This window comes from Pseudopipra pipra, chromosome 6 (genome assembly GCF_036250125.1).
Source record: "Pseudopipra pipra isolate bDixPip1 chromosome 6, bDixPip1.hap1, whole genome shotgun sequence".
NCBI classification, from domain to species: domain Eukaryota; kingdom Metazoa; phylum Chordata; class Aves; order Passeriformes; family Pipridae; genus Pseudopipra; species Pseudopipra pipra.
The window spans coordinates 20,333,925-20,596,581 of NC_087554.1; the positions used below are offsets into that span (position 1 = coordinate 20,333,925).

Genomic DNA, 262,657 nt, shown 5'->3' on the forward strand with positions numbered 1-262,657 from the left:
AATTATGTTGGACTGTGACCTCCACAGAACTCCATCAAAACTGTTTTATTTAATTTTGTCTAAAGAGTGTAGCATTGCCTCCATAGACTTGCACCAAAATTGACTCATTTTGCTTCAGATTATTTTTTCCCCCACAGGATTGCATTATTACAGCTCGAGCTTGTTCCTCATTGCTGTAACCAGACACTTTATTCCAACCTGGGTTATGTGTTAAATGCCTTTTTAGGAGATTTTATATTTTTCATTGTGGGGCGAGCTCTGCGTACCTGTGGGCAGAGCCCTGCTCAGCAGGGCATGGCTCACAGTGCAGGGGGCCAGAGGAGCTGCAGCTGGGTAAGCACAAAGCTGAAATTAGCTTCTCGTTTGGGTAGCTCGATGTCTCTGTTACTGGGGCAGGGGAAAGGTGAGGGCATCTGCAGAAGCAGCGGGGACCATTGTTTCCCTTGTTTCCAACAATCTCTCCGTTGAAGGGCCCTTGCTCCTTTGTCATTCATAAGAGCTACTGCAGCAGAAAGGCACTTTCTTTTTTCTAACTGAAACGGGCTTTAATAAAGCTATTGTATTTGATCGCTGGTTAAGGAAGCAATAATTTAGCATAATAAAAAAAGATCATTAATGTTCAATGAACCTAACATTCTGCTCCAGTTTTTGTTGCCCTAGAGAGATGGAGTAAACTCTTCTTCCTTAATTGAAGACTAAATAGAGTACATTTCATTTTTCATTTCCAGCACTTTTTCCAATAGGCTTGTGATGTTCACTAATGTGTGCTGAAAGGGCTGGACTGCCTACAAGCAGCAGAGAAATTGGGTGGGAGGGTTTAGAGCACATAAAAACTTGCTTGTTCCTCATCAGACAGCTCTCTAGGGCCTTTGACTTCTTTCTTGACAAGCCTCATTTCTAAAGCCCCTAAGGACCGTGCCAAGGAGATGTGGTAGTCCATTACATTATAAAATAGAGAGGAACAGAAGACAACGCTCACGTCCCTAAATGTCCCACAGCCAGCCCTCCACAGGACAGCTACATCAGGGAAAGATACTGCTAAAATTTGGGTTTGGATGGCATTTTGACTGCAAATGCAATTTTGTATGAAAGCAAGCTGATAAATTCTTACAGGCATAAGGTTTGCATCACTGCAGCTCTGGATTCAAATGCCAAGGCCCACTCCCATGAAAACACAGCCATTGTACTTTGCACTGGTGAAAGCTTAGGGCCACCTCCATCTCCATGGATCACTTCAAACACTTATCGCCATCATTTGCAGTCACCTGTACCCATCTATCCTTCCAGAGCCACACCACAGCTCCCGTCCTGAGCACTCCCCTCACATGGGTTGGAATGTGCCTCTGCATCCAATACTTCATCAGTATTGTTGGGTGCAAGGCTGGCTCTGGCTGCTGTGGCTTGTGCAGGAGTGAGCTCCGGCCATGTGTAAGACAAGGAGGTGAGGCACATGGCAAACACTGCCGTTTCAGCTCTGCCCAAGCGGCTTGCTCACTATCTGCAGGCAAAAGGTGAGCTGCTTCCAGCCTAAGCGCTGGGCCAGCTGGACCTGACTGACTTAAATGCCTGAGCTCAGCTGTCATGAAACAAGCAACTCCCCAGAAAAGCTGTGGCACGGCTAATAGCATCCCTGTAGCCTTCGTTTAGTGCAGTAAAAGAGGGCACCGCCAAGGACCATTTTTCCCCTAGAGTCTTCCTTGATGGATTTTGCAATTGGAGAATGCACCATCCTCATTCCCTGCTGTGCAAGAGCAAAATTAGAGGACACAATGATCAGCGGCAAGAAGCAAACTGAAGCAAACTAGGTAGCAGTGCTGCAGCAGGAACTTAACCTAAATAAATAATAAAGGACTTCCAGTGCACGTTGTTACACTGCCTGATGTTCAGGCCAGACATCGTTGATAAAAACCACGCAAATTGCAGTGATAATTAACAAGATGAACGATAATCGCTTGTTCTGGAGCCACAGCGAGTCCCTGGTGATGCACAGCGGATTCGCTGTCACCGAGGCTGTGTGGGCGCGAGTGGGTGTTCGTGCGGGCATCGCAGGACGCCAAGTGCTGGGCCCGCGGAGCGCACGTTTAGAGGGTGTCTGACTCCTCCAGGCTGAGGACCAGCAACAACGCAAACCCACCGAGCCGCCCGCGCGGCATCGCCGGTTTAAGGCTCCGGAGGGCCCGGCCCGGCCCCGGGGGCGGAGCGGGACGGGGAGCGCCGGGCGGGGGGTGCGCGGGGACCGTGGGGTGGGGGAGCCTCGGCGGTGGCGACAGTGGGGCATCGCGGGCGGTGACTGTGGCGAGGGGACACTGATCAGGCATTTCCTCTGCTGCCCAAAATAGCCGGGAAGTGACCCGCGGTCGCGCAGAGCCGCGCGCTCCGTGGGCAGGCACAGGTGCCATGCGGGGGAAGAAGGGATGGGGACGACAGGAAGACAAGGTCAGGGATGGTCTAAGGCAAAACACTGCCGTGTGAGTAGGGGTAGATGTCACCAGTCCAGGGTGTTATAAGTAAATGAAACTTATGCTAAAATATAGCAGCAAAAATTTATTAAAGATTTATATAAATTGCAAATTAGCAAAACAGCGTGCTGGGCTGCCGGGGAGACCCCTGCTCCACACACGGCCAGCAAAGCAGTGGGCAAAACCAGTATTCTTTATACTATTGTCAATTCCCTTCCCATAGTCACTTGTTATCCTATTGGATCCGAGTTCGCAAGTCTGGTTCTGGTTGGTTCTTTTGCAAGCTCGCTTTTAGTTGCCAGGTACTTTCCTTTCCGTAGTCTTAGGTAATTTTTCATCCTTGAGGCCTACTGTGTGAGTCTCTTCCAGATGTCCATCTTGGATACTTTTTATCGTCTTCATTCTTGACCCTTTGATCTTTGTCCGTTCCTTCGTTACTTTAAGCGTACACTTTTAGACAATATACAAAAGACTTATTCAGTAAGGCATAACAACTTGTTTTGTCAGCTTAGAAACTGCAGCTGCAGGACTATCAGCTTATAGTACTGACAGATTAATTGCCCATTCTGTAACTTACAGGCCTTAACAGAACCTTGATTACAAATATATATATATATAAATATAACATGCAATACTATTAAAAGAGTAAATTACTACAACTATTACTACTACTAATTTGATGAGTAAATTATGTTACAACTACTAATCTATTACAAGGGCAATGGTTGCTTTCCGTGAGGGAAACATCTGGGAGCTCCTGGCGTAAGTTATAATTGTGCACGTGGCTCTTGATAATCACCGAAGTGTGGGTTTCCTTGATGTCTGTGCCACCCAGCCGGCCTCTCCTGAACAGCTCCAGCCTCCTGCCATGTCACTCCAGGAGGTGGCTGAGCCTGCAGTCCTGCCCTGTCAGGTGGCAGCTTGAGGGCTGTTCCAGGAACCTGCTCGTGCAAGATGCCCTCGTAACCCTGGTAGGTTCCATCATATTTTTCCCAAGAAGTGGGCTGCATTACTGAAAGTCCAATAAAAGGGCAAAGCAATGGGAGGCTTTTAAACTATTAAACTAGACAGGGGCAGGAAGGATACTCAGAAGAAGCATCAGGAATTGGAAGTTTATTACTCAGTTGACAGCTACATTATTCATTAACAGACAAAACAATCTGTGCAAAAAGGTGGCACTCCCTGTGTTCCCCCATGTTCCTTCACTGCTGGATGCTTTAGGAAGCTCCTCTCCTACTTTGGTGCTGGTGAGAGAGGGGAGTGGAGTGCTTCAGGGGGGTCTGTCAGCAAAATATCACTCCTCTGGCCTTCAAGTTGCTTCCAACCATAGTGGAAAGGCTGGTGCCATGTGACAACTACCATGAGTAGTGCATGTAGCATAAGTGTTGTCTCATCTGGCAGTGTTAGCAAAAAGGCTAATGATGAGGGTTTTTTCCCAACTGCTAGATGGTGGGAAAAACATATGATTTAGCATATTTTATATGTAAAGTAGGGATTTCCATAGGATTTATAAAAACAGCTCCTGTTTTGTGCCCAGGGTTTGTTGTGATTGCAGCGGAAATTGGGCATATTAAAGTTGTTCTGAGAAATAAGACCTATTATCTGGAGGTATGGAAGAAATGTAACTTCAAGTCTTCATCTAGGAAGTAGGCTGTGTTCTTTCTTTAATGCTTAGTTGCTCCTGAAGATCAAGGCTTTTCTTTTTTCTAAGGGAAGTGTCACACCACAGACCCATTCATACAAGCAAGATTGCTATATAACTGTGTTCTTCTTTGTCCTTGTCTGTCTTTAGCATTAAGCAAACCAAGAACTCCAGAAAATCAGGGAGAAACATGGCTAGCTGAGTTGGGTTTTTTTTGGAGGAGGCAAGACTCCCTTGTTATATTTTGTGCTTTGGTTCAAGTTGCTATTAAAAGAATTTACTGATGCTTGAGCCCTTGTGACAACCTCACCTTCTCAAGGTTTTTTCTGGAGTCTAGTTTGGAGCAAAGTGATCTCTGAGGGGCTTGGTGTTGCAGTGAGATTACTGACAGTCCTCTCTGTCATGGCGTGCCCCCTCCTCCACCCCAACTCCCTGGAAGTTGTGCATAACCTGCCTTTAGTCCATGCTGACTCTTACTTAGATCATAATGTACACAGGTTGAATTAATTGAATGCTACTGATTTATATATACCCACATATAATCATTATGCTCCCATCTCCATTAGTGAAAAGATTAATACATGCTAGCTAAAGCTTTTATTTCCGCGGAGAACAATTTTTCTTGAAATAAGCTAGCAAGTGTGTGTTCATCATGTGTCCTGCTGACACCCTCCCAGGTACTTGGTTCCTTGCTGTACCATCTGTGTGAGGTGGGCTATGGCTGAGGACAGCCAGGTAAAGTTGTTATGAGTTAGAAATGCTCTGTGGGAAAGCATCAACATCTATGAGTTGGTAGGCTTCCTGCTGTGTGAAGAGAGGGTGGGTCAAGTAAAGGCCAAATAAGATGGATTAGTGTTTGTGCATAATTCACATTGTTGGCTTTGTCCAGGCTGGAAAGGCTTTAATGGCTAAGATTTTTTTAGCACTGGGATAGATCACATTGTCTACAGTGTGTGTTTAAGCCTAAAGGACTTGCCCCTGTCCCTGCAGAGATGTGCCCCTGCATGTTGCCATTGTGCTCACTTATTACGTTTATGACTGCTTACTTTAGAGAGAACAGTAATGCAAACCAGTTGGGACAGTATTTCATTTTGCAGAAGAGCCATATAGCAAGGGAAACCAAAAGTGCAGTGGGTGCCCCCACGCTGCTCAGTGGTCAAAGCTGCGGAGCTGCTGAAGTGGAGCCAGGTCGTGGCTGAAGCTGGAGTCAGGTGGAACTTATACACATATCTCTGGATTTCATGTTCAGTGTCTGCAGTGTCTCTTGAAAAAGGGAAAAATGTTCTTGTTTTCCACCTGTATCAGTCAGTTCAGGGGGATGTTAATGGACTATCAGGATGCTTCCTGACTTGTTTAAATCATTCTGCCTTCCATCTTGAGTATTACCAGTCTCTCAGGTCACTTGACACTGATGCTGCTTGCTTTCTGGAAGCAATCCTGCCAGCGTAGTATCTGTTATAAGGTTATGGTTTCTTTTGCTTGGCAACTTGGGGCACCTGTGTGAAAACATTGTGGCTTTTGATTTTTATCTCTTGCTGCTGTTTATGCTTGTTATGTCACAAGCTGATTGCTCAAGTGATAATTGTGCTGTCCAAAGTGGAGTCTAGTGATTGGCACTCCAGAAGCATCATGAGACTTAGAGCGAGAAAGACGGGTAAGGAGTAGGAAATTCATTCATTTCCGTGCACCAGAATCCAAATATATGTGAAATAGGATTTCATTTTGTTTTGTGACTGTCTGGTAAATGATATTTAGAAGGGCTCTTCAGCAGTGGGATGAGTACTGTGAAGTCAAAGAGTCTTGAAATAGTGGTAATTGGTGGGATGGCAAGGAAGTATTCACCTGCATCAGAAGGAATTTTGTTAGGGTCAATCAAGGTGCATCTAAAAATCCCCATATTGTTGGTTGTGTTGTTGGAAGCGATTAGTGCCCTTTAGAGGTGATCTCCTTTCCCACCTCTCATTGTCTCCAGTAGTACAGTTAGTTTAGCCTGGTCTTTGCCCCACACTCACATTGGAAGGCTTCTGTATTAGCATTGACCACCCTCATTAGTGCTGTGACATGTCCCTGGAAGGCTGAAACCATGGTTAGGTAGGATATCTACACCACTTCTTTTTTTCCATTGTGAATGGAGGTAAGAACCAAAGTGCCTGATAGCAGATGATGCCTGTTTGGTGTAGCAACCTCTTGTTTCTGGTGAGCCATGGTGGAAGGTGGTATCAGGATAAAGCAAAAATAGCAGCAACTTGATGTAAAAATCCAGTAGTCTTGTTAATAAGTGGTCTGGATTACTGGGCAGAAACACAAAGAGGACCTCCAGCATTCTTCCTGCTTTTCATTGTGTGAACAAGAGGGAGTTTGTCAAGAGTGATATCTGTGAGGGGCTAGATTTGGCAAAGAGCCTTAATCTCATATCTCCTAGCTTTGAAGTTATCAGGCAACTACTGTAATATCAACTACTCTTCTGATTTAGGGCCTAGGCTTCCCCTGTTATATGTGAGAACAGTTACTGAGAAGGTAACTGAGAAGGCTTCCATGCCAAGGAGAACACCTGGTTCATATTGGAATATACAGCAATGAATCTCCTTTTTCTGTATTCTGTCTAATTATGCATAGATGAGGAGATACTGAGTCCTGCCCCAGAGGGGTCAGCAGACCAAGAGCTGGATTGCTTCCCTTGAGAGGACCTGGCTTCAGGTCTGTCAAGCAGAGAGCATCTGAGCCTGACCTTTGTTGGAAGGGTGCTGGCTATGCAAAACAAGGGGATTGTGAAAGTATTACTTCATTTTGTTTTACATGTGGTCTGCCTGTGGCAAAGGCAAAAGAATGGTTCGGTGGATGAATTAGATGGGAAACAATGTGCAAGGCTGCTGCCAAGCTTTTTGGTCTCTGAGACTTAGGCAGTCTCCTCCCTGCTAGAGAAGGGAAAAAGAGTATCTAGAGCGTTTTGTTGGTAGACACTGAAGTGTCTTTGGGATTAGGTGGGAGGTTGAGAATTGACGTTTTGGAAGTTAGCATTTGAATCAAGGTTTAGTTATCTAAGCCTCCCTCTAGCAAAGTGTCAGGACATTTTTCAAATTCTGTTCTGTTAAATACTGTAGATGAAATCGGAAAATGCTCCTGAATAAGCTTTGATTAGACTTTGCCTCAACTGTTTCATTTGTCAACAAGCTGCTGCCTCTCAAGTAAGAGTAACAGTTTTTTGCAGGGAGTTGTTGAAGCGAATGAAACAAATATTTCAGGTATTCGTTAAGTGCCTCACACTTCACATTTTCTCTCCTGAAGATTGAATCCTTGATTGCTTCCTTAATTAGTACTTTTAAAATCTCTATTCCCATTTATAAATAAATCAAAATAGATATTCAGAGTATTAATTCATCAGGCACTCAATGTGCGTCCTAGAAAAGCAAATTTAACACCTGTGCCTGCAAAGAGTGAGTGCCCCCCACAAGCTCCTGAGCCACTGACTTTGGTGGTGGCAGTGCAGCATCCAGGAACATCTCTCATAGTCTGACTTCATTAACAAGGATGCAAAAAAGCCATGAGAAAAATGAATTGCCTGTGCAATTACATTTAATTTTCTTTCTAGAAGGTTTCCCAGTTCACTTGGCAGCTATTCTTTCTTCCTTTTTTTTTTTTCTTTTGCCAATTCATGCTTGCTTTCATTTTTTTCCCATTCTTTCTTGGTCCTTTTGACTGAACAAAAGCAGTCCCACAAGGGCAGGCTAATGTATTCATAGTTTTGCTGCAACTTGGCTGATAGAATAAGCTGAAAAATTGCTGCCTCCCATTGTTTACTGAGAATCTTTGTTGTGCTTTGTAGAGTTGAAATGAGTGCTGTCTCGTGCCCTCTGCTCCCCATCCTTACAGAACAGAGCCTGTTGTGTGGAACCTGTTCAGGCTGGAGATGGTGGAAAGGCTAAAGTTCAAGTTCACAGACCCAAAAGTAAGTTACAGAAGTGATTGCTTGTTTGAGCATTTGCTTGCTTGCTGTTGCCTTTCATTCTCCTTGATCTAAGTTCAGTGTATTGTTAATGCCTGTATGAACATTGCATTAAACTCTAATTAAGCCTGCCAATCAAAAAACCAGAGAAAGCAGGCTTCTAATGTGCTTAGTATTAAGTCGTATTTTCACCCTCAGTTTCTGACTATGAACATTTAACTGTTATGTGAGGGTTTGCTGTTGTTTCGTGTTTTATTTGTTTGTTTTTCTCTGAACTGCAGACAAATACTTAATGAATTTTTACCCCAGCATTTACCTTAATGGCTAGATTTTGTTATGGAATGGCTTTGGGCAATTATCACATGAAAGGTCCAGACTTTACCAGGCTGTAGCTAAGGTCACACTGGAGCATCATAGAGAACTCAAAGCTGTTCTTAGCTTTTTGTGCAATGTCAGAGAATATGATCAGGAGGGGTGAATACAACAAATCATTCCATAAGGTCTTTTTGTAAATAGGAGAGAAGGTGCAACATCTGGAGTACTGGATCCTCTATCTGACATTGGAGCAAGAGCCACCAATGGTTACAGCTAGTGTAAATCCTAATTTATTAACAAAAATCCAAAAGTGGAAGTATCAACTGATGTGGCTTTGGACCTTCCACTGAGGCATCAAGAGAGAGAAAGCTGCAGGGCAAAGCCACCATCTAGTAGTACCATTTTATAAACAGCCCTAAAAGAAGAGAGATGGCTTCTAATCCGCAACATATTTGTAAAATAAAGCATATTGGTAGGCTTGAGATTACAGTATTTGGTACAAGAAGATTTTCATGATTGTAAGGAAAAAAAAATAGGGATCTCACATTACAAAAAAGTCCCAAACCTCAAAGTCAGTAATAATCTTCTCTTCAGGAAGACATCGGAAGCTTAGCTGCCTTCTTTTGATATGAATTGAACAGGATAAAATAATAGCATAATCCAGAGACTAGAGTGACTAGAAGTTACCCCAACAGGTCTTTCCCATCTCTAACCCTCACCGTCTGTTTTCCTTTGGAGCCCAGGGGGGGTTTCTGCCCTTCAGAGCTGCTGAGTTGCACACTTTAGTTTTTGTGAAGTTTGCATCAAGTGTGGAAGTTATGTAGCAGTGGCAAGCCAAAGCTAGGCATATGAAAGGCCATGGAGGAAAGTTGTATCTGAAGACATGCTGCTCCCAGATAGGTCATCCTGGCTTATAAGACATCTCAGACTAATTAAACTTTAATACTATGGTTAGGGAAGGCTGACAGCTCTGGTCTAGCCTGACCCATTTCTCAATGTGCTTTTGTGCCTGCCCCATTTTTTTCACCTTCCTTCCCCTGCTGTAATCCTTATGGAACATCTGCCCTAGCCAGGAACAAATGGCAGCTTGTTCTCTGTGTGCCACGTCCTTGTCGGTACGCTCAGGTCCTGAGATCCTTCCGCCCTTTGTTCCTCTAGCGCTTTACCCCCGCCCCCAACTCTGTAAGACTTGATTAATCCGAATGCTGAAATCCCGCAGGTGGCTGTAGTTATTTTTAGCATTAATGTTAGAGCTCTGCAAAGGGTAGATGAAAATTTATGCTTTTGTCTCCTACGAGTCTCACAGCTTCTCCTTTCTCTGCTACAACTTGGATGGATTCCAGCATCCCCCCAAATACTCAAAATTGCCTTTTATTTCTTTAATTGAAAAGCTGTGAAAACCAGCAGTTTTGCCTCATGACCGTGGGGCAGAGTGGGTCCTGAGTCCCTTCTGGAGTTCAACATGTTCAGCTCTTGTTTGCAGACATTAAAACTCGTAAATCTTCATCCTGGAAAGAGCCTTTTTAGCACTTTCTGTTGTGGGATGGGAGAAGAAAGATTGTTAAGCATGTGAGCATTGAAACAGAATTTTCATAGTGGAAACTTGTTTTATTTTCTACTTTAATGTTTTCATCCACTCTTCCACTTCCTCCTGCAGCTAACATACCTGTCCTTGACTTCAGCAGGCTCCCAGTTTGTGCTTGTGTTGGTGTGGACAAAGATTTTTTTTTTTAGGTAAAAAATGTCAAGAATGCATTTGTGTCTCTCTCTGTTTGTGTCTTGTGCGTCATTCTTCTTCCTGGGCTCTGCACATTCAAGCATGACCATGGTGTTACAGTCTGACCAGACCCCCACTTAAAATGAATTTGATGTGTCAGGGAGACAGATGTAATTGCCATATATTTTCCAGCACATATTTAGGCATGCATGTGTGCCCACTTGTGCCAGTTGGGACCTGCTGTTTTCTCTATTTTCCTCTCTGGCTTGCAGTCCTAGTGCTGCTCCCCATACACAGGGAGGGCTGCAGTCCTGGTCTGTGGGGGCACAGAATGTTCCTTGATAAAGAAGCAGAAAAAGTTATTGATTTCTAAATTATTTTGCTTTTCTGAAAGCAAAATTTCTCTATTTGGTGCAGCATTTTCTAAAATCTTGAAGATTATCAGCAATACCTAGTAATGTACCTTTGCAGCAATGCTGTAGGCTTTGGGAATTTTGGGGTTCTGTGTTGCTCTGAACACAGCTGTAGTTGCTGTGTTAGAGGATCCCACCTTTTCCTCCGCCAAGCAGGGTTTGCAGCGTGGCTGTGCTGCACTGTCAGCCACTGGAGGGCTAAACAACTAGGGGTGTCTCCAATTATACGTATTATACGTTTCCCCATACAAACATGAAATGAATATGCTGAAGCAATTAACTAGACTTCATAGGCTTCAGCTGGCAAGCTTTCTGGAAGCTGTTCAAATAGGCAGCAACAGTTGCTGGGTAGGCTGAGAGGGAAGTAAGCTCAGGGCATTTGTTTTGTTTACGTGGTGAGGAAGACACAGGCAAGCTGAAAGGGGAGAAGATTCATTGATCTTGTTTCACCTCAATGAAAAAAAATTTAAAAATTTGAGACATCTCTGTATCTTCTTTTGTTTCAGTGTTGCCAGTGGAGAAATTAATCTTTTCAACATCTGAATAGGATTAAAAATTTGCCCTTACTCCCTACCATCACCAACACCTTTTTTTGGTAGTAATCAATGAGTTGATTCTGATAACTTCTGGTTTGGCAAATAGTGGTTCTTTTGCCTGAAGAGCTGAATGAGACAACTGCTGTTTTGACAAGCAGACCAAAGCTGTCAGGCTCCTTTTCCCTGTGGGCTGCTATACTTCATGTTCCTGGTGCCAAATAATATTTGACATTTAATTTAAGACCCTCAGTGCCTGCATATAAAGCTTTACTATGATAATAGTGATAAAGTGTCTGAGTGTTGGATTTGACACTCGTTTCTTCCTCTCTCCTGGTGCGTACCCATGTTCAATTTGGGCTGAAGGATATGACTTGAATTAAGCAGAGGAGGAGACTTAACCCTGAATTTTTTTTTTAAATGAATTGAGGAGGCCTGACTTAAAGATCTAACTATGATTCTTATTATGGCTATGAGATCTTTCACTGGCTCACTGCTAAGTTGCAAGGCAGAATTTATGCAGAAGAGAAGGAATGGGTGAGGGATAGTGTCAGCAGAACCTTCTGTTGTACAGAAGGACCTTCTGTTTGTAATTCGTCTACATACTGTATTGACCAGTAATGCATTTCCCACAGAAAAAAAAAAAAGGCACTAATAGCATCCACAAGGCTGTGTTTGTACTGAGGAGATAACTGGATTTTTTCTGAAATCACACTGAGCTGCATCAATGTTGATGGTGCTTTAGTCTATCCTGCAGGCAAAAGTAGGTCAGGCCAGCAGCTCCCAGGAGGAGAGGTCAGTGATGCCATAGCAGCTTGTCCCCTTTGGGGAGCACGGGCTGCACTGTTCTGGACGGGTGTGATGGAGGAGCAAATGACAGGGACAATATGTCTGTCTTTCATAAGCAGTCAAACTTGGAAAAAGCTGAGGTGGTGTGGTGGTTTGGAGCTGGCTCCTTGCCTAGTCTCCAAACCCCACCGCAAGAGCTCCCCCCCAAAAGGTGGCACAGAAACAGTCCTTGTCTCAGGCGATACAGGGACAATCAGAACTGAGCTAATTTTTTTTCTCCTTTTGCCTTCCACCATTTAAAAATGCCCTGCTACTGGGATCAACACCAGTGCTTTGTCACTTGTCTTCGCTGAGCAGTGAGAAAAAGCCATGGTGAGTCATGCTTTTAATGTGGAGATTAAAATAGTATTCGTGAGTGTGTGTTGGAGATAGTCCTTGTGCTACTGCTGGTAGAAAGCAATTGGGAGGTAAATTCTTACAGGATGATAAAAAATGTTTTACAGAGTCTCTGGAATCTAATGTGCTTCCCGTGAAGAAGTTATGTACCCAGTCCTACAGCAGAGACTAGAAAGAGTAGATGGATGGTGTTGGAAGTCTTTTAATTTAAAGTGAGTGGGCATAGCACAGTATGGGGGAATGGATTTTCTCAGCAGAACAAACATTCCACATCTGGCTTTCAAAATAGTGCCTGCGTGCATGAAGGCCCCCAGCTCCTTGTGTCACTTCCAATAACCCGCTTCCTCTGTAATTGTGTGGAGTGCACTTGTTTCTCTCCAGCTTTTAAAGCAGTTGATAAGATAGCTGTTCAAAACCACCCCCACCGAACACTCAAAACTCAAAAAAAAAAACCCAACCAAAAAACCAAACCCCCAAAATTGCCCTGTTATTCTTGGAGAGTCCTGGGGCTAATTTAGGATATGTGTGATGGAAAAGGTGTGTAGTTGCTTATGGTGTGATTAAAGTACAGGGAAGAAAGAGCTCACACAGAGAGGCTGAAAGTTCACTGATGAAACTTAGCTCCAGTGCATACTCGTATTCTTGCGATCGAGAACAGCCAGTGGAGACTAGTCAGGATCCCCATCCCCAGTCCTCATAAACAGTCTGCATTATGAGGCTTTTTTGTATATTTTCTGTGTCAAGGTTGCTTAGCCTGCAAGCCAGGGCTTTTGATGTCTCAGCGGATAGATTTGCCCAAGGGATGGCTGGCAGGTCTTGCCTTGCCTTGCTCATACCTCACTCAGGAGTTGATTTTGACTCACCACCTCCATTCTGCTGAAGTTGTTGTGTTGCATACTTTGCAGTGCTGTGGGGAATAGCTTTGGACCTTGGCTTAGGGTTTTATGTGAGAGAGATCTGCTCTAGTGATAGCAGGATCTGAGGCAGTGGGGCTCGCAGGGGGCTGTCTGCAGAACGTTGCAGTCACTGCCACAGCCATCCCATTGGCACTGCCAGAGCAGAACATAGAAACCCTCAAAAAATGCAGGCAGAAAGATGTTCCAGGAGCATCAAAATCTGCCCTTCCCTCAGGGCAGGATCATTTGTATCTGCCGTTTCCAACAGATGTTTGTCTAACCTTGTAGTGCAAACCTTCAGTGGTACTCCACAGCCTCTTTGGGAAGTCAGTGCAAGTCTGTTACTACCTTGAGCATTTGAAAACATTTCCTAATGTCTGTTTTAAAATATTCCTTGCTGTAATTTAAACCCACTATTATTAGCTCTTGAGTACTCCTACCACTACCAGCTTCCATTTTTCATTAAGAATAACTATTGCAAGTACTTATTCCTTATTAATAAGTGTCTTGTTCAGTGTTCCCACTTACAAAAATATACCAGATGCACTAACATGAATTTGAGATTAATTCATTAAGTAAAATGTGGGGAGGATTGGCAAGATCTGGCTGAAGCAATCTAGAATAATTAGCTGTGCTATTAATATGTCAGGCACATAGAAGCACTATATGATAATGCCATTTATGGAATGACAAAGCAGAAAGGAGACCTTTGCCAATTTTTGGTGTAATTGTGCAGGCTGCTGTAAGATTTTTGTTGCCTGAGTGGGACAGCAGGAAGGAGATGAAGGGGCTGATGAGTTGCAGGAAGAGGAAGCTTTGGGAGGGTTACCTTACCTCAGGTGACATAAATGGACTTTAGCTCAACCATCAGAGGTAAGGGAAGTCGTCAGAGTTCTGGCTCTTTGAGAAGCTTGAAGGAGGAAAGCATCTCACTTTTTTGTGGACCTAAGGGTAAATGTACAGGAAAATAGATTGGAATTTAGGGAACAAAGATTAGGTGTCATAGAAGGATAAATACATTGAAAGCAGACCCAAGGAAGCAGGAGATAAGAAAGTAGTAGAGGGGAGGTGCTGAGAGCACAGAATGGTAGGGACTGTGGGAAAGATACTGAAGAGATTCTTACTGCCAGATCAGGAGCCCATGCTTTTGCTTCAGCTGCTGTACAGCAGAGCAGGGAGCAGCAGGGATTAGGTACTGCTAATCCCACACTGAACTCCAGACTGTTAAACTGGATGGGTTTGGCATGTGCATGTCAATGTTTTGAGTCTTAATGGTGGCTGGGCAACATCACACTGCAAGCCTGCTGGGCAGAGTTGCTCTTAGACCATGTGTTTCTGTATCATTTCCTTATATGGGTTTATTATTTCACAGCAGATAAATTAGAATGTGTTTTGAGATATTCAATAAATAGATATGCTCTAGTAAGACAGAAATGTTAGCTGAATACGTAGAAAATTAAGAACTCTTCAGCTGTGTTGAAAAAGGACTGCTGTTCATTAACCCTTCTTTTTACTGGCCAATCTACCTGGCCACTCCAAGCAAGTGGCTATCAAAAGGTAAAGTGCACATCATGCAAAGGAGATGCTAAGCTATTGTTAGAGACATGTCTCTGAGGGAACTGAACTTCATGTTAAACGGATGAACTTGGACATATGTAAAGGACTGTTCCTGAAACTGCTGAGAGGGGAAAATGTGGTTTTAATTGCCTGCTTTTTGCATTCATGAGTGTCTGGACCAGCAATAGAGAAGTGTGTTTTTGTCCTATTCTGTCAGTTGCCTGAAAGAGCAGGCAGGCTGCCCTTGCCCTCTCTCAAGAACTGCACAAGCTACAAATCAACAGATTGAAGTGTGAGAGTCAGGAGACATGAACTCAAGTGTCTTGTCAGCTGTAAACCTGATCTGGCTCCAGGCAAGTCACTCATACCAGGTGCCTGCATCTCCCTCGGCTGCTCGGCACTGATCGTGTCACAGCACCGCTGCTGGAGGGGAGGCCTGTGGATGAGTCCTCTCTGGTCTTGCAGTTGCTTAGTGCAGCTGCTCTGTGCCTCACTCCTTGTATTACATGACCTGTTGTTCTTGAGTGAAAGCTTTCGCTTTTGTAAACTACAGTGGTTCAAACCTTATAGGATTGCATCTTAAAGATGCACGAAATTGAGTATAAACCTCCCTTTGTACAGCCAGATTTTTTTAAAACTGAACAGAACTGTTAAGGCTACGTTTAAAAAAACCAAACAAAACACTAAAACAAGGAGACTCAACTATCCATCCGCACTTTTCCTCTTTGAGCACCCAACAAATGTACTGCAAAAGGTAGGGCTGGTTTGAGAGCAAAGTAGAATTTGATGTCCTGATCACTTGCTGGTGCTGCTGTTTTCATTAAGGCTTTAATGTATTTTCAGGGCTTTTGTACAAAGGGTGAGATCTTTTTCCCTTCATTAATTCCCTGGACCACTAAGGGGCTAAGACCATTTTGCACAATCTTATTTGGTACATGAAGATTGTAGATCAGGGTGGATGTGGCATTTGGTATGACTGTGGATGAAAATATCTCCTTACCACCCACGAGTGTGTTGTTATCCAGGGAGCAGGAAGGGGACCCTTGGGTCCAAGGGGGAGTGCTCCTTCACAGCAGACAACTTTCCCAATGGGGGATTCACAGAATGGGTCATGAGTGAGGCCAGGTATGGATCTGGTGAAGAAGGGGCATCTCCTCACCTGCTGCTGGCACCTGCTCCTGTGGTGGGGAACAGAACTGCTTCAGCAGGACAGACACAGCTCTTTCAATTTTTTTAAATTTTATTTTACATTCAGTTATTACTTGACAGTCTGCCATTGTTTTTTGAGGAATACAAGCAAGGGAAAGCAAGCTGCATTTTTTTACTGCTGTTCATAAATCAATGAAACTTGGATGGAACTTCAAGAAGTAGAAAAAAGATGCTTCAATAGCTTGAGGGCTTTCCTCCATGACATGAGAAAGATGGATCCTTTCCAGGAAGGCATCAGTGCCAGACTTTTCCTAGCAAAGATTGGGTTTATCTGTCATTCTGGAAAGTCCCATTTAGACAACATAAGTGGGAAGACTGCCTGCCTTCTTTCTGTGAATTTTCTTGTAGGTGGGAGCATTCTCTAATTTCCAAGGCAGTGCTGAATTTAACCATGCAGCAGTTGGTGAGTAATGTGTCAGTCAAAAGTTGTTGAAAGTTACAGTAGTTTTGCTGTAGTGTTGGAAGTAGGTAGCTCTAAAGTGTAAGACATGGTACTGTCACATTGCTGCCATTTCCCTGAATTCTCAGGAAGCTGCTTTACAGCAGTCTGACTGCATGCAGTGTCTCCTGCAAGAGAGACATTAAATTTAAATTCAGATTGCAAACGTGTAAACATTCAGCTATCCCTCTGTGTAAAGAATATTTCCAGCTATGTGTTACATGAGCATCTGAAGCTCCAAAAACAATTAGCTGATGAGTGAATACCCAGTAAATGCCAGTGAGAAATACCTTCACCTGACTGGTCCCTACTTTTTTTTTTTCATTGTCCCGAATGAATGAAGAGAAAAGCTGGACTGAAAATAGTGTGAGTATTGCAAATTCTCTCAATGCACGATCCTTACTTATAGTAATCAGATTTTATTTTGGGAAGAGCTCTGTGGAGAGGGTATTTTTGGCACTCGATTCCAGTCACCTAATTAGACTTCTCGAAACAAGAATAACAAAATGCATCACCCCTGGAGCAGACCAGGACTTTAGAAAGCAGCCAGATAAATCTATTGAGAACAAATGGAGAAATTCCTGTTTCAAGTTTCTAAACTTTAAAATCTGGATGGGGCAGGGCTCCAGTGACTTATTGCTACTGTGCAGACAGGGCAGGGCAGACCCTGGCAGAAAGAGGATGTCCCCTTGCTCTTTTCCTTTGCTTATCTCTCTCCTTCTTTTCAAAACAGCAACCGTTCAGATAAGTATCTGAGAAGATGCTCCTGTCTTGATTTTTATTGTTAGATCTACACTTTCAGTTCCTCTGCCATTTTAATCCATGCTTCATAAGGTGAGGCACGGAGCCTTTGTACCTGCCAGGTTGGCAGGTTAATAGGGCAAGTGCACTTGCAGCAAGCATGCCAGTTCAGTTGCCTGTGTGTGCTGCTTGCTATCCTTGACCCTGGCAAGTTTTTACTGGAAGATGCCCTGTGAGCAGTTTTGAAGAGAACTTTCCACACAGGCATCCACCAATATCTAACCATGTTAATTAAAAGCAAATCTATACAGTAGAAAGTTACCTGCTGGTACCAACCTTTCCCATAAATTAACCTGTGCCAGTTCAAAGATGCTGCCTGTGGGTACTGCGTAGCATGACCTATAAAGGATTTTTTTTTCTGTCTCTGTTGAAATTGCAGTAAGAAATTTTAGTAGTACATCTATTCAGACCACCTCAACACTCCGTCCTAAGCAGTTCTCAATGGATTATAATGCTACCAAATAATAAGCATTTTGTCTAAAGTTTTCTGTCTGACTTATCTATCTCACCATGTTATTATTTTTAAGTTGTCATCCAAAAACAAGTCCAGCCTTTTCCAGCAACAGGACTAGGAGGAGAGTATTGCTTTACATTAAAGCAAATGAGTGAACACATCCTGGCACCTGCCTTCTCCATTAACTGGAGTGCCCTGAAAGCTTGTAAGCCGATTTTGGGATTTTGGGGTCATGAGTGACCATTTCCCCTTCTCTGCAAAGTTGCCCAGTTTTAAGCTATATCTTGTATATGTAGCAGTGATTTCAAAGTTTTCGCACTTAACATTAGGGTTTTCTGTTCACTGAAAGGCTAAATCCGTCCCATCACTTACTGCTGACCAGCCTGCTTAGGAACAGAGCAAGTGAAAAATGACATGCCACACATTAGTTAGAGAAAGAAGAAGGGACAAGTCAGGAGGAGTCAAGCAAGTAGGAGGAAAGGCAGGACAGTCTGTACACGAGAAAGTGTGCTGTATCCTACATGCTCTAGAGAGGAACCCATGATTACTATCAGCCAGGATCTTGGCCTGCTCTGCTGCCAGAACTGGCAGCCTGACTCTCCCTTCTCTCTTTTGCCATGTGGGATCCAGGGAAAATGACCCAAGTTTTCACCTGCATTAGCTGCCTGACCCAACTTTCCTTGATAGGACAAGTCTTCATGGCATTTCAAAGGAAGCAGGAGTATGAGAGGAGAAGGGCTGCACTTCGCTGCAGGCACATGTCCTGCAGAACTTGCTGGCAGCTAGTGCATTTAAATCCTGCTAGCAGTTTGCTTTATTCCTTCTCCTGCTGATCAATACAAAGGCCAACTACTGTTACAGGTGTAAGCTGATGTGCTTGCCCAGGTAAAGGAGGTCTGTGGAGCAGGTTAGTAGGTTAAACGTTGCCATTGATCTCTGAGGGTGACAATGTGAGATCATTTTATGGTACTTTTGTTCAGTTGGGTTTTTCCAGAATTTCTTCTTGCAGTTAATTTTGATTTTGACTTACATATCAAACATACGTAGAAAAGATCATTGTTGAGACTGCAGGTAGTTTTGATCATAATAGGTCTACTCTGAGATTGATTGGGATTGTAGAGGAATGAAGGTTACTGCATCCCGTCTTGTCTGTCATAGAGGCCATACTGTATGGAGTGGATGGAGCAGGCAAGGAGAAAGGATCTAACAGTATGGTTAAAGCAATTACACTGGTCAGTATAGTGATTTTTTTCTTTTCCCTTGTGAAAAAACCCCACAACTATTGAATGCTTGAAGAATATCTCCTCATTAACCTTAATTGAAGCAATTCTATTATTTAAACATCATAGTCCTCTTTTTGTATTTGCAAACTGCTTAGCCTTCTCAGTACCTTCTTAGAAGCTCACACAAAGATATTCCTTTCATTTGTGACTCAGGTCTTAAAGTGAGAAGGGGACCCTGTTGGGAGGTGATGTCCTTTTCTCTGGAACACCGAGTCCCAGTATTATTACTCCTTTATCCTTCTGAGGATCTCATCCTGAACAGATGAGATTTTACCTCAATGTACTCTGCACAGCTCAAGTGCACGTAGGTAAAGGAGAAAATTAGATCAAAGTTTTCTATTTTGCTACGTCTATGTTCTCTGTATGTACAAGACACAAAGACAGTCTCTGCCCAGAGGAGCACTGAAAACCATTCTGAAGCAAGGTCATTCTCCTTTTGTCTGTAAACTTTTCCCTGAGTTCAAGTATCTTTGCAAAACTCATGAAACTCTCTAAGATTGCTTCACTGTGTTCTTTGTGGGGTGACCCATGGAAGTAACTCAAACTTCATCGAGGGAGAATGGTGGTACCTGCTTCCTTAGTGGTGTTCCATGTGGAATATATTGTACCAGGGCCTGGTAGCAGCAATTAGCTGAGTGGGTTTTAGATAAGAGGGTGGTGTTAACAGGCTTGACAGAAAAAGCTTTCTGAGGCTGAATTCCTGTTTTCTGAGATGACTTTTCTTCTGATGATGAAGAAAAATAAGATCTCCATTTTGGCACCACTGCACTGGACTAGCTGTAGTCATATTACTTTTCCCTGAAAGTTGCCTGGTTCTGACCAGTGAAATAGAGCAGATACTGACAAACATGTTCCAGCCACTTACATGTGGATAGCAGCCTCTCCAAGTTTCAGCTCATTGTCACATCTTGTCTCACCTCTTATATGAGAATCTTTTCACAGAGAGTGAGATCACAGAGTCCAGTAGACATGCTGTTGCCTCTTCAAGCTTCTGCTCTCCTTCCAGAGGAGCATCTGAGACTGCATTCTTAGGACAGGTTGAAATGCCTGCCTGAGGAAAGGTGAACATGGTATATAGGCACTGGGTGGAAACTCCCCTTCAGGGATTAGGATAAAGGGTGTAAAATAAGATACGCAGGTATCCCCAGAAATGCCAAGGCAGAAGAAAGAATTCAAAAGTTTATTTAAAAGGCCAGAACATGAGAAACTTACAAACACCTGACAGTGCTGTCAGGTATGTGCCAGGCCCCAGAGAGAAAAAGGCAAACCTCCTGTTTGCTCCCAGGCTTTACCATCGCTGCCTCCCCCCTCGACTCTCCCCAGACCGCAGAGGCCCTGTAGCATTTCTGCAAACGTTCTCTCTTTCCTCTCACATATCAGAGAGAGAGGCTGAGAACTTCTCTTGCTATCTGGAAGGGGAGAAAGTGTTGAAACTGCCTCTGAGAAAGAGTTACCTTTTAGGCATAAAACCTTCCTAAGCTAAAAGGGTTTCTGACTTTCCTGTTACAGATTCTTCTGAAAGCTCTCCTCCTGAAAAAGGTTTCAGAGTGCTCATCGTGTTTTGTGCTGAGCAATTTGGGAATCTGTCCATTGGAGTCTATACAGGAACTTCTCTGTAGAAATAGTGTTACAAATAAGTGCTATGCCACTTGCTCGAAGTCATCACCGTGTTTTGCTTTAAAACCTGAACTGTGCTTCAAGTCTTCCATCATTTCCTCCATGGATAAAACAGAAATGTTTGCTTTGCGTGTTGTAAGGCACTTGTCACATGTGAACTGTTGGCATTTAATAAATGGTGCTAATTGTTAATGGAATCTAGTCCCAGAAAGTCACAATAAAATTAGAAACAGTGAGATTAGATGTGAGGAGAAAATAATAGCATTATTCTCCATCAGTTGCCAGTGAAACTTTCCTTGGAGCTCAGAACCGGCCAGCTCCACAGAGGTCACCTGCTTTGCAGGACAAGTATGTCTCTCAGGTACCTGCTTCGTGGAAAGGTTCCCCTTTTGTGTGTTGTAGTGGAGTCCTGTAGGTCATCTGTGGCAGTTACTATTCTGTAGTTGTTTCTGATGATCATAATTTCAGTTCCCACCTTCAGTGATTGTTATTTAGTGATCTTCTTCCTCTAGTAGATTCTCCTTTCCACAGAGCAGAAGAATGATTTGTAGTTTAGCTCTAGGATCTTCTGGATCACGAGAATGTCTGTCTCTTCAGGCTTCCCTGATAACAGGGAAGACCCGTGGAACTTTTGCTTTATTTTTGGGGCTACATCGGGATGTGGAGCCTGCATCGCCCCTAAACCTTTGGGGCTGGTACTGGCTACTCATTAAAAAATGCTAATTATTGTGCTTGTATTTCCCCTAGAATATTTGTGGTGCCATCAAATGCATTTAATTATAATATCGCAAGGAAGTGTTTTATTGCATGAACAGTGTGTGTTAGTGGGAGAAGAATACTTCTTGTTCATATACCAGTCTGTGGTCCTAGTATTGAGACCTGAACTTTGAGAACACAGTGATTTTCTTTGCCATGTACATACAGTCATGTGCAGGTAACATTTAATTAATTGAAGTGCAAAGGACAAGCCAAAGTGGAAAAATGTGTGGAGAATGTTGTATTTTGATGGTTTCCAAAAGGTGTCCTATTTGAGAGGTGTGAATTTATGCGTTGTGTTTCAGGCTCCTGTTCAGAATGAATATTCATCAGGATTAGTAGAATCTTCTGCATGAGAGGTGTCAGAACTGGCTGCCAGGAACTGGCTGCCAGCGTAATGAATTTGTTCCTTTTATTCTCTGTTTTGAGACTCATTCTGTCAACTCAATGCACCTTTTAAAAACTTCATATTTATTTATGTGATGCCAGTTATCTCTCTCTGTAACACAGGTTAGATTGGAAAAGATGGGCAGTCATTTAACTGTATTCAGGAGTGGTTTGATCCTGTAAGCAGCATTACTCTTAATTTGCCTCTGTCAAATTCAGGGACAAATTCTCCTCTGTCAGTCTAGTGCAAAAGGGTTTTAGTTTGGCACTGACCCTGTGCTTTCATTTCCACAAATATTAGGACAGAGACCTATGTACAATACACCAGAGATCATGTATTATTTACAAGTCTTGCATGCTCTGCTTTATGTGGGAAGGGTGGCAATAATTAATTGATAAGAAAAAACTGTTTATTCATATCAGTCCCTCTGATGAAACCAGAAAATCAGTCATGATATTAAACTTCATGTCCCTGGAACTTTATGACCCAGTATAGAATATACTCTGACAAGGAAGAAAATCAGTTTAACAAGTTTTAAATTTAGGAGCGTAACTGCTATCCAATTTTTGAACATGACTTGTTTTGCTCATTGGTAACTTTGGCTTGGTGTGTCATCAAAGTTGTGACAGTCTAAGGACGTAGTTAATCCAAGGTTTGTAGAGATAATGTATTGCATTAAACCAGCAAATACAGCTGGAAAAGTCAAAGATGCTTTCAAAGACTCAGTCAGCACTTAATTACAACTTGTGTGCCCAAAAGCCTCTTTGCTTTTCTGAGGTCTACTGTTTGGTCTTATCTGAGGTAGTCTATCTGATCACAAACCCTTGTACTTACAGGCCACAGGAACATTGCTGAGTTCTGCTGGTTAAGGTACTGAGTCTGCCTCTACCCACTCACATACTTTTTGCAGGAAAAAATTAACAAAATGAATTTTACACCAAACAATTTCTGTAGGTAAGGTAGGAAGCCTTGAAGCAATAAAGGAATGATGCAGTTTTGTTGGGAAAATAGTCCTCCACCCTGCTGCTACAACTGTTTATAACTACTTTTGACCTTGTAATTGACCTTGTCAGTTTTTTTAAGCCTCCCCCACTTTAGCTTATCTCACCTCTCTATCCACCAGTCTCAAGTCACATATTAATTCTTAGAGGGGATTTTGTTTTCCAGAATCTTTTCTTCTTTTCCTTTCCAGAGTCTTCTGTCAGACTCTGCATTTGGTGATGTTCTTCTCAGTAGGAGCAGAGACTCAGAAGTACTCAGAAACACAGGTATATTATGGGTTCTGGACAGATATCAGGGGTTTGCATTCTTCTGATGTGGTAGTGGATCTGTGCTATATCCCAAGAACTGTGAGTGCTGCATTTCTAGAGGATGATCAAGAGGATCCTCATCCTCATTCAAGAGGATGAATCACTCAAGGAAGGGGAGAATGAGTTCCAGGGTGAAACTCTCCCCTTCAAGACATGGTCTGGTATGGACTCAGTTCTGAGGCCACATCCAGGAGCCAAAGTCCAGTTGTGTGTTTCAGTTACACTTTATCTGCAGCCAGGCAGTTCTTTGAGGATGAACAGTGTAGGCTTTATAAAAAGGGATTTTTCTCTCCTAAGACCTTCAGGTAACCTGGAGAGGCAAAAATATATATTCAGCAGCATACAGATACATATATTCAGCACAGCAGATACAGTGTCTGGCAGGAGGACCAGAATGCCCTCCACCTCAAGAACCTGTGGGAACCAGTGGCTGCTGCTTTTCTGACGGTGGTGCTGACTGAACTCCATGTCCATGTGGCAAATCTGATCATCAGAAACCTAAAGGCAATGCAACACCTGCCTTCAATGAACTGGCCTGGCTCAAACCTAAAGTAAAACCTGAGAACAGATGGCTTACCCTTGTTTTGCTTGTATCAGCATTAAATATGTTCATAAATGCCACTAAGTATCCTAGTTGATAAGGCATGACATGTGTAATAATGCAGGACAAGTTGTGCAATCACATTTAGATGCCCACATATTGTCAGTGGTTATGAAGGGCAAAAAGCCAAATGTCTTCAGCCACTTAATACATGATTTCTGGTGTACTGTACATAAAACTCTCGAGTGTTGCTGTTGCTTCATAAAAAGTAAAAGAGTGCTTTATAATTTTTATAACTCAAATGAGAGATAGGGACATACAGTTATTCAGAACTCCCTTATAGTTCAATCACTTCTCTGCAATAATGCTTTTTGAAAATAAAAATTGTTGTAGGTTTAATATTACAGGTGTGTCTCTAGAAAATAGACTGTCACAGACACTGTTCTTAATTCATCTAGATCCCCAATAGCCTGTGCATCTTGAAGCTTTCTCCTTGTTGCCTGGATGCTGGATGGCTGTGCATGGGGGTAGATCTGTGAAGGATTTTCCTTCTTGCCTGATACAAGCCAGACTTTGGATATGGATTCACTCAGTTATGATTTGAAATCTTTATATTCAAAATTCTGCTTTGGCAGAAAAGTGAAAGAGAGCAATGAAGGTTTGAGCATTCTGCACCCTTACTTGGACAAAGCAGCCTTATCTTGAACTCCCTTAATATCACAGCTCTTCACATGGAGGCTTGAACTGGTTTTGAGAAATTGCATGTCTAGAAATTTGGCTTCTGGCACAGATGCACATATGGAGAAATTCCAACAAACCTAAGGAAGACAAAAAATAAAATAGGTCCTGTAGAAAACAACAGATGAGAAGGCATAGTAAGACTGATAATTCTGATTGCATGGAGAAAGGAGCTGCTCTTGACTTTTGGGAGCTCTAAGTCTGTATTTTAAAGCTCTGCCTTCCCAGATTTTCTGCACTGACTGATACTGGGATATCTTAGAGTGAGGTGGATGAAGAACAGTTGAATTTTCTCTTTAACTCTGTATCACATACGAGGACTGGCAGAGATGTATTGAATTTTCACTCAAATAGAATATCCTGAGTTGGAAGGGACCCACAAGGATCATCAAAGTCCAACTCCTGGCTATGCACAGGACCACACCAAGAATCACATCATGTGCCTGAGAGTATTGTCCAAATGCTCGTTGAACTCTGGCAGGTTTGGTCCTGTAACCACTTCCCTGGGGAGCATGTTCCAGTGCCCAGCTAGCCTCTGGTGAAGAACCTTTCCCTGATATCCAACCTAAACCTCCCCTGACACAGCTTCAGGCCATTCCTTTGGGTCCTATCACTGCTCACCACAGAGAAGAGATCAGTGCCTGCCCCGCCGCATCCCCTCATGAGAATGTTGAAGACCACAGTGAGGTCTCCCCTCAGTCTCCTCTCCTCCAGGCTGAACAGACCAAGTGACCTCAGCTGCTTCTCATATGGCTTCCCCTCCAGACTCTTCACCATCCTCTTGCCTTCCTTTGGACATTCTCTAATAGCTTTGTATCTTTTTTATATTGTGGCACCCAAAACTACACACAGGACTTGAGGTAAGGCTGCACCAGTGCAGAGCAGAGCACTGCGTCTCCCTCTCCTGGCTGGAGGTGCTTTGCTTGATGCCTCCCAGGACATGGTTGGCCCTCCTGGCTGCCAGGGCACTGCTGACTCAATTCAGTTTGCCATCGACCAGGACCCCCAGGTCCCTTTCAGTGCTGCTCTCCACTGTCTTGTTCTGTAGTCTGTCCGTACAACCAGAGTTGCTCCATCCCAGATGCAGAATTCATCACTTGCCCATGTTAAACTTCATAGAGTTGGTGATTGCCCAGAGTGAAAGAATTTTGCAGAGAGCAGCAACGTTAATGGCTTGAACTAACTGGGTTTCCTGTTATTCCACAAATAGACATATCTGCTAATCACTTTCCATTAGTAAACTTGTCCTTGGAGCTAGCAGTATATACAAATGAAAATCTCACATGTCCCAGTGTTATCCTTAGTTATGGTAAGGTTTCTGCATGTGTTCTAGAGTGTGTTTGTTTTTCTTTCTGTTTCCTGAAGGGGAAATGTTATGCTTTCATACTTTTTTATTGCCTGCTTGGTTTGTTGGTAAGTGTTGGGTAGGTAAGATTTGGGTTCAATAAATTGCCATCCAGAATTCACTTACAATCAAATTTCAGAGCTCATGCACCTGAAATAAGTCTCATATGACACCTCTGGTGTTCTGGTCTGAAACAAAGCCACAAAGATGTTAAGGAGAATCTGTGGTTGTGAGAAGGAGAAGAGAAACCTATCCAAATATTTTGGAAATGTACAGTTGGTATTTTCCTTGTAAACTTTAAAAACCCGTGATGTGGTTTCTGTTTTTCCCGAGACAGCTTTGACTTTTCCACATTAATCATTTTACTCATCAGTTTGTTTTCCTTTGTCCTTCATTCAGCAAAAGCTTCATGAAACCCTTGCTATGAATAGTTTCAGTATTTGTCTCAAGGTGAAGAAAATTTCTCTGTTTAGATCATAAAGCAACCCAAGTGCTGTATACACATATGTCAGTCAGGGCTTCAGGTTTCCAAGCCAGAGCTTTGGAGTCTGTTCTTAACATGGGTTCCTAAATTGATGTTGAAATTAGTTCTAAATCCATAGAATGCCTGTGCACATGCTTGAATATCTGTGGTCTCCATGTGGATTTTAAACAAATTTTCATGCAGTCAATCAAAGCTCCATAGGCAGGGTCAGTACCTCTCGTGCTTAGCACTGTATAGGTTCCTGGGAGAGACCAGCAGAGTTTGCAGTTCAGTATCAATATTTCCTGAAGGCTTATATATTTCAACTGGAAGCTTATAATCTCAATATATATACACTTTTAATTCACATAATGGTTTCAACTCAGTCCTCCAAAACTCAGCTCTGCTGAAATTCAGTTCATTGGACATTCAGTTCACTGATTCAGTAAAAGTTGTAAGAAATTCGGATTTGAAAGAGCCCAGCAAGTCAGCACTGAAACTTTAACTTTTCTTAATGCTCTAGGGAGAGGTTAATTCTGCTCAATCACTTTTTATTCACCTGCAGCATAAAAGGAACTGCAGACACTTTAATAGCTGAATTGGAAGGTTGTTGAGTCACCATTATATCTCTGTAGTCTTTGTTCACTTGCTATTTTGCAGCTGCTTTTACCATTATTCACTGAGTTGCCACAGAAATCTCTGATAGTGGTAGTAAGAGATTTTTATTTCCCTAGCAGTGGGAGAACTGCAGTGCTAATCCAAATCATTACTGCTAGCACCAGAGGGCTTTGCATTTAAAGTGCAAGTTCTACAGTAGAATTTGTAGCAGCAAGTGATTGTCTCCAGGTGTTAGGGAAGCATATACTGGGTTTTGTGTGTGAAGGTCCCTATGATTTTGAATCAGGCTTTATAGGACTTACATGAAAATATGCCTTGTCTGGGACTTCGGGACCTTGGATACTTCCATATTATAAGTAATTACATATTATAATTAGTAACTTGATAAGTATTTTGTTACAGCTTTGCATTTCAGCTATATGAGCTGAGCTGGATTTTCTCTTATGTGCAGGCTGTAATTTGTGAATAGTACCAGATGAAGCTGCATGCACTGTCCTGCTCATCTGTCAGGGGGTATCATGGAAGGGTACTATATATCTCTATATAATATATTATGTTATATATATATAATTTTATATATATATATTATGGAAAAGAATACAAGGAATGTAAGTACTTCATGGATCCTGAAGTACTTTCTACACTTTGGAATGGTGCACAGCCTGGAGTACTGAGAAAAAACAGAACTGGTGCTTGCTGCCTTTACTATATAGAAACCATAGGGTCATAGCTTTTGGGTCATGAATGGCTTTACCATGTGGGCCATCTGATTTTTTGTACAGAGGCATGAGCTCAGTTCTTCCAATATAATCACATACAGTGCACCAAGGCCCTTTTAAGTTGCCACACCATAAACAAATTACTAAAATAAAATATTCTGAGGGGACTTTCCTGGTTTGTCTGAAACAATAAGAAAAAGTTGGTCCTTTATTCTGCTCTTCTTCCCAGTGTGTGTGATGAGAAGAGCAAATCAGAGATCTCCCAATTATCCATTTTGCTGCAGGGAACCATAGCAGCAGTGTTACACAGTAAGTTCAAAAGATACTTTAAGCAATTTTTTACTAAAAAGCCACCATTCTTACCCAGGAGTTTGATAATTAGTGTACTTCATCGTCATATTTCATTTCATAATCAGCAACTGAGAGCATGTTGGGTCAAGTCAGACAGACCTTCTATGACCTGCTTTCTGACAAAGCAAGTTGGTAGGATTATAGCAGAGCTGGCCTGCTCTTTCCAAAACCAAAGGAGCAAATCAGTACATGCTTTAAACCTAGACACTTCAGAGCAGTTATACCAGTGTCACATTAACTGGCCCCAGATGTGTGAGGAATTTGGATTCCCTTATGCTACACACAGCCTTTTGTCAGGTATTAGCAAATTTGCACCAGGTGCATTCCCTCATGGGTGTGCAATTGATGATGCATAGGATTACTCTTCTTACTGCTCAAGGGGAAAGGAAAATGATTTTTAGAATGGATTGTGTGCTTAGAGGAGAGGTAGAAGAAACAAATATTTCATATATTTTTCCTGTTCATTCAAATAAGTCCATTGATGTGAGTCTTTCAATGATGCTAGCAACTGAAGCTTGTGTCTCTGTCGTAGCACAGGCAAAGCAACGAAATGGATCGCAAGCCTGGATCTCACTTGTGCTGTCCTCTGAGTTCAGAATTAAAATGAACTACAAACAAAAGTAACAGTGTTTCCCTTACCCATTTCTCGCGTGAGAAAGTGAAATAAGAAAGACGCAGCATAATAATGAAAAAAAAGCCATGGTTTTAGAATTCTTTCTCTCATAGGCAGCAGACTGGTGAATAGTCTCAGAGAAGGGGTTTCATTTTTAAGAGCCCAACTGGTTCTTTGCTTGTCCACAAGGCTTTGCGTTTTACTCTCTGTCTCGGGTCTTTTTCAAGCCTGTCCCTAGTACAAGGGTGAAAAATAGTAGGGTATGTGAACATATACAACCAGATTTCGATCCTTGCCCTGATGGATGGTGATGAATTAGCAAAAAGAGGAGAAAGTAATATACATTGTCATAGTTCATATAAATGCCTAAATAACAATAAGAAAGTTATCTGTGAGCAGAGGTGTCTTAATGTAATGTCTTTCAAACTGCTGTCCACAAAGCTTCAGCTGGCCTCAACAGCAAGTGCTTGAAGTGGTTTGAGCTGTGCTGAGGTATGCTGTAGATGTTTAGTTGCTTAGTTATGCAAAGCATGTTAAATTGCATGACTGCTTTGGTTTATGTAACATAATTCTCCCAGATTCTCCAAGTACTTAACAATCAATGCCTGCTTAGTATAGTTCTGTCCCTGTGCTTTTCCTTGAGTGAAAATAGTGGTGAGCAGGGGAATATTGTTTTTTATGTGTGCCCATTGCACAAACTCCAGTCTGCACAAATCACGTGTAATTAATGCAGTTACGATCTCCTGATATAAGTAATCTTGATTCTTTCTGTAACATGTATGGCTTTGAAGAACATTGATTCTCTTCTGATACTTGCTTTAGACCTCTATTTTTGTTCACTTGACTGAAGTTCGTTCTTATTGCAATGGGTTGTAAGAAGAAAGAATCTGTCCCTATGTGTTTTGCAGCATTTGCAGTTTAATTTAAACTCTGCTATGAAAAAGAAATGGGATCTCTGAAATACTGAGTGTCATAAGGGTTCTGGTGTTTACACACCATCTGCTTCAGTACACAATGGATAGCTGATCAGCTCCTTCCTGTAGCAGCAGGTAATAATATAGCGTTCCTGTGAATGGATAATATTGGTCCCAGTTCTCTACTAGTGTAAAAGGAAAGGAAGCAGATCTTAAAGAGGGTGTACATATATATTGATTCTTCATAAATTGCTGTGATCATATACTGTTGTGCTGCCTAAATGCTGTAATGAAAGCATTTGGCCTGCCTGTTAGCTCCTTCTTCACTCAGTCATATGTAAGGATGATGCCCTCAGCCATCAGACCGTAAGGTCTTGTCTCCCCTAATGACAGCAAGAGATAGACTATCCTGTTGCTAAGTGTTTGGTTCAGGCAGAATGGTTATCTAAAGCTCTCAATCTGACATCCTTGACTCTTTTCTTTCTTTCTTTTTTTTTTTTTTCTGCCTGCAGAGCCAAAATGAGGAGTGCTGGCAAGAATACTTTTTTCTCCTGCTGTTCTAATCCTGCTTTCTTTGATATCAGAAATTCAGTTTTGAGAGCAGATGCTTTTAGAAATTTGTATGGGCCAGTAGGGACTGGTCACAGCATTAATGTTGTAAAACCTTCTAAGCCAATTTGTATCAAAAGGTGTTTGTTGTTAAAATGCTCAAACACATCTAAAAGCATGCTGAAATGGTTTGTTCTTAGCACGTGTTACACATCAACAGGTCCCATTAGCTTTATCTGGCCCTGTGCTTTGACTTTTGATTATTTGGGAACCAATTTTTACACTGTATTCTTTTATGCCTGTCAAGCATGCTTAGGCTGGAGTGGAGAAAAAAGTTTCTCACAGTCAGGCGACGTAAGTTCTTGACCAAAAGAGGTGAGAGAACAAGATACCAAAGAGTTCTAACGTTGTGTTTATTAAAGGAATTGTGTGCTTGAATCAAGAAGGAGCTGGCAGAGGGAAATATGAACTGGTAGACATGTAGTGTTACAAAGGAAAGATTTAGCAAATAAAGTGTCCTAGTTACAGGGGCCGGGAGCAGTTTATCACTATGTGGGTATAACCAAAACCATGTATTCTACACCCTCTATGTCATTTCTGATGGACTGCACACCTGACACCTCTGGCTACAAGCTGGGTGTTTGTGGGTATGGGCTCTTTTGCTTGCAGTATTACTTTCATTTTTATAGCTACAAACCTGGGGAAACCCTGCTGGATTCTGACCCATTAGTTACTAGAATTATATATAACCTATATTCTGTCTGAAATATTTTCCCTTAAAAATGAGGAAATTATTGAGCACAGGAATGTGAGAAATAAGCATTGTATATGACACTTTATACTACTTTCTATTTTTTATCTTATTTTTTTAGCATCTCCAGCCTCATTTATCAGCTTACAGAATTACTTGTGCATAAGTCCATCTGCTAGGTTGGGTCTGGGAAAAAGTGGGGACTCATCTGAAGAACATCTGATGTGTTATTTAGGAACCATTTTTTTTCTTGACTGATGTCAGCTACTCAGTAATATTTAAGCTGTAAGCTCATAAGCTGACCTGCTGAATGGCTCTTTCTAGTTCTTTTTTTCCCAGATTCCTGCTGGACTTTTAGAACCCCTTGCTGTTCTGCACTGAACCAGTCTGCTTTAATTTTGCACTGACACCCAATGTTCTTAGTTTCCCCAAGGAAACTGGTAGCATTTATAGACTGCCAGTCCAGCTGAGACTCATGAGGGAAGCATACCTTTCTGAGGACACACCCTCTCCTACCTGGATGAAATCTTGGAGATCTTTGACTTTGTGGATAGACTGAGTTGAATGCTGTGGTAAGAAAGAGTTGATGAAGGTAATGGTGACGGAGAAAAAGCAGATCTTCCCGCTATATCCTTGTGGGACTCTTGCTCTGATGCCATATGTTTTGATGCCATTTTGAGACTAAAGCCAGGGAATAGGAAAGAGTGCTAACTTCTTAGAAGCTGGTGATGGAGTGCTGCCTCCACAGAGCAGCCCTGCTACACTTGTTGGTACTAATTAGTTTGTGTCTGTTGAGCTTCCTTATGACACAGTCTGTTCTAATTAACACTTGCCTGTAGATTGGTGCTGAACTCCAGAAATCTCATTCATTTGTGACACACATTTCACCATCCCAGGGAGATGAATTTATTTTGTTGACAAAGGTGCTGATAACACTATCAGACTGCAGTTTTCACTCTAAGTGTGTTTCTCAGAGATGGAGAGAGGTGACAAGACAGCCTGAGTGGGAGAATGAGTTAAAAATAACAGCAAGAATTGCAGCTGTAGTTTGTCTACCAGTTTGAATTGTTTCAGCCCCAGACCATGTGATACTGCAGACAATTATAGTCAGTGTATATTCCTTCTATCTCTGCCTCTTTATTCTATGTAGTAACATGAAAAGATACAATAGATATAATTGCTAGAATGAGAAGCTTAGAAATCATATATATATACTGTGTATATATTTATATATAAGCATGCTATATACAGATATAGTCTCTGTCTCTCTATATATAGCTTGCTTTAAAAAATAAAAACTCTATAAGTTAAATATAAACCTTGCAAATAGAATATAGCTAAAACTACTGCAAAGTTTGGATCAGAGGCAACAACACCTGGGGACCTTGCAACAGGTTTTAGAAATAATTTGCAACTGAATATATGAGACCCTTTTTACTTGGGCTGTGGCACCTTATCAGTGAGGCTCCCTGCTGCAGCAGAGAAAGGAGTAATTGCAAAAAGCTCTCTGACTCCATAGGTACACTGAAACAGCATTGGACAGGCAGACCTGTGCCATTTCCAACCTACCAAAGAACTCTGGAAATTCTGAAAAGTTGTCCCCTGCCACCATAACTCCTCCTTCACCCTCAGCATAGTCACAGTCTATGCAGGCTGAAGCCTATCTGGTGCTGGCCGAGAACTAGGGCATTTGGTTCCTTCTGGTAGGAGGAGGCACCAACTAGAAGGTACCATCCTTCTGGTTTACATGATCTATTCTGTGTGAAAGTCCATATCCTACAGTTTAAACTTTTGGAGTCAGAAGTTTGTATGGCTGTTAGCGTGTGTCCTTCATGAGATCGGCTTTTCCTTGATATTCATGGTCATCTTCTCTGCATCTCATGTTGTTGGCTTCTGTGTGGCTTTATGTTTTACTGCTGTTCTCTAGCATGACAAAAGCTCCTCTGGAAATGCAAAAGGCAATTTTTCTGCCTTAATGGCTAAGTCAGAAATGACTTTGCTTTTGGCATTTATCTTCAGTCCTCTCTGCAACATAACAAATAGCTCATCTTATAGCATGGTTTTCCTTCAGCCATTTCTGTGTTGTCAGTGCTCATGTACTGTGGTATGCCAGACACTATACTTTCTTACCACATTCTCATTTTCCTGAGTCCAGTTAGTAATTATTCTGAGCATCACTTACACCCCTGAGAAAGCTGAAAAGACCAGACTAAAACTGACAAGGACAAAATGAGCCTTGAACACCTGGCTGCAGCACACAGTGTACATGGAGTTCTCTAAATTTTGCTGATACCGATTTCTAATTCTGTTTTTTATGGCCTTGGGTTGCTTTTGCAGCCCCGCTTACAAAGACTTCAATTTTATATATCAAGGATGATCTCTGGTTTTAAAATAACTTCCAAAAGTGACTTTTAGCACCCCTGCCTTTCGGGAGTCCAGGCCAAGCTAAAGCTGTCTTCATCACAGTAATGAGATGTTAACAGGATCCCAGCAGAAGAATAAATTATGAACCAGAATAATCTGCTCACCTTACACAAACCAATACTGAGCTAATAGCTTAGCTTTTCCACTGGGGAGCAGTTGTCCATTGTCTTCCCATCTGCCTGTCTTCTGTCTCAGCTTGATTAGAAATGGCTTCAGATGTGGCTGGAACTGGATATTTAACTAATTCTTAATCAGTTTAAAATAGTTTTTGTAAAGAACAGTTTTGAAGAGTGGCTGTTTAAACAGGAAGCTTCCTGTTTTGAAGAAACATTTTTCTATTTCTGCTCTTCCTGAGTTTTCTTTCTCTTCAGCTTGGCTTTACCCTTCTGCTTAATCTGAAGGGAAGGTGGTAAATTATGGCAAATGTTGTGGAAAATTCTACCAGCTGGAGCACAAAAATCTTCCTGGTGATGAAAAAGCAAGTGGTTTGTTTGATTTGATGGGAAAGTATTTACCCTATGTTATATGTCAAAAAGCAATATTGCAGGCTCCATATAATGCTCATGTCCCTTTTCCTGTTCCCAGGATAAGCCATGCTTTGCTTTAGTAGTAGGTTGTGTACAAAAAGAGGGCATGAAATAATTGGAAACTTGAGTGATAACATCTTTGCACTTTGCAGTTGCTAGAAAACAGACCTTCAGTGTTTCCTATGCCAGGACTCCTCATGGAGGGATAGCCTAGCTTTAGAAACACCACTCTGCTGTTGCAGAGCTGATCAGTTTTCTCATACTGGGAACAGAGGTCTGGTTCCTCTCATGCTGAGGTAAAACCAGTGAAATTCAAAAATTAATCAAAATAGTTCCCAGTTTCCCTAGGGATACATAACAGGCAATTCAGGCTTCTATTTTCACTTTAACATTAGCATTTTTATTAGAGATAGTTGGCACTGAGTAAAGCATCTACGCTGGTGACCTAAGCAACATCCTCTGCTTTGAAGCATTTGTTTCATTAATTCTTTGCCCTCTGCTGTGCATTGACACACAAAGTGCTTCTCCAAACACTTTGTGGCCCAAAGAGCAAGAGTGTTACTTCAGCCATTTCTTTCCATTTTCAGATACTGGTCCATTGCTAATTTGTTGCATTATCTTAATTTCAGTGCACTTGTGAAGAAACACAGGTATGTGGCATAAAGCTAGGGAAGCATGGGATATGGGCATATAGCATTCATCATTCAAAGAGATGTTGAGGCATTCCTGTAGGACTGACACATTTGAGGCACTTTTCAGAAGACAGATCTCATCCACTTGACATATGTAGAAATTGAGGCTGGGAAGTTTTGCTAAATTTCTACAGCTAACTGTGGCAGAAGCCGAAGTAAGATTTGAGAGTTTCTTGTCCGATTTCTCAAGCCAATATGTTCTCGGTTATGTTGTTGTTCTCCTTTGAAGAGGAGAGATTTTACAGTAGCTCCAGTTCAAACTTTGGTCCACTGAGGACAAAGGTAATTGAAGGGTGTTTACAGAAGCTACAGCTGTTCAGTTGTCTCTTTCCACAGTGAAGGGCTCGATTCTGTTTCTGTTGGTGTTCTCGTGGTGAGGAGCTGGAAGGGTTGTTCAGAGCAGCAGGCAGCCAGACAGTGCATTACTCTGCTTTTTGAAGAACAGCAGAGCACACAAGAAGTGCAGCTGCTTCAGAGAGTTTCAGTAAATGCCTCGATCCAAGTCCCTCTGTCATGTGTGGGCTATCTTCCTTTTTGATGTTAATTGTTTATTAAAAGCAGCTCAGGTTTGGGAAACCAATAGCAACTTCCAGTCTGCTATGTTCAGGCCATGCCTACATCATTTGGGCTTTGAAGCATCTTCTTTAACATCCTGAGAGCACCCTAGTTAATATGCCATGAGCAGACCTCAGGAGTACTCAGTTCCTCTGATGTGATCTGGATGCCCCTCACCAAGAACGTGCATGGTATGTAGACTTACTCTACACACTGCTGGTGCAACTGCACCAGGCCTTCTGTGTCTGCCCATAGAAACATAGAATATCTCAACTTGGAAAAGACCCATACAGATCATTGAGTCCAACTCCTTGCTCCATTCTGGGGAACCATGGTGGGTTTGAGGTAGTGTGATATGATGTAATCAACCTGCCAGGCTTCCCTGTCTTGGTATTTCAGCCACTGTCCTGTGTACCAGAGGAGCTTTAGCTGCTTGGCTGTTTGGTTATGGTGCATGTTTCACATTCACAGAAAACCTGTGCAATGGTGTCAGTGGTCAAGTCCCACAGTATACGGAGGACTTTAAACAGGTCCGTAGCTAAAACCTGAGTGGAGCTTTGTGCTGTCCCTACTCTGATCTTCACCTTGGTATTGCCAAGCAAATACTGCCTGGGGTACTGACCAGCCTCGTGCTGAGCTCCCACGTAGCCCTTAATGGCAAAAAACGGGCTCATGAACATATCCAAAACAGCACTGAGGAGAGGCTGGTTTGTCCCAGAGTGTCCACCCCCCAGGAATGGACACAATGTTGTGCTTACAGGCAGATGAAGAGGTGGGGTGTGGGTATCCTTAAGGAAAACTGAGCAACATAGAGAGCCAAAAGCCATTGGCAGAGGAGTGCTGCTGTTGCTTGAGGGATTTCCATGCAGCACTAGGTACTCTTATCGATATTACCAGTGACAACATTGCCTGCTTCAGTGTCACCTTTCAGAGTAAGCCAGGCTGAACAAGATAAGCTTCTCTTCCTCCAGTCCCTCTATGTCAGTTTGTTGAGGCAAGTGCTTTTCTCTGAGCAGCATAACAATGACCTCTCCTTTGCCCAAAGTTTATGCAAGTGGGGATAGACAAAATGTGGTTTTTTTTGAGGCAGCCATAGCATTAGTTCTATGATCTTTGTAGAACAACATCTGAGACTTCAGGGTGTCTCAGCCCTTAGTCACGCAGCATGAGGTAATGGAGGAGTCCTGCGAGGCATGGAAATCTGGTCCTAAAATCTTTGGAAAGAGCCAGCTGTGCTCCACAGTGGTGTTCAGGTAGAATAGGCCTATATAGGGAACTACTGGTTTCTCTGGCCCAGGAGAACGCCTAGAGATAGGTGCACACAGACCTTGGGAGAGCAGAAGAGAGCTAATGTAGGGGTTCAGCTCTTGGGGTTGTTCCCTGTCATGGAAGGCACCAGTCAGGCAGTGAGCCTTACTCAGGGGTGGGTTGCTGGGATGTGATGGAACAGGTAAGTATGGGGTAGGGTGGTTATTTGGAGGCCTCTCTTTGGCTATGCTGCAAAGGTTTGTGGGTACAAGATGGTGTTTTAGGGTGCCTATGCACCACTCTGCTCAGCAGCATCCCTCTTCACCCTCCCTATCCCCTGTCCTGAGGGGATGTTAGACACTCTCTAGGAAGCAGCTTCTCTTGGTCAGATCTCTGTGTCTTATCAAAAAGATAACAGGTTGTAACTCTCTGTTGTTGTCCTGGTCCTTGGCTTAGGGCTGAGCAGAGGGACGTGGGTGTCACATACCATGCTCCCCTTTGTTGCGACGGTTTCTCCTCAGCCATCCCTCTTGAGGTGCAATTGGGCTGGATCCTGTCACCTCTGTGAGACTTGAGGGATCACAGGGAGCATAGTTTGGCTTCATGGGCCACTGCTGGGTCTGAGCTCTGTTTTGTGCCTCTGTGGTGCCCCTAGGACTGCCTCCGAGATGGTTTGGGCAGGAAAGGTTATGGGGAGGACATGTGGCAGATGGATGTGCCTTAACAAAATGACCTACTTCTGACCAACCTGCAGGGATGTCTGTGGCTCCCACTGTTTAAGCAACAGACTCCAACCAGGCAAAGCCTCCCACAGTTGCTGTTGGTTTTACTTCGTAAGATGAACTGCCTGGGTTTCTTGCCCCTTCCTCTTCCTGGAGTTTTACTGCTTAAGAAGAAATTGTTGGAATCTGAAGAAAAGCAATTAATGATGGAGTTGAGGTTATTGACTGACACAGTAATTACGCTGGAAAATGTAATTTTCCTTGCATATTAGAGATGGGATTATTTCAAGGAGATCTTATTAATGTGCTGTTCACCAACAAAGAGCCCAGTAACCTCTCTCTTAATAAGATTAGCATGGGGGTCATAGTGCAGGAGGTTGCTAGGGTGATACATTCAAGATTTTGTCCTAAAGAAATAAATTATCTTCTGTCTGGTGAGGGCGTATAGGACTCGTTTTCATTTAAAAGGCATATACTTATTTTCCGATAGCTAGTGGATAACCTGTGCCCAACTTCCTTTGGCCAGATGCTGTACATCAGCAGCAAAGTCCCAAGATTTGGGGGGATCCTGGAGTAGTGGTCAGAGTAGGTGAGGATGGGCAGGCAGGTAGCTCCTCTGGCACCACTCTTTAGATCAGTGACACTTATCTCCTGTATGAGTGTGAGCATGACCCTCTGCTGTCTGCTTCTCTTTCTCCATCTATTGTACATGAATAATAGGTGTCCATTAATAAGATTAATGGCTGTTTGTGTAGTGCTCCAGCTCCTATGGAGCAAGGTCTGTACCCCTTGTCACGAAGTACAAGTACTGCCTGTTGTGTTTTGAAGGGGGGGAAGTGGTAATACAGAGGAATGGAAAGAGGTGCTGTCGGTTTGGTTGTACTTTGATGAATGTGTGAAAATTCAGGCCTTTCTGGGACACCATGTAGGTGATGCAGATGCTTTTTCTGGTTATGCAAGACTTCTACTCTCTGCTGGTGCCTGTGGGATGCTTTTGGCTAAGCCAGAAAGTGACACTTATAAAAACATTTCCAGGCAGCTTTCCCCTTCCTGAGTCTGCTCACATCTGTCTACCATCTGTTTTGATTTTGCCTCTGTTATGTTTCTTGTAAACGACCTCTTGAACTCTTCAGGGCATGGAAGACTTGGGAGCTCCCCCCTTCTATCATAGGATGTAAGGTGCAGCCTCCTGCTGCCGCATAAAACGTGGGATGTGCTGACCAGTGCCATAGAGGAAAACCAGCTGGTATTTATTATCCACACTGCTGGTGTGTGGAGGCATCTCAGTTTTGGGTCAGGGATCCCTGCCATTGGGCTAAATGTACAACAACAACAGAGTCCAGTCCATACTGTCCTGTGCTAACCTTTCATAGCAAGCTCTACCACCGTCTACAAATATTTTTTGAAGCTAAAACCACAAGTTAACTCTACCCCAAAGAGGGAGATATGCCAGAAGGTAGAGTCTTCAGTGTCACTATTGATTTTTACCTCAAAGGCACTGATATGTTGTAATTGATAGTTTACCAAGGGAATCCAGAACATCTCTTGCTTAAAAGTTGTGTGTTTAACTGCTTTAGCATTAAAATAAATAAACAAAGCATTGATTATCTTCTTGGTTTCATGATCTCTCATTTACCTGTCAGACAATATGCAGAAATAGGAGTAGGGAAAGGCTACTTCAAATTTATGTAGGTTGAAAGTTTTCTTGGCACAGTGGTAACGAGCTTGCAGTTAGGAAATATATTTTGACGCAGTTTGCTTATGAGCTAGATAGTGCCAAGTTGTAATGTTATGTGTATTATTCTTGTGCAACCATAGGTAGAAGTGGTGCAATAAATTGCAGAGTTGTGATGCTTTTACTTTTGCTTCCTGGTCATGTCCTAAGGTATTTGTGCAAGATATTGTGTGTTAAATGTTACTAATTTATGGTTTGAGCCAGGGGAAGGGTGGTATGCCTGAGAACATTGCTTGGTGGACTTGATGAAAGTTTAGAGCATAAGATCGTCCCTATGCCAAAGAAATACTTTTTGAAAGGTGTCTTATTTAAGTTAAATATCTTACAGTCTAAACAGATAAACACAATGGTAGGGCAGAAGAGCTCTCAGGTGAACAGAGGAGGGCTTGCAGTGGAAGCAGGATACTTTCTCACAAATTCACTCTAGCAGTAATTTTGTATATTATTGAGCAATAGCAACCATTCCACAACCTGCAAGTGAATTTCTTGGCTGCTTTCTGGTTCCCTTTTCAGAAACATACAACAGTGTCTCTTTGGGCCTGGTGCACAGGTGGAGTGGGTGGAGTGGGACAATTTTCTACAAAAAAATGTATGTTGAAGCAAAGTGAAAGCGCAAAAGCAGAACTGCTGAATGAATCTCTTTTTGTATTAGCACTCTGTAATAAATATGAAATGTTTTCAAGCTAGTGTACTGAATTCTTGTGAAATTGGTTGTAAATTGTGTCACATTTTAAAAACGTATAGGAACAACTTCTCCCTAGTTACCTCTTTCCAAAAGCATCTTGTGCATGAACACCACTAGCTTTCACAGAAGCTTAATGACACTTGTAACAGAGATTGCTTTTGTGTATGAGATTTCAAACCTATTTGTTCCTAGCATCTGAGCTTTTAATTTTTTTTATAAAATTGCCAAGGTTATAAATGCTTTTGCTGTCAAAGCATTCTCAGGAGCATCATCTTAAGACGGCATCAGCAAATGGTTCTTCTCCTTTCAAGGACAAAAAAAGTAGAGTTTCTAGCTCTTTTTCAGTTTATAGGACGATCTTACAATGAACTCCATCTCCCTGCTGTGGCCTGTCAGTGTTAAAAAAAGAGTTTTACATCACAGGGAGGAGGTAAGGGACAACATAAGAGGAGTAGGAAAAAGAGATGTTTTATTGTGGATCATGGGTGTTTAATAAACCCAAGAGTCTCGCAGGAGAGCTGACTTCATGTCCTCTATAGGGAAGGCCACAGGGCTGCTGATTTCCATAATGTGCTGGAGGCACTGAGCCAAAATCAGCACCAGTGGTACTGACCTAAACAGTCACCTGTTTTTCAGTGGCACTGCATTCATTTACTTCAACAATTTCCATGTGCTCTGCTTCCTGTTGGGTATTTTTGCCCTGAGTTGTTCTGATGAATAGCTAGCTACCTGAGATGCTTTTAATCTGCGATCGTGGGAATGTGGAAAAAGGGAATTGCCAAGGGCTGACACAACTTCTGCTGGTGGAGTGATTTGGTTACAGCTGTTGCTGAAAGCTTTGCCACTGAGTACTTGACCTCAGCTCCGTTCATGCCTGAGTGCTGTCACACCCTTCACTGCTCTCAGCGTAAACCCCAACCTGTTGGCACACATCTAAAAGCAATGCAGGCACAAGGCAGTTCTTCCCAGGCTTTCTTTTGTTGTTCCTTGGTAGAAATCCTAGAAAGTCTGTGTCTGGGTTTTTCTGAGTGCCCACAAGAGCCATGCTCTCCTGCCACATCTGAAGAGGAGAAAAAGAAGAGACAGAAAGATGCAGAAATTGTTCATCTTCCCTGCCTTTTGTTCTGAAGGCAGTTGTGTGCTGCTGAAATGTGACAGTGCAAGCACTGCACGCTCCCTGCCCTGCTGGTGTACCTTTCCTGGAGAGATACCTATAAAGGTGGGCTTTCAGTAGCAGAGTTCAAGGGTTTCAGAGTGTGAAGCTAAGACTCTCATAGTTTCAGGAGGGATCTGGATATTTGTCCCAGGAAATGTTTCTGGCCTTACTAGTCTATACGTACATGCTTGTACATTCCCTTCACATTTTTTTTGTACTTATATGAGCTTGATAGTAACCAGTGCTTTGCCTTCAGTGAGATCAATTTGCTCTTTGCTGGATGGTTTGATGTAACAGTGGAAATGAAACTTGCGTGCCTTAGATGGCTTTCAGATCTAAGCCTGATTGTAGATGAACAAATTAATAAAAGAGATTTGGGTTCAGTTACAGGTGCCTGTTTCAACTCAGCCCTTCTGGGACTGTGTAAAATTTTCCAAGGGAATGGTTGAAAGCCTCTCTTTTCAGATGTCTGAAAATGAGATTGGATAAGGCAGTAAGAAGTATCCGATAGGGAACATTTCAGCACTGGAAAGTGGTCCACATGGCTCAGATTCAGAGACAGAAAAAGATCCATTAAGTACAGAGCAACAATAATTTCACAGCTGAGGTGCTAAAACCCACAAGCATTTGTATTTCTCTTTTGAGCCTTTGAAGCAGCAGCTTGCCAGTAGCTGAATTCCTCTTAAGTATGTGACGTAACCATTTCCTTATCGTTGCTTTTATAGACAAGGGAGGCAGCAGCACATTACTTCTTAAATGTCCTGCCATTATGAAGGGATTTGCTGTTCATTGTAATAGTGCCAATCATGATGAATTCATTTTGTATTCATGTAGATGTTATGAACACTTTAGATTATTTTTCCCCTAATTTAAATCAGTAAAGGGACACTTAGAAGCAGTATCCGTACACCCGTGGCTCTGCTAAGGGAGCAGGGGGAAAGCATGCCTGTATATTCAGGTTTGCATAATCCCCTGCGCAGTGGGGAAGCTTCCTCCTGGCTGGAAATTAGCAAGCAGCCCTTTTGGATGGATTGACTGTTCCTTGTGACAGCATGGACCTTAATCAATTTGTGTCATACACAACAGGCACATCTGTTTGTGCCAATGGCGTTTCACTGTCATTTAGTGGCTGGCTCAATTTAGTGGACCACTTACTGTATCAGATACCTGCTTTGAGGGTCTTTTTGAGATGTGGAAGGGAAGGAACTCTCTATTTATCAGAAGAACCATCCTCTTTCTTTTTTTGCAGAGTGCTCAGTGTTCTTCCTCTCACATAAGTGCACTTTAGCTGTGAAAGGTTGGCGCCTGCCATGATCAGCCTGTTGTCAGTGGATAAACTCTGTAGTTCAGTGATACAGAATGTCTGCTCAGTGAACTAGGAGAGAGAAATAATTTGGTGGCAGATGTCTGGAGTTCAAACGGCACTGAACTTCCAAGTGCTGATGTGAATTGCAGTGTGTACGTGAAGGGTACAGAAGGGGAGAAGCACAAGGGGACCAGAGGGCTTGTGCAGAGTGAAGAGTGCCAAAGGGAGGCATTAAAATGACTCTGCAAGTCTCCTACTTTAACACAAGTTCTACTGGGCCATCACACTGCAAAAGAAAAACATGCAAGTTTTTACATACCACACACTCACATCATTTCTTGATGCTTTCCAAGACTTTTGAAGACCTGAGTGCTCCAGGTGGCTCTGGAAATCCGCCAAAGCTATTTTGTGAATCACTGAGCACATAAGTTACTCAAGTTTCCTAACAGTCTTGTGAGTCAGCTGAGAAAACAGCGGCATTGAAGCTGAGGGTCATTAATGGAGTAAGCTGCAGGAAGGACCAGAATGTGGAAGCCCCAATTCCCAGATTTCTGTCCTAGATTTTCAGTCTTCTCTGTTCTTTCATGATGTCTTGGTAACTAAGTCTGCTGCCATTTTACTATATCAGATCCGGCTGGCCCCAGAATAAATGGAACTTCACACCATGGTTCAGGTCAATGTCCTGAGCACTGAGTCATTAAATTGAGCATTCAGGTCTCCAACTGGCCAGCTTCATTTTCAGAAGCTGAAAGAGGGAAAGGATGGAAAACAAAAGAACGGGAGACCGAGTTTAAACCACAGCAGCAAAGTTAGGCAAAATGCTGAGTTGAAACCCGTAAGCATTTTTGATAATGCAGTCACGATCTCATCACGAATAAAACAGTGTGTTTCACTTGACCACTCCATCTAATAAAGATTCACCTCCACTGGTTTCTGTCATTTTCAAAGTAATGAAATCTCTGCATCACCTTGAAAGAAATAATTTGACCCCTGTGTTTATATGCATGTACGTGACAGCAGTTTCTAGGGGACACCCAGTAGGTTCATTGCTGCTTACATTTTTGATGCAGGAGAAAGGCTTCTGCTCAGGTTTATTGGTTCAGATAGTTAACTGGGAATCATGATTTTGAAACCACTATTCTGCCCCTGCCACGATCAACACTCTTCTTCTGCACCAAGAAGGCTGCCTTGTGGTTTAGGCATAATTGCTTCAGATGCTTAACTGCAAAGAGGAATTCTTAATGTGAAAGGGGAGTGTGCAGATGGGAGTGAAAGCAAAATAATTGTTGTACTTCAGAAATAGATTTGTAGTTGATTTTGAAATATTCCTTTATGGATAAGCTCTTATAGGTGCTACTGCCCTTTATTGCTTGTGTTAGGTGGAAATTTAACATCTACTGCTTCATGTCTATGCTGGAAGAGAAGGGGGGCAATAAACTGCCCATTTCCAGTGGCCACTTCTTTGTTTAGTCTTAGCATATTAAGTCAAATCAATCCCTGGTGCCAAGACTTCCATACGTCTTATTTCATAGCAGAATCTGAAGGTTATAATTTTGGAACACTTTTCTCTTTGGTTTAGTAGAAGTGAAGGAAACAGATTTAGTCTGGTTATCTTTTCATGATCTCCCCCCCCCCTCCAACTTATAGTAGTGTTGTGTAAAGTGGCAGAGCTGTGGAGATTGATCATACAAGCTGCTATAGCTTTTGTTCTTGGCTCATTATTTAACCATTCCTGGAAAAGGACAGATATTTCTAGCACTGAAGGTCTAGCATCTTTCCTATCTAATGTTTCAGTAATTACTTCAGTTGAAGTTCAGGTAAGTTGCACCTTCAGATGGAGATTGTATAAGCTTTGGTGATATTTTTTCATGAATAGTTTTTATTGTTTGTTGGGGTTTTTTTTGGAAGAGTCCAAGAATCAACTCCAAATTAAATTTAGGAACAGTGGCAGACTGTGCAAACATATGTGAAGTTAGATGGGGAAGCAATTTGTTGTGGAAGGAGACTTGAATTTTCCACCTTCCAGGCAGCAGTGGCACACTGAACCTTGAGAGATTACTGTAAGACTGTGACTGCAGTGCTCTTTGCTGATGATTTACTTGTGGTACAGAACTCCTTTTGCCTGCAGTGCTACTTTGCAAGGCAAAAAAAAGAAATCCAATATACAGGCTAGTGTTTGCCCTGTTATCTCTTAATTTAAGTTGTTATTTGGCATCAGAACTCAGACACATGGCATCAAAGTGCCACTTGGAAAATGCTTATGGAGATTACAGATGGGAAATTGCATCCTCTCTTAACACAAGGCCAGTGCTACATGGGTGAAGGACAATTTCCTAAGTGCAGTGACAGCAGCATAACTATTGGTGCTGCTTCTGCCAGGAACCACGTGTTGCCCTAGAGTCAACACTTAATGGTGCTCAAGTCTTGCAAACTACCTCAGTGACCTGCTGGCACCAGACTGAGAATCTGTTTATAAGGACATTTATGGTAATGAATCCACTCTGTCCCCAGCCCACTGAGGTGGTGGACTGTAGTATGTTTTTTGTCCAATCAAAAGTAAATTGTATAGGGAATGAAAAACAAGAACTGAAATCTGACGTTGGATCATAGACCTGCTCTAGTTATTTTGCACGTTTTTTATTTTAATGCTTGCTCTGACTGTATTCAGATAAGTCCAACTAAAGTAAGGAAACTGCACTACAAGCGGCCTGGGGACTTGACACTTCCATCACTGGATCTGGGGATGATTTGAGTATGGGCTGTGGGAATCCTTGAGTGGCCAGTCTCCCCTGAAGATGAGAAACAAATGATGAATCTGAGATTACCCTGAAATACCCTGCATCGTTTCAAGGGAGGTATTTTTCTAAACAATTTCTAAATGATCCTCTCTTTTTAAGAAATGTGTATGTTGCAAGAAATGTGTAGTACTTACTCCGCAAGCAATAAATGTAAATAACCCTCTATAGTGAAATCCTACGTTTGTATAGGAGAAAATATTTTCCATTTTAAAGCTGTGTTTACCCGTTGTTTTATCTGGTATAAAACCTTTGCATTAGCTGGCACAGTGGCTCATTGAGCATATTCTCCAGCTTGAGTGAGTGTGTGTGTTAGGGAGGCAAGAGCATGTGCCAGTCAGCGCTGAAGAATCCTGCTCTGCTCCAGCTTCTTGGGAGCGGCAGCTCCTGCTCCAGTCCTGTCTGCCTGGAGCAGGCCTGGAGAAACCTTTTTGCTACAGAGGAAGGTCACCATCCTGGTCTCCATGCCAGGACTGTTCCAAGCAGTTATGGTATATTATCAGGGAATTGGGTTTATGGGCTGTGTGGGAACAGAGAAGGGTTGTAAGACACCTGGATGTTGAGTTCTCATTAAAAACAGAAGTGTATGGGCACCTGTATTGCCCAGGCAGCTTCCAAAATATCAGTCTTAGTACTAGTATTAATTCTAATTTATTAGTATTAATTATAGAAGTACTTCCAGAAATGAGTCAGAGGTCTAAGAGGAAAATAGTCCCTGTTTGAAAGACCTTGGTTAGCTTGTGTTTATACAAGAGTCCACTTGACCACAGTGGGAATTCTGGTTTGCTTTGGTTTTTTGAGCAAATGTTAGGATTTTGCCAGTGTAACAGTAGGCTCTTGCCAGAGTTTCAGTGTCATCTGCTTTTTCCAGCTATGTAGGAGTGCATATGTGTTTTGAGAAGCATAGCTGGTTCCTGCAAGTGGGCATGTTAACCAGCTGTCTTGTGGGACATGCAGGGACAGGACTTTGGTGGATATAGGGGCAACAGGATGAGGCCTGGGTTATCTTGCTGCATCTCAGCTTTGTGCCCGCAAACGTGTCAGGACTTTGTGTTGGATGTGCCATTTGTAGTTGTAGTAGAGCGTTGTTCTACTTGGCTGATCTGCAGGCATCCACTACCGATTCTGTCCTAGCTACTGTCGCATGTAACTGCAGCTCAGTTCTGATCAATAATTATTAAAAATGAAGTTGTACCTTTTTCCATTCTGGCATCTAATAGTTCTGGGAGTAGGTGATTTTATTGTCTGGTCTAGAAATAGAAAATTTTTGCAGTGCTACTTTTTTATTTATGGTCCCAGGTGGAAAGCACTCAAGTCCTGAAAACCATCCAGATGTCTCTGTGGCACTTTTTTCCTACTCTTCTGAGAGCCTATGAAATAAGGTAGTCTATCCTTCACTTACATATAAATGCTACTCACCTTCTCAATTGCTTAAATACTGGATACTTAATAGTGGGAAAAAGTACTGCTCAGTTTTTCTGCCCTGCTTACTCGGAATGTGAGTTTTCAGAAGAGTCATAATAATCTCCGCTGAATTCACTGCTCCAGAGGAGCCTGAAGAAGAGCAAGCTGAGAGCCTGGGGCATCACAAGGCATGAGACAGTTTGACCTTGGAGTTGTTGCCCATTAGAAGTGATGGAGAGCTGCCAGAGCTCAGGTTTGCATGGAAGCACCCCACAGAAAGCAGCCATAGGGTCTGTCCCAGGCTCCCTGGCTAAATGGAGGCCTCATTACTCCAGTGCAGCGCAGTGTCAGAAGCCCTCTGAGGACAGGGAATTCACTTTGACATAAATATCTCTTTGTCCATTTTGTCCAGTGTATCTGGAAGAGAAATGGTAAATGAGTCATGGTAATGGGAGTGAGTTCCCAAACATTTGAGCAGAGCTAATGAGCAAGCAATAACTGTAACCTTCTGGTTTCTGCTTTTCCTATTCCAATGCGTATTTAGTAGTAAAAAGTATTCCTGGTGCTTGTCATCTTTTGTTATTGTTGTTCATTATGTGGGATCCCTCGGAAGCATTCCTGTCTTTAATGTGAGACAATGTAATACTTATTTATCAGATAATCATGGAGCTCCTCATTGCTCACTGACAGAAAGTGGAAGAATTAATTATGGAGACAATCAACTGTTCAACCTCAAAGACTGAAACAATATCAGAATGTGATACTTAATGAGGAAGCAACATGAACGGGATTTGTTCTGGGAGTTTTGCCTATTCTTCTCAGTCTTTGGGGCATTTAAGTTAGAAAATTCTTATTCAGGGTGGATGTTTAAACTATAGTGAACACGGTTGTTGGACAATCTCAGCTTTAACATTACTCTTATCCCAGAGGGTGATTCCCACTTTTGACATTAAAAAGTTTTGAAAAGCAGAAATAGAATTTTTAGGCCCCAGGTCTAAATTAATGAAGTAGCTTAAATAAGCACAAAACTTTAGAACTAAGAAGAAAATTTCACATGGCTCCCTAGAGAGAAAGTAAGAACTGTCAAAAACTGGCTTGAGCTGGACTCAAAGCAATGGGAAATAAAGCAAATAGAAAAAAGATCTTGCAATCAAATAATTACAAAGCGAGGAAAGAATGAGGGGATGGGGGAGATGCACTATGCAGTAAGGATGGGTTACAATTAAATGTAATGTCAGTGAAGCTCCAAAACTAAGAAACTGCTTTGCTGTTCTGTTCAGGAAAGGTAATTGGGCTGGACCTGATCAAGCCAATACCTTCTCACCCTTGTTCAATAGTGGGGGTGCTGCTGCAGGACATGCACCCTATGCCAGAGCTATTCATCTCAGTGAGCAACCAAAACACTACACAGGGTTTTCAGGGATTGGGCCAAATTTATATGGTACCTTTAAGTAATGAAAGAAATGATCATCTGGGCAAAGAAGTGCAATAACCAGAAATTATTTAATGGAACAATTCACAGGGAGTTAGATAAACTGGAGAAGAGGGGAATTGGAAAGTAGAAGAAGCACCTGGGTAACAAGGATATGGCAGGAAGTGATAATGTAAAGGGAATGAAGGTTGGAGAAAGGTTATTGAGATTTTATCATGGAGTGATTTGGGGACCAATCTTGCTTAATATTTTTATTAGTGACTTCAGCTCAGAAAAGAGAGAGTTAATGAAATAGCTTTCTGTTACTGACAACACAAAGTTGTGAGACACATCAATAAAAGATCAACACGAAGTTGTGAGACACATCAATAAAAGATCAAGATACTGGGCAAGAAGAATTGGATGACCTTGATGATTATGCAGCAGAAATGTTGTAAAATGGCATGGTACCAAGTACAAGGTTATTCACGTAAGGATTAAACATAATCCACTTTGCTGGATAATGGGCTCATAACTTAGAGAGGAGTGAGGCACTAATGCTTGTGGTTTGGTCCAGATAAGACTTGCAGCATTTGTTTTGTCTGAAAATTCAATTATTTTATTGCAGAAAAAGATTGGGTTAATTTGTGCAATATGTTTTTTGAAAAGCTGTACTGTATTTTGTAGCGTAAGATGCCAATGTGATGCAGCTGGGGAAAGGGCAAATGCAATCCTATCTGTCCAGCTGATAGAGAGGGCCACTACAGCTGCTGCGTATTTGGAATCAGGATTGCAGAAAAATGAACTTAGAAATGTGTTCACTGTTTGCTTTAAGGAAGTCAGGGGATTGTTCCTGTGAAGAAACACAAATATTTAGGTCTTAGCAAAGAACAACCTCTTTTCCAGGCAAAGCACTTTAAAATAAAAACAATTTTGAGATAAAAATTAACAACCCAAAGAAATAACGTTTTCAAGTCATGCTTCTGTTGCCATTTTAAAGCACAAGCTTGCTTTAGTATGTCTTTGTTTACCAAAAAGTGACTTCTAACGCACTACAAGCACAGCATCATCTTATACACTGTCACTTCCACCATTTTTAGAAATCAAGTAGGCTGACATTTGATTCAGAAGAACAGTTTGGTCATGCGTCTGTTCTAGAAACGTAGCAGGGTCCTGGATATTACAAGAACAACAGGATCAATCAGTCAGTTAGTTGAGTGCTTGCGTTTTTCCCTTAAACCGTAGAAACGGACAAAGACACTGTCTTTGTGTTATAATTCATTTTTCTGCTGGCCCTGATGCCCCTGATAAAAGGCATAATTCCAAGATGCTGAGTGCAACGTTTGGAACAGCATATTCTTGTTCTTATGAAAAATTAAGCTAGAATGGGACAAAATATGTCTTTCATGAGGTAATGAAACGACTGCTTGTCAGCTGCTTCTCGCAGGTCACGTCTGTCAGGCAGCAAGAACGAATTCAAATGAGCTTGACATGGACTATGTGGTGAAATGTTACATGGTGCTGCGAAGCAGAAAGAGCCACTGGAGGAACACATGGGGCAGTGGTGCAGCTGAGGGCCTTGTGGACTGTTCCAGTCTCTCCTCTTTCCTTTTGGATTTTTACATATATCTGTGATACGAACTGAAGGCTTTCATGCTTGTGCCGGATGCTGGCTTGTTTTAAAGGAACCTGCCCTTACAAGAAGATTCTGCTTTTATGAGTAGAACAAAAGATGTTTCAGATCATTAAATGTGGCAGTGGTCCTTGTGCTATTGCAGCTTCAATGCAAATGACTAAAAACACTCCTGCACAGGTTGCACAGGGGGGAATGATGGCTTTCACTGGCTCTGAAGTCATGTTGTGAGATGCTGTGACAATATGAAAAGAATCAAGTAGTATAGGTATATTGTACGGTTTGCCTTGGAATCCATGTGGTGGTTCACAGAACACAAATAGGAAAGAGTCAAGAGGTCTGACTGTTCAGTAGTATTTTGTAAATGCTTTGAAAAGATGGTAGCCAATCTCAACACAAAAGGATCTAACATCCATATTGTCTGCAAAGCTTTACCTGGAACATCTATTTAACATACTGAAACAATAATAAATAATCAAAATAGTAGTATTAAAAAAAGAAATGTGGGCTTTTGGTTACTTTTGTCTCCTCTGGTCCCCTTGAACAATGAACACCAGCAGTGCAAGTCCAGTTCCAGCATGCTTTCATGTTGCTCTCTAATGTATCTTCCAAAAACTTCTATCAGCTTCTCAGCAAGCCCACCTGAGGCTTCTTTCTGTGCACAGAGCAGCTGGCATCATATCCGTACTATCAGTATTTGGACACTTGATCATATAATGATGCTCTGTAGACACTCTTGGGAAGTCAAGATTCCCAGCCCTGTGATGTCCAGAGGTTTTTCATAAGCCTGGTCCTGCGTTCCCTGGGGAAATGAATTGCTTTCTCTCAATTTCTCCTGGTCCAGCCTCAGTTTAGGGGTTTGTAATGCTTAGGAGACAGTGTCTTCTTCATATTGTGAACTGTTATTAATGATCCATGCTATTGATGCACTGTCTATTGAACTGGTTTGCATAGCTTGGATCACAGTGCACAGGATAGTGCAAAGTTGTGCTGGCCACTTCACATGCTGGGGTAGGGTCCAGTTCTTTCAGTGTCCCTGTTGGCAGCTCTTAGGCAGTGACACATTCATGGTCTTTTGCTGTGGACCAGGGTCTGAGTTCATAAGCCTGGATCTTAAAAATTGCTCGTTGTGACTGAATGATCCAGCAGTGCTAGGAGTGTACTGAAACTACAGAAGTTTGAGCTGACTTTAGGGATTAATAACAACAAACATCCATTTGCTGCTTTCTGGGTGTGTATTAATCAAATTATAGGGCCCAGCTTTCCTGCCCAGGTCCTGTTTTGGAAAGTGTAGATTAAGTACACTGGCTGTTATGTTTGAGTTGCATTAACAGCAGTCAAATAGGATACAAATTTCTTCCTGTGGATGTCTGTGGTTTTGCTTTTTTTTTCCTTTAAGTAGTTTGAATATAATTTCTTAGTAGCATTTTTATTCTTTTTGTTGAGAAAAATTATATTGTCTCTCATTGTCTCTATTGCCATATGCCTCCTATTTCTGCTGCTTGCCATGATGAAGCACCACTTGGGTATGTTCTCAATGCTTATTCCACTGGGAGCAGAACAGAAATCTCATTAAAAAATTGCAGAGACTTTGTGAGGCTGAAATGTCTCCTGTAAATCCATTAGTGTCCATATATAACTTATTTTCTCTGTTCCTTTTTTAGAGCTGTCAAATGTCTTTGTTGGTATCCTTCTTTCTTTAAAAACTTAAACATGACACTGTATGACTGCTTATTCTTACAACAGTGAAACCATTTGCTCCTTCATGAATTTATAAAATGTTTTTAATTATAAATCAAACAATGAGTAATTACTTTTCCTTGACAATCCAAAAGAAGAGTCAGTCAATTGACCTCATGTACTTGGTGAAGCAGCATCCAAAGGAGAAGCAGTGCCCTTGGTTTAGACAAGCACCACTAAGCATACATGCTGCTCACATGTCTACTGAACTGCCAGCCCTTCAGTCAAGGGTCTAATTGAATTTCAGAAGTCGTGGTATCACAAAGATATTGGTCTCTATACTTTGCTTTTTTACCTAAAACTTCCCTCAGAGGAAATGTTTTGTGCGTTAGCAGCAGTGACAGTTTTGGTAGAGAATAGTTCCCACTCTTGATTGGTGTGTGTGCCAACCTGTCAAACTGAGGTCTCAACCACTCTGGCTTCCTCTTTGTCCTTCTGCACTGAGCAGTTCCTCCTCCTCAGCAGAAGATGACAGAAGGAACAGACCCACAAAGGCAGATACAAGTAAACAACCAATCTAATGCAAAAAATGCAAGGGGTTACCCAGACCCTAGAGAAATAGGGCTTTATAGATATTTGTAAACTTTAGGACAAGGAACAAGAGGGTGGTTGCATAAAACAATGTCAGCTTAAAATGAGAGATGATGGTTGCCTCTGGGAGACAGCCTGTTAGCTCTGACTTCTTCCTGTGATTTTTTATGAAAGGAGTCTGCGACATCCTTCTGGTTGTCAGTGAGCTGCAAATCTAGATAATAATAAGAAAGTAGTTGTAACAGACGCAGCAGGAGGAAAAGTGAAGATGCTCTGTGTCACAGGAAAAATTCCTCCTGGCCAAGCTGGAGGTGCATTATTGCAGGAGTGCAGGCATGGTTGCTGAACCTGTGAAATGAATCATTTGGGAACTTTACCCTTTTTGTCCCCTCTTTTCTCATAGTCCAGTTCTAATTAATTTCCTGCTATCTGCATGCACATCATAGTCTCATACAAAGAACTTGCTGTCCAGCTATGGAGAGCCTCTAACATTGGCTGTATTTATGAGGAGATGGTAAGATTGTGTGTGTGCTTAAATGAGTGCTGCCACATGTCATGTTTCTGCTGTGGCAGCTTATAATGAGGTAGACCTTAGTCATCCATCTGTCTTTCATCGAGGATTTGCATGTCTATTCTCCTCTTTTCCAAAAGGAACTGCAGGCAATTAAAATCATCCCAAGGTCTCCTTGGCTTTCTGCTTCTAATCTACATTCTCAAGAATGAATAAAAACCAGGAGAGGAAATTGTGTTTGGTCCCCTAGTTTTTATAGGCCTGGAGTGGAAGAGCAGGGAAGAAAAGAAATGAGATACATTTATAAACCAAAGACTCAGCATACATTCATCAGACAATTCAAGGTCTTACTTGAGCACACACAGTGATGTAAAGAATGTGTGTATCATGTCACTTCTCTTACCTTAAAAAGAGGCTGTCATGTAGCTACTATTCCAAGTGACTTTAATATGTTTTTCCTATTTTATCTTATTCTTTTGCTGCAGTATGCTGTTGTTTTGTGTTGAAGCATATTTTTTGTAGTTCCTTTCTGAATTAAAATAGGGAAAATGCAATTAATAAGTTGCTAGTTTAAGCTAATACAGATATGTTTGGTGGGCACTCACCATCTCTGCTGTTTGTGCTGGGCAGGCTCTTACCTCTGAAGGCAAGTGAATGTTAATAAAACACGGTTAGGACGGTCTACCACTTGAGGTTGTCCTTCTAAATGAAAAGCAGCTCTGGAAGTCAGGTTACCTATGATCATTTACACTGCTGAATAGCCATCAACAACAGAAAAAGCTAAGGAGGGATGTTCAGTGATGGGGGCTTTGGACATAGAGTCCCATCTCCAGACCCTAGTTAACAATTGCAGTGTGTTTTAGCTGTGGAGACTGAAAAGCTGCTGCCTTAGCCCTTCTCCTGCCAGAGGTTCATGCTAAAACAACTACTAAATGGGGTACATTTCTAGTCCACAGCCCTTTGTTTCAACACAGATAAAAAGGAAACTGCACAAACTGAAAATAAGCTGCAGCAGCCAAGGAGTGTACATCCCCCTCAGCCATCCCTGCTCCACTGGCGTCAGAGTCTTGGACAGTGAGATACAGACAGCTGAAATTAGAAATTTTATCCAAAGGCAGCTCTACCTTTGGCTACAAATGCTGTGAAACGGAAGTGGCCCTTTTGTTTATTCCCCTTTCAGGCTTCTTCTCGAGGCTGTTTGCTAGGAGTCAGGTCTCTGGGAGAGGGACTGTTGTGTATGGTGTTTTAATACCTCTGATCTCCATAAGGGCCCTTCGGCACAACTGATGAACAAGTTATCCTATTTAAAAATACTTGCAGCAGGCTCCTGGGTGGAAAAATAGTTTTTCTGTACTTCTATGTAAAGTGACTGTTTGTTTCCAGGGAATATTGTCGTATGTGCATCATATGTATTTACACAAAGATTCATGTGTGTAAGTGATTCATGAAACCAAGATTGCATTTCATCTACAGAGTAAGAATAAACACAGCTATTTGTGTGGTTCGAGGTTTTTTTCCTGACACTGATTAGACACTAAAATAAGAAGGAATTCAGAAGAAATTCATCTGGCTTCTTTGGTAAATCATGCCTGATACTGTGATCAGGGAAGGTGACAGCATCTGAATTTTCCGAAGCAAATGTGAAACCCTTGACAAATGAGAAGGCAGATAATAGTAGCGATTCAGGGGGTGTAAGAAGTGATTTCATTATTGACTTGTCCTTGAAGATACCTCTCCCAGCGACAACCTGACAAGTGGCACACATGTTATCATTCCAGCCACTCTCCTATTTGTGTGCAAGGTGTAGTACAGCTTTGAGAGCTCCTTGAAGTGTTAACACGCTGCTTGAACAGCTCATCTGCTTTCAGACATCTGTGTTTTTGCTGCCTCCAACAGGATCACACTGAAAATGTCCCAGATTATGTAGTAGAAATGGAATTGCTGAACCTCAGGCTCCTCTCTTTCCTACAGGGCCATTGGTGCTGCTTGGCTTCTCTGAAAGATAAATAATACATTCTCCTCTTTGAATTTTTCACCTCTTCTTTTGGTTGATTTTTTTGGTGTGTAGTCATACTATACCAAACATTGCGGTGTTTGAACAAAGCCAAAGCTAGGAAATCAGGTGTGTTCAGGAGTGCTACATAAGTATATAGCTGAACCAGCACACGGGTGGATTTCTGTTAACCCTAATGTCTGTAGTCAGAGTTTTTATCTGAATAGATGAGAGGGAGACCAGAGGTGATCTCTTCTTGAATTGCCAGGTGGAAAGCAAAAGTTTGTATTGTTGGAAGAAATTGCTCAAGTTTCTTCCTTGCTGCCACACACACATCCATGTAAGAAAGGTCAGCTTGTCTGACAGAAGTGATTAGTCTTGGCTGAGATTTAGCAAAAAGCAGTTTGGTAGATTTATTAGGCATAGTCTCCAAAGTGAAACTGTCGTATGAGCGCTGAAGTGTGTGACTGGCATGGGAGATTTTGGTTCTGTGTCCATTCCTTCTACTTCGGGGTTGCCCGTCAATTGAGAGTGCACACAAGCTGATTGAAATAAGGCTTGCCACTAAACGAATGGGGGAATTTCAACTCCAGCTGCCTTGGAGGTGATGGCCCCTGAGATGCTCTTCCCAAGCTCATAAGACAAAGGCTTCATTCACAAATGACCAAGCTGGCCTTCTGTCTCCCCAGCTGCATTCCTTCACTCAGCACTGCCCTATTACCTTTTCCATTTTCTTTCTACCCCTGTCTGCTGGAGAAGCTCCCCACAATACTGTCACTGCACCCTCTGCCCTCATCCCAACTCATAAAATGTGAGTTGAGTGTTTGTGTTTGTTTTTCTGCTCTCCACTCCCCCTTGCCTCTCAGATGATGGATGGGCTGCAAGACAGACACTGAGGAAGATAATTATGCCAGGGAAATTTCGGCACATGCTGTAAAGGGGACATGATTTGCTGAGATTCCCTGGTGGAGCAGTAAGTCACTCTGCTGCCACTCACCACAACTGCTGAGGACAGGCCTTGAGCTTTCCCTCATGACTGCTCATGACCCTTCTTTAGACTCAGCACTCATTATTGTTGCAGTCGTGCCTGCAGCCACTGTGTGTGCAAAGCACCTGTTCACAGCGCTGCCACCATCCTTAAAAGATATAGCTGACAATAGAAATCTCCATATTAAAGGAGTGGAAAAGGCAACTGAAATGGTAGCATTGTTGTAAAACAGAGGATCCCACATATATCCAGATGGTAATTAAAATGCATCAGGTTTCTGGAAGCAGCTCTGTGCTCTAAACATGAATTCGCTTCATGTTGAATGTACTTTCTGCAGCAGTAGTGACTGTAACTGGTGAGTGGAACAGCAATTAGCACCCTTTCTGTGCACACAGTTACTAGATATGAACACTTTTGAATACACTGGGGAGGGTTTTTTTGCAGCAGAAGCATGCTGCACAGAGATATTGATCTGAACATATATACAGGTGTGCAATCAATATTTTCTGTGCACCATAAGACTGTCCCTTACCCAGAATGTATTGTGGTAGCCCCACACGATCACCCACAGTGGACTAAGACACCTCTTGGGTCTTGATCTCTCCTGAGCTCTGCAGCTTACTGAAGAGGAGTGAGCTGCTTGCCAGGACAGCAAAGCCTGAGCTGTGCCACTGACATGGTTTGTGGCCTTAGAAGGTCATTTGATCTGTCACTTTGGTCCCGTTTCCTGCAAAGTGGAAATGAGGGTGCTTGCCCTGTCTCTAGTGCTGTGTTGGGACTTTGCTAATGTGCTCCTAAATCTTCTGCCAAAAAGCCCAGCAAAACTGCAAAGGCAGAGCTGTCTGGTTTCCATGCCTTGTGTCCCAGATGCCCTGAGGACAGAGCGGACAGGACAGGTTACGGAAAATTGGAGGGCAGGATAGCAGGATGCTTCAGTATCTCACCTTTATGTTTTTTGTAGTGATTTGAAAAGACTTTCTCAGCAAGACCAGTGTTCTAAGGGAAACTGCTTTGAAGGGTTTTGTTGTCACACAGAGACAGCTTGTTTTACCCATAGCTTGCATGAATGGAAGGGACTGAAAGATGGACAATATCTGTTTTGCAGAACTTTTGATTTTTACCATCAAAGTCCCTGGTGGATTATTAGGCACATAGCCATTGTACCAGCACTCTGGGTGACATTTATCAGTTCTTGGTAGCTGCCCCAGGAGAGACTAAGAACTGAAAGGTCCTGGATACCTGACCCAACTCCCCTTTCTTGCAGGGGGGGGAGATGGTGCCTATTTTAAGGCTTAATGAGGCACCAGCTTCCAGGGCTGCATCAACACCACGTTTCAATGACTCCAAATTCAGGCATCAAAAAAACCAAATGAATTTGTCATTACAAATTAGAAATTGATTTCAAGGGTACAAATTGCAACTACACTTGTAGCACAAAAGGTATTGGTCAGCCCACTTCTCAGATGTTAACTGGGACACTGTCCTTACAGGCACCTTTCTTACTCCTGTTAGTTTCCATTTTCTTTCCCCTGCATGTCTTAGTTAGGCATGTAGATACATGTAGTTGTGCACGTGTGTTTGCAGCTGAGCAGAAGCCAGGCTGGTCCATGGGTTCATGCAGGCTGCTGAAGCCAGGATGCCACTCTGGGAGGCTCCTACTGATGTCCAGCGTCTGTGTGTGCTACTTTTCTCCCCGGTGGTTTTTGTTAGTTTGTTTGTTTGGGTTTTTGTTTTGTTTTGTTTTTTGCTGCTGAATCGTTCCTAGCAGTAATGCAGTATTCTTTATTATCAGCCCATCACCCACTTGTGTTGCTAGTCCTGCTTGTTTGTAACAGATTTCTCCATCTAAGCTTCTCCTTAGTGTGAAGATCCAATTGTTCTATATTTCAGGGTACAATGTGTTACTGAATGCAGCGATTAGGTAGTGCCCTGTGCAATAACCCTGCCTTAAGGATGTTTTCAAGAAAGAGAGGAAGGAAAGAAGAAACCAAACTCATTTTAACTGTCTCTTGGACAAATCACTGGACAGCTGAGGCTATGCCTTTGAAAGCAAAGGGGCTGCTCAGATTATGAAATTCTCAAACATTAGCTCAGCATGGCTGAGCCAGGGTATAGGGAGATGTGTGAGCCTATTATTGCAGAGCAGCTGCAAGCTCCCTGATTTTGTGGCCTTCTAATATTTACCCTTTTTGAGGATGTTTTGGTCCTGCTGATAAAGGATTTCATTCCTCTCTTGTGAAGCCATGCAGAGACAGTAGAGGTGTGAGCTTAATTCAGGGTTGCTGAATGACTTGCAGCTATTAGGGGAAACTATGTTACTCAGCATTGTTTTCCTTCTGAAATTGTTGCCTTGGCAGCATCTCGAGGAGTTTTGCATATTTGTCTCTTTAAATTTCCTGTTCCTCAGACTGCTCTATCTTTACAATTTCCAGTCATTGCATTTTTATTAAAGATCTCCATGGAAGTAAACAGTCTCGGAGGGTCCATCCTTCCAATATCCCTGGTTTGAGAGGAGGAGGCAGGAGTGGAAGTGTTTCTTAGTAAGGGGAAGATTGGGAAGTATGCTACTGCCAGTGTAATAGGTTGAAAAATCATTCATCTGAACTCAGATTACTTCTCATATGATAGACTATAAAAGATTATTATGCTTAAAAGAGCTCCTTTCACTCACCATGATGTGTCTGTCTAGGGATACGCTTCAGTGCTCACTTGCAAACAAGCCAAACACAGAATTGTGAGTTTTCAAGCCCACATTTGCCTCTTTTACTCCATTCCCAGCTGTCACTCACTGCCTTCTTCCCAGTAGGAAAAAGCAAGAATGTTTGTAGGAGAAGAAGGAAGAAAACAGACTCATTCCCCAGCACTTGCAAGGTGGTGATGGCCTACTTAAGCTCTGCCTTCCATGGGGTGGTGGGTGAACTGGATTTTCCAGGGAAAGTTTTCTTCCATCTTCACCCAGCTGCATAATTGCAAATACAATAAAAGAAATTTTCTGGAAACTGCCTTCTTATTTTGCATTTAAAGTGTTGGAAACTATTACCAAGCATACTCAAGGCAACAGAGCTGAATCTGGGTGTTTATGCCAATATATCTGCTTTGATTTATGTGGTATTGGTCATCTCTTTATAACAGAGTTAATGTGAGGGTAATCTACCCCCCTCAACACATCTTAACGCTGCATTGCTTTTGCATCCGGTTACTTTATCATTTCAATGTGCAGCCCTTTGTCGACACTGAATATCCTTTGTAGGTCAGCTGCCATGCAGGGAGCCTACATGTGTGCAGGGCTTAATTGGTCTCTCAGCTCTTTCCCATTCTCTACTTTGTTTTGCTTACAGAGCTCATCCTTTCTCTTCCATTTCTCTTTCCCAGGAGAAAGGCAAGACAGTGATGACGATGCACCCTCTGCTAATGGACCCTGCTGAGACAGTGATTTTGGCTGCAAGGGAGACTTTATAGGCATCTTGCGCTTCACTTACCAACGGAGGATCAGATGCTTCCAGGGATCTGCCTTTTTTCTGGGACCACTGCTGATGAAGCTCTTCCTGCCCTGGCAATATCTGTAAATCAGCCTGGACTTGGCTTTTACACTGCAATCCCACAACATCTCACATGACACATAAGGCAGTGTGATCTGTCTGTGTTGACTTCTCAGAGTTTCAGAGCAAAGAAAGTAAACATGAAGGTGTTTCGCTGAGGGTTTTGTAAGATGTTACATTAGCTAGGTTCCCAAACCCTTCAGAACTGAAAGGGATTTTTGGAAAGGGCTTACTTCCCCCTAAAAATCTCATCCTTACCTAATACATTCTAGTTAGCAGACAATACTACAGACTTGATATAACTTCGTATGATGAATGAGCAGGGGCTTATTGTTGGAGTCTAGGGATAATCTCCTCGCTGTGTTTAAGCACCTTACCCCTTCTTGCTTTCTGTCGTACTCTTCTTGCGATAATAATGCTAATAGATTTTTAAAATTTATAATTATGTTGATTCATATCCTGGGAAAAATGCAGCTCAGTCCTAGTTGATTAGTCAGATTTTTTAATCTGTTTTGGTTGAACAATAAGATTTCGCTTTAGGTCTAATACCAGTGCGGGCTGTGGATGCAGTTCAAACTCTGCAAGGCTTCTAGTGGGCATGCTTCACAAAGACACTTTGTCTCCTTTGGAACAAGTGCCATCCAACAGTGGAATTTATTTCTTAACTATTTTTCAGGGCCCCTCTGTTTCTAGAATGCTCTCAAACACTTCGCACAGAGATTTGCTTCTTTGGAATGGCATGAGGGAGGACCAGCAGTGGGGATTTGCTTTCTATGCATGGCATGGTTTGCCTCATCTGCATGAGCTCTCTCTTGTTCCTAGGATACACTTGCTTGACTTAATTTATGGGCTTGCTTTATTATTTTTTCCCTTTGGCTGAGATCTGTTTTGACTTTCCCACTAAGCTCCTTTTGAGCAGGGGCAAAACCAACAACACTGAATTTATTTAAGTGGAATTAAAGGGCAGTCCTTGTGTGTAAGGCTGGAGCTGGGCTGCTAAAGCATGCTCAGCCTCCTGAGGTGCTAAAAACCCTCATGTTTCATTCAAAAGCCAACTGCACTGAATAGCAGAGAACCACTTCTGAGGACTGCAGTGGGCTCTAACACCAGCAGCACAGAATGAAAGATGGGGCTTTAGGAGGTGATGGAATATAAACTGAAAAGAGTTGACCAACTACATTATGTTAAGGTCCCAGCTAGTTTTGTTGTACCAGAAGCAAGGTCTGGAAGATGAGGTAGTCCCTCTGCTCCTGTAGTGCAATGGTGACTATTGAAAATGAGTGAGATAGTTAATGCATATATAAACACTGAGCCATTTTCATTAAGAAAAATGAAATTCACCTTCTTCAATAGCATTATAAATTGCAAAGAGGGATCTTTCTGTATTGAATCATCAACTGAATGTCCTTGAAAATTCACCCCTACTTTGTGTCTGCAGATATTGTTCTTCATACATGCTGTGTTTTGATTTTCCCTGTGCCTTTTTAAAATGAGAAGCAAACTGAAGCTTTCATCAGAACAATATAGAAATGCAGACACCGGACAAGAGAGCACAGTATAAAAACACAGTGCTTTCATGAGCATAGGTACCAGGCATATAAGAGGCACATCTACCCAGCAGAAGAAGGCGTTTCTGATAGTGTTCAGAGCAGCTCCGGTAGCTGGTTCCTCAGTGTGACTCTGATGTTAACCCTCATGCAGTAAATTAAAAGCAGTTCACTGGAGGACACCCTTTCTGTGTAGTGCCCATTGTATTGGTGGGTGGAGAGGACTGTCCGTGTATGTGGGACAAGGTCTATTTCTTTTCTCCTGTGGTTTTTTTTCCTGTAGAAGAGAAGAGCCAGAGCTGGAGTTTAAGAATTTGAGGAAACGTGATTATATCTGTTTATCAAAATTTAGTCTCTCCACCTGATGCTAAATAACAAGGCAACAGGTAAGCTGAGTTAGTGAATCTTCCAGATCTACCCTTGAAGGGCACAGATGATGGAAGAAATCCAGTAACTCCAGACAGGTGAATGTTTAAGATTCCTTCTCATACCTGAAGGATGTAGCTCCTAGGTCAAAACTGAAGCTGGTTGGGAGTGGCACAAGAGAAAGTTGTTTTTCCCATCCTGTCCTATTCTTGCTCTGCAGATTGCAATAATGATTCAGCCTCAGGGGTGATTACTCCTATATATCCAGCTGGCACTAGATTAGCTTGAAAAACTAACGGGACCATTATATAAATCATCTCCAGAGCATCCTTTTAGTGTTAGAGGTCCCAGAAAACTACTTTCCATATCGCCTTTATATCACAACCACATATGCTGTCAGTTAAAAGGTTTTGACCCAATCAGATGTTGGCTTGTGTTTGTCTTTTCTTATTAAGAGGGTTAGAAGAGGAATGAGAGATATGATGTAATACATTATTTGTCTTGTAAGGAAAAAATCCAGTGTGGTTTCCAAAGATGTCCCTGCATTTTCTACTTTATTTGCTGCAGTTATTGTTGGTCTCAGGTTTTTTACAAGTAATGAAGCTGAAAGCACACATGTAAGAAAGAAACTAGACAGAAAAAGAATTACTCTTTTTTACTAGGTGGAGGTGAATTTAAAAAGATGATGACTGGATACATTGCTCTTCCCTGAAGAAGAAAGCCCATTACTGTGTTTAACTTTAGGATACTGAGGACGTAGTGCTGGGCATTTTACTGTCTCCTCACATGTGCTCCAACCTGAATGCTGGGAATAATTATTCTTGATCATCAGCTGACAGGAATTACATGGGAACCTAAGGCCAGCTTTCCTGCAAGGCAGTGCCCATACCTTAAATCTGTGAGGTGTCACGGCTGGTGTGCAGGTGTGTCCGCACATCAAGGCAGAGGAATGACTTTGGCACAGGCAGTTGACCAGGGTAGCAAAAATGAAAATGTAGCATGAGAGGCTTCAGTATGGGCTAACAGCCAAGGTTAGGACATCGGTTTACAAACAGCAGTGTTTCACCTGACAGTGTGTGCTGTCTTTTTTTAAAGTGTCTCTTCTGGTTAGAGAAAAGCAAACAGAGCTGGCAACCCCTTGTCACAACCAACCCTTTTCTTTCATAAGGAGATATTTCTAGTTGCCCTGACCAGCTGGCAGGTCAGTGGGAAGCTCTGAAGTGGATTGGGCCACACTGATGACACTTTTAACATTCCTGAGTGAGGTATAGCTCCTGTGTACTGGTACAGAGGAGTTTGTATGGTGGGTCTCCACCAGCTAGACTACTGACAGACCCTGAAGATGAGATTTTCATGGCAAAGCATCTGTTCTTTGAATCAGAAAAGGTAATGGCAATAGGAGGACTGCAGTAGTTCATTGTTAGGGGTCATTAGACAGCTGAGTCTTACTTTGGGTTGGAATTGTTGTTTGGATGTCTTCTGTGGTTTTGATTAGATGCAATCTCGATTTCTTCATTTACGAATTTTATCTGGGAGCTCTTGTTATCCTTTTAGTCCACAAACCCACTCTTGCAAAAGATCTCTTTCCCTTTCATGGAAAAGAATGAACACCAGAATAGTATCTTGTACAATGCACACCTGTGGCAGGAAAAGCAGATGATGTTTCCCCTGTTGATGTTTCCCCTTTGACAGGTCTTTGGTTCACCTAGATAACACAATCTTTTTTCCACATAATTCTCCTTCGGAATTCACTGCTTGTCACACCTGATGATTTATGCACTTGTCAACCTTTTTTTTACATTGACAAATACCCTGCAAAGATAAGGCACTGGCCTTTGCCAATATGGTGCTAGTAATTAAAATGAAGAATGCATTACAGTAAAAGGTAGAAATATAGATCTAAAAGCCATGCTGGTATTTTTAGTGATGGAGGTAAGTGAGGATTTCAGTTTAATAATTCAGTGCAGCTGAGATTAATAAATGTTATGAGGTAGAAAGACCAGGGTATAGTTAACAAATTATTTTAGTATATCCTGAAAGATGCTGCTGGAATTACTGTGTAATAACTCAGCATACTCCTACAATTTCCAAGTCTGTTTTGTAAAAGGATTATGCAAAGTGAAGTGACCCATCTGAGAAGAAGCCAAAAAGCCGTGGTCTCCCAGCCATATCTGCAGGGAGTCACTTTGCATCGCTGTTTGTTTCCACACTGGTGGCAGCAGAGGGGAGGCTGGATGGAGGACCAAAGACAAGCCCCATCACAAGCTCTCATGATAAAGTGCCTGGTAATGACACAAGCCCTCCAGGGAGGGCCAGAAGGCGATCCTCTCCCTCTTTCCCAAGGGTAAGCTGGTACAGAGAGTGGGGGAGGAAATCATCCATATATAGGTGAAATGTGACAGGCCAGGGAGCAGTCCCACCTGCTGTCTCCCACAGCAAGGACTGATAGAGGGAGCACTCCCTAGGTGCAAATTCTGGGTAGGTGCAGTGGTCATGATCACTTTTACTTTCCTTGCTCCATCTCCTGAGAGTCTCAGGAGGTTCCAGGCTAACTTCCCCTCTTTTAGGGCATCAGATGAGCTTTGAAATTAAAGGGATGCTTGTATCATTGGAGTCCAGCCCTGCAAATCTTGCTTGCAAACCTTGTAAACTGGCTTTCTGCATGTAGTCCCATGGGAATCATTGTCTTGTTGTCTTTTCAAGTGCTGTGCCAGAGAGCATCTTCTGATTGGACCCCTTAGTTCTTATCATGTCCCACTGGCACAGGAACGCTGCCAGTGTGGAAGCTGTGAGTTTCATTTGCTTATGTTCCTTGGCTCAGTGAAACTATTTGAAAGGATTAGTTCTATGTAGCCAGCATAACCACTCATCAGGACAGTTTCTTGGGTGTCCCTTTAAGCATCCTGGATATGTTTGATGAGAATTTTTCTCTAGTTTATGAAAAGACTAAACCTGATAAATTATCATGCTCTCTGTTTAAGGTGTGAGGCCAAGCAGTGCTGAGCTGTGGCTAGTAGACAGGTTTATTCTGTTTGACTACAGAATATCTCACCATCAGAAGCTGGCTCTGGACCTGCCATTTTACTCCCTTGCCAAAACATAAAAACATCCATCAGCTAGGTTCAGTTCAAATCCTGATGGAGCAAGATGCCTTAAGCATGTGAACAGTTGTCTGGGCTTCTTTTTGCTCTCGTGTTGATAAGGTTAAACCGAGCAGCTTTATCTTGTTACACTCAGACACTCAGACACTGAAAAGACCTTATTTCCTGTCTGTGTGTTAGGTGGGTGAGTAACATTGCAGACATATATTACAGCTGGAATGCATATGTTGTGTAATAAGTACTGCCCCAACTTTGCAGTGACGATTATACACATGGAGATTATTCAGGCTTTCTCCCATTTGCTTTGCAAGGGTCAGTATATACCTTGTTTATACCCTTCACTTACTGTTTAAAGCAGTTGATGGGCAGAGCCAAGCTCTGTGTGCATCTTTTGAAGTCAAGGAGTGATCCTACAGGAATGGTCAGTTGGTTTGCATATAATGTACAGTTTAACAACTTTTTATACTGCTGTTTCTCATTTCAGTTTCTAGGATAACCTGAAGTTATATGGGAATCTTCTGGGGGGAATCTTCCCCTCTCTCCTTGCAATGTCAGATTGCATCACAGCCTGTTGGGTATACTGTAGCATTTTGTGGGTTTGGTTGTTTTTTGTCATCTGCCTGATTGTGATTTTTTTTTCCTCAGTAGGTTTAGCTTTATGATATTGTGGTAGATTTTGAAAATAATGTTTTTCAATCCAGGATCAAACAACTCAGCTTCCTCTACATCAAAATTTGCTTAACACTAAAGACTATGATCTGGAAACACTGTAAAAATCAGTTATCAGTAAAGAGGCACAGCAGTATTCTCAGGGCAAGTTCCTAATTTTTTTTACTGTTTAATACTGTCTAGATCACATTATAAACTGAAAGCAGTGAGTACATTAAATACAGTGCAATGACTTATACAGACCAAGGCCAGGGTTTCTGGTTTACTCATTGTATTGGTTTCAATCCCATAATATTTCCTGATTGCCACAGCAGGTACCCATAGGCTACACAGTGCTGTCTTAGACCTTGAGCATGAAAATCACAGTTTCCATTTTGTTCCTAGGCTGTGCTGCTGGTGCATTATTCAGATTTGGACTGAATTATGATTTGATTTGACCTGGCCTGCATTGCACTGCTTGCTGAAATACTGAATAAGCCAGGGAGGCAGATTACAGCCTCAAGTGGCCTGCTCTCCTGTTTTCAGGATCAATGATCAGGTTTTATCATTCAGGTTATTGCTGTTATCACAGGAGCACGGAAACCTGTTCGTTAACCCCAACTGCAGTGTGCTGGAGCTGTGCAAGCACGGGACAGAGCTGACCGCTGCCCGCAGGAGTCCTCAGCCTGGGCTTAGTGCAACAGTGTTCTCTCAGCAGAACAGCCACCAAGCTCCTCTCCACATTTGTTTGCTGCTGTGTTAGGCTCACAGTGTAGACAATACCAAGGAGGAGAATCTGAAAGAAAAACAGTGATGCCACTTTTTAAATGAATCTATCTGTACCCTGTAATTCACACTTGGCCATAGTAAGCTTGGCCACTGTTAGTGTGCAGTGGTTCTGGCCCACAGATGGTACCATACAACTTTGTTTAGGCACACAGATCTTAACCATTCCAATATACCATTGCGGTCTTTCATGTAGGTACATATATTTTTGTCTCTCTGCTAAAATATTTCTTCGAAATATTACCACTAAAAAAACCACCTTAAACTTGCAAACACACTGTGCTGGTTTTGGCTGGGATAGAGTTAATTTTCTTCATAGCAGCTAGCATTGGGGCTATGTTTGGATTTGTGCTGGAAACAGTGTTGATAACACAGGGATGTTTTCTTTATTGCTGAGCAGTGCTTACACAGAGCCAAGGCCTTTTCAGTTTCCCACGCTCTGCCAATAAGTAGGTACACAAGAACTGTGAGGGAGCATAGCAAAGACAGAGGATCCAAACTAGCCAAAAGGATGTTCCATACCATAGAAGAAGAAGGAAGGAGGTGATGTTTGATGTTGTTTGTCTTCCCAAGTAACCATTACACATGACAGAGCCCTGCTTTCCTGGAGATGGATGAACATTTGCCCATGGGAAGTGCTGAATGAATTTTCCACTTTTACCCTTCCAATTCTATCCCCCATCCCACCTGGGGGGAGTGAGTGAGCAGCTGCATGAGTCTTAGCTGCCATTTGACGTTAAACCGCAACACATGCACAGAATGTGAACACTACAATGAAGATTTTCACCACCTCTCTGCAGATCTTATGAGCCTCTCTGCTCATTTAGCTTCTGAGACTGTTGATTTGAACTCAAATTCATTTTGGTAAAGACCACAAATCAAGTCCTGACATAACTAGAGAGCATGGTGTTGCTTACCCCTGAATGAACCTGAAAGCTGAGGTGATCAATACAGACATAATTGCCAGTGTCACCAATTAACTGTTCCTGAGTGAATGAGCACCTCTTCAACGGGCAGCCTATCAGTCTCAGAAACAGCAATGCAATGTGGCAAACTTTGTGTGGGATGAAAATACCCTTTTGGGCAAATGTCAGTTATTAGCAATAGGCTTTTCTTTCAGTGTTTGCTGCACATTTCTAATTTTGCCATGACCAGAGGGGAATACCCAGTGCAGATTTTACCTTTCTGGGTATGGCAAAGATCAACCAATCTTGGCTAAGCCCTACTTCAGCCATATGCTTAAGCAGGTACTTAGGGTAAAGCATGAGATTAAGTCACACTGAATTCAAAATTAGTCAGATACTTAAGGGCTTAATTTAAAAATTACCCCAATAAAACTCATCCTTGCTCAGTTCTTAATCACACAAGTTGCACAGAAAAGCAGTCACATCGAAGCAGCATCTGGGCTGCTAAAAAATTAACACATGAAGAACACAGTATGTTATTTGTAGAAGGTTTAAAAATATTTTTGCCACTTCTTAGAATGACGCTGCCCTTAGAGTTAATTCCAGCATCGATCTCTGTGTCTCTCTTTGTACAATGGAACGAAGAGCATAAGCAGCTTTTTAGAAAAGTGGTTTTACAGTAACCCACGTTACTCTGTAAGCTTTTGTGTTGATTTCACATTTAGCCTTTATCCCTCTGTCCATCTGTTGAGAACAAGTCATTTGTGCCCAAGGCTTACAGAGCAAAGGTCATTTTATCATAACGTGACTGCTTAAAAAAACCTCAAGATTTTGTCATGTGGCTTCAGTTTAAATGTAGTTACCAGCTACTTAGTCTGATAAAGTATGTATATTTGCAAACAAAGAATAACTATAATACTATCCCGGTGGAGATCAGCAAAGGAATTTGGGGAATGCAAATGTTGATAATTGCAGTTCCTGTGCTATAGTTAGCTGGAGCAGACAGACGGCTGCCCTTAAGCAGACCTCTCTTGGTGCCAAGATGGGACACATGGGACAAGAGACAGTAGATCAAATTGCAGGATGAAAGGCCAGATTCTGATGTCCAGCCTCATTTTATTCAGTCCTTTTTCAGTTAAAGTTATCATAGGGCATTTCCCAAAGAAAGACTAGAAAGATTCCCAGCAATCTTCAGAAGATGGAGACCAGGATATATAATTTCTTTTCTGAAAGGGGGCTGTAATTCTTCTTTCCTTTTTTTATTTCTATTTCTTTATTTTTTAGTCTGTGCCTGAGTTACTAAATACCAATAAGATAATTCTGCCTGCCTGTACAGATATTCCTGTGTGTGCATTTAGGTGCTTTTGGTATCCTGAAGAACTATGCATTTTTGACACTTGCCATTCCTCTGGCTTGGAAAGTAAAGATAACCTTTTTTGTCTTTGAAAACAAATGAACACCACTACCACCACCAGCTCAACCCCGATGATAGCTACTATTTTGGCTTTGTTTGCATCGAGCTTTTACTTCATAATATAGATTTTACAAAGCATAAGATGATTTGCATGAATGGTACTTCAGTTGGACTGTTTTCAGAAGGATGTTAAGGGCCCGTCAGACTGAAGTATTAGGAACATCATGATTATTTTGAGTGGACTTACTCTTGAGGGTAAAACAAGCTTTTTCATAGAAATTACTTCAAAAAACCTGTAAATCTTGGGGCTTTCTCTCTCTCTCTCTTTTTTTTTTTTTTTTTTTTTTCAGTGTGTTTTCTGGCTCTGCACTGAGAACCCATGTGCTTCTAGTGTCTACAGGCTGGTTGTCCAGAGGTGCTGGCTTTCAGCTTATTATGCTCTCCGAACTCACTAGACACTCTCTCTGACACTGGTGCAAAGTTGAAGACTCATTTGTTCAGGGAGACAATGAATAAAGTATGCCAGCACATATCCTTGATGACAGAAGTTGAAACAGGGAGAAATACTGCTAAAATAGACCCAGTAACAAGCTTGCAATGTGGTTTAAACATTTCTGCCCCCATCATGGTATCACTTGGCTTTTGCTCTTGCAGTCTGAGTGGGCCTGAGCAAGGGGTTTGCCTCAACCTTATGGTTCTTAATCATTCATTTTATTGGAATGCAAAAAAAGACCATATTGTACATTGACTCTGTATTGTCTTTCCTACAGCAATGGAAGAGGGGATCGTGCTTGCAGCCCAGTGCAACAAGAGCAACCCCAGGGGTGTTGATAGTATTTGAGGAGTTCATTGTGAGTTCAGTGCCCTTGGGTGAAGCTCTGGATCCTGAATTTACAGTGCTGCAGGACTCACTTAAGCCTGTATGCACTCCTTGAGCTCCCAGGCACTCCCCTGCTCTCTATCCCTCCTTGCCAGGCTTTGGGTATAACTACAATAGCAACTGACACTCTGCTGATGGCCACATCAAATCTCTTTAAGGCACTGGAGGCTGAATGCTAGCCAAGAGGGCTCTGCTGGCTGACAGCCTTCACCCCCTTCTTTCATTAAGCCTTAAATAATGAAATCTTCCGGCAAAACAAAGAGATTTAAGGATGGAAAGCGTTCCTTATTTCCTCTTTCCTTAGAAAGCATTTGGTTGATTTAAGTATACAAATATAAGGTTGTACTTATCATTTGATACCTCTCTACCCTTTATAGATATAAGAAGACTAACAGCAGGGAAGCAATTGGAGCAGAGGCATGTACATGCAGAGTGCTATTTGCCACTGCTAGTCAGCAAGCCCTGCTGTGTGGTGGTGCTTCACACACCGGTTCCTGCACAGCGAGCTGGCAGGAGTTGCCACAGATAAAGGCTATTTTGCAGTATCCAAGTGCAGTGAACATGAAGATAGTTGGGTTTCTAAGGCTGTGAAGTACTTTGCACTGACAGGGGTGAACATGGGCTGATAAAGACATTTAGTGGTGTGAAAAGATGCCAAAACCGAACAAGACAAGTCTTAATCCAAAAGCAGCAGCACGACTGAGCCCTGATTGTACTTGGCATGACAGAGTGGGAGAGGGAGATAGGAGATGAGGCTCAGGCACTGGCTTACAGACATCTTCGCACAGCCTGCCACCAAGAGTGGTATTGGGAAATCACAGACTTGCCAGGAGCTTCCCCTGACATCAGCCTATGCTGTGTATCAGGAGGAAAGGATGGTTTTGCTTCACAGCTCGGCAAAGTCCAGCTTCTGTTCCAAGCAGACCAATGGGTCAGGTGGGGTACCATCCTGCCAGCAGGACCCATAGCTCAGGCCACTTTGAAGGAAGATGCAGCTTCCTCAAAGGGACATTTTTCCTGCCTCCAGCTTGTGGATGACTTGAAGTCCTGAAGCACGACTGATGAACTTTGTAATTTTAACTTGACAGAGCTGCAGATACTGTTCTGAATCACCTCAAAGCCAGATTGTTGTTTAAAACTTGCCTGCATGCTTTATCTCCCTCATAGGAGGTGGCTCTCCCAGATCACAGACATCATCTGCTCCAGCAATCGATACTCCGCTTGTGTCTCTAGTGCCTCCAGTGCATCTCGTGCAGCCTGGCAGTAGCTCTCCTTACATCTGCTGTTTGTGAGGCAGGCAGAGAGCCGATCACAGAGGGAGAACAACACCAGGCACAGGAGTCACTCTTACCTCCACTTCTGTTACAGCCAAGGAGGATGAGAAACATGCTCTTTCCCCTCAGGCAGCCGGAGGAAAAAGAAACCAGAGAGGACCACAAAACCATCCCAGTACAACATCTGTGAGTACTGCGCGCCGCCTCTAGTGGGCTGGGACACAAGCACATGAAGATAACCCTGTGTGGCAACTTTGCATCAGTTGTTCTGTGGTTTGCTTTCACATGAGAGGAATTAAATGCAAGCTGACACAAGATCAGAGCCAAGAGAATTATGTTTTCAAAGGCAAAAACCCCCACAAAACATCTCATAGACATGCCCCTTCTCACACAGCTCCCACCTCATACAGTGTTCTCCATCAGGCAAGGAGGAAGGCCTGAAAGCAACCTTTATGCACCCTATGTTAGTGCCATTAAACAAAGCTTTCTTAGAAAGTGAGAGCCCAGCCAGGTAAAGGTTTTCTTAAGCTGGGATTTTTCAGGTCCTTTATTTCTCTTCAAAGTTGTATTAAAAGTAAAATTAAAAGAAAAAATCAAGAGCTTTTTTTTCTGCTTAGAGCCTTCTAAGTTTAAAATAAGCCTTCATCCTGATATTAGCAAGAAGCAGGCCAGAGCAATAACTGATGAAGGAAACAAGAACATGTTTTCCCAGCCTATACCCATTACAATTATGTGATTGTTTCTCTTGGAGACATCTGTAAACCAAGCCCTGGACAGGGTTTTCCAGGGGCTGGTGTATCATGTATTTCTATAACTTGCAAAACTTAAAAAGATAAAAGTGGGGATTATCCATTGCTCTGAAGGATAAGTATAGAGTAGTATAAACAAATACCCCTTCTCAGAAGAAATTTTTGCTGTCTGTACCCTCAACTGCCCCAACAGGGAAAGAAGTAAATAGTAATAGGAAAGGCTGACCACTTTCTCCTAGCAGACATATTTCTAAAAGCCAACAGCAAAAAAACTAGTATAAATATCTGCCTTTAATTGCTGGTTCACAAGTACCTTAATTAGTCCTGAAGCCACAAGCTTGTGCTCTTTGGCCTGAATCTGTAGCAAAGGGAAGGAGATGCAACTCTTCACCTGTCCTTTCAGTGCCCAGTCACCTAAAACATAAGCATTTCTGTGCTACAGGTGTTTTTGAATGTTATATTTCTGAATATAACATTCCCATGTATCTGTAGCGTTGTGCCTGTGTTAGAGCAGCTTCTGACCACAATTAAATGAGCTCTGCTCTCAAATTCTTTATTAAATGTAACTTTAATAGTTAGAGGGGTTAAATTGTAATATGCTTTGCTACAATCAATGGTGGAGAGAAGAGGCGGAGCCTGACTGGGCTCCTGCTTTTGTTTGGTATCTGCTTTCTAGGGCACACTCACATTGCACCCAAAGGATGCCAGGCATCCCTGGAAGTTTTCCAAAGGCAGATGGCAGCCTGTGTCACAACTGCAATTCAGGAAAAGCCAGGGTACACAGTGTGCACGTCTCCTTGGTGAATAAATTCACACTGTTTCAGTTTTTCCCAAGACTAAACAAAAGTTTAATAATTGCTTCTTAAAAGCTAAGAGGGAGGAGGGCCTGAGAGGGGAGCAGGTTGAGGCAATATTAAATAGAAGGTCCTACTCTTGGAAAATTGAAATGAGGTTTGGGCCTGCAACAAAAAAGACATGGTGATGCCAAGTTGTCTGAAGGAAAACCTTTGGTCTTTAGCAGCTGCCATGCTCCTGGACTACCTAACACAGGCTTTTACATTTCATCTGGGAGGCTTTATAAGCAGCTAGGTATTTGCAGATGGATACACCCAAACTAGTAAAGTCCTGAGCTGCCATGAACTGAGCTCTTATGTGAGCCCCATGGTGCATGGGTGGGTCTGCAGGACCTGCAGTGCAATCATATCCATGGGGCTGACTGCAAAACAGAGGAGCATGTGCTGGTGCTGCTGCTTCTCTTTTCTGTCTAATGCTTCTGTTCGTCTCCTTCCTGGGGCAGGACTGAGTTGAGATGAGCTTCCTCCACTGCTTCAGAGGGTCTGGTCTGCCTGCCCGTAAGACAAATGCTGCAAGCAGCAAACCGTGGGGCATTTAAGTGCAGTTGCTGAAGCTTTGTGCTCTCTGTTTTGGATCAGACCATGCATTTCTGGAGGTACCGAGATGTTATGTACAGAGCTGCCACCCTTATTCTTTGTGGTTGTAGTCTAAAAACTAGTTTTGGCATTGGTTTTCCTTGTTTTCTCCTTACGAAGCTGCCTACCCATGGATAGGTATCTCCCATGGACCCACTGAGAAAGAAACCCTGGTTCCAGATAGGCAGCCCAAGTAGATGACGCCATGTGTTTTGGCTCCTGGACAGGAATTCAGGGTCTTAGCAGAGGACTGAGTGCCTAAACCAGGCTGAAACACCCACTAAAGCTGGGAGGGAACAGGATTGGGATCCTGCCTGGGAACATGCATGCCTAGCTCCTGCTGTTCCTAGAGTAGCCAAATATTTAATCCTCTGTGGGCTGAGACTTGAAAAGATTGTGTTTGACCTCCTCTGAATGGGAAATACTCCTGTCAGGGCACAACGGAAACAAAATCAAGTTCAAAGAAAGACAAGAATGTGGCTTGCTGGATGTGGGATTAGACTGCATGGATTTATAAGGATGTATCCCACCCTGCTATTTGATCATTACCACGTTGCAATGAGTAGTGAAAAACACTGGCTATGGTCACCTTTTCCTTTTGCAGCACTGATGGACCTCCCGGCCGTGTATTGGAAAGCTATAGAGAACATAGCAAAAGAGATCTCAGCCTTTTCAGAGTTTAAATGCAAATGTTGCCACTTTAAAGCTTTAAATTCCCTTATATTTTGGAAAAGTCCAAATTCGAATGTTGTTCTTCAAGCCCCTTATGGTGCTCCAGTGGTCTGAGTGAGCTAAAAAAAAAACAACCCAGGCTTAAAAGAGCAGCAGTACTAAGCAGACTTGTGTGCATTGGGTGGCTTTGTCTTTTCTGTACAGCCAAATGGCACAGCTACAGGCAAAAATATTTATCTCTGTGCATTACATGATGAGACCATAAGGAATCATGGTATCTCCTTGCTGCTTCTCTGTTCAGCAGCACTGGGGAGGGTAAATGCCCTCAGTGTGCAGATGCCCCAGCTCAGGCTATTGAGAGAGCGCCTTCCCTCAGAATATTATCTCCCTGCCACAAAATTGGATTGTTAACTAATACCAGCTGAGATCTTTCCATAGGGAAGTAAATAAATAAGGGCCTTCCTCCCATCCCCAGCTAGTTGCAGAAAAACCACCCACGTTGTGTTTGAGGGGAAAAAAAGAAACAAGCTCCCTGATGTGCAACTCCAAAGAAACTGAAAATTATTAATTCCTCCCTGTTGAGGTATATTCCAAAAAAGGGCTTTGTCTTCCAGCTTTAGAAAAGATAGTCTTAAAGAGCAGGTCTGATTCCTTGTGGCAGAGGGGTTTCAGCAAAAAGTAAGGGGGTTAAAGCAAAGCAGCCTAGTTAGGGGTAAGCAGCCCATCCTCCTCTGTGGCAGAGCGTGAAGCAGGGGATGCTGATGTGGTTCAGGCAGGGCTGGGGAGCTGCCAGAGCTGCACACTCACATACCCAAGGAGTGCCATGGCCAGGAGGGTAACGGTGAACACCCGAGGCCACCGCAGCTCTGTCTGCTGTGTGCAGTCTTGCCCTGGTGCTAATGTGAATTTATAGTCTGAACTGGCTCCAAAGCCCTGTGTACTATTAGCAGCCAGGTCCTGTGGGGCACCACTGTGTGTGGCCCTGGAGAGACATGCCAGCAGATGGTTCCTGTCCCCAAGAGCCCTGCAGCAAAGAGGCAAAACATCCCAGAGGAGGCATAAAAATCCTCTGTATCTCTAAGTGGGGAAACTGAGGCATGAAGCAGCAGCCACTGCAAAAATGTGAGAAATAAATCCTCTGCTTCTGCTGGCAAGGAGACAGTGCAGCCATGGGCAGAAGCAGGCTATGGGGAAGCAGCAGCATCACCCTGTACTTGAGTCTTAGAATCATAGAATAGTTAAGGTTGCAAAAGACCTCTAAGATCAAGTCCAGCCATTAACCCAGCACTGCCACGTTCACCAGCAAGCCAAGTCCCCAAGGTGCCACATCCACACACTTTTGAACATTTTCAGGGATGGTGACTCAGCTGCTTCCCTGGGCAGCCTGTTCCAATGCCTGATCACCCTTTCAGTGAAAAAACTGTTCCTAATATCTGATCTAAACCTCCCCTGGTGCAAATTGAGGCCATTTCCTTTTGTGCTATCACTTGTTACCTGGGAGAAGAGACTGACTCCCACCTTACCACAACCTCCTTTCAGGTAGTTGTAGAGAACAACGAAGTCTTCCCTGAGCCTCCTTTTCTCCAGGTTAAACAACCCCAGCTCCCTCAGCTGCTCGTTATAAGCCTTGTTCTCCAGACCCTTCACCAGCTCCATTGCCCTTCTCTGGACACGCTCCAGCACACAATGACTTTTTTTGATTGAGGGGCCCGAAACAGAACAGAGGATTTGAGATGGCCTCACCAGTGCTGAGTACAGGGGGACAATCACTGCCCTGGTCCTGCTGGCCACACTATTGCTGATACAAGCCAGGATGCCACTGGCCTTCATGGCCACCTGGGCACACACTGCCAGCTGATGTTCACCCCGGCTGTTTACCAGCACCCCTAGTTCCTTTTCCACTGGGCGGCTTTCCAGCCACTCTGCCCCAAGCCTGTAGGGCTGCATGGGGTTGTTCTGACCCAAGTGCAGGACCTGGCACTAGGCCTTGTTGAACCTCATATCACTGGCCTCGACCCTTTTATCCAGTCTCGGTAGTCTCCTCGAGTTCATTGCAACCTCTTTGCTGGTGACTGTGGAAAGGCTGGATTCCCACTGCGTCCAGGGAGGCGACAAGGGAGATGAGGAAGACCTCATGCTGGAGCTTTGAGAGCTCATCACGTGTGAGCCACGGTGGACATTCTTCCCCACATTGCTCCCCACCATCTTGTTGTTGGCTCCTCATCAGTCTTGCTGGCAAGACCCTGAGAAAAGCACAAGGCAGAAAATGTAGCTGAGCACTTGCCCTCTCCAATAAAAGACCCAAACAGTCCTATGGACACCTCCAGAGCTGAAGGAACAACTGATGCATGAGGTGTGCTAAGGCATCCTGATGGATCTTTAGTGGGAGGCAGGAAAAGTAGCAAGGCCCTTCCCAGCAAGGAGAGTTGGCTGCCTGCTCGGCTGAAAACAGGGAAGCGAAGTGATGGATATTGCTGTTCCTACTGAGGTACAGCCATGCAGAGTTGCTAAAAACACTGGGAGAGCAGGGAATGAGAACTGGCAGGGTCAGGAGAGGGTGGCTGTACTGACACTCACATGGGTGCTGCTCCCTCTGGTACTGTAGGACTTCTTTAATTTCTGAAGTAGCAGTCATTAGTTGCCAAACCTGATGGTATCTCATCTCTGATAGCGATTTCCTGCCCTGGCTGCTTATCCAGGCTATAATAACTTTGTTTTTTCCCAGCACCAGGCACGAAGTAGACTGGAAATCAGTTGAGAGCTGGGATGAAATGAAGAAGTAGTATGATCCCCCAAGGAAAAGCATTTGTCAGTTAATGAAGTGTGAACCCAAATAGAAGGGAAGGGATGAGGAGTAGCAAGCCATCAACCAGCATTCATTAAACCTCCAAGTACTCTGAAACATAAGGAGCCACGATGTGGGGGGACAGTGAGATAATCAGAGGCATCAGGGTCACATGCCTGCCCATTTCTTGTGTTCCTGTGCTCCCGTTAATTTCTCTCCCACTTTAAGAAGAGGCGAGGCAGGAGAAAAGATGTCATAGGTGCTTCTTCCATGGGAATTGCAATGCCACTCTAGTTTGTTGTAGGTATGTCATGGGGTCAGGGGGATGAAATTCCAAAGCCACAAATCCCACTGGCGGGCAGCAGAGTGCGCAGGCAAGAAAAAAGTGCCACTCGTTTTATGATCAGGAGTAGCCTGTTTATCAGCTCTGCACTATGAAAATATTGTGCCCCCTCTCCTAACAGGGAGAACAGCAGTAGTCAGTCTCTTAGTCATTTTGGTGACAGAGTAAATCATGAGATTAATTTCTTTTCTTTTTTTTTTTTGATACCCTTCTCAGCAGCAAAATATATTAAATACACAGTAAGCAAAAACCTTCATGCTTCCCAAGAAAATATATTCATTTAGGGAGACACCATGCCAGCAGGTTTTCAGCATGTGTCTTTACTACTAGCTGGGTCTTTGTAGGCCTACAGACAGGTCATGGCCACTAGCAAAGCACTTGAGCTCCATGGAAAAGCTTTGTTCATAAATAAACAGCATTTGCAGACAGACAGCAGGAACTTACCATCCTCCTTGAGATTTGGAGGACTCTGGATGTTGAGCCCAGGGCACTGCTGGAGCAGCAGCAGAAACCCAGAGGACCCTGTTCAACCTGGAAGTCCCCATTCTGATCTCCTGTGCAGGCCAGGGCACTGTGGGGCCAACCTGAAAACCTGCTGTCCCCTGCAGTGTAAAAACACATTCTGGGGTTTTCCTGGGCTGTGTTATTGTAAGCCCTTCTTTACAACCACTGCAGTTTCAGAGGGGACAACCTTGGGTCTAGGGAGCAGGGTGTATCCAGGACCTTTGGAAGCTAAACTCTGTCAGCCTTTGACCTGTAAAAACCAAAGCTTATCAAACTGGTAACAAGCTTTGGCAATGCAGTGGTTGTACTTGGCTGTACCCAGAGCTGGAGTAGAGTGATGTCCCTGACAGGATTTCAGATGCATACCCTGAGGTAGCATTTGCAGGAGGCAATGAACAAGTCTGAGGAGAGGATTCAGACAGTTGTTTCCTTGGGATGTGTTTTTTAATGTGACTCAGGCCCTGGGGAGTGGGGGCCAATGCCTTACAGTTGCTTTATGCTGTGTCCTGACAAAGAGACAGTGAGTCTTTCTGAATCTCCAAAGTGGACTCAGGCAATGACTTTGTTGTTGCCACAAGTGTCACCTTGGGTTAGACCCACATCTGCATGTGAACTTCTCCACAAACATGTTTAATCCACTGAGATACCAGCCTGCTCCCACCTCCTATCTAGCCTTTGTACTGCTCTGATGGTTTTTGCAGCCTTTCTGAGGAAGTTCTACCCGTACACTTCTGCTGCCATGGTGGAAAAGCCGTGGTGCTGCTCACAGCTTAAGGAGATTATGCGTTTCTGCAAGATCAAGGTGAGCAATGGGGAATTATGAGAATACTAAGGAGCTACTAGGGCAAAAAATACGTCCCTCCTGGGTCATATTTCACCCTTGTGAAGCAGGGATGAAAGAAGGGTCCTACCAAGCTAAACCCTGCCTCCTGGAGGAGGAAGGGCTGTGTGGTACCACTCATTATATGGACAGCTGTCAGCTTATAAGAAAGAGGGTAGGAAAGCTAATTTGCAACTCTAAAGAGTGTGGAGTAAACCCTTCCCATGCATCTCTGTTCTGGATCTTGTGGGAATATCGGCAGAGGGAGAAAATACATCAGTCAGCTGACAGGTCCTACAAAAAACTCCAATAAATAGATTTTTAAATAAAATGTGTATTTCTGTGGCTTCTTCCCCATCTGCGGAGCAGACAAGACAAATATGGCCTAGTTTTCACAGGTGCTGGCACCCATGAATCCCAGTAGCTACTGCAGATGCTTGGTTCCTCTGGAAGACAGAAACCAGATCATAAATCTCTCTCCCTCTGCCAGTGTCATCTTCAAACTTTTTAATTAAAAAGCTGCCTTGTATTGTTTCTGGGGTCTGGAAATTAATTGTCATTAATACAGTTTAAGGCTCTGTTGCTCAGATCGTTTTGTCCTTCAGGTGTGTGGTATGATCAGAAATCTAGAGCAGACTGTATCCCTGCTACCTTAAGGGAAAAAAATAATCCATTTTTGGAATTCATTTTGCAGGAGTTGTGGGCCTCATTAAGCTCTGCACTGCTGCAGCTCCCCTATGGTGGCAAGCGGTACTTCAGGCAAGCTGGCTGTGTGATTGTGTTAGATCGACGTCACTACTGCTGCTAAAGCACGGTCCTGTGAATAAATGAGGAGAGGGGAGAGGGCAACTGAAATGAGATTTATTTTCAGTTTGTGAACCTGCATGCAAATTTTCCCAACATTTCACATCCATATTCATATATTTGTTTTTTCTCTCTCTTTTTCATCTTTTTCTTTCCATATATGTGTGTGTGTAATCAACAGCTCTTTCTAAATTGCTTGGCTTCTTCATCCTTTCCTTTGCCTGTCAACACCTCCCAGACAGAGGACCTTCCCGACTTCTTTCTCTCCACTGCTAAGTAACCATGAGTAACCAAGGCTATGCCTCGAGCGCAGTTCCCTGAGCCGTGTGTGGTCTGTTTGGTATGTAGCCCTTATAGTCTCCTGCATTTGCTCAAAAGCAGCTGGTGAGCAAAGAGCACAGCAGCGCACACTGGGCGCTGTGGCTGTATCTCAGTTTCTTGCCTGCTTTTCTGTGTATCATGGGAGGATTTCTTATTTGCATGTTCTCTACTTCCAGGCATACTGTGTGTTCACAGACACACACATTCACATGAAAGGCGGTCGTGTTTAATGCATTTTCTGCATCTTGGTCTGAAATTCAGAAAACAAAAATCTCAAGAGTAAATGCTCCCTTGGTATATATTGCAGCTTGTCCAGACACAGCTATTCTTCACCAGGTTTTCCCTGTCACTTTGTGCTGCCATCTTATATCACTACTGCTCTGCTCTGTGCCCTTGCAAAAGGGCACTGCATTAGGGATGGAGCTACTATTATTCATTAAAGACTAATATTTTTTGACATTGGTAACATCTGCAGTGTGGCCGATGACTTTGATATGGAGAAGAAAAAAGGGAGTTTCCTCATATCCTTTGTAGCCTGCTTCACTCTCTGGGAAACAGAAAAAAAGCCATCAAGACTTCTTCTTCAGAGTCCAGCTTTGAACCACACAAATATGGAATGGCCCAGATTCACAGAGGATGCATTATCATTTTCACCACCTTCCAGGATCATGTCCACATATTGCACTAAACCATATGGACTCGTGTGTCACAGTCTGTACAATAACACTCCTCTTTCACTCCTTTTGTCAAGTGTAGCCCTGCCCTGGCTCACATGGTGAGCTTTGCTCAGACCACGGATGTCTCTGTCCACCAGGCATGGGCTGTCGTGGGTAGCAAGGGCAGAAGTGGAACTGATGCTACATAGCTCTGTTAGTTTTTGTCTGACATTAAGGCTCTTGTAGAAAAAGATGCCTAGATTTGAGCAACAGCTTGAGCTGTCATCTATTCATGTAAATTTTCTAAAACACTTACAGGGAAGAAATCATCTTACCCATCACTTATAGGTAACAGCACATAACTCCCACAAGAGAATGCTGTCACTTTTGAAAGCTACATGTTAGTAAGTTTACATGGGAAGTGTATGAGGGAGGATTACAAAATATGCTTACCTAGACTTGCAGGAAACTGGCCTTGGCGGCCCATTAAGTCCTTTCCTTATATTTCTAGTAATCTTCAAAATACTTGCCTTGTAGCCATTAAATGTCCCAGTAGATTGTGAAAGATGGAGAAGCAGAATGTTATAGTTGCCCTTGCCTGTACCCAGTGGGTGGGTTGCTCTTCTGGGGACATGGCAATAAGGCTCTGGGATGTGTTTTCCTGTTAGCCTTTACTGCAAACTAAATAACCACATATACACAAATCATAAGAAATACCTCTAAAGCAGACTCCTTTTTTTTTCTTAGTAACTAAAGTAACTGAAAATGAGCAAAATACAATCCTTGATTAGGGATACAACTCAAATCAAATCAACCAAGTCATGAATTGGCAGCAATATGAAATGAAGTCAACAGCTGATCAAATCATCAAACAAGCACATACAAGATTTGAGTAATGAAGCCACACAACATATGGTGAGTTTTATGAAACAATGAGCACTCCTCCTCCTTACTTCAGTTACATTTGTCACTTGCCCACACATATTTTATTTCTCTTTCTCTTCTTTAAAATCCTTGTTGGTTTTTTTTTTTTTTCTAGGAAGTAGCTGGAGAAGGAAAGGTAACTTTGTTCATTCTGAGCCAGTAAACATCACCTGTTGATGGTAGATATACTTGGCATAAAACCAGCAGAGGAAATACGAAGAGGTTGCAAAATAAGAATGGTTGGAGTTGATTCTTGTTATTATATACAATATGATAGCTTTATTAGATAAGCCTATTTCATGAGATGGAGGATCAGAGTTGTTTGGAGAAGCAGGAGAGGAAAACAAGGGAAACTCTCTGTCTCTGTTTCTCGAGAGTCCTGACCATAACCAGACATGACTTTTGCCTTGGCCTCGCTGCAGCCCCTTAGCTGCTCTGCTGCAGCCAGGACTATGGGGGCTGTCTTAGGTGGTAAAGGAGAAGCAGCACAAGTCAAGCTGTAAAAAAAGTAAAAAAAGTTAAGAATAGCAACAACATTCATACGATATATCCTCAGTTAAACTCAAATTCTTATTGGCCTAAGAGCAGCTTGCTATAATATCTACTTTTCCCACTGAAAATTATATTAGCTGTCTATGTATAATGTTTCTTTTCTCATTCAGATAATCAGCACTGCCCCATGTGTGTGAGAGAGAGAGAGAGCTCAAGGATTTAAGATTTCTCAGGAAATTCAGAACAAGAGCATTTTAGATGCTATATATCCACCGTTGTACTACCTGTGTAGTTTGTAGGCTCTTGCTGTCACAGTGAAGAACAGCCTTGCAAAGGTCCCTCGGCAGTCCTAGTGCCACAGAGGTTTCTTACTCCTTCCAATTTGTGTGTCCTATTTGCTCAACCTGATATATTTATTACTAGTTTCAGTCTTGTGCAGTCAAGATGGCACAGGATATTACTCCAGGCTTTTTCTGGGATGAAGGAGAGATGTTGAGTGCAATTTTTCCTCCTCTACAGATAGGCTAACAACACACCTGCCAGTATTGCTTGTTGAAGAGCTTGGCTGACGGCACTTTACCAAAAGAGGCTGCTGTTATTTACAGCAGGAGGAGATTGCCGAGCTACCGAGATTTTGTTGCCTACATGTGCCTCATTTAGCAACAGGATATAGGAATGAAAGTCAGATAAGAAGACAACTCACTGGAGCTTTGTGGGGAATTGGCATTTCTACATTGAGTTAAACCAGGACTGGCGTCAGTCCTGGCTCTTGCTGTTAGCTCACAACTGCGTCAGCAGCATGCGGTGAGCTCATGGCTCTGGATTGCTTATGGTGGCCATATGTCAATGCAGAAAGCATTTCACCACAGTGTTTGCTCTTAATTAGCTCTAGTGATGCTTCAGTGATGCAAAGAAGCCAGGAACTAAGTGGCAGCAGAGTTTTCAGTAGGCACACCGCAGGGCAGTTGGCCACCTAGTTTCAGGCTGCTGCCTCCCAGGCTCCTAAGACTGTTTCCTGAGGTGATCTTTATGGATCTGGCCAAGGAGTTCAAGATAACTAACATGGAGCTGCAGTTTGCTTCCTAGTTGCATGCATGAGAATTTTCCTTTCAAAAAGATTCTTTTTTCTGTTGTGTGATTCAAAGGACATTTGATTCCTTTCCAACAGATACAAGATTCCTCGATATGTATATTGACAGTTATTTGGTATACTGGGGAGGTGGAGCTTCAGGACAGAAAGGGAAGCATCTTCCCAAGAACAGGATGCTCTGCCTTGATAGGTCTAAAATCTAGTCAGAGAATCCAAACAATGCAAGGTACCTGTGGTGCGTTACCAGTGACACCATGGTATTGTTTTTAGTGTTGAATTATGCTAAAACCAGCCTGGTTCACCAAACTTCAAACACACATCCTGCTTTTTGAAGCAAGATTTGACAGATAAGCTGCTATCTGGCCTAGAGATATGTGTCTGGCAGTCAAAGACTTTATAACTGTAAAAGCTCAGTCCAACTTTTGTATGGCAGATTCTTCCACATACTTTCCTGAAACGTGAGGAGCTTTTCCTGTGAAGCAGGGTCGCCTCTTCATGGTTACTTCCCAGGGGTTAAATGAAAGAGAGATCTGCCCGCAATTGTTGTGTGGTGAGTTATGTCAATCTCTATTTAATGATTGTTTCTTTTTGCTAGCTTTGATAAAATTGCCTTAATGTAATTGCTTTGACATGGTGCACTATACTATCCCATCTTGTACTACACTACTAGTAGTTTTCAACTTTTATACTGTGTAGTAAATAATTCTGATTAAGATATTTTGTCTTTTCATTTGTCTATTCATCATAATAGATGAATAGACATTTTATATAAATACATCTTATTTGCCATCACTAAAAGCTGCAAGACAAAAGTGGTTCAATCACACCTCTATAATTCCTTAAATTTAAACTGTTGACAAAATTTGAGGCTAAGATTGGATCCAGCCATACCTAGGCTCCTCTCTGAAAAGGAGTTTTGAAAGCAAGAGAGTTATTTCTGCACCTCATAGCTCAATGAGATGGCTTCTCTAATAAAATTTGTCTAAGCCTCCCAGTCCTCCCCGCAACACCAAGAAAGTTTGCAGCAGCAATATAATGGAGAAAATTTTCCTCTGTTCTATGCCTCACTTGGGAAATAGCTGCTCTCATGGCAAATGGTCACCATAAAACTATGTTAAAGGAGGAGAAAGGCATTGCTTCCTCTGTCAGCAGCTTTGGCAATGGAGGGCCTGGAAATGACTCCAGAAAGTAAAGGAGGAAAGGGGGATAGAGGAGATAGTATGTACCTCTGTGTATGTGCATGCACACCCTTCAGCCACTGTGACTGGGCTGCATCTTGGCTCGTTAATATTTATTCCATTCAGACCTACTCTGGGACACTTCTCTGAATCACTGTTATTTGCAGGCATGAGCTGACCTTATTAGAGCTGACCTTATTCTCCTTTATATTGCTGCTGTCTGAATAAAAACATCAGTGGAGAAACCAAAGCAGCTCAGAAGACCAGAGGGTAAATTGTGTACAATGTGTGTGTTCCCATCCTGAGCTCCCAGGCCATTCTTCTTCAGCTGCACTCTCTGGCCAGTGGGCAATGAGACACTTGTATGTTGAGCTGTGTCCTGCCACCTCAAACCAGCCCATTCCCCAAGAAGGCTGTGTCAAGGAAAACTCCTAGTGTCAGCAGGTCCCCAATGGCTGTGTTTCATCTGTGAGTGAAAAAACAGAGAGAACCCATGGCAGGCACTCATCAGTGATCCTGATGAGGTGAGAATGGCAATCTCTGAGCCCAAGTGTTGCCAATAAATGGAGTACAGCTGCATGGTATGATGTTTCAGGCAATTTGGACACAGGTTCAATGAACACTGGAGCCAAAATGATGTTTTGGTGGTGAGCTTGTGAACTCAACAGACAACCAGGATGATCGTACCTCCTCCCTGACCTGCTTGTGTGGCTCTGGCCCCTCACTATTGCACTTCATCTGGTCTGGGCTGCCATCAGGTATCTCAAAACCTGCCTCTGTGGATGTGCCACTGAGTGCTGGAAGAAGCTTGCCACAGACAAGGAACATCTAAAGCCAAGGGAACTTAAAATTATGTTAAAGATTTTGTTTAGATGCATCTTGCATCCCTTGCATCCCCATTGCCAACACCTGCCCAACTGTCTGAAGTAATGCCATTTTTCTCAGTGTCCTTTTCACATGAAAAGGAGGTTCTACTAGTAGGGAGCAAATATGTGAATGTGATTTGGATAGACTAGCTGAGGGATCATGCTTAGGTCAGAGAGGGAATAAGAAGGAAACAGAGAGGAAGAAACAATTTTTGAGCGCTGCTTCCTGTAATCAGGCATCGAGGTTAAGGCAGTATTTCTTCTACCTGTGTATGATCATTGGATTTACATTTCTTGCCTGAAGTTACAACCGATTTCAGGACACATTTATAAGCTGACAGAGTGTGCCTCTTTGAGGTGTGTGCAGGGCATATCCTCTTCTCTGAGAAGGCAGACAGCTCTTTCCAGTGACATGTACACTGCATGCCAGGCAGTTTGCCAGGCTCTGGCTGTCTGCAGGGGCAGATACCCAGAGAATGGTGGGGTGAGGACCTTCCTCACCTATGGGCAGGTGGCCAGCACCTCTTCCTGAAGGTTATTTTGAACACATTTAAGGCGGTATTTAAGGCACAGTTGCATTACTGAGTACAACATGCACTCAACTCTGTCTGACCATGGGGGAGACCCACTGTGGTGGCCTTCCTGTGCATGCACTGCTGTTGTTCCTGTTGTGGAGGGAAGGAAAGAGCTGGAGCAGCTGGATGACAGGGATTTTTTTGAACAAAATCACCTTTCTGATTTTGCTGCAGCCTTCCTGTGTGACCCTGGTAGCTTGCTTGGCCCCTGAGTGCTATGCAGGTATCCATGAATAAGACCCTGATGTGATGTGAGCTGAGCAGCACTGCCAACAGATGAACTCCCATGAGGCCAAGTAATTCCCTCACCAAGAATAAAGCTTTTCTTTCTGTTCTATGGAAAATCAACTAGAAGATATCTCAGAAGAAAATTCAGTTTCCATGAAACAAATGGGACAGACTTTTGCCATTTTGGAGTCCGCTAGGATCTGATCAAGCTCTGGGTTCTTCTACTGGTGAGAAGTGGCTCAGGAAAAAGCAGAGCATCTCTCATATCTGCCAGCCCAGTATAAACACCTCTTTGTTTCTTTGCCTCTATTCTTTCCCCGCTGCACAGGTGTCCTCTGCTTGAACTGCAAAGGAAAAACCAGTTTCATTTTCTTCTTGCTTTAATTGTGCTTTCCAAGTGTTTGTGTTTAGCCGAAGGGCAACATGCACCTGCTTGCACAAACTTCAAATAGGCCCATTTGCTCTCACTGTTTAAGCAAGAGATTCAAGCCATGTCAAATATGGGCATCTGTTTCTCAAAGGAAATAGTGGTGTCAGCTTGTCATAATTCACTTCTGCTCCTGCATCCTGTGTAGCAAAGCAGCAACCCACACACAGCTGGAATTCTTGCCAGCAGAAGAGCAACAGTAGGTAGGTGAAATCTGCACAGTGCCTGCTTTGGGTCTTTTTAACTTGTACTCTTACAGGGCTTCAGTGTTGTGTGACCTTTTGCTAGGTTGCCAGACAGAGGTGAATTTTTCTTTTGTATGAAAACAAACAAGAAAACCACCTGCCTTCAAAGGATTCACAGTCAAAATGCTTTCCATCTGTGCAGTATTCTGTTTGTTATATGCTTTTGTCTTCTGTTCCCAAGGGGTTAATTAAGACGTGTATCCTTCCTGGGCTGTTTTTTTACTGTAGAGAGACTGAAAACGCAGATTTGTTTTATCTATGTCAGCGCAGTCATATGTCCTGAATCGCTGCTGTCAGAGCCAGAAGCAGCTTGGGAGAGCAGCCAATATATTTCCCTCCTGATGCAAAGTTCCTCCTTGAAGGGCAGTCCTTGTGTTTTAATCAATGATGTGTAGGAGCTTCAATTACTTCCCTTGCTACTGCCCGTTTCTCTGTTATTCACAAATCCTAGAGTTATCTGGAAGCCCTGACAATTTTGACTGTGTTCGTAGCTTTGACAGTCCAATGAGGTCTAATTCTAGTTGCAATTAATGCGTATTAAGACACATACATTCAGATTTGTTTCATGGTTTGCTTTTAAACGCTGGAAAGGCTGCGCTGCTCTGCAACAACATGGCTGCTGATAAATGAAGGATTATATCCTTTGAGTTTTATCCCACACCATGTAGTTCAATATTTCCTAATTCCATAGAAGCCAATATGTTATCTTGCAGCTTATAGAGATGCTGGGTTAGCATCCAAATATTCCTGCCTCAAGGCCCTGGTTAGTGCAAGCACTTGTGCAATCTGTTGTATTCACTTAGAGCCTCTCTCTTTAAAGAAACAAAAGTAAGAACAACAAAACCAGAAGCAAGTGGTGGATAAAAGGAGAAATCAAAAATTCTCCAGAAAGGCTTGTGGGTCAGAAAGAGGTAGAGGAGGATGAACTTATAGCCCTGGTCCAGAAGACCAGAAAATTCAGTGCATTTTGGCTTGAGCGCTGCGCGTATGTCAAGCTGTTTGGCCTCTGCTCCTGTGAGAAAAACAAGGCTTTGCCTCAAGGCTAGTTTGGCTGCCATCATTTGCAACATGAGTACTGATTTTATGACAGTAAATCCAAACTGTGAGGACCCTCCAGGTGATGCCCTATACAACACCATGGAAGAGACCAGAGTCATACCTGCTCCCAGCCAGCTCCAATTCTGGACATCATCCAGTGGGATGCCATGGAGGTTGTTACAGTCCTACTTGCCAATGGCCTCTTCCTTGCTGGGCCAAGTGAGATTTTTTATGTCAAGAGAAGGGCCTGTATCAGGACTACACATGGGAATGTTTCTTTAAAAAGAGCAAAGGCGGGCTGTCATCAAAGGGAGCCCAGTCCATACCAAAATTTTAAGAAGACCCAGAGGAAAGACAATGTCATTGTAAGGATTTCTGCAGCTCTATATTCAGCCTATAAAGACCACAGGTTCTACTTTCTGGCTCAGCCAGCAACATGGAAGATAAGGGTGTTATATCTCCAATGAAAAGATTAATGTCAAGCATGAGGATTAGTTCTCTGCAGCGCAAGAGATTAAGTTTGGATTTTGCAAGCTTTCCCATTATCAGCTTTCTCCCCAGACAGTGCCCACAGGCCTGTACCACCCTCCCTGGCCAACTCAGAATCTCAGGGCGTGTCTCTCATTCAGTTGTATTTTCTTTTGCTCCAACTCCGCATTAAAGAAACCATTACACCGAGACTATGCTTCACTGAGCAGATTTACTGTGCCTCTTCCACACACCTCCAAGGACAGAACCTACCTCCTGTACTAAAAATGGACAAGAAGCAAGTTTTCTCCTGCCAGGCAGAGCGCTATGGCCACAAGTCCTATTGCTGATCCAGCTGTGCCAGCCAGAGGTGGTACCTCCTCTGGCTATAGCTACCACCATTCACCAGCTCTCCTGGCAAACTGGTTTGTGTGAGCGCTCCTGTCCTTCTTCAGGCAAAACCAACCAGAATAACTCACAGCAACTTCTTACATTTTTTAAATTAATCAAGGTAATTTTGCCTGAATTGGAGTAAGGGGTGCTCTGACTTGGAAGTCAGGGGAGAAATCAATTTTTCGTCCTCTCTGAACCAACTGAAGGAAAGGCTTCTCCTGTATTCAGGCATCTGCACTGCCAAGAGCCAGGAGCAAGACACAGGTGTATGCCAGATGGAGAGCCCAGGGGATGCGACAGGAAAGGATGTGCTGACAGCCTCAAAATGTAAAGTGCCTATGGCCTGACTTCACCCAGGAGCATATGCTCCAGCAGCTGCGGCTGTTTTGGATAAGCCTGGGTTTGGGAGGTTCCTCACTTCTTCTGCTGTTAAGATAATTTCCAGCAGTGTTTTTGCCTCATTAGTTTAATAGCACCCATGTTAGGCAAGGCTGAGTGCAAACCTGCCTCTTGCTGGCCGGAGTGCAGGGTGCAAAGCCCACACTGCTGTGATCTCCAGCCATTTTGGCCTCATGCTTACCCTGGCCCTGTTCTTTGGTCTGGGTCTATATTTCACTGGCCTGGTAGAGTTCATAGAGGAATACTTCTTCCTATTTGTGTTAAATGCTTTAATTTCTTGAGGCAGAGACCTTGAACTGAAGGAGCCTGTTGGCAAAGCTGCTCTTGAAGAAAAGTCAGGGCTTTGTTCATGAATCTTGGAGTTGCTTGGATTGTTTGCATAGTAAGGCTTCTTATCATAATAGGATCAAATACATTTTACAGACAGTAAAACTAGAGTCGCAGAAGAGAAACAGATATCTAACTTTACACAGGAACACAGGCCAAGCGAGAGAACGTGAATCTCAGTGTAGGAAAGGTCAGACTCCCAAAGTAATAAAACAATTTAATTATCTGACACCTTTTCATTAGTTATATATTTGTGCAAACTTGGGACCATTTTTACTCTCCTTTAAATTAACGTTTTGGCAAAAGGAAAGTACTTCATGGTGTAAGGGGGGTGGTCAGCTCTGATTCTGTGCCTCTCTGTTTCATCTGCCTGAGAAACAGCAAGGGAAGAGCACAGCAGCTTCTCCAACCGCTGCCAGGAGGCATGTTGTGAGAGGGGCACCACCATTCTGGGACCCTCCTGCCACGTTTGCCCTACTGTCTTCAGGGAAATCCTGTGACTTTCCCTCTAAAAACTGAAGGAAGGGTGAGGATGAGAGTTTGTATCTTTATTTATCTCACTGGCTTTCAAACAAAGTCTTTTTTAAGTCTTTGTATTTCTTACATTGCTATTTCCCATAGCAACTGTACACCTAGACCCAGCATTTAGGCTGATGCCAGGCAGGAGGGACATTAGCATAACTGACCTGTGTTTCCTTTCAAATTACATCACTCTCTTTGCTTACTTAGTCTGCAGGACCCCGCAGATTTGTAACCTGACCTGGAGCTGCACTGACACCATACAGTTTATGCTCTGTCCCCATTGAGCTGATGATGTAGCAATGAAATCTGAGAGCTGAGAAAAATGCTTTTCAAATTGAATAATCAGGAAGGTGTCAAAGGAAAGGTCCTGTTTTATTATGACTTATAAAACACTAGGAAAAGGCCTCATTCATTTTCTCTGGCTTTATTTTTAACAGATTGCTTAGTGAGTTGCTGCTGAGTGTATAACAAGACTTTAAAAATGATTTTGTCCATACAAATATCCCTCACAATATTAAATAAAAAATGAGTATGTGAAAATGCAAATACTTTTGTATCTTTCTTGTCAATTTTTATTTTTCACCTTGTGAAAGCTTCATTTAATCTCTAGCAATAACTAATTTCCCTTGGGTTCTTAGCCTTGTCCTTCCTGCCTCTAATACCAGATTGGCAACCCAGTCACAAATAGTTAAAAGCAGTATCATAGGGTGAATATAATCATGGCCAGGAACTGGGCAACTGCCCGGTTAATCTGATTATTGGCCTGTGATGCACTGTAGCCCGTTAACCTTGTTTTGACCAGCTTCCTGACACTTGTGGCACAAATGAAGTGTGACATGATTAAATGAGACTGATCAGTTTTGCTTACCATGACAATATCCGGCAGCTGCTGTGCTCAGGATTTACAAAGCAGTGAAAGCTTTGAAGTCCGGTGATGTAGCTGTTAGATTGCTTTCCTGTGGCTGGAGGGATGGCTGTCCTCTCCAAACACAGGTAGTTCGGTGTGGACATGAGGACTTTTCTGTGGTGGTTCTGTGTAGATCTCTGCAAGGCCCCAGCTCATCTCGCAGAAGTATGTCTGCAGAGCAGGGATGGGTTTGATACATACCTGATGCAACAAGCAGATGATGAACTTAGTACATGAGAGAAAAGTGGGACAGTGCAATGAGAGAGAGAGAAAAAGCAAATACAGCTCTAGAAACATATTTGGTATTCAAACTATATTTTAACATGTTTTTGCGATAGTTTTTGGCCAGATATTTTAAAAGTGGAAGTATTAGTTGTGCAATAATCCAAGTACTCTGTGTTAGATTGTTTTCTAATGGCATGACCTGTGTTTAGGGGACAGCCTTTCTGTTCCAAAAGGATTGTTTCCCTTACTTGAAGCTTTGCTTATTTTAAGGCCAGAAAGACTCTGGATCTAGCGTATAAATGTTTTGGACTGTTTCCCCTGAGCACTGGAGGGCAGTGGCTTTGCTGAAGAGCACTCTGGGTTGCCTGCTGTTGGTGCTGTTGGTGCAGTGTTCTGAGCAGATACAGATACACACATGTCCAGTAATTTAATGTGCTGATCTGCCCTTCACAGAGTAAAAAAATATAACTCTCTGCTAACCTTGCAAGCTCTCTGTTTACTGGAAAAGGCTGATAGGCAAAAAAGAAGGAGATACAAAGACAGAAAAGCATAAAGTTGAATAGAAAATAATTACCATGGATGGGATATGAAATCAAGGATGGCATTTTTCCTCCTTGTTATGGCCATTTATTTTTGCCAGTGCATGTGCATACAGGCACAGCATATCATGAGGTAGGACTGAAGACACAGAGCCTGGAGCTGGCAGGCCAGGGGAAATGCTCTCTAGGAAGACAGTAACACATTCTTCAACTTGGTAATTTTGTGAAACATTTCAGGGCCAAACACTCAAATGTTCCAGATTATCTAGCAGAAATTTATATGACTGTGAGCAAACTAAATTGTTTTGAATGAAGATGAACAAGGCATGTAAGTCAAGCCAGAGAACTACTGTTAACTAATCACTTGTCTGACCTTAACTGCTGTCTAATTACAGGTCCAGGATGCCTTAGATAAATGCTTATAGTAATATAATGCCTGTTACAGGAGGACTGGCGGTGCTTTATATGTAGACACATCAAATTGAGAAGGATATTAAGTCCTGTGAGACAAAGTGCAGGCAGGTTTGGTGCCAGCTGCCAGCTTCTCCTCCCTGCCTGCTGCCTGGGGTGATGTGGCCATGGGGCCCACCATGACTTACTAGGCTACCCCAGTCCCTGCTTCCCCGCCCCTTGCACCTTTCCCCTCTCCCAGAATGTGCCACCTCAAAAGATAAAGCCTCAGAAGGCTTAGGCATGGACAGGAGTCCTTCACTGCTCCCGTGACACGTTATTAGCAGGCTCTGGAAGCTCAGGGAGCAGGCAGCGGGCCACAAGGCTGTTTTGCTTGGAAGCAGCCACCCCACATTATGGCACTCATAATGTATAAACACACGAATGCATCCAGCTAACATGTGCCAGGCTGCTAGGCACTGCCAACCACAGCATGGATGGGGCAGCCTGGGGGACTAGGATGCAGCCTCTCATCTGTGAAATCCAGGTCAAAGCAGTAGAAGTCCAATCTGATGGGCCCCCAATGTGATATGAAGCCCCAGGAAACTAACAGCAGGCACCAGTCTTTCCCCTCTGGAAACCTCTTTGATTGTCCAGCTCTAGGGGAAGAAGCCCTGAATGGGTACTTAGCCTAGGCTAGCAAAACCAGAGCCAGGGTGCTTCCCAGAGCCTGTGCCCCATGGTCCCTTTCCTTCCCTAGGGAAGGACCGATCTCTGCCATATTTCTAGACTTTGCCCACCTGAGATCTCCCACTGAACACCAACTGGCTGCGGTGGGGAGGCAGCTGTCTGCCTCCCCAAAAACAGAGAGGTCGTCTCATCACCTAAGGTAAATAGCCAGACTGCACCACACTTGCAAACACGTTTGTTATAGCAGCATTGTACAGAGGTCACAGTCGGGGGTGATGACTTTTTTGGGCTGAGCACAGGGCTAGCACCTTGGGAAACAGTCATCCAAACAGGTGAAGAATAGCAGGGAAACAATTGCAATGAGATGCTGTTGGCTCAAAAAAGGGAAAATGAATGGAATATGATATCTTCTTGGTCAGCTAATACAACTCACATGGAAATGGATGCCAATACACCAGTACTTTGCCAAGGCAAAGATATTCTGGGCTAGTCTTACAGTGTGAAATTATTTTCCCATTCCTGGTGTAAGTCTCCATTCTCTCTTCTGAATGCTGATTAAATTCAAAGATGTATACTCTATTTTTAATAGCCATCTTGTTGGGTTTTTTTCCAAGTGCCTGCTTTTGTATTTCTCTGATGTTTCCCATAGGCATAGTCCTCAGTGATTCCCTACAATGACACTTGTGAAAATACGTTGTTAAATATGAATCACAGATGCCATGAAGAATTCCCTGATAGTACTGCCAAAAGGGAGGTACAGGTAAGAAAAAAAAGAAGTAAAAAAAAAAATAGTAGTAAAAAAAGGGGAGATAAGGGTGAAAAGCAACACCATAGTAGAAGTTTATTCAATTCTACGTGCTTCAGGAAAGAATTTTTTTTATGTAATATTGTGATCTTTTGAGCCTATCTCTCTGCTGGAAGGATTCCTTGAAAGCCTTTAAGTGCCATTGTTGTCTTTGCATTTAGGCCATACATCTCTGATATGGATGACTTGGAAATTCTAGCCCCTGTTTCATAACAATAGGGCAGACCCTAAGCATCGGTTTAACTCTTCATATTTTATTTGGGACAGGATTGATGCAAGGTCTGTAATAATATGCCAGACAGAAGTTGTCTTGTCTGTAATAAACATGCCAGAGGAAGTTGGAAGATGTTAGATTGCCTGATGTTAATGGCTGTTTCTTAGCATTCCTGTTGCCTGGCTTCCTGTTTACTTACCATTTACTTTAAAAGATCTTAACAGACCTGATGTGGTATCAATTCATTAACTCCTTCTTCCTCTGTATAGAACAGAAAAAAATTGGGTCCTCCTGCCTTAGTGATGAAGACAGGAAATTTGTCATTATAGACTAAGGCTATTGCTATGACCCTCTCACTCTTCAAAAAATACTTTTACAACTTGTTTTCCTCTTCTAGAGTCTCCAACTCTGCTTGCCATACTATTCTCCTGACTTTATTTTTCTTTACCCATCCATTTTACAATCTTCACTTCTTGTACAGGGCAGAAGCTTATACTCAAATGTGTTTCTAAGCTGGAGCTTTCTTTTTTTTCCATGGAGAAATTAGAGTACGGACAGATATCTTTTAAACTACACCTCTTAGCTGGTTTCAGGCCAGCTTAATCTGACTTGCTAAATCTCAGTATGAGTCACAATTTAGCAATTAAAAAGGTCCAACTTGGAAATAATTGACTGACTAAAAATAAAGCTTTGAAAAGAGGGTTAATAAAGATAAATCTCATTTTCATGCCATCTCAGCAAGTTCAGAAACCAGCATCTCTAACCATTCCACTAGGGGCTGACTTCTGCTAATGTCTGCAAGCTCAGGGGAGCACTCCCTGAGTATATCACTACATTTTTACAAGCTAATCTAAAGGAATGCCTATACAGTGCTCTAGTCAACCTTAAGAGGCTCCTAACAATACACTGAATAAATAAACACTCAGGTGTTACCAAATAAATCACTTCAACCCACAGGCCATCTAAGTGGAGGACAAGCCCATGCTAAGTATTTGTGCAACATTTCATGCAAAGCTGCAAGTGTAATACAAACAGTAATGAAGCTATTTCATGGGCATTAGCACCAGCTTCTGAAAAATGAACCCACTGGACTTTGTTTTGTTTTCAGATCCATTTTTGCACTGGTTTCATATGAAATCCCAAGCCAGTGAAAACTTAATTTTATTTTCAGTTCAACTCTGACACACACCAGTGAGACACTTGGTCACTAGAGCTGACTCAGATCCACCTGATCTTTGCCACATGCAAAGAAACAGGGATCACTACTGTATTCTGCTATATCTGCTCCTATTCCTCCTGTTAAATTGCTACCTTTCTTCCACACTTTTGTGCTGGGGGTTGGTGGTAAGCCTATGTGATAGAAATAGCTTCTAATAGTGATTCTGTGGTGTTTCCCTATATCCATGAAGGCTGTACAGTGTCACTTGAAGTCAGCTGGATTAAAGTCAGTCCTTTACCTGATATCTGGCCATCCCCGTATGTAACATGAGATTCATTTTGGTGTACCACCATGTGTGGATGTGTGGCTTTGCATGGTGTTCTGTTAGCTCTGGTTGGAGTATGAGCAAAGATGACTTCTCTCCTAGTCAGTGATGCAGGAAAGAACAGTTCACAAACATAAGCTGTCCTTTACTATACCTCAAACCTGCTCTTTTTGTTGGACAGAGAAAGAGAAGGGGAATTTTTTTGCTGAGGGAGACGTCCAATGCTGAGCCAGAGGGATTTTCTGTCTGGAGAGTTTCAGATGTGACTGGAGTTGCTAGGGTTCAAATCTCCATTCTGGTTTGTGGCAAGAGTCATTCATTTTGCTGTTGGCCCTGCTGATGCTACCAGCAGCTAGTGCTTCTGGCAGGTGAAATAAATACCAATGCATGCATAAGAGAAGTCACTTTGGACTTCCATGCAGAAAGGTTTTACTTTTTTTTTTTTTCCTACTTCTTTTTTTTCTTTAATGAGATTTTAGATGAGGATGAGGGAAGGTGGATGATAGTACATTATTATGGAACTTGTAATTGCTTATACAGCTTTTTAAGCTACCTGTATTAACAAGAGCAGGATGGAAGAGAGGCAAGGGGCCAACTGGTCTCTGTAGAATGGTAGGGAAGGGCAGGGATGCATGCAGGGGTGGAGAAGGGCTCTTCTGACATTGCATGCTTAATCTAATCTAGGCCATAATAATTTCCTACTGGCTCAGCATCAGTCACATTGTTAGCCCAATGCTGAAATTAGATCTTGTCTGTCAGTGACATTTGTTTTCCTATCTGGACCATCTCTGTACTGCAGTACTTCCTGTCTCAATTCATATGGGACCAACAATCCCAGTTATGTCGATCCAGACGTAGCAGAAAGCTTTTACTGAGCACTCCCTGCAGACAAGGGAAACCATCAAAGTGAGTGTTTCAATATGCCATTGCTCTCTTGTGTAAAATAAGAACAACTCCCCATTGCAATTTGGGGTCTTATTCCTGTCCAACACTGCACTGATCATAAACAAACAAACAAACAGTCAATAATAAAAATATCATAGAATCATACCCCTTATTGTCCTGGTTTTGGCTGGGATAGAGTTAATTTTCTTCATAGTAGCTAGCATGGGGCTATGTTTGGATTTGTACTGGAAACAGTGTTGATAAGACAGGGATGTTTTCCACACTGCTGAGCACTGCAAACACAGAGACAAGGCCTTTTCTGCTCCTCACCCCACCCCACCACTGAGAAGTCTGGGTTGCACAAGAAGTTGTGAAGGGACACAGCCAGGAAAGCTGACCCCAGCTGACCCCAGACCATATGATGTCATGCTCAGCATATAAAGCTGAGGGAAGTAAAAGGAAGGGGGGGCATTTGGAGTGATGGCATTTGTCTTCCCAAGTCACCATTTCGTGTGGCAGAGCACTGCTTTCCTTGGAATGGCTCAACCCCTTCCCGTGGAAAGTGGTGAAAAAATTGCTTGTTTTGCTTTGTTCATGTGTACGTGGCTTTTGCTTTACCTATTAAACTGTCTTTATCTCATCCCATTAATTTTATCACTTTTATCTTTCTGATTCTCTCCCCCATCCCACTGGGACAGTGAGAAAGCAGCTCTGTGGGGCTGAGTTGCTGGCTGGGGTTAAGGCACAACACTTGTCTAAATCCATACTATATCTGTTTCCATACTCTGGGCAGTCAAGCTGAGACAACTGAGCTGGTGGGACAGATTCATTCAGGGGAGCTGGAGTCACCACACCTTTTCCCTGTGCACCCAAAATGATGTTTCATTAAAGGGTTCTTGAAATAACAAGTGAGTTCTTCACACTTCTGAACACCAGAGAAACCAGGACAATTTCCTGTGTGAGTCATAAATTTCTTCTGAGCCTCCTGTGCTTCCCAGGGTGCCAGCTTCTTGCTGTACTCACTACTGATGGCTGTAGCTCAGGGTCAGGAGAAGTGACCTGAGCCCCAGTTTAAGCACCCACTCTTGCCTCAGGAGGGCTGCAGCTCACAGGGTGCTGGCTCTGGATCTGTAAAAGCTCCAGACATTTCCAGTTTCCACTGCAGCCAGACAGCGTGGGCTTCTTTCGCATTTAATTGAGAGAAATAGGCATTTCTGGGAATTTAGCTCATCTTGAAGCAGACATTTAAAAAGCCAGATGAACCCTAGGGGTGCTTAGGAGGACTTTATCTGTGAACAGCTTGAGGAACATTAGCCATTAAAAAGACCGAATTTTGGACAAACTCCAAATGGAGATTACCATTTAAAAATATAACATTTTAGGCACACATTTTAATGTAAGCAAACATTCAATTTACCCTTGTTAGCAAACACAAAATTACTTAAATCACAGTTTTTCAAATACCAGCCAGGTTTCCAGTTAGGAACTGCAAACACCATATAGGTTATCTTCTTCTGATATCTTTTTGCCTTGTATTTCAGGAGAGCTTAGAAGAGATAAGATGCATTCCTTCCTTCACCTCTTACGTAATAACAAAGTAATTTTGTGGTCAAGACCATTTTAAAGGAGTCTGATTAAGGACCTAGGGGTTCAATTCCAAAAGAATTAATTTAAGATCTGGCACTCGGAAAATTCAGTTTTAGCTTAGGGCTTATTTTTCTCTGAAGTTTTTAGGATCCTGGCTACTCCATTGCCTCCCACCTTGTGTTTTTAATATTTGCCTGCTTCTGGTTACATTTCCTCTACCCTGTATACAAAGGCATCAGTGTGAGATAGCACCAAATATTTTGTGAAAATATTTTTTAAAAATTCCCACATATGCACTTCAAAGGAGGCTTTCATGATGTGAATTTTTCATTACCTGGAGCAAAAGAGAGACATTACTTTTAAAACAGGCGTTAAACCAGAGGCAGGAGTTAAACTTTCAGACCTTCAGATGGCATAGATGCCACAAGTGGTGTAATATTTTACTTTAGCTGGGGATTTACACACATGATGTTGTTTTATGTCATTTTGCTGCAAATTATAGCAAATTTTCATTATCAAAGCATATCAATTTGTCTTTTATTATTTATTTGTTAGAACCTCTTTAAAGGGACAGCTGGAGAAAAACTACAGTGGTTCTTCTAGGGGATATAAGGGATGTGTATTGATCTGGCATTCATTTATTGATTAGCTACTTTACTGCCAAACACTGTTTGGTTGTGTTCATCTACTTTAGATTCTGGAGGCAGCCTGGAAAGTTCACACACTGCCCATTACCTCAGTGGAAAGTATTGATATGCTTATTGTCCAGGAGGTGATCCAAAGATGTTGGGAATAACATAATCATCTTGCTGTTCTACATGCTGTCTATGATTACTTATTTTGAAATCATTGGCTGGAAATATTGACATGTTAGGTAATGAATAAAAATCACATAAGAGAAACAAATTACATTTTTAATTAAACCCCCGCATTTCCCCATCAAATGCAAAGGATTTCTAAGAGTCCCTCCAGAAAACACAAGTTTTCCCTCAGAAAATCAAGTATAATAAAACTGTGACTTGAGTGGGTGAGGGGTGGGGGGTGAGGAGCTTGTAAACAAGAACTCTATCTGGCTTTGTAGCTAGAGAACTGTAACTATAGGACTGCCTAATTGATCTGTACATTTGTAAAGAGGTGTCTTGGTTTAACCCCAGATGGCAGCTAAGCCCCGCACAGCCGCTCACTCACTTCCCCTCAGTGGTATGGGAGAAATAATCAGAAGAGTAAAAGTGGGAAAACTCATTGGTTGAGGTAAAGACAGTTTAACAGGTAAAGCAAAAGCCATGTGCACATGAACAAAGCAACAAAGAATTCATTCACCACTTCCCATGAACAGGCAGGGGTTTAGCCATCCCCAGGAAAGCAGGGCTCCTTCACACATTAATGATGACTTGGGAAGACAAACACCATCACTCTGAATGTCCCCCCTTCCTTCTTCCCCAGCTTTATATGCTGAGCATGATGTCATACGGTCTGGGATATCCCTGTGGTCAGCTGGGGTCAGCAGTCCCAGCTCTGCACCCCCAGCCTCCTTGCTGGTGGGGCAATACAAGAAGCAGAAAAGGCCTTGATGCTGTGCAAACCCTGCTCAGCAATAACAAAAACATCTCTATATTAGCAGTATTTTCAGCACAAATCCCAAACCCCATATTAGCCACTGTGAAGAAAATTACCTCTACCTCATCCAAAACCAGCACAATAGGTAAAATGGAAAGGATGCAATTTTTTGTATAGTGTTTTTATTTTGCAATTGAATCTGCTAGTGTAGGCCCCTGCTGCTCCACAGAGTAGGATTAAAAGATAAAACAGGCATCAGAACTTTACACCAGCATTTCTAATTTCAAACTTTGTCCTTTATATCAGAGTAGCTGGAATTGGGAATCTACTTGGCCTGAGCAAGGGATGTGAGGATATGGAATAGTCTAGACAGACTGGTGCTACCACGTATGTTGGGGGGTGATGGTGGCTGAGAGAGGGAAAACTGCTCTGAAAATGCTCCAGCTGAAATTTAACATAGCTCAGAGTAAAATGTATATAAGGCAAAACAGCTGTGTGCCACCTGAGTGATACAAATGAGGGGTGGGATCCTGCACCTTTTGTGTTAACGGGGAAAACACAGACATCCCAGTAGTACTCTCAAGTTGTTATTTTGCTAGGCAGAGTGGTGAGCTAAGCCCCTTACTCTGCTGTCACCTATGCCTTAGGAAATGCTGCTACTGCGAGGACATTATAGCCTTCTACCATGGCTTTGGCAGTACAGGAGAGCTCAAAACCAAAAGCATCCCACTGCACTAAAGGACTGAGATTGTGAAGCCCAAGGTTATGCCTGTGGCACAAAAAAAGAGGTAGAAGGATTTTTGCCCCCTACTTGGCCTCAGTCCCAAAACCACAAGCAAAGGGTAGAGAGGAGGTAGATGGAGGAAGTCAAGCAGTGAGGAGCCAGAAAAAGTGGACAAAAGATTAAACACTCTTAGAGTATGAGGTAGTCTCCTGGAGCACAGCATGGCAGCCCTTTCACTGTGGGTCAGGAAGAGGGACCTAGGCAGGGGATGTAAGGATTTACTGTGCAATGGAGAACAATCCTACATTGCCCAGGTTATGGACCAATTGACCTCACAAGCCTTTTCATCTCTGGTTTTTGAGTCCCAAACAGAGAGTTCTGTTGCAGCTGCAGCTCAGGCCAAATGGGAGCTGTGCAGCAGGGGGCCCTCTGCAGACTGTACAAAGAAAGAAATGAAAATGAATGGGCCAGAACTTCAGGGCCTTCACTTTCTGCTAGGACAGAAAAGCCAGTGGCTATTGTAGAGCGAAGAGTTTCTAACTTGCTGAGCCCACAGCCTGGCAGGAGAGGAGGAAGAGGATTTAACACTTAAGATAACTTAATTCGTACTAGCAGAACATCCCAGATTTGGTCCATCATATCATACTCCTTCTAGATACTCATTAAACCTTTTTGCACACAGAACATAGAACAGCTCAAATCTCTAGAATCCAGTCCTAGTATTAACCAGTCATGAGGAAGCTGTGAGGAGTGAGTTCCTGGGAACACAGAGGCAGGTTACAACTGAGTGGATGCCTGAATTCAAGTCTGGCACTCCTAGAGGTCAAGGAAAGGTGAACAAGTTTGCCCAGGTGTTTCCTGTCACTGCAGGCTCTGGAGCTCAGGGTATATATGGGACAGGGGAGGCTCGTCACACTCTTTGAGCTCCATCACGGTTCAATTTTCTTTTTTTGAGAAGACTGCCAATGTAATTGCATATGTCTGAGAACTGTTCCTTACTTTTGATTTGATCCTTTTGTTTTAAACTGACATAGTGACGAGGACCACATCAATGCATTCAGTAAGTATGCAATATAGTAAATATATTGCATATGCAATATATATGCATAATATACAATGCATATAGTAAATGTTAAGATGTTTCAAGAGAAGCATATGAGTAATTTGAGGGAATCTGAATGCCTATTATGACTCCTCCTTTAAAAACTGATCTCCAGCTCTGTTTCCTAAAGAGAATATTGTTGCAACAGTCAGGAGAGCTTCAAGCTTGATGCATAGCTAAAGAACACAACATTACAAAGCCAGATGAATTCTAATGGATAGATGGATATAGGCTGAAATGTTAATATACCTGTTCAACTTGATAGATGTTAATGGTGATGACAAATTTATAAATGTATGTGGACCTACATTTATCATTTTGCTGCAGTATGCTAAAAATTTGATTATTTTGAATCCTTCAAAAAGCTGTTTCTAAGCACAGCTCCAAATTCCACTCCAGCTTGCTAAGTGGCAATTCAGTCATATACAAAATATTTCAATATATTATTACAGATTTTTATCCTAAATTACAACAGTCCTGACTTTTCATCATTATCATTCCTGTCACTGGGCATGACACATATAAATTACTAGAATTAATTCTTTTCAGAGCACTATTTACAGATTGAAGCCAGCAAATTTAGATTGCATCTAGAGACATTACTGCATTTTGCTCTTTTGCCTCAAACCAATGTGAACTCCCTAAAAATCAACTTCTAGCTTATAAGAAAGATTGTGAAATTAAATATGGGTTGTATACTGAGCTGATTAGAAACAAGAAATGAAAAACTTGAGCTTCAGCTTACAACATGCTGAGCATTGGTACCTCCTAGAGAGGTCAGGTTCTCCTGAGGATGCAGATCCTCTGCAATGTGCTTAGGAATAATCCTTTGTCCCTCCAGGTAAGAACTGGCAGGTCTGCCAATGTGAGTTGAAGACATCCTGTGGTCTACAAAAGCCTAAAAACTGGCAATCTTTATGTTAATAATTGGCAGAAATTAGTTTCAATAAACATCTGGATAATGTTTTCTGTAGGAAACCCTCTATGTTATTGGTTATCTTTCATCTGGACTTCTCGAAAGAAAATGTTACCAAAAAGGGTTAAAATCCCACAGACCCAGTGGTGGATTTTGCAGTACAAAGATTAAATTTGCAACACAGTACCATGGAGAGAGAACTTCATGCCGAAGCCAGATATCCTCACATCTATTGTACTGTCATCAGATGCCCAAACTTTGACACACCATTTACTGAAAGAGAATCTGAGTTATTCACAGATATGCCCCAATGACATTTCTAGGCAGGACAGAATAGAGCTATGATGTGAATAGAGACAAAAATTGTGTACCTTTTACACCTCACTTGTCACCCACACAAGAGAGCGCTCACACAGGGCATCCCCAGCCTCCTCAGAACTTCCATTACATCTGTCCCTACTTCTTCCCTGAAGCCACCTGCCATCCTTCCTGTGGAAGTGTGCAACTATGCGAGCGATACAAACACTACATTACATGTAGTTTTATTAAATGCTGTTTGGTTATCAGGAGATTGGGATGTTTATAAATGAGATGTTTGATGATTTCATTTCAAGATAGGTCAGAAGGTGAAGCTGCATTTGTATATTCAAATCCAGCAGCAAAATCCCACATCTTTTAGAGCAGTGAAGGAAGTGTCAGAAGCTTTGGCTAATAGATCTGCTCTCCACTCAGCCCTAGTGAGGCTACATCTGGAGCATTGTGTCCAGTTCTGGGCTCCTCAGTATAAGAGAGACATGGAGCTCCTGGAGTGGGTCCAGCGAAGGGTTATGAAGATGGTCAGGGGACTGGAACATCTCTCTTACTAGAAACTGAGGGAACTGGGCCTGTTCAGCCTGGAGAAGAGAAGGTTGAGAGGGGATTTCATCAATGTATCTGTATTTATATATCGGGGGGGGGGGGGGGGGCAAGAGGATGGAGCCAGGCTGTTCTTGGTTGTTCCAAGCAATAGGACAAGAGGCAATAGGCAGAGTCTGATGCACTGGAAGTTCCACCTGAATATATGGAAGAACTTTACTGTGTGGCTGTCTGAGTACTGGAACAGATTTCTCAGAGATGTTCTGTAGTTTCCCTCACTGGAGATACTCAACAGCTGCCTGGACACAATATTGAGTAACGTGCTTAGGGAAACCCTGCTTGAGCAGGGAGTTTGAACCAGATGACCCTACTAGTGATCCTTTCCAACCTTACCCATTCTGTGACTCTGTAATTCTGTGATCTTGTACTAATACAAACGAATCTTCTGTGATAAGCTTGGCTTGGAAGAAAATTTCTTTTTCTAGCTCTCAACCACAGTGCACAAAGATAGAAAAAGTGGCTTTCTTGTAATGGATCCTACCAAAACCACAGGCCAAGCACAGCTTGTCATAACTCCAGCATCATTTACTATGAAGATAATAGAAGCAAGAAAATAATCTTTTTTCCAGAGTATATTCCTTGTTTGTTCTGATTATTGGCTGGTACTCTGCATTACTAATAGCCATTCAGAATCTAGCCACATTCTGAGCAACCTGAAATTATTTATTTATCCTTTATCTTTGTGGTGTAGATGGCCCATAGTTTCATCAAGAGTCAAAGCATGGATTGACAAAACTGGCTTCCTCCAGGCCACATGAAGTCTGCAACAGAGCCGAGGTCACATCTTGCTTCAAGGGACATAACCAGGCATCTACTCGGATTATATGGAGGCAGTTCATATGAGAGTAAAGTGAATCAAATATTGTTGACCTGAGGTCAATTGAGGACCTGTGGTCCCATTCAGTTACACATACTGAGACTGCTTGTTTATTGTCTAATCTAGTTTGAAGTGTTCATGCATACCCACGCAGAATTGACAGCGCACATACACGTAAGTTAGAAACAGGATTTAATTGGAATATAGGATAGGCTATGGTGATCAGACACAGGGCTCAGCTAGACCTGACTGGCCCCTTTCATCCCCTTTCTCCTTTATTTTCACATGTTTTTTCCTCCTCTAGCCACCTCAAACTTTCCTTCTCCCTTCTTTTGGTCTCTGCCCTAAACTGTATGGTAGGTAAGTCTTGCATGTTCCCAAAATGCTGTTCCCATTGCATCCTTTAATGTGACCTATACCATAGGCAATAACCACCCGTAGTTTGCAAAGCATCTGGGAGTTTCTTGGGAGACGTCACACCAGATAAGAATGTTTAATCAGTTTTCTCTGATATGCTTGGGAGCAGCCAATGTTGTGTGCTCCATTTTCCCTGATGAAGTTACTGAGGTTTCTCTGCCTTTGTTCTCCCCGCATCTTTGTGTTAACAGGGATTACACTTTTAATCATGTAACTCAACACCCAAAAGGTAATGAGGAATCACACTGGATCCTTTCTTCTGTGCTGACTTCTATGTGACAGTTATTAGGGGTTAAAATACCATTGAAGAACTAACAGAAGCTAAAAGCTAGGTATTCAAATAAAGACTTATTTTAAATAAAAAATTAAATTCATCCTTCCAAATGCTGTGAAATCCTTATGAGTAAGTCTCCTTGAGCTCCTCTATGTTAAACATGAATTGTAAGAATTCTGCTTGAAACCGTATTATCGTGAAGATTAGCTGAGCACAGTTTTAGAAATCATTTGGCAGCTTTTTACTGCTATAAACTGGCTTTACTTCTTAGCTAAAATACCTTCTGCACTAAGCCTGCCTCTTCAGCTCTTAAATACATGCTGCAAGCTTTTTAGAGAGTTAAACTTTATTCTATACACATGCAGATCTATTTATGTACTTCACACACGTGCAGGGAAATACTTTACAACCAAAAGGTACCACTTAATGACAGGCTGCGATTTTCCCATGAAAGCAGAATGGTACTCAGTAAAGTGGGTTTCTTCCTGGTCATCATATACTGAAAAATGATGTTCCTTAAAAGAAGGCCCAGTCCTGCTCCCATAGAAGCCAAGTGAGGTAAGAATTGGGCCCCCTGACTGAAAATGCAATTTAAGTTTTCCATATGCTGAATTTCAGAGCTTTACTAGGATAGTAAATATCACAGGCTAGCTCTGATTTCTGTTTGTGTTAACTTCCCCTGTACTCAGCTCTGGTGAGGCCACACCTCAAGTACTGTGTCCAGTTTTGGGCCCCTCAATTTAGAAAGAATGTTGAGGTGCTGGAGTGAGCCCAGAGAAGGGCAACAAAGCTGGTGAAGAGTCTGGAGCACAAATCCTATGAGAAGTGGCTGAAGGAGCTAGGGTTGTTTAGCCTGGAGGAGACTAAGGGGTGACTTTATCACCCTCTACAACTACCTGAAAGGAGGTTGTAGCCAGCTGGGGAGTGGCTCCTTCTCCCAAGCAGCTAATGACAGGATGAAATACATAGTTTAAGCTGCATCCAGGGAGGTTTAGGTTGGACATTAGGAGGAACTTCACAGAAAGCATTATTAGACAGAGGAATGGACAACCCAGGGAGAATGGTGGAGTCACGGGCCCTGGAGGTGTTTAAGGAAAGACTGGGCGTGACACTTTGGTGGCATGGTCCAGTTCACAGGGTGGATTTCAGTCATAGGTTGGACTCAATGATGTTAAGAGATCTTTTCCAACCTAATTGATTCTGTGATTGACTGGCCATGGAAATGTCTCTTGTCTTCTGGTTAGGGAATGAAGTTAAGGGGAAGCTTTTTGAGAGCAACATACCCCTTCCTCATTGCAGAAGGGATTGAGCGAGCATTTATGCTCCTCATGACGGTACAGCCCGTCCGCAGGGGTGCAGCTCTGACCCAAACTCTTCCAGGTGTTACTGAAGGACTCCTGCCCGCTGCCGCACGGCAAGCGGAGGGTTTGTTGTATGACACGCTAATGCCACCAACAACCCTGCACGCTCCTCAGAAGCGGCCACAGGTGTCCGACGGGCAGCAGCTGTCAGGGGCTCCGAGCGGCGAGGCCGGCGGGCCGGGGCGGCAGCCGCGGGTGGGCACGGCGGCCCAGCGGGGCGGGGCGGCGGCGGCACCGCCCCCGGGCCCTCCCCCGGCCCGGCCCCCGCCCCGCCGCTCCCGCCGCAGGCTCCGGCGGGCCGCACTGGCGGAGCAGCCCTGAAGTTTGCGGGGCGGCCGGCGCGGGGCCATGTGGCTGCTGTGGCTGCTGCTGGGCTCGGCGGGTGAGTGCGGGCGGGGGTGGCGCCCCGGGGCGCTGCCCGGGAGCGAGGGGGCGGCTCCGCTCGGCGGGGGAGGGCGCCGGGGCCTCCCCAGCGCCCCCCGCCTCCGCTGGGCGGCTCGTGGCGGGCCGGGGGCGCCGCCGGCCGCCCCTCCCCGGGCCGCTCTCGCCGCTCTCCCCTCCCCTTCTCTCCCCTCCCCGGGCGGGCCGGCCCGGGATGCCCGCGGCGGGGGCGCGGCGTGTGCGGCTCGTCCCCTCCCGCCCCTCGGGGCGTGCTCGGGGTGGTCCCGGCCCCGCCGGGCTGTGCGGGACCGGCCTGGGGCGAGGCGCCCGGAGCGGGCGGTGGGGCTGGGGTGGACCTGCGGCCGGGCGACCTTGGGCCGAACCGGGCGTCGAAGCCGCCAAAGGGGCCGCGGCTCCGCCGGTACATCCCGGGCCGGGCCCCCTTCCCGAGGCCGCTCGGGGCGGGGAGGAGGCGGTGCAGCCAACCCCGCCGGTGGGACCGCGGCAGGATGTGCCCAAGGGAAGCTCTCGGGTTCTGCCCGGCTTCACTTGGGGTGCGGAATGGGGATTTCCTACTTTTTATTCATATTCGTCTTTATAGAAACTCTTCCCCACCCACCCACCTCCCCGCCACGGTCAGCATATGCCTGTCAAAGTCGGCGAGTTGATGATGTTTTATGCAGCTTTGCTGCAGGTGTGAATTATTTCTGCAACGTGATCTTTGCGGGCGCTTTTCCAGACGGTGTAAGTAGCCTGGCTGCGTGCTGCTGTGTCTTGTTTCCGAATCACGCCTTGGCGATGAGGTGATGACACACAGTACGTAAAACTCAAGATTATCAAGCTCAATTTATTTTATTTTGTTTTCCTTTTTAAGACTATTTGTTGTCATGAAGAACTGGTAAGTTTCACGGCTTCCCTGATAAAAGTTTTTTTCGAGTTTGGTATAGATGGGTAGGAAGGAGGAGAAGCATTATAGGACTTGCCACTGTTTTGAAATTACACAACTGCAAGCTTCGACTGTGACTTTCATAAGTCTTGTGTAGGTTTAGGTGTCTTTGCAAAACTATTTTAGCAGTTCCTTTTTTGGAAAGCTTCAGGCAAAGCACAGGTTTGTTTATCCATATTGTGTTGCCTTCTTCCTTATTAATTTCCATTTTACTGCTGCCAAAGTTTCACCTAATTATTCATAGCAAGTTATCTGTTTCCATGTGTTGAATGTATTTGCTTGTAATACCACCCTTAGATTAGCATGGAGGGTTCCCATCTACAAGATGCTTATCTTTACATATGAAGGTTTCCCAGCCACCCCACACCCTATGTTCCTGTTCCACCTTGGCTTGGGGGCAGTGACCAAGAAGACCTATTTCTTGTATAGAAGTTGGTACCTGAGCTTCTCAACTGCTAAACTGCCGTTCTTGCACAACGTTCTTGCAGTTACTTAACCAGAGGCTCTGGCTTACTTTGGGGCAGATTCAAAGAACTTTTTGAAATCTTTTTTTTCATGTGTTCTGTTTGTCTTTTGAAAAATAAAATATGGGGTCTTTGGGGATTTGTTTTTTAAATGTTGCTTCCTCTGTATATTTTGGCACCCCTGCAAACTTCCCACTGGGAGCATTAGTTTGTCTCTGCCTGACCTTCACTCTGTTTTGAATTTCACTTCTGGTAACTCCTGAAAATATTTCTTTTCCTATTGAGTCTTTTTTGAGTACAGAAACCTTGAAACTCTGGGGATGCATTTCAGTTAACAGAAGATAAACACTGTATAGTGTCCCTGTCTAAACAGTTTTCTGTTAGCATGCAGAAGTAACTGCAGACTTGGATTCTCAGTGAACATTTGCAAGGGAAAGTTTGATCTTTTATTTGCATCTTTATTCGTGTGGATCAAATAGTGCTTTTCATCTTGGAGGACCTATCTGCATGGGAAAGGTTTTTTCTTGTTATGATATATATGATGTGAACTTATACCAGGCTGTTTTAATTTCAGTTTATAATTGTAACTGATAACTGATCAAAAAGAGACTGCGGATCAGGAGTTTTAGCCTCTGTTCCCTGCACAGGAGCTCCCCGATTATCTTGCTTTCCTCTTCTAGTCCCCACCTCATTTCAAGTCTCATCAAGCTCTTGGGTAGTGCACACACCATGCACACCCAGTTTCTTTCATCTCTCCGTACTCTTGCCAGTATAAGCAGGTCAGGCCGAGCTCTGATTCCCTCCTGCTGCCCTGTACAAGTCATAGTGTGCCCCTGTTTCCAGCGATTTACTTTGGCTCAGTGTCAGCCCAGGAGTTCCTGGATGTAGGTTAGATCCTGCAAGAATTCCCATTACCAGCTCAGACTGTAACAACTTTTTCTGGTTAAATTAATGTAGAAGAAGGTCTGTTATTTAGAATAGAGACATCTATGTTTATCTTTTTCTGCTGTTTGTATGAGATAATACAAGCTGATGTGCACACAGTTATACTGAGTTTTGGAAAGGATTCTTTCAAAGAATGGAAAGTACATTTTAGCTGAAAAAATTATAAAATGTAAATGGTCCCTAAAAAATGAGCTCTGTTTTGAACATAAATTTGGGTTTTTTTTTTCTTCAACCTGTATGTCATCCATTAAGGACAGAAGTGATGGCAGGAGTCATAAGCACTTAGGTAAATTAGCGACTTTTGAAAGTATGATTACAAAGTGAGTGGAAAAGGGAGATTATGTTTTTTTTCCTGACAATTACAAATCTTCATCTTTTAACTGTGAAATAGGTTTTAAAGTGCCAGTCTTCAACTGACTGGAGAATCAAGATGCAGTGCATAACTGGAATTCCTGAGTATCATCTCAAGTTGTCACAGTTCAGTGTAAGGACCTTTCTGATGCATAAGTCATATAAATAATGTATATATAATACCTGTTAAAATATACTCAGCTTGCTCTGTATTAGGAGGAGGCTTCAGTGTCTTGTTCCCTCCAGTCTTTTGGTTTAATAGAATCAGGACCCTATTCTACAGACAGCATAAACATGCAGGGCCACACAAGTGCTTTCATCACATTTTGCAACTACATCTCAAAAGTTTGGAAAAAAACAGAACACCCCTGAAATCAAGCAGGGGTAGGAGCTACTTGAAGCATCATGTTACCACATCAATCTGCATTGTGTAATATCTGCTACCTTAAAACTTCCACATAGTAGTGAAGAAATAGCCATTATTTCCTATCGTGAGTCTTCATTTGTGCTGACATTCAGAGGTATTGCTATGAGTAGAATTTCTTTGCTGAAAAGAAATGTACTCATGGGAGGAGTATTCAGTACTGCTGAGTACTGTACTCTACTGCTGTATAAGCAAAGAGCAAGAAAACCACTCTCTACTTGGATACTTGGGTCTGTACTGTGTATTCAGTAGATCTGTTTTGTATTTTTGAGGCAATCCTCTTAAAAACTCTTAAACTGACTGTAGTCTTCATAACTAGTGTTTGTCTCTCTCGGCACACAAGCCAGCTGTGGATGCGTGCAGCCCATCAGTGTGTGAGAGATGGACAAGGATTCGTGTAGTTGGCAAGTCACGAGAATTCCAACTTGGAAAAGTAATAGGATAAATAGATGATAAACTACAAACAATGGATATTTGCTGAAGATATAAGTCTGACAGTGGTCATGATGAGAGAAGCCAGGAAGTACTAACTTCAATGCAAAGCTCCACATCCGTGCTGAGGAAAAGGTGGGATTTCTCACAGGAGCCAGCGCCCACGGACAAGGTCTCTTGAATCAGTTCCTGGTTATTGGAAGTTTGATGTTTGAGGCTGTTGTCAGACTTTGCTCTTGCAAGTACAGTTTTTATACAGGGTCTGAAGTAAGCAGAGGATGATTTTGGGGGGATTTTGAATAATGTCAGGGAAAGTGATGTGTCCTTGGCTAGACTTAAGTAGATTCCTGTTCTCCTTGGATATGGGGAGTTGCAGGGCTCAGGAGCTTCTAGCCATCCCATCACTTGGGATCATTCTGCCACAACAGGAGCCTGCAGTTGCCAAGTTGTCAGAGTGGAAGCATATTTGCATTGTTGCAGTCACATTTTGTGATAGGAGGTGGATATCATTAACTAGAAAACACATAGTAAAAATGCACCTTTTGTACAAATGTGACATAAATTGTTGCAAGGGCGCAAGTCAGTCTGCCATACCAGATACATTTTGAGACCAGCAAGCTCCATACCTCTGATGCAGAAACTACCTGGTGATACTATAATATTTTTTTTGTGACCACAGGAACCTGCATCCTACTTTGATTTGTATGCCAGTTATCTACCAGGTGAGGAATAAAATGGCTCTCTTTGCTTAAATCTGGTAGAATTGTAACAGGGTGATGATGGTTTGTTAGGCAGCAGTGATGAAATGAGCTGTGGTTCAAGCATCTCTGTGTTTCAGGGCAGTAGTGTAGGAAGGCCTAATACAAAATTAATTTTTCACCTGGAGACATAATTTTTTTCGGAGTTTTCGTTTTTATTTTTTAATTTTAATTTATTTTTCCAAACTGGTAAGTTTTACCCGAACAGGGTAACTCTCTCTGTCTGTGTAAGCAGAAATGCACTAATGGAGTAGACCTGAAAAATCTGTAGCATGAGATCTGTTGTGATGGTAGCAGTGCTCTCCATTTCCGTATCTTGTGCACTGTGGAAGTCGATGAGTTTTATGAATTGGTAGGAAGCCTTGGAGGCTGTTCAGTTGTCTTGCCTGCTGCAGACTGAAGCTAGGGGTGCCTTTGTAGAAGGCACTTTGTTATAAGTATTTCAGCTGGTATTTTCAAGGTCTGTACTTGAAAACAGTTTCATTATCAGCTGGGTTTTGAAAATGAGGAAGGAGAAAGATCTTTGGTCTCAGTAGTTGGGTTTTGGTGTTTTTGAATTTTCAAATATTAAAGCAGAACTCTTCTGCTCTGACAGGATCTCATAATGGGCTATGCTAAGATGCAGAACGGAATATTTCAAGTAAAACCAGTTTTAATGATGTATTTTAAGGTATCTCTCAAGTGAAACATTGAGTAGAATGCCCTTTGCCTGAAATGTAAATAGATCGTAGCTGGAGATAATTGTATAGTCAGCTATTAGTATAATTAGTTTGTCATAGATTTACTGACTGCTGTAGAATTTTTGAAGGAGAGCACATGTATATTAAAAAAACCCAAACCAAACCAACAACAAAGATTAAAATTTACTAAATAGCTTAAGAAAAAGCAAACGAAAAAAGACATTGACAGACACCCCTGCAGAAGTCATTTAACTAAATTAGTTATCTCTGATAATGAAATGAAACTTCTGACTTGTATGATCAGTGGGGTTTTGCATTTGCATGGACTGAGTGTGTGTCCAGATACTTGCTTTTTGACATGTAGAAACTTGCAAGCTGCAGTAGTTCGATCACGTGTTTAGTTTTTTTCATGCAGCCTCTTGAGCTGTCAGACTAAAAGGCATTTTAGGCCAACTTTACATTGCGTGCAGTGTTGTATATCAGGACAGAAAAGTCCTTTTAAGGGAGAAGATGGTGTAATGCTAGTTGGTTTTGGTGTGTGTGTTCGTGTTTTAATTTGCACAGGGGAAATGCTGAGGCAGTGACATTTCTAAATGGAACCATTGGTCTCTGCTTTTTGTTGTTCTCAGCTGCTTATGCAGATACCGGCTTACTCATTTCTTGGTTGCAAAGGAACTTACGGAATCAGAAACTTAATTTAGTTACAGCTTATAGAAATATGTCCTCTTTGAAAGTTTGAGAGAGATAATAGGTAGCTTCTCTTAGTGTGAAAAATGTGTTGAAAGACTGGGGAACCATGTGGGTGGACAATCAAAAGGGCCCAGATGAAAATGAAAATGGAAGCAAGTTGTGAGAGGTTATCTGGTGATAACTTTTCCCTCTGTGATCCTTAAGCCTTCTTCCTGCGATGGGCTGGACAGCTGTGAACTTGTCACAATTAAAACATATCAAGCAAAGCTGCTCTTTGTGTATGTGTAAATGGTTGAGTAAGTTCCTCTGTCACAGTATGTGACATGTCACAATGAACAAAGAGCTGAGGTAATGAATGGAAGGTGGTGATGTGGCTGTGAAACTCTGCTAAAATGTGGGATGGTTTAGGATTGGACACTGATGAACTCACAGGAGATCTGGGGAGGTCTTGGTACTGTATCCTCTTAGCCAGGAGGTTTCAATTTTAAAATGGGTTTAGTATCTCTGGGGGGCCTGTGAGGCTTAATTTATTAAAGATTGGGAAGTGTATAAGTTGAACATGGTTGAAGCATGCTGTTGTGTTATGAAATAGTTTGTTTCAATAGGGACAAAAATACAATTTTTCAGGTTTTAGTGCTATTTTTTTTCCTTTAGTAGGGATCCTGATTAGTTTTTTTCTTTTACATTAAAGAAAATCCCTAAGTGTCACACCTTGCAACGGACCCTTGGTGTTGTGTTGTTACCTTTCATCTGCTTAGACAGATTCCAGTTGGCTCCCAGGGAATGTAATGGGGGAAATTCCTGATTCAGGGTTCTCTTATTGAAGATTTCAGATGGATTTTAGATGGAAACCAAGTACATCAGATGAGGTGGCATATGTTGGTCTATTTTGAAACAGCTGGGTTTGTTGGATGAAAAGTTCGATTTTAAGTAACGTTTTCCTATGAGGATTTATCTCTGTTTTTGATAAAATGCAGTAATGTTACTGCAGCAAGTAGGTTGAGGTTCCATTAAAAATTAAGATGTGAATTCTGGCTACTAAGTATCACTTTGTGCTCAGATTCCTTAATTCCTTGGAGTCCTTTATCTTGCTTTATATATTTTGGATGAATTTATTACTTCAGTTGTTAATGAGTCAGATGATGCTTATGGCTCCAGACAGAACACAGTTGCCAGCCATATATATGTGTCAGCTGAAGACTTGTATTCTTCTGGGCAGAGCTGTTCAGAGTCTTAGTGCTGCAGGACCTACTCCAGGTTGTAGTACTGAACAACAGTATGACTTTGGGCAAGATTTCTTTCTTTCCTCAATGTACTCACTTCCCTTTTACTTGTTTAAGCAATTTTTTGGACACAAACTCTATTCCCATCTTGCTTTGATGCTGTTAGTGCTACCCTAGTTTTAGTCTAGAGCTATATGCTACAAATACCAGGCATATCTTTTTACATTTTAAAACATTGCACTTAGCCTTTATAGGCTCCTCGCCTTACCTGGTATGGATTTGATGTGAGATAAGTAGATTTTTCTTGATATGATGATTTTTACTCAAGTATTCTTGGTTTTCCTTTCTTTTTGTTGTTATTAGTGTAAAGTCATTAAGATTCCTCAGAGGAGTTTCAGGTTTACAAAGATGTGAAGCATGATCAAGACACACAAATTGATATTATTGTGAAAATTCATGTATTTGTCAATTTGCACTTTCCCTCCCTTTTTTAAGGCAGGGCAAGAGTTGGCAACTTGTAGTACTGTTGCTTGTGCTGAAGTGCATGTATTTTGTCTTGAGGAGAACGGCTGAGGAGAACCAGGGGAATTTGGGGCTCTGATGCTGATCTTGGATGGGTGATCTTTGGGATGCCGAACGAAATCTTCCATGATCTGATCAACAGTAAGAAACATGTGTTTTCAAGGCCTTGGCATCATGGAAAAACTGAACATCTTGGTTTGTTCAGGTAACTGGAAAGGCACAGTGCAGATCCTGAGATCAAGGTGCACTCAGGCTGGCAGAAAGCAGACTGCACTTGGGAAATGCTGAAATCTGGAAAAACTGTGCTTACTGCTCAGTTACTTTTAAAACACTAAGTCATTAAATTAATTAGGCATAATTAAGAATTGGCTAGCGAGGAACAACAGTGTGTTTGTGGTGATTGCTGTCTTTCAAACTCAAAAAAGGCTTCTTTTAGCTTTCTGCAAGTTTTTGAAAGGTGGAAAGAAGGTGGAGAGGGAGGAAAACAATCCATGTGGCTCATGTTAGTCATGTCTTAATAAAGTGCTAGCTGAATTTCGATACCTGATTGTGAGTGAAATGAAAGCATGAATGGAGTTACAGGTAGAATTGTAAAAAAAAAACAACCCAACACATTGTGAACTTGTAAAGGATCAGATTATTCACTTCACAAGGTAACCGGGGTTCTGCAGGTTAAACTTACTCTTCATTAAATCAAATCCTGTTGGAATTCTGATTTACATTCTCTAAGAAATGTTTGTTCGGTAGTCCTTTCTTTAAAAGGTGAGATCTACCTCCACTTGCTAGGCATTTTCAATCTTGTGGATATGCTGGCTGAATATCAGCAAGGGTGAAGGTAAGAGAAGAGTGAATCCTTGTAATATTTCAGCTTATGCGTTCTCAGTCAAACCACAAACATCTGTCCTTTTGCAGTCAGATGGAGGACCTCCCTCTGTTATCTGCAAGCAGTAAGTTTCAGGAACCAATTCTTTTTTCCTCCTCTGAAAAAAGAGCTATGATGTGCAATGAACAAATCAGGAGTGTACTTCTGACCAAAGTTCTAAGTGATCTGTCTGGAACATTAACAGAGTACAGAGAAGGTAAAGAGGACGATGATTTATAAAGAATACAAATTGGCAGTACCAGTTGTACCCTGAAAGTCTTCTATGAGGAGTGTTGTCTTCTAAATTGCAAGCTTGAAGGTAGGGTGTGTTCAGGGGTTTTTTTGCCTTTAAAGATTGGTTACAGCATCACATTTTTTTGAAAATTTTTTTTCATGGCAACATTTCTTTTTCAAAAAAGAACCAAAACAGCTTCAATGACCTTATTTCATACTTGAATTATATGTCCATTAAAGTTGAGAGCACAATAGCCATTTTTCTTCCTCCTTCAAGTTTTCATAAAATGAGAAACAAAATGTTTTATGGTGTAATTTCCTATTTGCACTGCAATTTCAAGTGATTGAAATGCCTGTCCTTTTCAACAGTTTAGGTATTAGTAGACATTTCATGAAGTACTTCTGATTCAGAGGTCCTGGATGTAGGCTCTTTTGAGGTAGCATATAAAAGTGTGTATAAGTTACATCAACAGAGTTCACCCAAAAGTAGTGGGTACTCGATGACACTGGTTTGCACAGCTGTACCTTTTCATTAGTCTCACTTCTTGTCAATACAGTATAGAAAGCTTTTGTCATTCTTAGGCAAAACTGTAAGTGGTCAATAAAACTACACCATCCCAGGTTGGGGGTAGAAACTGGAATATTTATTGAACACGTGAAATGCAATGTAAGGGTCTTGGGGGCAGGACATGTTAATGAAGAGGACGGGTTATGCTAACTAGGGGATGGATCATGCTAACTAGAGGATTACACAATTTTCTGCTGCAGTTACAAAAGTGGTTAATATTTTCCCTTAGCTAGGACCACATGGAGGGAAGAGAACAAAGGGGTTTCTACGTGGTCTGATAACATCATCACAAAGTCTTTCCATATCTTGCTGGAAGAGACAGGACAATCAAACCTAGCTGAATGTTAACAAGTCTTGCAATGAGGCTCCTCAGAGTAAGGAGTTTCTCCCAGCTCCTGCTGTCCATGGCCTGCTACATAATCTCATCAGCTCCTTCTCTGCTGATAGCAAAGTTTCGGATTCCAACACAAAACTGTGCATATTAGTTATAGGGTAAATGCCCAGTGCCTCTTCCTGCTGCAGCTTTGGTAACTTTCAGGCTTTCAAAGTTAAAGGCTCTTTACTTATTTATGACTTCTGCATGAGTTAGATTTCGGTGTCTAATCAGATTGAACATCCTTAAAATTTCTAATGGGATTCTTGAAAATCTGCCAATGGACTATATAGGTTTTCTGATGAATTGTTTTAATTGAGCTCTGCCTCACTATTTGGTTAACAGTCTTCAGGGTAGCCTCAGGCTGCTTACTTTCCAATTTCCTTGTGTTATCTGTAGATAAACGTCCACTGTATTGAAGCTTAATGGCCAATTAGCTGAGTCAAATAAAACCTGAAAACACAAAAAGCAGTTCTGATCATTGGCAGGATATTCTTGTCCTAACTGAGGTTGAATCCAGAGTTTCTGACCTGCTGACTGCCACTGCTCCTTGTGAGTAGTCTCATGGGCAAACTGTTCAGCCTGTAAAGCATGGTTTAGCTAATTTTTCCCTGCAGCGTTGGCGCCTTATTTGTTTGCTCGTCGGTAGTTGCAAAATTAGGCAGACCTCTGTTGTGAACAAACTTTCCAGTTGAAGAAGTGATCAACATAACTTCCTTTAGGCTTGTGTCCCAGAGACCTGTGTAAGGCCCGTCACATCCTGTTAAAATTAAACCTCTTCTGGCACAGCTTGAGGCTGTGTCCTCTCCTGTCACCAGTTGCATTGGAGAAGAGAATGACCCCCACCTTGCTACAATCTCTTTTCAGGTAGTTGTGGAGAACAGTAAGGTTCCCTCCCTCAGCCTCCTTTTCTCCAGACTAAACAACCCCAGCTTCCTCAGGACCCTCACATAATTAGCTTTGGCCCATGGATCCCGATCTCTCTGCAGAGCCCTTCTACCCTCCAGCAGATCAACACTCCTGCCCAACTCAGTGTTGTCTGCAAACTGAATAAGGGGACATTTGATTCCCTCATCTAGATCATTAATAAAGATGGCCTCAGAACTGAGCCATGGGGAACACCACTTGGGACCATCTGCCAGCTGGATGTATCTCCATTCCCCACTGGGCCAGCCATCCAGCCACTTTTTTTTACCCAATGAAGAATCCATGATTTAGACTTCTAAATGATCTTGACTTCTAAAGAAATGTCTGGTGCTTATCTCTGTTTTGGACGGGAAGTGTGTCTGATATGGGACCTTGAGGAAATAGAGCAGTCTTTGCACCTTTGCCAATCTGGCCCTTGAAAGCGGATGTTTGCAAACACAAGCCTTCCAAGCTATTGCACATCCCTACAAGAAAACGAACTCGGCATAGATTTAGTAACTGTTCCAGTGTTGTTTACTTCAGTTTGGAAGGACTGTGTTGGCCTCTTGTGTTGGAAAAAATGTGTTATTGAAATGTTGTAGTAAATGTTTTGGTTAGAGAACAGTTTGAGTGAGCGTCAAAATTAAATCCTAGGTGTAGGCAGGTGTACCAAGAGCTAGTCATTGCATGTTTCCAGGGCATGGTAATTTTTGGATACTTTGTAGTGTACAGATTCATAACCTGTTTTTAAACAAGCTTCCCAAGTTGTTTCCTTCTCCTCCCACAAATTTCACCCCAGCATTAAACAAAAGGATAGGTGCAAAAGGAAAACAGAAATGAACACCGTACCAGGTGTTCTTATTGAGACTCTCCGAGTGTAAATAAGAGGGCAGTTAATTCTGTATCTAAAATGACTAAGTCCAGGGGATCAGATAGTCACTGTGAGTGAACTGAGTCTAGCTGGTAGTTGAGCAGACAGGAGTTTGGTAAACTGGAGTTTCATCTGTTATAGGGTGGGTCTACCTATATTTTAATTGGAATCTCTGAACTGTATTAGCTGCATACCTGCTCAAAGATTTTTGGTTATAACTTTGCCTTTATACTGTTGAGGAATAATTTAAATTTGCAGATGACACCAAGTCAGATGGGAGTGTTGATCTGCTGGAGGGTAGGAGGGCTCTGCAGAGGGATCTGGACAGGCTGGATCAATGGGCCAAGGCCCATTTTTTTAAGTTAACAAGGTGAAGTGCTGGGTCCTGCCCTTGGGTAAGAACAACCCCTTGCAACACTGCAGGCTTGGGGAAAAGTGGCTACCCACTGGAAAAGGACCTGGGGGTGCTGTTGGACAGCTGACTGGACATGAGCCAGCAGTATGCCCAGGTGGCCAAGAAGGCCAATGGTATCCTGGCTTGTATCAGCAATGGTGTGGCCAGCAGGACCAGGGCAGTGATTGTCCCCCTGTACTCAGCACTGGTGAGCCCACACCTCAAATCCTCTATTCTGTTTTGGGCCACTCATCACAAGAAAGATACTAAGGTGCTGGAACATGTTCAGAGAAGGGCAGTGGAGCTGGTGAAGGGTCTGGAGCACAAGTCCTGTGAGGAGCGGCTGAGGGAGCTGGGGTTGTTTAGCCTGGAGAAAAGGAGGCTCCCGGGGAAATCTTACTGCTCTCTACCTGAAAAAAAGGTTGTAGCAAGGGTGGCTAGACAGGTAACAAGTAGTAGGACAAGAGGAAATAGCCCCAAATTGTGCCAGGGAAGGTTTTGATTGGAAATTAAGAAAAACTTCTTCACTGAAAGGATTGTCAAGCATTGGAACAGGTTGTCCAGGGAAGAAGTGGAATTGCCATTCCTGGAAGTGTTCAGAAAATGTGTAGATATGGTGCTTAGAAACTTGATTTAGTAGTGGACTTGTCAGTGCTGGGTTAATGTTTGGACTCAATGATCATAGAGGTGTTTCCCCACCTTAATGATCGGATGATTCAAGATACATGGATGGGCTTTAATATTAATACTTTGCATTTTTTACGATGCTTCTTAAAAAACAGTTTATATATTTGGCAAAGTACTGTTCAGTATATATCTTCAGGTACCCATCTCCCCAGCATCTGAATAGCATGGAAACATAAATTATGGATGCTTGCAGTTTTCCCATGGGATAGGAGAGCATTAGTAGTCATTAACAGATAAGGAAAACTGAAGCCAAGGAAAGCAGAGTAATATGATCATATAAGATGTCTGTGGTAGGGCTGAACCCTGTCTCCAGTCTTCTCAAATTCCACACAGAAAGCTGCCCTTTCCTGAAAGGCATCCTGTCTGCAAGGCTGGACTATGTCACAGGTATTGACATTAATCTTCTCCTCCTGGAGCTTATGTCACCAATATTCCTGTCGGAGAGCTGACTAGGAGGCAGCACACTGGCATTTAACCATTGTGGTGTTTGAAGTGGCATTGTGGTGTTTAATGCCAGTTGGGTGACATATGACTGGCTGCTAATTTGTAAAGCTGAATCTGTGTCTGCCTCAACTCTGGCAACAGCTGTTGAGGATGAAAGCTCTAGAAGCATGAGACTTACCTTTCAGTGCATGTAGACAATATGTAGGGCTGTCTGCTTGGTAAGCTTGATGAAAAATTGGGAAGGGGCAGGATAGAGAATAATGTGCAGTAAATGCTCGTGTCCTCTTGTATCTGTTTGTTTTTTAATGGTACAAATAGATAATGGCATCAGTTGGAAAGCTCAGGTGTGAAGTGTAGTAGGAGTAGAGTTCTCTTTCCTAGATTAGTTTTATATGTTAGTGATAGGAAATGTTCCTGTATGGTATTACTGACAGCCTTGAGTGGCTGGAGAAAGTCTTTGAAATCCAAGACTGAATTCCTTGGCTTTCTGCTGAGTTTCTAGTTGAATATATTTGCATTAGCAAAAAAGTTGGCTGACTCAAAGACATGCTATGCACAGACTTAAAGTATCTTGAAATAGTAGGGCTTGAATACCTTCTTTGCTTTCTCAAGGGCAAATTCTGCCACTGAACATATGTTGTAGATCACATTTTAAAGTGGTTTTTCCCTGGCTCCAATTTTACTGTCCTTTACTTTGAGCAGCTTTTTTTTTCCCCCCTCTGAAAAGGTAGTAGGATGTGGTTACTGAAATTACTGAATGTTGTGCCTCTCTGAAGTAGAGTGGGTAGAGTGGAACAGAAATCATGATGATGTGTGATCAGGTACAAACGGAACTAAGATAACATCCTAGAGATAATGGTGATCCTTGGCAACGTATAAGGTCGGGGAAATTGTTTGCTGTCTGTCTGTGCCCTACACAGAATGGCCACTTATCCACCCCAGTTTCTTTAGTTTCATAAATGTTGGTAAGTGCTCAGTTCCCCAAAGTGAGTGTCATCAATAATTCATTACCACTTAATTGCTGGAGCTGATTTCTGATTGATTTGGTAAGTAGGACACAAGGAAATGGTATTTTCCCCTGTCAGCTCCACTTCACTACTTTTGCCAATGTTTCATGGGGGTGTTGTCCACGTGCCTTTTCCCTGTTCGTCCATGGATGCTTTGCCTTCGTACCACAATAAAATTGGAGTAGCTTGTGAAGAGAATGGGGTTTCCTTTTGCATCAGCAGTGTGTCCGGGAAAGGCTGAACTGCAGACAACCCTCCACGTATGACACACTGGCAACTGTCACTTCTGCTTATCTTATTTGTTCAAATAGAGAGGCTACTCCTACACTGCTGTTTTTTCTTCTTGCTGGTACTTAAAGATCTACTGCTTTTCTCTGATGCTGTTGTCTATAAGCTTGTCTGAGAAGGCTGTTTCTGTTGTCCCTTTTATATCCCTACTTTGAATTACACATGAGTTATTTCTGATAATTTTCCATCATAGTGGGAATACATAGTTTTGGAGTGGATGACAGTTGTATATGTTTTGCTTTTTAATGTGAGAAATGATACCAACAGACTTTCAATCATATCAGCAGAGGTAAGGATTTGGAATTATTAGGTTATTCTTCCGGTGTTTCCTGATTGCAAAAAAGTAAGTGCTGCCAGTCTCCCAGGGTGGAGTAGGACATATTTCTTTTCTGGACATTAGAGAGGGGAACTTTAAAATAGATGTCCTGGAAAATATGTGATGCTTATTTTTATTAGCATAGGGTAATCTCTGTTCTGTGTTAGATACAAACTAAAATAGAAATTAGAAAGCAGTGCATTATTACATTCTCATATATCTGGAAATGAAAGGTGGGGAAAGGCTAATCATTTGTCTATATAGCATGTCCCCTAGGGCTGCTGCAAGCATCTTTCATCCGCTTTCTTAGGTTAAGGTCCAAAGGTAAGTAGCTACAACAGAACTTTAGTCATAGTATCTTCTGATCAGGGAAATGGGAAAAGGGAAATGTATAGTTTGTTTTTTTGGGGTGGTGTGGATGTGGATGGTTTTTGGATTTTTTTGGTCTGAACCTACATAACTTCCAAATGGATTCAGTTCTATCTTAAACACATATCAAGAATTATTTGGTTACTATTTTTGTACATTTTTGGGGCTTTGTGTCCCAATTCTTTGAAGAACTTATATGGATATGTTTCAGTGTGTTAACTTTTTGTTTAAAACCGCTATGAGTATAAAAATGAATTGACAGCTTGGTTCTCAGAGATAACAGAATATCCTGAGTTGAAAGGCCCCCACAAGCATCAAGTCCAGCTCCTGGCTCTGCACAGGACAACCCCAAGAATCACACCATGTGCCTGAGAGCATTGTCCAAATGCTTCTCGAACTCTGTCAGGCTTGGTGCTGTGACCACTTCCCTGGGGAACCTGCTCCAGTGCTCAGCCACCCTTTGTTGGTTTTGTTTTAAGGTGTTCTGATGTCTTTAAACTTCATTAAAGGGACTGGACTAGAAGGAATGTTAATGTCCATCAGCTTCTTTGTGGGATTCCCTAAAAACTACTGCATTGTTCTTTCAGTTAGCAAACTTCCTTTAAAAAGTGTTGGTTTCAAAATGAAATTTCAAATTATGAAATTTCATTAAAACTGAAAGAAGTTAATCTTTTCAGCATGCTGCACTTTGTTCTATCCATAGTCACTCTGCCTCATTTTGGGGGAAGAGGAGGGCACAAAAGATGTTATTACTTTGAGTGAATGGTTTTCCACGGAGGAGTTGTTAAACTGAGAGTTTTGACTTGAAGGAGTTACAGCTAGGATGCTTTGCACAGTAATGTACCTGCACACTATGTTCTTAAATCGTATCTTTAATGTCTCAAGGAAATACTTATTGTAGACCTTTCTAGGCAGCAAATTGAGAAAGAGAAAACAGTGTTTTTAAGGTCTGAGTGCTGTGGCTTAAACCTTCCTTTCCACAAAAAAAAATTGCTCGATTCTATGCTTTTCTCTAGGTAGATTCTAAGAGCTTCAGCAGAGCAGCTCTGATATAAAACTGGTGCAAGAGAAGGAAGAATTAAGACTTGGACAGACCTATGGAGAAGGAATAATTGGGTTTCAGTTTCCACTGTCACAATGAGTTTTGTGTTCTGGTTGGGGGATACTTGGGGTAAGGAAGCTTATTCTGTCTCTACATTTGAAGTTTTACTGTGGTTTTGATCTTGCCATGCAAACTTTTTTTGTGCTAAATAAGTGTTTGATCTCAAAGCATCTCTGTTGGCATGTGCTTCTTGCTGCCAGGGTGCTTCTGAAGGTACATTGACATCTGGAAAAGTTGTGGTGTCACCCGTCTCTGGCAGTTGCTGTGATCGATGTGACAATCTGCTGTGTCTGAGTGTGATGAAGAATGTCATCCAGGGACAGAGTTATCTGCAATACACTGAACAGTTCTTAATGGCTCCTCAAATTATGACAATAATGAAGCTGCAAAATTACCTTGCTGGTAGCAGTCTCTGTGGAAAGTCTTCCTGCCTTTGGGATGGAGCTTCCAGGCTGCTGAAGGATACTCTGTACCATTGCTGATCATATGAGTAATCTTGGTGATCGTGTAAGGCAAAAGGAAGCAAGAACTTTCATCATCAGCTTAAGGATGTCTGTGTTGGGGATATTGCATCAAAGACATTTTCACATGACCTTTAGAGTTCACGCATGGAATGAGCGAGTGTTATTTGGTGGTGGTAACACTTCAGTTGAGTTTGTTTGTGCAGTCAGCTGTAATGCTGTCAATACTTAAGGGTATTCCTTTTAAATTTATTTATTGGAGAATCTGGAGAAAATACAGCCATATTGCAAAGACCTAATGGATAATTAAGTGCTTCTGGCTGAGCCACATTATCTGCTTTGAGTATGAAACAGGAATATGGTTTAGGACACTTAACAGCTTGTGTTTACAAAGAACAAAGTTGCTTGGTGCTAGGCTCCTGGACAAGTTTTAGCATTACATTGTGTTTTCTGTGTCTTAATTTTCCCTTTATACTTTCAGCTCATTCACAAAATATGGCTCAGTGTACATGGTCAAAAGTAATACTATTTTTGTGTTAGCTGCCTGAATCAGAAATATCTGTATGCAAAACTTGCAGTGGAGCAACAAGGGCATAAATATATCTTTGCTATGTTATAAACTCTATTGTGATGGAATATGTGAAAATGAATTACATAGGAGCTGACCAAAGTGGAAAAGACATATAGTAATCATGTTCAGCCTTTTTTGAGTGATTAAAAAGGAAGTTAAAGCAAGTGTATTTATTAGTTGAGCTTCATACCTTTTTTCTTTTCCAAAGGGACTAACCCTTGAAGAAAAGAAAAGCCCTGTTGCTTAAGTAGAAAGCAAACACAATTAAAGATAAGTGCTTTCACTATAACAGTTAATTTTTCCTGCAGCCACTCCAGTTACATGGTTGTTAACAGCTAAATTATGGATGAAATATTCTGAAGGAAGTCTCTCCTGACTGTCAGCTATCCTCTTTCGTCTGGGCTAGTCCGTAGGGTCACAGGAGTCTTGTTCCACATGAAGCAGTATGAGGTTTTCTTCCAGACTTGAAGAGGAGAATGTGACTGAGTTGTCGATATCTTTCACGAAACTCAGTTCTTCTAGTTCTTGAATGCAAGGAGTTTACTTTTATGTTACAATGAATGATGAGCATCCTCTTACATACTGATAAACAAAGGCCTGGCTGCAATGATTCAGTCTGGGAGGCACTTGCGTCGGGGTCTCTGAAAACAGAACAGCTTGATGTATTGTATAATATATGAGGTCACAGGTTATCCAGTGACATCACCGGTCTCATGATGGTGCTTATCCTGGTCCCAGACTGTATGGCTTATTGTTTTCTGCTAATATGTAATGTCTCCTGCTAACAGGACGGTATAGCTATCCTGTTAAATTGCTGTGACAGGGTGGCACTAAGCATTAGTGCTAATAAAGACAAAAGCACCCTTTTTTTTTGAAAACATCTTGAAACATAGTGACATTTCTTTTTGTTTGTAATAAAAAGATTAAAAGTGGTTCCAAGTTCGTGGTCTGTATGATGTAAGCACAGGATTTGTCTTGACCAAATATTTTTTGCTTTTGTGAGAGTGATTTTTGTGCATAAGTACAGATCTCCACATACTGCAGTAACGTGCCAGTATTGGGAAATAAAACTGAAGGGAAAACTTAGGGAAGATAATTGTGTTAAATATTTACAAGCCCCCTCCTACTTGTTTTGTAGAAGGAAAGTCTTTGCTCTCTTTTAATTTATTTTTTTCCAGTTTACTTTGCATCTTTTCTGATGCAAAGTACATAAGATCTTTCTGAAGTGTTTAATTAATTTTCCAAAGTTATAGCTCTGTTACCTCAGAGCTTTGTACCTTACCTGTGAGGCCTGTTTCTCTGATCCTACTGAAGTAGGTTCAGAGAATAGGCAAAACGTCAGTGTATGGATGATTGCAGTTTACTGGGCTTTCCAACTGGGAAGGTGGGAGCTGTGACTGCAGCTCTTTGACAGAAGATCTGAACAAAATGTGTCAGCTTGACTTTTAAGAAAGGTAGAAATCATTGCAGTAACTGGGAATCAAAATTAGAGAAATGAGTCTGTTAAGAATCTTGGGTGCCTTTTTAAGATCTTCATTGTTCCCAAGTGTTTTCAATTCAGATTTCTCCAGGAGAAAAACGAGTTTTGAATGTTCAGCAAGATTCCTGTTCTTTTAAATATGGGCCTCTTCATTTAAAGAGAGGGCATATGTGGCAGCGGCTCTGGTGCTGAAAGATTGGACATCTTAGTAAGTCTGGAGTAAGTCTGCTTAGGTATTTGGTTACAAAATCTAAACCCAAATGAGCAGCAGCCAGTATGGACTGCGAGTGGGTTGAGACATTGTTCTGCCAAGGAATATTAGAGTTGTCATAACATCAGATGCACCGACACACTGGCTCATGGAAATGTGAAGGCCGGAGGCTGCTTTGCATTGCTGCTCGTTGCGCACTTCAGTGAAGCAGGAGAAACCTTGACTAAGTGCCTGTCTGCCTTACACTCCTGGTCTCTTGATGGCAGTGGCTGTCAGTCTAGCACTCTGTTTTACCTACTAAAGTGTCCTTAAAAATATCTGTTACATAGAGTTTTCACTGTCTTATGAACTTACTGGAACGTGTGGGAAGGACAGAAAGGAAGGTGCAAATGTGTATGTGAGTAGTAGTGGAGAGTCGGTTAGAGCCAGCCAGTTGAACATGGTTGTTACAGAGAAAATATGTTCAAGTTGTCCTTGTATTCCAAAGATGTCCCTCCCTGCTTTTTTGTCTTACCTAGATTTGATAGCTGCTTGGCAGAAGGCTTGGCATTGCTTGGCACTAGCAATTCTCTACTCACCAACTTGAAAAAAATTGCTGTTGGAGCACAGAAATACATAGTTTTGAGCTGCACTGTCTTTGTCATTATCATGTCAATACAGTTTGATTTTTCTTGTTTCTTTCCAGAGATTTGGGGGAAAAAATAGACAAGCTTTCATAAAGTGTGATATCTTTCTTTTAATTCTGATTAATCAAATAAAGTCTCCACCAGTAAAAACATAATGTGTGAGACCCACTATGCTAAGTTTACACCCTGCAATTTTCAAACATTAGTTGCTGCTAAATTGGAAGAATGACTGAAGCCAAATATACCTGCTTTGCAATTATATCTGCTGGGTTAGTATTTATGGGAATAGCCAACTAGGCCAACAAGACTCAAAATTAAAATTAACCCTTAATGGCAGCATGCTGGAACTGCTGTTTCATTACTGCTTATGAAGGCACTGAAGAACCTCGTGTCCAGTCTCAGGTGCCACTGCAGTAGTAATATTTGCTTTTCAAGAAGCTTGGAAAAAAGATTGGCAAATTTATGAACTTAGTGCATCCTAAGTTTTGGTTTGGGTTTTGCGGGAAAACAAATGTATCCTGCCTTGGAACCAAGGAATATGGACTTTGAGAATCAAAAAATTATTACTGAATAGGTAAAATACATGTCTTTTGCCTGGGCATCTTGAGTTCTCTGGTTTACTGAGATATTATGATTTTTGTTTTGTTATGAAAGTTTTCATGCATTTCCTGAGATGATCTCTGTTTCTTCTGATCCCCATCTGTGCGACTGTAGGTGATTGCCCAGCCCTTGTTTGCTCTGGAGCCCTCCCAGCATTTGTCAGTTTGGAGCTCTCTGTCTGGACATGTCTTTGCCCCATCTTCTTTGGAAAGTACACTTTGTAGTATGCATGAATATGATGGATGCCAGGAGGAATGTGGAGTTTTCCATTTGTTTTACCACAAAAATGATGCATAGGGTTACAGCAAGGTTTTAGAGATCTCCTGAGTTTTGATTTGGCTCAGTGGAAGAATACCTGATGCAAAAAATGTTGAATGAAGCTTTAAAAGGCAAGAATGGTTTTGTACTTAACCAGAAACTTACTAATTTTCGCTAGCTTAGAGTTAGTTCCTGGGATTGACTCATCTGAGTAAAACACATCCAGGTTTGGAAGCTGCAGGAGGCGTAAGTAAAACACCCAAAATATTTGGATTAGGGGCTGAAGTATATAAATGCTTATTCTTTCTTAACTGGAGTGTACTGGGAGGCTTCTTGTTGAGACTTATTGTCTCTTGGGCACTTTGAGTAGGGTGACGTAACTTACTTTTTTCTTTTGAGACAGGATAGATTTCTAAAAAGCAGGTGCTACTTTTTTTTTTTTTTTTAGAAACTGTTCAGAGGATTTTAAGATGTAAAGGAAACAGAATATCAGAAATTGAAAGAGAAGCAAAAATTGGGAAAAGGAAGAAAGCTGGTACACCACTTAGACTAAATTCTGGACTGTTCCTTGTGTGGCCCTTTCAGACACACTGACCAGAGGTGCCTCCACAGCTCCTGGGGAAACTTCATTTTTCTCATGCACACATGAAAAGTTTTTCTGCCTTTTGCTAAATCTTCCTCTGTCTATCTTCATTCCAGTATTCTTCACTCTTCACTGTGCTGTTAAATGAAGCAACTGTTGAAAAAACCGAAATCCAAGATTACCTATATTGCAATCAAACCCCTGATTTTACCACTAGCTTGAAAGCAGTTTGGAATATGTGATATGTGGATGGTATCTTGCTGTGGTAGTATTTGCTGGAAAGAATCTGTCACCAGTGCCTTGCAGTAAGATTGCACACCCACACTGTGCACCCTGCATTAATGTCCTCTCTGTGTGGAGGCACTGTATTCATTCTGTGCAATGGAACAACATCATTGCTCTTGGCTATGCCTTCTGGTACAATGAGTAAGTGCAGATAAGGTGAAACTAAACTCCTGTGAAAAGAATGAGCCCCTCACTTCAATATAATCCCTGCCACATATCTTCCTAACAGCATGTTTCCTATTGACAAAATGCAAATGCCACTTATTTTTCTGGTTTTGCTTTGCTTACAGAAAGCAGCAGCAATCTAATCCGTGCAGCAAACACTGAGTCACTTTATCTTCTGTATAAATTTTTATTATAACTGTATGAAGCACATCAAAGAGCTCAGTTTGAATGGGAGAAAATCACACTTTAAGTAAGTGGTTATAAAAGCTGTTATTTTTCACTTGAAGTGATTATTTTCTAGGTCTCTGGTAGTGATTATGGGAAATTTCCAACTTCAAATAAATAACCATTACTTGTATACATCTGTCATTTCTAAGCCCCATCCTCTGCCCCCATGTAACTCTCTTTGAGGCTTGCCTAGTGGAGTACGTGTGACCAGAGCTACAGGAAAAGAGCAAATATGCAGTCTTCTATAAAAAAAAAAATTCTCAACTCCAAAGTAATGGCAAAATCTCTTCAAATAGACCTAGGGCATTACATTTGAAGAGGTGTGTGTGCTGGTCACTGTTGAATTGGACTGGTATGTTAGCAGTGATCTACAAAATACTGGGAGAGTGGTGTGAGGTCCTGAACAGTTTAAAGGGTGTTGCCGTGGCTGCCCCATGGCTTGTCATGTTTTCATATATAAAGGGTGGATGAAAATTGTCTGATTGTAACCCAACCTGGTGATCTTCTGAAATCAAGGCGCTGTTTTAGCTTGTTATGTTGAAATTGTTTTTTCTAGCAGTGTCCAGTTCTGCATTAAGATTGCAGCTGCTGAGGAATGAGTTGCCTTTCCTCTTAAAAGATTGAGTTCTATAAGTTTTCTTTGGATCATGTTTTGTTACTCAACTCACATGGTCTTCATTTATGCCCTCTTTTCAGTCTTATCTCTTTGTTGGATTTGCATTCCAATTTCAAGAGGTTATCATCTATTGCCAGGTAATGTTTCTGTTTAAGAATAGTAATCCCATCTTCACTGGCTATGTGCTGTCACTAGCACCTAGTACAGTCACTTTCCTTTTCTTGAGCTGTTGCCTTTCCTTGACTCTGATTGTCTTCTGGTAATTCTTCTCCTAATTTTAACTGTTGCTGCAGTGTATTGTTTGGAAAAACATTCTTGTTCCTCTTCCAGATTTTTTTAGGAGCCTCATGAGGGAGGTTTCTGGTCTCCTTGTTTTCTGTTCTTAGGGCAGGACTTCAAAGCAGGAACTGAGTTGCCTTCCTAGGGTAGGGAAGTCTTCAGATCTGTGTCTTGTCTAGATTAAAATCATGGTTATCTGTCATCAATCTCCTCACGCTTGGAAATTAGCTCAGTGTTGTTGAGTGAGAGGTTATGAGTTTTTTTCTTTATTGTTAAGGACATTGTTGATGTTTTGTTTTGTTACTCTGTCTTGTATCCTGGCCTTTCTTGGACTTGATTCCTCTGTGGAGCCTCACATCACAGCTGTGTCTTGCATGCTTTTTTCAAGGTGTGACCTTTTCATGTAGTCACAGAGTCCAAGTTCTACCCTTGTTACCAGTACCACAGCTTACTTTCCCCTCCTGATGTGCTCTACTGACATTCAGTCAGATCCTAAATGCAAACTCTCCAGATGGGAAGATATCTCTACCATCTCTGTAACTGGGAAGATATCATTACCATAACTTCATCTTGGTTTGTTTTCTCCACCATGCCTACACAGTGAGTTTGCTTTCAGAGCCCTGCACATTCTGTCTGTAGCACACCTGTGAAATGGTCATTTGCCAGTGTTGAGGAATACATTTAGAGCTGAGTGTGCAGAGGCAGTGGGAGCTGCAGGTTGTGCCCTGGGTAGGGGGAGATGGTGGGAGCCCCAGGCAAGGGACTGTGACCTGGCACTGAATCCTTTGCACATCAAAGGGCACAAGGACCTGACTGGACACTGGGAGACATAGCAGGAGATGAGGACTCAGCAGGAAGACCCCAGACTATCAGGGAGTACAGACTGTGAGGGAATAGAAGCCCAGGGATTCCTCTGCTCGGGGTACCTCCCCAGAGGCACCAGCTCAAGCTAGTTTTGTGTTATGCACCATGATTAAATTAATTAAAGGAACCAGGGGTTTAGGACTCTGGGGGAAATCCTGGGTCAATCCAGTAAGGAAACCTTGTCTGACTGTGTGAGTGGGACGTGTAGGGAGACAAGTGGGTTACTGGAGCCACCTGTGTCCCAACAGTAAAAGTGTCTGGTGATGGGAGTGTGACTCCCAGAGTGACTCCTGGGTGATCAGACAGGAACATTTCTTTAACAGCAGTAAGATGTCATGGGATACCAGCCTTCACTATTTACATGTTTGCTGGGACACAGCATGGCATGTCTTTCCTTACTGGAAGGGGGAAAACTTTGATATATGGTTATCAAGACAAATTAGTGCTCTTAAAAACTTTGCTTTGCTGCTTAAAGAAGCAATTGTGGCATAGTTGTTAAGGACAAGCAACTTTATGAGACTAAGTGATGTCTGCTGGAGTTGGAAATGGCAGGAGTGTTTTAGGTTATCTGGTTGAGCCCGAGAAAAGACTACAGTCCTTGTCTTGTTCTTAATCTGGGGGGGCGTGTATGTTCCTTTCTCTCTCTTCTGTGATGACAGATGCTCTTGAAACTTTGTGGTGGGTTGATTCAGACAGCACTGAGAACTACAGGCTCTTAGGTTAACTTTTTTCAAAGCTTGCTGCTCATCTATGGTGGAGTTTATGCAATAAGATAGTAGTGAGGGAAGACAGGAATTTATAGCCAGGGTTGAAGAAAGATGGGGCTGATTTGTATCAGCTTCAACTGTTGCGGACGTGCACCTTTAGCTAATCAAAGCTATGTACAAAAAGCAGCAGCTAGTTTGATGTAGTGCTTCTGTCCCTGATCTGTCATCATTATATGGATTTGGACTCTAAGGTCTCTGGAGGAGCAGAGTTTGTCTCTTTATTTGGTTGGGCTTTTTTTTCCTCACTGGTGGAAATGTTCTTTTGCCTATCGGTTAATAATTTCTGTTTATAGTTTGTTTGGGGGCTTTTTGTTTTTTTTCTTTCTGTAACATGTAGCTCTTGCTTAAACTGCATTCGCTTGCAGAGGTTGATTCTAGGTGTGTGGTGGGACATAAGACTACAGAAATACTAAATATTCCTATAAGTGCTGAGCGACTACTTACTGGAAAAGGGGCAAAATGATAACTCCTTAACATCCTGCTGAGGGATGAGATTAGCATTCTTCCTTTTTGAGGTGCTCCCCTTCCATGTTTTTGTGCAGCTGCATATTTGGGCATTGTTGTTTCTGTATGCTGGGATGTAAAGAGGGGTAATGTGTCCAGTATCAGCTACCAACTCCAAAGGACTTCCATGTTTTTTATGCCTATAAGTTATGGCATACTGTAACCACTACCATAGTGAAATGCTCCTAGAGCAACTGACAGTATAGAATTATTTTTTTTCAGAGAATTAACACTGACTTTCACAGCCTCACAGCTGACTGCTTTGACTGCTGTCAGTCCTTGTGATTACTTCTCATTTGAGCAGCGCTTTAAGTCATCGTTCTATGACACAACAGCTTGAAGTACCACTTGCATGCGGAGAAATAAACTAATCATGAAATCAGTTGTTTTCTCCAGACAGAACAGCTGTGGGATTTTTCTTACATTGTGTTTAAGACCTAAAAGAATTTGCCCAGCTAGTGAGGCTGAACATCCCAGAGTTTGCTAACCCATTGTCTCTGAAGGCCTCTAAGTGCAGGTAATTCAGTACATGTTTTTAAGCAAGAAAATGTGGTTAATGGCAGCCTTTTATGACCTTTTGCATCTGCACAGAGCAAAAAAAAGTCCTTGCAGAAACAAGTCTCAAAGAGCAATTAAAAACCTTTGATCTTTGAAAGCAAATGTTCTGATTTTGTGATTAGAAAACTTAATAATGGTAGGTAAGTTTTTTATTGACATGGAGTATCATGTGAGAAAATTTAAACCTAGCCCCTCCCAATTGTTAGAAATACAAAACCACCCCACAGCACTTGTTAAATGGATTTTTTTTTTTATCACTTTGGTTGTTGTATGGTATTCCTTTAAATTCGATACTGAATGAATCAGAGTCAGTCTTGCTGCTGCCACAGTTCAGGCATGATCTCAGTATTTTCCAGGCAGAATGTCAGCTTGGCCTGGTTTTCGGGAGAGTAGTGTGATGGGACACATGAACTTGTTATCTCCTCCTTTACCCCTACTCCCCATTTAATTTTTCTTAGGTACAGCTGTTTGATGCAAACATTCCTGTTTGACTCCTCATTACAAGTGTATTGCTAAAGCAGATACCGGGATAATGAAATCTAAGTTCTGCCCCAAGACGTTGTAGGTCTTCTGTGTTACTGTGCAAAAATCCTTTTGTCTTTTAGTGAAGACAGAAATAATGTTTTCCTCAAGGTGATGTTATAGCAGCATGTCATAGAATCACAGAACATGCTGAGTTGGAAGGGACCTACTAGGATCATTGAGTTGAACTCCTGGCCCTGCACAGGACATCCCAAGAATCCCACCATGTGCCTGAGAGCATTGTCTAAACATGTCTTGAACTCTCAGGCTTGGTGCTGTGACCACTTCCCTGAGGAGCCTGTTCCAGTGCTCAGCCACCTTTTGAGTGAAGAGCCTTTTCCTGATATCTGACCTAAACTTCCTCTGACTCAGCTTCATGAAGTTTCCTTGAGTCCTGTCACTGGTCACGACAGTGAAGAGATTGGTATCTGTCGCTCTGCTTCTTCTTGAGAGGAAGTTGTAACTGCAATGAGGTCTCCCCTCAGTCTCCTTCTCCAGGCTGAACACACCAAGTGACCTCAGCTGCTCCTCATACAGCTTCCCCTCCAGGCCCTTCACCATCTTAATTGCCCTCCTTTGGACACTCTCCACTCTTTCTTATATTGAGGTGCCTAAAACTGCACACAGTGAGGCAACACCAGTGCAGAGCAGAGCGGGACAATCACCTCCCTCTCCTGGCTGGTGATGCTTTGCCTGATGGCCCCCAGGACATGGTTGGCCCTCCTGGCTGTCAGGGCACTGCTGACTCATATTCAACTTGCCATTGACCAGGACCCCCATGTCCCTTTCAGCAGTGTTGCCCTCCAGTGTCTTGTTTCCAGGTCTGTCTCTACGTCCAGGGTTGCCCTGTCCCAGGTGCAGAATTCAGCACTTGCCCTTGTTAAACTTGGTATGGTTGGTATCCTTCAGAGGTATGAAAAATAAGATGTTTTTATCTTTCCTGCTTCTTTAAGGAAGCAATCTCTAGGTAGTTTTAGCTTGGATAAGAACAGCATATAATCTCCATTTGATGTTCTTGCTGAGGAATGCTTCTCTTTCAAGATGCACCCACTTCAGTAATCTAAACTATTCCTTCTTCCTCCCCTCTGCCTCCTTTTTCTGTTTAAACCTGTAGTTTAGAGCTGTGTTCACTCTGCACTGTTAATGGCCCATAGCCTGTTTCTCTTCCACCACCCTAACTGTGCTGAGCCCACAGACCTAGGGGGGATGTATTTTTGGTGTGTACTCAAGCAGCTGCACTGCTGCTGAGACAAGCAAATGCGAAAGCTTTAGTGAAATGCCCAGTTCCCCAAATATAGAATCCAGCCATGGAGGCTGCAGGATTAAAGTAAGCCTGTTCACCTCGGCTCACTTCTGCACATGTTGTTGCAAGGAAAAAGCAAATGGTTGTTTATTAGGGAATGGTTAAGAAGATTATGTTTAATTAAGGCACTTGCATGGCTAAGTGCTGTAATGCAGCCATCTACTATAGGGAATGTGCCAATTACTTCAACTAAGGCTGTAAGATAGTGAGAAAAAGATATTTATTCGGTGCATATTGTATTATTTATAGTGGGGACCATGATGTATTAATTGATCTCCAGTTCAATAAAGGCAGCTTTTGCTGTGAGGAATTAATGGGTGAATGATGGGCATGAGACAGTAGTCAGTGTCCCCCGCCACAGTAGTTTTTCTGTCTTAATTGAAAGAAGCTATACTTTTTAGTGCTTTAAAAAAGGGTTTTCCCATTGACTTTTACTTGCCTCAGTAATATTTAGTATTTAATTTGAAGTAAGCACAGGAGTTTCTGATCTTTTGGCTAGGACTGATCCATTTTAAATCTTGAAAATGCTGGATACCGAATATATTGCATCTCATGGATAGTGGTTGAAAAACTGAGGGAGGGAAAGTCGAACCTAATCAGTGAGCAGTTCCATGAGTAATCACTAATTTATCTGCTGCTTCAGTGAAGAAACATTTTTGAGCCGTTATATTGCAGTGGGACTATCAGTCTGCCTTTACAAATAGCCCTCATAACTTCTGATATAGCATAAGCAATGTAATCATCAGGCAGTTTAAATGAGGATGGGGAGGATAGGGATTAAAACTGTTCAAGAGGATTTAAGTTGTCAGATGATCAATGGCAGGTGTCCTTTACTTGTGGCAGATGGCTTAGGTGTTGTCAGAATCTTCACAGCAGAGCAAGAGAGAGCTTGTCTTACTCTTTGCTTCCCAAAGCCAGCCTGAATGTGCACTGGCATGCTTGTCTTCTGTTCTGGCAAGATACCTTTGCAGCAGTGCATAGGAAAGCAAAGCAAACTGAAGACAAACATTTATGGGAACTGACACGATATGCTGATGAACATGCAGCTGCAAACAACTTTTTGGGTAATATGAAAGGTGTTTATTTAAGATATGGAAAGTACACTTCGTCCTCATTGGTGTATTTTCCTTACCTTTTTGGTGCTGTTAATGAGTGGTCTTCGTATGCCCTACATGCTTGAATTCAGTACGAACACCTTCCTCTTTCCTGAAAACTAGTGGGTGTGTATTAGTGTAGAAAAGAGGTTGAGCAAGTTTGTCGCCAGTCTCTTTGGGTGGCTGCACAAGAACTGACTTTGATGTTTCCTATAAGCACAAATCATCTCTGCCTTCTGTTTCAGTGTAGTAAGTGTTAAGCCAAGTCTACCTTAATTCCACTGGTGTTATCTTGCTGACAGTGTACTTCTTTTGCCAGTGAAGTTTGTGCATGCACATGTTAAACTGAAGTTTATAGGCAAGGCATAATGTTTCGAGTTTCTTCATGCTCAGCTTTTGAATTCCTCTTCTGGCTGCATCACCTGCATTAGTAGATCTCTACAGAGTAGATGTGGAGTGAGTCAGATGCTTCACATCAACGTAAAGAAGTATGATAAGAAACATCTGTCCTTAGTGGCTAAATTTACAGAAGCAACTGGACCTGAATGTAAGCATTTGGAAATAGTTTTGCATTCTCTGAGGAATCAAATCCTGAAATAGCCTACCAGTCGCTTAGTGCCACTTATTTGCAGTCTTTTAAGATGATGGAGGAAGATCAAAAAGTGTTTGTTCAAGACTGCTGATATTGCTCGCTTTTCTTTAGCTATGATGTGTATTGAAAATATATCGTTTTGATGCCATCTTATTGCAAATTCCAGCTACTGACTTGCTCTAGTCTCTCTCCTTTTGTTTTCACAACTTGGTGCACATTTCAGTAGAGATAGAACGGATTTCTGATATGCTTAAGTCAAACCTGGCAAGGGTTTAAGCAGAAAGAAAAAATGAATTCAAGTATGAAGGGTAGTGCATACATCATGTGACAGGAAAGTATCATGAGTAACCCTTCAGCTTAACAGCTACGTACCAGCCTGGATCAAAATAATTCTCTTCACATGTGAAAAACTTTAAGCAGTGATCCATCGAAAGTATCCAGTGAAGATCCCATGATTCCTGCAAAATACATGCCAAAAGTTTGGCGGTGAAGAGCTCGTGGTTCATCCTTAGTGATAGATCCTTTTTGCCAAGAGGCTGAAGTTACTGACGTTGTTCATGAGGGTGTTGAACACATAAGTGTCTTGTATTTCTTCCTCAAAACCTTCTTGGCCAGGGTGACTGCCTGTTCTTACTGATTATAGTTTCTGATATAGAGGCAGCTGTGTTATCAGTAGTGATCTGTTCTGTAATGTGCACAATTCTCTGGAGTGCTTTCAGGTAAAATATGGTTTTATGAAAGATATCCTTGACTTGCTTTCTTAATACAGTGTAAAGTGCTTGCTCAGTATGACTTGTCCTTTTATTTATTTTTCTCTGATTCTTTTTCAGGGAATATTAAATATTTAAATGGTAACATTTTTGAAAGTGGCTGCTAAACCAGATTGATTTTCCTTACTCGGTCCCCTTCACGGTGAAACATGAGTTCTTTTTTTTTAATTCACCCAGATGGTATGCTGCTTAAAGTGAGCAATGTGTTGCAGTGAAAATGGACTACTTTCCTCTTCTTTCCTTCCTCCTTTACTTAACTGAACACATCCGTGTAGCTCATATTTGGGTTGAATTCAAAATTAGTCAAAGAGGCTGCAGGGTAAATATGTCAGCTATTGGAAAGCCAGCTCTGCCAGATTGAAGGAATTTCTGCCCCTGCCAACAGGCAGTGCAGCAAGTTGGCTACACAAAACCTGACATCTTTATGGACCTTGTTATAAAACTGAACAAGATGATCTGGTTTGGTCCTTTTCATGTCTGTCTTGTGTGTGTCTGTAACAGCGCTCCTCCTTGTGTGTGCACAAATCCCGGAGTCATGCAATGGGCTGTGTGCTGAGTGGGCAGGGTTGGGAGATGATGATTGCACAGAGGATTTCTTTGAGGATCATTTTAAATCCATTAGAAGAGACCTGCAAAGTGAGGGAAGTGAAAGGAGCAATAGAATTTAAAACAGTTCCACATGTGCCATTGTTTTGACAGTTCTTTATCCACCAGTGGATTTTTTGGGCATGGAGTAATACATGAAACAAGTTTCTAGATGTTGACTGTGACTCTCAAGTTGCTGTCTGTAATATGCAACTCTCCTAGCAGCTGATGAAGGTCATGTTTTAAGAAAAATATCTGTTGCTTTAAAACTGGATTGAGTCAGAGTTCCTGTGTTCCCATTCTGCAGCAAAGCTTGTGTAGGGCTGTCTGCAAGTAACTTGATCTGCCTCTATCTTTTGTTTCCTGTTTGGTGAAAGAGTTAGTAATACATCCTTGCTTTAAAAGAACATTGAAGATAAATTTATTTGTATGACAAAGGAAATCCTATAAACAAACAACTTACTGGGTAACAAATAAAATTTTTACGTGCTCCTGGATTGTTGCTTCAAGTTAATAGGATAGAAGTATGGCATTTGTTTAAAGGAGTTGTTAAAAGTAACAGAGACTTGATAGCGCTTTTTAGGGGGGATAGTTTCTTGGTTTTGGTTTTTTTGCTTTTTGAAACTCTAGAAATTTCCAAAATTACATAGCTTGGTCTAAATTTTTTCATTAAAGGAGTGTGGACATCATGGCTAAAGCTTCTAAGGCAAGATAACGTCAGTAGATCTGACAAGGAAGTGTTAAAGTGCTTGAGATGCATCCAGTTGTTTTCTCTCAGGAAGGTAATTATACTTGGTGGGAGAGGACAGTTCTGTGCTTGGAGCAGGTAGCTGTGGGACGTGGTGTTGGTTCTTTCCTAGCAACTTGCCCAAGTCATGAAGAAGTCACACTTAAGTGTTCACAGCAGGATTTCTCATTTTGGGTAACTGCTGCTTCTGTGTAGAAGTGGAGCTAGTTGGTTGAGAGGCATAAGTATCAGGTCAGACAAGAAGGTAGTGCAAAGCAACAGAGAGAGATGCCATGAGATTGGCATCTTTTTGATGTTGCTGCCAAAATGTACTGCCTGGTTGCTTAGATTCTGAGAGGGCAAAAGCCTTGGTAATTTCCAATTCTCTTGTCAAGCTTGGAAAAGCTCTGTTTTATATCAGAGATTTATTCTTAGGACATTTCAGTTTTGTAGTATCTCAAAACTTGTAAATTCTAATAAAAGTTATGACTGTTATCAGGAGAGTCTTGCAGTGGTACCATACTGACCTGAAAGCTATTTATCGCGGGGACGATAGAGAAGGGAGTTATATTCTGCTCTTGAAGCTCTTACAGGCTTTATAACTAATTTGATATATGGTATATTGACTGTACCTTTACATTGCAAAGAATACCCAGGTATCTCTCACCTCTGTCATATCTTGCCATATTTCACCCTGTAGCTGTTTGAGTGTGGTGATTTTTGTTTGGTCATTACTTACCAGGTACACATCAATGATACAAAGACTGATCTGAATGTGTTCCATTACTGGTGTAAGGGGAAAAACACCATAAACAACAAAAAAGCCCTTCCTGATTGAACACAGAACTGCGGAACTTAGTTAACAGTGGTGGCTGTAAGGCAGCAGTAGCCTGGCAGTGGTTATTGATAGTGCAGTGTCTGTTCAGTGTTTCATGGTAGGAGTATCCAAGGACAAACTGTTGCCATTGCTGATTTAAATTTAGGGTCTAGGGCATGAGGCAGAGTTGGGTATAGCATTTCTCCAGGAGCTGCTGGGAGCAGTGAAGGCCCTGCCTGACTGGGCTGGAGCAGAGCCTGTTCCAGAGTGCTGTAGGTTGTAACAGTGTGGAGAGCAAAGCTGTTGCTTCTCCAGTGATGCAGGGAATGAAACTGAGGTTTGAGTGAAGCTGCTAAAAGACATCTTATTTCCAGCTGCATGCCTGGCATGCTTTTTGGTAGCTTTCACTCTTTCTTTAAGCAGGAGACTTATGAGTGGCTCCGGATGTGTGGCCACTGGCTCGGATTGCCCACCTGCCTCAAAAGACCTTATTTCCACTTTTTTGTTTTTTTCCAAGCTACCTTGTCTTTTAACAGCTTAGGGCAGATTTCCACTAAGGCATCTGCACTGTTCTGGCAGATTCTTGAAAGATCCCCAGGAGAATAAGCCATTTGCAAGAAATAACATTTGGGAGGAAATACATTGTTTGGGGCAGACATAGGCTTAAAGAAACTACCTCCCTGAAGCATTCCTATCATGTCTTTTGAAATAGTGATGTGAAACTTAGCAGTTTTGCCTGTGTCAGGGATGGAGCATTTTGAAACGCTCTGGGGAAGGAAGGGAATCATTTGGCTGATTCAAGAGTTTCTAGAAAGCCTCATGCTCTAATCATGCTATAAAGCTTGTTATTTTGGCAGATGAGTTCTCCAGAGATGCCCGTACAAAGCAAATTCCTCCCTGGGAGTGCAGGAATGAGCTAGGAAGGGGTCTTCACTAAACTGCTGATCCTGGCAGTTGTGATCTGCTCTGTGCCCTGTGCAGGACTGAAGAGTGGGGCACTCACGATGCTGTGTTAGTAATGTTTTCCTTGCCCTTGGTGTTCAAGCCTTCCTGGGGAGGGGAAGGAGTTGGACTCCAAGAGCAATAGGAAGCAAGCTGGTGTAGGGTGGGCAGTGGAGGGAACTGCAGCTCTGCCACTCCCCCTGAGTTCCAAAAGTAATGTGGTTATCCTCAAAATAGGTAAATGAGAAGTAAATGGTTAAGCTTTGTGTCAGCTTAATTTGTTCTTTCTGGTTTTGAACAATGAAGGTACGTAGGCTGGCTGGGAGGGAGGGGGACATATTACCTTTCCCAGGTAAGGACTCCACCTTACCTGGGAAAGGTTTGTATTTCTGATTTTTTGCTTGATCAAGTGCATGTTGCCTGGGACAAGTCTGGAATATGACGGGAAGATAAGGGAAAAGATATTCTTTCTCTCATTCTCTGCCTTGTCTTGTAGCTTTCCCTTCTCTTAGCAACAGGTGATGCCATTTTGGTGCTTATTAAAACCACTGTCATTGTCTTCCTTCATTGAAGTTTGTGTTTCTGTGATATCTGCATTCCAGAAAAAATGCACTAAGTGAGAAAAACAGTAGATTAAAATGACTGATTAGAGCTGTGTTTAACCTTGAAGGCAAATCTCTAGATTTCTCTCTTTCACTGTTCTCTTATCTCCAGTATCCTGCTACTGACCCCCCACCAGTTGGCCAAATGCCTTACTTGCCTGTGAACAGATGTATGTCAGGGGACTGTATTAACACTAAGAAGCTCAATTCTAACTTTGATCAGCAGCGCTATGTTTAAAACTTAATTGAAAACCTGTCATGAATTACGCAGTGTATTACCTAGTGCATAGCCCTTGGGTAGCAACAGCAACAACAAAGTATTCTGCCATTTAAGTACTAATCTGACAAAAGCAAAGGACTATAGAGCTGAGTTCATGTGGCCTCATCTGTTTTATTTTTCTTTAGACTGACCATGTGTGGAAGAGATTTTTTTTTTTTTTAAACAAATTTTACTTTGACCTGAGTATACATAGAAGGCTGCATGTACATTCCTAGAAAGAAAATAGCGGGAGGGGAATCTGCAAAATGGAGTGTGAGAATGAAGAACAAGTAAAATGATAATTTGGGAAAAAGAAAGTGCTACCAAAGTCCCATGCTGAGGATGCTGATAGGATAATGACAAAATAGCCAGGATCAAGATCCATGTTTCATCTCCATTCAACTGCTGAAACAGCTTGCTCAGTGACTGCTTTTGTTGCCTTTGTTAAAATCCTCTGTAAACTTACCTCTCTTTCATTTGTCGCAGACAGCCAACTGTTGCCTGGGAATAACTTCACAAATGAATGCAACATTCCTGGAAACTTCATGTGCAGTAATGGACGCTGTATCCCAGGGTCCTGGCAGTGTGATGGGCTGCCAGACTGCTTTGATGACAGTGATGAGAAGGAATGCCGTAAGTGACCATTGCTGTGACCTTAACATGCTTTATATCACAAGGCTTGGCTAAGTAGTGTTACTGCTGTGTTGTGTAGTGTGTGTTAGGGAAGTAACAACTGATGCCAGTTTAATTTAGATCTTGTTAGAAAAAAATGCACAGACTTTATTATTTCAGGTCTTTAAGGTTCTTTGGTATCCAGTGTAGTTTCTTTACGTGTATGCTTTACAGAGGTTTTCATTACACTTCAAATGAATTTATAGGAAGCTTACCTTTCCCAGGATGCTTCCAAGATATCATTAGCTTTCCTTATGGAGGGAAAGGAAAAAAGAATAGTTTCTTTCAAATTACCTGAGTAGAAATACCATGTGTTGTTAAATGCTCTTGCTTTTTTAACTTGATTGTCTCTACTTTAACCCCAGTTATCCATCCCTTTTAAGTAAGGGGGCTTTAATAACTGTGCTGTGAAAATCTCCATATATAGTTCTGCTTTAAGCCAGTGAGCTTTGCTCACTTTCTAAAGCATTAAAAGTATCTCTATGAAATATCAAATGTTTTGCAGTCCTTATAAGGCATCAGGCTCGTGTAACAACATTGAAGACATGTTAATTTAACTGTTTTTTTTTTTTACTTAAATGTTAACATCTTAGGAAAGAATGAGTCTGTTATTAGGATTGATCTTTGTCATGCATATCTGTTTTAACCCTAGCAGAATTTATATCGGTGGGAGCTTTGGCAAGAATAAAAATATCCAAAGCTCAACCTGTACCTTTCAGTGAGATGTTCCTGATGACAACAACTGTGTGACTCAGGTTCCTTATTACTTGGCTCCTGAATAGACTGGTGGCATGACTTTGGGTGTGCTGTTTCTGCTTCTTAAAACAAACTGAATGATGGCACATCTTGGTGTTTATAGGATGCAAACCACGAGTTTTTCTGTCTCTAAGAGTGTTGTCATCATCTGCCTTGCATAAATTTTGTTTCACCTGATGCAATTAGATGATTTTTGTGAAGATTTTCATTAATCTTAATGAAGATTTTCTTAATGAAGGCTGTACTGGGTATTTATCCAAGAATCAGTAACAGGAAAATATGCTTTGTGACTCTGTTCAAAAATTTCCTTACCAAAATCAGTTGAATTACAGTCAGTAATAAACATGGTAACTGACAATAAAATATAAATAGCTGTAAAATGACAGTTCATAAGAGCTGTTCTTGTCACGACAGACTGAAATAAACCTCACTGATCTAGGCTGTGCTGCAGCCACGAATTTTAAGTTTCTGCAGAATTGTCCTTTGTTGGGTTTTATATTTAAATACTTTTAGCCAGCTTTCTGGATGAGCATCCTTTTGTTCCTACACAAGTCGATGGAGATAATTAGACTCTTCTTTCCTCTTGCTATATATCTATCTGCTATCTGATGACCCTCAGAAATGGAAAGTTAGCACAGAAAAGAGACTTGCAGGGAGAGCAGTGCTATCCTATGCTAGCCTGCTGTTGACAGGTCAGATAAGCCAAAACAGAGTGCAGATAGTGCTCATTTGAGTCTCCAAATCTATAGTGTTACCAACTAGTCTTTTCCATCATAAAGTAATCAAAAGTTGGATGGGCTTATACAGCCCAAATCTGTTGTTAGATTTGTTCCTAGCTCAGAGATAAGGCATTGAAAAGCAGCCGTACAGGTATAAAACTTTTTTTTTAAATCATTTTAGGCTAGGCTTTGTTACCTTTCTTCTGCCTAAAGGCTCTACTTTCTAAAACTTACCTTGCAGCAAAATTAGTCCTTTGTTTTTTGCTGTGATTTTGCTTTGCAGTAGCTGAGCAAAGTGGAGACAAAGCCATAGGAGTTGCATTAGCAGCATGAGATGGCTGAGTTCCCAGTGTGTTCTGCTCTCAGCTGTACTCTTAAGTTGCTTTGCCTGTGATTCCTCATCGAGTAACTATTTCACACTGAATGGTGTTAGACTTGCTAAGAAGTGTTTGTGTGTGAACAGGAGCTTGGTTACAGGATTCATTTGGTACTGTAGATTGGTATTGTTGCAAAGACGAGTATGCTGTATTTTGGCATGCTCACTGAGGAGGTTTCATGCACACATGTGTGGTTATGTGGAAAGTCTTTCTCTTTTGATTTGTCTTATAGTTGAATGTGGATGTACAGCAATATTTTATCAATTCCATTGCTGTAGGATCTCATCCTGTCTGTCCCCCTTCAAACAGGAGAATTTTAAACTTGTGGTCTGGTTCTCATTTTTTGTGGCCGTGAGTGGAAAAGTGATAGTCTGGGTGTGAGGAGGAAATAAGATGCAAAACAGAATTACCTGCAAGTTGTCCATTCATGTCTTGTCTCTTCCCTCTCTTCCTTTTGTCCCTTTTTTGTCTCCTGCTTTGCAGGAGCATTGTTTTTAACCATGTCCCTTTGCCTGTGGGCTTTCTCTCCATCTCCCCTCCATCTCCCACACTTGCCAGAATCCATACCGTCTGTCATCTTCCGTGCTTCCTCTATGCCCTGACCTGTGATCAGTTTAACACTTCCCACACTGGCTGGCTGTATGCTGTTATTGCACAGAACATTTCTCATACTCTTGCCTTCTGTCATGGTGATGTGCAGACTGAAAAATTTTGTCTGGTTTTATCTAGGGAGGAGGGTTAAGGAAAGGCAAAGGAGAAAGGGAATAAGCTGAAACAGTGACTCCACATTGTTGTAAAGAAGAACTACTGCTTGAAGCAGAATCTCTCTTTTGTTTTTCCTCTAAGCCACTTATTGAGCTTGAAAAAGAATTAATTGACCATAGCAATATGAATGTTTTGTGAGTACTTCCAGTTGTCTATAGTTTGAGTAATCTGCCATCATCAATGTATCTGCCAGTGCAGAACCCTTTTGTAGTTCATCGCTCCCTTCTCTTCTGGTTCTCATCTCTTGGGTTGCTCATCAGCTTGTGTAGTCCAGTATCTGTCATGCACGTTTTTTTCAAGTGTTACTACTATTACTGCTTTTTAGCTGTGTAGATGATTTATAATGGAAGCAAGCTCTTCTTGACAAATGCAGAATCTTTACCAACAGGACTTTCATGGGGAGCTTATAGGTATTGATTGCATAAATCCTAAATCCTGCACTGGTTGCATACCATTAGGCATTATATATACCTGGGGTTAGTGCTTGCCCTGGTCAGGTTGGGAGCTGCATGCTGTGAGCCACTCAGTTCTTACTGTTATCCAGTATGGAAGAGCCAAAATGTAACAAAATAGAGAACCTGAATGGAAAGAGCCTAGAAATGGGTGCTTGCATGTTTCAAAACATTTTCAGGGAAATGCATTATTTTTAGTGCTGACCTTTATACCTACCTCTTGACCTATTCCTTTGGGGCCAAGAACCGCATCTTGCTGTTGGAAGGATTCTCTTCTTGAGATTTAGGAGTGCGCTAATGTTCTTAGTTAAGCTTATAATTTACTCTGTCATCTCTGTTTCCTTTTTCCTTTGCTCTTTGTACGTCTTCGTATTAGATTATTACAGAGAGAACATTGTGAACACAGAATGGCTGTTGTCAGTAATGAGCAGCAGCTAGTGGGGAGGTGGCATGTGCTGCCTTTGTCAGCTAACAAGCAGCAGATGGTGGGGATTCAGAGCATGGCACATCATCCGCGCTAAGTGCCTGGCATGACAGCGGCCAGAATTAGAGGCGTACCAAATACCCAGGAGCCTGGATTTTCCTTCACTGCTCTTCTGAGAGCCATCTCTTATGTGCCAGATTTGTACGTTCAGCTATGAGCAGATAGTGGCACGCAGTGAATGCAGTGACTAGCTGTGTTAATTGAAGGGCTAAAGAGTGTAGGCTGTGGCTAGAAAAAAAATGTTATGCAAGGATAGCCTTGGGGCAGTGTGTTCTCATGTTAGAAACTTCTCTTTCCCATGTGTTTCTGTTTCCAGTTGTCATGGTTGCTCATTCAACACAAACATAAAGGTAAACCAGGTTTTTGAATCAATGTTAAAAGCTGTGATTGGAGTGTGTAGATGTCTGAGCAAGAGGGCATCATCCGTGCTTGTAGGAATGTGCTGCCAACACACTTCTGCACTGGCTAGCAAGAGCCGGTCTGTAGGAACATCTGGAACTGTGGTAATAAAAAGCTCGTTTCATCACCAGCAATCCATCGTCATCAGACCTTTCTCCGATTGTTCTTCAGACAGAGTCTTTATGAGCAAGTCTCCTCCATGGGGGAGAATGTCTTCATTATATGAAGTGCTGCATGAAAACGGTCTATTTTAATAAGGATTCCCCAGGCAGGTATTGAAGCTGCCTGCCAAGCAGGCTTCCACTAAAGGTCAGCTTTGTCTCTTTTCCTGAGATACATGTGCTTGCAGGGAACCCAATGCAATCAGAACTGAAGATTTTATAACGTCTACTTTATACACATGTATGATGCTGGGTTGCACTCGACGTGGTGGGGTGAGCCAAGCTTTTCTGCAATCTCACACCAACACACTTTCATGGTCCTGAGCACTGTGACTCATATTTGAGCAGACTGGGAAACCAATTTAAGCCAGGTGTCTAGCAGATCTGGTAAGACCATTTCTGTTTCTGTATCAGGGGACTGGAGCCCTTGAGGCCCTATCCTGGTGACAAATACCCTAGCAACTCCTACGTCTGGTAGGCTGCATGCTGTAGTGCAAGGATGAAGGTGTGTGGTGGGAACGCTTTCTGATCGGTGGTGTTACGGTTGTAACCATGCTGGTTTTGCAAGCATTTTTAACTGTCTTTGCCAGGTTAGTAGAATAATATTTGAGATAGTGTTGCAATTACTTGTTCATTGCTGATATGTTGGCATATTAATCTTTGATTTCATCTTCTCTTATGTGTCTCTTAACTTTGTTCTTGGTTTTACCCTGTAGAGTTTGAGCTGTGTGTTTATATATAATAAACATGATCTGTTTTTTCAGATTCCGTTCCGTGTCTTATCTTTTCTACATTGGGTATGTTTGCCTTTCCATTTAATCCATCTAAATGCACACAGCATTTTGTATAAATGCTTTATAGTCTCAGAAGACTTCGTAAATCTTCTGGTGTCGTTGGGATGTGAAGTGACGGGGTGGGAGACGTGGCACAACTAAGTTTCCCTCATTCAAAGTGTTTGTATCTGCACACTTTCTCTAACTCTTTGTTGACCCTACACTGGTGGGGAGTTAGGCTGGATTAGCAGTATATTGTAGTTTGAAATTACAGCCCACAGTAATCACTTTTACGTTTCTCCAGGGTTTGCTGTGCCTCGCTTTCCTTATTTTTTCCATCTCCAATATAAAAATTTCCTACCAGACAAATGTTTACTGCTCCCTCTGGTGTTCACTTGCAACAGGTGTCACAGCTTGACACGTTCGGTAATGGAGAGTTCGCAGGAAAGGGTTCATAATGATCAGTTACACACAGACACAGATGAAATATAAAGAATCTTTTCACATGAATGCTAAATGAAACCCACGCTCTGCAATTAGTAGCCTGGGTTTCCTAGATTATGTGAAGAATATTTTCCTGTGCTCAAAAACCTTTCATTTGGGAAACTGAAACTCTTGGAGAACAAAGGTGGATTAGCTAGGTTTTCTTCTTCGGGTGCATTTTGACTCACAGTGGCATCCAGTTTCTACAAAAGTAGTTTTTAAGAACTGCATGTGTTAAAAGCTTCGCAGCATCAGAGGGCTGGAAATTATTTAAAAAAGAAAAAAATCCCACTGAAACTGAAGTTATATCTGGGGAAGTTGGGCTGTCATTGGAGAAGCTTCTGAGTGCAAGAACTCCTACACTGCCTGGTGTGGACTTCAGTAGGAAGGAGGTGGATTGAGCGGAGACTGCACCAGCTTCAAAGCCGTACCATAAATCTGGAAGCCTCAGATAAGGACTGTCAGACTACCTTGTCCTGCCCTCTTTGATGCAGGGTAGATTTTAGAAGAAGTTCTTTAGATTTGTTGCTGTGTGTTGCTTTAAAAAAATAATCATGGGGTTTGCCCTGAATCAAGAGCGCACTTTGAGTCTGCTCTACACAAAGCTCACAAGCTGATATTATATTAAAGGCACATTATGTACCCATGCTTTTCTCTTTGTAAGTGCCAAAATTACAGTGGAGGCAAAGACAAGATTTATTCATAAATGGTCATTACTGACAATCCAAATTGTTCTGGTCACAGTCTGAATTTAGATGTGTCCTCACCTTGCGTTACATTTTGCTGCAAGAGTAGTCAAATTCATGACTTCCACACTGCTAAGAATAAGTAACCAGGTCTAGAAGCCACTTTAAAAGACAGAGAGAAAAGGTCTTGTAGAGACAATGAGTTCTACAATCTCTATAAGCTATTTAATGACTGCTTATTATGATAGTACAGTTATTACAGCTGAAGATATTTTGCTTGGGTTTAACCTCTCAGCAGGGTCAGTCTAATGAATGGCTTTCATGTACAGGAACAAAGGGCACAGGAACTCTGGCTCTTATCCTTTTAAATACTAGGCTTTCCGTTCAACAAGCAGAGCTCAGTGCAATGAAGAATGAGATGCAGTGTTTTGTTAAAAAGAAATGTCTGCTTAATTCAGAAGGCTAATGTTACAGAAGATGAGGGGAGGGTGATATTTTCAAGAGATGCTTTCAGATTCCTGGGATTAAGGTCCTGCAACAAGTGTAAAGGTGGAGGCATCTCACCTGCTGCAGTCTGTTGCTGCTAGCCAGGTGCACTTTTAGCTTTGAGAAATTTACATTCCTGGTGTCTGGTAAGTTGTATTCTTTCTTGCTAGCTAAAAGATGATAGTAGTGCAAACTTAATAGCTGTGAAGTGGTGGTGTATCAAAGCTCACCACATTTTGGAGAAGATAAATAAGCAAGTAAGGAATACTTGCAAGTAAGTGATTTAGCAACCTGCCACTTAAAAAAAATATTTAAAAAACCTCCAAAAAATCACATCAAAATAACTTTTTCACATTTGAGGATTTTACCTTATGATTGTAACACAATTTGAAAGTACTAGAGCTGCATCTCTAGTCTTTAGTTCATCAAATCTGTATCTGCTGCTTCGGAATTGTTGAGTGGCTGTGATAAGGCTCACAGTACTCACGAGAGGCTTGGGTGGCTGTGAACTTTGGTCATTGTCTGCATGTAGTTTTGGAGATGATGACAAACCTCTGCTGCAAATGGATGTGTCCAAAGACAGGTGAATGGTTGATGGAAATAACCGAGCTAGCCCCCAGGAGCATGAAGGAGAGTGATACAGGCATAACAAACAAGATAAAGACATAGAGATAAATATAAAAGCAGTATGTTAAAGTAGTATAGTTACAGCAACTTCAATGCTTCATAACTCTGAGTCCCTGCTAAAATCTATGTGAAATGGTGGAAGTGTGAGGCTTGTGGCATTTTTTTGAGAGTATGATCTGGGAATTTGACTCTGCTTGTAAATAGGACTAACAGCCTACCTTTGTGGTGCCCTGCCTTACACTACCTCTCTATCTAGTGCATTTTAAATGCCTGCAGAGAAAGTACAGGACTGTAAGAAATCACAGAATCTCAGTATCACAGTTGGATGTGATGTAGTGAGCACTGCCACTTTGGACCTCACACCCTGAGTCCTTCAGTCTAAAGCCTGCTCACTGAGTTGGCCAGCCTCTGCCAAAGATTCCCTTGCCTCTTCTAGACAGGTGGATCCCTTACAAGAAACTTATGAATAGGGATTATTTTTTATATTGACTGCTTGGGGGGGTGGTGTTAATATATGGAATGAGAAAATCTGACAGCAGGGCCAGAATTTAGGAAGAGAGAAGCATTGTACAGAGCTCACATCCTGGAAGGATCATGGCTATGAAAATCTGCAGTCAAAATAGATTTTGTGTATTAATGTTAATGGAGTAAGCATCGTCATGTGCTAGGATTCCAGGCTGTCAGGTGTTGTGTAAGGAACAATCTTACACTCTACAAAATCAGTCTTTAGTTGCGTCATTTATAATCCACTATAATTTGTGTAAAAAGCTAATGAAATTAACACCTCTTTTATTTTCCTAAATAACTAGAATATATAACAGAAAGCTAGGAATTTCTCAATAAAAGTAGTTGTACGTTTTGTAGTAGCTGTACAAAAATACATGGAATACCTCTGGACTTCTGTTCTTCTATTCACATCTTAAAATCACTGAGTGCTTTTAAGTCTCCTTTTGTGTTTCTTGCTGCCTCCTGTCATTTCCTGGTTGACCTGGAATATTTCTTGCAGGTAGGTAACAAACATCAGAATTCTTAAGCTAAGCTGAATATTAAACAACACCTGAAACGAGCGTCTGCATTAATTGGGAAGATGCTGTAAGCCAGATGCTGATCTTTTTGTCACTTACTCAGATGACTCTTAAACTTGGAATATCAGACTGGAATTAGCTCTTGTTTTCACTCATGATTAAGCAACCAAATACTTAGTAGTTAAAATAAGTAATTTGTAATTAAGTGACCATGGTGAATGTTTCATTTGAAGCTCAATTACACATGAGTAAGGGCAAGAGTAATAACTGCTTATGTTTGATAGCTTTTTATGCAAGGAGATCAAGAGGGTTTGTGGTGCTAATTATTTAATCCTCTTGATGGGGGTCAGTAAATAGCCCAGTTGGAGAGCTGGGAATCAGACAGGTTTAACAGTTGGATGGAATTAGTGGCAGAACTGAAAGAAAAAGATCAGGTAGGTAGTATCCCAGGATGGAGTGAGGGACTGTAGCCCATCAGGCATGCAGATGTCCTCTGAAGAGGGCTGCCTCTGCCTCTGCTAAGAAATCCCTTAAGGGTTGTGTTCTGTCCTACCTGTATTCATCCTGAGTAACTTAACAACTCTGAAGTTGTGCTTAATTTGTGTGGTGCAACAGCTGATTGTCCTTTTGTATGATATTATTGTTTGGGTTGTTTAGGGAGTAGCAACTTCTAAAACACTTCTTTTAGTGAGAAATTGCTTTATTGAATGTCTGAAAAACAAGATTTTTGTCTATGCTCTCTTCTGACATCTCATCTGCTTTGTGATGATTTTGAAGGACTGAAACACAGACTCCTAGATCATGAAAGATTACTTTAAGGCCTTACTGTTTGTCAAGAGGTAAAGGCCACTGACTCGTAGTTCAGCTCCAAAGTGAAGTAATTCGGTTTTCCCCTTTTCTTTTGAAGAAAGCAGTTTTCTCTTCAAGGCAGTAGAATCCATTGGCTTTTTTACTTTAGTGTTGTGCTTTCTCTCTTACTGTTAACCGTAGTGTAAATACTACCCACGTAAGTGGGTGATAGTTTTATGTATTGGAGGCAACCTCTGATGTTTCCTACAGGGCTAATTTCACCAATTTAAAAAAAATAGAATTGGTCCCTTTTAAATAAATCAAATTTTAGGATCATTTTCTCTGAGTTTACATTAGCAGTTTATGACTAGCAGCTGTTTCACCTACCTGGTTAAACAGGGAGTAAAGGAAAGAGTGACCCAAGGGTTTTCTGTAGGTGCAGTGAATGCCCTGCAGTTGTCTGTGTTTTGTATCAAAACTCCTTACATTAAATAGCTGTCTTGTTTTGAATTGGAGAAGTTCTGGCATAGCAGACTGTTGGGTGGATTTTATACTGGGAATGCAACTCGAAGTGCTAAGCTTTTTTCGAGATAGGAAAAAGCAAGCAGAGGATGTAAGGGCGATCTGGCTGTGACATCTGTCACCCCGCTGATCGCCAGGGTTGATTTGGCTGATCTGGCTGGCTAGGCGCGTGTCCCGTTCCTCCCTCAATGCTCCATGTGTGTCCCTCCCGAAGCTGTTTGCTTGGTCAAAGAGGACAACCTTTTTGTTTTTTTTTTTCTACCACTCTGCAGAGGGACCTGGACAGGCTGGAGAGTTGGGCTGATTCCAACGGGATGAGTTTCAACAAGGCCAAGTGCCGAGTCCTGCACTTTGGCCACAACAACCCCATGCAGCGCTACAGGCTGGGCACAGAGTGGCTGGAGAACAGCCAGGCAGAAAGGGATCTGGGGGTTTGGATTGACAGGAAGCTAAACATGAGCCAGCAGTGTGCCCAGGTGGCCAAGAAGGCCAATGGCATCCTGGCCTGGATCAGGAACAGTGTGGCCAACAGGACCAAGGAAGTGATTCTTCCCCTGTACTCAGCACTGGTGAGGCCACACCTTGAGTATTGTGTTCAGTTCTGGGCCCCTCAGTTCAGGAAGGATATTGAGGTGCTGGAGCAGGTCCAGAGAAGAGCAATGAGGCTGGTGCAGGGACTTGAGCACAAGTCCTGTGAGGAGAGGCTGAGGGAGCTGGGGCTGTTTAGCCTGGAGAGGAGGAGGCTCAGGGGAGATCTTATCACTCACTACAACTCCCTGAAAGGAGGTTGTAGCCAGGTGGGGGTTGGTCTCTTCTCCCAGGCAGCTTATCAGTAAGACAAGAGGGCATGGTCCTAAGCTCTGCCAGGGGAGGTTTAGATTAGATATTAGGAAGAAATTCTTTACAGAGAGGGTAATCAGGCATTGGAATGGGCTGCCCAGGGAAGTGGTGGATTCTCCATCCCTGGAGATTTTTCAGATGAGACTGGATGTGGCACTTAGTGCCATGGTCTAGTAACCATGGTGGTAGTGGATCAAGGGCTGGACTGGATGATCTTGGAGGTCCCTTGCAACTCGGCTGATTCTATGATTCTGTGATTCTCTGTGTCGTTCTGCAAGACAGCCCTGTTCCAGAGCTCTGTGAGCCAGCAAGTGGTGCATTTGCCATCTGTGCTGAGGCAGCTGAGTGACTGCAGGTAGCAGTGGCTTCCCCACTGGGAACTCAACTGAAAATACTGTAGGGTCCAAACAGCAATTAACTAACCCAAAATTTATCTGTAAGTGTTAACAGTTAGGGTTTATAGCAGTTCTTAGGGTGAAAGGCATCATATCCTGGTGCCATCCTGCTTGTGTTATAAAGTGTTGTAAAATCATTCCTTCTTTTGTAAATTAAAGTTAAAACCTTTAACTCTTTCATGTAAAGCCATTACTGAAATGCTGCACCTTGCCACTCATGCATAAAAAGAGTCTGTCTGATGCGGCTGTGGCATCTCTCAAACTAAATTAACAACAGCAGAGAACTTTAAGGTGGTTCATTATCAAAGTCAGGAAAATGCTTGTGGCTCTGCAGTAGTGCAGCATCTGCACACAACAGTTTCTGTCAGGAGAACTGCTCTTGTCACATGCAGGTAATCAAGTTTTGATTACTTGAATAAATCATCATCAGTTCAGTTGAGACGTGTTGCTGTGAAGCAGCTTAAAGTTATTTTGCTTGATTGCTACTTGGAGAGGTTCGAAGGCAACAATTTGAGTTTAAAGATGCTGAAGTTCTGTGCAGTTTACTCCTAGCTGTAGGTTGTCTAAAAATGTGAGCTCTTGTATCTGATACATCCTGTCTACTCAGTCCAGATTGCAAAATAATTGAGAAATATTTCAAAACAGAAATGTTTGTAAAGTTAAAAGAACAAAATAGGCTTGTCCTACTGGCCACATCATGTTGAGTGCTTGTTGTGTGCTGTCTTTGCATGTTGCATGCAGTAAAAAGTGCCCAGTTCACTATAACTAGGTGTGAAATGCTGGGGTTGTGGACTAGCTGGTTCAACAGTAACACAGTCATAGAATCATAGAATGGTTTGGGTTGGAAGGGACCTTAAAGAGCATCTAGTTCCAACTCCCCTGACATGGGCAGGGACACCTTTCAGTAGACCAGGTTGCTCAGAGCCCCATCCAGCCTGGCCTTGAACACCTCCAGGGATGGGGCATCTGCAAATTCTGCAGACAACCTATTCCAGTGCCTCACTACCCTCACAGTAAAGAATTTCTTCCTTATATCCAATCTAAATCTACTCTCAGCTTAAAGCTGTTTTTTTCTTGTCCTGTCACTATATCCCCTTGTAAATAGTTCCTCTCCAGCTTTCTGGTAGGTCCCCTTCAGCTACTGAAGGGCCACAATAAGGTCATCCCAGAGCCTTCTCTTCTCCAGGTTGAACAACCCCAACTCTTTCAACCTTTCCTCATGGGAGAAGTGCTCCAGCCCTCTGATTATTCTGGTACCCCTCCTCTGTACTCACTCTAACAGGTCAATTCCCTCCTGTGCTGAGAACCCCAGACTCAGACACAGCACTCCAGGTGGGATCTCACCAGAGTAAAGGGCAGAATCACCTCCCTCAGCCTGCTGGTCACTATGCTTTTGATGCAGCCCAGGATGTGTTTGGCTTTCTGGACTGCAAGTGCACGTTGCTGGCTCATGTCCAGCCTCTCGTTCACCAGCAACCCCACGTCCTTCTTGGCAGGACTGCTCTTGGTCCATTCATCCCCCAGGCAGTATTGATACCGGGTGTTGTCTTGACCCAGGTCAAGTGCAGCACTTTACACTTGGCCTTGTTGAACCTCATAAGGTTCCCATGGGCCCACTTCTCGAGCTTGTCCAGGTCCCTTGGATGGCATCTCGTCCCTCAGGTGTGTCAGCTGCACCACACAGCTTAGTGTCATCTGCAAACTTGCTGAGAGTTCATTCAATCTCTTTGTCTGTGTCATTGATGAAGACATTTAATAGCACTGGTCCCAGTAAGGACCCCTGCAGGACACCGTTTGTCACAGTTGTCTGTTGGAGCATTGAGCTGTTGACCACTGCCCTCTGAATCTGACCATCTAACTAATTTCTTATCCACAAAATAATTCACCCATCAAATCTGTCTCTCTATGGTTTAGAGAGAAGGATCCTGTGGGGGACTGTGTCAAAGGCCTTACAGAAGTCCAGAGAGATGATATCCATAGCCCTTCCCTTGTCCACTGATGCAATCACTCCATCACAGAAGACCACTGGGTTGGTCAGGCAGGACTTGCCCCTGGTGAAGCCATGTTGGCTGTCCCAAATCACCTCCCTGTATGCCAGGTGCCTTAGCACAGCTCGGAGGATCTGTTCCATGGTCTTCCCAGCACAGAGGTGAGGCTGAAGGGTCAGTAACAATTCAGTCAGAAATTTTTTTCCCTAAAGGTTCATTAACAACACTGTGTCTTGGCTTCTGTAAGAAAAAACCTGTTCTAAATGTATAATGCTTCTGTTTAAGCACTGTGGCACTACAGTGGGTCACAGCTTAAAATTTTACTGTGATATCTAAACTGTTGGTTAGTATCTACTTAGAGTTACGTATGACAAATTTTTTTCCAAGAAGTTGGGCCACGGCATCTGTCCTGGCTATATTCCTCAAATATATAGGCCACAACTGCAGTTTACTTGTAATTGTTACTGATAATTATTGAACACATTTGATGTCTTTGCTGCTCCATCTAGGGAAAGTAAATCACCTGCCCATCGCAGAAGATCAGTTGTAACCTGTTACTCAGATTTGAAGTTGTTGTAGCCAAGAGTGTCAAAGATGCTTTTATTTAGGGGGGTATCTGTATACAATATAAAGTTATACACAGTATATGCCAAATCTGGTTTCTTTTCCCTTACTATTGTTCATCTCTGCTGAGAAATAATGTGTTACACTTTTCTAAAAATAGTACTGGATCACACTTAGTACCCTAAAGATAGCAAAATGTTTTTCTGTTAGTGCCATAGAGCTGTGCCTGCAAACTGTCACATCTTCAGTGGAGTGTACTACTAGTCCTGATGGGAAGTTACTATTTTTTTAGACACTTGAAGGAAGAGGGTTGAGAGGATCGGTTTCTGTGTAGCATAAGGAGTGACTTCACGCACTCACACCTACAACTGCCAAAATAGTTTCCTTGAACTTAAGCAAAGCAACCTGGAGGAAGCATTTGGCAAGCTTGTACTGTGGCCAGCAGTTCTCTGCCACCATCTTCACCATTTGCTTCCTGCTTGAATTGTAGGAGATGAGAAGAATATCTTATTGAAGAGCAATTTCTTTCCATGGGTAATGGAGTCATAGAATCATAGAATCGATTGGGTTGGAAAAGACCTCCGAGATCATCGAGTCCAACCCTTGGTCCAGGAGTCAGGAGGTTTCTCAAGTGCATGGTAGTTCACTGACACTTATACTTTAAAAACCATAATTTTAAATACCATGGCAGTTCCCTTTTGTGAAATGTAAATACAGATTCATCTTAATCTCCCAGTCTTGGATTGCTTCTGCCATGACTAGGTAACAAATGAAAAGCGAAACTGGATGGAATTGATCCTTTCTGCCATAGGTTCAGAAATGGCTTGGATGGCAGTTTTTTGGGATGTTTTTTGTACTTGCTGTATTGAATCCAGGCTGGATCTGCTATTTGTGTAGCCTTTCTTTAGACACAGTTTTGTAAGTTGCTGTGTGATTTCTTGATGTATTTCAAATATGTTCATCAGCCCTTACTCCTGCCCCTCCAGTGTGTGGTCTCTTAGTTTCTTAGTTTCTGGAAACCTGGGTTCAGGAGGGCTTACCAGTTCCTTTAAAAACAACCAAATTCTCCCTTCCCTTTGCTTTAGCTGGTTATAATAATGTAAGGTCAGATGATCCACGTGTGCCTGTGTCCTTTTTCACTTCTCTTCTGTCATTTCCTGATATCCCAGTAATTTTTATTATCCTGAGCCCATTTCAACCAAGTGTAACAGAGAAGAACACAGATTGCAGAGGTAATGCTGTCCTTGAAAGCTTCTCAAGGCTGACATCACTGAAGGAGCTGAATAGATGGCTGCTTTTGGGTAAATGTAAATCTTACCACATGCAGATTTGCCTGAAAACTTGAAACTTGTGCGGTAGGAGACACAGTGATGATCAAAGGAGAAGAAAACTCTTTTTGTAACAGTCATGCAATGGGAGGAGGAATTGCAGAGAAATGCTGGAATAGTGCAGCACATGCCTTGAATGTCCTATAGGCAGTCATGATCCTGGTATATCTATATCTGTTACCTATGAGGTGCTGAAGACCTGAAGAAGATGGATAGCCCCTTCATGTTCAGGATATCTCCAGAGATCACTGCAGAATGGAAAGGTACGTTTCTGCTCTGGAAGAAACGATTGTGCTTTCCATAGGAACCTTATGAGCAATAACCAAACAATGCTTGAAAACCTCAGGAAAACTCTATCAGAGAACAAAAAGAATGTAAAATTGAAAATCAGGAATTCCTCAGTGGAGTTCTCCAGAGTCAAAGGATATGACTTGGACTAAGCTGTTACTGTTTTCTCATTTTTCCTGCATTTATGGACAGCATATGAGAAATGCATTTTGTGTGTGGAATTGGAACTTGGAAAACTACGTTCTGTTTGGGAGCAAGACTTGTGTGTAGTAAATGGCTAGCTGTGTGACTAGTCACTATGGTGTTTGAAATGCTCTTTTATATTTGCAGGGTCTCCTAGGTAAGTATAGGTTTGAATTTGGATTGGATTGTGTATATATCAGGCCTATTGCAAATAGGAAGAATTGCATTTGGGTTTTGTTTGTTATTTTTTCCTTCCCTTGTTAAAAAAAAATAAGATCAGTGGACTATATAAAAAGGAAACAGACATGAGTTGAAGGTGTTTAGTTTCTTGTTTGTTTTTGGTCTCTGGTTACTAGTATATGTTCTTTTGATAAACAGTTATTTGAAAACAGAATTTGCTTCTTCTCTGGCTGCTCACTCAGGAGGAGGAGATAGGAAAAGGTCTGGGGAGTAAATATGGAACTAAAAATTATATAGCTATCTAAGTAATAGTTACATGAAATAATTGTCCTGAATGGATTCTCCCTCTTCTTGATGGGGTATCAGTATGCTTTGGACAGAAGAAAGAGTTCATTTTCCAGAAACTTGACTTTGTTCCGGATCATTCCAGCATCTTTTTCTTCCAGGTGTGGTCAAACATTAAATATTGCTTATGGCTTTACTGTGGTAGGTCAGTGTAATGCACAAGATGTGCTTTGGGCCTTCTCACCTTTCAGGGCCAGGATAGCTGAGAGTGTGAAATGGAGCTCTTGCAGCATTCACCGCCACTAGCTCTGATCAGGAAAGTGCAGGCACATGACTTCTGCTCTTCCAGAGCCAGAGGCTCAGGTTTTGACAATTCACAGTCTGAAGTCTGCCAGGAGGAGTCAGGCTGCCAGAGTAAGAGGTAGTCCATGTTAGAAATTTTAGAAGTAAATAATTTTGAAGCCTTAATTTGGCAGGGTTTTCAGAGTAGATAAAGGATAGCCTCTGAATTCAGACCTCAAATGACTGAAGTAAGCCTGCTTGAAGAAGTGGGATCCAGTAAATGTTAACAGAGGCAAAAGCACAGTTGCTTTCCACTTTCTTAGTTCTTCTTCCTCTTGAAACTCTTGGAACTTCTCCCTTTTCTCCCTTCCTGGAATTGTTCTGGCTCAAAATACACCTATAAAATAAGATGATGTCCAGAAGCAGTCATTGGGTCTGGGAAATTTGGTTTCAAAAAGATATTAGCTTTTATAGAAGGAAAAACAACAGCAAATGAAAAAAAAAAAACCCAACACATGAAGCATTGGGCAACTCTTCGCATACATGCTACTACCACACGCTCCCAGCAGCAGTTGTCTGGCTTCTTAGTGTGTTAGTACAGACTGCTTGCTCTGATAACACTGAATCTGTTGCTGAGGTTGTTTTGCTGCTTTTTGTTTAAAGACTGGGAGTATGATGATGCCTCAGTCCTTGTGGTTACTGAATTATTTAGCTAAGACCAGTCTACCTCAGAACTCTTAACACAGAAGTTGCTCTTTGAAGTTTTGTGGAGAATTGCCGGGGCTCAGATGTCTTGGCTGAGGGATTTCTGTTGTAGTAGTGTGAAGCACAGCAGCTACTTCAGGGTAATTTATCACCTGTTTTCCTACAAAGTAATGGCTCACTTTCTTTTCCCCAAGTGGACCTTGGATACTCTTCAGAAAAAGTGCTAGTTGAATATGTGAAATTCAGTGATACATCCTATTTTACACTTCATAATTCTAACTAAAAACTACCGGTATAATAACAAAAAACATATAAGAGAGGAACTGCAGGAACTTGCTTTTGGAGGACACTAAATCAAGTGAGAATTACTGTAGTTGTGGTTTAAAACAGTTTATATGCACTCTGTTGAGTGATGGAAGAAGGCTTTACTACAGCTGCACTTAGTGTTTAACCTTGGAAGAGAGGATTCCTTACAAAGTAATGCTAAAACTCTTTATCCCTATTGGATACACTTCCTTTCTTAATGTACTCTGGTTGCCTCTGACCTTGTCCTGGCCTTATAAAACTGCGCAGGTTGCTGTGTTGATGTGCCAAAGAGCCACATAAAATACTTGCACGTTGCTGTTATCCCCAGATATGTCACATTTCAAAACCTGTGAGTTGTAAACACATCTTGTAGATTTGAGGAAGGAGTAGGAAACATTTACTCAAAGGCCTGCAAGCTATGGATCTGGCTTCTTTTCTGGTATTCTGTCATCATTGGTCTGTGCATGGTGTTACCACGTGACACCATATGCACCTTCCTGCAGTTACCAGCATACTCTTTCTTCAGTGACTGCCTTTGCTTTAGAGTGTACTTTCTGAAGAGTTCAATTCTTGTGATGTGGTCCATTGTGTCGTGGGATAATTTGAAAAAGAAAAGGGAGAAAAATATGTAACCACATCTCTTGTTGTAAAATTTTTTTTTTTACTTTAGGAGTTGTTTTCTTCTAGGCTGATGGTACCACAAGACTTAGCTGGTGCTTGCCCTGAGCATCATGGTGGAAGCATCTGTATCACTGTAGCTAAGGGCAGTGTTCTCTTCTTGCTGTAAAGAGTTGCTGTGCAGTGAAGTAAAAAATGCATAGTACTTGAGACCAGAACGAGATTCTGTAATCATTTGTTAAACACATTTTGATGCTATTGTTAGTATTTAGTGTTTCATGAACAGCTGTGCTGGTCCTGTGAAATAGATGTAGTTTCTGTCCCGAAGAACTGCAGCAAGAGATGTGTTTTTTGTATATCTCATGTTCCTTTTGCACTCAGTTTTATATAAATCATACTGAATAAAGGCAGTATTAATTATAGCATTGTCTTTTTTGAGTTTGGCTTTTGCAACCTGAAAAATACTTCTATGAGCGTCTCTTGTCTTTCTTATTCTCACAAAGACACTAATTTGCTTGATATCTCTGTATTCTTCATTTTCTTCTTCAGATATTTCCTTACTCTTTCTATAACTGTCATTGTCCAAATTTGCCTACAGATCCCAAATTCTTAGAACTTTCTGCAGTGTTCATTATCTCTGTCTTCCTTGGGCACTTCAGTGCTTGGCTTCTCTGAGCAAGCAAGAGAAGCTTGGTGGTGTACAAGATCTAGACTTTTGGTGCTGTTTAGTGTTTTGGACTCAGCATGACATAGAGCTATAGGTTGTGGTGGGGGGTTATGACTAGTCCAGATAGACCTTTGCCTCTGAGGGTTGTTGTCTTCCACCTGAGGATCGGCTTACCTGTCTGTCTCCTGGACTTATGCCTGGGCTAGTGACATTTACCACAGACGTTCATGCAAAGAGGTCAAGTTGGTCTTGTTTTCTGGGAAGTGCGACCCTCTGTGTTAACAGTTTTACTCCAGTGTAGAATGTTGGTTAAATTCATGTGGGTCTTCAGGGGACTGTTAGGAGTACCTGCTTGGCAAATTTACAAATTGGTACTCCAAAGCATTGAGCAATTTAAATTTGTTTTGAGAGGCCATTTGACTAGTTTTAAGTTTGAATATTTCAATCATTCTGGAAATTACACAAATTGGAAAAAACTTCAGCCCAAGCAGGTGAAATCTCACAAATATACTTAAAGTACTTGAAAGCAGGCCATAGGGAACTTGGAAGGCACCTAACATGTACCAGCAGTGCTGCATAGAGCACTCTAAACTGTACTGCTACAAAAGCATCTCTGACCTTTGTAAATTGTTACCCTCACCTCTGCCCACTTCTGTCTCTTATCTTCTCCCAGCGAAAGCCAAATCCAAATGCGGTGCCACGTTCTTCCCCTGTGCCAGTGGGATCCACTGCATCATTGGCCGCTTCCGCTGCAACGGCTTCGAGGACTGTCCCGATGGCAGCGATGAGGAGAACTGCAGTAAGTGTGGGTCTGTGTGTGAGTGAGGGCACTGCTGCTTCTTTCAACTAATTAATACCACTTAGAATTCGGTAGCCTTTAGTTTCTGAGTCAAATATTCTCCCTGTCATTTACAACCCACATAATTCTTGTATTTTTCACTTTATATCAGGCCGTTTTGGTTTTTTTTTTTGAGGTCCAGCTCACTCTTGCTTTGCATATAATGCCTGTATGATACTTCAAGCCTCTTTGTGACTTTGAAATGAATTTGTGACTTTTGAATGAGTTTTAAGCTTCGTGTTTGCTTTGAACATGTTCCCTGTACTCAAATGTAACTCAAATTGGGCAAATATTAAGTATCACTTTGAATTGTTCCATTTTTATTTGCCTGTTTCTTTTCACTGAAGAATATAATGTATTTGTTAATCAGTACGTTCAGGTGTCTCTGTTTATACATGTTCTCAAACAACAAAAAAGCAAATAATGGCATATTTTGAGAAACAGGTTCTTGAAAGAAGGAGGTTTTTGGAGGTAGGCATGCCTGCCAATGTGCTAACTTCACAGAATATTCTGAGTTGAAAGGGACTCACAAGGATCATCAAGTCCAGCTCTTAAGTGAATGGCCCATATGGGGATCGAACCCACAACCTTGGTGTTATTAACACCATGCTCCAACCAACCAAGCTAATCTCAGACTGAGCTGCTGTTCAGCAACTTGCAGGGAAGTTGCAGCACAGAGTTCATCTGAAGTACTGCTTGACTTGGGCTAACTCTGTGCATGTGGCTGTGTAGATCCTTTTGTATCTGTAAGTCTAGCAGGGATATATCACAGCAGTAAGGAAAAGTTATGTTCAAGACAGCAGCTCTGTTGTTATTATCAAGAGCTGGTAAAAGCATGGGTCCGTAGGTAAAAGCTTGCAGGAAAATACTTGCTCGCTATCTTGTTGGAGCTTGCTGAGTATTTCTTTTTAATAACATTTAAAGGTCAGGAGGAGGACAACAGACACCAGCTTTCAAAGATAACAAAAGGGGCGATCTTTACAGTAATCTATCACTGTTTGCTTCTTGCCTTTCTTGTTCATGTGCTTTCCCCCACAGCATGAATATCTCTTAAGGTGCCATCTGTTGTTGGCTTAGAGAGTCTGGTTTGAGCCCTGGGAAGACTGTGGCAGTGATATAGCACTTCTGCAGAGCAAGTGAAGCTAGAGGAAGACTGAAGGCTAAGGAAATTCCTCTGGGTTATGCTTAAACAAATGGACTAGAAAAAAGTTTTGACAAAAGTGCTTTGAGTACCCTTGAGGTGGTGGACTGATAAGCAGCAGGTCTCAGCTGGAGGTGCACAAGCTCCTGAAGTTTGTTATGAATGAAACAATTTCCCATGAGCTTGTAGTGTGTAGCTCCAACGAGACTTTACAGCTGATGATAACATGCTGCTGATCTCCCCGTTTCTTTATGCCATTTAAGCACACTCTTGGTATTTTCTAGCATGTCTGAATGTCAGTCACTGCTTATGAAGAGGAACAACAATGTAGGCCCTAAGGTGACCTCGAAAATCAATGGGGTGCAAGTGTGCAGCAGTTTTAAAGCAAAGGAGCTTTAGCATGTTCATGATAAACATGCTTTTGGGAAGCTGGAGAAATTGGGAGTGTTTGTTACATATACTGCAGGTTATATGTAGAGAAGACTTTAAAGTTTTATATTTTTTTTTAAAGACTCTTTAAATCCAGCTCTTACTTTAAAGAATAAAAAATAGGAAGCCAGTTAGTATTTGAAAACTGAAATGCCCTTTGTTATTGTGGCAGAGAAGCAGTTTGAAGCAGACAGGGCGTCTAAACAGCTTTTTTAAGGTTTTCAATTGGAAAGTTGCATTCAGTGTGTCACCTCATTACCAAAAACTGTTGGGAGTCAGAGAAGAGTGCCAACAATGATTAAGGGAGAGAGGTTGGTTTATGAGTAGATATTAAAAATGGCTAAGTTATGCATATCTTGGCTAAGCAATGACTGTGTTGGAGATTAAGGCTATATATGATTTATATGAAGGGTGCAAATGCTGTTCAAGGAGGGAACGTGTAGTTATATGTGCTGGGCTATAGCTAAGAGTAGAGGGTTGAAATGAGAAAAGAGAAATATGTATCAAGAAAACCTCCTTGACAGTGAGATGCATTGAAGCTGTGATGTAATCTGCTAGAAGTGTTGAAAACTGCACTGCTTGAAACTTTAGATGAAAATAGGCGTAGCATCTTAGAGCATCTTACTGCTGGATTTGGCATGGGTGAGAAGACTGCTCTACCTAAATGAGTCTGCTTAAATACTATTCTGTTTTTGCTCTCTGTGCAACAGTGGGCCTTATGTGAAAGGATTTTCTGGGTGCTACTGTAATGTGCATATTACCCTTAAAAAGGAGTTGAAATTCAAACAATGAGAAGTTGAGAGATCTCAGCAGTGCCATTGTATCAATTCAAAATAGCGAGGAGAATGGGGAAGGAGGAAAAAACCAGAAGCAAGGTGAATAACCCACTGCCTGGCAGTTCTCAGCCAGGATCATTGTCTGATAATATGAAAATTAAACTAAACTGAGTTTGCTGAAGAAGGAATCAACAGGAGGTGTTTATGGTAGGCAGTTCAAGTCCATATGTCTTCAGTGTGAGCAAATGTGGAAGAGTGATCATGATTGGGGCTCTCATGAAAATGAACAGAAGGCTTATCACAACTGTGGTTGGAGTAAATCTCTGCTAATTGTAATGAATCTTGCAGGAATTAGAAGTTTCAGCTTTCCCTGTTTAGAGGGAAGGTTGTTTGATTGCCAAGTTACTCTCACATATTCAGCAGATTGACCAGCTGTTGAGTTGTGACCTGTTGTCATTGATTGCTTGTGGGCTATTTAACTGCTTTGGTAAGAGAATTTCTAATGAAAGATCTCACTTTCTCTTTTTGCAGCAGCAAATCCCTTGCTTTGCTCTACTGCCCGATTCCACTGTAAAAATGGTCTTTGCATTGATAAAAGCTTTGTGTGTGACAGTCAAAATAACTGCCAAGACAACAGTGATGAAGAAAGCTGCGAAAGCCCTCAAGGTAGGCACAGAGTTTTTATTCTATTCTGCAATGGTATTCCAACGCAAATTAATGCGGAACAGGCTCAGCAGAAAATACGATTGTTGGCTTGCTCTGAGTTGGCTGGAGCTGCGGTTTCCTCATTCCGCAAATAATGAAGTGTGTAGAGTGTGTGTGTGTGTGTGTCTGTGTGTGTGTGCGTGCATACATACATTTCATTTTCAGTGCTCAGAAGACTGGTATCTTTTTCAGATTAGTAAAAACACATTTTTGCAGGAAGTGCTTATAATCTGTGATCCAGTGCTCACTGAAGTTGCTGGGAATCCATTTAGTAACTTCTGCAAGATGGATTGGACCCAGGAGGATTGATAGTAAAAGTACAGTTGAAAGTGAATCTGTCTATTTACCAGATGAGTAAATCTCGTGTAGTCTTAAAACTTTAGATCCTCACTGCTCAGTTACTTTCTGGAAGGCATGTTTCACTGCAGGACAAGTCTACAGTGAAAGCATTTATTCCTACCCTTCCTTGTTTCTGTATTTAGAGTAAAGGATGAAGGCGGAAGAAAATTTTTGCTTTAAACTTGTTTTGTATTGAATCTTGTGAGAATCTCAAAACACAGTCTTTGATTTATTTTTTTTTCTTTTTTAACCTATGCTACAGTCTACATCTAGTGCTGGATATCTTCAGGGGAGGTGTGATATGCTTCTGTCTAAAGAAAGCAGAGCATGTGAAGAGAGATAGAGCAGGGTATGAAGGAAGAAGTAATGGGTGAAATTGAAAGAGAATGACTTTAATATATAGCTGCACTGATCATTTAGTCTTTTGTGGAAAAGAAAAAAATCCTGAGCTTAACATGGTGATAAATATTCTTGACGACTCACAGAGGAAGAGGGAAGACATGCAACAGCAATGCCAACAAAACAAGGTTTATAGCAATGGTGTGTGACAATCTCTTCTGTGTCATTCCTCCGCCTAACCTGTGAGCTCTTTCCTGTGGCTCCACATGGAAGGGCTGAGGGGATCATCCTGGTAAGGCATATGTGTGCTGAGCTACATCACAGCCTGGGAACTGGCCTTGGATCAGAGCCTCAGAGAGGGGGTCTGGCCTGCCCCTACTCTCTGTCTGGAGGGGGGAGGAAAGGGCTGGTGAGGGACTAGCACGTGCCGAGGGACAAATTGTTCTTCACTACAGGTCTAAGGCAGCATAATAAGATTAATGTGGGTGGTAAGATCTTGTGTTGGGTTTCTTTTTCTTTCTCTCTTTTTTAGCTTCTGAAGCTTAAAGCAGCAGTGCTGTTTTCCAAGGTTGGGATGACTGCTTCCTTTGCAGATTAATTGGCTGGATTGTCTCCAGGTTGTTTGTTGTCATGACAATCTGCTTTTGAAAGTGACTGTGAGGCACAGGAGAAGAGAGCTGTATTTCATGAAGTACTTACTCTTGTCTCTGTATTTGGTCCTCCTGGAAATGTCAGAATAGAAAGAGGGTTAAGCAAAGTAATTCTGATTATATATGAAAGAGACCCAAACAAGGAAGAAAGAACTCTTTCTTATTAAGACAAGAGCATCCATGGATTGTGGGCTCTTTTATTTAAAGAAAAAAAAGTCTGAGTATGAGGTTGGGAATGAGGAGTTCCCAAAGTGTAATGCTGGTTGTGGGATGTGATTGGTTTTGCCCTTTGGCAGCTCAGAGCCTCCCTGAATTGCCGTTTCACCATCTGGAAGTGGATGATGCTAGCATACCTGTCTTTCAAAGCAATGATTAAACAGTGTTCAACTGTTCAACTTCCCATCTCAATGTAAATGACAGTTCCTTCTGGAGTTTTCAGCTATGGGTATGTCTGTCCTGGCTTCTAAACACACCAACTACTTTGTGTTAATTGGGAGTTAGAGGCTACTGTGGACAGTCTTTAATTTCTCACAATTCTTTCTAGAGCAGATCTAATTACGGTAATTACAATGTTAACATAGTACCCAAGAATCCTGGTCATTAAGTAGAACTCAAGTGCTCTGGGTACTTGGGGACAGAGCAAAGCAAATCTATAACGTGTTATAAAATGAAGATAGAGGGTTTTCTTCCCACTGGCTATGTTATCACGTCAAATGTGGTAGCTTTAGTTCAGTGTAATTGAGTGTAGTCTGACATGTGAGACTGCCCTTGTGTGCTATTTTTCTATCTATAAATGTGTTGATTTAGAAGTCACTAAGCTTCTGAACCACTGTATGATAGTGTCATTATCACCATTTAACAGATGGGGAAAAGAGGGCATAGATCAGCTAAACAAAATGCTCCCGGAGTGCCATCCTGGCTGGTAGGAGCAGAGCTTCATCCATGCTTGTCTGCTTCAGGGGCATGTCATTAAACTTAATCAGTGTTTGCAAACTGGTTTGAGATACTGTGATAACATGGGAAATAGAAGTGTTAATTATTAATTGATGCTTTGCTCTCCTTCTGCTCTTGGGTATACTGACAAGCTTTTTAAATTACCACCTCTTCCTACTCTTCCATGAACTTCAAAGGTCTCCTTTATCCTGCTGTCATTACTGGAAAGCTCCAGTAGCATATCAGTTTGGTTTGTGTCAGATACTCCTCCATGCGTAAAGATCCTTTAAATCAAGAAGGGTCACTCTGCAGGCTAGGAGAACAGGAATGTGACCTCCTATTGAAAAACATACTGACCCGGCTTTGACATGGAACACTTAAAAATGTGCCATTCTTGGTGAATAATAGCTTTACTAGCATGCTGCAGTTTGGGATGAGCATGAAGAACTGCATTTATAAGCATTAATTTCAGTCATAAGTGCTAGCAGACTCATTTGAGAGGAGGGAGACAGAGTCCCCAAGATTTAGTTGTGAAAATGAGAGGAAGATCAAATTTTGCAGGATGTGTTCCTGCCCTCCTTTCTCCTTACCACTTGTGACTGAGTGTTGCATGTCTTACAAAGGTTTGTATGTCATGGGGAAAGTGCCAGATTAAACAGTGACAATTTAGCAGCAAGTCAAAGAATTCTGCTCTTAATTCCTGACAGAAATTATTTGTAGCTCTTGTCACTGCCATGATAAACTTCAGGGCTGTTCCTTTAATCCTACCCCAGCTAAACTTTGGTCATCTCAGTTTTCCAGCATTGAAGTAGTATGGCCAAATACTTCCCTTTGTCTGGAATGTAGTGTATTCATCAAAGCATGTGCTTGAGTTTTTGGGATTGGATGGAGGATGTAATTGCTTGGATTATCCATGAGTCGAATATATGAATTACTCTTTCTAGGGTGTTATTCCAGTTTTAACACCAGCAGTGATTGGAAATTTCTACTCTTGTCCTGTACTTAATGGATCTTAATTCAGTAAAGTTCCTCTCCTGAGGACCCCTGGTGGTCTAGTGGTTAGGATGCGGCACTCTCACGGCCATGGCCCGGGTTCGATTCCCGGTCAGGAAACTCCTCCGGGCAGATGGAGCTCGTCAGCCCTGTAAGGCCATCCATCTAAGAGAAGGTCACTCTAAACAAACCTATGTCCTGAGGACCTCGCTGCCACCGTCCGAGCTCGCTTGGCCCTGGCAGATGAACCTTAGGATTAAAGGGTGGGCTCAGTTCAGCGCACACTGTGTCTCACCTAAAAAATCCACTGCGCAGGCTCGAAGGGTTAATGACCTTTCCCAAATCTTTGTTCGCGAAGACTGGCCATGATGATGATGATGGAAGTTCCTCTCCCCCACACACTTCTTTCTCTTACCACTCTAAGATCTCTCCCTATGCCTCGAATTAGCGGACAGTGCTAATCATTCATAGCATCTGCTCTGGCTGTACTCCGCGGGCCTGCTTGTTGTTGGGGGGATTTCCTGTTCTGTGACAGGCATCCACTCAATTGGAAAGGAATTTCTCCTTCTTAATATTTTCCAACAACTGTGTAAATTTGTTCAACTCTAGGACTGTATTTAATTTATTCTCTCAGTTGTGGGGTTTTATCTAAATGTGTCCTCATAGTGCTTCTTTCATTAGTTTCTCCTCCATTTTGTACTTAGAATTTAGAAGGCTTTAACACCAACAAAAGCACACTGGATATTTTGATTCAAACTTGTTTTCCTTTTGTGGCCCTTCTTTTCTTTCCATCTAAGTTTGCTAAATACCTTCACTAGCTTTAACCCTGTTGCCTAGGAAAGGGAGTTTTATTGCTGCTAGTCTGTATTCACTCTGACTGCTGCTGTAGAGAGAGGCTCTTGACTTCAGTAACGTTTCTGAAATTCTAGCTCTGCAATTGTTTATAAACAGTACCGTTGCAGTCAGGTTATAAACTAAATGCTTTAGAAGTGTTCAGAAGTTAATTCTTGCCATATGTTTCTACAGTGTATTTGATAATGTCCACTGTTGCACATGTGGGTACCTCCTTCTTTTATTTTTTACATATCTTTTCACTGAATTTGCATTAGGATTTTGGTATACCCCAGTATTCTAAAACAGATTTAGAAGCATACAGAGTTTAAAAGTCTCTGCCCTTTTCTCTGTAGTATATATAAATTGCTGGTATAAAAATTGTCAGCATATGAAAAAAAAATTCTGACCCTGTGTCAAATAACTGGAAAACCCTTCAAAATGTTGACTTACTAAAATTAATTTTTAGGTGATAATATTAATTCCGTAATGGTAATTTGTGTGGATTAAGGTATAGAAAAAGTTGGAAGCAGACTGGCTGTAGAGGTAAGCACTATGGCCATTGCTACCATTTGCATGATGACACCATCATGCAATGCATATTGGATTTTAGAATTGACAGCTAATGGAACAGACGTACTCTAAATTTCAATGAAATACCACAAAACCTAAATTTTGAAACACGAATAGCTCCCAGAACATCTGAATCCATAATGATCTTCTGACTAGCCCTTTGGACGTGGTAAATTAAAATTCTGAAATTCCCAAATGCTGTGGTATCACTTAAACATCCCAAAGCTTTGTAGCGTGATCCTGGCAGCGTACATTTCCTTTTATTGAGTCTCTCTTTGGCTCATTATTGACTCAGCTTGTACACACTGAAGCTCGACTCACAATTATTGTGCATAATCTTAGCCCAGATTCAGCCTGCAGCAGGAATTTAATACTCAGAGGCAGACTGAATAGAAGCAGAAACTTAAGGAAGGATGCAAATAGAATGTCACTGAATGTTTTGTTAAATGAAGGTTTTGCCTGAGCATATTTAGCTCTCTAATATCCCATTTTTATAACACTAGCTAGATGGAAGTGTTTTTGTCTGCGGTAAATTCTTTCATTCCTGTGTTCCTCTAGTCCCTGAATCCAGGCTTCCTCTTCTTTCCTTTTTTCTCTCCTCATAAGATTATTTATTTGAGAGAGTACTTGTCAAGAAAAAAATGAATCCATCTGCATGGAGACTAATAGGCAAGGTGAGCTACAGGAGGCAGATGTTTGTGTCGTTGGTACTGGTAATTCAAGTGACTGGTAAGTCAACCTGTGCACTGATTTCGACAGCACGTGGACTCTGCTGTCTGTGCTGCCCCCCAGGCCAGTCCATCGTTTGTAAAATGGATTGTTCATCACTGGACAGGAACAGCAGATGATAACCCAGGCATTATTGGACATGGACCCAGACTCATTCAGAAGCATGGTAAGTTCTGAGTGAGACTGAGAGAGGAACTCTTACTTCACTCTGCATGGAGGCTTTGGAATTAAAGCAGTTTAAAATAGATATCAGGGAATATCAGGGAGAGTTCCAGCCAGCTGGTACAAGTGGATTTGAGTTGTGCCGTCTCTCAGCTCCCTGAGCTTGTGAATATGACAGGGTTTTGTTGCAGAACAGGCATATATACCTGAGGAATAGTCTTCTTTTAGACCAGCATGTTGCTCCTGCAGACACTTTGGCAGAATAATAAAAGACGTGCTGCCAAAATGTTACGCTACCCCTGTTTGGAGAGCAGCTGTTCTCTTTAGAACAGTATAATGTGGGAATAGACAAGCAATGACTTCAGGTCTTCAGTGGACAACAAACTTACTTAAAAGGGTATTTGTAGATCTGGGAGGTGTCCATACTCTTCACCTGATCTCCTACTCAGCCCACCTTTGATGGCGTGAAGCTCCAAATTACCAGCAGGTGATGACTTGGCTACTGTAAAAATCAATTTTAAGACCTACGTCACATCTTAGATGAGGTATTGCCACTGGGAGTCGCTATGTTTGCCAACAGCTTTATCAGGGATAAAAAGGAAGAAAAATAGGATCTAGCAACAATTGCCTTGACCTGAAAGCAGTTCTTTGGAGATAGTAAGGACGGGGCACTTAACGTCTTGCCTGCACCTTCTGTTAAACCTGTTCTGTACACAGACATACTTCAGGATGCTGATGGTAGCCTTCCCTCAAGGCACAACTCATGATGGAAGTGCTGGTCTGACTGCAGCACCTCATTGGATTCTTGCTGTAATACCATGATTTTTAAATTTTGTTGTTGTTGCTGGGAATGAAATTGCAATTCTCAGGCTAATTACAAAAACAGTAGGTGCAGGGAGTAACTATGTATCAGATACTTTTCTTTCAGCCAGTGGCTGATGAGAAGAGCTGGGAATTGAGCCTGCAAAGGCATGGGATTTTCTCACCTGTGCAGAGATGAAATATGAGCTCTTAGCAATTGTGTCCAGATATTTTTACCTTCACTTTGTGACATTTATGCCTAATTAACAGTTCCAGAAAGGGGTGATGACTTGAATATCCAGTTTCATTGCCTGTGCTTCAAAACTTCAAAAACAGGTGATAAAATGTCATGCTAGAGGAAGACAAGTATAAGATAAAGGACATTCTTTTTCCCCATTGATCTTGAGGCTCAGTAAGTTATCTCTTGAGTTGTCATTAGTGAAAATCAGTTACTTTCAAATACGTATTCCAAAAGTTTTTGGCGTCATGTAGGTGTTTGAAGTACACTGTATGTATTGGCATGTCAGACACATCCTGGCTGCTGAATTGCATTAACTTTTCATGGATGTCAGTGTGATTTAATTGTGCAGAAGGCTTCTGTTGCTGGACTGTAGGTGCCAGCCCTCAGTCTCTCTGGTGTCAATGGAGAGAATCCAAATAAAAGGCCCAGATGTTAATCTTTGACTTGCTGTAAAACAAAATCAGCTCCAGGTAAGGTGACCAAGTGCATTTTCTACAGTTATTGTAGAAAATTATTATAGCATTTAAAATGAAACTTTAACTTCTTTTAGTATAGTTTTATTACTGAGACAACCTTTTTTTTTTGTTGGAAAATGGTAGTTGTCATAACAAACACGTCAGGGAAGAGCCATATTATTTCCTTCATTAAGTAGTGAAGAGCCGCTCTCGCTAGCAGAGTGGGAGTTAGCTTGGCTGTCTCTTCTGTTTCGAGTTCTAGCCCTCATTTATCAGACTAGCCTGCTGCAACCTGTAATTCTACTTTCAAGCCCGGCTGGGAGCTGGTCTGTACGACTCTCCCACCAGGTCTGGCCCCATCAGCCCTGCAGTTTCAGTCAAATGGCAAACCTTGTTGTTTAGCCTGATTATTGACATTAATGTTAGGTAAGTGATACTGCTTTAGCCTAGATCTAGCTTTGAGACCTGTGTGCATTAACTGGAGCAGCAAAAAGTCTGAGGTTAATTTATGCTTCAGTGCCTTTGCAAATCTTGGTCTGACATTGTTGTGTCAGTAACCACTAGTTAGAAATGATTTCCCAAGATGGACTATTGAGGAAGGTGGCTGCGTTCAGCAGCTTGCACTGAGACTTGGGCAGAGAGCACCAATGTCCCTTTCTTTCTCTTTAGGAGTCAGTCTGGGTCTTTTGTGCAGCAGTGGAATTTGCTAGAAGACCAGTTTTGCTGTTCAGACCCGTGTGCATGGGAAAAACAGATCCCAGCAACGCATGTGTCAGACTTTGGGGTAGGTTTTTTATTTGTTTTCTGGTGGTTTTTTCCTCCTGCAGCTGCCAACAGTAGAGTTGGAAGATGTGGCTCCTAAAATGTCAGGCTGCAACTCTGTCCCCAGCCGAAACTAGTTTTGCACATGGTTAAAATCTGTATCTTTTCACGACTTCAGTTATATCTGGGAATAATTTGTTATATGTGAGCTCTGTCAAAGCTTGTATGTGCGTTCTTACCCAAATGTAAAGCCATGAGCAAAGCCAACGTCACTAGGTGTAAAAGTGTCTCTATTCAGATGTAGCAGTTTAGTAAACGTGACTGACCTAAAGCGGCGTGTTTTCAGTGTAGACAGTCCCCTAGAGCAGGGCTACTGAGCTCACCTGAAAAGTTTTACTGACATTTGCTCAACGAGAATAAATGCAGCGACTCTAGGTCAGCCAGATGTCCCTGTGGCTAGAATCTGTGCTGGTGTGATGCACTTGGTTTGTAGGAAGGAGAGCAGCTAGAAATGCAGAATTGCCTTCAGAAATGTAGGTGATTCCAGGAGTACAGGACCTCAATAGGCCTCAGCAGTTTGTGTCTGTTATTTTGAGAAATCCTTGCTTAGAGTAATTCTGGTTTTTCTTCATTGTGCTAGCATAGCTACAGTTTCACTCTGTCTTACGGAAAATAGGATTCTGTATTATCCCATAGGACAAATAAGGGTATGGAAAACTGAATTGTGAGGGATACCTCACAACTGAGGTGGTATTAATATAAAGTGTATCTACCAGACCTTACTATATTTTCCTGCCCACTCCTTCCAAATGCTGGTCCCAGCCAGGTCAACTTTCTGCAGCTGAAGCTAAAGGTATTTGTTTCTTTATTGTAGATCACACTTACGTTGGTATACCATATATGTGCTGTATTCACTGTGGAGCATAAATTGCTTCAGGGTGATTTTTAAAACCCAAGCAAGTTGCCAGCCATAGTTCCAGAGAATGGTATTTCACAGTGCCTAATCTAAAACTAGCAAATGAAACTTGATAAGAAAGTGGGTTATTACAAAAAAGAAAGTTTCTTGCCAGTCTTTAGATTAAGCCGAGATTCATCCTCAGCCAAGCATTTCAGTACCTGTAGATGTGTGAAGGATGAGGCTGTTGAATTCTAGCTTTTCCTTCTTTGCTGCTCTTGCATGAAAACTCATGTCCCAGAGTCTGATCAGACTTTCAAAGAAAGTCTGATGGGTACTGAAAAGAAAGTCTGAAAAGATGGGTACTGCAGTGGATTTTCTTCTGCCTGCTGAAAATTGTGAAGTGAGGAGAGACATCACACCAGTCTTTAGTCTGTGTGCTGTTCCCTGAGCTTGCCAAAGTAACTAATGCTCCCATCTCACATTACCAGATTTTTGGTGCTAATTTGCTGTAAAGGATTATGTTAAAAATCCATATTTATGAGGGATGCTAAAAACATAAAGCAATTATATGGTTTTCAATTACATAAACATCAACATGCAATGGGAATTAAAAGATGAATAATTAATTTTATGTTTATTTGTAATATAGAGTCTATGCAAACGGTAAAACCCGGAAAACAAGCAGGGGGAGGAGTGTGGAGGGTACGGTGCCATAAAGTGCGTTTAGCATCTTTATTCCATTTCAGTTCAGATCTCCAGGTAGGTCTGGGCTGTTAAGGGAGGTCACAACCTGCTGAGTGGGAAGCATTGGGTGCAGAAGTCCTGTTCGTACCTATGCCCTACTGGGTAAGTACTGTTTCCACTAACATGGCTGAAGGTGGGAACGGGGACACTGGGAGTGCCCATTGACATGCCCTGAGCACAGAGGTGGAGCTGCCTGATGCTCACTGCTGCTGGCCTATTAAATGACCTTGGGCATTTTGGGTTGCATGCCTGATCTCTATTTTACTTATGAAAAATACCAAACTTTTAACTTTTGAAAGCTTTATGAAATATTATAAAGTCATTTGAAGAAAATAAATGTAATGAATCATTTCTGAATATTATCTGTCACCTGAAGTGCACCAGCTAGTCACTGTGGGATCAGGTCATTGGTGCTGAATTACATCCTCTGAAGTTTCAAAGAAGCAGCTTTCAAGGCTTCATTTATTTTAATAGTGTTATTGCACTACAGTAAATTCAGAGATTACCAACTAGTTCTTAAGTGGAAGTAATTTTGAGGATCTGGTGTTTTTGTTAAGAGGTTAGGAAATGTGTTACGCTGCACTAAAACCTATGGGAATTAAAACCTAACTTGTTCCATTTGTTCAACTATTTTTTCTTAGATCATCATTTCCCTCTGCCTCCTACATGCTGAATAGCAAGCAAACACCAGCCTTGATTTTGATGGCTGTGGGGAAAATGCTTTTAGACTTTTTGAGGCAGATTTTTCCATGGCAAATGGTGCTCATGATTTTACCCTTATAGGAAAAGACTTAGGACTGCCCTTCTGCAGCACAAGTTCTAGAGCTCAGAGGTTTTCTGAACCAAAACTTGAACTGTTGTGTCAGTTCACACTTTGAAGTCCATGGTGGCTGGAGCCTTGCTGACTGTTTTGCAAGGAGGTTACTTGGTTTTGGTTTGACAGGAAGGGAACATTATGTGCAATTAAATGGAAGCTCTGCAAAGTGGTTTGCACTGATACTTTTGAGAACCCATAGTTGTAGGAATATTGTATGGGAAAGAGAGTGTCCTTACAGTAAGTGACTGTCAAATTTAATTTTCTTTTTTCACACTGTAGAATTAAAAAACAAAAAGCATCTGACTTCAGGAAAACAGTGCTGTGAAGGAAGTTATATCCTTGCTTGGTAACTGGATGACTGTGATCAACCAGGAAAAGGAGGATGAGAAGACCATATGTTCCATTCAAAAGTGAACAAATTTCAGGCTGATTTTTTTTATCTTGTTTTTACTTGCTGTTAAAGCCAAATTTGTCTGACCAGATTGGAACAAGTGTATTGGTGATAGGTTAGATAGGGAGGTTCTTCAGAGATGGGCTCAGACAGCATGGTGGCTACATGGCTACAGCATGTATGAGAGGAGGAAAGCAACTGTTGTGATAAAAAATGAGACCTGGTGGCAGTGAGCAGAGCTTGGCATGCAAATAGGGGATGGACATTGTAAGTAGAGGCATAACCCATGCTCCTCTTTTTTTTTTTTTTTTTAAATTTTCAATTTCATTTTATGAAAGGGTCACTTGGCCATAGTCTTGTCAATTGCTATTGTGTGGGAGCCAGCTCATATAATTAAGACTGAGATGGTGGTAACTGGCTGTTCATGTGCACACATGATCAGTTTTGTGATTAATTATCTGCCAAGGTTTACATTCCTAAGCCCAAATTCTTGCTTTTTTCATTGATCACGCAGCACAAGTGTGATTGAATCACTCAGTGTTTGCAGAAGCTACTTCTGGTCTCTCCCTTGTTTTCCAGACTACCTTTTCCACCCCTTGATATGTAAATCCCAGAGAGCTGATGATTAGTTGGCAACCATATGAGATTAAATTCTAGGCATGACTGATAATTGCAAGAAAATATTGAGAGTACCTTCCTGGCCAAGGTGGATGTAATTCAAGACTCTGTATGTGAAGGAGTGCTGGCTGGAGGTGCCTTAGGAAACGTGCAGATGTGATATTGTGAGCCTGCATTTTGGAGAGATGTCACAACAGATGCCTTTGCAAGCTATATGGCCCATCTGAGGTGAAAACCAAGCAACATGGAAAAACACTGTGCAATGAGTTAACCTTCAAATAATGAATTTCCCAGGAAGGTACAGGAATGCTTTTGGTCTGAGTCTTTCTTATCTGTACATCAGTAATATGGTCAATCTTTCCAGAAAGTCTGGTGTAAATACAGAGTAGAGGAAACATACTGAACCTGTTTCTCCTGTTTCTGTGCTCTTTCAATCATCATTTCACCCTCACCATATTCTCTACTTTACCTTGTTGTAAAAACTTTTCAAGTAAAGAAATTTGTACTTCCCCCTCTTTTCTTATTCTTTCCCCTTTTTCTTTCTTTTTTTTTTTTTATTTGCCTTCTTTCCCGTAAGCTGCTGGGGGCTTTTCCTCACTTGTTTCTGTTGTTTGTTCTTTCTGGCTTCTTTCTGGCTTCAGTGTTTGTATCATGCTCTCTCTTTATGTGTTGGTTTTTGGCTTTTCTGGAGGTATCAAATAAGAGGAACTGTGCATTAAGCCATACCAAGATTTCACTTTTCTACCTACAGTTAAAACATTACAAAGCTTTATTGCCCTATTCTGGTAAATCTCTGCTACTCAAACATTGTTCTAGTGTCACCCTGGAGGGGTAGAAGATTATCTAGGCTTGAAACACAAATACAAAAGAACCTTCAAAACTCATATGCAGGAGAAATCATACATCTCCCTGGGAAGACTGGGTATACATTCCTTTGTGTTCCATCTATGGAGCACATCTCTCCAATACGATTGCCAGACAGAGGCCCTCTACAACAACATTGCCAGCTGTTAGTATTCATAGCAATTGTGTGTTTCTTGATGGTAATTTCAACAGAGATTTAATATAAGTTTAGAGGTGTCTGCTATTCATGATCAGGTGAGAAAAGGAGTCAGTTTCTACCCTGGTTGTGCTAAAGCTGTTAGAGCAGGAATTTCCTTTCTGCCTATTTTACCATATGATTTGTACTGCCTATATTTTATGGCCTTGATTTACAGTGTGTGTCACGAGTTTCTCTGATGCTGCTAGCAGTTCCCTGCCTGTGGTTTGCTAGGTGGGAGCAGTGTCCTGATGCTTTTGACATAAGGTGCGTGTGTTGGCTGCAGGACATTCCCCTTGGACACCGGAACCAAGCCCTTGCAGTTGGAGGAGGGGGATTCGTCTTGAAAGAAGTTACTGCATTAAACATCTGCTAGAGGAGGAAGTTTCCACAAGAACCAGGTGAATAGTCCATTTCTGGAGTGCAAACTGGGGGCAACCCTTTGCCCAGCCCCCTGCCAAGCACAGCACATAGCAGCAAACACGGCATTGCAGAGGTTGGCATGCAGAGCAGGAACTGTTGTCCACTCACATGATAAAGGGGAGGAGGGAGAGGAAGCCTTTGCAGCTGGGTTGATTGCAGGCTGCTGACAGCAGTTGTCTGGAAGTATTCCTCGCTGTTGTGAGATCTGTGAGTGGTGCTTTAGAGAAAAATCTCCCCTGTGTCTTAGATGCTTTTCAGCCACAAGTCTTTGTCATGTGCAACAGGGTGGAGTTCTCTGCTGCGCTCTTTGCTGCAATTTTTGGTTCTGGGAGTTGATTGAAGAGAGGGGAGGGAAAAAAATTAATCAGACTTTTTCAATTCCTTCGTTTCCAGGGGCTGCAGGACTGCCTCTCCAAAACCATTATATTACTCTTATGGCAGTTGCCTCTGGAATTGCAATTACAACATATTCTGTCTTCTCCTGGTAGTTAGGAGGGGCTTCTTTAGCTTTTTCCTTTTTCTTTCGTTTCTTTGCTATACCCTTTTCTCTTCTACTTTTACTACACAGTGAAAGAGCCAGGGAAATGAAGAGGGTGCTGTACACCTCTGCCCTTTTCACAGTGAGAAAGGAATGTGTTTCTCTAAAGTATGCTATGGCTATGTCCCAACAAGAAAGCCAAAAGCTATGAAGTGGATTTTTTTTCCCAAAGCATCTGTTCAGATAGATGCACAAGTAAGGCCGACTTTTAGTAGGTTCTGTGCTCTTAGGCAAATTTGAAAAGATCGCTCTTTTTATGTAAAGTCAATGTGGTTTTTTTTAAAGAGGGAAATAATGAAGCGCCACAGATAACTTTATGCAAGCAAAACTTCTCCCAGCTGGAAAGAACTCTGACTTTAGAAGATATCACACAGTCTTTATTTATTTTCATTTATTTCCTTGTTGGAGGCTTCAAAGAGGATTTCCATGGCTTGACAATTCAGTTTGCCCTATTCTGCACCACTCTGCCATGTTTTCTTCAGTCTAAGTTTCAAGGCCTCGGGCTGTGAGGATTTAATTACTGTTTCTGGGTGATTATTGTACCTGCAACTCTGACAAAAAGTTTTCCTGTTCTAACTTCACTTCTGCTCTAAAGACAAGTAAAACTTTTCAGGTATTATGTAGCCTGTGTGGTTTCTGGGCCTCTACACAAACCTGTAATTTATTACAGGTACAGAGTGACTCTAACCTTTACCTTTCCTTTTTCTTTTGCAAGCAGAACAAACTCTCTAGGTCTCTGATTTCTTTTGATAGGGTAGTGAAATTGTCTGAGCTGTTGTGGGTTGTCTCACTTTGAGACAATTTGGAAGGGGCAGAGATGTTGGACATAAGTCTCCTCCCTCAGATTCAATACCCCTGGTTTCTCCAATACAGAGAGAGAGACCAAATATTCCCTGATATAAGTGAAAAAAATAGCACTTTATCAGGAAGAATGCTAAGAACAATACTGATAAAACTGGGTTAAACCAACTGATGAGGAGAAACTTCCCAAGCCCTGCCCACTGGACCAAATTGAGATAGCAGCCAGCCTTCCCCACCCGGAAAAACACACATGGCCACAGCACAGAGACCAGATGTCCACCCTTCCACATGGTTCACCTCCCCCATGCACAGAAAAATTTGGCAGGAACAGTTGGAGAGTCAGCACTGGCAGGAAACAACAGATAGCTGGGATTCAGTACCGGCTGGTGCTTGTGGGGTGCTGGAGCGAGGCTGCAGTGCTGGAACAAGCAGTTCGAGCAGGGCTGCAGACCCCCCAGGTGACTGGAAGGACCCACAAGACACACGTTGGATCCAGAGACAAGACTTGGTTGTTGCGATTTCAGTGTTCATTGGTCAAAGTGGTGGTTGTAGTCCTTTATGGATTATCAACAAGAGATGAATTCCTTCAGGCCAAGTGTGAGTTATCACAGCTGAGTTATCTAGAAAAAGAAGGAAAAAGAAACATTATCCCACCTCGAAGGATTTGCTTCCTTCCTTATCTTATTTAATACTCAGCCTGTAGCCTGAGGTGTGGGATGTGCCCACCTTTCAGCTTCTGGCTGGGATGGCCACTCTGCACGTTTTTAGCAAAGCACACATCAGCAAAGCACAAAGCTGATTGAGCCATCAGCATCAATAGTCCAGTCTGTTACAGCACCTGGGTGGTCACTGCAGGTGGTCGAATGTTTGAATCATTAGTCATTAGCAGTTCAGTCTCTTTAAAGAAGGCAAAACACCAAAAAGCCATATTTGGAGAAAAGGTGGATACTAAAATTTTTGTGTAACCCAGGACATGGGTGAACACCGATGCTGAGATTGGAGAACTCTGCCCTACACTGGGCTGCTTCCACTCTCTGTGATGTGTGGTAAAACTGCTGTTTGGCTGATGTGGTACAGTAAATGTGCTCCCAGCTTTTAATGAACACTCCATCTACATTTTTTAATGAAGATCTCGTGGACTAGTTCTTGCTGAGTCTTGTTAAATAACTCTTGAAAGAAGATTCTCATTGTCCAGAGGTAGGATCATGTAGCTCTGAGCTTGTCTTTTGGCTCGTTACTTTTCCAGTGGTTAGATCAAGCTGCATTCAGGCCCATTTTGTCATTAGGAAGTTATTAAACTGCTGCTTTCTGGCTTCATCTTCAAACATCAACCTTTTTATTGACATTTTGTGTGTGGTTCAACCTGTCCTGATCTCATTCTGTCCTCTGCATTCTGTCTGTTGTGAGTTTCCCCCCTGCCACAAGTCTCATATGTTTGCATAGGTGCTTCATTTCAGAGGAGTACAGGAGGTATGCAGATGTTATGACTTCATTTTTTATTAATTATTATACTGTTTGGGCGTTTTTGATCTCTGGAACTCCAAACAATGATCAAATAAGGATTCTCTTTCATTTTTCTTGGCATTAGTTTCTCTCTCCATGGATGGAAGTGACTGAGGTTGATTTTCACAAAGTCAGTGACTGGTAAATCATATGAATCCATCCTCAATCCAGCTGGATCGATTACCTGTTTCTGGTTTTGCCGGATCTCAATTTATAAACCATTCTTTTGCCCTTTATAGTTTACCTTAGGTTTCAGGCTGAAAGTGTATTTTGTGGTCCTGGGTGTAAATGGTTGGGGGTTTCCCCCTTCCTATTTTGCTTGTTCCTTGGGTAAGATCCAGTTACTAGTGGTCAGCATGGAGATGCCCTGATGAGCAGGGAGAGGAGGGGGGTCCTGGCACAGGGAATGGCCCAGGCCCGCTGCAGGAGGGGAGCTATGCCTGGTGTCCAGCTGCTATGCAGCTCTGCTGCACCCTCAGCAAGTGCTCAACAGTATTTGTTTTCTGAGGCACTTTCAAGCTGCATGAAGATGATTTCAGGCAGCAGCAAAGCATTTTATTTGCCAAGTACTGTCTGAAACATCCAGAAAACAGATCTGGTTAGGAGTCCTTACATGGGAAGGTAGAAGAAGAAGAAGAGGAAGAAGACAGTTGTGCTTTGAAATAGCATCTCTCACAGCTTACTATGTACTTAAATCTCTCTGCTTACTGACTTGTTTCCATTTAATACCTGGATATAATTAATATAGTTTTATAAACATGTATAGAAAAATGGTAATATAACTTGAGGGATCTTGTTCTTCAGAGCATTATGTATACTGCTTTCTCTGGCAGTTCATTCTGCAGAGAAGTTTATATGCAGCTTCAAAGTACTTACCTTGCTTAAGAACATTGTTAAGTATCTTAATTAGCTTAGAAAGTGTTCTGGGCTCTTTTGTGCTTAATTATATTTTAAAGATATTTTCTGTGGTGAGGCTTCAAAGTGACATTTCTAGAATTCTTTTGACTGTGCAAGTGGGCTGTTATATTCTCCGGAACTATGCAAGCTACTGTTCATATTTTTTTTGTTTTCAGAACATCCCATCAGATGAGATGAGGTTTTTGCAGACTGCCACATGGCCAAGCCTATTATAGGAAGAGGGAGGGAGAAGGCTTGAGGGAAGATGTATCTTCTGTACTGATGTGGAACATCTTGCCATGCTGCATATGTCCCCATTGTACATGGCCATAAGAAAAAACATAACCTGCCCAGACGCTGGGCACAGGGAATATAAGCCCCATCCAGAGCCAGGATCCCAGCCAGGGATGCTGTGCAGGCCCCATTCAGTCCTCAGTTCTCTGCACCACTTTGTTTTATTTCTATGCAGCTGGCATGTTCCTCTTCATTAAAATCCATTGCTGGAAGAATCTGCTGGAGTGTCACACAGAAACTTCTACATCTATAAGTGTGTAGACATCAGAAGCTGTCTGAGGGAGTTCAGGAATGTAGAAAGGGGGATCTCTTTGGCCACAGTAGTGAAGTCCATAAGAATCCCCCTTTTTCTTTCTTCCACTCCACCAGTATCTCTTAAAACTTCCAGTTGTTGCTGCTGCTTGTTAAAAGGTGTTTTCATTCTATCATTTGTTGCTCCAGCTCACATTAATTGTCTGGTAGTGCTGCACCAGTCCTGTCTCACTTCTGGTGAAAAGCCTTTCCTTTGCCCTTCAAGCAGAGGGCCTGGACGTGCAGGCAGTTGTTCAGAGGGGTCTTCATTTGCTGAGGCAGGGGTGCTCTGCTGAAATGTGGGAGTACATTAGCTATTGTACAACATGAAAAGGAGAGGTTTTTGCTTGCAGTGGTTATTCTGAAGGCTTTTCTCTGGCGAAAGTGCTGTGCTGTCCCCACACCAGCTTATTTGGCAGTTTCTGGTCAATCTGAAAGGGATGCAGCCTGTTAAACAGTGTCTCTTAGTGGCATGAGAAGTTCATTTTTTTGCTGGACCCTGTGAGCTTGGCAGTTTGGTGTCACCCTTCCCCTGGTCAGTTTTCCCACCTCTGGTGGTAAATAGTGTGTGGTAAAACTGCTGTTTGGCTGATGTGGTTTTAGTTCTGTTGGTGGAGAAGTGGTAGTGGGAAAAGTGGAAAAGAGGTATATGTGGGAGATGAGGTCCTTTACCACTGTGCAGTCTAAGAAAGGAGAGGAAGAGGTCTGTTCTATGACAATAAAGTGTGAACAGGAATGTCTGCAGTCTTCAAGGGAATGCATTTTTAGAAGAGTGTCAACCTGTCTTTTCCCTCTTGATTTCATGTTGCACCTTAGCCATATGTTCTGTCAGCCCTGGAGAAAGCTGCTGCTTTTTCTTGTTTCTCTTGCTTAGCTAAGGTTGTGAGCGTTCATTCCTTGCAAGGACAAAACTCCTGTCTGTTGTCATTTAAAAGCATTTACTGTTAAGAATTATGATGCCACCTCTGCTCTGCCCAAGTGGGCTTTAAATGAAGCACGGGTTTGGTTCATCGAGGGAGAACTGTCACTGCAGCAGGAGACCTTAGTGTTAATGTAGTGCTTGCTCCTACACGACAGAGTGAATTTCCCACTCTGCAGACTCACTATCATTTCATACAACCTACCACTGCATCTTGTGCTCTGCTGCTTAAAATATACATTCTTAAAATGCTTCCAAAGTTCAAGTTATTCAGTCTGTCTTCTGTTTGGTACATCCTAGTTTCAGTTTTTCCTTGCAAACTAGCAAAAACTTAATTCAGTACAACGACTTGCTCAGGAAAGTCCAGAAGGCAAAATGGGAGTCCTAAGAGCTTGCACAGAGAAACTGCTTTGCTCTCCGTGAATGCTTAGTGCTGTGGGATTGGCACTTCTTCTGTTTCCGGAGGAATTGCATTGAGGGCAATAGGGCACAGACTAAGATAAATTGCAGTCTGAGTGCTGTGAAAAATGCCAACAAACTGCAAATCATATATTGACATTTAAAATACAGGACTGTATTTCAGTGAGGACCTTGTGATTTCATATTAGATAAAGCCTTGAATACTGTGAATCTTCTAGCATGGTGGTGTGGCAGTGTTCCTGTTAAAAGTGAGCACTTGGCTGCATTCATATTTCTGCTGTTGGCAGTAGCATTGTTCTTCCCCTTCTTCCTCTCTTGCACTGTCACAAGCATCTTGGGAAACTCATTTTCCCTAATCCTGTGTTTGACTCATGAGACCGGATGAGCTAATATCTTGAGAATAAATTGCTGTAGCAATTGTGTTCATAAATATCATAAACAGCCTCCTTAAAGTGATGTTTGATTACTTAAGACAAAGCTTTCAAAACATTGAAACAGTTCAAAATAACCATTTGGCTAAAGCAATAAAGTTTTGTGGATACATTTCATTTTCTATAACCATGGATTTATTTCCCTTTTCAGACAAGAACCCTGTATTAAAAAGTAATTAAATCTGCAACCCAAGCAAGATACAGAAAAAATTTAATGCTAATGCAGTTTTTTCATTTTGCAGATGATTGTTGCCCACTCACACGCACACAAGTATGCACATCATTAACGCTGACAAAGAGATGACTGTTAACTTCGAAATTCTTGGTTTCCGGGAGTTTATTTCACAATCTTGTTATGTAAATGTGGTTCTGTTAACTTGCACAGTTGCCATGAGGATCGGTGTCTGTCTATTGAACTGCATGAGATGCATCCACAAAAGCTAGGTATAACTGTCTGTTCTGTTGAAAAAGAGTCATGTTGCTTTGATTTATAATTAATCTTTAAGACTTTAAAGCAACTTGACAATATAAAACAAACAAATCTTAACAATCTCATGGTGGTGTCTGCCAGATGAGACAAAGTGTGCTACATGGTATTGTTTGCATGGCACAAAGGCTTGGTGGATTGCTGATGTGTAATTGCTGGCTTTCCTAAAGAATAGATGAGTGTCATGAGGCCATTTAAAAATACACAGAACAAAAATTTCTATTTGGTTAAAAAAAAATAAATATTAGTATTGGTTCCCTAATTTTTTCTAGCACAACACTGGAAATGTTTGTTGGGAGAGTGATATTTTACAGAGCCTTGTTCCTGTTACATCTGGAGGCCTCATGTACTTGTTGATTGCATGTCTGACCCAACATCAGGGGAAAGAGAACATCCCATGAAACACCCCATTGCCTGGAACTGTCCTGGCTGGGGGACAGCAGTGGGGGTTCCCATGTCAGGTAGTTCACCTACCAGAAAAGGCTCATTAAAGTCTACTTGTGGGTGGTAGTCTTGTACAGGCAGGAGCTTGTAGGAACAAGGGATGGACATGGGAGAATTTATTTGCACTGGGAGAACAGTGTACTTCTCTGAAGCTGCAATGTGTAGTACAAAATGTTGTGAGTGCTGTCAAATGCTGTTGGAAACAGAGTACACAAACTTGTCCCATGCTTCCGTGAAAATACATTCCTTCTAGCTTTTAGTGGTGGGGAAGGAGATTGAATAGGCAGATGGTGCAAGATCATACTTCAAGGCACATTAGTTAACATGTCATTAACCTTAAAAGGTTGCCAGTCCACAAATTCTAAGTTGGAAGCTTGCAATGAAGTGTGGTTTTACCAATATTGTCCCTTAGTTGGGGTTGCTACTTAGGATGGGAAGTGAATTTCACCCGCTAAATAAAGAATTTTACATTTGGCAAAGAACTTTCCTTTGCAGGTCTGTGTTACACTGAGGACATGGAGAACAAACATGTTCGCACTACTAGACTTGTAGTTTGATTGTTGCACAATATTGAATAAATTATGTATGTAGCTAGAGGTGAGTGTCAGTTTTTAAATATGGAAATCTGTTCACTTTTATGTGACTTTAAGCTTAGGGTGAAATGCAGTAACTTGATTATTACTCAATCTCTGCAACGTCTTTACAGCACAGTCTGGTTTGAACACTTCTCTTCATCCTCACACCAGCAATGTAAATGAGTTGCATTTTGTTGTCTTGGCCTTTGCAGCCAGATAGTGATAAGAAAAAGGCTTCATTCTGAAGAAGTGAACCATTGCAGGCATCTCTCCAGCTGCCATCTCACTGTCAGGAGAGTGGTAAAGTCTCTTGTCAGTAGTAAAGTCTCCTGTCATCTGCAACTGAGCACAATCATGCATTCCAAGGATCTGCAGATCCAGAGCATCTCTTCTGCTGGTGGTTTCATTTTCCGTGATCTGGTTCATTCATATTCAACTCAAAACTGTGAGTTTTAACATGCAAAACATTTTTTTGCTTCTTGTCCACTACAGAAGTTGCTTTGAAAGCTGAAATAATGTTTGGAATACTTCCCATATTTTGCCCCAGATATTTTGCTGTCAATATTCCTGTTTCATCATAATTTCATGACTTGAAAATAGGCCACGTCAGACACTTTGCTGTATAAAAATTGAGCTAGACCTTTCTCAAGATAAACCTTTAAAATTAGAAACTTCCCACTTGAATGTCAGAGTTGTGTATAATTTTCTATGTTGACAACTACATGGCCTCTGTCACAGAAGAGTGAAATGTCTTCAGCTGTTGCTAAGTAAGTTTGTGCCTGTTTCAACAGCTTCTGTGTTCCTGTAGTACAGATAAAGAAGTCAGCTCTGGGTTGTGTTGTGGCTGAGCTTTTCTGGTGCGTTACAGTGACTCTGCGGGAATTATCAGCCTTCCATATAATTGTCCCATGCCACACTTATGCTAGTTATATTTCAGTTTTTGTTTTGCTACTTATGGTATCATGTAAGTGCTGAGTTTGGGTTTTGTTTAAAATTATTAGAGCAAAGGGAAGATCATTCTTCTGTGGGCAACACATAGAAAACTCTGGAATAATATGTTTGATTTTTTTTATTAGAATAACTTGCCATTGGCTCTGTCACTCCAGTGGATAATGTTTTCCCTTCTGGTTCCCATTACTAATAGATGCATTCAGATCGTTCTGTTTCTGTCTATTAACACGTAATCATGTGATTGATTCTTGTATGCCAAGTAGATATTTTTTCCAACGGAAATAGTTATTTACATGATTTTTCAGGCCAGCTGTGTGAATTAAGTTCTTTTGAGAAGCACTTTGACATGCAGCTTGAACACAAGTATTTCAGACTTCTGCATGCTGCATTTCCCCCTCATGTACCTCCATAGCCTTCTGCTACTTTAATTGTTAGTTTGCCTACTACGATGCTTAGTGAGATGTTCAAAGCACTGGCTATTTAACTTGCCAAGAGATGATGTTACTTATCATGTGGATTTTTTTATTGATTGGAATTTAGTGGGAGGCTGACTTGCCTTACAGAGTGGATCACTTATGTCAAGGAGAGCTGCTGACCAGGGATAGTTTTAGACATTGTTAATGATCCGGAGAATGTACTGTCAAATATGTTCTTTTCAGTCAATTTTATTTCTTTGGCATCACATCAGGTTAACATTCGCCTTTTTGTGTCTGCATCCTTGTGTACTATAAATTCTTTGCATTCTCTGTGATAGCTGTCTGTGCAAATCCTGTGACTCTGATTGTTTCTGTACCCTTCATTTCTTTTGTTCCCTGATCCATGGGAATAATATTGCTCTGAACTATAGTAGAATTTCTAAAAGTAGCCAGTAGCTGTAAAAACAAACAAACCTAAACCACCCATACAAACAAACCCCCTGTTTCTCAACCCCAAAGAATTAAAATGCCTGTGGATAGGGCATTGATGATCAATACTGTCTTCTTTCAAGCAGCCTTGTGCCTGTGGATAGGATCAGTCTGAGACCATAATTCCAGAATAGTAATCCTGGGGATGTGTGTTGCTCTGTCAGTCAGAGGTACAGATTTGACGAGTATTTTTGTTGTTAGCTGCAACACTGAGTTTAGGTCAGCTGAAGAAAGACTGATGATACCTATCCAGCATAAAGTCTTCAGACATAGGCACTTGTTTTTAATAAACGTCTTATCCCAAAGAAGCATTATGTGGGCCACTTTGCATTATGTGGCCCAGGTATTTTTTTATTTCAGGCTGCAGTGGCTCAACGGAATGTCACTAATCTGGGAAGGATATTGAAGCCCCATATGTGAGCAGATACTCACTGCATGCTTCATTTACTACTATCCTGAGCTGAGATAGACCTCACCTGAAAGCAGGAGCTGTCTTAATCTTCAGAGATGTCAAGAAGGATGTTTAATGTCATTCCCTTATCTTGAATCTTCCAGTCCATTATGTCTTCAGAATTTATTGTTCTTTGTGGTATAGGCCAATTGCAAAAGTAAAAGAGAACATCCCAGCTGCTTGTGGTAGTGTCGCCCTTTGCTGCATCAGCAGACTCAGGAGTGCCATGTCTTGTGATCTTAATCTGCTGTTTATGGATATTGTAATGATTCTAATGATTCCTCTATGGTAGAGCATCTTCCTAGGGAATAAGCATTTTCTAGGAGTATTTGTGGAGCTTGGCTTTAGAGTGTCCTCCAGAGAAGAAAGAGAGCTGCTGGAGGGGGTTTGACATTTAGTCACTCATTTAACAGTGTGATTCAGAGTGATTACTCTGTGGAGGTATTCCTTCTGTTGAACTCCTCGGTGTTAATAAGAGGATCTGCATTTTTGGCAACTGATTTTGCAGATCAAGAAAGATACCATTTTTATTTTTAAAAATACTTTTCTGCTATTGTAGACAGAGTGCAAATATGGGAATGATCTGTCTAAAGGTTTCCTCACACATTATAATTGTCACCAAAGATCAAAGAAAGCATCCTTACCACTCGAGCCATCTAATCAAAGAACTGGGAGATTGAATTTAGTTCCTTGGTTATCTGTGATCCTACTATGTGACTTACAGCAAGTTTCTGTCTCAATAATTTTTTTCCAAAAAACTTTAAAATAGCAGTAGTGCTTCCTTTATCTTCAAAGGTACAGATGGAGATTTATATAAACTATTCATTGATCACTTGCTTAATCATAGAATTGTAGACTGGTTTGTGTTGGAAGGGACCTTACAGATCATGTAGTTTCAACCCCCATGCCAGGGGCAGGGGCACCTTCCAGTAGACCAGGTTGCTCAGAGCCCCATCCAACCTGGCCTTGAACACTTCCAGGGGTGGGGCATCCACGACTTCTCACCACCCTCACCATAAAGAATTTCTTCCTAATATCTAATCTCAATGTACTCTCAGTTTAAAGCTGTTCCCCCTTGTCCTGTCACTACATGCCCTTGTAAAAAGATATTAAAAAGACACTAACCATTAATGTCTTGTCTTTTAGTATCCAGCAGGGCAGAAACATAATGTCACAAGTTCACTTGAAACACTGTTGGGGAAGAAGCTGGGAATCCATTTCTCCTTTGGATGTACTCTTGAAAAGATTAAGAGTTAATTCATGCAGTTCCCTACAGCACGTCAAAGTGTTTTGGAATAGGGTGGATCCTGATGTATGTTTGCAGTTCAAGTCAAAGTGTCCTTCTCTAAAAGATTATTTCAGTAGCAATGTGGAGCTTGTGTGTGTGGAGCTTCCCAAAAAACTTTAATAATTCATTACCCAGACTGCTATCAGAACTGCTGTGTGATCTCTGCACAGATGAAATGGGCATTTTTCTGTGTGTGGAAAATACTTGTAACAGTCAGCAATTTGAAGTGCAGCAGAAAAAATGTAGTTCCCCTTCTGATCAATACAGTTTGATTACTGGCATTTGTCTTTGTTTTTAGCATGACTCTTTTTATGCCTTGTTAATCCAAGAAGACAGCTTAATACTGAAAACCCATTTCACCTATGAATTCCTGGAAGCTAACACTTTGGAGTTATAAAAAAAATAATGTGGTGATAAGAGGATATTTGCAAAATGAGCATTTACATTCTGATATCAAAATACTCACTTTGATCTCAAAATCTCTCTATCAAATGTTTTTATCCCTTTTTATATTTTTACATTTTCATTTTAAATTAGTCCAGTAATTAAATATAAGTATCAGAATATCAGAACATGATTAAATCACTCTTTTACCTTGGCTGTGCCAGTAAATAATGATGAATGGAAGTTTATCATTTGTCTCTTATTCTTTGTTTCCCATTGTTTTGATTTAGGGGTTTTTTTTTATTATTATTATTTTTTTATTATTATTTTTTTTGCTTACATGGATAATTTTTGTCTCTTGAGAGGGTAAAGGGCTTAGGTATCCTTTTTGTAGTCTTGACATACAATTCTAATGACTAGGTATGTTATCCCCTGCTTCCCATAAAGCCTTTCTAATTTTATGTGGGGTTTTGTTTGTTTGGGTTTTTTTTAATTAAGCTTGGTGTGCATTAGAAAGGCAGATTTTAGTTCTTTGAAAGACTGTCTTTATTAATTAAATCCACTAATTATCAGGAAGAGAATGGTACTGCTCACTAAAACAATGCAATTAAAAGTGTTTCCAGAGTGTTCTTCCTCAAAAGCTGACTTCATGATCATTCAGGGCAGCTCTTTTTGGAAATAGATGTAGAAAGAGAGGAATTTTTGTTATAGATTGGTGATGAAGGCCAAAACATGAACTAAACAAGGCATAGCACAGAGAAGGTAATGAGGCTCTTGCATTTGGTGAAGTGGCTTTTATTACAGAGGTGGGGGAGGATTTTTACTGTTACTAATTAACATCAGGAAGAAGCATCTGGTGTTCTACCAAGAGTCTTTACTTGGAAAGTAATCTCTTTGTTAGCATCTTCATAATGATTGTGTTTGCACAGTCTTTGTACATGCCAGCCTCTGTTCCCCCGAAGTTACAACATATAAGCCTCCTGGAGTTTGGGGAATGACGAAAATGCTGTGGAGGTACTAGGGATAGAAGGCTTATTGCTTCTTGATTTTTTGACAATCTGAAGCTGATGCATGTATGAATATGCTCCTGTCCCCCTTCAATTTGACAAATTACAGCTCTTGTTTATTGTTTATAATCTATAATGTGAGAAGGCACCATTTTGTTTTGGCATCTCTGAAGGTTGTTTGAGTCTGAAAGGATACTTCTAAACCATAAAAATTTAAACCCATTTACCATTCTGAAGACAATTCTGAATTTTACATGTTTCTGTGCATACTGAAAAGAACTGATATAAATCCCGCATCACATAAATATTATGTGGGATATACAGTTCATTGATGTGAGTTCTGTATTCAGTGGTGCTCATTCAGCTACTTCTGTTCAGTTTCAGTTCTGTGGATAACCAAGAGAAACAGTCCTCAGGTTACTCAAATTTAAAAGATATCAATAATTCTTTCATTAATAAATGTGATGTAAATACAGTGTCTACTACTTAAATTCATCACTTCAAAGAAGAGACCAGTCAAGCTGAAAATCCAGAAAACGGGGTCAGAATGTTGTGTGAGGTGAAAACATTCCCTTAAAGAGTATGATTTTCTAAATAGGAAGGGCCAAGTTAGGAGAACAGCATCTGAAACAGTCGTTAAAATTTATAGTAGTCAGTGAACAATAAAGCAGTTATCTATCATTGCATTTTTTCATGGTGGTCACACTTTCAAATGAGTATGATGTATATATCATATACACAGCTCTGTAATACTGAGCTAAGCAAAAATTAGAGCAATGTGATAATCAACTCTGAGAAGAAGATCTGGTGCTGGTGGTGACAGCACTTATTCACTTACCTAATTGGGTGCTAGTGGATGCCATCTTGACCTCCTCTGGGTTGTGTGGTCTTAAAATTGTCCTTTTGCTTGAAAAATAGTATTGTACCTAGAGAAATTTTGGGACATGGATAAATTAGATTTGTTTCATATCTGTAGGGGTATGAGGAGAGGGAAGAAGAAGAAACAGTGCAGGAAAAAAAATTAGTTTATTTAAAACTTAATTAATGCCAGATTTTGAGTCATCTGCTTTCTAAGTGGATCTGCAGTGCATGTCATTACCCACCCATTTCCTTTTAACCCAGTTAGAAGAAATGCATACACTAGCAGGCCCTGTGTTTTGAGGGGAAGTGGGCTAAGAGGAAAGTTCTTGATGTTACCCCTCTTGCAATCACTCTTCTCATGGCCTGGTGAATTTTATATATAGCGTAGAGAAGACCTGGTTGAATTTTTTCCTGATTTTTCAAAATAAAGTATTGATAGTTTAAAGATAGAAACAGGTGTTGGTCATAAATGAAGCCCAGAGATGAAGGAAAGTGAAGCTGTGCAGGCTTGTATGTGAAGACATGCCCAGTAATACATTGGTACCGACCTGGTAAGTTAAACTCAGCCATACATACATGCCTCAATTTAAATATTCAGTTGAAAGCTCTTGGTTCACTTGGTCTCAGCAGGAGAGGAAAGGACTGTATCCCTACCAATATCTAGATAGATTTCTACCAAAGGATAGCTGTTCTTATCCATGTGTCCTACCTGGAAACTATTAGCTAACCTGTAGTCCACCAGATTGGTTTCTCATTCAGATGGAGGCTGTCCTATTTCAGCAGCACAGCATGTTAATAAATTTACATTTGCGTCAGTGCAAAAAATGAAACGTCTCTGTCATTTCAAGCTTCAGCAAGTGCTTGGAAGCTCCATGCTAATATTGGAGCATAAAAAAACTGATAGATGTGACAGTATTTGTTATGAGTAGACAACCAGTCTTGACAATTTTTGTTGTTGTTTAAAAAAAAAAAAATTAAAAAATAATGGTTTTGTAGATGTTACTGAGATGAATTCTCCAAGACTAGTTGCCCTGGGGGAATCAATATTAAGATTGTCAAAATGTTAAGGACCTGATCTCAATATAATATATTCCATTTTAAATGGGTAGTAAGTCATCTAGTATTATAGTAATTAATTTTGTGTAAAGGAGATTAAAATCAATATCAGATTAGTGGCTAATGGGAGGCCACTGATTGGTGTGGGAGTGTCTTCAGGGACTGGGGAGAAATTCCAATGGCCTATACTGCTGTGTAAACTCTTTTCTTTATTCTTTCCCATGTTTTTACTGTGCTTTTCCTCCATGCTTGAATTTGCAAGCTCTCATAATTTATAGTACAATTGAAGAGCTCTCCTTGGGGGAGAGCATTTCAAAATTGTCTGCTAATCTCTGCGGCAAAAGATAACCCTGAAACCAGAGCAGATGGTGAAAATTTATATTTATTAAATAGATGTAGCAAAACTCGAATCTTCCTGCCTGATATTGGTGCAATTGGTTTATACTCTTACTGTTCTTTGTCGAGCCCCAATTCTGTCTGGTTTTCTCACAGGCTTGCTTTATTGTTCCGTGTTCCTTGCATTCAGGTTGCAGTACAGCTGGCTGACAGATGAGGGGGAATTGCATTTGTTTTTCTTTGAATAAACTGTATTAATTATAATGCCTCCCACTGGGTTTGCAGTTTGCTTTAAGTAGCACATATCATTAGCTTTTAAAAACCGACATGATCATAAGCTTAACATTATTTTAGCTTAAATGGTGTATGATTTAAGATGCACAGTATAACCACAAGGCAGAAGAGCAAAGCTGCACTCACAACTCTGGGTGTCCTACAGAAAAATGTATTTTTTTGTGAGGGAAAAGCATCTGTATTAACTGCAAGGGGGAGAAAGTTAATTTTTTTAGTCAGCAAAGCAGATTAATTGTTTGACCAGAGCAATCAAAAGTAAACATTAATACAGTCCCAACAGATATGTTCTTTTTTTTTATACATGTACATATATTACTGGAGAACAGGGAACCTGGCATGTTTTCTTGGTACAAAAAGGCTTTCAGTAATGAACAGCAGACTTTATCCATGGACATGTTGTGGCTTGAAAAGTGTAGGTCTTTATCTTCTGTTTCCTGCTTTTCAGCCTAAGTTGGAATATTATTCTTGGCGGCCAAAAGCATTTGTTTGCGTCTTTTTGACATTTTAATGATCAGGAATTTGTCGGAGGGAAAGGAGAATTCCAGAATACCTGATTTACAATAGGGTACCAAGAAAAATAGTAAAGAACATGTACTCTGTGTTTTAGAAGAGTGTCATTGGTTACAGGGGAAAGTCAGAGCCTCGGATTATTTCTATACAATTCAGTCTGAGTTAGGGTTTATTGAAGTGACCTTGTGAACTGTTAAAAATGCACAGTATAGGATGACTGAATAAAGCTTTGCTGTGCTGGAAATGAAGGAATTTGCATAACGTATTTAAAATGTTTATCACACACCAGAAGCCCTAGAACTGAGTGCATTGCCATGGCAAATGCTTATGCTTTGTGGCATGCATTCACTAAGTATAAGTAAATAGAACATATGAAGTTGATCTGTGGGGCTTCAGATTAAGGGAAATTTCCCTTACTTGAGAAAGTATTGGCCTTGTGTGATGTACTGCAGTATATTTTTTCACTCAGATCGTTATTAAAAATGCATTGCAGTATAAAGGATTGTTAGGTAAGGATGTGCAGTTCATTAAATGAAATGCTCTGTATCCAGTTAGAAGTGAAGCAGCAAGCAACTAGTAAGCAAATGAATAATTATGTTTAGAGTTTCAGCAAAGAAACTATGCCAAAGATAAAGTTAGAAAGGATTTTTTTTTCTAATCTGTCCCTCATAATTTAGAACTACACTGATGATAATGGTGGAGACAACAGAATGAGTGTTTTTGAAAGATCTGTGCCACTGAGGTGTAGCAAACAGTTAATAAAAGACCTAGATTAATGCAGCTGAAGTATTCTGTCTCTTCTTCCATTTGGGCAGGACAAGGCAGTTTGGCTTTGGTTTTACATCTATATCTGAATGGGATGCTCTAAGCAGCAGTTCATTTCCCAAAGATTCCCAAGGTGGAGGACTCACATGCACAAACAGGATTAAGTTCCACCAAAAATGTAGCATTTGCATCCGCTTAGCTCAGAAAGACCCAGGATAGGCTGATTTTCCCTCTCATCTGCTATCATAGTTAGTTAAATCTTGTCTGAGAGTATAGAACACTGTGCTGCCTTCATCCTAAGGTGATCAAGAGCAAAACACCTTAAGAGAGAGCCTTTAACTGTACAGCTTCAGGCTATTTGGGTGGAAACACTCTTTTCTTTATGTTTTATTGCTTTGCAGGAGAGAATTGGAGATTCCTTGGGCTGGTAAGGTGGAGAAAGAGGAAGGATGCTACAAAAGAGGGATGGGAGGAGACAGCTCTATATTCCATTATTCTCCTTAAGTATGATTCATGTATTTATATGTTGCACTGTATACAGAAAATCATAAACAGTCCTTGGACAAGAGATCAGAATTGGCATCTCCTGTATCCCAGGTAAACTCTGTTAGGCCACAACCTACAGCCTGGGAAGGTTCAGTAACTCTGGGGAGATGAAAGAATATGGATTTGAACTCCTTTGACCAGGTAAGATCACACAACCCCAATTTCCTTTGCTATCAGATGCTAGTGAAGAGGAGGATAGAAGAATACTGATTTTGTGTTAAATGTCATAATGCTGCATTTCTGTTATAGAATTAGCATGCAATGAAGACCACACATAATATTTGTTCTGTACAATGAGTGTCAAGTTTGGAGTCTTTGTGCAAGATGCAGCATTAAAAAGAGGGTGTGCAGCATAGAATATGTCATTGTTTTCTCCTTGATCTCTACAGATTCTGTTACTTCAAAACTGGTTTAATTATTTTCCTGGATATAGTCTCTTGATACTCATCCCTAAAGCAGCATGGGTTTATTCCCAAAGGCAGAAAACCTTTCCTTTACTGAAATTTGGCAACTCACTTTCACAGGAATGCAATTTTTCTGAGTCTGAAAACCTGATTTATTACTTAATCCCCACAGAGGATGTAGAAAGTGTCATATGTTATACACTCTATGGGGTTTTTGTCTAGACAGAGTATTAGAGTAGGGTTACAAAGATACTCAGGAACATCTGCAATTTTTAAATGCAAGATGACTGTGTTACTAAGTACCTTCTCAGCTGCCAGTTGCTTTTCACTGAATACTTGATTTTTTTTAATAAATACAAATGCCTGTAGTTGCTTCCCACTAAGCAGCTTTGTCCTGTTTTCAGCTAATTAGATATTTGTAAGCAAGCAATTGCTTTAATTGATTGGGTTTTGCCCAGAACCAGAATCACTGTCTGCATCTGACATATAGGCTGGTTGAGATTCTTGGTCCAAAATCTTTGTGCAGGAAAAGAATGAAGATGTACACAGGTTTTCCTTCACAGTGGTCTGGAAATCAGTGAGGTGGGTTTCAGATTGCCAACAGCTAGCCTAGAAGTCCCTTTAGGATGTAATTCAGGAGGGAACAGAACTTCTTACCATCGTCATGGTGGGTGTGTTCTTGGTCTCTTCCAAACCCCCGGTGTGAACCGAAAGCTGTGCAGAGACTCTGCTCAGGGTGACAATCCTCACTCCCTTGTCTGATGGGAAACACTTTGAATTGATGCTGTGTGGCCTTAAAGACTCTTCTGTCCCTCATTCACTTCCACTCTTGCTTCTGTCCCAAAGTTGTTTCCTAAGTTTCCTCTTTCCCTTTTTCTTTCCCCTTTCCTGTACCATCCATCATCCTCTGTGAGAGCTCTGACCACTTCACTTCAAGTGACCAGACCCCTGGCTCCTGTACTAGGGTGGCTGAATGAAATGGTTAGTGACAATGATGAGTCAGAGGAGAAAAATATCAATCAAACATGAAGATCTTTGTGGACTTCTACGTCAGGTCCACTCTCACTGAGCTGACAAAGTTGAGGCTGAATAGGCTATTTCCCTAAAACAGATTGATTTATTTCCATCAAATATTCAGTTGCCATAGACCTCAGGTATGTTTGGGTTAAACTTGTTAAACCAGTACTTCTTTGTGAGCATTGTATTAGTGAGAATGATATTTAAACTGTCCCATAAGAGACAGTTTAGCATCTTTCAGACTGAGGATTTTCCATTACACTGAGGTCATCCTGCTAACCTTCACTGGTTTCAAGTGGAAATAAGCTAATTTTAAACCCCAGCAGTAATTAAATCTACATGCCTACTTGACTGATTCGATGTTTAATTAAAGCAGAAATATTATGGTGGGGTAGTTCAGATAAATGACTGTCAACATTTGCAAGACTGACAGAATCTGATTTTTCTTCTTTTGTTGTTGTTGTTGTTGTTGTTGTTGTTGTTTTTAGGTTTTAGAAATGTTTCTTCGTGTACTATGTAGGTATGCATAAAGAGATCCATAGGACGTCTGCGGTAGCATGACATTTTTGTAGCATGTGTTTTCTGAGTTATGAATTAGAGCATAGAAGACTTCCATCAGATAAAGATGCAGGGTACGAAAAAATTCATGAATTTCACACCAAACCATTCCTTGTATTTTTGTGTATACATCTGTGTAACACTACTGCTAACCATTAGCGGAATGAAGGAAAAAATTTGTTTGGTTTAGAAAATTTTAGACTTGTTTACAAAAGCTTTGCAATTTTTTGTAAAGGTAGAAGTATTTAACTATAGTCAGTCTATAAAAGTATGCAACTGAATTTATTTTTTGCTTCACTTTCAAATTGGACATGATAAACAAGTAGGGATTTTCCCCACTGAGTTGCAAATTATCTGTAAAACAGAAGTCATTGCTCTCTGCCAGTGTACCAGTCTAGTTTGTTCAGAACCTCTTAGTTAATAATACACACGTGGCTTCCAGGTTCAGCAGCTCTTAGTCTACTGAGACAGAACAAATACTGTATTCATTTGCTTTGCTGGCAAGGGGTCACTACTCATAGGTCTTTACAACACTTGCTGAAAGAGCTTTTTTGGCATTCTTGAGTTCTTGATTTTCAATGCTTTTTCTTTTTGATTACCTTTTTAATTACTCCCCATCCACCTTGGGAACTCATCATGTGCTCTTCACTCAGTGGTTTTGGCTATTAAGTTCACACTTTCCTTATATTACCTACTCTCGTGACTTCCTCCTGATTTGCTGATAGGAAGTCCCTTTCTGTCTCTTTCTGTAGCTGTGGTCCAAGACAGCTTTAACCCTGTGCCCTGCTTTGTATTGCTCAAGCCTTTAGCACTATTGTCATGTGCTCTAATAGCACTTTCCAACACGAATGACAAGATTAAGTATCTGGGATCTGATTTTTGCTGCAATAAGATTTTGAAATACTCTGCAGATATTCCAGGTGTAGTTGCTCCTACCAGTCTTTTGGAAGGTCTCATTTGTTGACATGCCTGAGGTGTTCCTTTTCAGCCTATTGCTCTTTGAGGACATCAGTGTTCACTCTAGATAAGTGGAAGGCAAGGTAGCAGTAATGATTCCCTTCCTGACAGAATAGCCTGCACTGGGGATCTTTGTGACAGATTTATTGTGGACAGATCTTTTGACCTGTTGAAGCAAAAGGAATTTTTGCAGAATTTATAAACTTGGTTTATTCCCTTTATGTAGTGATGTTTTGCTCATGGAGAGGTTGCTAAATAAAAGACATATTTTTGAGAGGAACTTGCTTTCTGAATGAGTCAGGCTTTAAACTGTCCACCTTGCATTGTTTCTGCTCACTCTTTCTGGTTCTTGTGGTGAAACCTTGAAAGATTATAAGAGAAAATTTACCTTTTGAGTTAGGTAAGTGACTTATAGAGCCTGGAGGAGTAAAGAACAACTGCCCTGTTACCAAACTACTCTTGTCCTTCCAAAAATCTACTAGCTGATTAGATTTCTTGACAGACGAAAACAATAAAATTTCATTAAACCCAACAAGATTGAACCTTTGAAGTTAAGACAGAAAAGGTATTTGAAATAAAGACTTTGTTTTGTTTGAAACAGTAATGAATTATTTTAATAGGTCGAAAAGCTAATATTGCCACTATTATAAGGTACTAAGGACATAAGTTTAAATGAAAATAACCCTAATAGTGGATTGATTTACATGGAGCTATATGGTGTCAGCCTCTGAAATGTCCTCTGGTTTGCTGAGGTGTGTTACTGGTCCTGTTTGAGTACCAGTTGTGTTCTGGAAATTGCTGGGACCCCCATCCAGGGGTTCTACATCTTGCATCTACTGTCACAGCATGGGATTTAGCTGGTTTGTAGTAGACAGCAAGATTTTGCTTTGTACAGTGTCTTTTATTAAAGGCACCTCCAAATCAATAAATCACCATGTGCACCATTGACTACAGGGACTGCCCTAGAAAATGAGGAGACCGTGTGCTCCTGGGCTAAATCAGATATTTTCAGGCAATTATTTTTCTAGACCAAGTCAAACTTTGGCTTTCCTATTTGATTCTTCCTCTTTCCCTGCCTCTCAAGGGAGGAAATGTTTGTTACTTTTTTCAAAATCCATTGTAGGACTGGACACCCAAAATCATTAGCTACCCTTGAAATATTAGGCACAATGCTTGAATCACAGTCAGAGAAAATTCCCAGTTTGAGCTTGACCGAAGTCAACTGGGACTGATAGAGTAACCTGTGTCTCAGTGGGCAGGTTGAATATTCTTTGAAGAGTGTACAACTAACAAGCATGTAGTAAATATGTATTAGGGCAGTGCTCTTGTTTTAAATTATAAAATTTACAGTACTCCTCTACGCTCTATTACTAAAAGCCATTAAATGAACATTTTGGTTATGGCACCATCTGAAGTAAAAGCACCATGCTTTCAAGAATGACTTGGTTGGAAAAATTTTAATTTTCAATTAAGCTTAAAAGGACAAAGTGCAAAATTAACTAACTTGCAATTAATTTCAGCAGTAATTATGTAAAAAATTCCAGGCATATAGAAGATGAGAAGCATGGCATAATTAGTCACAGAGGTTTCTACTGCTGTAATTACAGTGATGAATATGCATGAGACTGTTTGGGGAAGGGAAGCACGGCAAGCAATTGTATTTAATGACAGTTTTAGCTGGCTCAGTTATGGAGACTGCTCTTTGTTTTAATCCCTTCAAAAGTGCTGTGACACTCCCAAGGCAGGGTAGTTACACCCCAGAGTGAGAAAATTGCATTTTAGAATCTGTTTTTCCTAGGTAAAGGTCTCCTAGGTCATCTGTCACTTTATGAGTCACAGGTAACCATTATGTTCCAATTTTACAGCTTGTGAAACTTCTGTGAAAAGCCCAGTGACAGCAAATTGCACCATTTATTGTTTGTGTATTTAAAATGTTCAAAGAGAAAGATGTAGAATTGCACAGGTGAGCATGAGGCAGAGAAGACATTAAACACAAGGCAAGAGTGACGGCTGTATACAGTGATATTAAGATCAGAGTCAGGCCTTTAGAATCCAAAGGTCTTTTTTTATGGGGTCTTTATCTATGGAAACAAAATTAGCTGAAAAATTAAAGAAAAATAGTTTGTAAAGGGAGCAAAGAGTCATGAAGATCGAGTGCGTGTCTGGTTTGGTTTGGGTTTCATTTGATATTTGCTATGTTAGTCTAGAATCCAGTGTGATTTGGTCCTTTTTTTTAAATTTTCTTTCCTAATTTGTGTTTAGTCAAGTTTTTACACTGAGACATAAGCTCATTAAGTCAGTCTCCATCTTTAATATGTGAACACTGTAGATGGCTTGTTAAAATACCACAGAGTGCTGGGGAGGACAGTACTGAGTTGCTCAAGGATAATTAAGTGCACCTTAAGAGTAAAACAATAAAGCTACCGCCTCTTTGATAGTAAAGAAAAAGTAAATAATTCATTAAAGTGTGTGTGTGTGTGCGCATGTGGAGAGCTGAGGGAGGGTCTGGCTGATGGAAGCCGAGAACTCCTAATTTCTGAGCCTAGATGACAGTTTTTAGCTCTGCAACTTTAGGTGAATTGTTTTATTAATGTAAGCCTTGCTTTTTTAGGTATGGAAGAGATATACCTATCTTGTTGAATTACTGTAACATTTATGTGATTTGTCTGTAAATACTTGAAGGAATAACACTATGAAAGAATTAGTATATTTAGTCATTTGCATTTGTACTATGAAGGAGTGGTAGTATATGGTTTTGTTTCTTCCTGCAATTTGTTTCAAATTGGGTAAACTATTGACCTCTTTTGCTTTAAGAATGATTTCTAAAATTGTTGCAGATGGTCTTGGGTGTGTGAATGGAAACATGTCTCAGCTATTACAAATGATGCTCCCTAGAAGCTTTTCTCCACCACATACTCTATACGGTCACACATCTTTTGTTTAAGTATACTCATGGAACATCATTTTACCTATTTTCTCTTCTTGCTGAGAAGTGTTTCAGTAAATTTGTCCTGCATCTATTCCCTTTTACCCTTATTGCCTTTAGCCTTTAGTTTCTGATCTGCCCGGTAATCTAAAAATTAGTCACTGAGCTTATTTTTTATAACCCATGGCTATTATAAATACTTCAATCATATCTCCTCTTAATAATCTTTTCTCAGGACTAAACAAATCATACTATTTTTTCCATTGATATTTAAGCCCTGTTTCCCCCATGCATCATCTTTGTTTCTCATGCTGTTCTCTCATCAACCTAATTCTGTCTTCAAATAAGCTGGACAGAATAGAATGCCAGTGTTCAAACATGGTTTCATCGGGGTTTTGTAGAATCATGCAATGATACGGTTAATATCCTTTGCTTATGATAAGCCAGTTTTCTATTAACCTTCTTTACCACTGCTATACATTAGATGAAGCTTCTGTCAATAAAGGTTCATTATCATGTGACACATTAGCTAATTCAGTGCCTTTTAAACTATGCTAAGCTGTACTAATCATTATTATTTGCCCCAAGTCTTTTCGTGCAGAATGAGAACTGTAAGTATGCCACCAAAAATCTCTTCATTTGTCCTTGCATACAATAATTATTTTGACATAGTGATTAATAATTATGTTTCTTACCTCTTAATAAAAATTTTAAAATACGTTTTTCTTTCTTTCATTGTACACATGCTTTTCATGTCAAGAATTGCACAATTCAGTATGACTAGTTCAGTCAGTCAGCCAGGGTCAAAGGGAAAATAAATGTTTCCACAATCTCTCTGGAAACAAAAAACAAGACTCCGTTTTCAACAAGAAGAAAATCTGGCACTCTCACATTCATTAGGCTGCATTTGTCATTGTGGAATAAACAACCTTTCATCAAGTGCGGCAATTTTCTTCATTCTGTAATTAAAGATATTTTTTGCTTAATTTATTTATATGAAAACTTGCTGAAGTGAAACCAAAATTTTTATAATGCCTATTTCAAAAAGAGCAATGAAGGTTCTGGATAAAGTCCCAAGTACTATAACATCTTGATTTACATCTGAAATGTTATGCAGAGTCCATCCACAGAGGAAAGCTATCCAAGTGTCCTCTACACATTAGAGGAGATGAACTCCTTCTTCCTATATGAATGCACGGTTAGCTTCTAATGCTTATAGAATTTATAGATTTGTCAATGAAGTATGAACTCCTACTGAACTTAGCAGTAGAATGGGATCATACTAAAAGTAAGATAAGATTCTTTAAAGGAGGAGCTCCATTCTCGTTATTAGAGAGTGTTTTTGGTCTTTTTTCCTGTTTATCTGAAGACAGGCTTGGTGAAGCCAAATTTGGGGGTTATGTGGTGTTTTGGGTTATTTGATTAGTAGGGATTAAAGTAGTGTTATTTCTTTTTGACTATAGGGCAGTATATACATTCAGGACTATCAGATGTCTCGAGGTACTTCCTAAGAGACTCCTAGACCTTTGTTAGCTCAAGAGGATCTGTTCCAGTGCTTCATTCTCCTTGCCATTTAGCAAGTTGCATCTGATACCAGAGCTACACGTGGGGATAGCAAGTTGTTGTGGTGCTTTGCCTTTAGGGGGTAAGAACTTCAGACTTAACCTGGATTGTAGATACTTAAAATTTGTAGGATTTTTTATATTCTTCGGAAAAACTTTGGGAAACTCTCCTGAGGACATAAAGGGTCCCTATGATAAAACCATCAGGGTGGTCAGGGTGACTGGAAATCTAAGGGCATGGAGGGATGTGGTGCTACTGCTGTTTATTCACAGACAAAGGTAGCAGCTCTAATTAATTAAACGTATGAAGTGAAGCTGTGATCTTCATGTTAGTAATTTGGGACACTTTCCTGCAGTGCTCAAAAGCCCTGTGTTTCTGCTGTTAGAGCAGGTCTTGTTTTGATTGTCATTTCAAACTTCTGTATTTAAAAATATTAAAAGCTTCTTTGCAATGTTTTCTTAAGCCTAAACAAACCTCATTCTTAAAACCCTTCTTGGTAGTTAGTGTCTTATGGACATCTGATAATTCATGTTGTTCTCCACCAAGCTCTGATTCATATTTGCTTTTTTTTCTAAGTGTGATGTCCCAGGCTGGATAAATACTTGAGCAGACACCTTGCTATAGCTGGATACTGTTGGGGTTGTATTTTTCGCTGCCAGTTAACATGCTGGCATGTTAATATTTTCTGCTGACACCAGAATACCTGTGATCCTGACCATCTCTGCTATTTTCAAGTAATTTTTAATTTTGATCCTGTCTAGCAGGGTTCATATGTTGCCTAACAGCGAGCTGAATAAGCATTCTCTGTCATTCAGATAGTTACTGAATAGTATCAGATCCAGACCAGAATCTTTTGGACTCCCCTGAAAAGCTTTCCATTTTCTAATGAGCCACTGGCAGCCACAGCCTTTGAATCTTTCCCACCCACTTAATATTTTCAGTGTCATATTTTCTGATCAAGTGAGATTTTTATCAGAGGATGAAAAGCACAAGTTTATCTTTTTCCTGGTGTTAATGCCTTCCAGATGCTTGTTAGTGTCCTGCTTATGTACACTAGCTTTCAAATGCAGCTTTTTTTCTTTTTCTTTTCTTGGCTTCATTTACTTCTCTGTTTTTCCTTCCCCTTCTCTTTCTCTGGCATTAGACAGTCTGTGTCTTGTGAACAGGAAGGCCAAATGGGGCTGTGCAATAGTTACTGTCAAAACCAAGTGCTGTCTTCTCTGCTTTTGTGTTTTATGATATATATAGATATAGATATAGATATAGATAGATATATATAAAAATATAATGTTAAAGATTTGGAGTTTGATTTACAACCAAGTACAATGTCTGTTAAGACCTCCCTGAAGGTATAACCTGAACGCAGTGAAGCTGCTGAGGCCACTGTTTGGCGAGACTTTCTTGCTGTTTACTCTGAGTTTATACAGCTTGCAGCTGGAAGGAAACATTAGTTTATATGTCAAACAATGGTACTGCAAAGTCAGAATAATAAGCAAAGCATCTCATGATGTAACTGCACAGATGCTTTCTCTGGTGCAACCAAGTATTGTGCTCCATCTTGGTTTGGACTGAACGTCTACTCAAATCCACTCCCATCTCCTTTTGCTTCCTAGAGCCAGGGGGTAGCCTACAGGCTCTTGCTGGAGTGGAGTTGCTACTGGTTTCTTCTATTTCTTCTCCTAAAAGCCGTCATTGAAGGGGCATTGAGTAGGTATGAATGGATGATGTGAAATGTGACCCTAGGAAGGGAATTATGTGACCTGACAGGTCTTGTCTGTCTCTGCTTTTTTGATTCTTTTTTCATTCAAGATCAGAACCTGCTCATGGTTTCTAAATTGTTAGTACACTATCTTGAACAAGTAAAGCTATGTGTACTGTATCAGACAACATCTCTTCTTCACAATTCTAGAAAAAAAGTAGGATTGGTAATAGTAATATACTACAGGGCAAGGACTTTGTACTAGCACTTTTTCAAAAATCAGAGCCATTAAAATACACTTGAATGATTAGACTAAATTTATAAACTAATTATAAACTTACACTATAGTATATCTCAATCACAGTTAAACAGTATTTCTTGCCAAGTATACCTGACTCTGCAGGCTCCATAAACCCTGCACTGCATCTCTTCAAGCCTTATTATTATTCTTGTGCACAAGCTGTCCATAGCACTAATCAGCATCCAGTAAAAAGTTGATGTGCACGTTCTAGCTGAGTATGTGTCTCTTCTTACCAGCCTCCAGAATAATGCTATAAAAATGAAATTCATCTGTCTGTCCTGTACAGCATCCCACATTCAGCTTTTTCCATTGAAATAACGTGCATTTTTTTCAGGCATGTAGGTCACTCAAGATAAACTGGTAACAGTTTTGCAATGTGTAACTTAGTTTCAGGGTTGATAGATGATAAAACCACAAGCATTTCATCTGCTGATTTTCATTTTAATTAGTTTACTTTTTGGGTTGATTTGTTGGGTTTCTCTGCCTCCTAGATATTCAAATGATTCTAAGGAATGTTAGTGGAGTATGCCATGGAAACTTGGATTCCAAACGCTCAGACTGGAATAGGAAAGGCAAAGGCACTCATGGCCTTTGAAAATTCTGTTTTCCTTCATACTTTTGACTTGAAGGTAGAGCATGCTTCTATGCTAGCAGGGAGCAGATACAACGTCCAGGCTCTTACCTACCTCAGAGCTCCAATTAACCTTTGCAGAAGACAGGACGGTGCACTTGCACATAAATGTGCCAGTGCAGAAAATATACTTGGTATGCCATTAGTTAAAGAAGTGAAGATAAAGCTGATATTACAGAGTCACAGAATTGTTAGGGTTGGAAGGGACCTCTGGAGATCCTCTAGTCCAAGGCAGGGTCACCTAGAGCAGGTGACAAAGAAATGTGTTCAGATGGGTTTTGAATGTCTCCAGAGAGGGAGACTGCACAAACTCCCTGGGCAGCCTGTTCCAGTGCTCTGCCACCCTCAGCATAAAGAAGTTTTTCCTCATGTTGAGGTCAAACTTCTTGTGCTTTAGTTTATGGCCATTACTATTTAAATATTGGAGACTGAGTATGTTTGAGTCTTACTGGTTGAATTTCACAGTTCGGTTAACTTTTCCATTAAAACATTATTTTGTTTTAACTTTCAAGAGTATCCTATACTAGTCATTAATGGCATGCAGTGGATCACACGGCCACCAAAGACACAAAGCCTGGACGTTTTATGCAGTTTATACTGTTTATGAGTGGAACAAGGTGAGACTACAATTTCTCTTGGGAGTTTAGGGGGAAGGAGCAGGCTATGGTACAAGATCAGCGGCTGTTATCTCCAGCTTAGGCACCTTGCTTGAACTGGGACTAGAGTCTGGGAGGTGTGTAGTTGTCATATGTCTTGGCAAGAGCACCAAGAGCATGTTAATGCTGTGAAGGTAATACTGTTGTTCTTTCTTTGAAGCACATTCTTGATTTATTTTATAAGCTTGGTCTACCAAAGAGCCTTTTAGTGGCTGCAACTTGAGATTTTCATTCTGCAGAGCGGGTTTGATGTAGTGGCTGGGAAGAGGCCAATAGTAGTGGAAGCCCCTAGAACTTTCAGGGCACCAGGCTCTTCCTGAGTGGCATCTTCCTGTCATAAAATGTTACGAGAAGTGTATAGTAACTAACTTCTTGGCAGGGTCCTTGATGGTGACCCTCCATTTACAAAGGAGAAAGAGGAGAAAAAAAGAAGTAACTGAATCTCTCTATTTAGAGAAGAAGACTTTATTATGAGAAGGTCCTTCCTTTTTATGTTCTGCCTCTGCTCTGGGGCCTAGTGTTTGGCTGTGAATTAATTGAAGTACACCACTGTTCTTTTGGGCTATCACATGTCCAGTAAATGCTGCACAGATCAATGCTGGAGTGGTCCTGAATTACATTTGAGTAATACTTTAATTTCCTCCTTGGGCTCCATCCAGCTGCCAAGCCTGGACCTTTTGTTTCTGTGCTTTATGGCAGATTTTGCCTTTGCAGGTTTTTACATTGCTGCCAAGTTAATTTAAGAACTTTAGTTGCCATGACTACTGCTAAGTATTTCTTAGTTCTCTGCTTATTTGCTCAGTTTGCTGCTTTCCTTTTCTTTGTGTGTGTGTGTGTGAAGTGTATGGAGTAATTATCCTACCCTGCAGAAGATAAAAAAGGATGGCATGTGAGAGGTGAGGCTCTTGATCTTCAGGCTGACTCAGCTGCTCTTTTGGAGCAGCTGCAGACTTGAAAGCGCAGCTCTTGTGGCGCATGGTCAGGATGAGGGGCTTAAGTGTGGGGAGGAAGGCACGGGTAATGCACTCGTTCTGATGCACTGAATGAGACATGCTAGCACTGCTTCTAATTCTGCTGACTAATACTGTCCTGAGTTTTATCTTGCTGGCTACTTGTATAGACTTATAACTATATATAGTTCCAAGTCTTAGCTTAGCTTTGCATTCTTGGGAACAATGGCCATCATCTTGCTCAGAGCCTCTAAAAGTGCATTATACAGAGAAATCTTGTTTCATTGCTTAAAGCTCAAGTTGTTACACTAATACCAATTGTGATTTTTTAAAAAAGTTATATACATATGTGGGTAACAAGTTCTCCATATGAAGATGTCCTACTCTATTTATGCAGGCAAGGTCATGACTATATTTTCAGTCATCTGAAAGAATAGGCAAAGACAGAGCACCCCCTGGTATTTAGACTTCTGATTAAGATTTGAAACACTTAGATTTTTGAGGAAAATGTAGTTCTTGTCAGTACAAAAGAGCTTGTGAGAATATCCTGAGAATCCAGGAACATCAGTGTCTAGTTTTCAGGTGGGGATAGCAGGGCAAAGAGCCAGGCAGATGTGGAGAAAATGACCTGAGAGGTGACTTCAAAAACTGGAAATAGATCCATTCTTTGCTTCAACTTCTTATATCAAAGACTGTTCTGATTGCTGTGGTTCTGGTCTGTGGGTATTAGGGGCACTCATAATTAGCAGAGAGTTAAACAGGGTATTTCAAGACAGGACATCTGTGCAGATACACGTTGTCCAGATGTGAAGCCACTGCCATTATAGGCATACCTGGAAAGAACTTCATCCTGCTGCTTTCCCAGAAATTTTATCCATTTACCAAGTACCTGGTAAGCAAAGATGAATTCATATTGTATTCCTTTGGCCAATTCCCATAGATAAGGTCTCTTCAGTATGTGTAACACCTCTATTAGTGAATCTGTCTTCCATGCCTGAAACAGAGAAAGCCAAAGCAGAGCAAAAACACACCTGGAATTCAAATCCTTGTCTCTGGTGTCTAAAGGAACTGTGAAGCTTCTTTGGGAGGGGAACAGTGGTAACCTAGCATGAAACTTCATGAAGTCAAGGTTCTGTGTTGTCTGAGATGGATCTTGTTTGTAATTGAGAAGGGCAATGGGGAAAAAACATAACTGGATTAGAAAGGACATCACTAGAATAAAGAGCATTCTGAGAGTTCAGTGCACAAAATCTGTGTAAGACTTGTTTTAGTGGGACATAAAATCATCAATGATGAGAAATATAAGAGTTTTGGGAGACCTAGGATGCCCTAGGAACCCCAAGCACAAAAAGTAAATAATGTGCAGAGGCTCTGCCTGGTCTGTATTTGATTTTTGTTGTCTTTACCCTTCCAAGCTGCAGCTCTGCACTTTACCGGTTGGAATTTAAATGTGTTGTTACAGTAGCATCTTTGTTGGAGATGGACCGTGACTCGTGCTCATTAAGGCTACAGATGTCTGCTCAGATTATGTATTTCAAAAGCTTTTTCTCCAATGAACTGTGAAAAGCCAGGCTTGAGCAGAGGATTGTGAAAGATAAAATAATAGCCTCTCATCCCTGTGTCTGGCAGAATTAATGCAGTTACTCTTAGGTCTTTTATTGAACTTTGAGACAGAAGATTTGTTCACAGTCAATAAAATAGCACTCTGAGCACAGCCTGTTACATTTCCTTTATCAGTCTTTTCTTAAATTATTCACAAAGCTTTTTACACTCCAAAAATCTCTAATCTGTGAATTCAGCATTTCCTGGATACTAGGATTTAATAGACATAAGTGGCATTGATAAACTGTTTATATGTGGCACAATTAGAAAACAGATCTTCTTAAGGGGGGGAGGGAAGCATGAAAGAATAAATACTCCACGAATTTAAATTAAATTCGCTTGCTCACTCACCTTTTTTGTGAATTTTGCACTTAGTAGCACAGCAGATGGAACTTTTTAAACCTACCTGGATAATACCTGCTTCTCCTGGGAGAGGATAGCTGAATTATCAAGAAATTCAGTTCAGTTACTTCTGTCACATGTAAACATTTGCTGAAAGTTACTAGAGCAGAGCTAAAGAGTCATGGCTTTTGTTTCCTTTAGTCATGCATGTCCAGATGAAAGTTTTAAGGTGTTTTCTGTATCTCACTTTCTCCCTATACAGTGTGCATAAAATGGATAGAGGTTCCTCAGGCAGTCTCAGCTCAGTACCCCTCATTCCCTTACACACGTCTGTATATTTACCAGGCTCTGCAAAAAAACCAGAACGTTACCATGGAGGTGTAAGAAGTTATTTATTTCAACATGATCAGATCTTTAGTAAGATGAAGCAAAAACGTGATGTAAAAGCCTCTTGTATGCAAAACTGCCTCATAGTTCTGCTACTTCTGTTTTAGCTGTGCCACAGAGCAGTTTTCTTGTGAGAGCATTACTTTGGAAGACTGTTAAGGGCAGTTCATTTCTTTGCCTCTGAGTGGACAGTGCCCTCTCCAGGGCTGCAAGCCAAGCAGTGCTGATAGGCTCAGGTAATTTTACTTTCATCTTTTGCAGGTTTGGATTTACTGACTTTGCTAGAAAAGAGGTTGGTCTTTTGTAGTATAAACTATACCAGAGCAGAAGCTTGCAAGTATGCTTACCATACTTGTAAGCATAGTTTGCTAAGGGAGCATAAGATTATGTCTTCTTGGACCAGAAGTCCCACCCATCGTAAGGTCGTTATTGTGGTGGAATAAGACTGTTTCAATGATAGCTGAATCTCTCTAGGTAGAACTCCATCTTTGATATGGTCTATTCCTGTAAAGTTATAGAGACTATCCATGTTTAGGGAGCTGGATTCTTTGAATGGGGAGAGTTTCTCTGTGCAAATACTCAACACTGCCTGGGGCACAAGAAGGAGCACTTAGCAGATAAACTAGATTCTTCACAGGAAGAATCTCAGTACTCCTCGGTGCAGCTTCATGTTAAAATCGCATGGGATAGAATTGGCTGGACTGGTAGAGATACTAATTCCAATCCCAAATGCATTATTGCTGTTCAAAGAGTGCACCAGGCAGCACTATTCAAAACAGCACCTTCATGGCTCTGCTTCTGGTTCATCGATTTCCACGCAGATCCGTAGGCGTGCCCTTAGGTTGTTCTTGTTTTCAGAGAGACAGTGAACTAAATGGGAATACAAGGAATGGATCTAAAAACCTGAACAATAATAGTTACTGGTAAATAAATGATGTTTCATTAGCCACGGTAATCCCAATCTCCAAAACAGCATGTTAACTGCAAATTTACCCCAGATCTCTGCACAATATATGTGTGGTTGTTGTATGAAAAGGACTGTAAAACCAGATAAAAGAGATGTCTTTCACACTGTCCTAAAGCTGGTCATCAGATCCCATCTGACTTTTGACAAAGTACTTCTTCAGCAGTCTGGTTAATCCGTTTGGATTTATGGAATTGTTTGGTGCAGGACCTAGAAGATACTATCCTAAACAGGTGGATAACCTTTAAAGTTTAGAAAAGAAGTTTACATACTTCTCTCATTTTTCTTCCCTTTTAATAAGATGGAGATTATAAAGGGAAGGGACTGTGCTGCAGAATGATCCCATGGTAACTAATTAGATCTCATCAAGTCTGCAAAGGCATACTGGTTTCAGTCTTATGCCAATGCACTGTAAACAGTGAGCCAAGGTGAATGGGAGTCTTGTGGTGTTTTACTGGGATGTCATAATATATTTACCTTCCTTGCACTAAAGACTGCAGGTAGTGGTATTCATCCATGGATCAGCCCTTGCAAATAAACTTGTTGATGTTTGCATAAAAATGATCTGCTTGTCATTATACTCCCTGTGCTGGCCCTTGTCTGTGATACGTGACCTGAATTCGTTTCTCAGCTGTTGAATTTAAGGGTGTATTAAAAGAGGCACAGTAATATGTGATGAGCTGTAATTAAAATTACTAATGCATGTCAATTCCCTTCCTCCCTTCTGCTTTGATTTACATTCTTCATGCAGACTTTGTTCACTTTGCTGAGTGAACCAGAGACCTACTGTTGACTGGTAACAGTGATTTCTGCTTTCTCTCCAGCACAGTTGCATGGAGAAATAAATTTAGTAAGGATCCTCCCTGAGGTGTTACACTAGGTATCAATCAAAGTCTGTGGCTTGCAGCTGTCCTGCAGAGCTTTGGTCTATGGTTATAGTGGCATCATCAGTAAAACACTTCTATTTGAGTGCTAGTTTTCATAGTTGGTAGCAGGATCAATAATCACAGAATCATAGAATGGTTTGAATTGGAACGGACCTTAAGATCATCCTGTTCCAACCCTCTGTCATGGGCAGGGACACCTTCCACTGAACGAAGTTGCTCAAAGCCCCATCTAAACTGGATGTGGATGAACCCTTCCAAGGATGGGCCATCCATAGCTTCTCTGGGCAACCTGTTCCAGTGTCTAAATATCTGTGCTTTAAAATAGATATGTTTAAAGGATTTGCCATTTTATGTTGTATTATCTTGTTAACTAATGTGGAAGTTATTTTTAGTGATGCTGGAAATTGTGATTTGTTTAACCATGGAAGTGAACTACCAAAATCAAATATTGAGAGAGATACCTCTGAACAATGGGTGCTTGAGGAAAGCTCTTCTATTATGCTGGACACAGTCAATATTTATTTAATTATTCTGTTGCTAGAGAAATGTATTAGTGACTCTTTTGCAATTCTGAATGACAAAAAAGCAGTTTTGGTTGATAGAGAAAAGAAAGGAAAATCAAGATTTACTGTCCCAGCCTTCTGCAGTAGGAAATTAAGAATTTGGATGGATCATGCTCTTGTAATTGTGTGGATTTGGGGTTGGGTTGGTTTGGTTTGCTTTTTACTTTTCGTTTTTCTTGAGGTCGAGGAATGTCAGAATAGCCTGATGAGTCCATAAGGAATTACGGCCTGCACAGAAATGGAAATTTTTGCCCAAAAAAGAAAATCTTACTCAAAGGCTGCATGACCTTGTGAACATGGGGCTGAAATGGTGTCAGGGGAATGCAAAGTAAAAAAAGTGGATATCAGACCTTCTACATCTCTGATTCTAATGTGGTTTGTCAGGTGCAGCTGAGGTACTGTGGTTATGGCTTGAACAGGGTTTTTCACCTCTGGAAACAAAAGGTAATGACTGATAGGTAGGGATGGGGAGATGCTCCCACAATAGCGCGCATACTTCCTGCTATGGTGTGCATTTTTCTCTTTCTCAGTTTGTCTCTGCCTATTAGTTTATGTGCTGGCACTTACTGTGAATGAGGATGGACTGAGGGACAGCCAACCAGTCTCCTATTTGCATGCATGTGCTTTTAATAATCCAATCTTTCACAATCCAGACAAAAGAGGAAGACCTGCTTTTGTTGCACAGTGTGTTCGCAGGAAACACAACACAGGTCAAAAGCAGTTTTATATTGAAACAAATCTCAGGCTTCCTTTTCCTTTTGTCTTACAGAGGCAGGCAGCGGCCAAGACTACGTGACCTCAGAAAACCAACTGCTTTACTACCCTAGTATTACCTATGCCATCATTGGTAGCTCTGTCATTTTTGTACTCGTGGTGGCCTTTCTCGCCTTGGTCCTGCACCACCAGCGGAAGCGCAACAATCTCATGACGCTGCCGGTGCATCGCCTGCAGCACCCTGTGCTTCTGTCCCGGCTGGTGGTCCTGGATCACCCACACCACTGCAGCGTCACCTACAACGTCAACAACGGGATACAGTACATGTCCAACCAGGCCTACCACAGGCCTGTGGATCTGGACTCCCCGCCATCCTACTCGGAGGCTGTGCTCGACCAAAGGTATGTACAGGAGGTAACTCTGTTTCACACTGGTGGTTGCAGCTCTGTTAAGCTGTGATGCTGCTCCCCACTTGTTCTTATTACTGCTTTTGACAGAATTCTGGTGTTGCACTTCTGTTGCATGCATAGGGTGAAATTTCAGGGTAAATTTGAGCTCCTCCTGTATCTGAAAAATTCATAGTCCTCAGGTCCTTTTACTGTTACTGATATTGAAGGGATTTGAGGCAAACTTTAAATCAGGTTCTCTTAGCACATGTTGTTGGTAGTAGAGATTTTGAGGATGGTAGGAAAATGCAAAAGAATGTATCACTTGTCTAGTACTGATATCCTGTGCTAGTCTGGAGTCAAAACATGAAAACTGAATTTGGAGTTTTGCTAAAAAAACAGCTATGTTACAGGTCATAGCATTAAAAAAAAACCAATCCCGTTCATATACGGTAAGTATATAAGAGTGAGAGAGTTCTTCAATTCCTCTATAAAGAAATTGTATCATTCTTCTGCTCTGCACTGCTTTACCAACAGAAGAAAAGAACGGGACTCTGAAATATAAAGCACTGTTCTTATTTTAAATAGCTGAAAGTGCTTTGAAGTTTGGTGGGTGGGTCTGGTTTGGCTTATGATGTTTTTGATGTTTTTGTAGTTATGACACTGGTTTTATTTGTAGGGAATTAACCCTCATTTTAATCTCTGTCTGTAAAGTCTTTCCCAACAAAAATCCTAGACTGACATCCTCCCTACATAAAAAGGGTATGGTACAAACTTTAATGATCCAGATTGTTCACTATCACCACGTTGGTATTTTTTAGTATGAACTGTGGGATCTAAGAATAATAAATTTACATTCCTATTCTCTGTTGCCTTTGGCTGCAGAACTCTTGTCTTAATGTTGACTTTCATAATAATTATTTCTTTTCATTAGTAAGGACAACTAAATGAGCAGCTGTCCAGCTTGTAATCATTTCTCACCTGAGCTGATACAAACCATGAGCAATTTCAGAGCTAATTGCTCCCAGGACCTGTTATCAATCTGCTCAACCCTTCAGTCCTTTTATTTGTTTGCTATCAGAACCACAGAACAGTTTTCCTGAATGCAGTACTCATCTTGTCTGTGGCTACTTAGCAGTCGCTCTGTATGTGGTCTCACGACAGCAAAAGTGATTTGTCAGTGTGGAGAATTCAGTTTGTTATTTATTCATAGACTCTAAGCCATTAATCTCTGTCACTTAATGGAGGTTTCCTGGGAGCTTAAGTCTTGTGTTCACATCATTATCTGTAGGTGTAAATCCACCACTTACGATATTTCTTTCAAAGTGCTTTCTCTGGTGTAAATATTATACAGAAAAATTTTTTACCTCTTGCAACTGTCTTTGAGCCAGCTTTGTTGGAGGTCCTAACTCAGAGTGTGGATTGTTAAGCAGGATGTAATTAGTTATGTTGCACCTTGACCAGAAACCTGGGTTCCCAGGGACGATGTGGATATTTTGAAATTACCTATAGGCAGGTCTGAGATCTCCTCATATGTGTCATAATTGAAAAACTAAGAAATACTGTTTGTTTTTTTCATAATTGGAATACTATGTGCTGTCTTCTGTACCACTGTTTTCAGTAACTTCTTGCTCTGTTGTGTATCTTACAGCAGACCACCTTGGTTTGACCTTCCTCCACCACCTTATTGTTCTGAATCTGAATCCCCTAATCAACCAGATCTTCCTCCTTACCGATCTCGGACAGGAAGCTTGGCCAGCACAGACACCCCCAGGGCAGAAAGTCCTCTGGGCACATCTGACAGTGGATGGACAAGAGACATCCATGGCAGCATGGATGGCCACAGAACTCTTCTTGGGAGGACAGTAGATCAGAGCGATTCTCTGGTCAACCATGTCGCTGAAAGAGAAGTGTAACTGCTCCAGTGTTTGGGACGGGCAGGAAGGCTTTTACTGTGTGTGTATGAGTTAGTCTGCAGTGGCTAATAGGTTTCAGGGGGACATGTGCCTGAATGATGACTTGATTTGAATTCACACTAAGTTAGTATTTGAATTCAGCATTTTGGGCTCATCAAGTACAGAGGGCTAAACCTGGAGTCACATCAACTCTCCATAGTATTTCTGTGAGCAGGTTCTGGTTCAGACAAATAAGAGAAACATCAGTACTGTGTCAAAAGAACTGATGTGATGTATTTATTGGACTGCTTACTGTATATGAATGTATATATGTATGTGTATAATATATACAGAAGTTCCACACAAGAACTGTGCCAGAAGGACTCTTGTTTTCAAACTGCCTCCCATCTTGTCAACATGTGAGCTGTTTCTTCTTACTGCCTGGTGCCAACTGGTGGTCAATGAAGCACGAGAAGCAATCGTTCTGCTTGGAGATCTGATGCCCAATGCCAGCCCCCTGGCAGTGCTCAAATTGCAGATGTCCTACTTGACCCCTCTCTTCATGGCCTGGAACATTCTCACCATGAAGCAGTTTTAAGCTTGTAAGGATGCAACAACTGTAACTGAGCAAACAAGGTTTTTTTCACAGATGCTAGTATCTAGGCCAGATTTGCATGGGTTGTCTCAGCAACACCACAAAGGTTTATCTGTCAGACTTCAAGGCTGAGTACAGAGGCACTGAAGCTTCTCAAAAACACAGCTCAAGACTTCTTTTTCTGTGTGGAAAAACAACATTACTCCATGTATTCCCTCTTAAAAAAAAACCAAACAACCCACAACTAAATAACAAAACAAAGAAAACATCCGAATTATTAAAGCTAAATCTTCAACACCAAAACCAATCTGAGGCAAACACCCAGCACAGAAAGCTTTAAGTTCAATGGCTAGTTTGTTATATCAGTAAAATATCTGAAAGTAGGTCACTTGGTGGAAGGTGTTAGGCTTGTTGTCCCTGTCTTTAGTGTGTGTAAGTACATGCATGGATATTCACGTGTAATACTATGTGTAGGTATGTATGTAGTGCATCACATAGGTTTAGTTCTGCTACTCCACAAGAACTCTAGATGTCAAAGTTTCATTTTTGATGATCTCATTTTTTATGGAGCTTGCATTATTCATGTACATTTGGTTGAAATTCTAACTTCTGCAGAAAACCAGGATTATTTATGTCTTTTTGTCCTAACTCTTGGAATGATCTCCTGTCGAGTGTGTTTCAGTGCACCTTATTGAAATCACCCATGTGAAAGCATCTCAGAGGTAAGGGTATTCAGAGTGGTAAGAGGGAAGAAGCCATGAGTTTAAATGCCACTGCAGTGCTGTGCTTGTGCTCCATATACAGAAAACAATGTGTCTTCCTCTTGTCCAGGCGGAAATTTGCCATGAAAAATTATTTGTGTTTGTCTATCCTGCATTTCCCACTCCTTCTATGCAAAAGAACCATGCCATTAAGCAGCCTTTGCTGTTCCAAGGAAATGAAGGAAGCAGACTGCCCACACCTCTTGCTTTCTTCTTCCCATCTTTCTAAGGTAACTTCTTTCACCCAAAAGTTACATGTTCAGAACCCAAGAATTTTTGAGCTGGAGTGTAGTAGGGGAACGATTCAAATTCAGTCTCAGTTCCCGCACGTACACTTGAATTTTTTGGTGGTTTTTTTTTTTTTCATTTCCAGTTCTGAGGTCTACTGCCATGTTATGTAAGAGGCAGGGGCTGGATAGATTTACAAGCCCAGGTACCAGGACTGAGATGATGTGAGGGGAAGTATTGGAGAATTGTAATGCTGATGGGCTTGGCTGACTTTGGAAGCAGATTAATGGCAGCCTGTCGTGATGTCTTGTTGAAGTTGTTGCTCCTAGGTTCTTGTAATGTAATGTACAAGATTGGGTAAGATTTCATCCTTGCTGGGAACTCAAGCATTTAATTATGCTGCTCTTCACCAAGCAGGATTTGGCTTATTAATGACTCCATCCAACATTGTAGGCAGACTGTTGTCATTGTCACATAGCAGACAGTTATTCTTTATTTTACAGGTGCATCAAACTCAGGTACATGAATAGTTAATAGTACAGGCAGGTGTAGGGATGTCTCCTGTGACCACTGGGCCCTGCTGTCCCTCTTGCCTTTCATTAAGATTATGTTTGGCCTTTGTAAGACAGCTATATCAGAATGAGGTATCAGAATTAACCTTGGATGTTCTTCGATTGCAATTTTAAATACTTTATATTGGACTTGAAAACATGCCATTGTAGAGTTTGCAGTAGTTTCATTGGAATTAGATATCTTTTTTATTTTAAAGGTGCCTAAGGCTGTATTAATGAAACTAAATCATTGTGTCCAGTATCCCTCAAACAAGCCTTCCATGGGGAATTACATTTCACCATGTGTATTCTAAGACACCAGTGTGTGTTCAAACCAAATATTTTGTCCCTATGGCATTTGAAAAACATTGCCTTGCCTTGCTAAGAAGTGGGAAAAGAGTGAATATAGCCTGCTTCTCTGCCTTCTGTGTCAGTCACTTTTATATATGTACAAATATATATATTAAAAATACTCTTTCAGGTTGTATATATTCATGTAACTTTTGCATTAAGATAGTCCATTTGGACTTTACAGAGAAAAAAAAAAAGAAAAAAACATTCTAAATGGTGTGACATTTTCCCTTCTAGCTAAGGGAGTATTTATCTTTGTATAGGAATCTTCTAGTTTTTGAGAACACAAGTTATAAAAGGAGATCGTGCCTTTCTGTTTGAATGTTGATTTGGGAGGCTGTTAACTACATTTCTGGGTGTTGTTACATATCATTGTCTAGAGATCCAAAAAGAGCAACAAATCTTGTCTTCCTCTTCATTATTATTCATGGGGACCACTGAACTTTGAGGATGACAGAAGTTCAGTACCTTGCTCCAAAAAGACATGCTAAAACTTGGGGTGCTTGGTCTTACTCCAGGTTTCTGGTTTGCAGAACAGGTTTGCTAGCTGGTTGCTCTGGAAATTGCTGTAGTATTATACAGGAGTTGTTTATGATATGTCACTTTTAGTAGTGTTAATACAGCATTACGCTGCACTAATCAGTGGAATCTTTGGGAAATCTGCTGATTAAATTAAATATTTCATTGACAATCAGTAGCTTTTCAGCATTTAGGCTGAAGTTAAATGTTCATCCAATACCACATGGTAGGATTTCTTTTCAATAGTGGGTAAAATTGGAATTGATCATCCTATTGTTTGCAGTTGCTCTTAACCTTTTAGTTTGAGGTTAGTTGTCCAACAGCTTTCTTTTTTACGTAATATTTAAACAAGTGGATGTTATTTCAAAGACCCATTCTTACAAAAGTAAAATCAATTAAAGTTTTCTTCCAGAACCAAATTCTGTTTCCACATCTGTACTGAATGGTGACCACTGTTGAGTAGTCCTTCTCAGCACAGCTGTTAATGTATTTGAACAAAAGAATTTGAAGAAATGACTACTGGAGGTAAATAAAGAAATGTGGATTAGCCTGTTGGAAATAAGGTTATTTGAAACAAATAAGTAAATAAATTTCAGGAGTTTTGAATGTCTGTAACCTCTGCTGAAATCAGTGCTGTGTATTTAAAATTAGGCCATTAATGTTTCTGCTTGATAGTAATCTGAAATTCCTTGTTAGGCAAATTACTATTTACCTCTGGTATTGGAAATGGAAAACTGACAGTAATGCTCTTAAAAGAGAGCCTGTGAATAATTTTCCTGGCTCTTCTCTGCAGTGACATACACAACAATACTGACTGCATTGCAATTTTTAAATAACTCTGCATTCATTCTTACTTTCTTTTTAAGTCAAATCAGTTTTATTTACACCACTTCACTTTGATACAGCTAATAGGGCCCTTGTGATAGATTTAGAAACTGAGAGGAGGAAAGAGATGACTCTTATTTTAATTAATACTGCAGCTTGTTAATCTTGTGCTCTTTACTTTTTAGACATCTTAGGAAAGACAAGTGGTTTTAGCAGATAAGAAAAACTATTAATGATGAAAAGGATGGAGGGACACTGATTCTGATTTTTAATGAATATTTAAAATTGTATAAATGAAGGAAAAATTTAATGCTGTATTTTTAATGTGGTGATCAGATGACAAGTACTGTCTTTAACTGTTGCTTATTGGAAGTTACTTTGCATATAATGTCTGTAATTAAAACTGTAAGACAAGGGCTTTTCTTGCAGTTCTTAATAGATCTGAAGTATTTTTTTATTAACACAAGGTTATATTACACCCATGGACTAAAATGTGGACTGCAGAACGAATTTGAATACTGTGCTGGATTCTGCCTTAATGTATCCCAGTACAGGACAGTGGCCTTCATTTGTCCTTTTTTTTTTTCCTTCTGATTTGAGGGGCTTTGTCAACTTGAAATGGAGAAGTTATCTAAGCGCTTTAAGGGAAGTTGTATGTCGAAACGTAACCTTGTCTTAAACTTTTGTAAACTGGAAATCTTCAAAAATGTATTCTGTATTCCTGAATAAAATTGGTGTTTTAATACTGTTCACAAGTGAGCATGTCCCCTCATGAAGCCTCAGTTGTTTTAGTTTTATAGCCTCCTACGTGAGGCTTCTTACAACTTCTTTTGCATTCCATTTTAGGTTTTGTTAAATCTTTGTGGGTTTTAAATATGTTCTTAAAACGAAGGTATGTGGGAAACCCACATGTACCTGCCTGTATAAAAATATATTATACAAATGAAAATCGCTTAATTACATAATTTCTCATTTTGCCGTTCTGTTTGTACTACCAATGATAAGGCATCTGAACCAGTTGTGTTTTGTTGTCTGCTTTGTTGCAAAGCTCTAGAGGCTTCAGCAGAGATTTGTGCTCTGTGCTGTATACAGATTTACTAACACAGCCGAAGGGCCTTCAGCATTCACTTCTGCCTGCCACTTTCCCACCACTTACGTTCCCAGCACAGCGTCTCTGTTTATCTCCAGGTCTGTGATCCACGTGTCAGACGTGTGAGCCAGATTCAAGTTGAGATGCTCTGTGGAGGCAGCGTGTCTGGCTGCAGTTCCATGTCAGGACTCTTTCCCTGGCAGATGCTGGTGCAGGCACCACCACTATCATGGGAACTGTCCAGCCTCATGAAGTCCAGGCCCACTTGACATCTGGATTGTACCCACTCTTTTTATCAAAGTCACTCAAAGGACTATTGTTAACAAGTACCCCTTATGTTATAAAGTTACTTTAACAGACTAAGGAGAACAGATTCAAATGTTACATCTAAATATTTGCATCTATATGAGAGGTTGGGTTGACGTATTTTTCATCCATGACTGTCCTCCGCTTGCTACCTTTGCAAAGGCACGCCAGTGTTACCATTATCCTCACTAATTAAATCACATGCCTTCGCCCAAATTCTCAGATGGTAACCTTTGTTTGATGCTGGCAAACTGCCCCAAAATAGCTGTGGATCCAGAATTCACACCAGCAGCACAGGGGAGATGGAGCTGTTGAGGCTGTCACAATGGGCTCTTTACAGGGGAGGGAATGCTGGGGTCTCAGAGCTGGCTCATTCAGTCACATCCCAGCAAGAGCTATGCTTGAGAAATGTTGATTCAGAAGACAGCTGCTTATAAAAATAAATACCATACTCTCCAGCTAAGCTCCCTGATTAATCTTTTTTATTCTCTCTGATTTGTTTAAAGATCTTAATTTTTATACCTTAAAAATTAAATAGACAGCAGTGGTTTCTGAGTGCGGCTTCTTTTCTTGCTGGTTTGTGAGCAGTCTCTTGATCAGTCAGCCTCAGTTATCTGTTGGAGAGAGAAATAAGCAGCTTTTCACTGTTTGGAGAGCTGTAGTCCAAAATGATGTGCTGTTATTAATTGAAAACAAAGACATCTTCATGTGGAAATTCACAGTTCTGCTTTTCAAAGTGAAGTTGAGGGTATGCATATTGCATAAAGCACTTTGGAAAAGTACTGGATTGATCTCTCTAGGGAATTAACTTTTCTGTTTATCTGCCAAACAGACTGTGAATAGATAAACTGAAACATGATTCTCTGCTTCCCAAAATCCCAGTAGTATTCCTTACAGCCTTATTGAGGGGACCACTGGAGAAGAGGCAGAGCAGTTCTGGGGCTGGTCACACCCTTAGCATTTCTGAAGGAATGGGTACTAAGTGTTTCAGCAGTGCAGTTGCTTTGGTGCTGTATACCATGCAGAAGACCCCTATTCACTGAGAACTGATTTGGGACCATCACTTCCTGTATGCTTCCAACAGCCACTCTACAGGTGGCTTGTTTTTTGTTTTCCTAGTAGCTCTTACCTAAGGTTAATTCCTATCAGTTACCCTGAAGTAAAACCTTTCATATCTTGTTATTTGATACCACAACCTGTAACTCCTTCAGATTTAAACCACTATCATTTCTTAGCACAAAAGTACAAGAACCTTCACCTGTGTAAGAACAACAGGAGTAACAGCTCAGCTTCACCCAAACCCACTCACTTCTGGAGGAACACCCTGGCCGCATCAGTTTGACTGAATGAATCTTAGTTACATTTATTTGGAATACCTGCCATTTCCTTGACAGATGGGAGTCATGTTGCAGCACAGTGATGAAGTATGATGTGTTTGACAGAGTGGATTTTTCTTCTCATTTGTTTGTGACAGAGTTACCCTAGTAAACACTCTTCTCCCAACACTGCATCCAAGGTAGCACTAGCTTGCAGAGTGTGTGGGATACAGGGAGGACAGCAAGGTTGGCTGTTTGAGATATATGTGTGTGTGTGTGTGTGTGTGTATATGTGTGTATATATATATATGTATATAAAAAACTCCTTTAGAGATTTCTTAAGTGTTGCAGCTCTTTTACCTGAATAAGAAATATTTAAATGCTGCACAATGAGTGCCATTGCAGACTAAGGAAATATGGTTGATATTTGGCTGCTCTTTTGCTAATTTCTGTTTACTGAGATATGGTGCAAAGTCAAGACCAAAAATTCTCCATGCATCTGTTGCTGTATTTATTGTTCTCCCTTGGCAGCCTGTGCAGAGCAGAGGAGTTAGCAGAACCAAGGAATTACCCCAAGTGAATTTGGAGCTTTGCTTCAGGAGTAAAGGAGCTGGCTTACATATCCATTTTCAAGGTGTCGTGTTAGATATGCTGGTTGAGACATGGATTACATAAAATAAAATCATACCTGAGCTTCTACAGTGGAAAAAAAAAAACAAAACACAAAAAGATGCAGCAGATCTTCATCAGCAAAGCCAACCTCTGGAGCTGACTGCAGGTCAGGGTTAGAAATTCACATAGAAATGCACCGTAAGCCCAAGTGAAGCTGCAAGTGCAGCACTCACAGTAGAAGGGGTTTGGTAGAATGAATTGGTCTGTCTGGTATCTGTTACCTGAAATATGTGAAAATCATTCTAGACCAATTGTCAGCTTCCTTCAGGAAGCTAAATAGAAATCCTTTGGCTGCTTTGTTGAAGTCATGTTTCTCAAGTAACTAATCACTCTTGTTACTCTTTCTTCTTTCTTTTTATCTGTTATTAAGGTTGGGAGGAAGATTTGCAGTGTTTTTTAAGTAGGGGATACCTGAGGCAGGGAGAAACATAAAGATGAGTTTCAGGAATAACAGAACCTGCATCTTCCAAGATCCAGCTTCTTGACCACTGAGTAGTGCTGTCTTACCCATACATTTGTGATCTTTCAAATCCATTCAATTTAAAAGAAGATTTTTTGCAGATTTAAGGTGAGGAAGAAAAAAAAGGTAAGTCTTGACTTGCAGGTAACTGTTTCAAGTTCTCTTTGCAAAAATTCAGGTGGTGATCAAAAACATAAACAAATATTTGAATTCCTTGTTTTCTTCTAACTTCTAGGTACTTGTTTGCCCTGTTATTTTTTCAGACTCATTGAAACAGTTATTCTGTATAGCTCTTAGCATGGAGGATGATTCTGCTCTAGAATAAGATTCCAAGCTGTGTATTTCTGTAGGTTTTCACAAAGGAAGGTTGTAGATTAACGAATATGTGGACTTGTGAGTGTCTCCCATAAGGAGCTGTGGTGTATTGGAAATGGGTTGCTGTAAATAATGCTGGTTTAAAGATGCCAACTGCAATTGCAGTGTGTGGAGGGCAGGGCCACAGGTTCCTACAGGTGCTGAAGGAACACTTTGTCAGATGGCTGGCACATTTTTTGCTTTACAGAACCGGGGAGAGGAGGGGGAGGAAATAGGAGGGAGAAATGTCATTTTGACCCTGAGTGTACAGGTAGCCCAAAGTGATACATGCAACTACAGAGAAGAGTGCAACCCAGCTGCCTTCATGCTGGCATTTGAAAAAATAGCTCAAGATAGTGCTTTGAAGGGTAATGTTATTAAAAAAATAATGAAGTCCCCACTTTCTTATATTGATATCAAGAATGAGATGACTAACGTGGTGAGAGAGTGATTTGAAATGATTTTTGGATTTTTTTTTCCTTCCTTTGAAAATTTAGATGAAGGTAATTATGGAATGGCAGCAGCATCTGAACTGAAGGGAGTGCTTTTATCTCACCTCCTGCTTTTAAAATAGCTGTGCTCTTATCTCTGCTTTGAGGAAGGGGGTGCAGGGGGAGAGCACCCCGGTAGGTGACCCCTGGCAGTCACCAGATGAATGAAATGCCTTACAAGACCTGAGGCCATTAAAGGCCTCAGCAAAGATATTAAAAGCCTGCCAATGTGCTGATAGCATGTTTTGTATTAATCTGGTGAAGTAAGCAGAGGAGCTGTTTCCAGCATAGGCAGGTGCAGTGTAGGGAAGCACTTACTGTGCCCAATGAGATGGGCTTTGAGCTGCTCTGGGCTGTAAGGGGAAGGTGTGATGTGACACCTGGACAAAGGACTGAATGCAAAACCTTAGGAGGATGAGGCCCTGGCTGGGGAGGAAGTGGGAGGCAGGGAGCTGGAGAACTAATAGCATTGCTGCCTGCTAATCCCATTAAGGTAGAAATTGTCTTTGCTCTTGGTTTTTTTCCTGGGGATGTTCCTGTGCCAACCTGGGGATATGCGTGGTGAGATCTGAGCTCACATGAGAGCCGAAGTCGATACTGTTGTGTCAGGGTGAGGCTTCCTTAAACTGCTGGGTAATGAGCCTTATAACCCTGTTACAGGCAGAGGTTAATCCTGCTGCATTGTGTGCTGGATAGCACCTGCAGCTTCAGGGGTAATCCATCACTTCTCAGTGACACAGGACTTGCCTGCACAGGCACACCTAAGGGTTTCAGATTCTTTTGAGAAAACAGGCACTTATTTCAGTGGTGAAGTCTGATCTGACTGATTTTACAATCACCTGTAGCCAATGGTCCATCTCTTGTCCTGCTGAGCTGTGCTGGTTGGACTTTTGATGGTGGCTGTCCTACTTCTGAAGTGAAAGAGCCTTTAAGAAAATAATAATTCCTAGGATTTTTATTTTTCAGGTCACCAAGGCAGAATCCATGTGAGGGGAGATCCTGGATATGCTCAGGGCTTTGGGCTTCAGCCTTCTCTCAGTGACTGAGGATGGTAGCTGAACCTCTATGGCAGCCCCAGGAGTAAGTCTGTCTGAAACTTGTTAAACCACCTTTTAGGATCCAAACATACTCTTAAACAGAAGCAGCAAAGATCATCTTTACCAAATGGAATGTGACAGGCCCAAAGGCAAGGGGGAGGAAATTAGGGGAGGGAGGGATAAGACCATGAGCTGTAATCTGGAAACAAGCTTGTACTGTAGTCTTTGGAGAGTGTCTTGACTTCACACCATCAGTCACCTGCAAAGGATTCTGAGGCTATGAGGGAGCTTTCCCTCACCATTTCTGACTGTTAGGAAAATGCCAGAGGGTCTGTCTGCCCTTATCTCTGTTCAGTCTGAGAGTTTATTAAGATACCCCAAAGAATTTTGCATTTTATTTGTGCCTGTGGTTATATCTCTTCTGTCAGCTTTATTTTACGTGTCCTTTGGTGAAGGTTTGGTGCTCCTGTGCATGCTCAGTCTGAATACTGCCTTCTGGCCCTTGCTTTCTCTTCAGCTTACGTGACTGCTTTACAGTGCCCTGCTGATTGAATGTAATTCAAGGAATTAAAGTTATCTCTGAACTTTTATGGCATATTTTCACAGCCCAACATCTGCCAATGGTTCCTATCACAATTTGAGATAAGGCCATCTTATATGGGCTTTGTACCCTCTTGTATGATGGGTTTTAGATTCACAGAATAATTTCGGTTGGAAAATACCTTCAAATTCATCAAGACCAACCATTAACCCAGGACTGTGAAGTCCACCACTAAACCATGTCCCTAAGCACCACATCTATACATCTTTTAAATACTTTTCCAGAGATGGTGACTCTACCACTTCCCTGGGCAGCCTTTTTGGTGAAGAAATTTTTCCTAATATCCAGTCTTAATCTACCCTGGCACAACTTGAGGCAATTTCCTCTCATCCTGTCACTTTTTGCATGGGAGAAGAGACCAAGTCCCCCCTAACTAGAAGGTCCTTTCAGGTGGCCGTAGAGAGCAATAAGATCTCCTCTGAGCCTCCTTTTCCCCAGGCTAAACAACTCTAGCTCCCTCAGCTACTCTTCATTAGACTTGTGCACCTTACCCTTCACCAGCTCCATTGTCCTTCTCTGGACAAGCTCCAGCACCTCAGTGTCTTTCTTGCCATGAGGGGCCAAAAACTGAACACAGGGTTCAAGGCGTGGCCTCACCAGTGCTGAGTACAGAGGGACTGACCTGGTCCTGCTGGGCCACACTGTTTCTGATACTATTCCTGAAGCACCCCTCTTCTGAAGTGGCAGACTGGAAAAGTCTCTCCCTAGCAGCACACCAACACTGGCTTGGTAACACCAGACATGCCCAGCATCTGAGGCACCACTCATCCTACCGCAGTCATATTTTCAGTCAGCAGCCTGTGCAAGGGGTAGGGTACTTCCCTGTAAGCAAGACCCTGGATTCAGACAGATTAGCAGTGCACTAGTTATGATGTGCTTGTGTTTTTCAAGCGTCTTGTTTTTTACAGTGGGAAATTATAGCTTTGGCTGTAGTCTGGTGAGTCTAGGAGTCACAACTAAAGGAAGCTTTCAAATCCAGGTTCTAAACCAATAAAACATCTCAGATGGTTACTGCTGAGTTAATGGCCCAGTGAATAAACAAATCACTGTGTGACCCTTCATGCTTCTAGTCTGCCTGATCTTCATTTTCCCCCTGCAGCCTACCCTCATCACCCAAAAATCAAACACCAGGCAATATAATCAAATGCAATGTGATAGTCTCCTTTTCCTTGTTTCTCATCCGGTGCTACAGAACAAGGGGCCATGAATACATGAACCTGAATTCATGGCTCCCCCTCTAGCTGAAGAAGAAATTACTTAGATATTTTTCCAAGATCAATGAGTTGCCATCATGTCCCAACAAGCTTGCATTCCCTGGTAGAGACATGAAAAATGATCCTTTGTCTTTTGTGTGACACTGGCACTGTGGGTGACAAACGCTTGCCTCTTTATGCCCGTTTATGTTATGGCATTGTGCATCTTTCTAGATAAGCTGTGTGGCAGCTCCCTCGTTAATCAAACATTGCTGGCCTATGAACTGGAGGCCTAGAGCACTGTCTGCTAGATTTGACCTAACTGAATGCAGGACAGAAGGGGCTGATGGTTCTGGGAGGACTGGGATTATGTCCAGTAAAATCACATTTCTTTGCTGAGAGCTGTGCACTCAGATAAACAAGTGAACCCCTGGAGTATTAGCCTGATTATTTAGCAACCTCTCCTTGAACTGTATGAAGCATTTAATCTTCTTTAGTCTGCAAGTAAACCGGTGATTCTCAGTTAAGGTAAAAGTAAAGGGAAAATTATCAGGAAATTGTCACTGGATGCTTTTAGGCAAGCTTCTAGAAAATGCCAAAGAACAGCAGTTTATCATTTTCTAGTTGAAGAATATTAGTTCCAAGGTTTTAATTTTGGAATGTTGAATGACCTCCTGAACACACCCTGCCCCCTAAGTGAGACTGCTAATTAAGCAAACAGATGTTGATTTGAACAGAGTAAAAGGATGTCATAAAGACATGCCTTGAAATAGCCAGACAGAGCAAATTACACAGGAGACTATGGAAAAGAAAGTGATGGAAAACTGAGAGCAAACCACTACAGTTCACGCTGTTCACCAAATGGCCAAGCATGGGAGTGGAAAGCTGTTTAGTTATCTTCCATAATCTGATATTAATAAAACATTTTCTAACCAGAAAATGTTGGGCTGATCATTAAAGAACTGTAGTCCTGATCAAGCACAGGGGCCAGTCGCATGCGTCTGTCTGTGTCTGTGCATCTCACTGCTGTCTCCAGGGCTGTGCATGTCAGCAATGACATTTGTTTGCTTTCTATTTTAAGCAATGCCTGGGAGAAAAATATAACTTTTTTTGTTTGCCTCTCTCCCAAACTAATGTAATTTGAAATGCTGTGCCAGGGAGTCTGGAAGGCCTGAGGCAAAAGTCGAAACTGTGACCTTCTGAATATTAAACTCTATCGTGGCAAGCTGAGCATTCCTCAGAAAGAGAAGGGGCTGGGAAGGATGAGCCTTGGGCTGTCTGCTTCGTCACTACCCTCTTTCTAGTCCCTCTGCCCTGTCTCTGGACCCCTTGTGTTCCGTGACAGCAAGCTGGCTGAGACTGCTAGCTGGCCTTTCAGTGATACTTTCTCTCTGGGAATTGCTGACTGCTTTACAAACACTATGACTAAGGCTTTATAAGCTACTGTGGGGGTACAGAATGACAAAACCAAATAATTCACTTATTTCAAGTCCAAAGTAAAAATAGGTAGTGGAATCTGCCCCAAGATTGCAGGCTGAGGAGAAACCCTAAGCTGATTTTATTGCTACTCCTCCCAAAGACTTCTGCTGCTGTTTTGGGCCCAGCTACCAAAGCTGGGAGGAAAGGAATGACTGTTAGAAGTACACTTTAACTACAGAGTAACCCCCTGCCTCATCTGTACTGACTACATGGAGGTAATAAGCAAACCAATATCCAAGCCACACACATCTCCAAAGCTTTGGTATTTTGGTGTCTGATGTTCTGATACTTTAAGCAAAAATTAGTTGTGCTCTTCTGTTGGCCAAAGTCTCCATAGCAGCTTCATTAACACACAGCCAAATGTTTCTCTCTTTTGACTTGCTGAACTAAAAATCAGTTTTGTTTGCTTGGCTGGTGGTTTTTGCCTTTTTTTTTTTTTTTTTTTTTTTTGCTGTGAACAAAATGCTTCCTTGTTTCTACTGTGCCTGGGATTGCACCCTGAAAGGAGAAGGACAGCAAAGCAGCCTTCAGTCTCTCCATAATCATCAAACAACAGTTTTGCAGTCTTTGAGTGTCATCTTGCACCTTTCCTTGCTGTATGGCAAGTTCTCTGTTTCCCTCCTGCTTCCTTCTGTCTGTTCATTAAAATTGTTATGATCACATCTCCCACAGCAGAAATAAGTAGGAGACGTGGGTACCCCGATGGCCCAGCTTAACCACTGTGGCAGCTGCTCAGTCTCAGAGAGAAATTTTAGTGTCACTTTGTGCCTTGTACTAGGTTTAGTGAATAATAAATGTGTAACTTAATCAAAAGCAGATCCCTCTCATGCAGACACACATCAGTTCTGTGTGCATGCAACCACTTCTGTCTCTCTGGAGAGAAAGTGAAACATCCATCCACCAGTCCTGCCTTAAAATCCTTGTGCAGGCTATTATGCAGTCCCTTACAGAGAACTAAAGCCTTGCAGCTTCTGTATGTAAGCTAGGAAGAAATTAAGATTGTGCTTTTACCTGGTGGACCTCATTGGCAGAGAGAGGTGAAACAGCCTGAGCACAGGGTTTGTTGTGTGAGGCAGGACAGGACCCCGGATCTTGGCTTGCTCTTTCAACATCTGAGTTGTGTGCACTCGCTTCAGCTGAAAGGGGTAATGATGGAGAGATCTCTGAAAGCATCTGAGGGATTTAGAAGTGCAGTATGTGTTTCAGACTGTAGCACTTCATGCATGTTCAATACACCACCTGCACAGCTCTGTGTTACATACCTTGTCCACAGTAGTTTTGAGAGAAAAAGGTGGATTATCAAGAACTAGGCATAAGTAAGTGTCTCGTCAAAAACCTGATCAACACATGGGTTTTTTTCATTACATAGAATCAGCTTTTTGCTGATCTGGGCATCATAAGCTCAGTCCTGCTGACAGTGCCTCGAGAGCTGCTTTTTAGCAAAGGAAATGTTTCTGTCTTACCCCTCTCCTCTCTGCCTGTCAACTGCCCTGATGGCTGAGGCGTTCCATCAGCCATTCATTAGTTCTAGCTGTATGTTTGCTATGTTTTAGCAAGGAGCAGGGAGTCATCACAGTGATGTTTAAAAGTGAATTTTGCCTAACTTTGGAAGACTCTTGGGCCAGCACCTAAGGTCAAAACCTTAGATTAATTTGATTTGAGGTTGGATTTATACTCTGTCCTGGTGCTACACTTGCTGTGGAGTCTTCTCCAGGCATCAGTACTTAGGTTGCTATCTTGCTGTCCTTTCAAAATGTACCCTTATTTCATGTCTTTCAGCTTGCAGTGTGGAAAAAAGAGCCTGCTTTCTAAAGAAGCTTTGAGCAGTTCCCAGCCTGACCTGGTGAGATGCAGGCAGCAGTTTGTGTATGGGAGAAGTAATGCAGCCATGGTAAAGAGTTAGCCACTGGCCCTTGCAAAGTATTGTAATAAACTTTTGATGGAGATGGGTGATGGAGAAAGGATAGGGAAGAAATCAAATGGTCTTAACATCAAAGGAGGAGAGAGAGGCCATTAACATGGTCAGATGCAGGAAATCTGGCAGGAGAGATGACCAGTACCAGAGTTTGCACTGACATCCTCCTGTCCAGACCCTATCAATCTTGCTAGGGAATTTGACAGGCAAGAAAAGTCAAAGAGCAGCCAAGGGATTCTGAAATCAAAGGGCTTTGAAAACTGGATCAGAGAATAGAGCAGTTTTCCCATCTGCTTTGAATTTTCATTGCTAATGAGGAAGCAGCCTCTGGTCTGAGTGAATAGGTTTGACCAGAGGGGTCACTTGATATATCCATCACATAGGGTATCCAGGGACTCTCTCCAAGTTAACCCTTTCACTGTGTAGTACGTACAAATGAGCAATTCAGACTGAGATGGCACAAGGAGGGACAGAGCACACTTTTTGGACTCCCAGATCAGAGAGGGTCCTGTTTATCTGTCTGTCTGGTGAGAGCTCTGGCAGGCAGAGGTGAAAATCCCACCATCAGTCCATCCTGCTGATCGTGTCATAAGCAGGTGTGAGTCTTCTGCTTTCTTGCTGATTTGGCTGTGGTCAGTCTTTTTCTTGGAATCCAAGATCATGACTGAGCATCACTTTGCTCAGTAATGTATAATTAATTTATAGACAAAGCTAGAAGTGGTTGTGTCAAACACTTATTTACAACTAGGCCCCATGTACTGCTCAGGTCGAATGCTGTGTCTGTCAGCAGAAGTTACGTAAGGGGACAGACCTCTATCCCCCAGCTTCCCGGTCAGGGTTCATAAGCAATGGGGACAGCACCACATTTGGGTGAAGAAACAGATGGAAAATAGGCTGATGAGACTGAGAGGAGTGTTAGAATTAATTAGAGGCCTTTAGCAACCCATGAGAGTTTATCTTGAAATTGGTTGCCTCATTATTTAAGTAACAAACACCAAATTTCCCATTCCAGATTCATAAAAACTTTTCTGTGTTTCCTGCCCTTCCCTGCCCTAAATACTGATGATATTATGTTTGATTTTCTAGAACTCCTTCTGAAAATGCTGAAGGCACAACAACCAGAGATGAAAGCCATGGAGATCTGCTCGCTGAGGTGATGATCCCCAGTTATCATTCAAGACTGCTGCCTGTCTGCAAGGCAAGAGCTATAGACAAGGCTCACAGAGCTGCAAATCTTCAGAAGGAGACAGAGTGTGCAAGAGGAAATGTTGGCATGTGAGCCACATCCCCAACTCACCACTGAAGAAATTGTCCAGGTAAGCCAAGGAGCCTCGGTTGCAACAGGGAGCTTGGTGGCTCACACTGCAAAATTACACTCCATCTCTTCTCTTTAGCACTTAGAGCCAAGTTGGCCATTGGAATAGACACTGGTTACAAAGGTAGGTTCAGAGGTTGAGTTCAGAAAACTTGCAGAGCATGTGAATGGATGCTTGACTGGGTCCATCTCCTGTGAATCCTTTTCTAGCTGTTGCATTGAGAGTATAGAAAGCTGGCAGAAAATAAACCCCCTTGCTTTCCAGCCGGTCCTCAGAGGTCAGAGGGGCTGGGTGTAGCTGGGTTTAATTTCTGATAATGACCAATTCAGCACTATAAGGCTGGTCATGTTCACTAAGATCCCAGATGCACAAATACTGTGGGTCACACTAAAAGTCTGGTTGCAATCACAATCACAGATCCACATATAATGCAGTTTACCAATGACACTGTAAGTCTGATTGAGTTCAAAAGAACTTTCATGAATACAGACTAGCAAGCAGTGCAATTTATTGGAGCAGCAGGTTATAGCTTCTTGTGAGATCGTTAGTGATAAATTCACTAGACCTGCAAAATATAAATGTATAGTGCTATGTACAAGTGTTCCCATGTATACTCCAGTGCAGTCAGAGACACAAATCTTACCAAAGAGGAGTCACTGTTTTTTGAAGGAGAGAGGAGCAAGCCCATTGACTTGTCTGCAAGGTGAGGTCATATTCTCCTCCTCTGCCACTGGGGATTTCAAATGCCATTTATACTTCTGGGAGAAGTGGAGGTGAGACTGTAGTCAAAATATCCTGTTATTGCCATCATGAATGATGGTGAGGGACACGGGAGGGAGGCAGGCAAGTTATATGTAAATGAGGGATATCAAGAGTTACATAAAGAGAGAGTACAAAGTGTGTGAGGTTTTGTGCAAGGGCAGAACAGAACCGTGACATGTTGGTGCATCAGTGCTGTTAGTGTCACAATTCCAGCAATAAGGGTGATCCAGCCAGCCTGATAACCTATCACCCCATCAGCAGGCCATCATGCCCACTGTCATGCTGAGGTAATCCCTTCACCACATAATCTCACAACATATCTGATGGAAATCCCTTCACTATGTATCTCATGGCATATCTCATGGTTTTAGGCCTATTTGCTGCACTGCAAAACATATTTAAGCCTTTTAACCACAGGATAAGATGGATTAACCCCATCCATTCAGAAGGGGATACAGTATGGCCTTAACTTTGGCATTTACAACCTGACCTGACATATCTGAACAAAGTAAGTGTAAGGTGAAAGGTGTTGACCTGCCTATGGCTGCAGTTAAAGTCAGTGCAGCTGTGTGTGCTCTCAGGCACTGGAAGCAGAAGGCACTGGTGAGTTAGGATGGCTCAGCTGACATGCAATAACGTGTTAAAAGGTAGTGGGCTGTGTTGTGTGCAGATGAACCCTGAGATTTGCATGAGCTTAAAACCATAAAGTGCAATTACTCTCTAGGGTTCATTCGCAATCAGACTCAGTTTGTGATCAGATGAAGAAATATGACAATGTCTCTACTGTGCCCTGTCATCTTTCTGCCCTTCTGGAAGACTGCCTTTCCTGAAATATTTCTACTTTAGCTGTCTCCTTGAATGTCAGGATATGTAGTTTTAGGGCAATCTGTCATCTGACTTCAGCACTGTTTCACAGAGTCTCTTAACAGCACTTCTGGGCCTGCTTTGGTGGATTGTGACTATGTGGTAGATATCAAATAAAAGAGGGTCTCCGGGTGGATGAAGGATGCTGTGGCCATTGGTTAATGTGATATTTAGGATTATGTTTTCAAGTAAAGTGCTGGAAGTTAAAGAGACAGCGAGTTTTCAAGGACATTTTATCTAGTGGGAGTGTTTAAGCCTGGAAATTTACAGTGTTGATAACACAGCAGGATTAAAGCTTGCTGCATCAGATTCAGCACAAATTTGGTTGTCAGCTAGCAGCTACAGCACAAAGTCCTTAAGCAGCAGTTAATTCTCTTACTTGGAGGCCTTTCTGCTTGCTGCCTGCTAAATTCCAAATACTGGCTGACAATTGTCTGTTTAGAGCACTGTCTGTTCTTAAATCTCTCCTCCCAACTGCTACTTTCCCTGCTGCTGTTCTCAGCCTGGCTCAATGAACAGCTGACTGAACTCGGCACTGAAATCAGCAGGACCAGGTGCATTTACTACATACTCTAAACATGGCATGGCTTGGGGATCTAGCCTTTCAGGCTAGAATTAGTAGATATATTTTTAACACAAGCTGTTTTTTCAGCTGAATATAGGTATTGATCTTCTAAATCCAAGGTTTTGCTTAGTCTAACAAGAGTTAGGTTACCTAGCAATCAGGTGATGCATGTTAAAAAAGTCTATGGTATGGGTCACTCTCAGCCTGCCATTTCTCATCAGTAGGCTGACTGGTGAATATTTTCAGTCTGGTTCCTCTCAAGGAGCATAGTAAAATTGATCTTTTCCCTCCCTGCCTCATTCCCTCTCTTTTTTTTTTTCCCCTTTAATGGTCCTAGCACCAAATAAAAAAGGTAAGCTGTATTCATTGGAGCAGTATCGATGCTGTCACTGCCTTCCTAACAGTGCCTGACTGGATAGAGAGCCCTGTGCTGCCTGCAGTCATGTCACAGATTAACACCAGAGAGCCCCAGTCCTTTGTCCTTGCAGCAGATCTGCCCTTCAGAATGTGCTCCAAACCAGACAGAAAGGTGCTAACGCAGCATGAAAAACAGCTGGGAGGGTAAAGAGGGAGAATCTGTGGAGGTGGGTTGGGTTTACTTTTGTTTTCAGAAGAACAGTAGGACTGTGTAGTCATACAAAGGCAGTATATAATGACAGGGACTCCAGGGACAAGTGATCTTTTTAGTGGTGGATTCAGAGGATTCCTGGTGGAGCACTCCTGAGAGGTGCAAGGGGAGGAAGAGAGGCAGAAGCACCAGTTAAGAGGCTGTTTAATAATTATAAAAGAACTTGTGACATTTTCTATATAAATCAATGTAAAATAGATCTCAAGGGGATAGTAACAGACCCACAAACCTCTTTGTGGGCCAGCCCAAATAAAGGACATCACCTGAACATAACTAGTTCATTGCAGGCATTTCACTGTCAGGTGTGGGATGTCCAAACATCATAAATTCTATAATAATAAGGCAATAATGGCAATGATGAAGTCCCTGGTTGATTTCAGAAAAAAAAAATCTGTATTTCTATATCACTTAGGATGGCTGAAGGCCCCTTTACTGTTCCCTGCATCTGCTTCATCTCAGGTTTATTTGAGTGATATGTCATCACTCCACCCATGAGACATCCCTGATATCTGCAGGCTCTGCAGACCTCCTAAAGGTGTGTGAGGCTGTACTGCCTTCCAGGACATATTTGTTTTGTACCAAATCTTACAGTAAATGACTGGAAACCAGTCTGACAAAAAAACAAAACACCCTGGACAAAAGGGACCTTAGCTATGAAAATGAAATTCATGTCAGTGAGTCAATCAGAATCTTGCAGGCTTGATTCATTAGGAAGTGCCTTCCTCACTCTGCATGCACATGTGCTCCACACAGCGGGGAATTTAAATACATGAAATTTATTTCTCATGCCCATTCATCTTCCCAGTCACAGCTCTGTGAAAAGAGAAGCAAGGCTAAGGGACAAGATCCTACTGGAGAGGTGGAGAAGGCAAGGGAAATCATCTGGATAGTTGCCGATTTATTGGAATTGAGACAAAGCAAAGGGGGTTCTTCCTAAACAAACAGATGAACTGGTGTTTCATCGTGGTCTCCATTCACAGTTTCCTTGTGAAGCCTTTCATATGAATGAACTAAAAGGACACACTGTAAAAGTGGGTCAGGGAGAGGTGAAGAGTTGCAATCAGCTATAAACCCCAGCAGGACGTGATTCCTTTGAAGAGCATTGTTATATTGCCTTAGGTGTTAGTTTAGCAATCAAACCCTGTTGTATTTTCGGAGCTGTGTGGCACTGTGCTCCTGAGGAACTTAAGAGAGAGATAAATTCTGCCAAATACTGTTTTCTTTTTAGGCAGCAGAAAATCATTTCAGCCTTCACTGTCATAGGGAACACAGTACTCTGGTATTGTCACCTTTGTCTTGGCAATATGCTCAGTGAGCTTATAAGTTCCTTTACCTACACACTTCAAGAGGCTTAATGCCCAGTGCATCATTTAATTATTCCAGCACCCCCAAAATAGGCATAACCTAGTTTTTTAACTGCTAGGTAGAAGTCAGAAGTAAAGAGAGATGCTCAGAGTCACAGCAGAGACAAGCAGTTGGCTCAGGAGTCTGCATTTCCAGGCCTTACACTCTCCCCCACCAAGGCTACCTGCTTCAATTTTACTGGGGTCCCAAAGGTGACATCAAAGCCTCCAATTCTGCTGTTAAATACCAAACACAGTCACACTATCCAGAGCTGGACACGCTGTGGAGCCTGGAGAGCTGCAGCTGCTCTCCTGGGCCCTCTGTGTTTCTGCAGCCAAGGAGCTGTGAGAGATTTGATTTCTTGTAAGGCATGCAGAGGTCTAAGCAAAACCAGGCTGTGGTCCAGAGTTGCACCAGCCCTATGCTAGATGATACTTCTTTCCCCAGAACACTGCTCATGTGAATAAGCAGCCTGTACTTAAGAATGAATAGCATTAGGGACCAGGATATTTATTTTGTATGTGGTGATCATCCCCAAAGATTTTTCCTCCTCTCTAGGGAAATACTAATTAATTGAATTTCATCACCTGAAAGTCAAGTTAATTTTCAGTTACTAGCAGGTTAGTACATAGCTGTCTTCATCATTTCAACTAAGACATTAGGACAGCCTGTGTAATCTATCTAATTCTTTTTAAATTTTGGTACTTTTCATTTATTATTGAATATTTTAAATAGTATGGTGTTCTTTCACTGCCAGAGTGCAGTCTGTTCTGGAGTGGAGAATGACAGAGTGTATGATACAGAATGATTTAAGAAAATGGAAATGTAGAAGAAGAAGAAATTTTAACCAAAAATGGCACAACAATAACTTCTCTTGGAGGAAATTGTACTGAGATCTCTTCTAACGCTGCAGATTGGATGGGCTCAGAGGGAGGGTTATCAGAAATATACCAGAAGTATCTGAAGTTCCAAAGAAAGTGGACACAGCTCTGAAAGTTGGACCATTTTTCTAGGACCATTTTTCTATAAGCTGTCACTGGTGACACAATCCACCCATTAAACTGCATAGATCAGCCTTACTTATCTAGGAAAAGTTAAGACCACTGCTGTGTCAAGCAACTAGAATCTGATCCTGAAATAACTAAAATATTTTGATGATGCATTGCAACCAAGGGACAGGATCCATATAGTTACTGATGAGAGTACCGTGGCAGAGTTGGTCTCTTACATGGGGCTGTGAAGACAAGGTCTCTGCCTCAGAGAATGTGCAGTCTAGAGAGGTGGTGTGCAAACTAGAAGATGGAATGAAGGTGCACCTTCATTAGATTTCTTGCTTAGCTATTTTAGTTAATTTTTTTAAAGCATAGGAAAGGTTTTTATTTTTTTCTTGCCTAAGGACAAGGCAAAAATGTGTCCAGCTTTTATTTCATTTAAAGGGTCTTTGCTTTATTGAGAACTATGTTACCACACCCACAAGGGAGCTTTGAACATGTCTATTTCAGTACCTTTAATATTAGCCAGAACTTCTAAGACAGCACCAAAGGGAAAAATGAGGTCACTGGAAAGCAATGGCTAGAAATTGTAAATAAGATTCCTTATAGGGCTTATGTGGGAGATGAGAGTGATAGTGACGTTTGAAGTTTACCATCTGTGCCCAGGAAAAGGAAAACATCCTGATACACAGATGGCCAAGTATACTTTCATGCTGTTCTTTTCAGAGAGGAAAAAAAAAAAGTAGTCTCTAAATGCATAACTTTGAGTTACGCAGTGCACTCAAGTCATGCTTTTGTGGATTTTTTTTTATTTCACTCTGATCTTCTGTTTATTTATTTGTCATCAGATACAAAAGCATAGCAGTTGTCTCTTGACATCCACTTCAAACTTTCTAGACTTTCTGTCATTCTGGCTTAGTAGAGCATGGAATAATACTGACTGATACTAGTGGATTGAAAAAAAAGAACATCCAAAAGTAATGGTAATGTCTCTGCAGAGGCATAAAAAATGAGATAAATGCAGAAACAGGCTTGGGAATGAGGCCCCAGTGCCTAGATGCCACCAAGCACTAAGGAACCAAAATACTTTGAACAGTGTGTAACTTACTGATTCTGGTCATAAATCTTCTGTGAACTTTATACAGCCCTGCCACTGTGTGGAGTAGAGACACAGCTTAGGAAGCCTTGCTGACCTGTGTAGAGCTTTGTTTGGAAGTGAAGATGCCATTTGTCTCAAGACTTAGTGATATAGAATGGGGATTTGAACACCCTTGGACCTACATCCCTGATACAGCTGTAAAGAGGTCAGCATTTCCAGTCAGGCCTGTCAGTGCAAGGCCAGGCATTGGTACACTGCAGTCTTTTCATCCAGGTTTCTTATCACTTCTTTGCAGCGCAGTGTGGAATGTCAGAGCAAACTTCATATTTTTTTCTTTTCTTCTTTTTTTTTTTGGTAGGAAGCTGAAAAACCCATTGCAAGGTCCAGATCTTCTGTATAAACTTTCTCCTGCATCTTATTTGCATGGCTGAGTTATAGCCCTCTAAATTACAAACAAAAGCACTGGCCAACTCTAGCTAACAGCTCTAATGGATGCTATTATATTTCTGCTGCTAGTTGGCACTCAACCTTCACTATCTCATCAGCATAAAGGGATGCTGTCAACTTGACAAACTGTGTCTTCCTTAGGGGGGGAGGGGGAAAGCCATACCTACTTTTGTTCCAAACCAGGCTTTACAAGAACAGTAACTAGAAGAGAGTAAGGATGTAAATGGGGTGCTATTTAACTGCCTCTGTTCAGTGTGTTTACTTGGCATATTTGACAGCACTTTGTGGTTTGTCAGTGTTGCTAGTGTGCATTAGCACTTCCCCTCCCAGGCTGGCAAGATGATGCCTCCTGGGAGGTGGGGGTGCAGAGGGGTCAGGGAGGAGAGGGAATGCTTTCATCCCAAGCCTTGTTTTAACAGCAGCAGCAAAAGTGAGTGAAAAAGCAACAAGAGAATTTGTATGTACATTGCACAGGATGCCATTATGCTTGATGCAGTGTTTTAAATTGATTTCTAACATGCTTGGGAAAGAAGGAACTCTCCCTCACCCTATCTTACTTCCTTCTCCAGAGGTGATTTTTACAGTGTCCTGCTCGCTGCTGTTTAAAGACAAACCTATGCACAACTTACATTGTCTGAGATAGACTGGTTTGGAAACATTCCAAACTGTCAGCATCCCTTTAAACACAATACTGTTCTTTCCCTTGTTTTCCCTTTTGGGTGCCAAAGATGTCCCCAGAGGACATTGCATCTAACCTGGCAAAAAAAAAAAAAAAAAAAAAGGAAGAGTTCCTACTTCTTTGTGATTAAAATGACTGGCACACTGCAGAAAACCATCTGCTACTTCCATCTCTGCCAGCTTTGCCTAAAATGTGCTGAGCTGCCTCAGCCCACAAATATGTGAGCAGTTTAGAGACTTTTTGCTAACCAATAGATAATATTGCCCTTCTGTTTTGGTTCTGTTTGGACTATGGCGGACACTCGTTTGCTCCCCAATTCTTAGGAGAACAGCCCAGACTACTGGTTCCTGGTGAGATACTGACGAGGGAATAGAAATGGGAGACCAAGCTCGCCATCTCCTGGGGAAAATGAAATTACGCTTTCAGAAATGTTTCTTTTATTTCATTCCTTCCTTTCATTCTCACTCTTCTTCCATTCACACGTGCCGTAGGGGGTTGACAGGAGGTGGTAGGGCACTGTTCCGAGCCGAGCCATGCCGAGCCGGGCAGATCTGGGCCAGGCAGAGCCCTTCTCCATCCCTTCTTATCCCTCCTCCATTGTCATCCTTCTCATCCCTCCTCCATCATCATCCTTCTCCCAGCTCGGCTGGGTTTTCAGGATCTTGGGGAAGAGTTTGGGTCTGGTTCTGCAGAGGGGGTGAGAGGACCCCCAGGATGCCCCAAACCAACAAAGTTTTAAAAGCAGATTTACAAAGCAAACTTAGTTGCTATCACTGCCTCTCCTTCCACGATTTCTCTTAAATCTGCTTGAGAAAGTTTAAAAATAAAACATGCTGTGTTAAAAAAATAATCCTAAATGTGGATGGAGTCTGTCCCAGTTTAGCAAACTGGAAATATTCAGCTAACTGGTTAACTTATACCAAATTCTCTCAAAGACAGTGACATCTAGGCTTGAGTGTTTTAGCAAACTAGGATAATGCTGAATCTAAGCTAGTTTTTTTTTCTCTATGGAGGATTAGGCTGGATATTTGGAAAAGGTTCTTCCCCCAGAGGGTGGTTGAGCACTGAAACAGGCTCCCCAGGGAAGTGGCAGCACCAAGCCTGACAGAGCTGAAGGAGCATTTGGATGACGTTCTCAGGCACATGGTGAGATTGTTGGGGCTGTCCTGTGCAGGGCCAGGAGCTGGACTCCATCCTTGTGAGTCTCTTCCAACTTGGGATATTCTGTTGGGATATTCTTGTTGACCTGCGATGCCAGCTCTGACCCTGCTGTGGTCCCTCTTCTTCCTGTGACACTCAGTAAAACATGACAGTGAATTATGTCACGGGGTGGGTACACAGTGCTGGTATTTTTGTCATACACTTCACATGTACTTCAGCAGCAGCAGCATCAGTGACAAGACTCATAGGCATTAATAACTCCAGAAAAGAGGTTTATAGAGTAATGAACGGCAACAGTCAGGTTCTTATGTGATTAAAAGGGCAAGGACCATTTGGCCACTGCCACATATGTCCTGTGGAGTTCAGGGACATTATAAAGCATATAGCAGTTGATCTAATTACTGTCTAGTCACAGTAAGGCACCTTAGTTTTCACGGATAGTTACATGTCACTTCAAAAACTGATCCTTTCAGTGAGGCTTCTAAGGATATCTACAAATTTTTGGGTGTAACTAAAAAATTCAGGAATTTTTGCACATTCTCATCAGCCTTGTTACAAAAGTGTTCTGCTGTAGTTTGTGAGGTTTAATTCACTGGTGTTTGTAGCGCAGCTGCAGTGCCTTCAAACTGGGGCCAGATGATGTAAACCATGAGAGCTGATGAAAACACTGGGCAGGATTGCCAAATAATGATAGGGGGTAAGCCAAGGTCTTGCACTGTAATGCTACAGGGCTGTGTTAGTGCAGTGATATTCCTGACTTGGTTGTTGGAAAGTGGTAAACCAACTGGAGACTGACTTACATAACGTTAACCAAGTCACACCTTGGAAAAGTCAGTTATTCAATAAGCAAGGCCCAAATGTCACAAGCATCATTAACCTCTTACATTAAAAGCAGAGCGAAAAATCAGCAACTACCTGCACAACATCTCCATTGGGGGAAAGTATATGATGGTGTAATTACTGTGTCATGGAGTAAAGCTTCTGACAAAGGGGTCAAAACATTGGAAAAGGGTCTGGGGAGGTGGGATTCCTCAGCTGCAAGTGCTGCCACTCTACAGCTTAGTGAGATGAATCCTTTAAGGGGTATATGAAAAGGACTGCTGAATTTATTAAACTGGTTACTTTTGTGGAACCTATTATGACTCAGAACAAGTAGTTATAAAGCAGCTGAAGAAATTACACCACTAGGTACGTCATTCCTAGTACCTGAGTAACTAGTAACTAGTACCTAGTAATGGAGATAAGGTGGACTGTTGTGATTTTTAAGAGAGAAGTTCATTTAAAAAGAGACCTATCCCAGATTTGTTACCAAAAAAAGCCTTTTTCAATCCTGACCTGGGCAGGTCGTTCAATCTATACTGTTAAATAAACTCTGTTATGTTCAGTGAAAATTAGATACCAAAAAAATGGAAACTACACTTTTTAAATGAGGTCAAAACAATTCTAAACCATATTACTAGTAATGAAATACCTTGATTTAAGTGAAATAGTAAGACCTCAGTTATAAACAAAAACTTTGTACAGATGGTAGTTTTGGAAGAGCTTGAATATGTAATTTTCACATATTAAACCCAAAACTTAAATACAGAGTAGTTATTATACCTTTACCAAACCATCATGAGTCTTGTCCTCTACTGTTTTAAATCCATGTTTAAAGATCATTAATTGAAGTCGAAGCTAGAAATCTTAAAGCATTTTATTCTGAAGTTTTTCTTGCTCTCAATCACGTCTATACAATTTTTAGTCTGAACACTCTAAAGTACACATTGTCTTGCAATAAAAGGAAGCATTGTTTATATTGTTTTGAATAAAACCAAGTAACCTTTAATGTTTTTAATGCTTTTTAAACAGTCAGATCCAACATCATGTCTGAATTGTGAAATTACAACTTGAATTTAACTTGCATACTTACGCTTTACAAATAAATTTATCATTGTTTTGGTTACTGTAACTGAATTATCACTTGATAATAGTGTACATATTTTCTATTTCTCAAATCCTGAAATAAAGATAGAGTTTTTAAGCTCCACTTCACCATGAAGGCTTGTGGTTTTCTGGGAGAAGTAAATTCAGGTGATTTGCATACTATGACAGTTTGTTCTTTAGTAATGTCCTTGGACAATTCTTCTCCAGAAAGGAAGACTTGTGGTGGTGATCCCGTTCAAGAGAGATGCAAACTGCTGAGTAAAGAATGGCCCCTACGATTCTGAAAGGCACAGTATGTAGAGCTTACCAGGTTTAGCCATCGAAAGTGGAGAGGGATTTCACTGCTTCCTAAGTATGAAGGCAAAATGGAAAGGTAAGAAAGAAGTAAACAAAAGAGGACAGTGTTGGCACAATAACAAGCTGATAACAGAGAAGAGTACATTTAGGCTAGCCCTACCTAATAGCAGCAATATGTGGAGGGAGGATGAAAATCTAACTGATTTTAGGAGAGCAGCAGGCATATTATTCTCTGTGTAGCAGTCCCCATAAAAAGGACTTCACTGTGAAGTATTCCTGGTGGCTGGGTAATGAGAGTCCTGCTCAGCCTCTCTTGTTTTATATACCTTTTTCTGAGCAGTCTCAGCTCTTCTGGCTAAGGAGATAAGAGCCAACAATAAAATACCTAACAATTTAGGCACAGATTGAAGGCAAGCTGTCACAGCGTCCTAAATCTTGGGCTAGAAAATACCAGCACCTTATTTCAGAATGACTTGAGATATACCCCTTGAAGCCATGTTTGTCATGTCTCTGATCCAGTGGGCACATCCCTTTATTACGGTTCAACAAGCAACTTTTAGCTACATGCAGATAGCTCCACTCTGACACTGGATAAGCCTTCTCAGTTTTAAGTCTTTCTTTTCTTTACAGCTATTCTATAGTTGTATAATGGTTTTACATGAGAACTCTATTCAACTATCAGTTCTTCATTCCATTAGACCGTACATTTTGGCTGTAACTTTAGTGTTTACCTCAAGGACTTCCTCTGTGTATGAACTTCCTCAGCTCTTCTAACACTACAGTACCTCATCCTGCATTATTTACCTCCTCGGTGATTCTTACCTTCTAAAACAGTATAATATATATATATTATATATATATTTATATTATATATAAAATATACAACCTATTTGAGATTTTTTTTAAGGCTAGGCTGCAGAGGCAACAAAACTTCCTCAAACTGAAGTAGTCTGTTACAGATGCTTTTCACAGCTTGAATCTTACAGAACATATTCTTAAACATCCATCTTCTCCTTTCAGATTTCCCTATTATACATGAAATATACCAGTTTGCCTTGACATCACACTAAGCTTTATTATGTTTGCTCAAAGTAGACATTAACAAGTGACTTGTCATACAGCTGATCCTGATGCACGAGCTGCACTACATCATTATCTTTTAAAGGCACAGGCTTCATTTACACTTATACTCTAAGCCTGCACTCTGCGGGGATGCATAAAATTAATTAACAAAGTTCTTGTAGTTTATGCACACTTCTTGAATGATTTCATGTTTCCAAACAAAACAGACAATGTTTTGTGTCTTGAAGGAGAGTCAAATGTTATATGACAGGTGGGACTTTGCCATAAACAAAGCATTTGGATCCAGACTTCTAGTTTGCAGCATTAGAGAAGGCCATCATAAAGAAGAGTCTGAATTTTGTTGATTTTCTGCACTTAACTCCTCCATGCTCTCAATGCGCATATATTTATAAACTTCTAGGTCAGGGTCATCACCTTAAATATTGCACAGAGCTGGTGCCCATAGAAAAAGGTGCCCTGAAACTGTATTATAATGAAGAGAAGACAGTAAAACATGAATCAATCTGAACAGGAAACAAAAGATCCTTCTTCAGCAAGAAACATGCACATCCATTAAACCAGCCTAGAAACTTGGCACCATCACAAAGAGGCTGAGGTAACCCAGGACATCTCTTCCAGAAAAGGATTCACAAAACCAATTAGCATTTAATTCTTTAATTAAATGAAGATTTACACCAACAACAGAACACTTTGGAGAAGTATAGGCACATATTACCACAGAAGGGTTTCCTACAGTACAGACAACAGCCTTCAGTTCTTTACTTTCCCAGTTTGTTTTTTGTGCAGGAAAGGAAAGCCCAGAGCCCAATAAACCCCAACATGAATTATGTGAACTCCTTTTTTTCTTGTCAAACAGAAGGAGGAAATTAGTTCCTGCTAAAGACGTTCAGACTAGTCATTTCACAAATGCTGCTACGCAGCTGATCAGAAGGGAATGTGCATAATTGCCCTGTTTCAAAGCATTGTCCTGTAATAACAATCTGCCTCATGGCTGTGCTTCATTGAGAGAGAGAGTGTGCTACATCTAACATGCACCTCAGTACGTGCACATTCCAGAGAAGCACCCTCTTTTTCTAATACTGGAAGGCAGCCCATTAACCAGCTTGAGCCTTTTAGATTCTCATTTTGGGGCAAAGGGATAGCACTTGTTTCACTGGCTGCAGCTATTTGCTCTTTCCAGCTACGATCCTTGTGATTAAGCCCAGCTCTGAGCCCTCCAATTCTCTTCTGAAATGGTGAACAGCTTTTGTTCAACAATACATTGGGAAAGCACTTTTTGGTATCAGACCAAATCAATATTTGAGTGTTAGCTTTCAAAAGCTATCTCATTAATTCAATATAGAAACTTCTTGGTTTTGTTTTGCCAAAACAGACGATGTGTTACACTGGACTGCAACATATGAGAGCTGTAGGTAGAGAATACTTCCCTTCCTTGCTGCTGGAATCCGTGCCATTGAGTATTCATTTGTTTGCAACGGCAGAAAGTTGGTCCCGAATCCTTCCTAGACCTTCTAACATAGTGTCCAGGGTTTCTTTACTCAGTTCCACAGTCAGTGCAGAAACAACAGGATTATTTCCACATAAGGCAGCATCTTCCTGAATCTTAAAATAGGAATGCAGACATTAGTTGTATAGAAAATTCATTCACATGTTTTTCCAGTACCACTACGAAAGTCAATGTTTAATAGGTAGATTAAGAAAAATGCTTTAAATTTGGAATCCAGCTCCATCCTCAAGGACCACAGCATATTTTCTAAGCTATGTGCCCCACTAGTGAAGTGCACTCCCACTGACAGAGTACAAGTGAGCATCTATTGCCATGAGTATTGGGAAATTTTGAAGAGACTTGCGGCAGGAAGCCACATCTGTATCAAAAGCATCTTAGCAGATACCACATAGGATACTTAACCCCATCCCACACACAGAAATTAGATTTTTTTCCTCATCCTCTGAAACCCACTCATCCCACTTTTACTGGCTGAGGGGAGCCAAAACTCTGCAGAACATAAGCAATAAGTTTAGCTATACTCCCCAAATAATAGATGTGGCCAGTAAAGGAAGTTATTAGTAATCTAAAGTAATTTCCCAGCTAATGAAGTCAGCTAAACATGCTGATGAGTGTTTAGAATTAAAGGACAATGACTTCATAAATTATCTTCTCTTTTTCTGTAGAGAACAATGGTGATTTGGAACAAATATGCTGAATTCTGCATTCTCATGCACAGAAAATTCTCCCTTGAAAGAAAAAGCTTCCATCAGAGGCCTCATTCCCAGGCTCTATGGCCTGGGAATATCATCAAATATCATCTCTGAGTCTAACTGCCCACCAGGCAAAAGGCAAGCACCAGATGCCTGTCTGAACTGGTTTGCACTACCACTGGCAAGGCAGGTGTCAGACTTGATTATTTTGGTACTTTAGAGCTGCTGACATTACCTTTAACTGAAGCAGGCAAGTAGGGACTGCCATTCTTATGATGCTGTCTGAAGATGTCTTGATGTCCACCCTCCAGTCCATGTCAACCAGCCGAGGCAGGGAGACTGAGGGATTAAAAAAATGGGTCTGTTAGGCCCAGCAGCACATGATTATACCAGACCCTGGAGCCTGTGACCATGTGGACCACATACATGCTGCTCCACTTCTGCCTCCAGGAAGTGTACAACTTTAGTGCTCCTACATTGCTTCACATCATTTTCTGATAATCTGAAATAAGCCAGTCTCTGACGGCCTTCTCATGACATTGGAAGGACAAAAGGTGTTCTCCTATCATTACATGCAATGATAGCACAGTGCAAGACAAGCATAGGTCAATTCACAAAGCAGCTGGGAAAAGGAGAGCAGTAAGATGTCCTCTCTACATCTTCATCCCCTGCCTTTCTGCCTGCAACACTCAACAAGTGTTTCATCAGGAATTGCTCTGGGACCTGCATGCTTACTGCTCTGCTCTGAAACTGGTAAGAAAGCACATAGGAAAGCTCTCAAAATCCAGCAGTATAAAACATGCTATTTCAAGTTACCCAGCCTGTGAACCAAAGCATCCTGCAGTACAGCAAATGTACTGGTAAACTGCAATTTTCACGTGTCCTGCCAATTCGTTACAAATATTTTAAATGTCATCCTAATTACATGCAGCTTAACAGAAACCATTTAACAGTTTGCTATAATACTGACACCAATAGCTCAGGGCTGGAGACCTCATAATCCCTCCCAAGGAAATGAGGACAGGTCTATCTTGGCTGCTAAGGAAAGAGCTGTCTCAGTAGGCAATTGCAGCCTGTCTGGATTCTGCCTATCATAGGATGCCTAATTTCCTCCCCAGGGGTTGATTGCTAGCCTTCCTACTGACTCCAGAGGCTCAAGTTGCTTCCTAACTGTGCTTTATTGCCTAACAGAATTTTTTCTCCCTCCTCCCGCTACTTCCCTGTGCAGGCCTTCAGGGGGCAGTGCACAACTGGCTGCCATGCTCCTGCTTTTGGAATACATTCCAGTTCACATCCAGGGCCAGCACTTGGCAGCATTTGCAACAACATAAAATGCATCTGTTTAGCCTTGTATGTTAATTTGCAAAGACTGATTGCTGGTGGCTTGGGAGGGGCAGGAAACCATTCACTTTTTTATGTTAACACAGATCAGTCTGTTGGAATGCCTGCCTTGTGCACTGCCTTGGTTCCTATGTAATGTATGTCAGATATTTCATGAACGCAATACTAAAATAATCCATCAATTCCTGGAAGACAATCTCATTTCAACAGTGTTAAATATTCATCTAATGAATACAAAGACATAAGCATCTGAGCAGAGCTCCTGGGTGGTGCTCTAACAGCCACACAGCCAGCCTTGCTTCTGGGTCGTGAAGGCACAGCCAGTGTGCTATGCTGGTGCCATGCTTGCTCTCATCTCCTCCAAAACACAGTAGCATTAAGGATACAGGAGAAAGCATTATCTGCCTTGGTAACACTGTTTAGTGTAAGCAACTAGTGTATTAGCATCAGGCAATAGTTTCTTACCTCTCCCTATTTATACTCCACTAGAACTTTGAGGGACAATGTATTTCCAGGTCTTCCAATACTGTTTAGCTGTTGGACATTACCTCCTCTGCAGGCAAAGGAAAAGCTAAAGAAGATCCATGCAGACCTTGGAGTACTCTGTTATATATCAGCTCTCAGTTATAAGCCTCTAAGTGCTAGAGTTGTAAAGAAAACTTCTTGGGGAGAAAACCAAGTGTTGTAGCTGCACAGAACACCTAACTGGGATGTAACTAATTGGCCATGTTGCTATTGTTAAAGTTGGCATTTCTTAATTACATCACTGTTTAGAAAGGTGAAGAAAAAGCAGGTACAAATACATGCAGTGTACCTACTGATGCATGGAAATGAAAGAATGCACAGGATTGACTAGATATGCAAGGATAAGGTATTCCCCAATATATACATATCCTTTACAGTGCAGTTATTGCATACAAACATCCCTTAATGATGTGAATGGGGAAGCCGGAGTGCTTCAGTTTCAAAAGTTTTGCAAATAATTGCTATACACTGCGCCCTGCTAGGCAGCCACAGACTGAGCTTTAAATGGAACTGCTTGAGAGCTAGAAACAATTTAGCACAGCCACACAGATCTGCATACAAGCTTGTTGGCTTCTGCTAAGCTCTGCAATGCCACAATCTTACAGCTCCATCTAAGCCCTATGGCGATAACCCTGTGCTACATTACCATGCACTGTTGTATACTCTAAGCTCAAATGACCTCAGGAAACATCAATTCCATCAAGATGTGAACTACTACTTACTCTGACTTGCTTGTGCTTCATTCCTCCAAGCAGAGCTGTGAAAAAGTGGAGAAAAACAGTATCAACAGTGTTTTGAGAAAAAAAAAAAAAGAAAAAAGGTAGGGCAAGCACTTAGTGTGGCTTATCCCTGACAGAAGGGTCACCAGCCGTAAGCAGGGGACAGAGACTGACTATCCTACTGAGTGCCAGGAAAAGGCTGTCACTGGTGGGTAATGGTAGGCAAACTGGTGACCAGCTATTGGTTCTTCTGGAAGTGCAGCTCACTTATGACATGTATCATTCTCCTTGGTTTTATCAAAGCAATGGGCTCCCAAGCACTGAGTTGTACAAAGATGCAGATTTGCCCTCCTCTGCCACCATCTCACATATGCTCTATAACATACTCCACACCTTAGCCAAGGTGGCAAGTGGATGGGCACCTGGATACTACCTGAATTTTCTAGTGCTGAAATCTATCCCTCTAAGCTTTATTGTCATCTGTAGCATTTTTCCACCACACAGGTGAGTTGTTAGGATAAAAGGGCCTTTGCATGACAGGAATGAGGCCCATGTCCATTTCAAAATTCATAGGAAAACCCTGTGTGCTTATGGGTGTGTTTGCCATTCCACTCAGATGACATATTTCGTTCAACTCTACTTATCCCAACCTGTGTGATTATTCCTAAGGGACACGCGAAATTCACAGAAACAAGCCTTTGCATGTTGCCAAATACCCACATATCAAACCACATGCAAAGCCTTTAACTCTTCAGCTGAAAGGAAATGGCAGTGGGTAGCACTCACATATTCTCCAAGATTATCTTAGTCAAAAGGTTTTTCAGATTTTGGTGGAAGTTTTCTGGGAAAAGAGAGAGGATATCTTCTGCCCTCGTCAAGCCGCGGTACACGACATGCCTGGTGAGGTTGTGCAAAGCAGATACCAGCTGTCAGAAAGGAAGAGGAGAAAGGGCTCTGCTGGGTTGAAAAGCATCACACACAGCACGGGACAGACCTTCAGCAGCCAGGAGAGACACAGATTCTGCTGCGAGACCGACACCGCCAGGGGCTCGGTCATCCAAGCACGGCCTCGCAGCCTTAGCAGGAAGGGAGCCGAGGTCCCTGCTGCCCTCTGGTTTGCAGCCTCAGCCAGTTCCCTTCCGCCTCCCTGTGCAGCCCCTCGGGACCGTGCCCCGGGCCGAGGGTCGCCGTTACCGAGCTCTTCCCGCTACAGCAGCGGCCGCGGTCCCGCGGAGCTCGCACCTTCCCGAGGGCTGGGCCACCCCTGCGGGCCGTTCCTGGCGCCTTCCCCCTTAGCCCCGCTCCCGGCGGCTCTGCCTGCCTGGCTGCTTCCCTCCCTCTCGCCGGGGCCCGCGGCTGCCCCGCCCGGCCCTACCTGCTCCGCTTCCTCGGGGTCGGCGGCGAGCCCGGGGCAAGCGCGCTGGGCCAGCGGGCGGAGCGCGGCGGGCGGGCTGGAGAAGCACTCCTGGCACAGCTGCCGCACGGCGTCCTTGGACGGCGCCTGGCGGGGAGCAGAGCGTGGGGCGCTCAGCCGCGGCAGCCCCTGCGGCCGGGCCGGGCGCCCCGTCCCCCCGCAGCCCGGGGCCCGCTCACCTTCAGCAGGCTCTGCAGCGCCGCGAACTCCTCCTCCCGCAGCGCCGCCATGTTGGCGGCTCAGGCCAGCCGCGCCCCGCCCGCCGCCATCGCGGCGCCGTCAGCGGGGCGGGCGGGGCCGGGCCGGGCCGGGCCGGCAGCGCGGCGGGACCCGGGGCGGGTGTGGGGCGTCGGGGACCGGGGCGAGCCCTAAACATCTGTCCTTGCTCCCTCCGGTCTACTCCTGTTTCTTATTGTCAGTGGATATCTTTACGTTGGATGTAGAATTTAACTGTAAACGCGCTATTTCCAGCCAGCGGGAACTGAAGGCAAGGGATTTATCATGGCACTACTGCAGTGATACGGACCATTGTCTTAGCAAACTGCATCTTTTTCACTTTGTAAAGAATTAAAATAAGTCCTCTTTCTGAGAAAGTCTTCTCTTTGTCTTGTGTGGTTCCCAGCAGATCTGGTCCCAGGGCATCGGTAATTTACGATCTTTCCCCATCACCGCCTCTGTCACAGCATCCCCATTCTCATTTCCAGCTGCCTAGGTTTGTTACACAGTGTGAAACACAAACATATAAATGCTTCTTGCATTGAGCTCCCCAAGGTTGGCAGGGAAAAGGGTTTACTTAGAGCAACTGATTCCCTGCTACACACTGGGATAGACAGGAAGGTGAAGGGAAGAATGGTGAGATCCTAATTTTTTATTTCCAAAATGAAAGGTTTGCAGTTAGTGGGCTAAACAATAGCATTCCAAAGGAAAAAAACCCATGGGGTAGTGGTTAGAGGTTGAGGTTTATGAGCTAGGACGCTTGGATCATGTTCTCTTGACCCTTCTTCAATTTTCAGATGAATCAAGGTAGGTCATTTTTGTCATGAGTGACAGGAAGGTAATAGTACTCACTGTATAATATAACATCCTGCATTAATAAATTGGGCATTTATTAACCTCAACAGTAAGCTTAGAGGTTTTGAAAGGATAAGCAGAATGAAGACACTGTGAAAAAATTACACTGTTACAATATGAGCAAATATGCCTAAAGGAAACATGGATTGTTCACAGGATATCACTTACTATTGTAATTGTATTATTGACCTCTTATAATCCAGCTGCTTGTCTTTTCCCCAAACCAATAAAACTGGCATTTTCTACAGTGAGAGGTAAGCAGAATTTTTCTAAACAGTAAAACTTCTGAAATGCTATATCTAAAGGAGAAAGAGGAACACTCATATTTTTCAGAGCTTTTCTAAAGCAATGACTTTACAAAACTTTACTAAAATCAGATTGATCCATACCTAGTGTACTGAGTTTGCATGGCAAGGTTCTGGTACTGGGGGGTGCTAGAGGGATGACTTCTGTGAGAAGTTGTTAAAAGCTTCCCCCATCTCCAAAAGAGCCAATACCAGCTGGCTCCGAGACAGACCCACCGCTGGCAAAGGCCAAGTCTGTCAGTGAGGGCAGCAGTGCCTCTGGGATAACATATTTAAGAAGGAAAAAAAAAGTTATTACGCAGATGTAGTTGCAGCCAGAGAAGAGAGGAGTTGAGAATATGTGAGAGAAACAGACCTGCAGGCACCAAGGTCAGTGGAGAAAAAGGGGTAGGAGGTGCTCCAGAGCACTGGAGCAGAGATTCCCCTGCAGCCTGTGGTGCAGACCATGGCGAGGCAGCTGTGACCCTGCAGCCCATGGAGGTCAGCAGGGATGCAGAGATCCACCAACAACCTGTGGAGGAGACCCACGCTGGAGCAAAGAGTGGGGGCGTAGGGTGGGGAAAGTAGATAACTGTCTTTGCTAACTATCGCAGGAGCATGTGGCAAGAGAGAGCATTTATCTGTGAGTCATGCACTCAGAACAAAGATGCTGCCTACCAGTAAGAACAGCTGGCATCCTACTGAATTCATTCTCCAGTCCACCTCCTATTGTTGCAATTTCCTCACTCTGGGAGCCTTATAATCATGAAGAAATAATGACAGATTTGATTTATTATCAAACTTGAAACGCTGTTTGTAGCTCATGGTCAGAAGCCAACTGAAGTGCTTAGTAAAATGCTTTGTTTGTGAGTGGTTAGATCTCTTCTATCTCTTCTTTCTCTTTCTCCTTTCTTCTCTTTCTTTTCTTTTTTCTGTTTCCTTCCTCCCTTCCTCCCTTTCTCCCTTCCTCCTTTCTCTCCCTCCTTTCTTCCTTTCTTCCTGCTCTCCCTCCTTCCCTCCTATCACTGTAATGATAGGACAATAAATAAATAAATTTAGGTTAGATATTAGAAAGAAATTTTTTACTGTAAAGGTGGCAAGACACTGGAAGAGGTTGCCTGGGGAGGTTGTGGATGCCCCAACCCTGGCAGTGCTCAAAACCAGGTTGGATAAGGCCTTGAGCAACCTGCTTTAGTGGGAAATGTCCCTGCCCACAGCAGGGTGGGTTGGGACTAGATGATCTTTAAGGTCTATTCCAACACTTTAACATTCCATGATTCTCTGATTCTATGCTATGTGTATATAATAAATACACAGCTACTGCAGGGAGCTGGGTGAGTGAGCAATCTCCAGACTATGATACTCTTAAATACCCTTGATAACTTTCTGAATTCAGGATCTCCTGGATGTGGGGATGGGGGTATACGAGAATGTATGTTCGGGTGTGTGCTGTCTGCTGTTCTTGTTTGTGATCTCTATTCCCAGGGATGTAAAAAACCCTTGAGAATCGGTGTTTCATGGGGGGAGAAAGGTTTAGGGATCCTTGCTGGGAATCATGAGTGAGAAGGGAGGCAAGGTAAGAAGGGTTGACTTCCTAGGGTTAGATAGGGGATTTCTGGTGGGAGTAGAGGACCTCCTGGGCCTAGCAGAATGATAATAGTTCTTCATCTGCCTTTTCACTTGAAAAAACAAATTGTCCTTGTGTTCTGTATCTACTGGTACTTGGCAAGTCATAGCCAGGGGGAATTCCCTTGTTGTCAGGTATATACACAGGTCTCTCCTGGACTCTGAGAGATTAATGCTTTCCCCTAGCTGGAAAATTTCCCCTTGAGAAGTAGAAAAAGAAATAATAAATTTAGTTTCCCTACAATTCTCCAGGGAAAGAAGCACACAGTTCTAGCTCACTTTGTCCATTCACAGGTCTATGGGAGAGAAATCCTTGGGATATTAAGGATTTGATGGGAAGAGCTATTAGTTTTTTCCCCAGAGTGTAGTGGGGGAAAAACCAATATTGACTGGAGCATCTGGTGCAGAACAATGGTCTCTTCCTTAAGGGCTTTCAGCTGCAAATCAGGGCTGTACTCTGTAACTGCTCCCTCCTGGGTGTGTGCAATATTAGTAATAAAGTTGCTTATTCTTTTCCAAATTAGAAGAAGCAGGACTTAACTCCTAAGTTAATGCAGTAGAGATATGACAGCAAGTATGTGTTCATTGAACTGGACGTAGATTACATGGTGATCAAGAGAAAAGCTCTGTGCCAAGACAGTCTGTGGGTAAGCCCTGCAGAGTTTCAGGGTACATGATTACCAAATGGTTCCCTGTCTGCTTGCCAGCCCTTACTAGCTCCACGGGAGAGTCAGCAGGAGAAAAGCCTGTTTGTGCACCATCCACTGTGCTGCAGACTGATGCATTAACTTCAAAACATATTAGTCTTCAACCAGTTAGATGGGAGAGATGGCACTGGGGTGATAGAGCATAAGGCATACCTTCCCTTCTGGCAGTCCCGCTGCAGAGACAGATGTATCCTGTAGAGGGAGAGTGAATTGGAGTTAAAATTTCCCAGGACACTACAGCAAGATTTGTCACAGCTTGCCTGACACAGCTCTTGCAATTCTCCTGAGCAAGACTACTTATATCTACTTTTGTGAAGAAGTTAGAGATTTTCACATAGAAAGCATTAGGCAAGCACTAAGTATGTTTGTCTCTTTGAAATAACCAAGCAGTTAAAAATATTGAAAAACTATACAGATGAGACTACTTGACAGCAATCTCTGAATGCGCATTGATTTAGAAACCTTTGCAGGCATGAAAGCAAGATTCTTGCATCCAGCATTTTGACGCCTATTTCCTTTTACTGCAATTCAGATAAACTGATTGGTCTGCGCTACCGGGGAAAGGTTGTGTACTGATCACTGGACTTGACATGTAATCCTTGCCTTATGGACTTGTCTCTGTTAGACTCTTTTCATCTTATAATTTCCTACAGTCATTTCTGTTGGTGAAACCCGTTAACTCTGGGATAGTGAGAGTAGGTTAGGACTCTTCAGGATACATCACAGGCATGATTAGCAATTCTGGTCTGACTCAGTCTGTTGCCCATTGTAGTGGCTAAACAAAGTGCATGTAATGCAGAATCAAGACCTTTCCTCTTTGCACTCCTGTGGCATTTGGCCCCATCTCTACTCACTAAGGAGCTGTAATCCTGACAGGTTCTTGTTGTTAGGATTTTTTAAGAAATGGAGCTAAACCACGTGGTTAATACTCTTCAGTGTCAGTTCTCAATCGTCTGTCAGATGACAGTATTCCTTCCTCCCTCCCTGGCCTCCCAGCTGAAGCAGTTGTGCCTTTTCAGTTTGAATTGCTGATACTTGAGACTCTTCAAAGGGGACTGCAAATTAGCAGATGAGACCACTGCTGACAGATGTGATCTGTGAGGCTCTATGCTAACAGATACTCTCCATGTGCTATATAAGTCTGTGGACACTCGTCTGTATTAAAACTGGAAAGTGAGCATGCTAACACTGTTATAAAGAAGGCATTGCACATTAGTAGCTCATCTAAGGTAACTTTCTTTGGCCCCTGCTGCAAGACAATCCCTATAAAATTTAATAGACAGGTCAGATTGTGCCAGTTCATGAGATTATGAATGTGTCCAAACTGCAAAGTGTCACTGGGACAAAAAGAAGCAGAGTATTTTCCAGCAGAAAGCATTTGGCCTAAGCACAACACCAGTCTTTTACTACTGTCTTTATTTAAGGTCTCATCCAGATGTGACAACCATTCATTGATGCCCACAAAACTCCTGGGAGAAAATTCGGTGTAACATATCTCAAATCAATGGAACTGCTTCTGCTTTTAAAAACAAATTAAAGCACGCATCAAAATGTTTTCCTTGATGTATTTGCAACCCTGAAATCATAGCAGAGTTAGTTCTGATGAGACAGAAGGACTAAGCCAGCAGGGACAAAAGCAAGACATTTAATCTCTCTTATAAAAGCAAAAAAGTAAACAAGCCTTTCCTCCCCACTCTCCTTTTGAGTGTCAGTGTCTCTCAGCATGATGTAGTTGTGCTGAAGCTGAACAACGAAGCAGGAGCCATCACCACCATGAGCTCCCAGCTTTCCCTTTCAGCTGCTGAAGGCAGCTGCCACACTATGCAAGCAACAATATGGAGGGGAAGGCAGCAAGGGAAAGCTCAAATATGCTAAAGCTCTTTGGAAAACTGTGGTTGATAACAGCTGCCAGAAAGATCTCCTTCGAGACATAGTATGTAAAACAGCAAGCCTCAAGCTCGCATGTTTCAGTTGCATGATTTATTTCTTCCAACAGAGGAAGTTACCTTTAGTAGCAAGAAGTTAGTAAGACCTACTACTGGGAATCATTACCGGCAGGGGAGAAGTTTCTGTGCATCAATAGGGCCCCAGGCTATCTTGGTGACTTCTGGCCAGTTTAGAAGGACACATCAAGGACCAGCTCTGAAATTGCAGTGATACCAGTGTCAAGAAATTAGCTGTAGAAACATTTAATCAGTCTAATATTCTGTATTCATTACAAAGTCTTCCTACACCCCCGCCCATTATAGTCAACTGCAGGTACAATCCAATGTTGCTGTGACACAACCTTTGATCTATGCCTAACCATTTTTAGTCTGCTAAATATTCTTGCTTTCCTTCTGCTCTTTCACAGCCTAAATACCATTTGATCACTGTCCTCTGCACTGCCTGCCTTTAACCACTGGGTGCCAGGGACCTCCCAGCAGGAAGCCACTCATTCACTGGTCCATCCTCCAGCGTGGAGAGATCAGCATTGAACCATCCAGCTGTGCATGTGCTCAGTTTACATTTGTGCTAAGGGCAGATGTGTGAAATGTGCAGGGCTGTCGGTGCAGCAGTGGCAGATGCAGGTAGCCTCGGGCACTGAGGTACTTCAGGCAATTGCATCGTGTCACTGATCTTGCAGCTCAGGCTGCCTGCAGAGCTGGGAGGTAAGGACAGCTGTGAGATTGTGCCTGTGACCCAGAACAGCAACAAGAACCCTGTCAGCTCATTTTGTATGAGAATAGGTGAGAGAACAGTCACCATTAATTTAAGTTACATCTTGGTAAGGCAAAAGGATTCATATCCCATTATCAAGGAAATGCTGGAGCCACCCAGGATCCTTTTGTTGCAATTGCTGCCTTATATTGGTTTGAAATGACAATTTTAGAGGCCTTATTTCTGCTCTACAGCTATGATTGCATTTTCATTCTTTGTTGATATGCTGGCTAATTCAAAGAACTCCACATTTAGGTGCTAAGAAGTAGTAATAAAATCATAAAGCCCCAGTTTATTTCAACAATGCCTTGATCACACATGTAATTGTAACAGATAATGATCAAAAGCAGTTTCTTTCTCCGTTTTGGGTGGCTTAAAACTCTGAAAAGAGGAGGAATAACCCATACACTCAGAAAAGTCTCTAGTAATGCCTCAAAACAGAAGAACGAAATTGTAAATACTAACAAACTGGACTATAAATTATTTCTCTCTCTCCAAGAGGTAGAGCTAAAGCTGTAGCTCATCACAACCGCATGCTTAAATTACCAAGTCATCATAAGGGTAAATGTCGGGATAAATGCTTTAAAATTGTCCTTCCCCTTATTATTAAAACCACTATGAACTATTAAAAGGCTCTTTAAAACATAATTGACGTTTTCATTATTTATCTGCTACTGCCACTGTTTACTTCCACACATGCAAGTAGTACATCCCCAGAGGGATGTTTCATATCCATATAAATGTATATTAAATGTTTTGCCTCTGGCCTTTTAGAACTGGCAAAATGCAGCTGTGTTTGTGCATTTATAATTTCAGGACATGAGCCAGCCTCTCAAGGAAGTCTGCAGTTGGCAGCTTATACTGGCTTCTGTGGAGTTTTGTAAAATATCCGATATTAGTGACCAGGGTGTATGAGGAGACAAATGCTGTGGACTGCTGGTCTGCTCTGCCATGGAAGTTCCTATCTCAAATGATATGGAGGCAAGAGGTGTCAGTAAGCATCTTGAACCTGCTGAGGCTGGCCAGTTGTGTCTACAGCCTCTGTATTTGCGTGTATGTGTGCAAGTGTTTGCACAAAGACACATGGAATAAGAGCTCTAATGAGTCTCTTATGACTGTGTCAGTACTAAAAAACCTTCACATATATTTAGTCCCTTCTAAGAAGGGAATTACACAGTTTCCTTACTTGATGTCTATCATAAACTAAGAACATATTTTCTGCTGTGAGACCTGATGGATTTGTTATTATACTTGCATTTCTATTCACATCAGAACAGCAGAAATTACCTAATTACATTAATGCTTCAGTTTATAATTATGTGAAACATTATGCCACAAGTAAATTGATTCCAACTAGCCCTCTGCTGGTCTCTTACCAATAGGATAAGAATGAAATGTGAAATAGTACAAACCAATAAACTTTCTTTAGAGCAAAGCTGATTATGCTTTCATATAAAGGAAATCATATCAGATTATGCAAAATACATCAAACCAGATTTCATCCCCAGTGCTTGTCATCTATTACATAGTAAATGCAGCATGTATAAGAGAAATTAATACTAACTTTCTCTAGAAAAAATACCTCTAACCGTTTGTGTGCGTTCATTGTAACTCACAGTTCCCATTCCCAAAGGAGTGGTTTGGATGGAAACACAATGAGCTTTATTTGAAAGTAATGGAGCTCTAAAATTTGCATTTCTTTTGGTAACATTGGGACTATTTCAGTCAGAAACAGGCTGGGATTTACAGTGAGCACTCTTGCAACATGGAGCACTGAATAGAATGACCCTTCAGCAGCGTTTGTACATGTAACATACTTAGCAGGGTGAGTGTTCCTGGGTAACATCTGGTCAGTGAACTCTGTCCAGGCAAGTGCAGCATGAGGAAGTGCAAGACAGTGATGTGGGATCACAGTTAGGGTGGCCAAAGCAGAAATACCACTGTTGACTTACCCTGGGCCATCCAGGACCCTAGTAGCATGAAGGTACCTTAAAGATCATCTCATTCCAACACCCTGCCATGGTGTTGGAACCTTCCACTAACCAGTTTGCTCAGAGCCCCATCCAACCTGGCCTTCCCTGGGCAAATTTTTCCAGTGCCTCACCACTCTCACAGTAAAGATCATCTAGTTCCAATCCCATGGCAGTGGCGTTGCTGGACGCAAAGTTCTTTAGGGTCCCTTCCAACCCAAACCATCCTATATGATTCTATGTTTTTCAGAGCTGCAGGGACCATTACTCTGTAATGTTGACAGGCACAGAAGGGTAAGCATGACAGAAGTGCTGTTTGGAGTTGAAAACAAAGAAAAGCATTTTTCCTGTGTCCTTTTGTGATTCCACAGGCTGCATTATCCTGGGCCATGTGGTCACGTTGTGCTGTGCCCAGGATCTCTGCATCTCCAAGGAATGCTGAGCAGCAGCCGTGACCCTGTGGCAAACCAAGCTGTGGCACGGCAGGAGGGAGCTATCAGTGGTGTGACTGTGAGCTTTGGCAGGTCTGGTTCAGAGGAGGGCAGGGTAACAACAGAAGCAGGTGCCACAGGCAAGGAGAACAGAGGCACCTGGCAAAGATGGGAATTGTACTCTGTGTTGGCTGCTTAATTCTGAAACCAAAAAGTTCTTGTGTTTATGTACTAAGTACCCCATTGGTTCTTATTTATTCAATGTTTTTTGGTTTTTTGTTTGGTTTTTTTTGTTTGGTTGGTTTTTGTTTTTTTGTGTGTGTGATTTTTGTTTCTTTGTTTTTGTTTTGTTGGTTTTGTTTTGTTTTGTTTTGTTTTGTTTTTTTAATTCAGAATTTTATGGCCATGGGGTTTTATGGTCTTTTCCTCTCAGTAAACTGTAAAATGGAGCTTACAAAACCTGTAAGCTGTATTTAATCCTGACATCCCAAGATGCACAATTTGATGAGTTAGCTGAATCTTTTGCCATGCTGAGAAGAGCACCTAAGCATTGGTGTGCTGGTTGTTTTGTTTCCTACTGACTGGTACATCCAGGAAACAATCCAACTTCATTCCTTGTCCCCACAATGACAGCATTGTACAATGCCACAGATCAGCATCAACTGATCTGTGATTCATTGTGCCTCACCGTACCAGAAACTGAATCAAAGGGCTACTGAAGTGTCACAGCCCTAAAAAAATGTTGTAGCTGAACCTAGAATTTGTTTTGTTTTGATAGCTGTTTTTTAAATAAGGCTCCCAAGTATTTCTCTGTTAAAAACACCTTCTTCTGACATAAAATTATAAAAGGTTATAAAATTACCTTAGTTGAAGGGTAAACCAAATCATCATGAGTCTAACATTAGCCTTAGGAAGTCATTCCTTGCTTTATTAGCTACTGATGTTGCCCTGTCACTGGGGTACTTTGTTGTTTTCACCCAAGCTGTGCATCCTCAGTCTGACAGGTTTTATCGGCAGAAGGGCCACTGCCTGGGGAACCAGAGCTCAGAGAAGACAACTGCAGACATGGTTTTATTAGCTGGGCGTTCCTGTGACAACATGTTTGCTGAGGATTTGTGTCAGTCAAGGAAGAGAATTTGTGCATGTAACAGAAGGGCTGGACATTGGTGGCTGAGTTTATATTTTCAGTTGTCCACACACTGTACAAACCTGTGATTATAAAGGGCAGTGTAAATACAGTGGTGTAAACCACACCTTAAAGGATTTTCCACTTTCTCCTGTAACTCTTCATGCCAGTGCTACATGGGAGCACTGCTGCCTGAATCCTCATGTTGCGATATCTTGCCAATACACAGTGATGTAATGTTATGCAACTTCATTATGCAGTGACACAAATACCATGGAGCTGAAGCACTACTTTCAAGAAAAATTTCTTCCAGCAGTAAAAACAATGCTTAAATGAGCAACACAAACACAGGTTTTTGGTAGTAAAGCAGCTCCAGGTCACCAACTGTTTTGAGTCAGAGTGTCCTGAAATGAAGCAGAATGAATTCTCATACCTTCAGATACAAACTGTCATAGTTTAGACAAGTATAGATACTTTATAACTCAGGAGATGTGTCTAAACGTAGGACCTCATGTACCAGTCTGGAAAAAGCAAAACCATGTGTCAGTCTGTGATGCCTTTTCTCTACATTGTGGCCGTAATGTGCAGTGAAGTGATGTAAATATGGGACAGAGCACAGCCATCGCAGCAGTCCTGACAGCAATACTTGTGATGTGTCTCTACTAGTGTTTTAGTTTAGAGCAGAAGTGTATTTTTAATGCAAATCTCCTGATCTCTCTATTGCCTGTGTTTCATTTTGCATCAGGGGCTGATTTTGAGTGGAGGGGTTAGATTCTGTTGAGTGAAATTAAAATGGAAAATGTTCTCTAGCAGTGTACCTAACATGCTCAGATTTCAGTAGGCATTCAGTCCAGGAGACGCAAATGAAGGTGATTTGAATTGAAAAAACCTGGAACATGCATAGTGTGCATGTCAGATCCTCAGTGTCAACTGTGTGTGTAGAGCAGCTACTGTGCAGATTCTTGGTCTACTTGACCTTACCATGCAGATTTAACTTGACCTGATTTTTAAGAGGAGTTGAGAGGACCTGCTGCAAATTAAGCTTTTAAGTTTTTTACTCTCATTTTGCCCATAAATGAAATTGACCAAGTGAAATTTTTGCTCCTCCGTAGACTGTGATCGGTAGTGAACTAGTGCTTACACAATATCACTGCAAGGTACTTGTCACTGCTGTAAATGGTGGTGATGGTGAGGAAAAGATGTTATTTTATTCTGTAGTTTCTAAAATATTTCACAACTTACACAACTGGTAAATACTTCAGTTGTTGCTGAAAATGCAGCCCCTTCCAGATTGGAATGTGCCAACTGAGTCAGCACACAAAATTACAGTAACTATAGGAAGAGGAGGGGACAAAAAGGAAATTGCATAAAGAATTCCACGTCCAGGTAAAATCAGCATATTGTAACCCAAATTAGATTTTAACTAGCATTTGCCTCTGCTTTTATTATAAGATTCATTGTGATTTTTAAATACTCAGGATCCTCTCAGCTACATTTCATTTGGAAACATTCTTGAAATGCTCAAATTCAATAAACTGAGGCAAAAGTCCGAGACAAAAGTTGTTTCTTAAAGTAGAATACAAAGAGTACGCATAGCAACCTTGATAATTTTCCTGTCTGCATTTTTAAAAGGAAAGGCATTTAAGATACTGTTCAATGTAAGGACTTCAATTGATAAGTAAATGTTAAACAGTGTTTGAGGAAGGCTGGATGTTAATTAGTTACAGCTGCGTTTTCAACAGTTCATACTAGAACTTTTTTTCTTAAGCAGAAGCAAACAGGAAGCATAACTCTTTCAGTATCACCACGGATTCAGATTTGATTCAACTAGGAAAGAAAAGTCTGTAGTAACAAAAATTTTAAACCCCTGTTTCCTTCCTGGAACAGGAAATGTAAGAATAGGAATAGTCTACTTCCAATCTTGCTGAAAGAGATGAAAATATCTCATTTATTTTCCAAAAAAAAAAGCTTTACTTTGTTTTTGAGAAGGCAAGTATAGTGACCCAACCAGCTTCAGATATGAATATGCAGCATATTAAAGGAGCTCTGAGAGAAAACACAAAAGCACACAGAGATTGTAGCTACCTTGATTTTCAAGACCACTATTACAAGCTCCAAAACAATGTGAATCAATTTAATCAATCTGTGAACTATGACCCACTGTTAATCCATAAAATATAAGAGTCCAGACAATGGAATACTTGCTGATTTCTGACTGTTGGAAGTCAGAGAGCAGTACTCCAGTTAAAATCCCAGTTAAAATAGCTGTGATTATAACACACAATTTATTTTTCTAAAATCACAACTTTTTATTAATCAGATGTCAGGTGCTTTATTTGTTGAGCAAATTGGCAAACATTAGTAGTGTATAAAATGTTCCAGGGCCTCCCACTTTTGTTTTCTTTTTTTTTTCCCCTCAAGCACTATTTGGCCTGTTAATTGAAAAAGGCTGAGAAACTAGTTTCTTACTGCCCAGTTTTGGGCTTGCATATTGATTCTCAGCTAGAAACTTCCTCTCCCAATTCTCTTTTTCTCTTGGTCAGCTTAAAGCCACAGTTCAAAAAATGGATGTTTTAGTTTCTCATGTCTTGAAGAGAAGCTTCATGTTTAGGAAACTTACTAATCCAAAGAGGTAAGCCTCAAATACAGCACAGTTCAAGCCCCAGTTGTCTTGAAGTGGGAGCCTCAGAGTCTAAAAATCTCCTTCTGCTGGAGTTAAGAGAATCACTGTGTTTGGACAACCATTTTCATTTTTCAAGATAAGGAGGCAGGACACAAGTTTTGATTTTGTTTGGGTTTGATGCATGGTCAGCTACTTGACTAAAGAAACAGTCATGTTTGGGGGCACTTGAACAGATTTACCTCTCTCAAACTACGGAGGCCGACTCTTTCCATCTTAGAGCCGGGAGGTTTCTTTCAGAATACTTTCTTGGTAGCATCCAGCAGCCTGCACTCACCTCCTTCTGCAGATACGATTTACATGATTAGCTGGAACTGAGTCAACACCCTCAGGCTAGGGCACAGGATACAGGAGGATTTTAGTATGAGTTGGGTTTCCTGGAGGGAAGTCCAGCTAAAGAGGAGTCTTGCATTCTCCCCAGTCTATTGTTCAGTTTGACTTGGACCCTGGCCTTTTCTGTTTATTTATTCAGACAGCCCATCTCCCTGCACACCAATTTGTATGTGTACAGTAAACACTGGAAGCTCATTGTAGTGGTAATAACACATTACAGCTACTAAATTCCGCATCTTCCTGGGTCAGCTGCTAACCCTGATTCTTTCTGTCCTCTTTTCCCTGCTTACAGGGTCATGCAAGAAGGTAGGTGCAGGCAGTCTGTATCCTGTGCATATCCTGAGCACTGCTGCATACTGCAATTTTCATCAGATGAAAAAAATGCGTTTGTGTCAGCAAAATGCCTTTTTTCAAAGCTAATAGAGGTGACAGAAATTTAATATTTTTATTAAATTTATTAAATTTATTATTTATTTTAATTTATTTCTTTAAACCTTTACATATTTATAACAGGGAAAACTTTTTATTTGGTTAATTTTATGACCACTGTGTGTAGAGAAGGGAGAAATATGGAATCAGATTACAGCTAATTAGAATTGACTTCATTGACTTTGCAATTCAGGCTGTGACTGTGTATTTGGCAGCAACATAGCTTAACTCATGTTAACACTGTTCTTTCTCTTTGCCTCCTATCAGGAACATATGCCATGGAGTTTTCTCCAGTAAGAAGACATCTGCTCCTTACAAACTTTGGAAAACATGGATGTGAAACTATATTCAAAGGTATCTGCAATTATAGGGGAAGAGTGAACTTCAGGAAGCACCTCTTGCTACCTTTAACTTAGCTAATATAGGTGAAAATAGTAGTGGAAATGACTGGGAGAAGTCCTTTTTCTATATGCTTTTTCTGTTCCTGTGGTCTGCCTAAGGCATCTATGTTTGGCTACTGTCGGAGAGAGAAAACTGAGCTAAAGGGACCCATTCTGGCCCTTAACAAGTTACATTGCCTAGTAACCCAGTGCAAGCTGTCTGGGGTCCCTACTGGCCTACCTGAGCCAGATTTATGCAACCAGATGTTGCCATGGGATTTAGGTGCTGAAAAAAATCTCCGGAGCAGTTAATTAGGGGTGAGATAAGGAAAGGGTTTATTATGCCAAGGCAAAAGATGTTACAAGACGCGCACAGGCCGTGCCTGAGATGTTACATTTTATAATACCATCCATCCAATCCCAAATGTGTCCACCCTGTGGCCTTTACTCTGGACCGCCTTGGGTCCCCCCCGAGAAATGGGTCTGGGGTGTATTTTGGGACCCTCTATTCATCCATCTTCATCTTCTTCAGAGCACAAAGGGTACATAGTTACCCAGTTCTTGACCGTGTTGTGTGGTTTAGGCCAAGATACGGTGCTCTGCAAACAGCCTGGGCCTTGCCTTGACAAGAGATTAAACATTTCTACTGGATTCGGGGGTAGGAGTGATATAGCGTACATAGAATGGGGTAAGAGGGTTAAGGAATGTGTAAACAAGGGTGCTACAGGGAAAGGGATGTAAGGGATGCTGCTTTTAGAGTCTACTTCCACTACTTATAAAACTTAAAAGTATTAGAAAAATAAAAACCATTAGGGGCTTAAGGCATCACAGACAAGTTTCCTATTTCCAGTTGCTTGTAACAATTGTATAATTAGACAGCAAGAGACTAAGCAAGCCTCTTAAGTGGTAGGATGTATTGGGTCTGCCTGAGCTGGAGTTCATTTCCCCACAGCCCCCCTCACACTGCTGTGCTTTGCATTGGCAGCTAGAAGAGTGTTGGTAACACACCAATGCTTTGGCCACTGCTGAGCACAGCATCAGCACTGTAACATTCCTTCCTCAGTCGAGGGCAAGATCCTGGGAGAGGACACAAGTAGTGCATCTGACCCAAACTGACCACAGGGATATTCCATACCGTATGACGTCAGCTCAGATATAAAAGCTAAGGCAAGGAGCAGGAAAGGAGGCATTCATTGTCTCCAATGGCTGCCTGCTGAGGAACTGTTATGTGTACTGAAGCCCTGCTTCTTGGAAGTGGCTGACCATCACTGCTCATGGGAAGTGGAGAATAAGCCGTGTTATCTTTCACTTTGCTTCACTTTTGCGCGCGCAAGCTTCCGCTTTGCTTTTTGCTTTAAATAAATTGCCTTATCCCAACCCATGAGTTGTTTTTCCACCTTACTCTGTCCCCTGTCCGGCTGGGAAGGGGAGTGATAGAGCAGCTGGGTGGGCACCTGTTGTCCAGCCAAGGTCAACCCACCACATAGGACTACTGATTTTTAAATAGGTTGATAATTCATGGCGAGAATGGATCTGTCAGGCAGCACATAGGTACACTTGCTTTTGCATCTCACCTCCAAAATCCCCTGCCTAGTCCTGAACACCACCTCTCCTTCACTGAACAACCCTGTGTGCTAGGCTGTGTGCAGCCTCATACAGAGTCTTTTCATGGAGCAGATTCCTCAGCTGCAGGGGAACACCACAGTTTGTTGCTTTTTGCTCATGTACCTTGTCCCAGACCTCTTGGCCTGGGAAGTAATGCAGTGCCAGCCAGGCATTGCTTTGCTGAGGTGTCACTAGAACTATCTTTCTTCACGGTTCAGGGTTGTGCCTTTCCTTAGCCATGACCTGGCAGATGTACTTTCTCTTGCAGAGCAAGGATGGAAGAAAGGGTGCCTGGCCAGGGCATGGTGTGCATGGATTAGGTAAATAATCCAGAGTTCAACTGTTTAACTTGGAATGTTTTTGCCATTTCATATGTTTCAGCAGGGTGTGAAAATAATGGGGAAGGGAGGGAGAGGGAACATGAAGCAAAAGAGGCAAGCTGGTTTACTTGCTGAGTTTTATTGGTTGCAAAGCCCAAGTGTTGTCCCTGTGTGTGTTCTAGTGAGTTGGCACCACACACGCACACACACGAAACCTCATATTTCCTTTATGAATGGCTGAAATTCCAGTCTGGCCTGGCAGAATGGTAAGTTCCACATAAAGAGCAGTCTCCTTGGAGAGCTTCTGAAAATAAATCAAAAACCTGAGGGACTGAGAAAAATTCTGAGAACTGGAGATGTGTCAAGCCAATTTGCCCAGCTTCATATTGGCATAGTTGGGATTTGACTGTCCTCCACACAAACACAGAGCCATAGAGACAGATTCCACAGCTGGTGTTCAGAAACCCCTGCCGGCTTAATGGAGGAGAGCGTGTCTGTACACACAGTCATGTGGCCACCATAAAATGTTGCTCATAAGCCATTTGAACATGTGCATATGTGATTCTTTAGTTAAATACATTTATTCTGACAATCAAAAGTGGAATTCCTCAAGTGCACAAAGACTCCTCCTATGCAGGAGATTGATATACAGTCTGCATCATCATTTATGTAGTGCTTTTAGCATCTTATATCCTTCCTCCTGATTTATGGTGTGTTTGTGGTACAAAGGCTCTATGTGATACAAATAGATAATTTGGGATCAGTGGCATCTGATAACATGGACACTCTAGCATCCACATACCTCCCATAAGCCATGCATATTCTAGTATTTGCACCTTACTCTGTACATTGAAATGCAGCCCACATTTCAAATGCCCACACTTGTCCACCAAGCCTTCTCAGCCTCCCTAGTTTAATCCTACAGTACAGTCTCACTGTATTCATCACTTCTATGCCAGAAGCCACTGATGCTCCTATGCAAGACAAGAGCGTCTATTCAAAGAGTTTGACTGCTCCAGAAAGAATCATACAGTTACCAAATTAAAACTCACTAATTCCACCAGTCCCATTCTCTGTGCAGATAAACTCTGGTTTTCTTCTCTCCCCTGTGGCTCCACAGCCTTGTGCCCCACAGCACAACCACATTCCCGGACAGACAAAATAAGATCCTTTAGCTAGTAAAGGCATCTTCCAGTGGGTTCGATCAGCACTGTTATATCTGGAAGAAACAACAGGATATTTACAGTGGAAGTCAAGGGCAGACAAGTAAATAAACACCCATCTGTAAACCTGTAAATTTACCTATGGCACCTGGTTGCATTCTGTCATTCCTCCATTTATCAAGGAAGGCAGGGTCACCCCTGGGAGATAAGGTTAAGTTGTCAGCAACTGTGCCAAATCAGTAACATAAGCTACACAACAACAAGTGAGAATCCTGCTTCTAGACGAAAAGGCATGTCTACCCATCATCCCACTAACTGCAGGATGGCTGGGAGGGTTCAAGTCCCTCCCACATTCTTTCTGTATATAAATATAGGAAGAGCTACTGTGAACTTTTGGTACAACACATGATTTCTTCTTGGCCCCTGACTAAACCGATTCTTGTGCCAGTCAGCTCAGGAGGTAAATGTGTACTTCTGCTGCGTCCACATAGATTTGTTTTCAGCTGGTTCTGAGAGCTACATCGAAATGATGGTGCCAAATGCATTTAGTTGTTTTAAAGAGGAAAGCCTGTTGTTTTCTCAGTATGCGAACTCTACTCCTGGTAGTGGCTTTCACTGCATTGGAGTGCTTCTGTCTTGCAGAGCATAGCATGGTCCACAAGAGAGGTGTAGAAAGTGTAAAATCGTAGACTGAAAACCAAGAGATGAATCACACCAAGTCAGGAATGAGTAAAGCAAGGCACCTTAGAAACCTTCTGTAATTAGAACAGCATGATTTGGCATTCATTTACCAGTAAGAGTCATCTAACATCTAGTAAATCACTTGTTTAACTTAAGAAATAGGTCTCATGCCATGTGCATGTTCTTTTGAGTGTGCAGCTTTGAAAGACAATATAACCCAAAGCAGGTGCCAGCAAACAGTTGATTTATGAAATGTCAGACTTCTCCACAGCTGAGAAGTTGGTCACCTCGCCCAAATTACCTACTCAGTGACCTCTTCAGTGGCACAGGCTACAGATCCTAAGTGACCTGACAGTGAGCCCCATGGAGCCGGCTCACAGCAAGGCAGTGCACATGGCAGAGATGCTTGCAGTGCTACTACTCTTCAGGGCTTTCCTTACACTAAGAGCACACAGTGAGGTTCTCCTGGACTCTCAGGATGGTATCACTGTGCAATCAACACAACACTGGCTCCAATTGTCTTTTTCCAATGCCCCCAAAAGCACAGTCAGGTCGAGCTCCCTGTATAGAAAAGATGTTGATGAGAATTCAGGATGGATGTACAGGATTCCAGGTACTGAATTTAAAGATTCAGTTTACTGACCCTGGAGATGAAAAGCAAGAGGCAGATGGAGCAGATGGAGATGCTGGAGAGACAAATGAAGTCAGGAGTGGGATGGGAAGACTTAAAGCGAGAGGATGGAAAGAACAATCTGTTAAGCTTGCTTGTGACCTTTGGACATTTGTATTATGGTTTCTAGCAGAGGTCAGTGTAAGGAATACTGGTTGCAACTGCCTTTGCCTGGCTATGATTTGTGGTGTGACTGTAAAGTATCACACACAAACATACTTAAGCCATTTTCTTCGTTTAGATCTCTCCCTGTGGGCTATATTGTTTGTCTTCTCCTCGAGGTTTGCCACTGACGTGACAAACAGTGCTCTACAGAGGAGGAAACCTTAGAAACATAGAAATTAGAGATGGAAAATTCCTCTGTAAAAGATCAACTAGCCCACTGTGCTTGGTAGGCCAAGGGATAAACACTGTATTGTGCTTATTTAAAATACCGCAAGAAGAAGTGTCCCAGAGCAACTTCTCCATCAGGCAGTGGATCTTACAGCCAAGCCATTGTAAGAGTACTCATCCTAATTTTTTTTGCCTTGTTGCATACTAGTTTCTCCTTCCTTGCAATACTAACTCTCTCACTTCTGTAAACCAAAATAGTTGATCTCCCACAGTGTATTTTTTGTAGCGTTGTGTCCTACCCCCTATGCACATCTGTATTTAGCTCTTTCAGCTCATTGACAGTGACTCTAAATCAATCCTCACTACTTCTTTTTTTTTTTTTTAATAATTCATTTATGTTTGCTGATGTCTTTTTGATGAGAAGATATTCAGGTTTGAATGCAGTATTCCAGGGAGTTTACACTACAATACCAGTAACAGAGGCCTTTGCTACAGTTTCTGTTTATGAACTCTACTAACCCATTGTTTTCTTGTTTCTGCCTTTTTTTCCCCCTCTTGTCATGTCAAATTATGGGTCTGTCTAATTTACCGCCTGCTCTCCTGCTGTTTTAGGTCTCTTTCAGCATTACGACTTCTGAGAATTGTCTTCCCTATGAGTAGCTGGGATTTTAATTATTTTTTGACAGGTGTAGTATTGCTGCATTTTTCCCTGTAGAAATACATTTTGTTTCCTGAATATCACTCGTGCCAGAGCTTTGACTTGTAAAATTGATAGAATAGTGTATCCTCAACCCCACTGCTTGGAGGTGTTTCCTTCCCTTCCCCTCCCTTCCCCTCCCCAAGATTGAAACTATAAAAATGAACATTAAATGACAACTTAAGAACAATTTAAATTTTCTATTCTTTTTGAAAGAGTTGTTTAAGCTTCACAGCATCACTGATACATGGAATTTTCTCACTACAGTCCCAAGAGAAAGATGAATTGCATTGTTAAATAATTTGCACAATGTCGCTGAGGACTGTCCTCACTGTCTGAGTTGGGATAGGCGGTTGCTGCTCCCAGCTTATCCTCAGTTGTTTGCCCCACATTCCTTGTGAAAATATGCAAGGCAACTTCAAGTGTAGCTACTGCCTTTGCTGTCAAAATCATCCACTTCAGTTAGAGTCAACTTTTTCTTGATTGCCCTTCCTCCCCCCCACACTGGACAGATGGAGTAAATTGACTATCCTAGCAGATCCTTGTGGATAGGATAAGAATAAAACATAGCCTGGTTCAGCTGCAACCCTCAGCTCTTTGAAAATTAGTGCCAGAATTAGGAATGCTCTTCAGAAATGATGACTCTCCTCATTGCCCTCCTCATAGACCACACTGTGGGTCTTTTCCCAGAACTCATTTCTGGGAAGCACATGATGCTAAAGACCTGTTGGATCACACAGCCAAAGCAAAGGCGATACATTGTGGGTTTGTCCCATCATCAAGTGCATTATAAGCAAACTAATAAAAGGTCACATCTGTTAGTCACAACTCTTGTGGTTAGGTTTGTATTGAACAGCAGGCTGTGTGAGAGCAGGACGTGTGTGTGCTCAGTCTTGCTATAGAGTGTGCTACAGAGAGGATGTGTGGTGTTAAGGCAGCGTGTCAAAAACAA

The 262,657-nt window shown here is 41.8% G+C and overlaps 2 protein-coding genes and 1 long non-coding RNA gene across 11 annotated transcripts; 2 read left to right on the forward strand and 1 right to left on the reverse strand.

Annotated features, from left to right (window-relative positions):
- Positions 1-2,222: 2,222 nt before the first annotated feature.
- Positions 2,223-69,350, forward strand: LOC135415685 (uncharacterized). 3 transcript variants are annotated; one of them, XR_010431231.1, is made up of 4 exons: positions 2,223-2,468; positions 7,925-8,047; positions 59,945-60,047; positions 68,929-69,350. It is a non-coding gene; the product is annotated as an uncharacterized LOC135415685 (long non-coding RNA). The 3 variants fall into 3 exon arrangements; XR_010431232.1 differs by having other exon boundaries at positions 2,223-2,436; XR_010431233.1 differs by lacking the exon at positions 2,223-2,468 and adding an exon at positions 3,175-3,221.
- A 34,010-nt stretch (positions 69,351-103,360) lies between these two features.
- LDLRAD3 (low density lipoprotein receptor class A domain containing 3) lies at positions 103,361-213,175 on the forward strand. Of its 6 annotated transcripts, none has more exons than XM_064657764.1 (6): positions 103,361-103,482; positions 137,093-137,239; positions 156,085-156,210; positions 159,127-159,261; positions 206,169-206,514; positions 208,151-213,175. In XM_064657764.1, the coding sequence occupies exons 1-6, from the start codon at positions 103,449-103,451 to the stop codon at positions 208,413-208,415; spliced, it is 1,053 nt and encodes a 350-aa protein (XP_064513834.1). In that variant the 5' UTR covers positions 103,361-103,448; the 3' UTR covers positions 208,416-213,175. The 6 variants fall into 6 exon arrangements, with proteins under 6 accessions (XP_064513834.1, XP_064513835.1, XP_064513833.1 ...); XM_064657765.1 differs by having other exon boundaries at positions 103,384-103,482; positions 137,097-137,239; XM_064657763.1 differs by lacking the exon at positions 103,361-103,482 and adding an exon at positions 103,717-104,225 and having other exon boundaries at positions 159,130-159,261; positions 208,154-213,175.
- Positions 213,176-236,939: 23,764 nt separating this feature from the next.
- COMMD9 (COMM domain containing 9) lies at positions 236,940-242,810 on the reverse strand. 2 transcript variants are annotated; one of them, XM_064657766.1, is made up of 6 exons: positions 242,679-242,810; positions 242,461-242,586; positions 241,872-242,011; positions 241,089-241,123; positions 238,736-238,839; positions 236,940-237,903 (listed from the first exon to the last, which is right to left on the reverse strand). In XM_064657766.1, exons 1-6 carry the CDS (start codon positions 242,727-242,729, stop codon positions 237,763-237,765), a joined length of 597 nt encoding a protein of 198 aa, XP_064513836.1. In that variant the 5' UTR covers positions 242,730-242,810; the 3' UTR covers positions 236,940-237,762. The 2 variants fall into 2 exon arrangements, with proteins under 2 accessions (XP_064513836.1, XP_064513838.1); XM_064657768.1 differs by lacking the exon at positions 242,461-242,586 and having other exon boundaries at positions 242,679-242,744.
- Between the last annotated feature and the right edge of the window lie 19,847 nt (positions 242,811-262,657).

What these genes read in the sequence shown, in the direction of transcription:
- COMMD9 (XM_064657766.1), bottom strand. Translation starts at nt 242,729, where the DNA reads ATGGCGGCGCTGCGGGAGGAGGAGTTCGCGGCGCTGCAGAGCCTGCTG. An exon ending in AAGATAATCTTGGAGAATAT is followed by an intron (nt 241,124 to 241,871) that starts GTGAGTGCTACC and finishes ACTTTTTCACAG; the next exon opens with CTCTGCTTGGAGGAATGAAG. An exon ending in CTTGCCTGCTTCAGTTAAAG is followed by an intron (nt 237,904 to 238,735) that starts GTAATGTCAGCA and finishes TCCTATTTTAAG; the next exon opens with ATTCAGGAAGATGCTGCCTT.
- LDLRAD3 (XM_064657760.1), top strand. Translation starts at nt 104,159, where the DNA reads ATGCAGCTTTGCTGCAGGTGTGAATTATTTCTGCAACGTGATCTTTGC. An exon ending in CGGGCGCTTTTCCAGACGGT is followed by an intron (nt 104,226 to 137,092) that starts GTAAGTAGCCTG and finishes CATTTGTCGCAG; the next exon opens with ACAGCCAACTGTTGCCTGGG. An exon ending in CAGTGATGAGAAGGAATGCC is followed by an intron (nt 137,240 to 156,084) that starts GTAAGTGACCAT and finishes ATCTTCTCCCAG; the next exon opens with CGAAAGCCAAATCCAAATGC.